The following is a 288,358-nucleotide window of genomic DNA, read 5'->3' on the forward strand; positions in this document are numbered from 1 at the left end:
CCTTAAGAGCATTTGTCGTCTCACGTGAGTGGATTGATTATATGAAATCCCGGTGAGGTGACATTGTCACTAGGCCGAAAAGGTCCCTTGACTGTCGCTTTCTATGGAGCATGGTCCCATGTGTTCATGACCCGACAGGGTTACATTTATGCCGTTCACATGGTCCCATGAGCTATGGGGGATAATGGGAAAGGTCCCAATATATATATAGGAAAACATAAAAGTCCAATAATACTGCCTTGAGGAATTCCTCTCGTAATTATTACAGGGTCAGACAAAGCTGTTTTATACTTCCAGAACTGTCCACATTTCGACTAGCCTCGGTATACACTTAATGTGACTAAAAATGTGTCCAATTTTTATTGTCATACAACAACTGCGGCTTTATTACCATTTCATCAACGATTCGGGAGCACAATTTTTCGGCCTCACTCATTCTTTCAGTTATCAAACAGGTTGAAACTATTGGTTTCGTAATTTTTGAGATTAGTTAAAGATAACCACAAGACAAATGTGAATATGATGAGACGACTATCCAATGGAAAAGCTTTTAGTCTCGGATTCCTCACTCTACCAATTAAGACTCACCTGTATTCCTAGCCTTACACCTGTGTCACACCCCTAAAAATGACAGGACATAATTTTTACAAAAGACCATTCACGATGGGGAAGAATAAATTACGAAGTGCCTGCCAGCGCACCCTATCAATTGCCTTAGACAGGTCAATCGTGATACAGGCCATTTGACCTCATGAATCCCAAGATATCTGTCATATCTTGCTAGTATCCTACAAGTTGAGCTTCAGTGGAATAACCTTTCCTAAACCCGAACTGCCTTCTATCGAACCAGTTATTAATTTCGCAAACATGTCTAATATAATCAGAAACAATGCTTTGCCAAAGCTTACATGCAATGCAATGCATGTCAGACTTACTGGCCTGTAATTTTTATCTTTATGTCTATCACTCTTTCCTTTATACATAGGGGCTACTACAGCAACTCCCCATTCATTTGGTACACCCCTTCATGGAAACAAAAATCAAATAAGTACTTCAGATATGGTACTTTATCCCAACCCATTTTCTTTAGTATATCCCAAGAAATTTTATCAGTTCCCGCTGCTTTTCTAGTTTGCAACTTTTGTATCTTACTGTAAATGTCGTTATCGTAGGTAAATTATATTACTTCTTTAGTATTAATCACCTCCTCTATGTGGACATTATCCTTGTAACCAACAATCTTTACATACTGCTGACTTCTAGTCTGCCTTCTAAAGATCCTCATATACACACTCCCCTTGTTCATTAATGACTTCTGGAATGTCCTTTTTTTGGAACCTGTTTCTGCTTTAAAGTACCTATACATACCCTTCCAATTTTCACTAAGATTTGTATGACTGCTAATTATGCTTGTCACCATGTTATCCGTTGATCCGTTGACGACTTCTTTGCTAGATTCAATTTCCTAGGAAGTTCCTTCAATTTCTCCTTACTTCCACAGCCATTTCTAACTCTATTTCTTTCCAACCTGCACCCCCTTCTTAGTCTCTTTACTTCTCTTTTATAATATAGAGAGTATCATTCCTTACCACCTTTAAAAAGTATATACCTGTTTCTACATTCCTCAACAATTGCTTTAAAACCATCCCAGGGCCTGTATACATTTTTATTTTCGTTTTGCACTAATCATAATTACTTTTTAAAATCTCCCTCATGCCAGTTTTATCAGTACGTAATAGTCCTACTTTTAATACCTTCCTTTCTGTCACATTTATTTTTAACTACGACAAAACACCTTTGTGATCACTAATGCCATCTTCTGCTTCGGTTTCTCTATAGAGTTCATCTGGATTTACCGGCATTACGTCCAGAATATGCTTTTATCTAGTTGGTTCTATTACTTTCTGAATCAGCTGTCCTTCCCATATGAACTTATTTGCCATTTGTTGTTAATGCTTCCTGTCGTTCGCATTACCTTCCCAATTGACATTTGGTAAATTGAGATCACCCGCTACAATCGCATCTCTTTCCAAATTGTTTCCCCACATAGCTGATTATCTTATCAAATAATTCTGGATCAGAGTCAGCGCTACCCTTTCCTGGTCGGTACACTCCACAGACATCAAGTTGCCTATTATCTTTAGAGTTGAACCTTACATCCACAGTTGCATGTTTGTTAGCTTTAACGTTTTCGTAGCTTACAAAGTATTCCTTCACCAGAATGAGTACTCCCTCTCCTACCATTCCTATCCTATCTCTATGATACACAAGAGTTCTGTGAGAACATTTCTGTATCCATTATATTATTTCTCAGCCATGATCCAACTCCTATTACATTATCTGGTAAATACAGTATATATCTATTAAATTACTTAATTCTATTCCTTTTTTAGCAATACTTCTACAGTTCAACACTAACATTTTTAAGTCATCCCCAATGGACTTCCAGTTCCCTGTACCCTACCACCGTTCCTTAGACCACCCCATTTCCCTGAATGTACCTCCCTATAACCCTTCTAAACATTATTTCTAAATTGTAAGTACCACTGCGGTTTAAGTGAAGGCCATCTGAGCACATATCCCTATCTTCTACCCACCCATTAGGATCTAGACATCTCGCTCTCGGTTTCCCACATACCCACTGCATAGTCTCATTTGAATCTCCTACCACCTTCCAGTCAGTATCTCTCCTCTACAGTATTCCACTGATAATCTCAGCTTCCTTAAATTTCACCCGTGCTGCTTTTCCCAGATCCCACACATCCCCAACTATGTTGGTACTTATACCAGCTTGCCTTACGTTGTTGGTACCAAATACAGTAGAGACAATACACGACACTTACGGATTTCGCCTTGCTAAAATGGGAGACAATTCGACGGTGGCGCTCCTAGTGACTTGACCTGAACAAATCGCGCTAAATTCAAATATCAATGGAAATGTATATACGGAAATGGATAAATAAATTACGTCTAGAAAGACAGTGGTATTGAGATATTAACTTCGAAGTTGCTAAAGCAATTCTGGATAAATGAATGAAGAATTATTTAAAAGGTTATTATTCAAAGACTGAAATTAGACATATAAACAAGGTGTGAAATGGCTTGATCTTTCATTTATGCATTACTTTTTTAGCTTTAGCATACCTGCCTGAAATCTTACGGTTGGATTTGTCTTTTTTCCTCATTTAAAAACAATGTATCATCACATTAAGACATTTGTCAATAAAAATATCGGCGCATTCCTTACACATATGGTGCAATGAATTAACATTTAATAGCTGGACAATTTTCCTCTTAACATGGAGCCTACTAACAGAAAGAAAATCTATAAAATCCCGGCTTTAATCTGAGAAGAGGGATAAAAGAAAGAAAAGTTTGAAAATGTTGTCTATAGTGATGCTTTGAGGAATATTTACGTACAATTAGAGTAAAAATGTAACATACCCTTGGCTGTATAGTCGAGGATTTTTAAAGTCGCTGGCCTGGAAATGATCTGAACAGATCTTATAATTCTTATACAAGTGTAACGTCCCTTCTTTCTTGTACACTTCATCCAAATCGCTTCTGTGACATTTCAAAACCTACAGATCACACCTAAAACAACACATCGGTATTGAAGGTTAACTGCTGCACTATACAACAAAATATGCATATTATATTTTAAGCCCGTTAAAACATGGGTCGAGCAGGTCAGAAGATGAAATGAAATGAAATGTCGTATGGCTTTTAGTGCCGGGATATCCCAGGACGGGTTCGGCTCGCCAGGTGCAGGTCTTTCTATTTGACACCCTTAGGCGACCTGCGCGTCGTGATGAGGATGAAATGATGATGAAGACAACACATACACCCAGCCCCCTTGCCATTGGAATTAACCAATTAAGATTAAAATCCCCGGCCCGACCGGGAATCGAACCCGGGACCGTCTGAACCGAAGGCCAGGACGCTGACCGTTCAGCCAACGAGTCGGACGTCAGAAGATTATGAAGTACTATAAAAATCTCGGTCACTGGAAGAATATATATGCAAACACAATATTACTTACATGTTCTTGTCACGAGGGAACCTGAAGAACGAGCGCGCATTTTTCTCTAATTCGTAATTACTGCAGCCAAACACAGCACATACCTTTCCCCTCATGTTGAGAGGAGATATCAAGGAATGCCATAGGCTACTTTTTAATTATGTCAACTCACTGAAAACGCATAAATAACACCAAAAACTTCACACAAAAATACACGTGCTCTTATGACAGAATCAGTACCGTTCAGGTCTATCCGCTAGAGTGTGCTCCAATAGCTGTCCCTCGATATCTCGCTCAGTGTCGTGTATTGTCTCTACTGTATTTGTTGGTACCAACGTGGAACACTACCACCTTCTCCTTTCCCTCCCTCTTCTGTTCTACTTTCCTCAACATCTGCCTTAAACTAATTCCTGGATAACACACTACCCTGCTTCACTTTCCTCCACATGTCTAACAATGGAATTCCCCATGACCAGAGCCTCAACCCTACCCACCTCATTTGATCCCCTCCCCTCCTAGCCAGCCATACCTTTTCTGGCAGCTGCAGAAGCAGCACGGTCTTTCACTCAAAGTGGGGCCGGCGGGTCGGCCGGCGTAGCGCAGCGGGTAGATGGGCGAGCTGAAGGTCAAACAAGCACATAGCAACTCGCTAAGCTTTGGGCCGGGAGAGCGCCCATATGAATCATATGTAAATAACAAGCACAGATAATAACGCATAATCAAAGTAAAACATTTTATCACCTTGTCACAGAAGATGTTGAAAATGTCCTTCACCTGCATCTACACGTTTCTGGCTTCATCTAAGTAAATTATCATTCATACACATTAGTTCACCTACCGAGATAAACACAATATCACGAGGAAAATTGCGGCTGAGTTCATCTAGAGTGAGGGTTTGGTGTATAAAACCTTATTTTTCAATTTTGCCCATAAATAAAAATCGCTAACCGTAAGATCTGGGGCACGATCGTTTACTAATTAGCCTGTTGTCAAAAATGTCCTCAATTACACTTAATGAGTCTACTACTTGCTTTACGTCGCACCGACACAGATAGGTCTTATGGCGACGATGGGACAGGGAAGGGCTAGGGGTTGGAAGGAAGCGGCCGTGGCCTTAATTAAGGTACAGCCCCAGCATTTTCCTGGTGTGAAAATGGGAAACCACGGAAAACCATTTTCAGGGCTGCTGACAGTGGGGTTCGAACCTACTATCTCCCGAATACTGGATACTGGCCGCACTTAAGCGACTGCAGCTATCGAGCTCGGTCTTAATGAGTCTAGCTGGAAATATTCGGATTGGCATTCATTGTCCTTCAATTGTTAAAAAATGGCACGAGAATGTCATTATCTCTGCTCAGTGATTGTGGTTGAAAAACCTATAAACCCTATTATCCTGTCTGCAGTTACTGCCACCAACACTCCCATTTTCACAATCTACATGAACTCAAACAAAATATAACGAGATAAATTGAGGCTATCTCGGTACATGAACTAATGCGTATGAATGAAAATTTCCTTAGATGAAGCTAGAAATGTGTAGATACAGGTGGAGGACATTTTCAACATCATCTGTGACAAGGTGAGAAATTATTTTACTTTGATTACGCGTTATTGTGGGTGCTTGTTATTTACATGCGATTCATACGGGCGCTCTCCCGGTCCCAAGTTCAGCGAGTTGCCATGTGGTCGTTTGACCTTCAGCTCACCCATACAGTTAGTAAATAATACACTAGAGGCAGCATTGGCGCTGCAGTCGCGTGCGAAGTTGAACGAGCGCGCTGTTTGGCAAAAGCTGGATTGTTTGGCACTGTCACTACTTCAGCTTCCCGATAAATTGAAGTATATACTTCTCTGAAGGAAAATGCCAGTCTCCTGTGCAGCTTATGGCTGCATAGAGGTGTTCATAAAGGGCCATGGCGTATCATTTCACAGGTATTTTCCCTGAAATTCATTTTTGTGCGTATAAAATGATACTTTGCGTGACACTTATTGTCATGTGAATTGGCCTACTTGGGCTGACTTCGCGACTGATTCCCCCTGTTTGCGTGAATGAGATACTATGGATCTTACTTTGAATGCTGAAATTAATGTTTTAGAAAATATATAGAGATGCCATTTTCCTTTCACTGATTCGCCATGCCTTTGAAAGAGAATATCCAGAAAAATCATGTGCATGATACCAAGCGAGAGGCTGCAGGCTTTAGGTCACGTAGCTGTCAGCTTGCATTCAGGTGATGGTGGGTTTGAACCTCACTGTTGTCAGCCCTAAAGGTGGTTTCCAACATTTACATCAGGCAAATGCTGGGGCTGTACCTTAATTAAGGCAACAGTCGTTTCCTTCCCACTCCGAGCCCTTTCTTATCCCATAGTCATCGTAAGAACTATGTGTATCGGTGCGACGTAAAGCGAATTGGTACCAAAAAGAAAATAAGAAAAGATGTTCATGATAGCCTGGAATTGTGGTCCGTTTTTCACTTTTTGTGTGTATTTCTAGTAGGCCTATTAAAAGCTATTGCATATATTTTATGTATATAGAGTTTCCTGCTTTCTCTTCGGACAATACGTGTAGCAGTCCCCATTCATACCTTACCACATTTTACAATTTAGAGACTAGATGTGCAACACCGTGTGAACATCTGAGTCCTTTACTTTCGTCAATATTATTATTCCTTTAAATGCCATATAGAACTATATACAAGAATAACGAATTATTGACCAAGTGAGTTGGCCGTGTGGTTAGGGCCACTCAGCTGTAAGCTTGCTTCCGGCAAATAGTGGGTTCAAACCCCACTTTCGGCAGCCCCGAAAGATGGCTTTCTGTGGTTTCCCATTTTAATACCAGGAAAATTTTGGGGCTGTACCTTAATTAAACCCTTCCCACTCCTAGCACTTTCCTGTCCCATAAGGCCTATCTGTGTCGGTGCAATGTAAAACAAATTGTAAAAAAATCTCTAAGTATTTTTTTCAATTCTCTTCAGTCATATAATTTACCACTCTCCCTTTCCATTAACGGAAATTATTTTACAAGTTAAAATCTTAAAGCAAATTATATATTTCAGGAAACGCTAAATAAAAACTCCATAAAAGGCTGAAACCACAACCGAGTGTCATATTTCCACTTGTAATCACGTTTAGAAAACATCGATAATAATAATAATAATAATAATAATAATAATAATAATAATAATAATAATAATAATAATAATAATAATGGCTTTACGTCCCACTAAGTACTTGCACGATTTTCGGAGACGCTGAGGTGTCGGATTTTTTCCCCATGGGAGTCAGGTGCCGACAAAAAACTGACTTATTTGATCGCCTTCAAGTATCACCAGTATCAGCCAGGCTCGAAACTGCCAACTTGGGCTCAGAAAGCTAAGGTCTAAACCGGCGATGATAATATTTTGTCTACTCTACCCCAAAATCTCGCCAGCGTTATTACGCCTAAAATTTCGTTCATCCACTTCGTACGAGGGAGGACATTTTCGGTCGTTGGGCAGAATTATACCAAATTGATGGTGCTTTACACAAAAAATAGCGAAATATACGAGCCCTCCTTCTAGACGTGTATTGTTAGAAGAGTTAATATGAACAGTAAATTGATTTTGTGTTAACTGCACCTGAACACCGTCCTCTTTTACTACGCATTTAGTCCTGTATTCGTGCTTTTTGGGCTTTCTCTTTTACTGGAAAGAAGCAACGCAAGTATACTGTAGTATATGAGAATATCTACATATAAGAATTTTAAACCTTATGTATATCCACACAGTTTTAAAAGTCCGCTATTTACACTGATGAGTACAGCGGAGTGAGCTTTTTGCCAAACAGCTGCGATTTCAACATTCTCTGCTCGCTACAGCGATTCTCTCGTAGACGGTGGCGCCAATGCTACCTCTAGTGTAACATTTACTAACTCTATGAGCTCACCCATCTACCCGCTGCGCTGCGCTGGCCGCCCACCCCCGACTAGATCCCGTACTTCCTCCTCCCTTCTCTCCCTCCCATGTCCCTGTTCCACCTTGTCTTTTCCTATCCTATACTCTACATTTCCCTTCCTCCCTACTTCCACACATCTCAGCAACAGTTCCCTGTTGTTCTACCTGAAGTGACTCGTACCGATTTCTCACAGACACCTGTCCTGAGTAGAGCCCTCAGCCTGCAATCTCCTCCCTCTTAAAACATTAGACCCCCCTGTCTTCTACAATTCTCCCCTTTCCTTCCCATCCCTCTTTTACATCTACTGTATCCCGTACATCGTTTGAGGGAAGCCTACCTTCCTTCCTGTCTTCTGAGAGAATCCTCAGTTATCTCCCTCAAACTCTCTAACTCCTCCCTCATACTCCTTAATGCCTGGCCACACCCACAGCTCCTACACTAGGACTCATTAGCCAGTCTTTACAGAATAATTAAAAGAAAAAGAAAATAGCTTATTCTGTGCAAAAAAGAAAAATGAAAGGAAAGAAATAATGTGTAGGTTTGTACCCAAGGATCACACGACAATGAGGTAACTAATATCAAATACAGTAGAGACAATACACGACACTGAGCGAGATATCGAGGGACAGCTATTGGAGCTCACTCTAGCGGATAGACCTGAACGGTACTGATTCTGTCATAAGAGCACGTGTATTTTTGTGTGAAGTTTTTGGTGTTATTTATGCGTTTTCAGTGAGATGGCATAATTAAATAGTAGCGTGTGTCATTCCTTGATATCTCCTCTGAACATGAGGGGAAAGGTATGTGCTGTGTTTGGCTGCAGTAATTACGAAGTAGAGAAAAATGCGCGCTCGTTCTTCAGGTTCCCTCGTGACAAGAACATGTAAGTAATATTGTGTTTGCATATATATTCTTCCAGTGACAGAGATTTTTATAGTACTTCATAATCTTCTGACCTGCTCGACCCATGTTTTAACGGGCTTAAAATATAATACGCATATTTTATTGTATAGTGCAGCAGTTAGCCTTCAATACCGATGTGTTGTTGTAGGTGTGATCTGTGGGTTTTGAAATGTCACAGAAGCGATTTGTATAAAGTGTACAAGAAAGAAGGGACGTTACGCTTGTATAAGAATTATAAGATCTGTTCAGATCATTTCCAGGCCAGCGACTTTAAAAATCCTCGACCATACAGCCAAGGGTATGTTACATTTTTACTCTAATTGTACGTAAATATTCCTCAAAGCATCACTATCGACAACATTTTCAAACTTTTCTTTCTTTTATCCCTCTTCTCAGATTAAAGCCGGGATTTTATAGATTTTTTTCTGTTAGTAGGCTTCATGTTAAGAGGAAAATTGTCCAGCTATTAAATGTTAATTCATTGCATCATATGTGTAAGGAATGTGCCGATATTTTTATTGACAAATGTCTTAATGTGATGATACAATGTTTTTAAATGAGGAAAAAAGACAAATCCAACCGTAAGATTTCAGGCAGGTATGCTAAAGCTAAAAAAGTAATGCATAAATGAAAGATCAAGCCATTTCACAGCAGTCCATTTCACACCTTGTTTATATGTCTAATTTCAGTCTTTGAATGATAACCTTTTAAATAATTCTTCACTCATTTATCCAGAACTGCTTTAGCAACTTCGAAGTTAATATCTCAATACCACTTTCTTTCTAGACGTAATTTATTTATCCATTTCCGTATATACATTTCCACTGATATTTGAATTTAGCGCGATTTGTTCAGGTCAAGGCACTAGGAGCGCCACCGTCGAATTGTCTCCCATTTTAGCAAGGCGAAATCCGTAAGTGTCGTGTATTGTCTCTACTGTATTTGCTAATATACTGCTACACTACAACAGTACTTAGTCGTACTATAGTTTTATCCTACAGCACCCGAACAGGATGAACCTGCCGTTAATTATTCAATACTGAAAGGAATACACAAGAATTACTCAATTCTAAATTGCAGTTAAGCCTAGCCTTTAAAACAGAATTCTAGTAAGTGAGTTTTGACAGATACTGTCTACAATACTAAATATTTCACAATAGAATAAGCACACTAATTTGTAAGATACTAAATACACTACAACAATGTTAAACTACGTTCAGACGTATCCTATTTACAATAGGTTACTAAGCACAAACGGAAATGAAAATTGCAATTAAAGTTTGAAATTTGCAAGAACTTCTCAAAGATTACCAACAAAGCTAAATGCGTTGCCAGTACTATTACTAGTACTATTTTATCCCAATTTACTCTCACAGAAATTAAAACTGCCGTTAGCTTAAATACTTAAGTATCGCAAGGGTTACCGTACACACAGATACACATGAATATAACAGGCAAGGTACTATCTAATATACCGTATCTACACTACAATGCTCAACTGAAATGTGGTTATGGGATTTTTACAGCTTCGATTACTATTATTTTCCCTACTATGCGGGACGGAGAATAAAAGTGTCCATAAATGCTGAAAAATAAGATGTCTACAATAATATCTTGAGTTTCAATTGCAATTATTGGGATATAGGAATTTGATTATTAACTTTCACTCTATGAATAATCAAAGATGCAAAGTATGCCGGGGACTTGGAACTACATATTATCAAAATACGGTAATCAGCTGATTGTTGTATTTGTTTACTCAACTACCCTATACTCTTTGATCTCGTTGGAATGCAACAAACCGTTAACAATCCGAAGTGTTTTCAGCAATTCTTCAGCGATATACCACGTATTCTCTTTAACTCCCTTTTTAATCGAAGTTTACAGGCGTATTGTTATTTAATTGAATAAATATTACCTCTGTGATAGTTTGAACGTATATCTGTGATAGTTTGAACGTATATCTATACGAAATACCGTGTCTATTGTCTGCTCGAATGTAAAAGTTGCGGAAGTTACAATTCCTTATTACAATCTGTCTTTGTAAGTATTATACCAACGAACCTACAGGTATTTAAATTTAAAACAAGTTATTATAACCTAAATTATTTCCTACAACGAAATTCGAAACAAAGTAAAGGTAACTAGCCTACTTAACCCAGAAAATGTAATCTACTGGACACCAACTAAACTACTTGATATAAAATTTGAATAAATATCACTACTCCCAATAAGCACTAAACACCAGTATATCATTAGCACTAAATGGATCACACACACACACACACACACACACACACACACACACACAGAATAAAACAATTTCAATAGGTTCTAACTACTTTGGATCCCGTGAGATCTTCGAAGTTAAGCAACATTGGGTGTGGTCAAGATTTGGATGGGTTGCCACGCGCTGTTGATGGGGGTAAGGGAATGCAGGAGTGGAAAGGAACTGGGCACCCTACCGTATCTAAACTCCGGCTCAGGCACACCTCTGCGGAGGTTCGGACCTGCCTTCAGGCACAATACACCCTTAGCCCTAACTACTTTATTATTACGATAATGCAAGAACACTCAACAGCCAACCACTCACCAGCGCGTCCAACAATGGGGTTCGAAACCAGTATCTTCGTAATGCAAGTTCACAGCTGTGCGATCCTTACAGCACAGCCAACTCGCTCAGTCACATTACAGTTCATTTTGATGGCGTTAGTCCATTGGGAAGCTGGAAGTCCTTTCTTGGTTTTAATCCAGGTGTTTATGACCATTCAGAAAAATGACAGTTATGAATGAATGAATAATGAATGTTATTTGCTTTACGTCCCACTAACTACTTTTTAAGGTCTTCGGAGACGCCGAGGTGCCGGAATTTAGTCCCGCAGGAGTTCTTTAACGTGCCAGTAAATCTACCGACACGGGGCTGTCGTATTTGAGCACCTTCAAATACCACCGGACTGAGCCAGGATCGAACCTGCCAAGTTGGGGTTAGAAGGCTAGCGCCTTAACCGTCTGAGCCACTCAGCCCGGCGACAGTTATTCCATGTTTCAAACTGCAGATTTCTCACTTTCTTCCGAAGAAACCTTAGGTTATTCATCAGGTGTGAAACCAAGACTTCTCTGGCTACCCTTTATTTCTTGCCGAACATTTCTTGTTTGTACCAGAACGGAGTCCAGACTCTTGCAAATGTTGTAAGAAACCTTTCCAAGATGCTCTCATACCCCAAGTCACGGGAGCTATAGAGCAAAGTGTCTGGACAATCCGTTGGTAAACTAATTATTCCCTTGACTGTACCTCTGATTAATTTATCTACATCATCTAAAAACTCTAGTCTCAATAAGGCTGCACACTGTGAACGATAAATCAAACTGGGCCAAATGTACTGATTTAAAATATTCATTTTCTGATCGGGTTAAAACAGAGTTCGCAAGTATTGATAAATTATCATTTAATTTAGTTATATTTCATTGTTGTAACACCCAAATATTTAAGTTTCCTCTGCTTATCTATACACGACGCCTGCAGTCCCGATAATGTTTATCAACTGCCCATCTTCAATAACTATCGCTTTTGATTTAGAGCCCTACTTGAGAAAGGGGATCATAAGCACTGCTGATTTTTAATCTTTAGATATTAATGCAATACCATCAGCAATCCCAAGCGCTGCCACATTGTCGAGATCTTGCACAAGACTGTAGCCGAATTGAGAGGCACCTTCTGACTTGTTAATTCCCTTAATATGAAATAAACTGCCAAATTAAACAGAGGCGGCGATCCTTGAGCTACTCCCCTACGAATTTGAATTTTCTTAGTTCGAGTGGTTACGTATACTTCCACACGAATCAAGTTATTCCTGAAAAAGAGAATAAATACCTCCCTCAGCTTCTTGGGAACAATGTCGAATTTAGAGTATATTCCAGGTGGGACGACCAATACTATCAAATACTCTAAGATACATCTAGAAAAGTGGCGCAATTATTATTTTTCCTTAGTTTCGTGGCTTGACAACTTTTGACCAAGGATGAATTTATGAATGTACCTGATGTAGACACAAAACTTTTTAATTGGGTTGACAAGTCAATGAAAGGTCTAATTTTTCTTTCCAGAGTTCTTTCAGTGATCCTTATTATTTTTAAAACACTGCTATTGGATGCGTTACTAATTATGTTTGGATCTCCTGATATAAACAACAGAATAGTACAATCTCTCAAAAAACTTCGTTGAACATAATCCCAGGTTACCCATACCAATAATTTTCAAACATTTTATCGCCTTGATAATCTTAAGAAATACTTGATCTGGGCCAAGAGCAGTATCAAAATTTATTCCTTTCATTGCTTGTTAAATATCTTCGTTTATCATGAAAGAGTCATATTCATTATCTTCATCTTCGAAGTAGCGTAGTTACGGACTTTCTATGCCTATGAAGTCTGAAGGAAAGTCAAACCTCCGAAGCAAGAATAGTACATTGTTTACCCTCGGTCTGTCATACCTTTTTGAACGAAATTCTTAACAGTGATAATTTTATTACTTCTACAATCCACTAACTACTTTTACGGTTTTCGGAGAAGCCGAGATTTCGCCCCGCAGGAGTTCAACTTGCCAGTAAATCTACGAACACGAGTCTGACTTATTTCAGCACCTTCAGATACCACCGGACTGAGCCAGAATCAATCCTGCCCAACAGGGCTCAGAAAACCAGCGCTCTACTGTTCGAGCTACTCAGCTCGTCAGTAATTCTGTTAAATAACATATTTGTGCTGATTTCGTTTCTTCTCCTTCAACAGTTTATCATGGCGCTGAGGATTGCTACAATTATATTTTGATATTTCACGTTTAATTTGACTAGCTTTTCGAGCTTCGAAATACATTACTGGTGGATGTTCAGGACCTTTATAGTTGGATGTTGCCCTAGGCAAAAAATCAGTGAGCTTCTCGATTAGATTATGGAATTTGCCTTCATCTTTCATCTCTATTCATAATTTCTAAGAAATATTGCTCCCACAATATCAAATTATCCTCATCGGAATTTTTGACAGGACGGGTTATCGGATCATCCTGCACCCCATATCGATGGATACATTTTTGCCTGTGTATATCGGGATGAGCAAGAACTATATTAATATTGACACTACAAAATGTTTTACACCACAGGTTCTTTCAATTCAGGATTACTCTGTTCCCATTCAGTCAGTGTGTTCCTCCCTGTTGCTGATAATTTCAAATACATTAGTGAGAGAAGAATTTAAACTATCGTACTATTCCGAATTGCATTCTCTAACTCGTGGATACAATGGATGTTGATCGTAGGTCTTCCATCAATGCTGGTAGGAATGAATCGGTGTGGCTGGTATGATAAACTATATTTTCAGAGGTTAACCCATTTATGCCCGGAACGTTTTTTAAAATTTTTAAAATAAGAATTATTTTATTAAGTTGAAATCACATGTATTTACTACATTTGTCATTTTTACCAATACGATTTTTTTTGGGTACAAAACGGTGGTAGGTACGAAAGTGCCCATCGGTCACGAGTTCTACAAGCATACCATGGAAGGAAAAATATTGTTGATAATGACAAAGTACACTTCTTTCCAGTTAAATAGCTATTTTATTTCAATACAAGCACTATTTTACAAATATTTCGTTAATTCTTTGCTCGATGGTGTGTTTCAAAGTGCACCTACACACAAAGACACTTCACCTATTGCAATTAATGTCTGAAAATAGTCTCAAGGCAAACAAATATAAGACTTTTACAAAGTCTGTATAGAGAATATGACACAAAAGTCTTAGTTCTTGTGATATTCACCGAAGCAATGCCTGTGAAGTGGAACTTGGCACCTCTCACAAGCCACGACTGTCTTCACCTTGCGACAAAGGGCACATCTTCTCTTTGCTTGCCCCGTTATGATGAGATGACCTCCATGAGTCTCTCGAGCTGGTTTGTTTACCCTATCAGAATACCGCATTGGTCCTGGTGCCTTCGGAGGTGTGCCATATTTCTGGAGAAGTGTTTGAACACATATTCTCCTAAAAGAAAGACTGTCTACGGATATTCTATGAGATCTCGCAACCAACCATGCATTGTTGACGCATACACCAAATAACAAAAAATATTATTGGCATGTACCACTTCTTCCCGCGGATGGAAACCCTATAGTTGGCTACGTTATTTCCCATTAGATCTACTCCACCCATATACGAATTATATTTATTTATCACCATGGGTTGAGGTACAGTTATTCTATTTTTCTCTGCTACCGAGTATCTTGCGACTTGTTGAAGAGGGCATATGCCCGATTCATTGGATAGAATGAAAATGCATTGTTGTCCATCCATGTTACAGCGACGATGTTCTGTTTGGAGGCAACATAGGACACAATCTCCTCTCATGCACTTCTTCACAATGTTTTTGTCAGGAAGAGGGCACTTAGCAACTCGCGTTGACCGTACAGTAACCATTGCTTTCATTCCTTTTTTCCCCAAGTTCAGATATCAATCAGCCATGTCGCCCGAAATAGGGAATCATGGATTCATCTATGGAAATGTTCTTTTCATTTGTTGCATTCAACATGAACTGTTCATTGAGTTTTTCCAACAAAGGACGAACTTTAGCGAATTTGTCATTTGGAATAATATTTTCATTGTCGCATGCGAGCAAATATCTCATTATATCTTCAAACTTACATCTTCTCATTAACTTATGAACAAGAATATTTTGAACATCATCTGCGTTCTCCCAAAACATTCGCCTGCGTGGGAGGACATATCCGCTAAGGTAGAGAATGCCTATAAAAGTGTATATATCTTCCGTTGATAATTAAGGAGCTGGATTATTTCATTGTGTTGCATACTGCACTGTGTCTTTCAATAATGACAGGATTATTTCAGGCATCAAAAATGTTACCAAGAACGCTAACAGGTGAGAAGATTCAGTCAAGTGGGACGTAGTAGGAAGTTTGATCTGCGGATCTTGTTGTGGTATTGATGGTGAAAACGGAAGGTCACCCTTTTTCCACTGGAAGGAAGTAGACTCGATGCCATTTCTTCTGTTGCTGCCGGCAGCAGTTGAAGTTTCATCAGTGGTGGTGTCCAGTGAACAATTTTCTGGATTTTCTTCATCGCTGACCTTTCCCGTATGTATAATCTCTATTTCAGAAGGGGTCCTAAGTTGATTGCTTGATAGTCTGTCTGGGTCATTACAAATTTCATCACCAGAGTCTTCATCTGAGCCACCACCTTCAGGAGGTCCAATGAAAACATCGGCATCAAGAACATCCGGCGAATCCAAATTCTCAAGCTCCTCGATTATCTCTGCTAGTGTCAAATTCCGTGTACTGGAAAAAAGATAATGAGGTATAATGGCAATTTTCTGTGCACAAACCTTAGACCTATGGTGCTTCATAAACAGACTAATTATACTTCAAAATGCAACAGAATAAACAAACAGCACACTGACATCAAAATAAATATTCTTCACAATTGATATTAGGTGCTAAATAATTGACGAAATCCATATTTTCAAGCATGCTGAGTCGGAAATGTTGAAATTACATTGGTAAATAATGCCTAATAAACACAGTTGTAGGACTCATGTCCAATGGGCACTCTCATGCCCACCTTATTTGTATCATAGAATCACGCTAAGTGAATATGAAAACAATCTGGTGACACTGGCATCATTGCACATCCTAGTATGATCTTTCAGCTATTAGTTCAATTACACAGGTGATAAACTGTGTGAAACTTACCTCCGCTTTGGAGCTTGTGATGGCATTCCCAACATCCTTCTTTTCTTGTAAATGTCAAGAAGTGATCAAACACAATTGTTGCTCGGCGCGCACACATCACAGCTCATTGGCATGTCCATTTCTTGCTGGCAATGCCCAGTTAAATCTAAAACATTGTAGACTTATCTAATAATTAAATATCCAAGAGGGCACAAAAGTGCCCATTGGGTATAAATGGGTTAATTTGTCTCAATGCGACTTCCTTTTACTCGGTGTGCAATTAGCTTGCGACAACTCAGTTATTTTATCTGTCCATTGTTGGCGGGATGTTACACACACACACACACACACACACACACATATATATATATTGCTACTGGTTGTACTAACATATCAAAGGTTTCCAGCGACGGAAGGATGGTAAAAGGTTGGGATTGGAAAGGTACTAGCCATTAGTGATGATCGAGCTAGCTCTTTAGAAAGAGCTCCCGCTCCTGAGAGGCGGTTCATTCGTTCACAAGCTCGGAGAGGGAAGACTGATGAGCTGGAGAAATCAGGCCGCTCTCCGTCTCCAGGTCTGTTCGTTCGTTCATCAGCTGTCCGAGTTCTATGAGAGACTACTCTTCACTCCCGTTCATATTTGAATGAAGGAGATAGCGCAACATATTTCAAGTTTCCCACAACAAATGTTCTCTTGTAATAGAATTAATGCTTAATATATGCACTGTTGGCAACTAATTAAATGTGAGCTTTATATACAATGAAAGAACGTATGCACAACTAAACAGTAATGCATGTCATCTAATATTACTTTGCTAAAATCGCATTCTATTGCCTCCTAGGACGATGTCTTTCTAGACTAAATGTATCGTACGAGACGTATGTCCGCTATATTGGCACTCCCTATATGTTAATAATTATTTTAAAATACACTGCGGTTGCTATGGTACACACTATAGCAGGAGTTATTTTTTTAAATACCAAAAACATATTTTCCTTAAACATTTGATACTGATCGCCATGTCGTATTGTACCGGTTACGGCCTCTACATGCGTATTTTTGATAGTTAATTGCATTTAATCATCACGCGTAATATTCCGAGCAAGCCTGGTTTGTTTACATTCGGTGGAACGAGCGAGCGAGTCGAGGACAGCTGTGTGTGACGTGGCGGCAGGGGCAAGATAGATCACCCGTCTGACACGCCAAGTGTAGCTGGCCTGACCTGGTATGTTCTGGATTCAATCGTCACACCTTCACGAACATTCGATTAAGAAAAATTTAAAACTCTTCTAATAATTATGGTAGCGACTTGAGCGACATGTCATTTTGAAGGGAATCACATAAACGTCGCAAAGCGTGAATCTCAAGTAAATCCGTCGAGGGATTCATGAGATAACCAGCTTCAAGTGATCACGCTATATGATGACGTAGAAGCCCCCAAACCGAATATAAGGAGGGCTCACTTTAGCCTGATCAGTCAGTCACAGCCGAGTATTCAGCCTGGCTCTACTCGCTGCCGTAATCGTCAGAGGCTATCTTCAAGTAGTTACAGTCTTCATGCGGAACTTACACCATCACGGCCATATGGGACTTATCAATTGTGCGCGCGTGAACTCTAAAATTATTCAAAGTATTTCTGAACATGGACTTTTAATACCTGTGAGTGTTAAGGAACAATTTATTCAAAGTCTTTATGGACATTGACTTGTGATTTTCGCCAGTGATTATTCAAATCTTGCAATTTTTACCAGTGATGAACTCTAAAATTGACTTTTAATTTTCGCCAGTGGTGAACTCTCAAATTATTCAAAGTCTTTATGGACATTGGCTTGTGATTTTCGCCAGTGATTATTCAAAGTCTTTACAGACATTGACTTGTGATTTTCGCCAGTGATTAACTCGAAAATTATTCAGTCTTTATGAACCTGGATTCGCCATTTTCGCGAGTGTTAAGGAACGAATTCTTTAAAGTCTTTATGGACAGTGACTTGTAATTTTGCCAGTGGTGAGAAATCAATTATTCAAGGTCTTTATGAACACTGACTTGTAATTTTGCCAGTGGTGAGAAATCAATTATTCAAGGTCTTTATGAACACTGACTTGTAAATTCTGCGAGCGATGATGAACACATTTTCGAAGTCTTTGTGGACATTGATTCTATCAGCCACATTGAACTTAGGTAATGAGTGATTACCTGCAACGTCGTCAGAGACCATCGGAGATCATCCAGAACATCGGAAGTTCGAGACTTATTCATACACAACCAACCTGGGTGTTCCGGCCTCATCTTAACGGAGTATTTGGCATCTTCCGGAACGTGTTCCAGCCTGTTCGACCCGGTGAGCTGGAGACCCGGACCATTTAAAGGACAATGTTGAAGACAACCCCTATCTACAATGAGGTGATGTGCAATTTGATATGCATTTCATGAATAATCTCTCAAGAGACCCCTGTACGCCAACTTTATTTTGTTCAAGTTATAAAGTTATCAAGATGGAAATGGTATATCTGCCTTCCTTGTATGTGTGATACGGCCCAAATCAGCATTTCTTTTTTCTTTCTTAATAGTTTGATGTAATCTAACCTCGTTCCACTTGAGAGGATAAAGAATTAAATTTCTGCTGCATTCTAGCGGATGTAGCATATGTGACATTATACATTTCCTTATGTAGATTGATAGTATAAATCAACATCTTTTCATCGATATGCATGTTGACATCATCTGGTGAGGAATCCTACAATTCTTTCAACGCCTTGAAACTTCTTAGGATTTGTAATTCCTTTTAATACAAAGATTTTTTTGGTCCACCTTTCGACCATTTGCGGTCATCGCCTTCTACGATTAGTAAAACATTGGAAAAAAAACATTGTGAATTTTGATGAAGACAAGAGAAGAAAAAGAAGTTTTACGACAGACTCTTCACAGAGTGTTTTACGTACCCATTCATCATCGATTTTAAAATGTTTTACTAATCACATAACGCTGATGGTCGAAACATTTACATGTCTCATGAATTAATTGTCCCATTAACATGCGAGTTGTCCTAAATGAATCAACTATTATTCCCGGTTCTTCTGCTCCAACTTCCTGAGGCAACGATTATCCTATTTTTCATTGCATTGCGAAACAACCTATGAAAATGCAAGAACGTCACTTCCATTCCGTACAAAATGTGGAAAGTTTCGTCTCCATTAGTCTATGTATATAAAATAAAGAGTTTTGTCTGTACATTGCTCAGAATTTGAACAGAATTGTATTTCTGTATCGGTCATGGCCACAGTAACAAGGAAATTTACTTTTCCGCAATTTCTGTCTTGTCTGTATGTGTGTATGTCCACGCACCACGAGAAAACGGCTGAAGAGAACTGAATGAGAATCGGTATGTAAAGTCGGGGGATGAGCCAATACAAACTACGATATAAATCATTTTACTCACGCTGCGTGAAATAGTAGTTTACGGGATGGCCTAAAATTTAATCCTCAAATATTTGTATTATTAGCGACCCTATCGATAAATACTACATAACCAAAGTTATATAGAATTACATTTCTAATCATTTATGTCTTATACATTTTTACCGTACTGGCTATAACACAAATATTAATGAATTTGTATTTTTGATGCTGAGTCCATATCAACGCCGAGCCACGAGAAAATGGGAAACAGAATTTAATGAAAATCGGCAGAGTCGAGAAATAAGAAACTACAGTCTAAGCTATAAACAATTTTATTCACCCTGGTTGAAATTTTAGTTTAGGGGAAGGCGCCTAAAAGTTCATTTTTAAATACCTATGTTATTGGTCCTATCGAAAAGTACTACATAACGAAAGTTATAGCTAATACAATTTCCGATCATGTATGTTTTACCGTACCGACTATGATAAGAGTGGTATTTCAGATTCGGAAGAAAATTAAATGTGAAGGCCTACAATTTCGAAAGCGCATAACATTGATCACAAATAGCATTACAATGACCATTGTTTGTTGATGATGTTTGTCTCTTATGCTGCCACTCAACTACGATAGATGGGATTACTGCTAAAATGCCTTTGCTGGCAAAATGTAGTGTTTACAGTGCGCTATGTCAGCTGGTATGGGCTAGAATAAAATTGTTACTTTCATTGACCCGTCTCAGTCTCTTCCTTGGCTTTGACAATATGAAAGTGGCTGAGGTATGAGTGATGCTAGTAATGCCATTCCTTATGCAGCCAGTCCCTGCTATGAATGGTGTGAAAATGTCGCTCATAGGGTCGGTTGGTGCAGGCATTTTAGTGGGCTTGGCAGACTGATGTGCAATAGTTACTTCTGGCTCGGTGAGAAAAGCAACGGGAAACTACCTCTCTCCATTTCCCCAGTACGCCTCTTCAGTGACACCTAGGCCATCTATGACAGCTAATGGTGAATCTGTTGAGGATCCAACCAGCCTTCGGGCTGAATACCCAACAAACATACATACATACATACATACGAGTAAAACAGCCTGACTGAATATTGGCGGGAATTAGCTGGGGAGTTAGAAAACTTTCTTCTTCAGCGTCCCATTCCTCTGGTTCATATATTTTCTGATACTGCTGGTACGTAGCACACTGGTTCATCATAGTATTCCAGCTAATCGATCCCTACTCTAACGCGCTGTTTTGAATGAGCAGTGTGCGCACTTAAGGTAGAGGCTCACTTAGTAGTACCGGTAGTATGACTTGGTCTAAGATTACAATTTAGGCCTATTCTAAATAATAGCGCCATAATTCACTAAACTCAAAATTTAACCCTGAAAAGAGCCGTTTCTTAAGAAGAGCTTCTTGCTCCTCACTTTTATTCAATTCTACATTCATTTCATTTCAAATTAGCAGTGAAGACGGGGTTTCTCCTCTGGCTTGGAGGAAAAATTTGCCTCCAAATCAGATAGATTCTTCCGCCGCCAGTGTAGTGAATTGAGATTTTACGGCTCATCGGGTACTCCTAGGAAACAGATTAGTAAAAGGGCACAGGTTTTGCCCGGGGTTTCTCCACTATTCGGTACACCCCCCCCCCCCCCGACGAAAAAAAAAAACAAGTGTGTTCACGGGGCATTCCAGCTCTGGAACTTTGGACTGTTAGATCAGCAGCGTAGTACTGTTCGTTAAGTGACAACATGTGTGGTTTTTCATTTGATCGAGTATTTTATATGAAAGCATTGCTTTTAATCGCACCATTCCTACTGACGTCATTGTAATGGCCTATATTCATTTCAGTTGGGAAAACCACTAAGACAGTCTTTCTGAGGACGTAAAAAGGAAGGTGGAAGCTCCCCAACCTGATTGTGACTGATGGAAGGCAAGCGAACCTACCAGTACAATGAAAATTCCCTAACCCAGTCTTCATATGAGAAAAGTCGTTTGGTGACTTCCCCGTCGCGTTTCTCAGAACTCTGTATACAATGTAGAATTCCGTAGCGAATCACGGGTACATCCGCTAGTAGACTATAAAGTAAGAGGGCGAATCAAAAAGTAAGTTACACTAGCTCGCCGCAAGAGCACGCTGTGTGTCGTGACCGTGGCCAACGCGGAGGAAGCTACAGTAACTGCTGAAACGTCCGATAGGAAGGTCAGTGTGGTGTCCTGTCGTGTTGTGCGTGTGTATAGACCGGCTACGCTCAATGGTGCGTCAACTTGTTCACTCCAAATTGGAGGTGTGTGCAACGACCAGCTTTGTATGGGGTAAATGACTTAATGATGATGATCTGTTTAAAAGGGGCCTAACAGCTAGGTCATCGCCCCTAAATTGGTTAACTGCATGGGCATTTATCGCGAAATCACTGCTGCATACAGTGAGCGTGCTATTTCTCGCCCAGGTATTGTTAAGTGGTGTAAGCAATTTGACGCCAGATGCACGGATCTCACAAAAGCAGGCCAGCAACATTCAGTAACGAAGCAAATGTTGACTGTGTGGATGGGATCATTAGAGAGAATCGGCGCATAACACTGCAGGAAATTGCCGGCATGCTGAACATTTCCTATGGCAATGTGTTCTGCATTGTTCACCAATACCTTGGATTTCGTAAACTGTGTCAAAGATGGGTTCCACGTCTGCTCACGGATGTTCACAAGGGACGTTTTCAATCGGCACTGGCATTTTTGCAACAGTATTCTGTGGAGGGCAACGAGTTTCTGCGACGAATCACAGGGGATGAAACGTGGGTCCACCACTTCACCCCCGAAAAGAGAACACTGATGGAATGAGTGAACACCGCGTCACTATCACCACCACCACCACCAAGAAAGCAGGCCAAGGTCCAACCTTCAGCAGGAAATGTAATGGCGACAGTGTTCTCTGTCACTGAGGGCGTGGTGCACGTGGAATTTATAACGAAATGCACGACAATTGTCAAACGTTGAACCGGTTGCGTAAGGCAATTAAAGAAAAGCGGCGGGGAAAACCGAGTGCCAGTGTGATTTTGTTTCACGATATTGCAACACCTCACATGGGCCCCCAAATGTACAAACTTCTGCAGCGATTCAAGTGGGAAGTATGGCAACATCTTCCACACAGTCCAGACTTAGCGCCATGCAATTATCATGCGTTCGGCAAGCTAAAAAAGTATCTTAGTGGACGATTTCAAAACGATAAGGAGGTGAAATCAGCTCTTTCCGGGTGATTACATAGCGCTGGAGGTGATTTCAACGCATCCGGAATCGAAAAGTTTGTTTATGGTTGACAGAAATGTTTACAGTCTCTTGGGGACTATGTGGAAAAGTGAACTTACATTGTATGTTGTCATAGCCATGTGCCCTATAGGTAGATGGTTTCATAAATGGCCAAAACTTGGAGATGTAACTTACTTTTTGATTTGCCCTGGTAAATATAAAGTTAATGAATGTAAACATTCTATTCTCTACTGTAAACGTTTGAAAATCATCTCAGCTAATCGCCTCCATCCGTTGTGTAAAGCAGCACTCAAATGTTCACCGTCGCCGAGGGGTTAATTTTGATTTAGAATATTTTATTCACTGAACCATGAAACCTGATGATGATAGCAACTAGCATTATAATATGGAGATTCATAACTATGACCACATTTAAGAAACGTTTCCCATAATTATTTCAGACAGTAAAACGATGCTGTTTTCTCATTATCGGTGGTCATTCAGTGTTCTGGATAGCAACTGTTGTTCGTGCATAGTTTTGGAAAGTTAACCTCAATTTGGTGGTGTTTATTTGCCCTTAACCTCCTGGATCTACAATATGACTTCATAAATAAGTGGAACTGGCAATTAATGGTCAATAATATATTGCTTTACTTCATTCGATTGTTTGATTTGGTAGCACAACACCATGCAGCCATCCGGGACAAAAAAGATGAAACTTATAAACACATTGGAGACCGTGTCTTAAGGTGGCATATGGGCAGGCAGGCCGCCAATTTTGAAGGTTTTTAAAAAATTGTTGAAAATAGTAGGTAGGTTGCAATTGCAACAGGTATATATCATCAAAAAATTAAAAGTGTCTATTCTACAGATTAAAAGGTTGTATTAAGATCTATTGAATAATTTTCACATTACACATTTCCCAACAGTATGCCTTTTGCAACAACAAAAAAAGCCTGACAAAGTCTTACACATAATGAACTTGAGTGTGGAACAGTTTGAAGCATTCAGGAACGAAGTGTTACAGAACACATTAGAACCATCAGCATGTTCTCTTTTCTCGTTACTTTCCCATTTTCCGCTTTTCCTTTATCTGCACAGGCTTTGCAAGTACATCCAAATCGCCAAAAGTACCCGGCGAATATGAATCAGTCCCTGCCTTTGAATTATCATCGCTTGTGTCACTTTGTTCTAAATGAATCTCCACTGATATGAAAATCATGAAACATTAGCTAAATAAACTACAAAGTGCAAAACCACACCAGGGTGGTATATGATAGAATAGGTTATAAATACCTTCATCACTAACATGAAGTTCAAAATCAGGGTCTAGATCTGAATCATCTACTTCTTCTTCTGAACAACTGTCATAAAAAATCTCTACAATCGGCTTTCATTCAATGATCCAATCATGACAGCAGAAACAAAACACAGTCTAAACACTTTGCACGATGTAAACAAAACTCAAAGCGCGCACCTCGAGCAGCTGGAAGCATGGAGTGTAGAAGCGAACTCGAGCAAAAATAAGCTGCTATAAGATCGAAAAAACAACAGAGGACACGAATGCACAGTATAGCTGTTATAAAAGTTCTTTAAAGTGGTATGTATAGTTTCCGCCCTATTCTTGTCCTGACTGTGTTGTCAATATAACAAATACGCGGGCCCGAGTTAGCCTCGGACGCGGTCAGTCTGTGCTGTTACCCCACCCCGATACACACTCGGACTGTCTCCAATGTGTTAAAACAGTACATAATTGAACAAAATTTGTTTTTGTTTAAGGTAGAAAATGTTGACATTCTATTAAAATACTTGCACACTACCATCTTCAAGATAATACCTGAGTTTAAATAATAAAATAGACATCACGGACGTTACAGGTCATGGATGTTGCATTTCTATCACCACTGATACGTTTAGATTAAGACTAACTTTATGAACTAGAATCCATGTTACATAATATATTACTGGTATAATTCAGATATATTTAAAATATATTACTGATCTGTAGATTTTGATTTTAGTTAAGTCATAGAGTAAAATGAAATTAATTTTCTTCATTCCATCCAAAAAAATTATGTTATAATGAAGTGTCCTTAAGACAAATGGTAGGCAAACAGAAACAAATTGGATAATTTTGGTCCAAGTTTATGTTTTCTCTCGTTGCAGATAATGAATGCCACCTGTAAAGTCTGCTCCTGGAATGGCAAAAATGAGAGCTACACTGAAATCTGAAAATCCAGAGAGATGGGTAGCATATTTTGAAGGATAGAGAAAGGAATAGGTTAAAAAGTCAAGAAAAAGATAAGTGTGCAAAAGACAAAAACCTTTTGAATTTAAGGAGAAAAGACTAGAATGAGGCTGCAGGACGGAAAAAAAAAAAGCAGAAGCAATGAAGACCAGTACAACTCCAAACCCTTCAACTTCGGGCTCATATTCTTCAACAAGCACACTTTGGAAAGCTGACCACAAAGCTGAATACATTTTCAGATAACTGTTCTTCCCACTTTAAGAGCAAGAATACAGCTTTCAAAATGTGCCATTTGCCTTATGATCACAACGTGGAAACTGCAGAGTTGAACTATTTTTTAGCTGGCCATGGTAAAGGAGCAGTAGATGCCACTGGCAGGCAAATTAAATGAATGGTCTGGTCAGCAGTAAAATTATGTATTTGTACTGTTCAAAAGGCTGAAGAAATTCTTCTAAGTTGCTGAAGCTCAGTGTAAGTCAACTGAGGTTCTTCTTGTTACCAAGAATGAGATAGAAGAAACTGCAGTATTTTTTAACAAACGATGGGAGTACGTGCGTACGCCACCACAAATATGAGAAATACATCACATCAAGAAAATTGATGATGTGCACATATTTAATGTCAAAAATGTGCACATAGCTGTTGGCTTAACTTCAAAATCTGTCAAACAAGTATAAGTTGCCTTTCCTGAAACAGTGCCACAAAGTATGAACAGTAAATTGTAGTGGGATGATGTGCATTCATCTGATTCTGGCAGTCGATCTGAATCATATTCTGATGATGATGTATCTGTTGAAAGCAACATTAAAAAAAGTTGGACATAACTCAAAAACTGAAGAATTAGGCCTATCTGAACTCTATATGAATATTGTAGTTGGAGTATATGTTGAAGTCTACATCACTAGTCATGTGAAGACTCATGTTAGCCATAACTATGTTGCAGTGTGTCAGACATGTTTTGCAAAACAGTGGTAATTTATGTGTGATGATCTAGAAACAGTATGGAAAAGCTTGCGATTTATTTGTACCTAATGAAGAGGATGAAAAAGAAACTCTAAGCAGGTGGCCTGCATTCTACGTAATCCAACTATGAAGGGAATTGGCAGCAGAGTTATTTATGTTTTTAGAAGCAAAATCTGCTTGTAAAAGTTTTATTTTTAAGAAAAGTCTTTAAAATCCTATTTATGTTATAATAATTACAAATTGGATAATGACTACACATTAGCCTTTTCTCCAATCCAATAAATCAAATGATTTGCTCTGATATCTATATTAATTATACCATGTAATCTTATTCATTTAAGAAAGGCAAGAAAGGCCAGGTTATCCTGCTACGGTATGGAGTAGACTGTACAGCCAGCAACTCAACGCCGAGTGTTGGGCGGCGGGAAATAACCTGACACCCTAAAGGAGCCAACGGCTTATGGCGGAGGAGCTCCCTTAGGAGGGTGATGGTCCCTTAGCGGAAGAAATGCCACTAGAATCCATCAGGTAGCGTCTGTACTTCATGTTAGGAGTGGCTACCAACAGCGTCTGTTCTCCATGTTAGGGGCGGCTAAGTCTACACCAGTGAAGGCAAGGGGAAACCACACTGGTATAAATTCCCAGGAAATCACTATGGCGAGGAATCAGAAAGAAACGGCCCCTAGTCCCGGGCAGCCCTTAAATGGGCGAGGGGTGCTAAGAATCTCCCGGCTCAAATTAGTGAATTCCGCAATAAGAATGGGGACTTGGAATGTCAGAAGTCTCTATGCAGCTGGCAAGCTTGACAATCTTATCAAGGAAATGGTTAGATTAAGAACACCATTAATGGGAATTAGTGAAGTTCGCTGGCCGGGTGCAGGTAAATGTCATCGTGATGATGGTACATTCTATTACTCTGGTAGCGAAGATAATGATAAAGATCATAGAAATGGAGTCTGAATCTTTATAAATTCTGAACTTACGAAGTATGTCAGCAACTTTGTACCAGTCTCTGATCGAATCATGTTATTACAGCTTTCATGCTCACCTTTTAACGTAAACATCTTGCAGATATATGCACCAACAGCGGACAAAAAGTACGATGACAAAGTAGAAACATTCTATGAACAACTCGGAACTGTTCTTAAAGACTTGAAGAAGGATGAAATAACTGTCATAATGGGTGATTTCAACACAAAAATTGGTCAAGGGCGTCGTTCCGACTTGGTAGGCGAATTTGGGCTTGGTAAATGCAATGACCGGGGAGAAAAGCTATACGAATTTTGTGTAGAACATCAAATGGTTCTCACCAATACATGGTTCAAACTTCCAAAACGTCGTTTATACACATGGAAAGCTCCTAAAGATGATCCTCAGAATCCCGACTCAACAAGGAAACAAATTGATTACATTCTGATGAATAAGCGTTTCAGAAATTCCATCAAAAGAGTCGCAGCATATCCAGGTGCAGATGTTTCCTCAGATCATAATCCATTGATAGCTAACGTAAGAGTTCGTCCGAAAATCATGAAGAATAAGCCTAGAAGAAAGGTACTAAATACACCTAATCTGCAAAATTGTGAAGCTCGGCAGAAAATTGCTCAGGATTTGAATAGGCATTTAAAAGAAATCAATACCAATAACTGTGAAACAGCAAATGATTTATGGAATCAGTTTAAAAGTCGGGTAGAGATACTTCTTCAAAACAAAGATCAAAAGATACATCCAATGAAGAAAAAGAAATGGATGACAGATGATATTCTTGAACTAATGGAACAACGAAGATTAGTAAAAAATGATGCAGGGGAATACAAAAAATTACAACGCCACATAAGGAAAGAAATACGTGCTGCGAAAGAGAACTGGATGAAAGAACAATGTGTGGAAATGGAAATCTTTCAGTCTAAACATGATCTGTTCAATATACAGTACCTGGCCACTTTATTAGACTCAACATAAATATCTTCATTTTTCTAAAAAGATGTTATATTAACATAATTTTAATGGACTATTACACATTCACTAATGGATAGCATTACAGTATGTTTAATTTGCGATGTCATACCCAGTTTTAAGACTGAAATTCTAATATTTAGTCAGTCCACCCTTAGCTTTTATGACTGCTTGCACCCTGCGAGGCATACTTGCAATGCAAGATGAAGCTGCTGCTGACAACTTTTCATTATGGTTCCAATGAAATATGATCTTTTCAAGAAGTTGAAGCTTGGTAGTGATACACTCTTTACCAATTTCACGTTTCAGACATTGCCACACATTCTCAATCGGGTTCAATTCGGGTGAATTACCAGGCCAATCCAAAAGAGGAATTTCCTTTTCTTTCAGAAAAGCTTTAATAGATTTTGCTGTGTGGCATGGAGCCCCATCTTGCATGAAAATCTTGTTTTCACCTTCACTAAACCAGTCCTTCAATTGCGGGATCAGTCTCTTTACAAGTATTTGTCTGTACTGATCCTGACGCACTATACCCTCCACAATCTGAAGACATCCCATTCCCTTTCCACTTATCACTGACCAAATCATGACCCTGGTAGGATGTTTTACTGTTTTCTGGACGCAATTCTTCTCATACTTTTCACTAGACAATCTTCTTACAAACCGGGATTTCTCGCTTAATACCTCAAAAGTTGATTCATCACTGAAGCAAACCTAGAAATTAAGATAATGTGTATGAAATTTAAAGTTGTAAATACTCGTTGGAATTTTCCTAGTTAAAACATCATTTGTTAAGGAATTTATATAAGGAACTTACCATTTTCCAGTCTTCTGCTGTGAAATGTTGGTGTTTTCTTGCCCACTGTAGCCTCCGTTTCATCATTCGCTCAGTAAGTTTGGCTTTCTTAGCTGGTCGACAACATCGGTACCCCAAGCTGCAAGTATGTCGACGCACTGTTCTCGCAGAAACCTTGATACCACTGTTGTTCAGTTCTTGGGTTATAGTAGCATAAGATGCCCTTCTGTTTCCTTTCACAATTTTGACGAGCAAACGTTCTGCTCTTGGAGTCAGAATTTTCTTCCTACCACATTTCCCTCTTCTGTTCTTCGGGTAATCTCTCCCAGTTTTATTTGTATTGCTTATATGGCACACAGAAATCTGTGATATTCCTGAATGGGCAGCAATTTCCCGTTGTGTCAGATTTCCATGCTACAAAAGTCCCTTCACAAACTCAATTTTGCGAGAAGAAAGGTCCTGAGACTTCCCCATAACTCTGTTATCAAGAAATTGTTTGATTTCCCAAGTAACAAATTTAAAACCACTGCTACCTCATAAAGTTCCTGTTATCAACACAGATTTAGCGTAAATATCTAAAATACAGCAAGACAAACTGTTAAAGTTAATTATCAGTAAACCAAACACACATCTGACACAAAAACCGCGGGACTTATTACCTCATATTTACGGCATGGTAGGTACTAAGTTAATAAAGTAAAAAAGGCGGGAATTTGTAAAGATAATAAGTTCCAAAACTCACATTATTATCAACTATACCATGTCCTACAATGCAAGTATCAACAATAAGTTTACTGTCACATGAATCCAAGAATTAGGGTGTCAAATGAAAATAATTGCTAAAAAGGTACTTGAGTCTAATAAAGTGGCCAGGTACTGTACATCGAAAATTAAAGGAAATAGCTGGTATGTACAGAAAACGCAACCTTTCTGTACTGGTTGATGCTACAAACAGGCCTATTATTAATGAAGAAGAAGTTTTAAATACTTGGGAAAATTATCTGATAGAACTTTTCTGTGATCAGAGAGGTGAGGAAACTAACCAACGAGCTAATTGTGAAGGCCCTGACATTCTTAAATCAGAAGTGTTATATGCTGTGAAAGTTTCAAAAAGCAAGAAATCACCAGGTCCAGATAACATCCCTGTAGAACTTTTTAAAATGATTGACGAAGACAATATCCAATTCTTGGTAAAGTTGTTCAATACTATATATAATACTGGAGACATCCCATCTGACTGGCTGCTATCTACATTCATCACGTTGCCAAAGAAGCAAAAGGCATGTAAGTGTAATGATTATAGGCTAATAAGCCTCATGAGCCACACACTTAAAGTATTCCTTCGTGTAATACATAACAGAATCAAGACTAAGTGTGAACAAGACCTCGACGAAACACAGTTTGGGTTCAGAAATTCGTTTGGTACAAGGGAAGCATTGTTTGCGCTAAATATCCTAATTCAGAACAGTCTAGATCAACAACAAGAACTGTGTGCTTGTTTCATTGATTTTGAAAAGGCATTTGACAGAGTTCAACATCCAAAATTTGTATAACTCCTAAAAGATATAGGAGTTGACAGCAAAGATATCCGCATTATTGAAAACCTTTACTGGAGACAAAAGGCCGTTGTCCGAATCGGAAATCAAACTACAAATGAGATAGCCATCCAAAGAGGAGTTAGACAAGGTTGTGTTTTGTCTCCATTGTTATTCAACCTTTACTCGGATAAAATTTTCAAAACAGCTTTAGAAAATCAACAATATGGAATAAAAGTAAATGGCGGCATAATTAACAACATAAGATATGCGGATGATACAGTCATCCTGTGTGACAATTTTGAAGGTCTCCAACTCCTGCTCAATAATATCAGTGCAGTAAGTGAGGACATGGGACTAAAAATCAATGTAAACAAGACCAAGTTCATGATCTGCAGCAGACGTGCCAATGCTGAGGCAATCTTCCAACTAAACAACCGACAGATAGAGAGAGTAACCACTTTTAAATATCTGGGTGCCATTGTCACTGAACAACTTATCCCGAGAAAGAAGTGAAACAGAGGATAGCAATAGCACGAAAAATATTTACAAAAATGAAATCTTTCTTTTGCAATGACTACTTAAATTTAAAACTTAGACAGAGGATGGTCAAATGCTATATATGGTCAGCCTTGCTATATGGTGTGGAAACATGGACTCTCAAGAACATATCAGTGAAACGCTTGGAAGCCTTTGAAATGTGGATCCACCGTAGGATGCTCAGGATTTCGTGGGTTGCACGACTAACGAACCAAGAAGTTCTCAGAAGGGCAAGAGCAAGTCGGGAACTTGTTCAAACAATAAAACTCCGGAAGATCTCTTACCTTGGCCACTTCCTTAGAAATGACCGTTACCTCATCTTACAGCGGATTGTACAAGGCAAATTACCGGGTCGACGAGGTGTCGGGAGGAGGAGAACATCATGGCTTGGAAACATCAAAGAATGGACTGGAATTCACAGTGTTGAAAGACTTTTCCACCTAGCAAGAGATCGTTCTGCATTCGCCACAGTGATCGCCAACGTCAGGGGGACCTGATATACGGTACTATGAAGAAGAAGAATACATCACAAATCTTAACCATCTCATACATCAGGTCAGATGTAACATCCAGTGGCACCAGAGATATACATGGCATGCCAGACCATGACCACTGCACTGAGAAGAGCTAATAATCTACTTTTATTTGAATGACTAGCTTTCAAGGAGAGCGCTTGCTCTTTGGAACGATTCTTTCAAATGAGTCAGTTCATTCATGAATGATCCATCACTACCGGCAATGGCCTTAATTAAGGTACATTCTCAGCATTTGCCTGGTGTGAAAACTTGGAAAACCATATTCAAAGCTGCAAGTAGCAATGTAATGCGGGTAAATACAGGATTGGGTAAAGAACAAAAGGGTCTGCAAAAGTACCAGATAATTATGGAAGCTAAATGTTTACTGGGCACCTGTGCTAAATGTATGGCAATTCACTCTAGCAGGAGTAAATTTCATTTTCATTTTAGCACCTGATCAACAACATACGTGACTACCAACTCTGATGAAAAAAAAAAATTTTTTTAAGTTAATGTCGCACCAACACAGATAGGTCGTATGACGACGATGGGATAGGAAAGGGCTAGGAGTGAGAAGGAAGTGGTCATGGCCATAATTAAGGTACAGTCCCAGTAATTGCCTGGTGTGAAAATGGGGAAACGACGGAAAACAATCTTCAGGGTTGCCACCAGTCGGGTTCAAACCCCCCATCTCCCGAATACTGGATACTGGCCGCACTTAAGCAACTGCAGCCACTGAGCTCGGTATGCACAATTTTGAAGCATAGCAACTAGACTCTTTAAGTCATTTTGTCAGAAATATTATGAGGGGGAATAATTACTTTAAAGTCTCTTGTATCTAGAGAGATTACTATGACCGAGTATGGAAGAAAAAAGCTTACCGGTATCAAGATAGATTTAAACAAGACAGAAATGTATAAGTAAAAGGGCCAGTATTACCAAATGGGTGCCATGACAAGTCATAGAAAAGTGTGTACTCCTAATTTTAATTAACCTCTTGTATGTTTTTCGCAGTTATACGCTAAATGTTTTAGGCACCAAACTTTGTCCATTAATATTTAGTCCAATTATATATTTTTTTGGTTATACATATATTTTCTCAATACGATACACTTGTCTGGTCCCCATGAACAAAAGATATTAATTAAGCTTACTCATTTATATGTTATACAGTACTGAGGATATGAGAGTCGCAGAGAGAAAATTGAATATATCTAATCTCATCGAATTCAATACGCAGACACTTTGGAGATAACCCTTTTGACACTACCTGAAGATAAAAAAAGTTGCCAATGACAATGCATTACGGTGACAGTAGATGCTGACATCAAGTATTTATGGAACGCACAATCGCTGCGCACGTGTATATAATAGACTAATGCATGATTGTGTGAAAAAATCAAAGAAGCAAAGAAAAATTAACGATTTCTTTAAACCAATGTAAAGCTGATGCTTGTTGTTTAAAGGGGCCTATCATCTAAGGTCATTGGCCCATCAGTGTAAAGCACCGGTACTATGCCTGTATGCAAGTACTGACAATTTTTTTTTTTTTTGCTAGTTGCTTCACGTCGCACCGACACAGACAGGTCTTATGGCAACAATGGGACAGGGAAGGACTAGGAGTGGGAAGGAAGCGGCTGTGGCCTTAATTAAGGTACAGCCCCAGCATTTGCCTGGTGTGAAAATGGGAAACCACGGAAAACCATTTTCAGGGCTGCCGACAGTGGGGTTCGAACCTATCTCCCGAATACTGGACACTGGCCGCACTTAAGCGACTGCAGCTATCGAGCTCGAGTACTGAACTTTTAATTATTGTAGTGTGTGTATTTAATTTATTGCCTTCTTATACGGTAGTTGGAGTAATATTGTAATAACACAGTTCCATAAGAGAATTCACTTTCACATTTTTTCATTGTATACATTATTTTAGCAATCTCCCTCTCAAAACGTTCATCTGTAAATTGTTTACCAAGAAACATTTTCTTCAGTGGGATTCACTTAAGCTATTTGTGTAAGCAGTTTAATGCATGCTGATGGCCAGGTTAATAACTGAGAACTCAACAGGAATGCAGCAAATAAGGAATAAAATCTGCATTTCAATCAAATGTTTTAAGAAAATGGAAGTTGAGGACGGAAATACCATCTTATACAAGGGAACTTTATCAAGAACTGAAGATTATTATTTTCCTGAATATAACAGTATAAAAACAGAAATATCATTATGAGTAAGTGGCTATGTAGCAACCTTCCAAGATCAAAAAATTAGATTTTCCCTTATTACAAGAAATGATTTCATTTCAAGCTGGTATTGTCAATAGACCGGAACTCATTGGCTGAATGGTCAGCGTACTGACCTTCGGTTCAGAGGGTCTCGGGTTCGATTCCCGGCCGGGTCTGGGATTTTAATCGCTTCTGATTAATTCTTCTGGCTCGGGGACTGTCTGTATGTGTCCATCGCAACACTTTCCTCATCATATTCAGACAGCATACCCCACTACCAACAACCGTAGAAACACGCAATAGTGATTACAGCTCTCCATATATGGTTGGCGTCAGGAAGGGCATCCGGCCACAAAACAGGGGCAAATCCACATGCCCACATGCTATGCAGTTCGCCCGCACGACCCCACAGGTGTGGGGGGGGGGGAAAGGAAAAGAAGAAGATTGTCAATAGACCTGAAGTAAAATAGTGCCAATAGAACAAAGGCCTAAAATGAAAATAAGAAAGTATAAGCCATCCTTAAAGGTGAGATGGTCTGTGCGCTTTTTAAACAAAAGTTCTTCCTACAAATCACCTTGTAACAAGATTATTTACAAAGAATTGTACCGATCTTCAAGTTCAACATATCACATGTCTGTCCAACAGCCATATTTTCAACAAAACCTTTTGTGTATGCTAACAATACTCGAGTCAACAACTCTCGCTCAAAAACTGGTGCACATCATCACTGTTTTACAGTTTTAAACATTCTCACTTCACATTCTCTTGAAAAAATGTATTTTACTTGACGTATTCACCAACCGAACCATATTTTTATTCTTTTAAATGTGCTAATAATATCCTTGTTGTACTTGTCTTTTGCCTATCACCCGATGATGACCATAATGTGGACAAAACATGCCGTGAATGAACATATTTATGTCATTGTGAAGAATAAACAACTACTGGTATTGTAATGAGGGAATTTTTGATTCAGAATCTGAAATATCTATCTGCATTATCTTGTTTCCAGATACCTTAGCAGCACAAGAGCAAATGCTGGACAGATTCAGGAACTCCTATTAACACTATGCGCCCGCCGGTAGTAATATTACTACCACGCGGCGTGCACCTGAGTGCCGCTGTAAGTAATACTACTACCACGATTTTTTAAATTCAGCCACTCGAAAACTATTCATGTTATCAAACTGCTTTGACGTGTTGTTGATTTCCTTTGCTATCGTTAGGTGGTGTTGTCGATCAATTGTGATTGCTGGTGCAACTTAGGGACAATGTTTTGTAGCCACATGCGCTCAGTTAGATCTTACGTAATTGCTGACATACGTACTCCTCGCGCACTCCGGTTAGATAAGCTCAAATTTATGTGTGTGTGTTCTAATGATAGATTATATTGACTTCACAGATTTAGAATGAAAGTGTAGTGAGGAAACAGTCTGCAATCATCTCTCAAGTAGTCTATTTATACTGTATAATTATGACCATCTGCGGGAGTGTCAGACTGGAAAGGAATGCCAAAATCCGAGATCGCGAAAAAACTGGAAAAGGGTGAAAAAAATGTCATTGCAGAAAGAACACCTTCTAGCAATAAAGTGGCGAGATGTTCGAGACGTGTATATGCTGAGCACTGCACATGATGACATGATTGAAGTACCTGCAGCAAGAGGGAGCCACGAGAAATCCAAACCATCAGCAGTAGTAGACTATAACAAATTCAATATTGGTGTTGATAAGTCCAACCAATTGTTGGCATATTATGCATTCACAAGGAAATCGACCAAGTGGTGGAAAAAAATTTTCTTCCATCTGTTTGATCTTGCCATAGTGAATGCCTATATACTGTACCGTAAGGCTTCTTCACAAAAACTTCCCCTTTCGAAATTGTGAACGTTCAGCGGATGATTTGGCGAGTAGTGTTGGGGCCGAAATTACTGAAGAATCACGAGCATCAACTGCAGGAAGGCTAGTAGGTAGAGATCGTTTTCCAGACAGAATACCTGCAGTAGGCGCGAAGAAGGAAGGACACGCGCAGTGTACGTGCAAGGTTTGCTATGAGAAGTCCAAACAACACACCGGTCGTGCTGTGAAGAAAATGACAACCATATATTGTCATAAATGTGACGTAGGTCTTTACATAGGAGAATGTTTTGAGTGTTACCATACCAAAGCTAAGTATTGGAAATAACAATGTGTAATTCTGTTATTCAGTGACTAAAAACTATCGAACTTTTCTAGTGAATTAGAAATTCAAGTGCGTGAACAAGGATATCAGAATGGACCAATATTGTAGCCTAAGTTTCTTTCCAATGCTGAAGGTGAGCATTTTCTATTTGATTTAGTGGGATAGCGCACTCTTTATACAATACGTATATAAATTTGTTAATTCTGTGGCTTGGTTCTAAAAGGGCCAGTGTCATTTTTTATCGAAATTGAGATATTACCTGATACAAACACGTTTTATCCTGGCTTGCAACATGTTAAAAGGGCCAATGTCTTTGTTAAGTACTAAACGAACAGTTAACGTTTAATTAAATAAGCCCTTACCAATAATGTTAGATTACCAATAAAGATTAGAGACCTGGCAATTTTTAAAGAATACGATAGAAAAGATTAGTGTTTAATCAGGTGATTTCCACAAAGAAAGTATAAAGTTATTTAAAGTTAGTTGTTGAAAAAAATAATTGGAAAACTATAAGCAAAACTTCAAATGCTCATAGCTCAAAAACAGGTTTTTTGACATTGGCCCTTTTAGAACCAAGCCACAGAATTTATAACGCGAAAACTGACAGAACTGTGATTTTTTTTCTGAGAGTCTAAATTATGCCGGCACAGGGTAGGGACGCCATCTTGAAACATTCGGGCTCATTGTGTTAATGAAAGAAATGATAATGAATGATTTCTAGAATGAACAAGATACGTTTAAGAGGTATAAGAAAGTGAAAAGTTAAGGGAAAACAAGTTGAATGTAGCTATGAACATACAGATTTAGAGATGAAGCCAAGTGATAAGAATGGACAACTTGATTTTAGATAAGAGACTATTGAAACTGACTGGTGATGGTGGTGGTGCACGATTGTTGTTCCAACTGGCTGTGGACAGTAAGAGAAGGAAAGGAATGTTTACATAGATTCTAACGATTTCTAGACAAGTTATACAGAAACATAAAAGTTTACAAAATACCTGTGAACAGAATTGATAGCATATACTTTGTTCAGAACCTGCAAAACTGAATGAAGAAAGATGTAATAGTCTTTAACACATTTACCATTGGCCATTTAAAAACTCCCAGTGGTGCTGCCAAGTTGCCCAATAGACCTTGTGATTTCACTCTGTGCATTTTAATTGGAAAACAATTCATATCTTCAGTCATTTTTATGAAATTAAAACTACAGTCATTGACTGCATCTTTCTGCTACGTACTTAGAAAGTTACAGACTTTCTATGTCAGTATTTGAGGTATTATATTTATAGTTTTATAACAGATGTTTTTTTTTTAGGTTAGTTGCAAGAAAATGCAAACAGTAGTTAAAAATCTGTGTTCAGACTGTACAATCCACATGGGCCAGACACTTCTGCTTGCTTTATGGAAGAAACCCACATAGAGTTTTATGACAGCAATACCATTTCTTCATTTGCAATTAGATATGCTGGCTAGTTCTTGCTACAAATTACGAATGCAGACAGATGCTGTCTGATGTAGCAATAATAATAAATAATAATTTGTAATAAATTTTAATAAATATACAGATCTATAAATAGCCCACGAGATTATACAAATAATATACCTTGGATATGTAGGTTGGATCACTATCACTCGTGACTATGGCTTCAACAAGTCAAGCAAGTTAAGCAGTTTGCATTGTTCAGCAAATGTTAGTGGCGAGGAAAGTACGACTGACTTTGCTGAATATGTACTGGACAATGACAGTGATACCGATTTCAGCTTGGGTGATAGTGATCTAGAAAACAATATTGGAGAAGCTGTTGGTTCAAGTGGCGAAAGCGAAAGAGATGAAGGGTCAAGAGAGAAGTCCAATATAACAAGAATGTGTGTGTGTGTGTGTGTGTGTGTGTGCGCGCGCGCGCGCGCGCGCGCGTGCATGTGTAGAACAAGTAACAAATGCACATTCTTAGTATTTTAAGAAATTATTTTTTCCAGAACATGCACTAAAATACAATGCACGTTTGATCAAAATAATTTGCGATAAATCTACGTCTATAATGTGCGGCGGGTATTTTCTGCTCAACAAGCATAATTTATCATCCAACAGGGAACAGATTAACCACAAGTGAAAGAATGTATAAGCTGCATCTACAAAAAATGTAAATAATACCACACAATACCAATTCTGAAAATAAGGAACCATTAATATGACTTATACTGGACGTGTAACAGTGATCTCCAGACTGAAATGTTTTTTTATTGGGTGTAGCACTCAAATATGATGACATTACAAATATTTCAGTAAATATATTTTATTTGCAAGTACAGATGCTTTACACTACAACTAAGTTACGCATTCTTAATCTGCATTTGATTTATTACATTGATTTATGGGTAAAGCATCATCAATTTATCAAGAAGTAACCCAAGTTTGCACTAAAAACTGCAAGTCAGTAAAGAAAACTAACCTCACTATTGCTTTAATTACTTTAATGTGTTCCGGTCAGCTGCATAGGCATCTGAATGTCATCACAACATGTGCTTACATAATACAAAAATACAGACCAGTACTTTCATGAAATGAACACAGCGCAATTTCTCATGACTTGCGCATTGGGACTGCAAAGAAATCGATCATGAAAAAATGTGTAAAAAAATCTGAAATTTACCCAAAATGTAAAATTAAAAAAAGGTACCTATGAGACTTCTCCGCATTACGACAATCTGGCCGATAAATTATTACTACCTGTCGGATACCTACCTTCAGTAAGAATGGCAGTCTCAAAAGTAGCTGTATTATGTGTATGAGTAAGTCTAAAACAGTAGAAATAAGAACTTGCTTTAACTTATTAAAAGAAATCTGCTATTAAGGATTAAATATGAAAATATGTACACAATAGATGTCGCAATACCTATTATACCGTGACCCTGGTTTTTAAAACCAAAGTTCTAAAGCTTACAAAATCGCGTTTATGTACATTTTAAAATATCTACATTTTTAGACTTGCTGACACACATCAAATGGAAGAATGAGACGAATGATTTTAACTTCTCATTGAATATGGCTATGAAAACTGAAAAGAGAACTAAGAGACAATGAAATTACATCTGAGGTATGTGAATAGCCAAGACAAATATAAACAATGGGCAAGGAAATGAAAATGCTTACCAGAAGTAATTGTACCGTTGCCAACTACTGCTTTAAGAATGGTTCTTCATTCTTCCCAACAACCCTTGTTCATATTTACCTTTATGCAAATTGTTATATAACGAAACAAGTAACAGTATCCATGTAATACCATATGCTCTACTGTAGCAAGAATTTGTTCTCAAACAGCAATGATACCAAACAACTTGTGATTAATTACAATGTGTCTTCACAAGTTACATCTGTGTTTGCACACCATAATGCCATACCTGAGTAATGGAAATGGCAAAAGCAAATGAGTCAGCAAGTGCCTATTACAAAGATAAATAAAATTGAATCGTACATCACGTATCTTGCATGTCAAAGTCACTATGGTCCATTTCCATGAATCACTAACACACCCTTCGCCAGAATAATTCCATTTATACTTGTCTCTAGTAACCCTCAGCCAATTACTGTATACTGTACACTTTTTACCACTCGCATTCTTAACTACACTCAAACTATAAAGGGGAGAAGACTTTAAATCCATATATTATTTTTCTAATCAACATAACTGCACTGGTACTACTTTCGTTCACATTTCATGGCTTTGGTTATATGCGAAGGGAACTATGTCGTCACATAGTATGAATGAAAACGTCCCTTTCCAAGACTTCTTAAAAACGAAATCGTATGCATATTTAACTTATGTCAAAAAGATGCCTCTCTTATGTCTTCTCTCTCCTTTCTTCCAAAATTCGCTTTGAACTATCTATACTTCATAAAGTGTTTTCACCTAAATCACTTTTACGTAATTACATCCTAACTAAAATTAACGCACTGGATATTGCAATGCTCTTCACTATTCAAGTTCACGATAATCATCCACGTGAAATATTTTTCAACTGACAGTCAAGAGATGTGAACCGACACTGATGATGACAACATCTAAGAACGATACCAGAAACTTCACACCAATTATCCTTACTCATCATCATTTTTACGCCGCTTCTTGGCTGAAGCATCATCACCTGACTGAGGAGATGACCCTTCAGAATCCACTTGGCTGATTTCTAGACTCTTTCTCCTACGTAAACGCTCTTTCACAGCATTCAAGGAGTCCTCTCCATTCTCTCGTGGAGCATTGGCATCACCATTCTTGTTCTTGACAGGAGAATCCTCCAACTCAATTACCTGAACATTAGCCGCATTAGCAGCCGCTCTCGCCTTATTAGCCGCCCTTTGCTGCAATTTATGCTTAAAACGTTTTGGTCCAGGTGCACATGGGACCTTGGTAATAGTAATTTCATTACGCCCCTGACCAGCAATCACTACTTCATCATCAGAGAGCTCGATTACATCAACTCCTGATTTGTTATCTTCAATATAATCCAAGATATCCTCAGTACAGTGTCGGCGCTTGCAAGTGGGACAATCTTCTAGACGGCAGACCTTCACACTACAACGGCGAAGATGACGCCTTCTAACATGACTAATATACTGAGTATATCCAGTCTGGCCATCAAATGTTGCTTCACATCTTTCACAACACCAAACCTTTCCTAAACTTGCTTGCATCATGGCAGACACAGCACCTGTTCGGCTTGCAGGTCCAGGTCGAGGGCGGGAAGGTTGAGGAATGATTGTAATTTCATCATTAATCTTAAGAGGCTTCAGAAGAGTCTCACTTGACTGTGGACGAGGAACTGGGGGAGTTTTCTTATCCATTACACGTTTTGCCACAACACTGTGAGCTGAGTACACGTGATTCTCGAACTGTTTGTACATTCCAAAGGTGGCAGTACAAACAGTACATTTATATGACAGATGTGCAGGTTTTAATGACATATTGTGATCTCTAGCAACATGGTTCAGTAGCTTCCACTGATACACCTGTAAGAGAGAGAAAACAAATGTTAGAAGATTTACATAAAAATATCCTACATCTTACATTAAATGCAAACAATCAATAACTCTTTAGTAAGAAACGACTTCATTCTCCCATATTTGACATTCATAGTTTTTATAATCTAGGGTGGATAATTTGATTTGTCTATGTAATCAACCATTATTCTCACTTCCTCCCCTCGAAACCATGACCTTGCCGCGGTGGGGAAGCTTGCATGTTCCAATGAAGCAGATAGCCAAGTTGCAGGTGCAACCATATTGAATGGGTATCTGTTGAGAGACCAGACTAAGGATGGTTCATCGAAAGAGGGGTAGCAGCCTCTCGGAGCTTGCAAGGGCGGCAGTCTAGATAATTGACTGATATGGCCTTGTAATAATACCCAACATGGCTTAGCTGACATAGATGTTGATTCCCCATAGGGAACCTAAAATATTTGTCCCAAATGAGTAAATTTATAATACCAGTATAAATGGTCTGTTATTGGACATTATAAATTTTCCAGCTAACTCATTCCTGGTTGCCAGCGTTATGTCCCCGTGTGCTAAGTTGGGCTCATCAGTTGGTACCTAGCACACCCACCAGCTTCCTTCCCATTTCCTCTCTTTCCTACTTGGTAAACTAAGCAAAGTGATGATATGCATTGTCATGTTGATGGACTATCTTCCAGGATGCTCATTACGCAATGCACACTCGAGTTTTTGAAGAGTTTGGATATGATGGCAACAATTTACAATTCCCCCAGGTTCAAGAAATCCAACCAGAATGTACCCCTCTGCATTCCAGAAGACAATGCACAGGACTTTCCAAGCAGACTACACACTCTGTGCTTTCTCTTCTGATGATGAAATCCTAAGTGTCACTCCATTTCTCTACCATTTTGTTTCTAGTTTGTAATGATGGGACCACCAGCCTTCATCATCTGTCACAATACTCATTAGAAAGAATCATCTCCTTTTCAGTATCTTCGAAGGCCTTGGACAATAGTTTTTCTCTGCAGTCAATAAACGTGCTACCCAGCGGTTACAGACTTGTTGATAGCCAACGCATAGCGAGTAGAAATAGCAAGTGAGAGCAATGGTGAACCTAGTGGCTATGATGCGGCGAGTTGCCACTGAACGATCGCTTTGGATGCATTGATGGCATTGTTTATACCATATGCGTGCATTTTTACTTCTTGTGGGAGTGATATCCAAGTATATTAACTATATTTGAGAATTTAGTGAGTGTAAAAATGACATCATGCTATGTGCACGGATGTCGTCGGTCTGGTTACAGGTCAGATAAAGGTAAACATTTCTTCTCAGCACGCCGGCAAATGAGAAACATTTCTCTAAGTAGGCTAGAGCATCCCAAGAAAAGACATGCTGCTTACGCATAAGACAACGATTTGAGAGTGTCACTTTTCGAAATATCACACTATAAAGGCAGACACTTTTACTGTCAATAGGGAAAAAGTTGAAATCCCGAGAATAAGGTAGAGCTTAAAGCCACGAGTAGTCCCACATATTTTTCCAAACTTGCCGTCCTATCCAAGCAAGTCCCCGAAAATTCAAAAAATCCCTATTAGAACAAGAGTTATTTGAAGAAAATGTTGGCAACGACAATATTAACAGCAATAGCTTAGAATGTAATGAACTCAATTTTCCCTCTACATCTAAAATACTTTAGCTTTATAAAGGTTCTCAGTCATACAAAATATTACTTAAAATTTTAGGAAACATCACGTCAGAAAAACGCTTTTGCATTTTCAAGAACTTGAAAATCATAAAGAGTAACCTAGAAAAGTACTCTGGAAATGGCGAAGTAGTTATGGAGCAGACGACTTAGGTATGTCCTGACGGCAAACTTTAATGAAGATATCCTTTGGAGTGCCAACTGGCATTTTGCGTACCCTTAATTGTGACGATCACCCTACCACTGCGGAGATTTCACATTTACACATGCTCCAGTCTGTGTACATACCTACCAAACTCGCCTTAAATTCGATCGTGAACTGGGAATCAGTGATAAGAGTCCCCCTCACTTCACATCTTAGTCGTATCCATGCAATGACTAAAGAAAGAGAACATAAGAACAAAGAAATTTAAAAATCTGCAGAAGCCAAAATTAAAGAGAAAATGAAATAACTCTTCCTTAAGAAGGAGACCTCACTAAACAGAATTTAGTTTCACATAGTGCATAGGCTGCATAGTGAGAAAGTGAAAAATATGTAGACTGCCTTAGATTGTCTTTGCATCCACCATAGTGAACAGCTACCTGAGCTTCCACTGGCAACATTTACCCCTCAATGATTGTAGCACAAAAAAAGGCATCCGATACTTGACATATCCATCATGTGGGTTTCGGCTGCTACTGTAACAAGATGTTGTCTCAGAAACATTGCGATCAAAATAAAATTTACAGGGGAATACATTTTTTGCATGTTTGGACAGCATAGACTATTGTTGTAGGGCTACAGACTTTGGATGTAGCAGTGATCACAGATATGAGGCTTGTGGGAAAACTAGTATTTCATTACAGACGTGTCAGTTCTTCTTCCGAACGAAGCAAATATGGAAAGCACTGCTATCATCCAAATCAGCACAACTGTCCCGGAACTTTACCAAAGTTTCGGACAACTATATCTTGATACTTTGTAATTTCAGAATTACTGATGTTCAAATCTTTTCAGAGGAGAACATTAAGCCATTAAATTAGTGTGTTAACCACCTTCCTCTGTATAAATGTTTCTTAAATGTCTGCACATGGCACATGAAAGGAAATAAGTCAAAGGTCATTCTGTCAAACCAAAGTTGTACAGTTTTTCTTTTGTGTACATTTTGTGTATTGCCACGCTCGCTTATTGTATTAATGCGAGTAGCACGGTGCAACCAAAGCAACACTAGCGCAGTCTGCCGTCAGTGACTAAGTAAGAGAGAGCACAATGGGAGAGGAAAGGCTTAGGAATGGGAGAGGAAAGGCTTAGGAATGGGAAGGAAGCGGTCGTGGCCTTAATTAAGGTACATTTGCTTGGTGTGAAAATGGAAAACCACAGAAAACCATCTTCAGGGCTGCCGATAGTGCGGTTCGAACCATTATCTGCCGGATGAGAGCTCACAGCTGCACGCTCCTAACCGCAAGGCCAACTCGCCCAGTGACTGCAAGTTTTGTTGCTATTGTACACATAGTGGCAGGTCTTACCTTCTTCATGTTGTCAAGAATTCCTATTTTCAAATCAATTTCTTTGGTGCTTGAGTCTATAAAAAATGAAACATGCACCAATCTCAAACCTAATTGCACTAAGTTACAGCTCCGTTCTTCGGCATCTAACAGTGGCATATAAGTTTTTTGTTGTATGTATTTCTGCAGCTGCTGTAATCGGAAGAAAAAAACGGCTTTTTTGGCATTCCACGGGCAAACCTCAACTTCCAAAGTAACATCAAAATGAGTCATCCAAACGTGATAAAATTTTAATGTGTCATAGCTGTAAGTCTCCCAAATAAGATTCAAACTTACAAGAGTTTATCACAATACCTTAAAAAGTCATCAATTTAATTTGTAATTGGTTTCTCAGATCTGAGAAGGCAGACAAAGCTGTGGTTAACATTACCGCTTTCATTATCCATGTTTTAAGTAAACCTACACAAATCCATACATTTTAAGCCAATTTTTATACATACATACATACATACATACATACATACATACATACATACATTATCATTATAGACTGTTATGCCTTTCAGCGTTCAGTCTGAAAGCCTCTCGGAATTTACAAGGGTCTGACACATCCCACTCTGACGAGTCTAGTGTCAGACCTAAGACGAAATGCTGGTTAATAGAGCAAACGCCTGAGAAGCCATACATCTAATTTTTGATCTGAAAGATGTTCCACTCCAACAGAACTGAAATAACATCAGATGGCTTTCAAAACATGCGAACTGGAGTGGTATATCTGCCATACAGAACTTTTTTGAGCATTTCCACAGAATTTAAAAGCATGACACTATATCCCGTTCATGTACGAGACAGGTGAAGTACATACTGCACCAAAAGTTATATATACGGGTTTGGTGGGCAAGGCATGTCGTTCTATAATGTATACAGTATATTTTGGGTTTGGTGTTGAATGGGTTTATTGAGGAGCTATCTAACGGTGACATAGCAACCCCGATCTAGACAGACAGGAATAACAGCCGAGAGGATTAGTCACACTGACCATGCATTACTTCTTTTGCAATATATCCATCCATGTACATGCATCTCTGAAGAGGATGATTGTTGTTTAAAAGGGGCCTAACATTTAGGTCATTTGCTGCTACATTTATTTCCTAGTGTTTTGTCACAGTATGAGGGCATTTGTTAATTCTCGCTACAGTAGCCCAATATAACATATCGGTGAGATGTAGAAATAAACAATGCTGTAACCATGACTCAGCCACACAAATGACTTGAGTGGATTAAAGTCGCAGCATACCTGCCAGCGCAAAAAAACAGAAATACCAGAGGATTGTGGAAAGGTCCCATTTTCCTGCCATGCAATGCTGAAAAATCACACCAACAAACAGTACAAAATACAATGCATGAACGTTTCCTCCATTCAGTAATATATTTTTATAACTGTTACGTTCTTCAGTCTGCCGAAAGTAATTTAGGAGCGAATAAAATTTAGACTACACCTTAAAAAGAAAACTTATAACAACAGATTATACTTGAAGAAGAGAGATGGTGTATGGCTTTTAGTGCTGGGAGTGTCTGAGGACATGTTTGGCTCGCCAGGTGCAGGTCTTTTGATTTAACGCCCGTAGGCGACCTGTGTCTCGTGATGAGGATGAAATTGTGATGATGAAGACAACATATACACCCTGCCCCCGTGCCAGCGAAATTAACCAATGATGATTAAAATTCCCGACCCTACCGGGAATCAAACCCGGGACCCCTGTGACCAAAGGCCAGCATGCTAACCATGGAGCCATGGAGCTGGCATACCTGAAGAAAAAACAACTTAATTAAATTGATCTCTTATTACATTTTCTTTGTCAAGTAGAGTATTACCCCACTTTTACTTTCCTGTATTCAACCATTTACCAGCGTTTACATTTTTTGTTGGTCCCCTCAGATTTTCTATGCTCGCAATGTATTAAAAAATATATAATTTACATTTCAGACATATTATGCCTGCCACTTGCGCCACACCAGGCTGTTCAAGGGGGGAGGGGGGGGGTGTGAGGAGGAGGAGGAGGAGGAGGAGGAGGAGGCGGCAGCAGCCTGCTTCTTGACTTATGGAGAATGTTGCAGTCAAGCTGCACTACTGAAGACTTTCTACTGTGATAACTGCAGAGGGAAGATATGTGAAGGAGTTGCTGCAGAAGAACCAGCAGCAGTCTCCCACCTTCTATACTCTGTAAATTAATAATAAGCACTTGAACAACATTTACCTCCTTTTCCAGAACATTTTTACATATATGAGTTTATTCCCCACGATTTACATCCCCACCACCATTTACACCAATATTCCTTGGGTCCTCTAAAAAGTATACAAGAGGGGTAATACTGAATATTCTAAATTTTATTTACTCCATTAGTTTTGACAGACTGAAGAACCTCAGTTATAAATTAACCGAGTCAAAACTGAAAAGAAATTGCTTCCACTACAACAAATCAGTAATATATGGTCAATTAAACTCTTGTATCAGAAGTAGCACTGTCTCGCATGAACAAACACGTTACTTTCTTAAACAAAATTGTAGTAACAACTGATCACAATTAACTTATTCAAAATCACACTGATCAACTTCCTGAACACCACAATAAAGATCACAGCAAACAACAGTGTGAAGCGAAGCATGGTAGATAAACAAAACAGATAAAAGTATTGTGATATTCACTTTTCATAATAAAGTTGCCAAAGAGAAGGACTTGCGGCTACATAGTAGCCAATAAAAGAAACATCTTCAACCACTTGTAGCAACCTGTAAGAGGAGGACTTTCAGCATTCACAGCCACCAATAAGAGAGGGACCTCCTGCCAATGAAGCATCCTCGAATGGCCAGAGTTTTCAAACATATTTTTAAGTTCTGCAATCCTCGACTTAAAATTTGAAAAAACAATTAATTGATCAGGAGGCAATATTAAAAAATCAGGATAGCTGGCAGGTACATCACAGTGTCTCGATGCCTAGATATATGACAGTTTTGCTATTATCTGGAGTTCACACTGGGACTCGAGAAAAATTTTGTTTTATGTGACAGTTGATATTTTGATCATGGCATGGGACCCCCAGTTCTACTTGGATTCTGGGTCCACAAGGACAATTCCTGCAATAAACTGTGTAATATCGTCAATTTCAAAAATACCACAAATTAGCAGGCATTTGAACAGTGGCTGCCTACGTCAGAAACCAGCGATAATGCCACTCAGCTAACATGCTCTCTCCTAAAATTATTTTGTTTCTTGCTCACAGTACTTATTCGCATAATGGACTCTCTTTCTTCCCCAATTTTTATAACAAAATTTTAGGGTTCCCCTTTTAAGTGAGGAAAAGTCTGTAATTGAAAAATTAGACACATTAAAAACACGCACCATCTTGAAAGTGAAATGATAGCACAAATAGCAAAGCAGTGGAGACCACAAACGATGTATTGATTGGTCTAGCTACAAACGAGTCTATGATCAATCGATCGCACGCATATACTGTTCAACTTATGTAACAAAACACACATGGCATAAAAGCATATCGCAACTGAAAAATGGAAATAAAATACAGCAGTAATAATGAGTAAAACAAAACATAACCGTCATATTATCGCTACTATTATGGTAAAGCGTTCTGCGTAACTTCAGTATTTCAACTTATTTTCATTCACTGCAAACATACTGTACATCATCACAACTGACTAATGCAGGCATTTCAACAATACTGAGTTTTTAGCCGGCGAGTGTACTTCGTGCGCATTGAAAAGGACGGTTCACATAATTGTTTTAAAACTTTAATATGAACACTACTCCTCTGCCCTTTATTTCTCATCATCGTCAATAAATACTGCTCACAAACAACTTCACACTGTCATCACCTTCACACATATGCTATGGAAAAATTGCTATACTTCATGGAAAATATACAGCACAACTGAGTCTGTTTTATTGCAAACTGTGATACATCCAATTTTACCCTTCACGGGCAAACTGTATGTCTATATGCGGAACAAAAATAAGCCCAATTAAAACTCATTCAACTTTATCTAACACAGACTATAAACATGCAAATGTACGTACAGTAGAAGTATGCTATAGTGTTTATGGCAAAAAGTAAGAATCCTGCTGTAATAATAGTTTTATTTATGTCTCTTGAAAATTCCTGCAATAAACTGTGTAATATTCTTTGAGAACAACAAAAATCCTTTCACTGATTCATTATTATGAATGATTTAGTGAGCGTTATATTTCTATTATCTATATTTATGCACTCAAGTTATTATACTGAATGCAATATATCATCTTTGGTAGCGATTTCTTGCTACGTACACTAGCGAGCTCTCACGTCAGCATTCCTAGGCACTGTTGAGGTTGATTAGTAATACCCATAGAATGGTGTTAACAAACATTCAAATTCCAAACAAATGAGAACATATTTTTGCAATAAGTGCTTAAATAACATGAGCAATAGCTGTTGTTAACTCATTAGAAATAAAAGCTGAAGTGAACGATCGCTAATTTTAATACTAGGTACTGAAATTATGTAGCCGGGCTGAGTAGCACGGATGGTAGAGCACTGGTCTTCTCAGCCCAACTTGGCAGGTTCGATTCTGGCTCGGCTCAGTCCAGTGGTATTTGTAGGTGCTCGAGTACATCAGCCTCGTGACAGTAGATTTACTGGAATTTTAAAGAACTCTTGCGGGCAAAATTCTGGCACCTCAGTGTCTCAGAAAACCGTAAAAGTATTTAGTAGGACGTAAAATCAACAATATTATTATGAAATTAAGTGAGAATGTGATACTTCGCAAGGTATGGCAGGGTGCGTCATGGATTTGTCTGGTTAAATCTCAGAAAGGTTATTTGCATGTAAATCTATAGCGAAAAGGTTATCAGTACTCTGCTGAGGCTTTAAATATGTTTTCATGATACATGTACAGGTAAGTTAGGTTACGTGATGCTGTTTTAGGGTAAGAAAACTCAAAAGTTCCCCACAGAAGCCTCTGGAATGATACTATTACAATTTTGAAGAATGAAATTGAATATGGACATTCGCATAGTATTGGAATTAGAAAAATAATTTAATGAGTAAGCTGCAGTATGGAAATCATCCGCATTTTAAAACATGGTCCATACCTTTGGGATAATCACAGTTTCTTTATCGTCAGCTGCCGCGTGGAGCGATGTGCTAGCATACAGCGAGCCATCTTCGTTTTTTTAGATGTTTCGTCTGATGTCCTCTCTGTCACACACACACACACACACACACACACACACACACACACACACACACACACACACACACACACACACACACACACACACACACACACACACACACACACACACACACACACACACACACACACACACACACACACACACACACACACACACACACACACACACACACACACACACACACACACACACACACACACACACACACACACACACACAGTGTGGTGTAACACTTAGTTAGAGCTTAATGTTGTTGTCAGCTGCCACGAAGAATGTTTTACCGTTCAAGCTGTAGTGGTATGATCATCTGTCACCAAGTGGCTCGCCGACACTCACATCCGAGCATTCACATCTCTCCTACAATTCTTTCATTATCTGCATCATCTCTGCAAATGTCTTTGATGGCTTAGCAGACCAATCCTGGCATGAAATATGCAGCCACATTGATTGCACTTAATGGAAGATGGAGGACACTGGGCTTGGCGTAGTTTACGTCTCTAACGTTTTTCTTCTTCCTGTCTTCGACGTTCATGTCCATATTATTCACAGCAGTTGAAGTGGTTGTGTGCCACTTATACAGGGTGGTTAACCATCAAATTAATTAGTTGATGATTGGTACGCATGTTATAAGTAGTGCTACTCTTACTAACTATTTTTACTACAATATTATTAATATTGTTGTTACATAATAGAAAAGTACAGGAAGAACATAAATACAATCATATTTAAATAATGTACATAAAATTCAATAAAATGGGCTAATAAATACAGTATTTCACTCACCCTGCCACATACTGGACATCGACCACCATCTTTTCCTTTATTAGCAGCTTCCTGCATGCTTGAAGTGACGAGTCCATGTGAACCAAGCAAATGCCTCTCCAATCCTTGATCTGTGAAGAATCTGAACTGACACTTCTGACAATTCAGTGGTGGCCTATTATAGATCATTTTCGGGTGGATTTTAACTTTATGGATCCACTGCATGTGATTTCGCAGCTGTTCCAAGTCCTGAGGAAAAAAAATCAGGTTTGATTAAATAATCCCTACGGATATATTACATTGCAGCAATGAGAAACATCTGTGAGAGTTTTATAGCTTTTCCTCTTCATCTAAGTTTGATGGCATAGCTGCCAACTTCTAGAAATCAAAAATAGGAAGATTTTTTAATTCTTGGACTTCTTCACATATATTGATTGCACCACGGTCTAAGTGAAAAAAGGACAGGATAAAAAGCATGCATACCTACAGTCACAATGTGATTTGATAATTAAATTTAAAATCTTAAACTAAAAAAACATTAAAATGGTTACAAGAAAATGTACCTAATCACTCTCATTTATGACACATACATAAAAATAATAATACAGTCGAACCTCGATACCTCAAAACTCCATTAGTCGAATTTTCATATATCAAACTTAGATTTTCCGGCCGTTTGTCCTATTCTTCATGTGTATTTATTTCTCTATTCTCGAAATTCGGTTATACGAATTTCTCGAAGCAAACATTTCCTCCCTTGAAGCAAGAATACTCTGTAACTCGAATTTTGTGCAACATTAACTGTGCAATACGGCATTTGCGGTTTGTGAGGAACAAACAAGTAAAAAAAAGGGTTCCAGTGAAGCTGGAAACTAATGACGGGAACCGAAAAACTCAAACTTCTAGTGACCGGCAAAGCCTCGCCGTTTCTTGGGTGTCAATTACCAGTCACCTATGAAAGCAAGCCCAGAAGTCACGGATGACAAGCTCCATTTACAGAACTCGGCTGCGTGGTATTGACAAACAGTTTCAACGTGAAGGGAGGAAAGGTTGACTGCAACAAACAGAAGAGACTAACGGACCAAACGTGTTAACGGAGCTATGTTTTTTATTTCACTACTGTATGTACTGTATCCTGTCTTCTAAAAAATTACTATAATAAGGGTTATAATTAAAGTAATGCCGTAAAATAGAGTTTCTTTGTATAGTTTTAAGTACCGGTACCGATAAACATAATGTATTCAGTAAAAGCCCGTAGATACATATGATTCAATTATGTGCTATACATGCTCAAAATGATATTCTCTATATCTCGAATTTTCGATAACTCGAAATAAATTTTATCTCCCGAGGTGTCGCATAATAGTTTCCTTTATTAGAATGTAAAATGAACGGAAATTTAATTTTATATGTATCTCTGAACACTATGTTTCTTGACCATAACATGAAGAGAAAATACCAGAAACTGTCACCAACACAACTCCCTGAAATACATTCAACTTATTAAAATTATGAAGAATAAACAAAAATGCAGTGAAATATGCCAAACTAGCACATACAAAACAGATAGATATGTCTCATACATTATTAACATACAACTTTGGCACGGGGAAAAGCACAGAACCACTAGAAAAAACATGTGGCATACAATTCCAACAAAATTACGCACAGAAACGATGTTAATAGTACGCGAACCACACAATAAGAAACTCATTCTTTCGTCCCGATTAACTGAGTCGCTAGCGCTCGCTAGGCTCTCTTGCTTGTACTACGATTGCTGCCCCGAATCTCCAACCGTAAAGCACACATGCTGCTATAGCGAGCAGGAAACATGATACACGAAGGCGACGGGTGATACACTCACGAAATAAAGCATCTAATAAAAACGCTTGAAAATGAGGTTGGGTAAATTACACAAGCACATAAGAATTTATCCTTTATCCTAGGGGAAGAGTATTTACTGTACTAGAAGTTATATTGGTCAAAAATAGGAAGAATTAAAAATAAATCGGAAAATCGGAAGACGAGTTAAAAAACTGAATGTTTCCAGGTAAATCTGAAGGGTTGGCAGGTGTGTTGATGGTAAGTAACAGAACTTGAAAACAAGATAATCATAATACGAGTGAATTGAAAAATTATGAACCTCTAAGAACTTGGGTAGTGTTAGCTACAGTGAAGAGAACAATAATGTGATTTTTACCATAGGACTCTCTTAAGAATGTGGCATATTGTGCATATGAAAGACTGTCCACAAACAAAGCCTACTTTGGGTAATTGGACGCTCCGAAAACCATAAAAGTAGTTAGTGGGACGTAAAGCAAATAACATTATTAGTAACTGGACGATCTTAACTTCAATGTCTCATTGGCTGCTTTATCAAGCAAATATCGTATTTATTAACATCATTTTTTCACCCGTAATTCCTCCCATGAGGGTATGTAAAAGTTTTCAGTAATCAATGAGTTTCCCATTTGCATTTCTTTTTCTTTTTTTTCAAACTGTGCGGTTATGAAAACATTAAGGCTACAGTTTAAAGGGCAAACTGAAATGTAACATTTGTTCATTGAATAACACAAAATATGCACTGTAGTGTGCAATATGACACGGCTAGATGCCAGAGAAGTTATTGTGTAATATTAAAGTAAAAAGCCATCTTCAAAATCACAATGCAGAGGAATTGATAGCGCCCCTTAATCTTTCAATAAAGGACAACATTTAGCGATGTGGGATGCACGTACGTTCAGTAACATAGTGCACAAACAAGACGACCTGAAACATTGCAGATGGTCTTGGTACGAGGAACTGGATTGATTATCAATTATTTAATGTATCGACCACTATCTCTGTTGCTTCTGTTCACGTCATCAAACAATCTGTAGCAAAACAATTCCTTTTGATGTTATGTACAATTCGGTCACGACTTCAAACCTATTAATTTCTTTGAAAACATGCGGTAGTCGTACATCAAGACCCTACAACAAAGGCAACTCCACTAAAAATAAATTGTGTAGCCAGCACGTGCTGAAACATGTGCATTTAATAACCAAGTCACTTAACACAGTCTAGCCAGGGTGAATGGCATAAAATATTAAGTTTCTTTCTGTAAAAACTGTTACATTTAACAACGCTTGTCTAGCCATAGCCATTTTGTTTTCAACAGTCAGTCATCAGTTTGTATTATGCAGCTGAGAAGTTCAAACAGTAACAAGACAGCTTAGCAAGCTACACATTGTGTTGGTCTATGCAAGCACTACTAATTTGCTTGTAATCAAGCGAGAGAAGCGCACTTGTTCTATAACATATACCGGTCTCTGTATTAATTTTTACGAATATAAGTGAATAGTGGTTACTGGCAAGATCAGGCCTATACCCAGAAATTGTAAAAGAACTGCTAAAATACACAACAAACGACTAAACAGTCTTTTCAATTTTATTTTAATTATAACTGTTAGGTCATGGTGTGGGTTACTGTAGCCAAGTCATAATTCGTGAACCATAGGCAATGGCTGAGTGGCCTAGCAAATGGTCCTGAGAGTCAGGACAGAGGAGAAATCTTCACTTGGACTATGTGTAAGTAAGGGTAGCGTCCTTCTTCACAGAATTTTCACTAAGCACGCTCGGAACGCTTTAAGCAAGATTTGGACCTATGGGAGTAACCGAGTCCCACTCACATTTGAAAGGCAAGGGACTCCTTAGAAACAACTTGGCGAACAAAGTGGAATTCAATGGGGAGCTATCAATATCAATGGGGCTTACGGAAGGAAGGAAGGAAGGAAGGAAGAAAGAAAGAAAGAAAGAAGAACTGGCTGAGTCAGCAAAAAGGATGCATCTGAATGTGTCGGGAGTTAATGATATTTGGGTAAGCAGATATACGTGAAGAGAGAGGAGATTATAAAGTGTACTTGACGGGTGTTAAAAAGGGAAGGGCAGAGGGTGGGGTAGACTGTTCATGAATACTACTGCACGCAACATAGTTTCTGTTAGGCACTTATGAGCGAATGATGTGGGTAGATTTAGCCGTTCTCAAGAAATCTGCAGTGTTGCGGTATCAATTCAGAGATTATCTCAAAAGCAGAGGGTTGAAGGTAGTTTGAGAAAGTACAAGAGGGTCATATCGTCCTGAAATACACTCAGGCCAATGACATTCAGGAATGCCTCCTCTACCATTAAGTCTCAAGGACACCAGCTGCTGACAAGCTTAAGGGTAGGCAACACATTCATGGTACAAAAACTGTTAAAAACCCCACACATGTATACATACATATAGAAAATACTTGACCATATCAATAAAGACACATGGTGAGATGATAACAGTAATAATATAAGCCTAATCGAAAATTATAAAGGTAACTTACAAGGAAACCCTTCCATCTCTTAAGTCTCCGATTCGATTGAGATTTAGTATGACAACTTCAGTAGGAACGCTTTATTCAGCAATATCGAAATTAGATGCCCAGTTGTATAGTTTGCACCTGATTTGGGGTGTCAAGGTTTGCTCATTGAAGCAGTGCATAGATAGGAGTTGGCAGTGGGAAGCAGGTAGAAAGAGGCGGAGTGGTTGGCCAGACTTTTTAGAATTGTATTGCTGAGCAGGTTTTCGGCCTTCTTTCAAAGAACTAGTTACTGAGCTTTCAGACAGGAATAGTCTTGAGAGTTTGCAATATACTTGGAAAATTACCTATACCTCATGATTTGAGATGATTCTTTCTGCTGTGGTTGGTCATGGTCACCTCCAGGTGAGAGGCAGGCAAGTTAGACCGCGGGGCTGCCTTCAAACGTTAATTACTGGTACGCGACTTAAATATCTCAAAACTTTACATTCGGTTTTAATGAAGAGACTTCATCAAATTCCTTTGAAAACTTCTTTCAGTTCAGCAACTTTGATCAGCAAAACTCTTCGAAAAATCTAATAGGTCTACCTTTAACGCCAAGCCAAACAACAATCGACCGTAAGTAGTTTTTAATTCCCTAATCTAATAAAATAAAGCACATCAGATACAAAAGCGTCCAACATGGATGGCAAAATGCTTTTTTTTTTTTTAATCTTCCATTGCAATTTGGTCATCAGTATACTGTTCCTAGTCAGTTTATGGGAATCTTGTACCACGTAAATTAGGCCTATATCGACTTTTACGTAGGTGCTTTGAAAAGTTCTCGGAATGTACTAGAATTAAGTATCTTACCTCGGTGGAACTGCTTTTATTCTTCAACATAGTCTCCCTGTAAACTAATGCATTTGGTTCAGCGATGTTCCAATGCCTTGATCCCATCTCGAAAATGAGATTCCTCCAGGCCTGCAAAATACCTCTCCAATTCGGCTGTCAGTTCTTCCCTTGTAGAAAATCTCCGTCCACCGAGGAAAATTTTCAGCTTGGGGAATAGATGAAAATCTGATGGTGCCAAATCAGGTGAATAAGCTGGATGTGGCAACAATTCATACCCCAGTTCATGAAGTTTTGCCATGGCAATAACACTTGTGTGCAGCGGAGCGTTGTCCTGATGAAAGATTACCTTTTTTCTTGCCAAACCAGGCCTTGTTTCGCGTATCTTTTCCTGTAGTTAATCCAGGAGGTTTGCATAGTATTGCCTCGTAATTGTTTGGCCAGTAGGAAGATCTATCAGCAGAATGCCTTTTGCATCCCAGAAAACTGAGGCCATGACCTTTCCGGCCGAACACACTGCCTTTGCTTTCTTTCGTGGTGGTGAATCAGCATGTTTCCACTGCTTTGACTGCTGTTTTGTCTCTGGGGTACAGTAGTGGACCCAAGTTTCATCTGTAGTCACAAACCGGCGCAAAAAATCTTGTTGGTTGCACTGAAAACGGCCCAGACTTTGTTCGGACATTTCCAATCTGCTGCATTTTTGTCCAACATCGAGCAGCGGCACCCATCTTGCGGATAATTTTTCCATACCCAATTCTTCGGTTAAAATATAATATACCCGTTCAGAAGACATCCCTACAGCTTCAGCAATCTCCCGCACTTTCAGTCGACGATCCTCCATGACAATTTCATGCACTTTTGCGATAAATTCTGGGGTCATAACACTTTTTGGCCATCCACTACATCCAAGCTCTCCCGACCAAATTTAAACTTGCTGGTCCACTTGGCAACAGTTGAAAATGAAGGAGCAGAGACCCCCAGTGTGTTCTGAAAGTCGGCATGAATTTCCTTTGCTTTCGTACCTCTCTTTACAAAGTATGTAATCACTGCTCGAATCTCAGTTTTTTTCCATTGTCACAAATCACTACGCGGGAACAACAACAGAGAGTCATCACTACCACACTCATGCAGCTAGAGCACCGACACGCCACGTGTTCACTCACAAAGGATGTGCGATTATTGCGCGTGAACCTCGTTGCTCTAGGACCAACATTTAGCAGCGATTCCGAGAACTTTTCAAACCGTCCTCGTAAAGGTTATGTTGAACTGGAGAATATGGTTTTGAATGCAAGTATCAATCCTCAAGTTCTCGAATGCATTATATTCAATTCTGCCCATCACTAATCACAATCAAATTAGAAAGAAAAATATCATTAAAACTTCCAAAATTACGATTATTCGCGACCTTCAGCTCAGATGGAAAGCGCGTTCGCTGTACAAGTCTGTAAGAGTGCGAAATGATACGAAGTTTTCAAATGTAACGAGCGCAAATAAAACGACTGCAGTTTTTATAACATTTTAACACAAAAACGTGAAATTCCCAGTTTTATATTAGGACAAAAACAGTAATAGGCTTTCCCAAAACATCCTATAGTTTTATGTATGTAAGGTGCAACATTTGTTCTGGTCTCGATAGCATAATCGTATACGATACTATTAAAATACTATATTTGTGTTATTTAAGAAGGAGCAGTTTCGATTCCTACCTGAAAGCCCGGTGATTATACAGTGCCCTGAGGGAAATGCCTAAATCTTGTTCGGCGATACACTCGGAAAAAAAAAAAAAAATCTAACCCTGGACATAATGTACACGTTTTACAAGTATCGGTACGAACACTTGATGAAACTCGTTTCGTCTTCAAATAGAGCTATCGAAATGCGCTCTGTCTCCTTCCAATAGTTGTAGGCACTCTCTGCTTTATGATTTCCGAGGATTCTCTAAACAATACTATCTGAATGCGATGCCAAGATGATCCCTTATACAAGTTCACCGCCGATCACTTTTCCAGTACAGTACTTTCTCAAATCACCGCAATGACGGGACGTCAACACCAAGATCCGTAAGCATGCCGTAGCCGTCCTTTCGTAGGTAACAAAGTTTCTTGAAAAACGGGTGTTCAAGGATTTAGCGTTAATGGGACTGAAATTTTTGGACGGTTGATCCGGGAAACGGATAATGCGGGATTTTTACAAAGTGATTTAATTAAGGATGCTCACGGGACGAATAATATGATAAAACGTAGTTTCCAGGAACGAATAATTGAGGTTCTACTGTATACATATCAAGTCATGGAAGTCTTGGGATAATTATGTATTGGCCCGAAAATAGGATGGGAATTTTTATATTTACGTTAACAAATCCTTACAAAAACTGCGGTTTTATATGTACAGCTGAACATTTTAAAAGTTTGTATCATTTCCCACCTGTAGGAAAAGACTTACTGTACAAAAAAATGACTACATATACCAGTGACCAAACAACAAAGGAAAATTTTTAAAGAGGAGAATTTTGCCATCACATTTTGCACTTTTGTATCGGATGTGCTTCACTTCATCCTCCTCCCAAAATTTTGTCATTCTTGACTTATTAGATTATAGAACTAAACTACTTATGATTGATTGTTGCTTGACTTGGCATTATTTAGTAGCATATTTTTCAATGATTACCAACCTGCAAGACGTTTTTATGCGAAAGCAATGTAATTTGTGCAGTAAATTGAACTTTGATGTATGGAGATTTTTAATTTGTGTAATTTATGTAGGAGTTTTAGTAAGATTATAATTATTGTGATGTTCAACCAAATTGCTGATGGTTTTAATTAATTCTCGGATTTTCAGATTTCCCGCATTATACTTTTTTCCCCAGGGTCCTACTTATAGTTCAGTTCAGTTTCGACTTGACGTTTTGAGCGCTGTCTTTTGGCGAAGGGTAAGTGAATTAATCAACTGCCAATCATAGGCAGCCGATCGCTCCGATAGAGCGCGTTAAATTCCAGTTCCGGTTAGCAGTGTTGTTGATCTGTTGTTTACTGTAACCACGTGCTATCAGCTCTGTGTTGTATTGTGCTCAGTTCTTTTGGCGGTCTTTGTGCTGGGCTGTTCGTTTATATTTCCTAGTGCAGAGTTTATAGATTATTGTTTAGTATTTTTTAATAGTATAGCCCATTATATTGTAGTGAATAGTGTGTAACAATGTACAACAGTGATCTAGTTTATATACAGTAGAACCTCGATAATTCGAAATCGGTTAATTCAAAATCCCGCCTAATTCGAAGAAGCTCTCGTTCCCGGAACCATGAGATACAGTTTTGCATGTTTTTTCAATTGTTTAATTCGAAATACGGATAATTCGTCATTCGAAGTACAATGTCGGCCCCATTACCGAAATTCAGACTTTTAATCGAAACTGCCTTTACATTTTAAAACAATAGCATGTTACAGAGTAATTTCAACTCGAAATGTATCCGCTCCGCGTCATAATAGAACGCACGTTCCGGAACGTGGAGGGGTAGCTTTCCGCACTTACACTCACTTCAGTGGGTCTACAGTGCGCTTCATGATTGCTAACTTGAATGAAATCGGAATTCTTTTGTGTTCAACCTTTTAAGGAACTCCGTAATATCACGCAACATGCAGTGTGCGGGAAAACAGAATCTGCGAACACTAGCGATGCCGACAGTTGACGAAAAAACGTGGCAAATATAATAAATTCGTAGGCACCGAACAATATTGTCATTGCCGGTGAAACTGCATTGCTTTATTTTAATGCGAGCCCAAACGGTCTTATGGTTTTAAAGGAGAAAGTGCCAGCCGGAGAATCGTACAAGGGTGGGAGTGGGGGTCATAGTAGTGCATTGCAATGCACATGGATTTAAAGATAAAAATTTCATTGTTCCGTATTGAAATTATTGATGTTAAAAATTAAATATCTGAAAAGGAGGTTCAACCTATTCAATACTTAAAAGAAAGAAATGCAGTAATCACATTCCTATTTAAATGGGACCGGTTTCGACCTTAGTCCAGGTCATCATCAGCCGTAAAAACATGTACAATGTTTATGAATATTGGAGATCAGTTTCACACTCTGATAGGCACAAAGACACGACACCACATTCTGTCATGCACAAAGTCACAACACTATCAACTAATATACGAAGATAAAAAAACTTGAAGTCGCAGACGAATAGATTTGTAGTAGAAAGCCGCCAGCTCCTGGTGATCAGCGCGGCACATTCAAGGTCATGCGCAGCGGTCGGACGCCAAAGTAGAGTGGAGAATGTTATGAAGGTCCAGAATTTGTTACGGTTGCGGGAAGTTAAGTACGTATATAAAAATATACGACGCAAATCAGAATAATTGAATGAGTACTTGTACTCCTGCTAAGTTCTATAATAAAAATGCAAACAGTAAAGAAATTCAAAAAATAATGCATTTGCACAGGGGAACCGGCATAATTTATCCTCGTCTTTGAATTGTGCGATTTTCTTTCTTTCGTTGCGTGAGGTTATGTTTGTCAGTGATTTATCCAAATGCATTATTTGAACATTGTAAATGCACCTTGTTGGATACATTTCGGAAATAGTTTTTCCATGGCATTGGAAAGGTTTAAACTGTGAATCAAGGTGATTGCATGTATTAATGGGTCTTACAATACTTCGTGACGCGGCAAGTGTTTACATTTCTGAAGTACGAGAGAAGTGCCATGGCGGGAAATCGTACAAGGATAGAATCATAGGAAAGTTCGATTTTAAGGGCATCGGGTACTTTCTGTGTAAATACAAGGCATCTGAAATGCATACAGTATAGTAATCCAATTAATAAAGCACTTGCACATGGGAACGACCATAGATTTCTCCTCGTCTTTGAATCGTGCTTTTTTTCTTCTTTCTTTCGTTGCGTGAGGTTATGTTTACCAGTGAGATATCCGAGTGCATTATTTGAATACTGTAAATGCACTTTCTTGGATACATTTTTGAAATAGTTCTTTTCTCATGGCATTTGAAAGGTATAAACTGTGAATCAAGGTTAACTGCATGCAGTAACGGGCCTTTTGTAACGCAGCAAGGGTTGGTACTTCTGAATTGCGAATTGGCGGTTAATTCGAAAACACGTAATTCGAAGTCCGATTTTTGAGTCCCAACGACTTTGAATTAACGAGGTTTTACTGTAGTAGCTTAGTTTAATATTTCGTTCGGTAATTATGTAATAGGTTAATGTTAGGCCCGTATGTGAATTTCATATTTTGTCATGTCGGCGCCTACGTCTAAGGATGAAGCAACCAAGAGAAGTAAGCCGTTCGGACGTGGTACTCCACTAAGGAGCCAGGTCCGGGAAATTGTTTGCAATTGCCATTTTAACGCCATAGAACTGAATTGGGCCCAAGTGAAGGATTATGTAGCTGAGAATAACAGACTCATCACAGTTTCGGAAGTTGAAAGATATTTTCGAAGCTGTAGGCCGTATACGTGCGGAGGAGTGGAGCAACGTTGTGAGAGACACGAGATCCAAGATGATTAAAGTTTGGGAGAAAGAAAGTCTCACAGACGATTATGTTGAAGACTATTATCTCTTTAGGGTCAGGTGGGAGTGAAACCTCTTTAGGGAAAATTGAATCTAACAGCAAATCGAATCTACATGGTGAGTAGATTTAATTCTATATTCTCACGTTTTATCTTTTCGAGCATTGATATATGTTTATCTTGTAGTCTTATCCTAAATGTGTTGTGTATTGTTGTTTACCTTATGTGAATTATGTACGTTGCTACAAAGAATGGATATGGCTTATGGATAATTGATTATGGACATATTCCAGTATATACATTTCCGTTGGTGTTGTACATCGTAAATCAGCTGTTTGGCACCACCGTTTGATTTCTGGTTAATTGTCAAGTCAAAACTCATAAAAACTGAACTATAGTAACATAAATAAATAAATAAATAAATAAATAAATAAATAAATAAATAAATAAATAAATAAATAAATAAATAAATAAATAAATAAATAAATAAATAAATAAATAAATAAACAAAGAAAAAAAATATTTAACCCCTCAATCAGTAATTTAGTCCAGACGGTATTTAAATTGAGCTCAACATTGGTTTAGACACCATAAGTTAACCTGTTAACTGGGGAGCGCGACTTAAGTCGCTCGACGAAATATCCAGCCAGGTGAGGAGAGCGACTTAAGTCGTATGCTGCTGTTTTAGTCTTTTCCTCGATTCTGAGCCTAGCCAGAGTTATGAAATTTAATCCTCGTTATCTGTATGCCCCTGTCATCAGGTGGTATTTTTAGTAAGTACTTCTGCTTGATAGAAACAGAGCAGAGAGAATGACATTCAACAAAATTTGCTTCCATGCAAAAGCGCGCTATGTGTTCGTCTCGCGTGGGGACTAGTCTAATCAGCTGCGTTCTTGCTATGTGCTTATTCGAATGCTTTAGTGTTTCGAGACTGGAAACTGTATAGTATATCAATGTGAAAAAGAGTAATGACGGCGAAGAGTAAATTTGAATTTACAGATGCCTTGCACTCCTGTTATGTGTTTCCTGAGAGAATTTTTCAGTTATAATAATGTTTTCTAAACGATGTAGTAACAGCCTGTGCTCCCTTGTACATAACATGTTGGAGTTTAGCAACGAGGACGATGACTTCCATTTAGATAGTGAAAAAAAATTTGTTCCTTAGTGAAGAAGGAGGCATAAGTGACACAGGGCAGCATTCTGGTGCTACCACAGCGAACGGTTGCGGGTTCGAAAGTGGCACTTCGAGTGATGACAGTGACGATAGAGACAGGCAGACTCAAATGGCAGTGATATGTCAGGGCCTATTATTTGGGTAGAAGATGGTCAGAAAATGAATAGATTTCCAGCAAAATTCATTCCTGGAATAAAAGGATAGTTCTTGGAAGTAAAGACTCCACAGGATATTTATGAACTGTTTGTGGATGAAAACTATCTGTCAGTAAGCCTACATTGCTGAGCAAACCAATATTTATGCTCAACAGAAAATTCATGGGAAAACACTGATGAGTAAAATGAAACAAAGGTGTAGGGAACAATATTGGATTCCAAAAAATAACTTTTATTCGGGCTTTTGTTTCTTCAAGGGATTGCCCACAAATCTACGACAGAGCATTATTTTTTTCTCGTAAGAAGTTACCAGCCATGTCCATATTTTACGAGGTTTCTAACGAAATTTCTCAGTTTTTCCAACACTTAGGCATACGATGGGCAGATGCCTCCAAAACTATACAAGGTAAAGCCATACACAAAAGCCTTCTTCTATGGATAGGTCGCCTTTTCAGCAAGATCTACATTCCAAAGAAAGAGTCCCGGTACGGAATGGAATCTCACAAAATTTGTGAAGCGAAAACGGGCTACGTGTGGAATATGTTGTGGTATACTGGAAAATCAATATAACTCAACAATGAAGTCCATGGCATTGATGTATGAAAGTGTTCCAAGCCATCCTGGCAGGTAATCATGCCAGCCCTGCGGTGTAGGGGTAGGGCCCGGGTTCATTTCCCGGCCAGGTCAGGGATTTTACCTGGACCCGAGGTCTGGTTCAAGGTCCAAAGGAAGACAAGGGCCACGAAGGACGTGAAAATGAAAGACTCGCTAGCCCTCGCAAACCTAATAGCGCCGGGGTCGGAAAAGAACAAGAGTTGACCAAGGGAGGTCGGATAGGATTGATGAAAGTGAGGAGCCTGGCACAAGTAAGTGGAAACAATGCCAGGACTCTGCTAAGGGCCCTGTGGTCGCCAAGCCACGCTCCGAAATTCAGAGCCTCTGGGGCCCCTTTTAGTCGCCTCATACGACAGGTGGGTGTTATTCTACCGCCCCCAGCCACAGGGGGATTACCAGTGAGGTTGCACGGAGTGACTGAGTGGGTCAAGAACCATCAAGGGTTATAAACTTCATGTTGTTGCTCCGTATTGAACTGAGATAACATATAAATTATAAACAGGAGAGGTTTCCACCTATTCAATACACAGTTGTATTTACAATGTTATTTATATTACATGAGACTAGTTTCAACCCTACACGGGGTCATCACCAGCCATATTTAAACATACACAATACTGATTGGATTCATTGGATTACTGTACTGTATGCATTTTATATGCCTTGTGCTTGCACAGAATGTACCCTGTCCTTAAAACATTGCGACGAGGGAAGAAAGTCTCTCGCTTCCGTCCACATTACAACAGTACAGTGACTGTACTTGTACAATTTCCCGCCATGGCACTTCTAAGACCCATTCATGCATGCAATCATCTTGATTCTCAGTTTAAACTTTTCAAATGCCATGGAAAGTACTATTTCAAAAATTTATCCAACAAGGTGCATTTACATTATTCAAATAATGCACTTGTATAAAACAATGAAATGACATACATAACCTCGTGCAACAAAAGGAAGAAAAACACGATTCAAAGACGAGGAAAAATTATGCTGGCTCCCCAGTGCAAATACTTTTATCTTTTGGATTACTGTACTGTCTGCATTTTTAGATGCCTTCTACTGGCATGGAAAGTGCCCGACGTCCTTAAAACATCGTGGCTTTTCAAACTTTCCTATGACAGGGGAAGGAAGTCTCTCGCTTCCGCGTGCAGTGTGCACTGCATAGCAACACACTACATTTCCCGGCTGGTAATTCTCTCCTTGAAAACTATAAGCCTGTTTGGCCTGAGCATTTAAAAAAATAAAACAAACAAACAATGCAGTTTCATCGGCATTGACAATACTGTTTGGTGCGCACGTATTGATTGTAGGCAACAAGCCACGCTTCTGCGCAAACTGTCGGCATCGCCAGTGTTAGTGGATTCTACCACTCCGCACACTGCCTGCTACGTGATATAGTGGCGTTCCTAAAAACGCCGAATACAAAATAATTACGATTCCGCTCGAACATAGCAGATATGAAGCACACTGTAGACACGCCGAAATAGGTGAAAGTGCGCAAAGTTACCCTTAACGTTCCGGAAAACGTGTTCTTTAATGACACAGAGAAAGTTTGAATTTAAATTACTCAGTAAAATACTATTTTTTTCAAAACATTAAGGCAATTTTGAATTAAAAGTCTGAATTTCAGTAACGGGACCAACACTGTTCTTCGAATTATGAATTATCCGTATTTCGAATTAAATGATTTAAATAACATGCAAAATCATACCTCATGTTTCCGGGAACAAGAGCTGCTTCGAATTAGGCAAGACTTTGAATTAACCGATTTCGAATTATAGAGGTTTTACTGTAAATATGTTACCTCTACAAATATATTGCCAAAATTTTCGTATTCTACATTCCTTATTTCATGGTGTTTGGATATTTTTTTCCGCCAGTGTAGCTCTTCAGCTTTTCCTGCATTATCCCCATGAACACATATTTCCTTCCATCACTGGTTCCCACTTACTGACACGTGACCTTGGTTTTAAGGGTGCGCTAAGTATACACTCTACCGCATACCTATTTGTCTCTCGAACAATTAGGTCAATCTCTCTGTGACTGAAGAACAGCAGAAAAGCATCTAAAACAGACCTGAAATCCTTTTTGGTACCCGACACAGCTGTGAGGGTGATCTTTTGTGTGCTCGTAACAAAATCTACCTCTCGCCACATCCAGTGAATGAAGTTATAACAGCTGAAGATGTTTCTTCTTCATCTGCGCAGCCTGCCATTTCTGCAGTAACCTCTTCCTTTGCATAGTCACCGCCCTATCACTACCGAAAATACTGCTTCCCAATACCTCATTTCCACTACTGTCATCCAACAAAAGAATAATCTCACCTGAAAAAAGAATGAGACGGCCCAGCTATTCTTCTGCGACTGACTAACCTACGAAGTATTTGCTTTTGATACTTCCCCTTTATAAGTGGCAAAACTTTTAAAGTTAGATATAGTTCACAAAGCATTCTCGAGATGGCAGGAAAGGACATAACTTTTAAAGCAACTTCCTTGAAACTCAACAGAGCGCATTTCATGTTCTAACCCTCATCGATACTATCAAGGGGTAGAGAAAGGTCCACCTATTCAATATATCGATCAATTTCGTATTAGTTCTAATTATAAGATAGAGACGGCAGGAAAGTACACAACTTCTCAATTCATAGAGCGTCACCTAGGTGACGTGTTTTTAGGCCTCTCCCACTATATTTTTGGTCTGGCTATATCACCGTAGAAATTTGTGTCTATTGCAATTGAATTGTCTTGTTTTGCACTACTATTTTCTATGTGGTTCCATGTTGCTAAATTTTATTTCTATGCTCTCCACACTTGGAGCTGTATTTTATCCTTTTGTGGACACACACAAGTGTCTAGTTTCGGCCAATACTACGATGCCTGGATAATCCGTTTGGCACGAGGGTTTTCTACCCTCAGATCTACTGATTTTTTTGTTTTGGTGAAAGACGTCTTCATCTTAATTCATGCTTTCTGAATTTCCTGGGCATGTGTGAGTAAACTGCGTTACTGACGCCATGGCATTGGTATCTATCCAAGGACATCATGTAAGTCATTGTAACTCCAAGTTTATTCTTCCTCCTGGGGCTGGTCAAAAAACTACTTCTGGATTTTATTTTCTCCTCTGAAATGCTTTCGTCTTTTGGATCTCAAGGAAGTAATTGCAACCTTTGTTCAGTCTTTGGTCCCATTGAATTTTAAAAAATCTTCAACTAAAATGTAACAAATTTCATTATGATTTATACTGTTAAAACCTCCTAAAAAGTTGTTGGTAAATCGTATCCTGTTAACGCTGGTACATCCTTCTGGGTAATAATTCTTGGTTGTTATTATTATATTATTACTATTTATAAATTTGGAAATTGCAAAAATGGTACTAATGAAATCAATTTAAACTTTAATGGTACTGAGCTACTTATTGGGTGCAATTCATTAATGTTACAGAGACCACACGAGATTTTGCCTGGGACTCAAGCTCTGTATAGGGTTTTGGATGGTGTTATTCTTTTTCTACTTTTATTTTCATTTATTGCTGTTTTGTGCATTTCTCTTCTTGTAATACTTTCTTTCTGCTTTGGGTTTATCCCATTGTTGTTCCTGTTTTGTGATAGGTCACTTCTGGGCTTTATGTGCGTGTTGTCTTCTCCATGGCAACAGCAGCTTTGGTGATGATTATTGTTTATTGACTGGAGTGGGCATGCCCCTGATAATTTGAGTTGTTTTTTGCTCTTGCTTCCTGGACAAGATTTGTGAACATTCTTGTCTTTAATGTGACCTGTTGATTAATCTTCCTTATCTTGGTCACCCTTTGCTGTTTTGAGACAAGTGATACGTTTTATGTTAATTTTACTCTTCTGAAATGTGTGTTTGAGATCCGACCCCTTGGGAAAATCTCTGTGGTCCTTATTTGCTATGTTCTGATGTAAACAAAAGGAAAAGAAGTTGTGGTGAAATCTTTTAATGTAGTGTAACATCAAGGTAATTTGTTAAACTGGGAGGTTAGTTAATTTAGTTTACCAAAAATTTACTGCCAGTTTTATGAATCGAGACCATGGTCCTGGTAAACCTGATATTTCTAAAGGCAGTTCCCACTGGGTCTTTAATTTATTAATTCATTAATTTACTGATTTTCATTTATTCTTGCACTTTAAATTAGAGGATGTCTTTCCCCATTATTGTATTTGGTTCTTCGGTCTGACTACCGCAGTCCTATTAAGTTTTAATTCATTAATTTACTGATTTTAATTTATTCTTGCATTTTTATTTTGGTGGACGTCTTCCCAATTGAAGTACTCTAGTACACTTGAGTTACTAATTTTGTCCTTGTTCAAATTTTAATTTATTAATTTGGTTATTTTAAATTGTGACTAGCATTCTATTTGAGGACATTCTTTCCATTTATGTATTCTAATTTATTCCTTTCACTAATTAAATAATTATTTTGCTTACCGAAAGGAATAATCTCTTGTCTTTTCCTTCGAAATATTTCTTACTATTTCTTGCCGTGCCAAACAATTTTACTCGATCTTCGGTTTCTTTGGGCGGTGTCCAGCTCTTCAACATATGGCGAGTATCTTGTGGTTTATATATTAATTTTTGTTTTTGGGTATTTGATATCTCTTGTCCATGTTTGACTTGTGCCAGCAAGCGACAGTACGGCTGGTGCAAGGGTGAAAGAAGATCACGGAAAAGCAGCCAGTGATGTGCGTGTAACAGGCGTTCCAACTTCCGCCCGCACTGGCCATTCATGGTATGTCGAACTGGCGGAATGAGTGTAGTCCACTGGACATACATTTAATGTCAAACCGGCTGAATGCGTATATAGACCACCAGATGTACATTTAACGTCGAACCGGCTTGAGGGGTTAATAAAAATCTGTGGTGTTGCTAATGACAAAAACTGATGCCTATTTTCTTGGAGAACAAGGATGATAATGATTTTCTTTTTTACCACGTATGTTTTAATCATAAGTGCAAAGTCCTCACGTACTGTAATGAACACTTATCACATCAGTGACAGGCTGTTGATGATAAAGATGAGTAGTCGACCTACAGACCTAGTTGTCATCCAGGTGTACTTTCCCACATCCGCCCATGATGATGAGGTAGATCTATTGTATGAGCAAATAATGGCAATCTACTCAAACTGACTAATGACAAAGACAATGTGTTATTAATGGGCAACTTCAAGAAAACCAAAGGAAAATTTGATTTAGGAGAAACAAACCAGTGGGGTGAGAGACCCTTAAGAATTCTGTGAACAACACAAATTGGTGATTACAATTATTCTCATTGAAGTGCATAACAGAAGATATACATGGAAAGCACCAGATAACATCAGAAGATTCCAGATCGATTACATTTTATTTGAACAACATTACCAGAATCAAGTTAAATTTAGTCACAATCACCCACGTCCAGATGTTGTCAGTGACCATAATCTTGTCCTAGCTAAATGCAATATCCAGCTAAGAAGAATTACAGAAAACCAAAGAGACAAAATAGCACATGGATGTTCAAAAGAATGAGGAAACTGAGCAACTCTTCAAAGAGAAGACCAGTGAAGTGATAGCAAGACATCAAGAAGAAGTAAGAGGACGGATCAAGATAAAGGATGGAATAGTAGAGGCTGCAAAGGAGGTTTCAGGTAAGAGGAAACTGGAGCCAAGAAAACACTAGATGACAGATGAGATATTAAAGTCCTATAGAAGTGAAGAATAAATTGAGGAAAGAAAATAAATTGGAAGACTATAAAATAATAAAAAATCAGCTCACAAGTAAATGAAGAGAGAAGAAAAATGGGCAAAAGAAGTAGCCAAAGAAATTGATAATGATACAAGAAATGAAAGACAGGATCAGGCATATCATGAAATTAAATCCCTGCAGTTCAAACTTAAAACAAAATCCACTCTGCTGAAGGACAAGGATGGAAACCTACTGGTGGATAATGAAGTATGTGAACATTGGAGAGAATATATAGAAGAAATGTAATAAAGAAATCAGAGACATCAGTGAAGTACTGGAAGAGATAACAGATGAGGACAGTGATAAAATGGGTCCTCCAATAACCATGCAGGAATTTGAGAAAGGCCTGTCAAGCTTAAACGAGAGAAAGGCAGCAGGTACTGATATCATAACTGCAGAGCTTTTTAGAAATACTGGTTCGGACTTCCAAGGATTATCTTTTTAATGTAATGGCATTGAGTTACAAAACAGGAGTGATCCCAGACAACTTTAGTAAAAGCATAACAATCACTGTCCCAAAAAGAGGAAATGTTATTGAACGTAGTAATTATAGAATTATTTCAATCGTATCCCATGCCTTAAAAGTACTCTTAAATATAATAAAGAACAGGATACAATTTAAGTTAGAAGAAATGTAATAACAGTACATGGATAATGATCAATTTGGTTTTAGAAAAGGCAAAATGAGAGAAGCAATCCTTGCATTAAGAATGATACTGGAGAGACGGTTAGAAATGAACAAAAAGGTATTTATAGCATCCATTAATTTTGAAAAAGCTTTTGACATGATGAACTGGGAACTATGGTTTAAATGTATGAAGAAAGTGAGGCTCACCTGGAAAATTTACTGAACCAGTGTACAAATGTAGTGGTGAATGGATGTACAAGAATGGCAAGAATTAAGAAAGGAGTGAGGCAGGGTTGCCCACTCTCACCATACCTTTTCAATTTGTTTATTGAAGAAGCAATGTGTTTCAAAGGAAAGGACTGAAGGAAAAAAAGATAAATGGGAAAAGAATCCACAGTATTAGATTTGCTGATGACATTTCTATCACAGCAGACTCTGAGAAGGAATTAAAGTGATACATTGAAATATTACAAACTTAAAATCAATAGTAAGAAAACCAAAATTTTAGTTGTGAGCAAAGATGGCAGGAAAGTAAATACAAACATAAGAATAAGAAATTCCAAAATAGAACAAGTGCAACATTTCTGTTACTTAGGAAGCATTATCACTGAAGACAATGGGTCATATCCTGAGATGTAATGACTTCCTAGTAAACATCTCTGAAGGAAAAATACTAGGAAAGAAAGGAAGAGAAAGACCAAGGAAGACATACGAGGATGTGAGAAACTTGATGGGATGTAAAAACTACAAGGAAGCGAAAAGAACAGCAGGATTGAGAGAAGAATGGTTGCAGTGACAAGGCCTAGCCTTTAGTGTATGATGATGGTTTTAACAGATGTATTAGCTGCAACATTCCTACAGTAAAATAATTTTTTTTAAAGAAAGCAATCTGTAAAACCTTAATCACTATTGAAGACAAAACCCAAAAGAAGTATATGAAAGGATTTTCCACAGTGAAGAAAACCCAAAGATATGTAGTGCAAAATCCAGACCCATGTTAATCACTCAGATGATTGGCATTTGTGAGATGGATACAACTTAACTTTCTCCAGACATAATTTCATCTCATTTAACTCAAAACCTTGAATTGTTGCAGAAACAGTTCGATACTATGCTATCAATTCTTATCTCTATTGACAGACATTTACATCACCTTATTTTGCGCCTCTCTCAAGGAGACACATTTGACATCTTGCATCTTAATCAAATGTTTAAAAGCATGCTGATGTACCAACTATCAGAGCTATCAATTTACGTATTAAAATGAGAATGCTTATAGTTTGACAGTCAACCTTGAAATATTTATTTTGTGATGTGTGATCTGATCTCATGTGGCCTCTGGATAGGCCTAGTGCAGTTTCTAGTCGGCTCCCATGTGTGACCTGCATGTATGTACGTGGTGATGATGATGATGATGATGATGATGTAGGGAGAGGGTGAAACCTGATGTCAGTGCATAGTCTACTCCTGTTGAATAACATACACAAGCCTGATCAAGATTTAACATCCCTATCCGAAGGATGAATCACAATCAACAGTCATATGTCCCCCACTCCAAATGAACTCTGCAGAGAGGTTTAAGATTAAACCTGGGATTTTTGCATGCAACTTAGTGATTAGACATTGTATACAACCACCTTTCCCACCCTGCCGGCCAACATTTTGATGGTGAAATTTCTTTCCATCAACAGGACCTACCAGTTAACCACGATGTTAGACCATAAAGACTCAACACCAAATGACCATGGCCAACGGGCGGTCACAATGATGCTGATACCTATACATAGTCCGCTTCTGTTCTTGGCTACTTCCAGAACCTTTTAACAGTATAAATGGTGAATGCATTCTGTCACTTTTCTGTTTCAATAAATGACAGTTGGAAGGAGTAAGTGTTCTACAATATACCTGTACACAAATTATCATCCTGATATGCTTTTTTAATAATCATTATAATCATTTGTTAGACTCGTTCAAAATCGGCATATGGGGGATCGATACTGCTCAACCTCAAGTATATTTGAACGAACATTATCAGTAAGTACACTTAGGCCCGGTTTCATCAACACATGTTAAATATATACTAACAAGTAGTTAGTTAATACGGAGTTAGAAATTTAACATCTTGTTAGGTTTCTTGCGTTTCATCAAACTTTTCTTGTGAAATGTTAACTAATCGACTGTTAACTCTCCCAATATTGCGAACTGGTGCGAATCAAAGAGGCAGTGGTACGAACATGCTGTTTTACAGCGTGCTCCGATGCGCTTTTGTTTGGGCACAGCTGTAAAATATGGCGCGTGAAGTGAAACGGAACCGTAGTTCTAATCTTTCCTCCTTCGAAAAAGAGTTGTTAATTGAATTAGTTAGTAAATATATATAAGTTATTGAGTGCAAGCGCACAGATGGCTTGACGATAAAAGAAAAGGACGAGGCGCGGGAAAAGTCCGCGAGGGTTTCAATGGGGGTAAACAGATACTTTTTTAGCAGGTATCCGCTGTCACCTAACAAAATCACTTCGTTAATTGTCCCACTTCAAACTGTGCTCCGATATGGGAGTTATTAAATATTGTACTGTTGTGTGCAGAACCAGACCACCTAGCAAGTATATCCCTGATTTGGAGGTTAGGCTCACTAATCACCTGAACATTAACAGAGAAATATCCCTTTCGATTACGATATATTTCGGCCCAATTGCCTCCATGTGTGCAATCTATTGCACGTAGAACAAACACCAGGAAAACGGCTAATTTCATAGAAGTCGCGGATAATTTGCTGACGCTCTTCTACTGAAGGGAATGTTATATACCTCCTTCTCATGGATGCTATTGCTGCAGACACTCGACAAACAACTCTATTAACAGTGGCTTTAGAAATTCCAACATTGTCTCCGGCCATTATGTGAAAATAACCAGTAGCAAAAACTCGTAATATTATCAGTACCTGCAACATTGGAGAAAGAGGTTTTCTCTTCGTAGGATATTCTAACCTCACGTGAATTTCGTCAACAACCTTAGCAACGACTGTTTTCGATAACCTGTATCTATGGAAGAAATTTCGGATCCGTCAAATTTTCAAAGTCATTACGTCGCTGAACTCTTCTTCGATCAGGATTGTTTTGTAAAAGATCTAAATAGAGCAATTCCGCCTCGAAAGCGAGATTCACAGCAGCCATTTTGAAACAGGTTGCTAAATGCTAATGTTAGCCATTTAACATGGGAAATGGCTGATGTTAACTTTAATACGCAGTTTAACATTTATTGATGAAACGCAAATTTTCTTAAATCGTATGTTAAAATGATTTAACACCTTGTTAAGTACTAACATGTGTTGATGAAACCGGGCCTAACAACAGCATCATAAATTAAGCATCCTCACGAGTTATTAATTGGCAACACCCTAGTCCTACGAATTTCAGTAATGAGATTTTCTTGAAGTTATACCTTAATGTATCCGTCACAGATTTCACAGATGACAAATGTGGCTTTATTAGACGAGTTGCCTGGATGGCCTGGAAGTCCTGCTTGGCCAGTATGCTTAGTGTGCATAGGATTAGGCGGCATTCCAGTAGGCTGCCTAGGAAGTGGAGTAATTGAAATGCTAGGCTGCTGAAGAAGCTTTGCAGCTGGATTCTTGTTGTTTGCAGCACTCTGTCAACAAAAAATAAATACAGTTAAATAACTATACTTACATAAAAAACAAGCATTAATAAAAAATATGAATTTGAATATATATGCAATATCAAAGAATAATTATCACAATAATTCTAGGTATTCATTCAATCCCCTCATCAGACCATTAAAACTCACAAAGATTAAAACTTTTACCAACTTTCAATTATTCACGATTTCTAATACGAAGGCAGATCAAATATAAACTGGAATTTGAATGTACTGCTGCTATTAGCAATAATTCTGAGGCAGGGCTTTGCCAGGATGTTGGCCGGGGTGTCTGGAGAAGAAGTTTGCACGTGCGAATGACTGGGGAGAGCTGGGCTGCTTCAGTACGCCATGAGTGAGCAAGAGGTTCACATGTCTGCTGCGCAATGCATCATCATCAAATTTCTCACAAAAGAGGGCACTAAACCTTCCGAAATTTTGAGACAGCTCCGCACACAGTTTGAGGAAGAAACACTTTCACAGACTCGAGTGTATGAGTGGGCCAAAAAATTTTTGGCAGGAAGAGAAGCTGTGGAAAATGAACCTCATGAAAGGAGACTGCAGACAACATTCTTGCCATTCGTGACATTACTGGTGAAGATAAGCAAATAAAAATTTCACAAATTGTTTTAGCCATAGGAATAAGTTACGGGAGTGTTCAAACCATCATCCGAGATGAACTCCATTTCAGAAAATTGTCTGCCAGGTGGGTTCCTCGTCTCCTCAACCAGGAACAAAAACTTTATGCCAGGAAGTTTGTCAGAGATAGCTGCGTCGCTACGAGAAGGAGATGATTTCCTGTGTCGTATTTTGACTTGTGATGAAACTTGGGTGCATCATTTCACCCCCAGAGTCAAAGCAAGCAAGTATGCACAAAGTGGCGGCGAAGAGATGAAACCGGTCTGGTCAAAGCCAAAACACACCCATCTGCTCGAAAGGGGCTTGCAACCATTTTCTGGGACTCTGTGGGCATTTTGCTGTTGGATTTTCTTCAAGAACTAAGGATAATTGAATACCTGCTGGCAAAAACGTTGTAACCCTCACTTTTCTAGAATGCTGGGTTTCAGTGCATAAATGATGTATGCGGCCAGAGTGAGGCATGTAGGAAGTTATGTTGGCAAACATGTACGTTAAGCGCCTTTATCTTTTGTTTAAATTTTGTGACGGGTCGTGCGGGTGCAGAAAAGTTGTATCAATGGAGGAGGTACATCGTGTATCACTAGTCCTAGTGTGTGCAACGATATAAATAGGGGATGAAAACGCAAAATTGAATATAGTAAATGGAAGAGGAATGAAAAGAAATACAAGTGGAATTCGGGGCAACCATATTTGGCCCACAATAACAAATCAGTGCCTGGGAAAATCCATGCTGAACAGGTGGGTGAAAAAACGTAAGCCAATGGAAGTAAGTCAACGTGTTTAATGGGAGATTTATGTGTCTTATGTTTTAATGCGTAATCAGAGCTTTTATTATCGACTGTATTATATAGTGTATAATGTATTATGTGTATTATATATACTGTATATGCATACAAATATGTCTTGCTCTCTTTACACATTGCTACCTGTAAATATAAATACCAATGTAGAACAGTGAGTTTGGAGGACAAAAGAATGATGTTTGAAGAGTTCTACAATTTAGGCTACAATGCACAAACACTACATTTAGCTTTGTCATGCACTGAAATTGCCGATATTAAACGCAGGGAGACCGATGAGGCCATTTCGTGCAGACACTGCACTTAGAATTACTGCTAGACGTCTGCAAATGCTTCAAGAGAAGATAAAATGTGGCATTCCCTTTGAAGACAGAACAGGTACGCATAAGAATCGTCCAAACTAACTTCAGAACATGTGGAAGATTTGATAAGAAAACACACTGTAAAGCTACCAAGACAAGAAAGCCATTACTCGAGACATAGGAATGAAAAGCTCTGCCCGAGTTCCAATTTGAATGTTACTAAGCTTTACCAACTCTCTAAAGAAGAGAATCCTACAGTACAATGTAGTGAAAGAGCGTACAGAGATATTTTCAGGAGAATATAATTTACGCTTTGGAGTACCACGTTTGGTCTCATGGGTATTGTGATAAGACTATTCCTTCAGACTGTTCATGGTGAAAATGAAACCGAAATAAAGAAAATAGTAGAAGAGAGCAAACTGCACCATTTACGGATGGAAGCAGCTTATTCAATGCTGCAGAAGGATACTGAAAAGGCTACAACAAACAAAACCTACACTGTCATATGCACAGACCTCCAGCAGGTATTGTACTGTCCTACCCTTAATCATTCTGAAGTATTCTATCAACGTCAACTTACAATCAAGCAATACATAATGTTGGAGACAATAAGGTGTAGATGTGTGGAAAGATGGAAATGTAGCCAGCCAGACGTGGATCAGCAGAAATAACCTCTTACCTCCTGAAGTACATAACCTCTGAATTTTCAATACTAAAATCGAGTGAAGAAAGAACTTTAGTAGTGTGGTCAGATCGATATACAGGGCAGAATAATAACGGGAAGATTTTGTTTTGTATCAGTATCTGCTGAGCTTGAAGTACTTCACATCTGTGGAGCAAAAATTTCTAATCACAGGTCACAGCTTTTTGCCTTGTGATCAAGATTTTGCATTAATTGAGAGATGATGATGATGATGATGATGATGCTTGTTGTTTTAAGGGGCCTAATATCGAAGGTCATCAGCCCCTTAATTGAGAGAAACAAGAAGAACCATCTTGTGTACGAACTGTTTGAATGGGTCCAGGTAATAGCAACTGCAAGAACTAGCAACTCGTTTTTGGTTTGCTACATGCAGCAAGATGATTTCATTGATCCGAGCGCTATTGAAAAACAAATCCGCAAAGATCCAAATTGGAAAATAACGGACTACGTTTGAATGAAGATATCCTCAGACTCTCCAACAGTACTTCAATGTCACAAGACCCATAACTACCTTGGTACTACGTAAAACTTAGCGTTACTTTCTAGAGGTAAAACCAACATCTGAGTTCCGCCTGTTATAATAAGCTTGGATAGACTACCCAGACTGTATACAGACCCATTGCCTGTACCTGCGGAAAAGTAAGCTAATCTGCCAGACATGTGTCGATACATTCCTGAAAAATATCAAGGTTTTTATGAGAAACTAAAGACAAAGTGAAGTGACAATGTAATGTTTATTCATCACTGCAAAATATTCTCGCAACAATATTGCTGGTGTTCAGTGAATTCTGTTTTACAATGGGAAATTAACAATGGGTAATGCAAATTAGAAGTGTGGTTTCTCTTTCATTATTTTTATACAGAATAAAAACAATGAATGATATTAAAAGCTATAAATATTTTCAGTAGTATAAACGTTGTAACCCGCAAAAATGTGCTACTTCCATTACAGTTACAACCTTTTTGCATGGACGTCGAACAATCATCTCTTATACCTTGATTTTAAAGACGCACATTGTCAAAATTATTATGCATTAATAACTAGTTAACTCATTAGTGAACTAATTGTCAATGGCAGAATAAGCATTCACAAACAATTAGCTTGTATATTTGTTTTTCTTCTCTCCTGAAAAATTTGCATTTTGAGGGTTACGTTTTTGCTGGCAGGTATTCAATTAATGCAGCCCATTACTGTCGCCTTTTGGATGAAACTCCGTATTGCAACAAGCGACGCCGGCAAGCAATCCGATACGTCATTCTTCTCCACGACAATGCAAGGCCATAAACTGGGGCTTTAACGCAGGAAAAACTACAGGAAATTCACTGGACACCTCTGGAACACCCTCCGTACAGTCCACATTTATCGCCCTGCGACTACTATTCGTTTAGATCATTCAAACAAGACCTAGGAGGACAGCGGTTCGATGCACATGTAGAAGAGTTTGTGTGCAACTGGCTCCACACACGTCCCTCTTCTTTCAATCACGACAGAATCAAAAACTTACCAATTGGTGAAAATCTGTACTAAAGGCAGGACACTATGTATATAAGTGATCTCTATATGAGTATTTTTTGGTTGATGCAATAAATTTTAAAAAATAATCCCTGTTTATATTCGATCTGTTCTCGTATCAGAGCATTTGAATGCCAGGCATAGCTGATCAATTTTGCATTACAATATACAGAGAAAAAAATGAAGCAGTTCATCACTTCATTTATCGTACAAGAAATTACTGAAAAGAACCTCCTCCTCCTACCATGAGCTTATCGTGTTGAGAATGAGTTCAGCAACACTGAATTAAAAACCCCACGAGAGCATGTAGGAGATCTTTTGAGCTTATTGTTCAAATACTGATTTCTAAAGAGAAAATCTATATGAAATCTAGATAAAAGTTCACTTGAAGAAATGCATGAATTCTACAAAATATAAGTTAATTTTATCTCAGCTAATTTGTAAGAATTTTTTTGAATAGCAGATCTCCTGCTGAATGGAATACTTGGAATGAGTCCATATTTTAGTCTGCTATTTCTATGGTTCTAAGTTCATTTCTGTAAAACTATTAATATCAGAAAATGTCAATGTCACTAGCACATCAAATGTCTAAATGTATGAGACTTCTAGATTTGCACTGAGGTACAACAATTTCAAACCCTTTACACAAATGATGTTCTTTATATAATATCCCGGACTTTAATTCATTCAAATTCGCACACACCAAATGGAAACCATTACTATTTTCAGCAAGAGTACAAGAAATTACCACTTATTTTAACATATTAGCAAAAGGAATACATATGCTGAATACACCTGGAACTGATATCTCCATGTTTTAAGTTCTTACAGGATGAAGTTGAACATTTATCACATTAACTGTATGCATATTTTCAAAGAAAACTTTGTAATCAATGAACATACTAGCTGTTTTATTACTAAAAATATTAGAAACACAATAAAACTGCATACATAATACTCATATCCATTCATCCAATGACAGTAAAATACCAGAAAACTAATCTACAGTACATGTGAATAATTATGTATCTACAGGAAAAAAAAAAAAAAAAAGTTTGTAAAAGTGGTTTCAAGCATCATGCTTACAAATTCCAACATCCATAATCAAGACAGACTAACAGGTATTACCTGTATCGTGATGGAATTATTGCCTGCTGCTATGTTGGGCACCAGGGCAACAGGGGTGGGTACAGATGAGCTAGCACTGGCTGCACTAGGTGGCATCAATGTAAGTCGTGGCACAGAAGGAACGTTACCCGGCATCATTGGCATCACCTGGCCTTGACTGCCCACCACCTAACACACAACCCAGTTCTATACTGACTACATATTTCTTCTCTCACACCAAACGCACATTAAACACAAAAGACCAAAAACACATCAATAAAATGAACATATGCAATTGCACATTTACTAGAAATAATCAATTACATATAACTACTTCACTCAATGGATCAGGAGGACAATGAAGTTGCCATCGGCATACTTACTGGGCGAGAGTAGTCTATTACAGTGAAGTGACCCACATATTGATAAATTGTAAGATACGTGAAATATTCCTCTTCTTCCAATAAAAAATATCTGCTTACATATGAAACGAATTTAAAAATACTCAGGGAGTGAAATATTTTAAATTGCTCATAAGATGATTTCTCAATAAAAGTTACAGTACCATATGAATTAATCAGAACAAGGGGTTTTTTTTTCATAATTTTTCCAATAGTTTGCAACATTGTGATACAAATTGTTTACCCACATCTCAAACTGGCTTCCTGTTTTGTACAACAACCATCCATCCTGATCTTAGAAGGCAAACATCCTTGAAAAGTGAAGGGCAGAAATGCTACAAAATATCTGCCTTCCGATACACCATGACTGAATGCAAGTTCAGAAAGGATCAAGCTTGATGTGAAGAATGGTCTACGTTGAACCCTGACCAACTAGGGTTAAACTCTGACCCTTGTAGAGAGCCCCACGTTTTTGTTTTCTAGGAAGCTTTTTAAAAGCTGTGGATTTCAGTATCATACCATGGGCTTGGCAAAACTCTAAGTCTGACACCATTTTCATTGGTCCTGTTATGCGCTGGGTGTTTCCCCGACTACATGTCGATACTTTCTCTCCTTCCCTATCTGGGTGTTGAAGTCTCCCATTAGTATGATGTGTTTTTCAGGTACCCTTTGGATGACATCGTCCAAATGATCCCAAAAGACTTTCAGTTTCTCCTTGTTTTTTCTGTTGTCCTCATTTATGGGGGCATGGGCATTCACGATAGTGTATATTCTATTGGTAGATTTGAAAAACCAAAGTTGATAGTCTTTCAGATTGGGACTCAAACTGGACTATGGAATCCAGGATATTCTTGTTTATTATGAAGCCAGTTCCTATGTGTGGCATGTTTTTCATGACACTTTGACAAACTTTTCTCTTGTATATCCTGAACCCTTCAGAGTCAAAGTTGTTTTCATCTATATATCTGGTCTCCTGAAGTGCCATTATGATATTGATATTATTATTATTATTATTATTATTATTATTATTATTATTAAGAATCATCAGAACTTGCATAATTAAAAAAAACCAGGTCCAAGGAGTCTGAGAATCCTTCCTAATGAAATTGTCTATAGAAAGATTGACCCAATCACCAGCACAATGAAGAAGAAATCCACAAAATTCAGCAAGATCTCAAAGCAGGTTGGACTCGGTATACCAGATGCAGAAAACAAAAATAAAATTAATGCCCTTCTTAAGAATCGCACATTTTCAGCAGAAATGATACAAAGAAGTGCTTTACTGATTTCAGACAAATTGAGAAAATTACGATTGGAATAAATGAAAAAGTACTGCACATATCACAAAAAGCAAAAACCAAACAGTACAACCTTCGAAGAGAAAGTGAAGATGAAACGACTCAAGTGGTCCAATGTGGCTAATAAAGTTAATAACAATCAGCATAACAACTTTGATGAAACTTCTTGATTTATACCATATTCAAATTTAATGATGCCTTGCATAGGTTTTGTACTGACGAGTTTTCAATTATTCTATTACAGCTGTGGAAACTGTAGTCCATAAGGCATGGTATCAGAGGGGTAGCGACAACCAAGGATTAAAGCACCCCCCATCAGGGTCAGATAAAACGTTACTAGGTACTGATGGCATCACAGAGTAAACTGCAGCAGATTTTGGGAAGACTACACCTGGTAGGTTTGCTCACCGTAACAATTTTGAACAAAAATTCAGGACCTACTCCATATTCAAAGTGGCAGGTTTCTGACGACAGTGTAATGAGTACATGGTCTCTTTTATTGATGAGTCAATGTTGAAACACACAAAGCAATGTTCAGAAACAGGCAAAACTATAATAATGAATAACTATACATATCGAGAAGAAAAGTGTAATAATTTCAACTGCAGTTCTAGGTAAATGATACACTGTATTCCAGTGGTTTTAGTGTTAACCCAATGAGTGCCACACCCGCCTACAGATAGACTGATGCAGCTGGTCCAGCACTGCTACGCCCATCTATAGATGGTGCACGAGAACTTTATAATATTTTTTAGTCTCGCGGTTCACTCTCGAGAGCAGAATCATTCTCTGGCATGTTCTGCCATCTGTTGTGCATTATGTAGAACTTATCAATGATGGCTAATAGCTTAGGGAAGTAACTTACAGAGCTTTTAGTAGACATCTGTGGAGTTTATCTGTGATGTAAACAAGCATAGCGGAACAACAAACTAGTTCCTCTTGCAGCGATGTTATTTAAGATCAAAGAATCTTTCAGTTACTAAACACAGCAGAAGTTAAGTATGAAGATGATGATTTTAATGAACTGTTAAGCAATTTTGAAAGTGAGAGTGACACAAGAGTGCTGAAAATATTGTGAGAAAGAAACAAGAGCCTAATTCTAAACGAAAGAAGAAAAACAGTGAGTTCAGAAGCTATTTCATCACTATTTTTGTGGCAGACAGATGACTTTTCTGCACCAGACTTTCAAGTAACTTGGACAGACTCTGGGAACCAAGTATTGTTTGATGACAACCCTAAAATCATTTTTTATTTTTTCAAAACTTTTGTGCCAGTGGAGTTGGTGCAGCTGCTTGTTGAAACAAATCAGTATCACAAACAACTGGTGGAAAACCTTGAGCTGTCACTTCATTCCAAGTTTAGAAAGTATTTTAAGATATTAACTCAGAGGTGCCAACCTTTGAAGTGGATTATCAGTAATCGCCCTCCGCCCCCGAGAAAATACAAGTCAAGTCCAATGCATGCTCCTTCCTTCTTGATAATGACACCCCTTTTACCCTTCCCTCCAGCAATCTATTCAAAAGTATATCATATTACACAATAACATTTCCACACAACCTGATGGTTCTGTGATAAAACATTCCTTGTAGCTCGTTTCTCATGCAGCAGCAGCTTTTCAGCATAGTTTTCCTTGAAGCATCCTTCCCACTGAGAGGACATTTTTGTCTTCTGAACCATAAGCGATTCCAGTGCAGATATGCTTAATGTAGGCCTCACTTCTTTCTCTCTTAACACAGCAAAGACAACATTACTGAAGGATTTATAGTGCAGAAGAGCAGCGCCTGAGCTCTTTCATTCACAATGAATTTTACAACACTTATGGGTAGCAAAAGGAAGTAACGATCGAATAAGTATCGTTGCCAACTAGCAAGCATTGAAATGGGACGATTTAGGAGAAAGGCTCAAAAGGATTGAATATGTTTCCTTCTTTTCTTTTTTTCCGTAGAAAATTATTTTGATACAAATACATGTACCATACTAACAACTTAATAAATATGTAAGTTTTTATTACGTTATTATTATATTGAATAGGTGGCATTTAACCAAATTATAAGAATTTATATCAGAAGTAGATCTTCAATACAGACAAAAAATGAAATTTATAACCGGCAAATAAAATTATTTTCCCGTGATGTCAGCTTTTCCGTAATAATTTCCTCTTTGACCGTAATTCTGTAATAGTGAGGTGAAACCCGTAATAATTATGGACAATCCATAATAGTTGGCACCTCTGTTAACTTGTGTACTTGTAAGGAGTTACATGTATTAGCTGCCTACAAATCTTAGAAAATAATTTTATTTTGGACACACTATTTTGTATAAAGATGATGTACGCTTGGGCACACAAAGTGTAATATTGAACATAAGTGTAGAATTTTCCATTTGCATTTAGATTTACAAAGAACCAACATTTATAAACATTTTAAGCTAATCACCCCACTGGTAAGTTAAAAATTAAGGCTTCTACAAAAAAATTTAACATACGAATGAAAAAACTCAGCACTGAGGTACCAAACAGTCAACTGGTAACTCAACACTTAAAAGGTTAATGTCAGAAGAGATATTTCAGAAGGTACAGTAACTGTTAAATCACATAGCCTAAATATGATATAAAATAATTTATAAACTCTAACCATATTGGTATAGCTCATTCGTTCACAGTAATTTTCAGAAAAAGAGACTGAAGAAAAGTCATAAAAGAAGCCTTATTGATCTGGACTGAGAGGCTTCCGGCTCCTGTAGGAAGTGCTGAAGTTAGCAGATATACTATTTCTGCAGCCACCGATTACATAAAAATTAGTAATTTCTCAGCGGGGAAAACACGAACATGAGTACCCGAAATAAACGATACTGGCCACAATAGTTCTTTGTATTCAAATCAGTCAATCACTACTGATCTGCATTTAGGGTATTGGCCCAGGTGGCGAATGCCTTTTCTTAAACAATTGCAAAGAAATTGTATATTTATTGAACATCTCCCTTGGTAAGTTATTCAAATCCCTAACTCCCCTACCTATAAAAGAATATTTGCCCCAATTTGTCCTTTTGAATTCCAACTTCTTCCTTTTGTGATCTTTCCTACTTTCAAAAACACCACTCAAACTTATTCGTCTACTGATGTCCTCCCATGCCATTTCTCCACTGACAGCTCGGAACATACCACTTATTACATGTTATGAATTTCATTATGATAACCGTATTGGAGTACAGAATGTAAAAAGTTTCAAACAAATATATTAAAAACCACCATTCCAATACTTTACTTTGTAAAACTTTTTACATACCACTTAGTCGAGCAGCTCATCTCCTTTCTCCCAAGTCTTCCCAGCCCAAACTTAACATTTTTGTAATGCTACTCTTTTGACAGAAATCACCCAGAACAAATCTAGCTGCTTTTCTTTGGATTATTTCCAGTTCTTGAATCAAGTAATCCTGGTGAGGGTCCCATACACTGGAACCATGCACTAGTTGGGGTCTTACCAGAGACCTATATGCCCTCTCATTTACATCCTTACTACAACCCCTAAATACCCTCGTAACCATGTGCAGAGATCTGTACCCTTTATTTACAATCATATGTGATTACCCCAATGAAGATCTTTCCTTATATTAATACCTAGGTATTTACAATGATCCCCAAAGGGAACTTTCACCCCATCAATGCAGTAATTAAAACTGAGAGGACTTTTCCTATTTGCAAAACTCACAACCTGACTTTTATCACCGTTTATCATCATACCATTGCCTACTGTCCATCTCACAACATTATCGATGTCATTTTGCTGTTGCTCACAATCTTTTAACTTATTTATTACTCTGTATAGAATAACATCATCTGCAAAAAGCCTTATCTCTGATTCCACTTCTTTACACATATCATTGATATATACAAGAAAACAAAGGTCCAATAATATTGCCCTGAGGTATTCCCCTCTTAATTATTACAGGGACAGATAAAGCTTCGCCTACTCTAATTCTCTGAGTTCCACTTTCTTTTGTCAAGTCCAATTGCACTCATTTTTGCCAGTAGTCTCCCATCATCTACCGTATCAAATGCCTTAGACAGGTCAATCGCGATAAAGTCTAATTGACCTCCTGAATCCAGGATATCTGCTATGTCTTGCTGGAAACCTACAAGTTGAGTTTCAGTGGAATAACATTTCCTAAACCCAAACAGCCTTTTATCAAACCAGTTAGCCACTAGTATACTTCCAACAAAAGAAACTTTAGTAAGGCAGACACCGTACACGAGAGAATGTCTTTATCTCCAAAAACCACGAATGCCATTCTTATTGTGCACAATAATGCACATATCCGAGTCTAAAATCAATACGTTTCTGGATCATTTCTCTTTTTGTTTTGGTAGCTATGAGCACCGCATTTTAGTCTGCAGGGATAATGCAGATTTTAGTTTTAGGAAATATAATTCTATTTTACATATTTAACAATGGTATGTAGTGCTAACTTTATTTTTGTTTCTCTCCTCAGGTTCATATATTTATCTGTTCATTTTATATGTTTATGCATGAATAATACTCAGTTTTGTTTATATCAAAGGTAATTCACTTCAAAGAAAGGTGTGTTAGAATTAGTACCTTCCTCTGTTATTTCATTCTGTATTCTTGTAGCCCTGTGAAACATATTATTGTTTACAATAATTATAACGTATTAAGCAGAATGCAAATAATTTAGTCTCCCTTATTTAGCAGCAATTCACAGTGTTAAAATATATACTCTACTTTTTCCTTCAGTTTACATATTCACATATTTGTTTTAGATGACTGTGTATACAGTTGCAAAGAATAATAACAAAGTTATCATTTAAGGAATGCAATTCCTTTTTTTGATTAAGAGGGAGTAGAATTGTGCCTTTGGAGTTTACAAGATTATCATACATTAAACAAAATTTTCTATGTATTTCAATTCTTTCTGCCTGCAGCGGGCTCCTCTCTAACACGCAGTGCAGCTCTCGCTCATTGCTAATGTTCTGCTGGGTACTGGCGAGTATGAGTACCATCAGCTTTTGACATCTTGTAGGCACTCTAAGTAGAACTATTCAGTGCCACAAACAGATTGGGTCAAATTCATCGGAGGAAAAAAAAAAAAACTGTGGCAGGAAAAAGAAGACTATGCCAACTGGTTTTCCTCTCAGAAGCACCAAATCAGACTCCAGGCTCACTGCTGTGGACTTAGCTTGAAAAATAGGGGAAAGGGGAGGGAATCTGTACCTTTTTTACTGTTCAACAGTTTATGAACCTGATATTCATAACGATCCACATCAACAATGTATAATACACAAAATTCCCTTAAGAAAAAAATTTAAAAACATCCACCTTATTACTTTTTAACACTTCTTTTATCATAATCTCTTGAGTGTTTTAATACAGTGAATTGTACTGATTAAAGATGGATGTTTTTTAATTTTTCCTTTTAAGGGAATTTTGTGTATTTCTAACGTTCGTCGTAGACTTCTGGCAGCTGGAAGGAAAGCCTGCAAAACTGTTAAGAAACATCTAACAGGAGAAATGTGCAGGAAATATCTCTTGTGGGCATGTAGTTATCAGGATTGGACAATGAAAGGAAGTTCTTTTCCCAGATGAGAGCCACTTTGAAGCAGGGGCAGATGATTCAATATGTGCACCAAACGAAGAATGAGCCAACAACTAGAGCACATTTGCAACAGACCGTGTAACATCCTGTGAAGATGTTTTGGAGGTATTTCACACGTGAAAGACCAGGAAGGGCCCTTAGTATCAGTCAAAGAGATAATGAAATCTGACCAGTACATCCAAATACTTGAAAGGAAAGTTGGTGGCCTGCAAAAGAGCTTAGTGACAGAAATTTTCAGCAAGTTTCAGCTTCTTGCCATACTTCGAACAAAGTGAAGAAATTGTTCAGTGAAAACAATATTTGTATCTTAGAGTAGCCAGGAAACTCCTGACATTAACCCAATAGAAAACTTGTAGACTATTTGCAAAAGAAGACTCAAAATCTGAATATTCCACAAAATTATGCATAATAGTCTCTAGTTACAGTGTGGTTTCATGATGATGAACTTAAAAGTACGTGCTCAAAGTTTGTAGAATCGATGCCAAATTGTGTAAAGCAACTTGTAAAACAGGAGGAGGCCATATTAGATATTAACAAAAGATTGAAGGTATAGTATGTATTAGGAAAATATAAAGAAAACAAAATGTGTATGTTATTGTCATGTTCCAGTTAATTTGCATCGGACTATAGTTAATAACTGGGATTAACACCAATAAAACAAAGGATTGCATTCAGCATTGCCAAACCACCAAAGTTAAAATCTGCTATCATCACAGTATGCTATTACCAAAACTATTCTATTACTTCCTAATAGATGACTTAAAATGTGGTTAAGAACAGTTTATATAGAATATATTTTCAGTTACCTTTTATGCATATATACATGCCTTTATATATTTTATTGTTGAAAACGCGCACAAGCCGTGCAGAGTACCAGTACATTAATTTACATCACATACACATTACTTTTCTTTGCTATAAGCTACGATGGATTTCTGTCTATTCTTGCATTTTACAATATGGTATCTATCACAGAATTCCAAGCACAAAAAAACACACACACACAATTGTCATTTGGTTCGTGAAATAATTTGTTACAGCACACCTTGTGGTGGAAACCATGATCGCCAACCTCGTTGTCACATGTGGTATGCCTTTATATATGTTAAGGAGTAGAATAATAACATGTGCCAAGCAAGTTAGCTGTGTGGTTTGGGCTGTGCAGTCGTTCATTTGCATTTGGGACATGCTGGGTTCGAACAATGTCAGCAGTCATGAAGATGACTTTCTGCCCCATTTTCATACCAGAAAAATGCTAGGGCTGTACTTGAACCCCTCAGTGCTGTAATACCCAGTGGATGGAGGTGATTCGGGTGCAAATGGTATGAAAATGTGGTGATCCCTCTGAAAATTTACTGTTACTACAGCATAGTCGGACAATTCTCGCAACCTAGTTTTCGTTTCTAGCCTACAGTTCCATAATCCTTAGTACACACAATAAAGTGGCGCTGATGGCTTATCAGACCAATTCTTGCATAAAACATGCGGCCACACATGTAGCATCCGGTGGAAGTGGGGGGACGTGGCAGTGTTTTACGTAGGTTCTTTCTCTGGCGAGCTTCCTCTTCCTGTCTCCTGCTCAAACTGTGCAACTGCAACCGAGATGGTAGCATGCAGCGAGGGCAATCCAATGAGAGAGTATGCGAAGTATTTGGGTTGGTACTGGTTTTCAAATGTTTGCAGTGTAGACCCAGGAGAGTGTAGTTTATAGTTATTTATATTATTCCTTACACCAATGGAGAAGAGACCTGTCATATTTTAGACAGAATGATAGTGGTGTTCTTGTTTTTGAAAGAATTGTTTCCAGATGCAATGTGTGTGTATAATTTTTAAAATGTTTTCTACCCTTAGGCAGGTCTTCATATTTCACACAGCTGCTCTCCATGCCTTGAAAACTTTGAGCCAAAATTACAGATCATTCTATCTTGAAATTGAAGTAGTTGCAGGTCCACTAGAATGCATTGGAAAACAGTGGAATTCAATAAGAAATAACAGATACCCACCAGATCACATCAACATGCATATCCAGGGAAATATGATTTACACTACTGATGTACATAAGGAAAAGTCTATATGCACTCAAGTAGAAAAGGAAGACTATTATCTCTTTCTCTCTCTCTATATATATATATTTCCGACAAAAGAGTAGCATTACAAAAATGTTGCAAAGTATGGGCTGGGAAGAATTGGGAGTGGTATGTTCCGAGCTGTCAGCGGAGAGATGGCGTGGAATGACATTAGTAGACGAATATGTTTGAGTGGCGTCTTTAAAAGTAGGAAAGATCACAATATGAAGATAAAGTTGAATGCGAGAGGACAAATTGGGGCAAATATTCATTCATAGGAAATTGGGGCAAATATTCATTCATAGGAAGGGGAATTAGGGATTGGAATAACTTACCAAGGAAGATGTTCAATATATTTCCAATTTCTTTGAAATCATTTAAGAAGAGGCTAGGAAAACAACAGATAGGGAATCTGCCACCAGGGCAACTGCCCTTAATGCAGATCAGTATTGATTGATTGATATATATATATATATATCCAGATGCAGTATTAAGATCAAAAATGCCAGCAAATCTGAAGAAAACAGTATTTGACCAATGCATCCTTCCTGTGCTGACTTATGGCTGTGAGACTTGGACTCTGAATGAATTCACAAAAGGGAAACTTCGGACCGCGCAGAGAGCCATGGAAAGGTCAATGCTAGGCTATACAAAGAAAGATAGGAAAAGAGCTGATGACATCCGGTCTGTTACAAAGGTTAAAGACATCTTAGAGAGAGTACGCTCCTTAAAATGGCAGTGGGCTGGCCATGTTGCACGAAGAAATGATGATAGATGGACAAAACTAGTGCTGGAGTGGAGTCCGAGAGAACATCGAAGGCCTAGAGGAAGACCACCGGACAGATGGGACAAAGATATCAAGAAGATCGCTGGTACCACTTGGATGAGATCTGCCCAAGACCGTTCTACTTGGAGAAGACTGTTGAAGGCCTACCTATACCCACGACTTAAAGAGGCCACATCATTTTAATGATTGAAATGGCTGATTGTATATTGTATATGATTGTATATATATATATATAAACACTGATATAAAACACTGATATAAAAACACTGATATAAAAACACTGATATAAAAACACTGATATGGGCTAATTCAAAAACAGAAAGAAGGAAAAGTTTTTCAACCTCAAAGATTTTAACATAAAACTTTACAAACTAAATAAAGTTAGGCTTACAGACCTCATGCATGGTGGTTAGCATCATGTACAGAAAAAGGGGGTCCATACAATATATGGAGGTCAGTATCAAGGGGTTATTTAAGGCCACAGTTGCTTCTTTCCCAGTCCTAGCCCTGTACTACCCCATCATTGCCGTTAAGACCTACTCAGTGTGACATAAAACTAATAGCAAAAACAAATATATATATTTACTGAATAATGCAAATACATGCAAGATTTGCAGTCGTTCCTCCATTTCCAAGCTATTATTTTTTCTCTTCCATTAATGCAATAGACTACAAAAAATGCAGTCAACTTATAGAACAAAGCAACAATGAAAGAAAAGACTAATCCCTATGCAGGGATAGTTTTGGCTTGCAAAATAATTCGACAGAGTCGAGAATCCAGACCTTTCCTATAAATCTGAATTGTTAAGAAAAGAAGAGAGATTGAACAAGACAAATGTGTCTTAGATATGAACTTCTGCTATGTTTTATCATTCTGTTACATAGTTTTACTCTGCTCCAAACACTCAATTCTGCTATGTACAACAGAATTCTGCTACGATTGACAATGCTCAATGCATCCTCACATTTTATTCTAGTATGCAGGTGAGGAATTTGCTGTATCTATACAAACAAAAGTGCAGCAGCTACAATTCAATGTGTTTCCCAGTAATACTATATTCTAAAAATTAGTCTCCTGCCAATTACATGCAAATACCAAAATAAGTCCAGAAAGTAAACAGCAATTCATAAATTAAAATAATGGAGCACAAAGAAAAAATGTTGAATCTGGTGACATGTATCCACAAACACACAATTAGGAGTAGCTTTGGCTTCCCTTCTCAATTTCAAGCTCTCACCCAGTTTCATCTTAATGACAATACACTTGCAAAAATATACTATATGATTTTTCACGAGAGTTTAATCCTGATGTAAACAAATAGGCGGAGCACCTTGGCTTTGCACGTGGACACAGACGTAGTTGATTGGAGAAGCAACCGTCGCACTCACTGGACTGTATGCGAGCTCGAAGAAAATTAGTACGTGTCATTAATTTAATTTTATCTTAGTTTATTACATTTAGATAGTCTGAAAGAGTACGTAATCAAATTAAAATATGGTTGTCATATATACTGGTGTGTATCTATATTTTTTTTAAATAAAACAGTGATTAAATAACGAGATATGAAGGCAGAAGGCGTGGTGTAATGCAGGAAGTCTTCTCATAGCGAGGGAAAGTCCCAAGCTGTACAGCGTGGAGATAAGGTGTTGCATCTTGCAGCAGCTGTCAGTGTCAGTATTCACAGTGAGAGAAATGGAGCAAGAGGTGCTCTAGCCTACGATAGCTTTCTTTAATATTCAGAAATGAATAAATAAATAACGTAGGCCCTAATCTTCAGCAGCAGATCTCCCTTTAGACCCCTCTGTTTAGTTTCGCACAGCTCAAAAACTGTTCCTCGTCTATTTTAGGTAATATGCGCAGCACTGTATGTCCGAACACGAGACGTTGACGGGGCGGAGGTCGATACTACACGCTCAGCGAATCACAACTCTTTCTTTGGCTGAGGCGTGGACATGCCTTGTTTACATCAGGATTAAACTCTCGTGAAAAATCATATAGAATTTATATCAAACAAGAAGTTTGCTACAGACATATAATTACAAAATGCATCCAGAATGTATTTTCCCCATTTTTTTAAAAACTCAATGTTTGAAGTTTTAATCCTTCACTTTTCTTTTTTTTTTAATAAGATGTTTCCCTGATATTTTAGATTCAAAATGTTCTTGACACCAGTTGCTGGAATCTTTGTATAGCAAGAAAGCCTGTGTTCTAGGCTGAGTTGGCAGAGATTTGTATTTCATAGTCATACACAAACTTACTATTTTCTTCCATTCTATTTTGACAATTCTACAATATCAAAGGACCATAAAAATATTCTTACAGGGTAGGCAAAATAAAACAGGCCCGGAAAATAAATATAAGACTGATGCGTAACTGACCCTAGTTAATGAACAGGAGAACTGCCCATCACAGAAAATGCTGGAAACAATGATTTTGATGCAGAAATTTGTTGCTATCACCACATGTCTGTGCGTGCGCATCTCGCGAGTACGTCGCTGTGTCATTATGTGTGAGTGAGAAGAGCAGACATGTTTAGTGATTAGTTGAATGCAACACAAAAGGGTGCTCATGATAAAATGGCATGTGTTCATTGCCTAATGTTATGCGAAGCAAGAATCATGGAAAACCTGTGCAAAACTGTTTGTGCAAGAGTTTAAGACTGGAAGTGTTTGGCCAAAACTTCCAGAAAAGTCTGCAATGCAAAACTTAATGGCAAAATGGCGTGAAACGGCTATGTAGCGAATAAAAACGGCAACTATCTGAAAATAGTTCAAACCCCAGAAAACACTGCTTGAGTGAAGGAAAGCCTGGAACGAAGTCCGACGATATCTCAACGCCATTTATCAGTGTAAGTGGGAATTACGAGATTGTCATGTCGAAATTTTCCACTTTCTGGGAAATGATCATGTGAAAACTCCAAAACTGAGCAGAAGTGTAGTACAGCAGATTCCTGGTAACTCAACTCCACCTCCTTGGCAGCCCTATCAGCTAACTCGTTTCCCTTTATACCCATGTGGCTTTCAAGCCACAAGAACGTAATTCTGGTACTAGCATTCCAATACCCAGCCAGCAGGTCCTGGATCTGCTGCACCTCAGAGGGTGCCATGGGAAACATGCATCAATAGATTGTAACAAGCTCAAAGAGTGTGTACACAGCACAACGTGCCAGTACAGCAGAGCTTCAAAGATAGCATAGAACACTGCTGTGTATCCACTCCGGTACAGCAGAAAGAAACCAGTCATTGTCAACAACGAATGCACAGCCTACTTTTGCTTCTGCCCTCAAAGCACCTGTGTAAACAACTACAGAATCTGGATACCGGCTAACAAAGAACAGGAAGAGCCTCCAATAAATGGCGGAGGGTCCGTGTACTCTTTTGGGCCGATGTGCAGATCCAGGATTACTTCAGGTCTTTGTATTATCCACGGAGGTATCTTACTTGGCCACTGGACAAGACATGGAATTGAAGGTACATAAAACAATCTGCAACTGCTACCTAAACATATACCAACCGGCTGTGTTACTCGTGGATAAACAGAGTACAGCTGACAGTTTCCATTTTGGAATACGCAGAAATAGCTTGGGTGAAGTGGCAGATTCAGCTAGCAGGCTAGCAATGGGGCTTGTACGGAACGCTCCCATCGTCAACCAAACTCCGCTGTGGTGAATGCTATTTAGTTTCACAAGAATGCTGTCATGTTGACAGAGACATAGTCTAACCTGGATAAAATATGTGCCTATAAAATCATAGGAGCACCGTGTGGTCTGCCGCCCCTCTCCCCCACAAGTTGTGCCACTAAGAAACTTCAAAATGTTCAGTTTCTTAGCGCATTTGGCTTTTAACTGATGCACATGTGGCTCCCACAATAATTTATTATCGAAAAGGAGCCCAAGAAATCTGTGTCAACTACAGGAAGTGTCTCATCCCCTAAAATGCTCAGGATGGGGATGAAGAGTGTGTTACTGGCAGAAGTTAACAACAGAGGTCTTTGTAGTTGAAAACTGAACACCACATCCTAAGGTTTACTGTTCTCTACTCTCGTAATAGCTTGCTTTAATTGTCGGTCTGCGACTGCCACACTTTGTGAGCTATAATTCAGAGCGAAATCTTGTACATATAGCGACGGTATTACTTCTAAACCAGCAGTAGCAACAGTACGGTTAATGGCAATCGCAAAGAAAACAGTGACACTGAGAACCTATCCCTGTGAAACTCCCATTTTCCCTGAACATGATTGCAAATATGCCCTCCCAACTTGGGCAAGGAATAGGTGGCGGGACAAAATATTCGTAATAGAAACCGGCAAGTTACCTCGGAATCTCCACTGATGCAGCTGTGAAAGGATGCCATATCGCCATGTGGTGCCATAGTCAAAGAAATCAGCCAGAAATGTTGATACAATGTTAATTTTTTGCCTGTATTCAATGTGCTAGTTGTTTTAAGATCTTCGCAAATTGGCTGATGATGACACTTAAAATGTGTTGAAACCGGTCCCATTAAACAGGTTGTAACTACTTTTTACCATCTTATTACGGAGTATTGAAAGGTGGATCCTAACCTATAATATTGTACATCTTATTTCTCTATTCAATACGGAACAATAATGAAGTTTTTAACTTTAAACAGTATAGACTTGACGAATTGAGAAAGCTGGACTCGTTCTATGTAGCATGAACGATTGCTGTTTTTTAAAGGTAGTCTCAATTCAGTCGGAACCCAATGAACCTGAAGAACAAAATTATAATTAACTCGAGAGATCTAATTGAGAAAATACAAGGGCAGGAGGAGGGGGAATAACTAGTACTCACCTTGCGCTTTTTTGTAGAACAAGCTGCTGGAATGAGTGCAACGGATAGAGTGAGCGTCACGCGGAATAGAACAGCAAAAGAGGAGAGTGGGGTGCGGAGGGGAAGGGTGACGTAAGTGTGGAAGGGGACGGGAGGGGGGGAAGGGGGAATGGTTCAGGGCGGGTTAGGAGAGAGGGAAGTTAATGGTATTTGTGGTGGTGGGGGACCCTTGATTGATTTAAAGAAAGGGTTATGAACAGCTGATTTATTTTTCCTATAATAGGAAATAAAAAGATCAAATAAAATATTGGAATTCACATGATTACTAATGTTTTAAAGAAGAAAGGCATGAAAATAGCCTTCAAAATCAGCAACAACAACATGCACATCTTACATAACACCTCACAAATTAATAAAATAAACAGGTACTCAAAATCAGATGTCTACTGAATTAGATGTAACACGTTCAAATATTTCCTACATAGGGCAGACCGGTAGGAGCTTTAATATTAGATATTCTGAGCATTTCAACGCAGTCAAATACAACAAATTTTCAGCCATCAGCCAACATATGGTCGATTATAACCATAGTTTTACGAACATCGAAACAGACATGGACATACTCGAAATAGCTAAAAAGGGACCTCTACTCAACATAATTGAGAGTTTTTACGTACATTTGGATCAATATTTTAATGCCAACTACAATCTTAATGAAATTACTGAGAAACCAAATATTTTATTTGATCTTTTTATTTCCTATTATAGGAAAAATAAATCAGCTGTTCATAACCCTTTCTTTAAATCAATTAAGGGTCCCCCACCACCACAAATACCATTAACTTCCCTCTCTCCTAACCCGCCCTGAACCATTCCCCCCCTCCCGTTCCCTACCACACGTACGTCACCCTTCCCCTCCGCATCCTCCTCTCCACTTTTGCTGTTCTATTATGCGTGATGCTCACTCTGTCCGTTGCACTAATTCGAGCAGCTTGTTCTACAAAAAAAGCGCAAGGTGAGTACTCGTTATCCCCCCCTCCCTCCAGCCCTTGTATTTTCTCCATTAGATCATTCGAGTTAATTCCAATTCTGTTCTTCAGGTTCATTGGGTTCCGACTGAATTGAGACTACCTTTAAAAAACAGCAATTGTTCATGCTACATAGAACGAGTCCAGCTTTCTCAATTTGTCAAGTCTATACTGGTCATATTGGATAATTCCCTCTGTGCCATTGTGGATCTCGCTTTTAGAACCTTCCAGAAACATAAGAACTTACATAAGATTTCACTCAAATTTAAGTGTGCAATACAAGTTCAACCATCAATCTAAGACTTTGTCATCAAGTGATTTTATACGACATCACAATGCTTTTATTCATCTGTTAATTTTAACATATTCTGGTCATATTTATTGTAACACATGTATAAGGTTTTTACTTTTGTATGTCATTCCATCACCATCCCATCTCCTTGTTCATCCACATCACTTCATTATTAGATTATGTCTTTTGCTTGTAATTTTGGCTAGGCTGATGATGGTCCAAAAAACGGACCGAAACTAGTACCTGTTATTATTATATTGTAATGTTTTGATAAACGTTAAATGATTATAAGTATTGAGAAGGTGGAACAATAAAAAAAAATTGTACTCATTTTTAAGTTATTCATTAAATGTCACTGGTGCGAGTGTAGTACAAACACGAGTTATGATTCAACAGAAACAAACTTTTAAAATGCATGTAACATTTCAAAATCCAAATATGAGATGAACTTGGCAGTTAAACATTCACATTTGTAGTAATTATTTCATTAAATGTCACTTGTTGAGGGTATAGTAAACATTTTCTTTTGACAAAAATACAAATTTTGATATGTGTAAAATGTTGCTCTGAGAGCTTTGAAGTTGACTGTGCTATTGTCTGTGGTCTATTGCTGCGTAGCGTGTAAGGTGGAGACCAAGTTTCGAAGCCAAGGTTTCTCTGATGTTTGCAGTTTAATGCGGGATCTGAGGCGCGTGGTGAAGAGGAATTGAGCGCGATGGACAGCTTAGGTCAGGGGAACAGCTATTGTTGGGGTAGGAGGGGAGATGGAAGGAGGAGCAGAGGGAGGATGTTCGGAGTGGAAGGAAGGGGGAATTAGGGAGGGTGATGTGGTGAAAGTGCATGGCGTGAAAAAGTACTATGCTTAATGGGAAAGATCTATTATTCGGAATATTAATATTTTTGAAAAATGCAATGAGGAAGTCAAATAGGATTTTTGGTTTCTCGGAGATATCATTTAGGTTTAGGTGTGAATTGAAATATTGATTTAAATCAGGCCTTTCCAACTCAAGAACTTAGTGCTGGGGCACACCAGCGCTGCACTCAGCAGCACCGTTTCCCTCCTACCCCACGCAGTGGTCAGTGTATGTGTACGTAAGGTACAGTACATTCATTCTCAGTGTGTATCATTTCGTTAAAAAATGTCGTTTAATACTTCATGGGTGGATTCATATTTTGTTCTCAATCCCGAAGAGAGAGCTCAATGTTTAATTTGTCATGTCATTTTAAGCGTGAAGTCTTCAACCGTTCGACGACACTACCACAATATACACGTTTCCACCCATGATGTCATTGTTGGCGCAGCAAGAACCGAACAAATTGCTAAGCCTATTAAAGCACCACAATTCACTAAATAACTCAAAATTCAACCCTGAAAAGAGTCGTTTCTTAAAAAAGAGCTTCTTCCTCTTCACTTTAATTAAATTTTACATTCATTTTATTCAAAATTAGCAGCGAAGAGGGGGTTTCTCCTCTGGCTTGGAGGAAAAAATTGCCTCCAAGTCAGATTTTTCCGCCGCCAGTGTAGTGAATTGAGATTTTCCAACTCATCGGGTACTCCTAGGAAACATATTAGTAAAAGGGCATAGTTTTTGCCCTGGGACGCTTCACCATTCGACCCCCCACCGAAAAAACTAAGTGTGTTCACGGATCACGGTTGTCTGCGGCCTGGTCATTCCAGCTCTGGAACTTTGGACTCTTAGATCGGCAGCGTAGTAATGTTCGTTAAAGGTGAGAAAATGTGTGGTTATTCATTTATCAAGTATTTTATGTGAAATCATTGCTTTTACTCGTGCTATTCCTACTGACGTCATTGTAATGACGTATGTTCATTTCAGTTGGGAAAACCACTAAGACGGTCTTTTTGAGCATGTAAAAAGGCAGGTGGAGAATGAGTGTCTGCCATTATAATGCAATTCCCCAACCTGATTGTGACTGATGATAGGCAAGCGGGCCTACCATTACAATGAAAATTCCCTAACGCAGTCTTCATATGAGAAAAGACGTTTGGGGATTTCTCCATCGCGTTTCTAGGGTAACGTTAAGAGCTATGCAATTTAATACAGTCTTGCTCACAATGTGTACTGTACCCAACATACAATTCTGTATACAATGTAGAATTCCGTAGAGAAGCACGGGTGCATCAGCTAGTCTCTGATAAATGGGACTACTGCTGCGTTTCAAGTAAAACAGCTGGCCGAATAATAGCAGAAAGGAGCTAGAGAATTACGATAACTTTGCACATTCCATATGATTGTCCCGTCAAAGATGGGTACTACAGCAAGTGAGTATATATAAGGACTGGATCACAGCATCCATTGTCTATTCTGTTCTATTGTTTGTCTTCTACCTGCAGCCAATAATGTGTCTACTATCGATGCCGGCATCATTTTGTTCAAGTTTTTTGTGATGGAAGCTACCTATGTACATCATTTGTGTGGACACATAGTAAAAATTATACTAATCTATATACTACTAAGGTATACATTAAAAGTAATAAACTTCATTGTTAGGTTCCGTACTGAGTTGAGACTATGCTTAAAGTAAATACAAAATTTTAATATTCCACCTTCTCAATACTAAAAAATCATGTGATGTCTTTACAAAAACATTACAATGACATTAAAATGGTACTAGTTTCGGTCCACTGTGGACCATCATCAGCCTAGCCAAATTACAACAGTAAAAGACATAGTGATAAAAAATAGTATGGAGAAATGAGGAGGATCTAAAAGGATGGGATGGTGGTGGAATGACAGATAAAAGTGAAAAAACCGTATTTGCAAATAATGATAAAAGTAGCAGAAGTGTTCACAATGACAAGTAAAATCTTGTGAAGTCACGTAAAAACCCTTGATGAGATAGTCAGGTTGGCAGTTGCTCCTCTGTTGCACGATTGACATATATAACTACGTATATGCTTCTAGAAAGTTGTAGATGTGAGTTCCACTTTTGCGTAGAGGGAAGAATTGTCCAATGAGACTAGCACCAGATTAAAATTGACAAAGTTGAACCTGTTCTATGGTGGAATTAAAGGCTTTCTGTGTTGAACAGAAGTCTCAGTTCAATCGGGACCCCAATGAACCTGGGGAGAGAAGATAGTATTAACGCGGTAATCGGATAGAGAAGAAGCGAGGCACCGGAAAATATAAACGATGACTCACCTTGCGCTGCGTGGAACAAACTTGCTGGATTGAATGCAACTTACGGAGTGAGCGTAGCGCGGAGTAGATCAGCAGAAAAGGGGTAGGTGAATACGGAGGAGAGGAATGACGTAAGTAGTGGAGGGTGGGAGGGATGGGAAGGTTCAAGGCGGGGTGGACGGGAGAGGAAGTGATGGTGTTTGTACTGTCGGGGGACCCTTGATTGACTTAAAGAAAGAATTTTGAACGACCGATTTGTTTTTTCTGTAATAAGTAATGAAAAGGTCAAATAAAATATTGGGTTTCTCAGTTATTTCGTTAAGGTTATAGTTGGCATTAAAGTATTGATCTAAATGAATGTAAAAGTTCTCTATTATATTGAGTAGAGGTCCTTTCTTAGCTATTTTGAGAATATCCATGTCTGTTTCAATATTCGTGAATTTGTGGTTATAGTCTACCATATGTTGGCCGATGGCTGAAAATTTGTTGTATCTGACTGCATTGAAATGTTCTAAATATCTAATGTTGAAGCTCCGGCCGGTTTGCCCCACATAAGAAATATTAGAGCATGTATTACATTTAATCCTGTAGACGCCTGATTTTGTGTACCTATTTATTTTATTAACACGTGATGTGTTATGTAAGATTTGTGTGTTGTTGTTGTTGTTGGTTTTAAAGGCTATTTTCATATCTTTTTTCTTTAAAACGTTGGTGATCTTGTGAATTCCATTGACGTAAGTGAAGATGGAAAAAGAGTCATGTTTAGGTGGTTCTTTTTTAAGTGTGGTTTTGGGGCGAAATTTATGTTTGTTAATGATGTTTTCTATGAAATGGCTATTGAAGCCATTGAATCTGGCGATGTAGCGGATAGTATTCAATTCGGTATGAAGATCATTTTTATTCATAGGAACGTTGAATGCTGTATGTACAAGACTGTTATATGTTGCTTTTTTGTGGGGGAGGGGGTGAGCTGAATCTTGTCGGATTGTGACGGCCGATTGGGTGGGCTTTCTGTAGATCTTGTAGGTTAAAGATTCCTGTTGTCTAGTGATTGTAATATCCAGAAAATTGATTTTTTGATCTACTTCTGACTCCAATGTGAATTTAATATGCGGATCGATGTTATTAAGTGTTTGGAGTGTGGTGTGAGCATCTTCCAAGTTCTCGTTGATAACTACTAGGACATCGTCGACGTACCTAGCCCAAAGGAGAATATTGTCGAATTTATTGTCGATTTTAGTGTTCTCGAGAAAGTCCAGATAGATTTCTGCGAGAATGCCTGATGCAGGTGAACCCATTGCCAGACCGTTTTGTTGATAGATGGTATCATTAAACGTAAAAAAGTTGTTATTTACGACTAATTTCAACAATGTAATGAAATCTTGAATTTCCAATTTACTCAAATGATTGTTTTTGTATAAGTTACTTTTGATGATGGGAATTAATTTAGAAATTGGAAATGTTTACGATATCAAAGGAGTGAAGTGAGTAATGAGGTTGCATGTTAAATTTATTAAGTTTGTCTATTAATTCAAAGGTATTTCTAACCGATTTATTGGATGAAAAACGGTAATTTTTGCTTAGGAACTTTTGAATAAACTGTGCGGTTTTATATAAAGGGCTCGGTCTAAAATTGATGATTGGACGAATGGGAGCACCTGCCTTATGAATTTTTGGGAGAGCTCTAGCCGTAGGAAGCCCAGGGTTCATACTTATAAGCTGGCTTTTTTCATGTTCAGTGAGTAGGAAGGAGGAGTTTTTTAAGGTTTGTTTAAGGAGTCTTTGGACTTTTTGTGTGGGGTCTTTTTTAATTATGGAAAAGGAACTATCTTTAAAGAAATCTGATGTTTTACTGATATATTCATTCTTACCAATGATTACGGTCGTGTTGCCTTTATCGGCCTTGGTCACGATTAGGTCGTTGTCCTTAATTTTTTTGTTTAGGGTGTGCAGGAGCTTCAGATCGGTTAGTACATTCCTGTTATTAGAATTGGCGGGAAAATTAGGTGAATTTTTGCGAAAAAGGATGTTATTAAGTTTCTTTTTGATGTCATATCTTAATTCATCTTGTGTATCTAAAGGCGTTTTAGAGATAGCTAATTCCGATTCTGTTATCATTGTAATAAGTGAATTGGTTGTGTTCAAATCGGGCCAGTTATGTTTGGGTCCCTTGGCTAAAATTCCTTCTTCATTTGGATTTAGGGGAGTATTGGATAGGTTAATTACGGGTGGATGAAAATGGTTACGATCGTCTGCTGGTCTACTATTGCGTCTAATTTGGTAATCTTGCGATTTGGATATCTTTAATTTCTCCAATTTATTATCCAAAATATGTTGTTTCTTGGTTAAGTCTATAAATAATTTATCTTCAACTGATTGGAAGAAGATTGTCCAATGCGCTTTAGATAACAATTTTGTTGACGCAAGGTGAGACTCGTATAGTTTGAGGTTAAGGAATGATTTTTTCCTATAAAGAAACTTGATTTCATCTTTCAACCAAATTTTATTAGTCTTAGTTTGAGTTTTGGAAGTTTGTGACGTGATACGATGTTTCTTTTTGTTGTGTCTTAAGAAATTTGGCGTTAAATCAAACCGAATGCACTGTTTGAGAAAATCTATGTCTTTGCCTAATTTGGCTATTTTCAACTTAATGCCTAGATATTGAAAGGCTTTGTGTTTAGCTTGGTTAGCGTCATCATTAAAAGTAATAAACTTCATTGTTAGGTTCCGTATTGAGTTGAGACTATGCTTAAAGTAAATACAAAATTTTAATATTCCACCTTCTCAATACTAAAAAATCATGTGATGTTTTTACAAAAACATTACAATGACATTAAAATGGTACTAGTTTCGGTCCACTGTGGACCATCATCAGCCTAGCCAAATTACAACAGTAAAAGACATAGTAATAAAAAATAGTATGGAGAAATGAGAGGATCTAAAAGGATGGGATGGTGGTGGAATGACAGATAAAAGTGAAAAAACCGTATTTGCAAATAATGATAAAAGTAGCAGAAGTGTTCACAATGACAAGTAAAATCTTGTGAAGTCACGTAAAAACCCTTGATGAGATAGTCAGGTTGGCAGTTGCTCCTCTGTTGCACGATTGACATATATGCTACATGAAAGCCTTTAATTCCACCATAGAACAGGTTCAACTTTGTCAATTTTAATCTGGTGCTAGTCTCATTGGACAATTCTTCCCTCTACGCAAAAGTGGAACTCACATCTACAACTTTCTAGAAGCATATACGTAGTTATATATGTCAATCGTGCAACAGAGGAGCAACTGCCAACCTGACTATCTCATCAAGGGTTTTTACGTGACTTCACAAGATTTTACTTGTCATTGTGAACACTTCTGCTACTTTTATCATTATTTGCAAATACGGTTTTTTCACTTTTATCTGTCATTCCACCACCATCCCATCCTTTCAGATCCTCTCATTTCTGGATACTATTTTTTATCACTATGTCTTTTACTGTTGTAATTTGGCTAGGCTGATGATGGTCCACAGTGGACCGAAACTAGTACCATTTTAATGTCATTGTAATGTTTTTGTAAAAACATCACATGATTTTTTAGTATTGAGAAGGTGGAATATTAAAATTTTGTATTTACTTTAAACTAAGGTATACACTTACAAATAATGAACATAAATATTAGGTCATAATATTTCACAATTTTCTTAGAGAACACTGCAAGTTTAGAATTAAGGAAGACAAATTGTTCTTGCTCTTGCTGTTCTTTAGGCATCCATTGTTTGTTACTTTCTTACCCATTTCTTTCCTTCCTGTTTACATGTTTTAGTTGAAAATTTTATGTTTTGTTAGCATTTCTCCTCTGTTATAGCAAGTAAATTGTTAAAGTACTTCTGAACACAATGTCTCTCAATGAACACTACACTATTTTCTTATGTATAATTAGATGGATTTCTACAGCCAGCATGATGAACTTTATGTTTAGCATACAGCTTTTAATGCCACCAGTGTCGAAGGACATATTCAACTTACCACTTCTGTAGCTACTTTTTCCATTACACCCCATGGGGCTAAGCTACATGTTCAAGTGCATGAAGGTGTTGTCTGTGGGTGTACGTGTAATTGCACGGGCTTGGGAAGAAAACAGCTGTAGCATTGATAAGGTACCATCCCAGCTTTTGCCTGGAGTTGGAAATGGAAACCACAGAAAACAATTTAGAGGATGGCAGATAGGCGATTCAAACCCATGTCTCCCAAGTGCAGAGCTAGTAGCTGTAACAGCCCGTGCCACGATGCATTAAGCTAACAAGTTTGGTATGACATTAATTAATTGGTTATAATTCTGAGACCAAAGGCTGTCACTCGTTGAACATTATGATTTTATATTAACCTGTGTATATTTTTCACAGTCCATGCATTTGTAGCAATAATTATTGCAGTGGCTTAAATACATAATCTGCTATTGTTGCTTGTGACTACTGTCTTTGCTGTCAAGGCAGTTTCCCACTCTGCCTTCCACGGCACTGCAGTGCTGTTTACACAGACCTTACAGGATCGAGACTACCTTTCCTCTACTAAATTTGAGGTTTACCAGCCATCCTCTCAAGTATTGAATGTTAAAACCTTCATGGTCATTGTTAATACTTCACCAAATAGCCATTATCCAGGCACTCGCGTACAAAAGCAATTCAAGAAAATTCAATTATGATATCATGTGTGTTTTGCTTGGATTTATTCCCTGCACAATACTTCCTGATACATGAACAGAGGTGCAACCCTTCAAAGGTGATTTTCCATAATGATATGGTCTGCTGCAAGCAAGTGAAGGTTATATTCAACCAAAAATGTGTGAAATAATATTAAACCCATATAATACTAGTATTGTTACTTTTGTAGTATTTAAAATAAAGCCCGCAGGATTTACCCATACACGTGCTACGCTGCCATCGCATCCATGTTTAACCGATAAATCACACTCACGTTCCATAAAACACATGGTTCGGTGAGATTTTGAACTGCATTTAATGTTATCCTACACTTCACCTAAATAAATACTTTAACTACACAACATAAATTTGGAACCAAAGCAGGCAAGGGAAGTAATAATCAGCACAGACAACTCATCAATAAACCACAGATAATAGAACTGAAACTGAGCCCATATGCTGGGAATTCGCAATCAGCAATGAATGTTATGCTCGCTCTTAAAAGTTGCACTCATTATCTCATGATTTTTTTTACAAACCGGAAGTCTCCAATCTATTTTTAAAAAATGTTCAAAGGAAAATTGAGATTTTATAAAGAGCATTTCAATTTAATAAAATTCATAGTACTGCTTCCATATTGCCATAACATATATTAGAAAACTATAGAAACTACAGAAAATCCATTGTAGCTGGCATCTCCGCATGCATAGTGATGTCAACCTGCTGATAAGATAGATTGAGTCAAAATTCTTCAAAAAATTCTCACACCTCAAAACCGAGATTCAATAATTTAACTAAGAAATCTCTATTAAACACTTTTCTCTGACAGTAAACATCAATGCATAATCCCCATCCCCTAGATCTTTAGCTAACCTGATAATCCACGCGCACTTTGATGATGATGATAATCGTATGGCCTCAGCTACCATGTGAAGAGATTTCAATTTGATGCCACCCCGGCTGTCTGCTCGCCAATCTCGACGTTCCGTTTTACTCTAGGCCCACTAGATAGCAACCCGAAACTCTCTTGGACATCAATGGCTGAGATTTAATGAATTTTGTTGGATAAACACCAAATGTGTCACCAGAGATCTTTTACATGCCAACATCGTACAACATGGAGTGTCGAATGAACTTTCTTTTGCCCTTCAAAAATCCAACTACCTCTGCTGGGTTTGAACCCGCTATCTTGGGATCCGGAGGCCAACACTCTACCACTGATCCACAGAGGCAGCTACTGTCATAGTGAGATATATTATACCAGGGCTGGTAATTCTCCAGCATTGTTTTCCTGTCCTAGGTTACAGCTAGTAATAATAATAATAATAATAATAATAATAATAATAATAATAATAATAATAATAATAATAATAATAATAATAATACAGGAATTGTTGCTCTTGTAATTTTACCAGCATAAAAGAAATTCAGCATTCTACTATCATGTAAAAAAAGGACATCACAAAATACTTTACTAACACTTTGAAGACGATGTCACCCCATGTGGGGTGACGGACCCTCATACAAAATATAGTATGTCACCCCTCATGGGGTGACACGGTAGTGTGTCCAGGCCTCTCAACTTTAGGCTGTCGCACGAAACTAGCGCTATCATTCGCTGCTGTATTGCATTGCTTGTTCACGTTAGGTGTTCATAGAGTGCATCGCAGTGCCCATTCCTTTCTCACCATGCTGTGCATTATTAGAATTATGTGAAAAAATAATACAAACGAAATTATATAATATATATTATACATGCATGAAGAAGTTGCCTTACATAAGGAGGTCTTGTACATGCCTACTCCACCTGTAGTTGTGTTCATATGACTGTTAAGGTTTAAAATTGTCATATAATTCTACTTTTATTAAAACAGCAGGAAAATAAAGCAAAATGAACGGAAGGTATAGAGCCATAGATAACCCCTGGATGAATATTCCTTAAGGACTCACTAATCTAGAAGACTAGTAGATTCAACTGTATATTTAGATTCAAAATTGAAGAGTTTGGTCTGATAGTCTTGATGCTAACCAGTAACTGCGGATTGATACGATTAATAAGTTTGTACACAGAGCATTGAACAAGAACACAAGAAAGCATTCGAGTCTATGTAACAACTTGCTAGCATCTTGCTTTCTACACTTCCAACATCTTTTATCAAACTAATATTTACCACTTGAATTTTGAAACCCTTAAGATGCTGTGAGACCCGTGATATGATCATTAATTTATTATCTTTTTGATGGGATTTAAAACTTGTACTTCACTATGTAGCCACAAAACATTTCAATGCAGTTAAGAATTACACAAAGTTTTATACTGACCTGATAAATCTGACTGCCAGCAATCTGATATGTAGCAGGTAGTAACACCTGAGGCTGAGATGAAGGACCACCAGGTCGATACATCATATCTAGAATCAAAATACACGAATTTTACTATGCAATGACCTTCATTCATGAAATGAAACCCTTCTTACTAGTGTTTTTATCCCAGTAATAACACTGAATACATTTACATTTGTTAACTACTAATGATATGTGATTTATATCAATTTGCCTTTTACAGAACTCCGCTCCAATTAAAAATTACAGAATAAAAATTCCCTTAATGAAAATAACACTGTAATAAAATGAAAGGGAAAGTTAAAACAAGTGTCATCAATTGTTCCTATGAACTGTATGAAAAACACACAATCATAACAATAAATTAATTTTTTGCTATTTTTTCACATATACCACAGGAAAAAACTAGCAATAATACCAATTACGGTTCAGATTAGTGTTAAGAAAGATGAAAAGAGAGATACATTTTTCTAAAGCTTTCTAAATGATGCATAAATACAATAAGATTAATAAATAACCAAATCCCTCCACACAAGTTGGTAAGGAAGATGCATAAAACAAATATTTGTTAATTAGCATGGAAAAGTCAGTTTGTTACAAGAAGTACTGCCTAAAATATAGCTGTCTTATGGTCTACCATGGTAGTATACTAACATTTTGGTTGGTGTACTACCAAAATCCAATTGTTTTACCTTTGTACTCCCAAAGTACGAGTATACTGCGATTATACCAAAATTAACAAATGATTGTTGCTGGATGCCAAATAATACCAACTATAATTATCAATTTTCTGCAGCTTCTCTCGCTTGCCGAGGATCCCTGCCCGCACTGAGGCGCAAAAGGGTTGTGGCAGGAGATTTAAGGTCGCATGCCCTTCCTGACACCACCACGTGAAAATCCCATCCCAGCAACACCAAGAATCAAACCAAGTTAATGGGATGACACAGGAAATCAGCTACGCTGTTCCATCCTGTTCCCCAATAATGTATCTATAATTATATTAAATTTTTTTATGAAAATTAAAGTCAGTCAGTCAGTCTGGCCATTCTATCCGGTCGATTTCCTTCATTTTTTTTTTTTAACTGAAAGGTATTCATGCACAGATTTGTCATCGGGTACTATAAATCACTTAACTTCTGCCTTCCTCAAATTATTTCATTATTCCAACTTTTTTGTCTCTTTGAAGCAATCATATCTTTGGTTCTAATTGAGGTACGGAGTTCGTTTTGGCCTAAGAACACTCAGTGGATCAAGCTCTTTCATTTCAACTCTTAACTATTCAAATTGGTTGATTCTGAGGAAAGTTATGAGTGCAAGTTCAATTTGACATCTCATTTCAACATTTTTTTCTCATTGAAGCAATCATATCTTTCATTCTAATTGAGGTACGCAGTTTGTCGTTTTGGTCTAAAAATACTCGGTGGATCAAGAGCTTTCTTTTGAGGTAATAACTACTTAAATTGGTAGATTCTGATAATAGTTATGAGTACATTTGTCTCCATGACGAAGATCTTTGAAGGACTTTTTAACAGTTCGGTGCGTAGTGTTGTTCCAAGGAACATTTAATTCAGTTTCTTTGTGTGATGTATTTTCAAGTGTTTTGTTGACATAATATTACATTCTATTACCACAGCAGATCGTGTGCTTTATTTCATTAACCCATCGAACTGGAATTTTTCTTGAAAATAAATATACATTGATTGCAATTTAATCTAGCTTAAAAGAGAACACTTTTGCTACAGCAAGTTAACACACAAACACAGTTCACATTCTAACAATAGTTCAACACAGTGTGGTAGAACTTAAAGCACTCTTTTCCATGCAGACACATTCATAACGGGATTCACCCCTGTTCTTTCCCTTGGGATTTTTTCTTCTGCGGTCATAGCAGACCTTGCACCTTCTGGATGGAGATGCCTTGCTTCCGGTTGCTGCTATTTTGACAGGGGAGTGACCGCAATGTTTTCCTTGTAACCTTGCTGGTGTACTTCCTGCACAGGGCCGGCCTCTGGTTTGATAATCAGGCAGAACAACACCCTCCAAAATTTGCTCCGCAACATCAACCCTGAAACTGGAAAAGCTGGGCCTTCTTTTTCCAGGATTCAGCATGTGATGAACGACGCTAGCATTTTGCACTGCCATGTCGAGCACATAGAAGTATATTTTCTTTTCTTTTTTTTTTCTTTCTTTTTTTTTTTTTTGCTAGGGGCGTTACGTCGCACCGACACAGATAGGTCTTATGGCGACGATGGGATAGGAAAGGCTTAGGAGTTGGAAGGAAGCGGCCGTGGCCTTAATTAAGGTACAGCCCCAGCATTTGCCTGGTGTGAAAATGGGAAACCACGGAAAACCATTTTCAGGGCTGCCGATAGTGGGATTCGAACCTACTATCTCCCAAATGCAAGCTCACAGCCGCGCGCCTCTACGCGCACGGCCAACTCGCCCGGTATATATATTTTCTTATACCCTTTGGCATATCGTCTCATTATGGGATATGATGCAAGGCGTTGGTCATGTGAAACACCACCACCCATTCCAGAATTGTAGTCCACAACCATGTTTGGTTTCAGAACAAGTTTACCCCTTTTGTTTTTAGTTTCCACAAAATCTGGTCTTTGATGCACTATTGATAGAAGATGTACATTCTTTTTATCCACCCATTTTGTGGCAAGGATGCCATTTGCTGAGGCAAAAGTCAGTTCTTTCTTGAGGTTCGTTGCTGCAAAATGGGGTGGCATGAATTTCCGGTTTGGATGTACAGTTCCAATGGCATTGGTATTTTTCATTCGATATCAGTTCCCTGAAAAGAGTAGGTGAGCTATACCAATTGTCCATATAAATAGTCCTGCATGATCCTAGCAATATGTCACACAATTCAAGAACAACTGCCTCACTACACAGTAGTCGTCTGGCATCACCTATTCCATCTACATGCCGAGATTCTTTACCAACATACGGTATACATGAAACTTCCAGCAATAGCTCGTGTCAGAGCAGCAGACTTTATAGAATTTTATACCGAAACACGCTCTTTTTGAAGGGTTGAATTGAACGAATGCCAAACGCCCCCTGAACTTCATCAAACTTTCATCAATTCTTTTTCAGGCACATACAACTTCTGAAACTTGTCCAATAGTAGCTGCAAAACAGGTCTAACTTTCCAGAGCTTATCACACTGAGTTTCTGGAGAATCTGGGGCAAAATGCAAATATCTAGATATGATACTGAAACGTCTATGGGACATAGTTTCTGAAAATATTGGCGTTTCCCTAACCCTTCTCTTAGTCCAGTATTCTTGAACCGAAGACATTTAATCTGAGACATCAATATACATAATGCAAAATGAGCCTTCAGTTAATCCTTTGTCACAGGAAACCAGTTCTCCTCATGATAAGGTTTCTTTTTTGTAGGGTTACTTTCAATATTGCAAAGACATTTTGCCACATTAGCGTTAGTTACATTCTTTACAAGTTCCCAGAATTCGTCAGTCAGAAACTCACCTAGCACTTCAGCCTTCCCTGGAATCTCGCCTAATCTTCTTGCTACCACAGAGTTCAGTTCTCCATCTATAATACAATGCATATTATTTGGTACATTGTCTCTGTCCACTTCCAGTCTTCTAGGTTGTGCACACGTTTACCTGCGTCCCCGTCTTCATTTTCTCCAATAATGTCATCCAATTCTTCAGAACTACTAATGCTAACGTCACTGGAAGGTAATTCAGTATTACTTTTATCGGAAAAACCGTCACCGATATCGCTTTCCACCAAAAAACGTAATATTCAAGCTTCATCCGACTCGGCCATGGCATTGACTTTACCTTCACTAAAGCTTTACATGGATTTACTCGATCATATTTAGACTCTCTGGCGGCGAAATACGTAGCTAAAGAGCAAAGATAGCTGAAATACAATTACCAACATCTTGTAGACATGTTGAGATTGCTAAGAAATATCGATATGTATCCATAGAATGGGCGGAAATTTCCGTCATTGCATTTTTGGGAACCCGCGGACAATGACGGAATTATCCGTCATTGCAAGGCAATGGGTTATCTCGAAACTCTGCAAGTACATCCGTGAGGATAGTAACGAACAACACCATACTTTGTACACTGCGGGCGGAGCCAGCAGAAAACTGCTAGCTGTATTTAAATAAATACAGTGAGAACCAGTTATAATAACTCCAAAGGGACCACCAATTAACGGTCAGTATAGACGATATGTCACAAACCGGTCTTTTCTTTTTGTTACTAAAAATGTCATATTTGTAAATTTTAGGCTGCTACTTACATGGTTAATTAACATAATGTTAAAATTTAAAAAAAAATATAAGTGAAATAAGTACTGTATTTGTAATACAGAATTTGTGGAGCGGGACTAGGAGGAATCTTTCTTCTAATGTTTATACAGTACTTACAGTAATAATAAGTCAGCAAAATATTTTTAAAAAATAAGTTAGGAAGGAAGCAGCAATAATGTAAATTGATTAATAATGTCACACATGGTCTTGGCAAATGAATGTTCTCTCTGTCCTTCCAAATTGTAGAAATCATAGTGTGTGATACATCCAATTCCTTTGCGATATTGCCATTTGTCTCCACATTTTGTGATCACCATAATATATGTGACTTTTCTTCAGTATTAAATTTCTTCTGTGATATCTTCACAGCGATGTTTGCCTTGACTATTTAACAGACAGACTGATTTGGAAACAAGAGTTTGAAAATAAGCTTTACATTGTTGTCAGGTATACCCAAATGTGTAAAACAAAAAATAACACTGTACGTTTTAGTCGATACATTTCTCTGAAAAAGATAAAAAGTATGCAGTTTGATATGATATGTCATAATAAGCGATGTCATACTAAGCTATTTTTTAAATACAGTGTTTACATAGGATTTGTACAGGACCGTTAGATTTCGCTGTTATATCCAACACGTCGCAATGAAATGAGTTAATGAAATAAAGCACATGATCTGCTGTGGTAATAGAATGTAATATTATGTCAACAAAACACTTGAAAATACATCACACGAAGAAATTGAATTAAATGTTCCTTGGAACAACGATGTTGCAATAAACGCTTTCAACTGTATATCTATGTCGGGCAAAGGAAACCTTGTAATGTCTTAGGATTAAAGTTTACAGAAGAAGCCCAAAACTGAGCGGTAAGCGATAGCTGGAGAGCTGTTCCTGCTTAATGATAGTCCAATTATTCAACCATTGGAGTCTTCTGTTCCCTGCTCAGGCAATGCAGCAAGCCTGCAAAAGGCAAGTGGAATTACAAGGTTTTCTCACAAGTGGAATTACAAGGTTTTCAGTATCTGGTAATGGCACGCGCGACACACACACACTCTCTCTCTCTCTCTCTATTAACGCAACAATTATTGTATTATATACACTGCTACTGAAGAAAAGTTGAAGTGAATGAGTGGATTCTGAAACAGATATTTCTTTTAAAAAAAGCATTGCAGCCTAAGTAAGCATTTTTACATACCTAGTCAATAAGAGGTACAAAAATGGACACACATTTTAGAATGATTAGTTTGAAAAGGGGCTCTGTGTAGTGGTATACAAAAACACTAAATCAAAACAAGATTTCATTGAAAATGAGCTGGCTCAACTCTTCTAAACTGTTCACCGAAAACAGAAGCCAAGATAAATTTGTGTACACCTTCAGACGACCCCGCGTACCCTAGTGGTACACGTACCACGCTTCGAATACCACTGGTCTATCATATTTAGATAGTGAGTATACGCGATTTGCTACAACAATACTGAAAAAATTCCTTACAATACTCTCAACAGTTTACGATTTTATTACTGCAGTTAAGAAACAACAGCTACGGTACACCTGCATTTGTCTCACAGGAATAAGAGTTGCCAGGGAATTCCTAACAAGATGGCTTGCAACCCCTTTCTCCCCACCTCCTGCCTCCTATTCATAACAAACACAAAGATTTGCAACACTGACTACCATTATATGTAACCTTCAATGAAGGGTAGATAGAAAATATTGCAAGTTGTAATCAGTAGCAAGTTCCAGTAGTGACAATTTACTGTACATAACCAGCAGTTGTAGAGAAGAGGTTTTCTTACAACATAGCATTTAAATTAAAAGTTGTGGAATAGGCTAAATTACATGGTAAAAGGGCAGCAGAGAGACAATTCAGATCTTTCACCAACTAAGAAAATGGTACTCAAATGGCAAAAACAAGAAAATCACTTGCTGAACCTGGGAAAAAATAAACACTCCCAGGATGCATGCTGAAAAATGGCCTTCTCTCAAGTCAGAAATGAAGGAATGGGTGACAAACTACAAAAATAATGGCACCTCTGTGTCCACCAAAATGATCATCTCAACCGAGGAGAACAGTGGCTGCACACAGGTAGTGGTGATTTTTTAAGAGGATGTACAACTAAGCAACCATCCTCTATATTACACTAATCAAACCAAACCAAACCCCATGGCGCAACAGCCCCAAACGGCCATGACCTACCAAGCGACTGCTGCTCAGCGCGAAGGCATGAAGATTACGAGGTGTCGTGTGGTCAGCATGATGGATCATCTCGGCTGTTATTCTTATTGCTCTGATCCTGCCTCAGTCCGGTGGTATTTGAAGATGCTCATTTACTGGCATGTATAATAACTTCTGCAGGACTAAATTCCGGCACCTCGGCGTCTCCAAAGACCTTAAAAAGTAGTTAGTGGGACGTAAAGCAAATATTATTATTATTTCTCTAATCGGAAAGGGTAAAAAAAAGCGATCCGATACTTCAAAAAATGAAGGTGCCACCCCTAAAAAGACTAGGGCCACAAAAGACATGAAAATGAAGGACTCCCTAGCCCTTGGAACCTAATAGTGTCAGAGTCAGAAAAGTACAAGAGATGATCAGGGAAGGTCGGATAAGATAGATGAAAGTGACGAGCCTGACCAAGTAATATATAAGTAATAATAATAACAACGTAAACGTTTCCACCTTTTCAATACTAAAATATATTCACAAAATTATAAATTACTCGGTACTAGTCTCGACCCATCTAGGGGTCATCATCAGCCGTATTGTTGGGTGAGGAAGTCTCAACATCAAGGAAGAGAAATATGCTGGATGGGAGGGGCTTGTCATTCACCTCCGAGGAGAATATATTTTAGTATTGAAAAGGTGGAAACGTTTACGTTGTTATTATTATTATTACTTATATATTATTCTCAGTTCAATACGGACCAAAAACATGAAATTCATAACCATTAATCCTGACCAAGTAAGTGGAAGCAATGCCAGGACTCAGCCAACCCAAGCTCCAAAGTTAAGAACCCCTGGTGCCCCTTTTAGTTGCTTCTTACGACAGGCAGGGGGTACCGTGCGTGTTATTCTACCGCCCCCATGCACATGGGGGGAAAAGAAACTCTATATATCCTGCACATAACTGAGAAGTGCATGCTTATATGGACACTGGGAGTCAAGCGGCTAGACGACAGAGGTTGCGCTGGTAATTGCCACCGCCAATTCCAGGCAAAATTGAGGTGGTATGGTTATGTGGCCAGAGCTGACACAGAATCTATCGCAAAGCAAGCCCACAATGGATAACGGCCTCAAGGCTGTTCTGAAAATCAGTTGACTCTCTGAGGGAGGACATGAGAGTTTGTTCATCCTGCGGACAATGAAGACCGGGCAAAATGGAGGGCGAAACGCAAGAAGGCAGATCCCACATAAGATGGGAAGATTACCATGAAGAAGAAGATGAAGAAGAGAAAAGACTACCTCTGCCAGTACTGAACCCACGACGATCTTAGAATCCGTGGCAGATAATCTACCATCTACTGAAGTACTAGGTTGGGTGAGGAAGTCTCAACATCAAGGAAGAGAAATATGCTGGATGGGGGGGGGGGGGGCTTGTCATTCACCTCCGAGGAGATGATTTATGAAAAAACAGAGCATCACTAGAATGAAGCAGCCTCACAACAACTGGGATTTCACAGGAACACCAGCTTGGAGTTATCGGTTTATGAAAAGAAATGGATTACTGATGCTCACTTGCACAAGTATTTCACAATAGATGCCAGCAGAATATGAAACCAAAATAGTGGAATTTCACAAATTTGTGATCGATGCACAAAAACAAACTCAATTCAAACTTGGTCAAGTTAGTAATATAGACAAAGTGTCTCTAACCTTTGATGCTCCATCAAACAGAACTGTTGATAGTAAAGGATAGAAGACCATCACAATAACAACATTTGGCCACGAAAAGTCACATTAGAGTGCCATGTTGTCTTCCTGTGCAGATGGTACAAAAGTGGCTCCAATGGTGATTTTTAAGAGAAAAACTCAACCCAAAGATAAAATTCCACAATCAGTGAAAAAGGAAATTATCATCAAGTCATTTAAGAAATGCGGTATAAGTGATGCTCTTGATGATGCTGAAGATGATATACTGTTTGAAGAATCAAAATGAAATAAATAAATAAATAAATAAATAAATCGTCGCCATAAGACCTATCTGTGTCGGTGCAACGTAAAGCAACTAGCAAAAAAAAGAATCAAAAAATGAAAGTGAAATTTCGGAAAACAGTGTTATGGGTGGCAGAATGAATGATAACTTTAGGTGAGCCCCACATAGCCTCCTGAACACTCTCCGCAGGTTCTCAACGTGCTCTCTGAACGTGCATCCCACAATAATTATATCATCCAGATACACGAGGCAGACGTCAAGAGTTAGCCCCCTCAATACAGACTTCATCAGTTGCTCGAAGGTTGCCGGCGTGTTGCAGAGGCCGCAGGGCATCACAGTGAACTGGTAGAGCCCTTGGCCGGTTGAGAACGCCGTCTTTTCTTTGTCTTACGGATGGAGCGCTACTTGCCAGTACCCAGACTTCAGATCCAAAGTCGAAAACCACTGGGCATCAGATAATGTGTCCAGGGTGTCATCTATCCAAGGTACGGGAAACAGTCCTTCGTGACGTCGTTCAACTTGTGGTAATCGACACAGAAGCGGAGCTCATTGTTCTTTTTCTTCATCAGGGCAACTGGCAATGACCATGGGCTGTTCGACTCCTCTATGACTCCCCGCGGCTTCATGTCGCCCAGCATCTGGTCAATTTCTGCCCTTTTTGCCAGGGTACCCTACGAGGTGGCTGTCGCTTTGGAGTGGCATCGCCAGTGTTAATGCGACAGTACACACTATCCGTCTTCCCGTAGTCGCCTCCAGTAGCAGTGAAGATGTCCCTAAACTCATGTCCTCCAGTAGCAGTGAAGATGTCCCTAAACTCATGTATTAGTTCTTTAAGCTCCTTGACCTGTCTCGCCTCCAAATGTTTTCGGGCGTCTGATATAATCATCCAGAGGCTATCCGATCCTTCACCTGCTTCCAGGGCCTGTGCATCTTCGTCATCCAATGGCACGACGCACGTAAGTGGTTCAGAAGTCCAATGCTCGGTCCCACTGGGTATCCTCTGCTCCCGCGACGTCAAATTCAATATGCGTACCGGCACGCAGCTTCACGGCATGCAGCTTCGTGCCGGAATGAGCGTCCTGGCCAGGTAGAATCCTTGATCGGCGGTTGGCGGTCCGGGTTCCACGAGCATGCTGTCCCCTTGTATGGGTTCCTCTAACCATGCCGTAACCATAATCTCGCTGGTGGCTGGTTTCACTTCGTCGCTGGCCAGCGTTAATTGAGCTACTCGAGTTTGCATCCCTGGGCATCACAGCATTCTCTCTTGTTTGCCGAGTCACAACACACGTCGTCCCTCGTCGACAGTCGCCTCGTACGCCTGTAGCGCGTCTAGGCCCAGGATGACCTCATCCATGACGGCGGTGACGAAGGTCCAGACTCTTAGGCGGCGGCGTCCCAGCATCAGTTGAAGTAACGCTTCCTTCAGGACACAGATGGTGCCACCTGAGGCCGTTCGCAGCACGTAGGGGCAGTTGGGTTCCCTTTCTGGCTGTCCCTCAGCAATGTCAGGCCTGGCGATGGTTAATGCCGCCCCCGTGTCTATCGTGACCCAGCACGGCCTGTCTCCGAGCCACCCATCGGCGATCAAGCTATCGTCGCTCTGCTGGGTGACCACATTTAGCGTGAAACGAGGGGGCGGTTGATAACGGTGCTGATGAGCCCCTCTCCTTGTCGGTCCTTACTCGTTTCCCTGATCAGGGGCAGACGGCACTTGGCAGATGGTACTTCCTCCACAGGTGGCCAGGCTCGCCGCAGTTCCAACAGGTGAACTTGTTGGTGTGTCGGCATCTCGGCAGTGGTGTGCTTCATTCTCCTGTAACGGGACGGGTCTCTGGTGCGACCTCGCTTCTCACGGATCGTATTCTTGGAGACGGTGCCGCTGTTCACTTCACCGCCTCCACCCTCAGGGCTAACGTCAGGGTCTCTCTGAGGTTATGCTCCCCGCTGAGCATCAGCTTTTGACTGATCTCAGCGTTGCGGAGCCCATCAATGAATGTATAGGCTGTCTCCCGCTGAATGTGGTCCTGAGGCAGCCCATCCAGAGCCTTGTGGGCTAGCTGCTCCACATCTTGCGCGAATTCCTGCAGCGTCTCATTAGCGCGTTGGGTCCTCTTCCTCAGCTGCACTCGGTAGGCGGCTGCCAGCTGGGGGTGGTCACTGTATCAGCTGTCGATCGCTCTAACAATCTCCTCGTAGGTGGCACCTGGCTGGAGGCAGTGCAGCGCTTCCACTGCTGTTCCTTGCAGTCCGGCGATTAGGTGCACAGCCCTGTTTTCAGATGTCCAACCGTTGTGCACGCACACAGTCTCGAATTGGGTCCGCAAGGTCCTCCACGATGTGGTCCCGTCGAAGCGCGGGGATTTTACCTTCTTGCCGCTGGAGCCGCTATCGCGGCTGGTGTTCCTAGCATGAGTGTCCATGATTGTCACTTTCGTACGAAGGGCGCTTACTTCCTCTTTCAGGTCTCGAGCCCCTGACTCCACAGCCTGGGGTATTTCTTTGATCTGTTTCTCAACCAGTTCCTGTATGTCCTGCATAATTTCACTCTTTAATTCTCTTTCTAGAGAGTGCACTTCCACTTACTTTGTCCACCCTTAAGCTCATACAATTCCAGTTTCAGTTCACTCTTGATTTCGTCCAGTTTGGATGAGAGTTCGGTAAACTTATTGAGGAGAGCCTGAAACTGTTCGCTATCCACTTTACTAAAATGTCAAAAACATATCAGATGTAAGGCTTTTCAGGCGTTTGCTCTATTAACCATCGTTTCGTCTTAGGTCTGACACTAGAGACATGCTCTATTCGTGAAAAATATCTAATTCCCCCCCGTGGGAATTTAGAATTATCCATTTTACTATTCGCTAGAGACTGCTAGTTATGAAATTACTGCTACCAGTCGATCCCAATTCTGACACCAGTTGTAACGAGTTGGCGGGGTAAAAGATAAATCAACACTAGACTGGTAGCTTCTATACTAAAATTTATTAACTAATACTAATAAATAACTTCCACCTCCATACACAGTCAGGATTCCCGACTACACGCTTCTTTAGATCTCTTTCTTCACGCAATATTTGTTTACCCTCGACGCTACGACACTTTCTGCTGTTCTTTTTCTTTGTATCTGTTTTTCCGATCACAGAGTCGGAAAGTAGACGGGCAGACCAGATGGTGACATCGCCAGACTCTCTCAAATTCCAACATGGCGGACACGGTAACCATTACAATATTTTTTTAAATAAACCCTGCAATACAAATGATGAGTTCCTGGTTATCGCATTGCCTATCTTCTGTCTTGTTTTGATAATGTAACATTATGAGAATTTTATTACAAAACTAAAAAAGTTTTAGTGCGTGTAAAATTTGTTTCTTATCTCTTGAAAAATATGATAAATCGACTTGCTCTCATTTTGCATTGGAGCCCCCAATTGCATAAACAATTAATTTCTAGATAGCTTGCATACTTATGCTGTTTTACTTTCGAACCGAAAATTTCAACTTCCCTCAACTCTGCCTGCTTAGGGATTTTTGAGAATTTCTATTTTTCTAGGGATCATGTGCATATCAGCTCCTCTGGTACAGAGTTTTGAGTTTCTAGGGTGCTTGGAAGTGCCCCAGTAATTCGTGTGTATCTTTATAATCATTATAAAATATCAAAGCCATCTCTTATTAACAGTGCTGATGTAATTATTATTATTATTATTATTATTATTATTAATCATATACAGTTGTATCAGCACACACTTTTTTAAAACATAACCGGTTTTCGGACACTAAGGTCCATCATCAGTGTTAGAATTTAAATTTAATTCCACGTGAGTGTGTCGTCAAAATTAGTTAAAATGAGTTTACATTGTAGCCCTGTTGACATTAACTGTAAAATAAGAAAAAGAAAAAAAACAAGTGTAAAAGTATGCAAATAATACATATAAACTTAAAATGGTAATGTAAAAGGTATGAACATACCATAGGAAGGGCTGGTATTTTCTCGTGCTCAGGCTGTTAGTCGAGTACTAACAAACGTTTAGCTTTAAGTACAGAAACGAGTTGCAAGCACATGATGTTACGTCACCCCAAGGTTACGGTGGAAGCACTTGATGTTACGTCAACTCAAGATTGTAAACAAAATGTTGCTTGCGACTGTTTCATTTAAAATTTTATCTGGATCCATCGCCTGCGCCAAAAATATCTCAATTTAATTCAAAATCCATAATTACCCTTAAAAACTCATGTCATATCCTTTTCGATCCCTCAAAAGCTGTGGTTATTGTTATAAATGTTTTCTGCAAAAGCTGAATATCTGTTGTACTTCATTGCCTTGAAATGTTCTTGATATCTTTGATTTAAGGTTCGTCCAGTTCTTCCTATATAAAACATTTTACAGTCGTCACAAGTGAGCAAGCAACATTTTGGTTACAAACTTGAGTTGACACAACATCAAGTGCTTCCACCGTAACCTTGAGGTTGTGCTTGTAGCTCGTTTCCATACTTAAAGCTGAACGTTTGTTAGTACTCGACCAACAGCCTAGGGCACGAGGAAATACCAGTCCTTCCTATGGTACGTTCATACCTTTTACATCACCATTTTAAGTTTATATGTATTATTTGCATACTTTTACACTTGTTTTTCTTTTCTTAATGTCAACAGGGCTACAATTTAAACTCATTTTAACTAATTTTGACGACACACTCATGTGGAATTAAATTTAAATTCTAACACTGATGATGGACCTTAGTGTCCGAAAACCAGTTATGTTATAAAAAAGTGTGTGCTGATACGACTGTATATGATTAATAATAATAATAATAATAATAATAATAATAATAATAATAATAATAATAATAATAATAATAATAATAATAATAATAAAATGTGTATCTTTATACATCGCTATACTTCGCCTTCCATTCTTTAACTTCCATTTATCCTCCATGACGAATATCTCAAAAATCTGCCTTAACACTTTCTATGGGTATCAATGTTAAAAATTAATTTGGACTTTGAGAAAACTTTTAGGCCCTCTCGAAAAATGTAGGTCATCGTTTTGGAATTACAGATATGACTGAGTGAAGTACTTTCGTACTTATGTTTTTGCTATCCATTAAGAGTAGACAACCTGGCATCCCTGTATCTCGTACTTCTGTCTCTGAGCAGTCAAAGGTAAAAAACTGTCTTCCCAGCTGTGTTTGACTCTAGTAGCTTATTATCTTGAATGGCATAGCCCACACAGTACCTGCTCTGGACGAATGATAATGGCATACCTAGGAATTTCCTTACCCCTTATCACTGTAGACTGTTTCTGAGAACAGTGTTGGAACCCTGGACAAAGCAATTTGAAGCTCACCTTGACCTCTTACCAACTTAAATGAAATCATTTTTCAGACCTGAATAAATGTACTTTAATGTGCTTATGATAACTATATAAAATTTGCATTAACATCTGACATGGTATTGTACCAATAAAAAATACCTACATAAATTAAATTTTGTATTAATACTAATCCAGGAAGTCCCTATGCAGTATATCAAAATTAGTGTTTTAAAATGTGACCCGATTTAATGCCACCCTCTTTACTGACCAACTACAAGAAGATGTACAATATTATAGGGAAGGATCCACCTTTCAATACTCCGTAGTAAGTTGAACTAAAAAGTAGTTACAACCTGTTTATTGGGACCGGTTTCAACACATTTCAAGTGTCATCATCAGCCAACTACACTCTGAAAAAAGGATAGCGTTATGAGGAATAACTGAAACTATGAAGTTGGCCTGTTGCTATTTTCAAAACAAGCATTTAATTATTATATCCTAAAAGTAAGATTTAGGGAAAAACCTTGAACATCAAAATGGTAATCATTTAATCAGAAAGTCAAAATAAAACACAAAACATGTAATTTTACTAAAACATTAAGACTTACTTTGCCGGATCTGCGTAGGTGCAATCGGTCGCTGCTGAGGGACCTTCATGTCCGACATATATCTGCTATGAATGGGAGGTCGGCCTCTGCCACGGCCCATAGGATTAGGTGGTGAACCCATTGTTGCTCCAGGTATTAACTTCGGTAACAAAGGATGCTGGGCATTCTTGTTTGCAGCCATAGCTTGATAAGCAGCAGCACCAAGCCCAAGAGCAGTGGGACGGCTTCGGGCAATACGAGGAATCTTTGCAGGAGGCTCCCAGTCAGGTGGTGGTTCTTGATTCTTTTCAGGTTTGTGTTTCTTAGAACAGGACATCAAATGGCGAGTCAGTTTACCTTTCTGATTGTCTTCAAATGGACAGTTTGGACATTGATGGAAAGCAGGAGCACGTTCCAAACGACCACGAACATTATGTTCGGCCTCCATGTGGAATAATATATCGTGTGGACTACGAACTTCCAAAGGACAAAAGTTACACCGATAAACATAATTACGCATGTGAGGGGTTTCTAAGTGTTGAGCCATAACCAAAGTTGATTCCGTCTTAAAACTACAATACTCGCATTTCCTTTGTTCTAAATGGAATGGCTCATTATTTTCTTTACTAAGTTCTAGGTTCTTTATCAAAGAATTAATAGCGAACTGGGTAGTGGCATTGCCCTTACCACCTTCACGTTCACGTTTTCTCTTCTGAGAACGCAATAACTCTGTTTGCACATATTCCTGAACTAAATTAACACCTATTTGGGAGAAAAATTTTCCGAGTGGGTTATCAAAATACGTTGGCACCTTTTGCACCTTATCTTTATCTTTCTCACTGTCAGGTTTTGATTCACTCTTCTCCCCACTTGACGCAGGAGTTGATGTTTCTGAACTCTTACTTTCAGCTTTGTCTTCACCAGTCTTAAGAGAATCACCAGAACCTTCCTTATTATTTTCACTATCTCCCTTCTTCTCAGATTGATTTTCTACAGATTTTTGGTCGAGGTCCCCAGTTTCTGGTTTCCTTTCCTTTTCTCCATCTTTCTTGTCATCTGTAGAACTAACTTTGGCATCATTACACTCCTCCTTTTCTTCCACTTTTGTCTCCCCATCAGGAACCTTTGTAGTCTCCTTTAGTGGATCACCCTTTTCTTCATCAATTCGTTCTTCCTTCTTCACATCAACAGTGCTGGTTTCAGACTTTGTAGAATCATCTTTTCCAGACTCTGAACTCTCAGCAGAAGATTTTTCAGACATAGAACCTGCAACAGAAGCTTCTGCAGCTTTCTCTCTCTCTTCTGCAGCAGCCTTTTCAGCTGCAAGTTTGCGTGCCAATTCCTCTTTTTCCTCTTTCTCTTTCAGCTGTTGTACTTCCTTACCTAATCCTTCAATATAGTCTTTGAATGGCTTCATAGGCGGTTTCTCATACACATAAGGAACTATAAATGAAGGTGCTTCTACAACATACATATCATCTGTAAGACTGGGCAAGATTTGAGGAGGAGGAGGAGGGGGTGGTGCAGGTCGAACAACTGGGGCAGGGGGAACAGGTGCCTGGACAGGGGGTGGTGGAGCACTTGATCGCATGGGAGGGTACATTCCCTGAGCTGGTACAGCCACAGGTAGTACCGAATATCCTTGAGATGAAGACGAGGCAGAAGACGAAGGACCGACAGAAGGTGTCCCCTGTGACACCGGCACAGGGCCACGACCAGACAAGATAGAGTTTGTATCGATGATGACCAACGTGGGTTCCTTCTTCCCACCCTTCAACCCTTTACTACCTGCTGCTATCTCAACTAATCTCTTAGTATCACTAACAACAATAGTGTTCTTCTTTGTACTGCGTGCCTTACTGTTTTCCTTGTCATCACGCAAAGGATCCACAGGTCCAGAATCAGCTAAAGGATCAACGGGTGTTATCTCCTGAATTTCAGGATCTTCTTCCTTTTCTACATAGCTCTTCTGCTTGTTTAAATTACGGGAGCTTCGCCTGGGAGTCAAATTTACCAATGTTGCACTCTTTCTAGGTTTTTTCACTTTCCCAGGACTCTCTCCAATTTTTGAGTCATTAGGACTTGTATCTGTCTCATCTTTCTCATCAGCCTTTTCATCATTCTTAGAAGAAGACACATCACCACTGCCCTTTTTATCTTCTTTTGAAGAGTCGTCGCTCTTTTCTCCAACTGGACTGGGACCCCGAGAGGACTCCTCGTTTGCTTTTTCAACAGACTTGCTCTTCTCATCACCTTCTTCACTCTTCTTGTCATCTTCTTCTTCCAACGGATCTTTCTCTACAACTTCCAACTCACTTGGAACGTCATTAGACACAGTCTTTTCACCTAAGGGATCACTTTCATTATCATCTAGTTCACCAAGTGGGTCACAGTCTGGAATAATCTCTGGAGTGTCACTATCTACTTCTGTTACATTGTTAGTTTTATCACACAAACTATCATTATCATTCACACTTTTTTCCAATTCCTTATCCACTTCCATATTACTAACATCACTTTCTTTATTTTTGCCTATATCTCTTACATCAGAATTTTGTTCCTTTTCAGGCTTGTCACCTGAATCATGATTCGATTCAATTTTATCTAATAAAGGATCCTCTATACTACTGTCCTGTGCATTAGATGCATCTGATTTATTTAATGCATCACAGTCCATTGACCCTTCATCCCTACCTACACCATCAGAGAGTACACCGTCTTTATCGGCTGATAATGATTCTGAAGTTCTACCCAAATCACCACTGCTTTTTAACTCACTCTCTTCAACAGCGATCTCTTTCGTTTTATCTGTTTCATTAGCATCACTATCTTTCTGTTGATCACCCTCATTATCACCATCATTTATGCTATCCACATCTTCAACATCCATTTCCTCATCTCCAGGCACTTCCACTCCCAGATCCCCACTCTCTTCTGCAGATTCACTAATAGGCACTTCATCACCATTATCTTCCATCTCACCATTCAAATCACTTTCCTTGTTGAACTCTTTACTACTACAGCTAACATTGTCAGACAACGAATTATTACTTGTTTCATCTAAAACCTTGTCACTAATCACATCACTAGACACTTTCTTTAACGCAACTGGATCAAGTCGAGGAACATCGCAAACATCCATAGCTTCTTCCATGGATCCATTCACCTCACCATTCATACGAGTTCCACCTGAAATACAAAGAGAGGCATTTAAGTTAAAAATGTATACAAACCAAACCTTTAAATTTAACATTCAAAGAAATTATCCACCTGAAGATGAATATGTTAGCTGATTGTGTCAGCTTCATTTAAAAAAGAGATCTTCCAGCCAAATTATTCCATGCTATCTATAAATAGCCCTAAGTACAAAGATGATTGCCTGCTGGATCACAATGGCGAAGTTTTCAGCCGTATCTTTTTTAGAAATGTATTATTTACAACTACCACATTCACATACTAGGATAATTTGTATAATCGAGAATAAATTAAAAAATACAAAAGATTCACAACCATGAAACATTTTAAGCATCATTAAATATAAGCTAGTGATAGAAGTAGGTACACAGTGTTGTTCTCATTTTACAAGGAAACTTTGTATTATTCTGCAGCTGGCCAACTTCTGGCTCACCGGGCGAGTTGGCCGTGCGCGTAGAGGCGCGCGGCTGTGAGCTTGCATCCGGGAGATAGTAGGTTCGAATCCCACTATCGGCAGCCCTGAAAATGGTTTTCCGTGGTTTCCCATTTTCACACCAGGCAAATGCTGGGGCTGTACCTTAATTAAGGCCACGGCCGCTTCCTTCCAACTCCTAGGCCTTTCCTATCTCATCGTCGCCATAAGACCTATCTGTGTCGGCGCGACGTAAAGCCCCTAGCAAAAAAAAAAAAAAAAAAAAAAAAAAAACTTCTGGCTCTCTCAACTGCAGCAAGGGAAGCTAGGTGATAGGTGAAAAACAAGGAAACTAGAAATTCCAGGAAACTAGAAATTATGTTTCAGTAATAGACTATATTGCACATAATATTTCAGCCTTCATTTCTTCTACAACACTGTGATCATTTCAATAACTCTGCCCATTACGACTCCCCAAAGATAACTGCAGCAAATTACGTTGGTGGATTTAGGGGACCATAAACCTACTGATTATCCAGTCATCAAAACTGGATGTATGTCTAAAGAATTAAATGTGGCACCATTCTGTTGAAAATCCGCTTCCTCTGTCAGTTCATTATAATATGGACGAAAAATTATCGCATACCCATGAATTCATACAAGTCATAACAAATATACGCTTAATTATCCGCTGTGTGCTTATCGCACATTGTAGCCCTATTTTAATGAGATGAATGGCACTTCCTATATAATACACACGTTCTGAGCCATACCTCGTAACCTGCTTGTCTTTTCAGATACCGCATTTTATGCAATGTCTTATGTCAGTCTGTCATGGCTGCTTGGCAACATGTATGCCGTGCCCGATGTGTAATTTATCTCTATTTAGACAGATGGAAGCCCATGCTAGGAGGATCCCCAAAGCATTTCTTTCTATCTTCTCTGCATCGCCGAAGCATTTCTTTCTATCTTATCTGCATGTTGTGTAATCTTTGAGAGTCGGAGAAAGAAAAATAAGATGGAGACTGTGTTTTGTGATGTGCCTTTCGTCTCTTACAGAAGGTATTATAAACATTTTAAAACATCAATCCTGTATGACCCTCAGAGTTGAGACTTACATTTCGTATGCTGGTCACTGAGTGTGTGAGTGTGTGGTGTGATTACTGGGCCTATGCTACTTTTCAGTATTTATTATCATGACTACTACTTCTCGAGGTAATGTTTGTTCCTATCATTATTGGTTTGCCACAGTTATATAACCTGTTTATACGGAGGTCTCTCGTTTTGTGTGTCATTTCTTTTATATCTTGTTGCAGACTTATTTTTTGTTGCCTCCCTTCCTTTACATGTCTGCTTGAGTATGATCATTTCAGCTAAGAGCGAAAGGCGGCATCGGCTCGATTGTTCATGTGCGTTCTGGGTTTGCTTGCTGTGCTTGTTTAGAGACCTTTACTTTTTCTTTATCTTCGATGTCTTGGCTAGTGTTCGTGCTCTACATTGTGTTTTGTCGCTGATACTGTACGATTAATCTACGTCTTTCTGCATGATATGAATACATGTTATGCAACATGTAAGTTGTTTATGTTGTGTGTTTGGACTGGGTATGCCATCCCCTTTTGCAGCAATCCAGGTTTCTGATCTGTACTTTCAGATCAATTTCATGGGCTGGTGACTGAAATATTTAATACTGCACAATTCTTGTCATCGTGTGTTGTGCCATTGTACTATAGTACTTTATATTTCGTATGCTGGTCTCTGAGTGTGTGGTGTGATTACTGGGCCTATGCTACTTTTCAGTATCTAATTATTTATTATCGTCATTGTTCCCATTTTGTCTTGCTTACATTTCTGTCCTTTCTAACCAATATATCTGTTTGTTTTGGATTTTAACCTCATTTTACACCTTTCTACCACGTGTTTATTTATCTATTGTTGCTATGGCAACCCTTTTCTTTACTCTTTCATGTTCCATACTTGTTCTTTCTGGCATCTTTGATTTTATTGGGGATTTAATATCCATGGAGATTGTCAATTTAAAAAAAAAGGGAGAGTATAGATTCTGATGATGTAAAAAGTTATCTTCTACCTCTGGATTTTTTTTTATTTTTCAAAAAAGAAATACTTGAGAATCTTATCGTAAGCACTGTGCTCACTGTGTGGTGAAAGAAATATTATATCACAAAATAGATTCTTCTACCATGCTTTCTAGAGGTATACAAAGGAATTATGAGATTGTGTGACACTCCCTTTGGATGGACCATTGTTGAACGTCATGTATGTATGTAACTAACTTCCCATATCCCTATTTATTTATTCTTTTAAGCCAGTCTTGGACTAATTTCTTCCCAATTTGTGTTAATAAATGTGTTCCATTTAAATTAACCCCAGATCTGCATTATTTTGTATTTTTGGGACATGCATCTTTCATTCTGTTTATAACTCTAAGAGGCCCGGATTCAGCTCCTGGCGATTTTCTTAGCCAGTTTCGACCGATCCAGTGTAAATAGGTAGTAGTAAGTTTGTTGAGTTCTCAGTACTCCACAATATCACTTTCTTGAGAATTTACAAGTCTGGAAAGAGGAACCTAACATCAAACAAACATTACCTGTAGATTCAAATTTCCACTGTAAACATTTTCACAAAACCAATTACAGAACCTTATTCTTGTGGGTCAATCTGTCTGGTGAAGTTCCCACACAAATCTTATTTTATATGGTTGAAATTTCAGCAGTCTAGTCAATTTGTGGCCGATTGCATGGACAAGTTTGTTCCTTGCGCTCGACAATCAAGTGATTTTCTGGGACTTGCTTCAAACCGTGCCCGAATATGCTCGAGTTTATCTCCCAATAAAATGTGCCTTTTTCATTTCCTCCGTAAATCACCAACTGAATAGTTGAACACAACTTTCTGATAAACTTCAAAAGGCAGGATTCTGTAGGAATGATTATCAGGATATTTACGAGCAAATCTTCAATCGTTATCTCTTTTTACATAAGATTTCACCAAATAAATTTGTTGTGTAACTGAATACTTAATTTTCAAATAAATTACTTAACAGACAATAATACACAAACATTCAGGTACAATTCTCATAAGCAAGTAACTGCTGGAATGTCACCTGTCTTCCCACAATGCACTCGAGAAAGATGGAAGTTGGCCAGTGGCAAAATGATCCGAAGTTATCTTACAAAATGAGAGCAGTGTATAATCAATCCATTATCCATTTAGCCCGTATAGGCTTTGTCTTTACAACCGCTTACAAAATGAGCCAGATGTAAGAACAAAATTAGCAGAGATTATCTTGCATATACTACTACTACTACTACTACTACTACTACTACTGTGTAGAAGAACAATTTATATAATCTATAAATCTTTAGAAGAAAAATTGTTCAAATAATAGGCATACCTGCCAACTTTTAGAACCCCAAAATAGGAAGATTTTTTAATTCTTGGATTTCATCACATATATTCCACCATGGTCTAGGTGAAAAAAGGTGAGGATAAGAGGCATACATATCTACAGTTACAATGCGAATTGACCATTAAATTTAAAATCTTAAGCTAAGAAAACAAAAATGGTTACAAGAAAATGTACCAAATCATTCTCATTTATGACATACATTTCTCTTCATAAAATTAATCATTAATATATTTGTCACACCGATACACGCAACAAAATGCACAATACCGTATTTTCTCGCGTAATTAACGCACTGTTTGAGGAAAATACAGGCGAAAACTTTGGATGCGTAAATTACTGAAGGAATTCAGATATTAATCAATTATTTACAATTCATTTACATGTAAAAGATACATCAAATGTAATATAAACAAAACTGGTTCAACTCATTTGCGGTTATCGTCATTTGGCGTAAAATTCCGGCGTGAGATTTTTTTCTATAAAGTCAAAGAGGGTACATCAGGTAAGTTAGACACGTGGGTTTGAAGTACCGACACTGGAAAATATTCTTCCCATCACGAGCTGACAATACGACCTGAACTGAAATAAACATGAACTAATAAAAGTACAATTCATGTAATGTCATAACAATGACATACCGGCATAAAAAGAAAACTATCCAACACAAGAAGAGCCGGGCATCGAAGGAGGGACCCTGCTACAGTAACCTAAACCGTTCGTATCCAATCTTGTACAAGTGACGTGTCCATCCACCCTTTTTCTTGAATACGAACGTGGATCACTCGCGAAAATTTTGCTTTTGGCATTGTTTTTCGTTTTGGAGCAATGTAAGGTGCAAGCTTTGTGCCATCAGCTGTTACAGCAAGAATTGCAGTACATCGTTGTGTTTTGCTTCCGGTAGCGCGTACGATAAAACTATGTTCCTTTCTTATCGATTGTTCGACTTTGTGGCATATGGAAACTGATTGGCGTCTAACCTGTGGTTCCTATAAGGGAGATCAAATATTCATTCACTTTACGCTTCTCAATCACAAAACGATGAAAATGGTTGAAATTATTCGTCATTTTTTGGCATAATGTTGTTTTTCATCGAAGTCCATTTCTCTCCATAAAATTAATCAAGCCTTGGCTAACCTTCAAATCCGAGACACTGATTCCATGTGTAGCGGCTATTTCTCATTCTTTAAGATACAGCATTTCGCGAGAAACGGCTTATCCAGCGTTGCGTAACAAAATCATATATTTAAGCAGATCCTCCTCTACTTGCGGAAACTAGCCGCTTTTTGGTCCGCGAAATGCTTTGCGAGCGAGACTTGTTGGCCGCTTGAAGTGCACTTCTGTTACAGCGGTAGCGCACGTTTCATTTGGACACTGAATACTTGCTGCCCGTTGTCCTATTCCCCTATGTTTCTGCGTAACTGATCACCACGAGTCTGTATGATGCAGTATTACTCGAATACTGTGGACTGAAACATTTTTGAGATCACAGAATGTCCCGTACCCGAAACACTCGTAAAACTAGTGCAGTGGGATTTCCTGCCGACTATTAACAGCATGTTGCCCTGTATTTGGAATGCCCGCTTTTGCAATAGGAAGCCTGCTACTTGAGTAGTTTATATCTTTATTTCGAAACCCACCCGGAGTTGCGTGATGGGGATGTTCGAAGTTGTGGGTGCATCAAATAGGCCTACGTCAACATTTCTTTTTCTCCACTTTGGTCCCAAAAATATTAGGATGCGTAAATTATGCAAGGGTATTAATTACGCGAGAAAATACGGTAGTTTCCTTTATCAGACGGTAAAATTAACGGAAATTTATAGGTATTTCTGAACACTTGGGAGATAACGTTTGTTATATTTTTTTACCATAACGAGAAAAGAAAATACCAGAAACCGTCACCGACACAACCCCCTTAAAAACATTCAACTCATTAACATTATGCATTTAAATACGCGAAACTACCACATACAAAACATATGTCCCATACATTATTAACATACGACTTTGACAGAAAGGGGGGGGGGGCATAGAAATACAAGAAAAAACACGTGGCCTACAACTCCGACGAGACTACGCACAGGAACGATGTTAACAGCGCGCGAACAATACAATAACAAACTCATTCTTTCGTCCCGATTAACTGAGTCGCTACCGCGCGCTAGCCTGTCTTGCTTGCAGGACGATTGGCCCGATACACGAAGGCGATGGACGAAAAACTCACGAAATAAAGTATCAAATAAATACGCTTGAAAATGAGGTTTCGTAAATTACACAAGCACATAAGAATTTATCCTTGATCCTAGGGGAAGAGTATTGGCCGTACTAGAGGTTATATTGGTCAAAAATAGGAAGAAGTAAAAATAAATCGGAAAATCGGAAGACGAGTTAAAAACCGGAAAGTTTCCGGGTAAATCGGAAGGGTTGGCAGGTATGAATAGGGTTCTTCCAGGAAAGAATCTAGAATCACATCAATTTCAGTTTGAAGAGAATTCCAGGTAAATACATTGTTTTCTCATAAAAATGCATAACACCAGATTATCTTATATATTATTAACAACAATGATATGCACTAATCAACATTTTATAAAATTCTGTTCTAGTGAGTTTGATTTAAGAAGGAAGCAAAAGATTGTATGTATGTATGTATGTATGTATGTATGTATTTATTTATTCAGCCCAAAGGCTGGTTGGATCCTCAACAGCTCTTCCATCAGCTGTTGCAGATGGTCTAGGCATCAATGAAGCAGGGAAATGAGCGAGGTAGTTTCCCTGTTACTTCCTTAACCAGCTGGCTGTTTGCTATTACATAAGAACCTCGTTTATCCGGATTAACTGGGACCGGAACTGATCCGGATTATCGAAAATCCGGATAATCCAGAAAACTTTAAAAAAAATTACAGTACATGTTATATAATATATTAACACAAGTTATACAGTAATACCTTCTTTCAGTTGTACAATAAAAATATTAGAAAACTTTTCTTACATTTATGACTGTTTTATGCACTAAAACAATATGTAAACCTTTTCTGGTTTACATTTGTATAGCATTTGCGCGCAGCACGATCACGAAGACGTTTTACCGACATCAGTTCTGCCGGTGTGGTTTCAGTCTGGGATTCTAAATAGGCCATCAGTTTGTCCAGCTGCATTGTTGCATCTCCACGAGTCATTGTTTCTTGTTTGAATTCACCATCATTCTCATCATTACCTGCCGAGGAACGAGAGGCAATAATTTATTCAACTGTCATTATACCGTAGTCTGAATTACAGTAATTTTTCAACCAGTCATTTATGTCGTTCACATCCTACATCCAAGCATCCGGGAATGCGTGCAATTGTGTCAAGGAACTCAGAACAGTCCACGGTTTCCCATTCTCAATTTCAGGTGAATGCTGGAACGGTACCTTTGATGGACCGTGGCCGATTTACTTCCAATTCCTGTCCTTAACTATCCTTGGCCGAAAAGACATTCAAGAAGAATCGGCCCTGTAAAAGAAATACTGTACAAGTAAAAATAACTTATTTTCGATCCGGATAAACCAGAGATCCGGATTAACGAGGTTCTTGTGCACATTATCAGTCTGCAAAGTCCACTGAAATGAATGCACATTTCCACACCTGTCACAGCAGGGACTGGCAACATAAGGAATGGTTTTACTAGCATCGTTCATATCTCAGTCTCTTTCATACTGTCAAAGTCAAGGATGAGACAGACAGGTCAATGAAAGTAACAAATTTATTTTAGCCCATATGAGAAAACTTACCAGTAGAGCTAGGAATTTTAGGCGCAAAATTTTTGAGTTAGAAAGTTGCAATAATTTACTTTTAAAAGGTGTGAAATAAGGTGCAAATTTAAAATGTAAATATTCATTATAAACTGTACCAAAACAATAAAATTATATATTAGGACACAAATTCACACATGCTAAAAACAGTCACAAAGCAGTTTATTTATTTTACAATTTGCTTTATATTGCACCGATACAAATAGGTCTTACAGCAACGATGGGATAGGAAAAGGCTGGGAATGTGAAAGAAGAGACTATGGCCTTAATCAAGGAAAAGCCCCAGCACTTGAAAAAAATTAAAATCCACAGGCTGTTTCCAGTCATTCAACCAGGTCAGGAATGGAATGAATGAAGCCCCCCATCTAGCAGCAAGGATAGAAATTGTGCCAGCTGCCGAAGCCTGTCGCACTCCTCTGGGGCTATGATTAATGACCGACAGATCAAATGAAATATAAGAGTGTGTTGCTGGAATAAAAGATGAACAGGTGTGGAAATGGGAAACAACAGAAAACCATATTCAGGACAGTCTGATCCATTATCTAATGAATGCAAGCTGACAGCTACCTATGGACCCAAACCGTGCAGCCACTAACTTGGTCGTACTGTTAATAAAGACGCTCGTCCAGAAACTCTAACTTTCCTTTATTCAGTGAAGCAGCATCTCCGCTTATGAAATAAGTACTTATATCGAAAAGGAACACGAGCAGACAAAAGTTGTGAAAATTTTGTTTGTAGCCAGTAATGCAGATCCTTGTTTGTTGCAACTTGCAAAATCTTCAATGTCAGGGTTTATGGCAAAGCTCTGCTCCAGCTCTGCTTTCCAGTAACCTCCAATGCTTCCTTTCCATCCATCTTTGTGTTTTTAAAAGTAGGAAAGATTACAATATGAAGATAAAGATGGAATGCAAGAGGAGAAATTGGGACAATTATTCATTTACAGAAGGGGAGTTAGGGATTGGAATAATTTGCCAAGAGAGACGGACATTCAATAAATGTCCATATTCTTTTGCAATTATTTAACTTTTTCGTCGGTCGCAATATATAAAGTTTCAAGGCAGGTCGCAATGAGCCTGAGAGATCCCTCCACGTATAAGTTTCAGGAAGATTACGTGGGCAGTTGTGAAGTACTCCTTATGTTATATAGGTATGTCTGAGCCAGTTAACCTCTTAACATGAAAGCCCGAGTATACTCGGGGTTTTATATATATTTATATAAAATAAAATCCCGAGTATACTCGGGAATGGAAAATTCTAAATTCCCATGGAGGGAATTAGATATTTTTCACCAATAGAGCATATCAAAAACATATCAGGTGTAAGGTTTTTCAGGCGTTTACTCTATTAACCAGCATTTCGTCTTAGGTCTGACACTAGACTCATCAGAGTGGGATGTACACTCCAGCGTCAGTGGGTAGGATCTGACACATCCCACTCTGATGAGTCTAGTGTCACACCTAAGACGAAATGTTGGTTAATAGAGCAAATGCCTGAAAAATCTTACACCTGATATGTTTTTATACTCGGGAATGTCGCTTATTGATCGGTACCTAATTTAAAAGCCCGAATATACACGTTTCTTTTTGTTTCTCAATATTTCCGCCAAATGTTTATGAAATTATTACTTCAGGGTCCTATTTTTGCCAACAGACGTCTCTGACTCAACCGTAGTGGATGTCGGTGACTCAGGCAGTTCGTTTTCGCGGCTTTCCCTCCCAATGTAGCATTGTTGATGATGATGATGATGATGCTTGTTGTTTAAAGGGGCCTAACATCGAAGGTCATCGGCCCCTAATGGAACGAGATAAACGATATGAGAGATGATGTTTTTAAAAACATATCCACTGACTAGAGTTTAAAAAGAAAAAATGGTGATGGAGAAATATGAGGGTGAGATTAAAACAATCAGTGGATCTAATATGCAATGCCTTATTTTCTAATAAAATAAGAGAATATACAGGAAAACTAAAGAATAAGGCATTGCCTGGTAGTACATAATTTACGTGAGACGTTAAAATAACACATTAAAATACGCAACACAAGCTAAAATGAGGTCAATGGGATAAAAGCGCAAGTGACACAAAACACACTAGGACAAAGGACAGCATCACACACGATAAAACAGTCCACTATCCCTCATAAAGCGGACGACGAGGTCTGCGGACTGCTCGTCATCACGCAAGATAAGGGAGATAGTACTCGGAAGGTTAAGATTACGGCGCAGATCGACCAGGTCCACACACTCCGTAAGGAGGTGCACCACGGTAAGATGGTCGCCGCAGGTACACACCGGAGGGGGTTCTCCTTTCAAAAGATGCGAGTGAGTCAAGATACCGTGGCCGATCTGAAGACGACATAAGGGAAGGGAAGTCCTCCATACCTTCGTTGTTCCTTTTATCGCTCTCAGCTTATTGGGAAGTGGAATGGCCTGCCACCCCATCTCCCAACGGGACATAACAAGATGGCGCAGCTGGGAGCGAATATCACTTACTGGAACCTGGAAAGGCAACGGGGGCAGGGCAACTACCTCCTTGGCAGCCTGATCTACTAACTCGTTTCCCTCTATGCCCATGTGGCTTGGGAGCCACAGAAACATGATTCTGGTGCCAGCATCCCAACACCCGGCCAGCAGGTCCTGGATCCGCTGCACCAGAGGGTGCCGAGGGAAACAGGTATCTATAGACTGGAGCGAACTCAAGGAGTCAGTACACAGAAGAAAGTGGCGGCGCTCATTGTACAGTGCGTACCACAGAGCCTCACACATAGCATAGAGCTCTGCTGTGTACACACTACAGGTTGCCGGAAGAGCAAAAAGGAACCTATCATTGTCAACAACGAACGCACAGTCCACCTTCGTATCTGTCCTTGAACCATCCGTGTAGACGACGACTGAACCTGGATAGCGGCCAACAACGGACCGAAAGAGCCTCCGATAAATCGAAGGGTCCGTGTTTTCCTTTGGGCCAGTGTGCAGATCCAGGATTATTTCAGGTCGTCGTACGACCCACGGAGGTACCCCACTCGGTTGTCTGACAAGGCAAGGAACCGAAGGTACGTCAAACAATTCGGAACTGCTATCGAAGCGTATCCCAACCGGCCGCGTCGCTCGAGGACGAGCAGCGTACAGCAAACTGTATGTAGCATTGCGTGTTGATCCTTGTTTTAGGGCATTTCACACAGCCACAAACATATGAACAGTATTGAGTGTCATGTTGTATTACTTGCCATCTGTTTAGTGCTGCGTTATTTATTTCAGAACCCGTAAAAAAAATATCACGAGTATACTCGGGATTTTAAAACAAGAACTTTTCGGTGCCTTACATTTCATTGTTAAGTTCGAAAAACGTATTTTCATTGTTACCACTGTCATTAGTTTTCAATAAATAGCCCATTTTAACAATTAAAAAATCAGGTAAAAGAAGATCACAATTTTGTAAATAATTGGTACGTTAAGAGGTTAAAAATGGTTTAGCGAAATTCTGATCCCAAAATAAGACGCATTTTGTTACCAACTATTTTCTTCAAAATTTTAGGTATCTTTGCAATTTTAATCACAGAGAAAATCCTATGTTGGCAGAAACTATGTTCATACATCCCAGCATGGGAAATATCATAAACAGGGCTAAACAGGTCATATATTCTTCAGTAAGGACTCTACAAGAACACTAATATTTTCGACACAAAAGAAAATCCGTGTCATTTAAGTGGGCAGTAATCAGAGAGCACTAGCATTTATGAGATTCTACACATGGTGACAACACATGAAATAGAAATGTTTTCTTCCAACTTTTCATCTAAAGTCACATTTTCACCCAAACTATATGATTTCACGCAGTTCTCCACAAACCGCGTAAAAATATTTCGCACAGGGGCTAGTCGATCATATTACTTTCTCTCTTCATGGGTTTGGCGATCGTCAAATCTTAAACAACGAATCAAGAACTTTAATCTCCTGAGGCTCATTACCAGTGGGAACTTTTCTATACCATCTCCATCAATTCCCCCGAGATCTTCAAGGTTCTGCCTATTCCCTCTGTAAGATCCTGCCAAGTACAACAGGCCAAAGACTGCTTTTATCCCTATCTGGTCTGAAGGCTCAGCACCTCTTTCACGAGTAAAATTTTGTTTCACGTAGTCCACTAATTGATTTGTATACATTACAATAGTGTCTATTATTTCCTCCGTAAATAAATACTGCCAGGAGTCAAGTGGTGGTTTAGCTTGCCTTGCTAGTCCTCTAACTCCAGGCAGACATCGTACGAGATTGTGTTTCCTGCGTGGACCCATTGGGATGGCGGCACCGTACACCATTTTGTCTTGTCTTTCCCTTCGTAATAATTAGCACTGGCCTCTAATTCTCCTTGTTCATCAGCATCACCGTTGTCATCTTCTTGTTCTGTTTCCGAGTCACCGTCTCTTGATTCCAGAAGGTCGTCACGGTTTGTGCCACTTTCGTCTTCAAAATTCTCATGTAACGCATCATCATCTTCATCCAGCAACAGGTGTTGGACATCCTCCACATCTTCTGCTCTGTCCAAGTTAAAATGTTCCTTCCTACTGGGCATAATGTATGGTAAATCTAAAATAAAGAGAAATTGGGACGTAAGTCGTCGTAATGTGCCTGTGAGGCACCGGGCTTATATTGCACTATTTACAAGCTTACATGGAAAATTACACCAAATTTAGGGTAAACAAATAATTTAAATACTTACAGAACAGCAATTGTTTGCATCTCTTTGAAACACCAATCGCAACAGGAACAGTTGCAATGATCTACCAGATCAGTTGGAACACTTCCGGCTTATGGAGCAAGCGAACACAGACTGCCTGTCACATGACTAACGAACATGGCAAGGAGCGAAGCTAGTCAGAGGATGAGAATTGTAGGTCCTCGCATTGGAGCGGTAGCGACCAATGGCTTCAGCCTGTGCCTGTCAGATCAGTTGCGACTGACGGAAGGTTAAGAAAAGACCACGAAAAAAAAACAGATAAGGAATCTGCAACCTGGGCAACTGCCCTAAATGCAGATCTGTGGTGACTGATCAGAACAGCCCATTGCACAACTTTCTGAGGACACGGCAGTTGTCAGGAATGAGTGACCCTGTACAGTAAAATGTTCATCTTGCAATTCCTGTTTAAGTGCTAGTTCTTTGTCCACTGTCACAGCTGAGTATTCATTTGGTAAAGCAGCTAAAAAAAATCACATGTAGTCTAAATATGGTAACAGATAAACACTGCAGCCTTCAAGCCAGTACTCCATCCAGTGAGAACTGAGGAAGGTGGAAGAGGAAGTAATTACTGTTATTGAAATACAACAAACGTTGCACCTCAGAACAGACTAATCACTTTGAATATTATCTGCACTAAAATGTTTAACATCATCATGCATTTTCCAAGCGTTCATTTTCTGTTTCGACGTGCTGAAAATCAGCTACAAACAGAATTACAAAGACACCACTCACTAGCCAAAGTGTAGCCTTGACTGAAAAAATTGGAACAGTTTAAATTCATTCCCTACTACCGCAGTCAGGAATACTGATTGGTGGGATTGCTAATTAAGTTTGACTTCACCTTCCCCTTTTTCTACCTGTTTGAAAGCTTTCACCTACTGCAGGGCGATACAGTGCAAACTGATTAAGGTGCAGCACCTAAAATTGTTAAGAGGCACAATAACCCTGATTGGCCTTGACCTATCAAGTGAATGCTGCTCACCTGCAGATTACGAGGTGACACATTATCAGTGTAACAAACCATCTCAGCCATTATTCTTGGCTTTCTAGACTGGCCGTAATTCTACACTTATAAAATATTACCTGGAAACATAATTGGTTGATAACAAGAACCTTTGGATTGAACTTGCACTTAAGACATAATATTAAATAATAATAATAATAATAATAATAATAATAATAATAATAATAATAATAATAATAATAATAATAATAATAATAATGGATTTACATCCCACTAACTACTTATTCAAGATGACCAAGGAAATATCATCACAAATGCAGTGGGCATCACCAAAGTATGGAGAGAATACTGCATCAAGCTGTTCACTGATGACCCACAACCAATGCCAAGTCACCAGAACCCAACCAATTTTGAACCAATGATCCTTAGAGAAGTGGAACATGCATTAAAACAGCTCCAGAACAGGAAAGCACCCGTCCAAGATGGAATGGCTGCTGAAATCCTAAAGAACATGGGTGACCTAAGTGTCGACATCCTCCACAAGTTATATCAGATGTGGATATCTGGAAATTGGCAGGACCAGTGGTGCCACTCCGTCTTCTTACCACTGTTCAAGAAAGGTTCTCCACTTGACTGTGCAAACTATCGTATGATAGCCCTCATCTCCCATGCCAGTAAAATCATGCTCGCGGTGCTGAACGAGAGGTTGTAGACCTTCTCACTTACACAAATCTCAGAGGAACAAACTGGGTTTGTTCCAGGAAAAGGAACTCGTGAGCAATCCAAAACATCTGGCAACACATAGAGAAGACAAGGGACTACAAGAAAGCCTTCGACAAAATGGTCAAAGCTCTGGGCTATACTCACTGAGATGGGGATGCCGAGACAGTGTACCTGATTCAACAATTGTACTCTTCAAACACTGCAACAGTGAGAGTTAATGGCGACTTCTCAGACATCTTTTCTACTAGCGCTGGAGTGCGACAAGGTTGCATTCTTTCCCCCCCTCCTATTTAATGTACACAGTTAGTACATTATGAGGGAGATTCTCGAGGCCTGGAGTGATGGCATCACAGTTGGTGGCAGGAAAATTAACAATCTCGGATATGCAGATAACACAGTGATAATTGCAACACATGATCATGAACTGGAAGCCATCATGCAGAAGTTAGACGAGCTAAGCAGAGAATATGGTCTTGAAAGCAACAATAAAAAGACCAAAGTGACGATTGTAGACCGTTTTAATAACAGACCTGCCATAACAAGAATTGTGGATTATGAGGTTGTCAGTCACTTCGAGTATCTAGGATCTATTGTCACAAATACTGGAGACTGTGAACCTGAGATTCGCAAGCACATTGCTATTGCAAGAAATTCAACAGCAAAACTTACTCGCATCTGGAAGGACACCTCCATCACTTCCAAGACAAAGCTCACCCTAATTCGAACTCTGATCTTCCCTATCACGACCTATGCAGCAGAAACTTGGAAGATGAAGACGGCGGATCACCGCAGGATTGATGCTCTAGAAATGTGGTGCTACAGAGATTACTGCGAATACCATGGACAGCACACCGTACTAATGAATCGATCCTGCAACAGCTTGGCATCAGAACAAGACTGTCGACCGTTACCAACCAAAAACACCTCAGATATTTTGGTCATATTGCCAAAAGACAGGAGGCAATGCAAATGCTTATCATAGAGGGAAAAGTCGAAGGCCGAAGACCTAGAGGATGTGCACCGTTACGATGGATGGACCAAATCAAGAACTTGACCAGGATGAGCTTACAAAAAGCAAGTCACCATGCCCAAAGCAGAGACTCCTGAAGGAAGATCACCAAAAGGATTGGCACGTGATGCAACTACACCCCAAGGGTTGGACTAAAAGAAGGAACTACTTTTATGGTTTTTGGGAGTAAGGAGGTGCCAGAATTTAGCCCCACAGGAGTTCTTTTACATAAATCCACCAACACAAGGCTGACATATTTGAACACCTTCTAATACCACCGGACTGAACTAGGATCAAACTCACCAAGCTGGGGTCAGAAGGCCAGAATCCCAACCGTCTAAGCAATTCAGCCCGGCAAACATATGTAGTGAATTCTTTACATGCTCTCTAATACAATAAACATTATAAAAATAAAACCACACGTTCACGAGTCTCTTTATCTCTGCCTGTAGCTATTTTCTAACAGACAGACTGTATACCCACCTGAAGTTAAGTTTTGCTATTCTACCAAACTCTTAAGTCCAAAATGTAGTTAAAAGTGCATTGCAGCAAATAATAATACTGTTATTAATAGTTTTACTGTGATTTTAAAGTTAATTGAATTGCCTTATACAGAATGTAGAATGTCCATCTGGCATTGCCCCAGACTGAAAATATTGTCTTTTGGTTATAAACAGATAATGTAGATATTCCCTCAACACAATCAGTTCTTACATTACTTCATCACATTGTTCATGCATATAAATATTATACTGCCAATCACACATGAATTTGATGTCTCCCGATTGTTTCCATTCCTTGCTTCCCACGTAACTTAATTCTCCAGCTTCTGATGGCAGAACATAGCAGGTAACAACTGAATGTTGCACTGTTATCACTGGAAGCATGTTGAAGTAAGGGCATGATTTTTATTTATTTTATTAATGAAAGAATATTAGTGAAGCAAGGGGTCTCTTGTTTGCAATCTACATTTCCAAAATGAAAACTTCAAGAAAAACTGTAAACACACGACATTAAAATTGTTCCAAATTATTCAGCTCATAAACACAACCACCTGTTGGATTTAAGAGGAAGCAAACCCGCCCTCAATGTCCTACGAAGACAGCAAGAGACTGTCCGACTCGTTGGCTGAACAGTCAGCGTACTGGCCTTCGGTTCAGAGGGTCCCGGGTTCGATTCCCGGCTGGGCCGGGGATTTTAACCTTAATTGGTTAATTCCACTGACACAGGGGCTGGGTGTATGTGTTGTCTTCATCCTCATCACAACGTGCAGGTCGCCTACGGGCGTCAAATAGAAAAACCTGCACCTGACGAGCCAAACCCGTCCTGGGATATCCCAGCACTAAAGGCCATACGACATTTCAATTTTTTTATGCAAGAGACTCCACTAAAGACACTCATATTCTAATTTCAATATTAGCATGCTAGTATGAAAGCCTGGTGGCCATAATCATAATCATTAAGGCATTGAAGTCTAACTTTTCACCATCAGAATGTTGGCCGGTAGGGTAGGGGAGGTGGTGGTATACAATTTCTAATCACCATATTGAGTGCCACGCAGAGGTTTCTTTATGTTCCCGAACAAGTGATAATCACTTGGTGCCAATTCGGGAGAGTATGGTGGGTGTGGCAGCACCATGAATCCCATTTTGTTTCGTTTGTGGCTCATGGTAATGGAGCCATGTCTCATCACCAGTCACAAGCCTAGCCATGAAGTCGGCTGGATCTTGATCATTGCGTTGCAAAAGTTCTCTGCACACATCCACACGCCTCTGCTTTTCGTCTGCCGACAACAGTCTAGGCACCCATGTGGATGACACCTTCCCCAACTGTAAGCGACCGTCCACGATCCGCTGCAGGGTGTTTCGGCTAATTCCCGTGGCTGCCTCCATTATAAATGGCCCGTTAATGGACATTATAAAATTTTGCAGCTAACTCATTCCTGGTTGCCAGCGTTTCATCCCCGTGTGCTAGGCTGGGCTCATCAGTTGGTACCTAGCACACCTACCAAGACGCTGGCTAGTGCATACCGCCAGGCCACTGCGTAGGCTAATTGTAGCCACCGGTAGTGCCAATGCACTATGAGAGACTCCATCTCATTACCAAAAATTGATGCCTGCTTGGCCATCCGATGATATAGATGTTGATTCCCATAGGGAATCTGAAATATGTGTACCAAATGAGTAAATTTATAATACCAATATAAATGGTCCGTTATTGGACATTATAAAATTTTCCAGCTAACTCATTCCTGGTTGCCAGCGTTTCGCCCCCATGTGCTAGGCTGGGCTCATCAGTTGGTACCTAGCAGACCCACCAAGACGCTGGCTAGTGCATACCGTGAAGCCCACTGCATAGCCTAATTGTAGCCACCGGCAGTGCCAATGCACTATAAGAGACTCCGTCTCATTACCAAACATTGATGCTGCTTGGCCTCCATTTCCGTAAATGTGATGCATTTGTTTCCTTGGATGGCCTGTTTGACCCGGGCATTGTTGGCTGGTGTTGACACTGTCACATTTCTTCCAGAACTGGTTTACTTGTCCACCAATGTGCGCCCTGTTTTCCAACCTTCCACCCAGTTGTAAACTGTTTTCTGTGACGGCACATGTTCTTTACAGACTGCTACCAAGCGCTGATGAATTTCTGCAGTGGTCACGCGGCATAGGAACCAAGTCGTATAGTGCTGTCCGTAACAGTTGTTTTCCATGTTGTCTACTTATTTAATGTTAAGAATTTCATTCTTCGGGTTCCGTATTGAATCAAGATTCACAATAAACAAAGAAAATGGTAAGATCCACCTTTTCAATACTATATATTATGTGAAAACTGTTCAAAAAATACAACAGATCAAAAGCTGATAATTATATTTTACTACAATTACATAGTACAAAAACCGAATTTTCTTTTAACATGTCATTCTTTTTAATTATAATTACTAAGGTGTACACCTTATAAAAACGACCCCCATTATATTAATGACTATCAGCTTACATATGAAAATATTAGTTTTAACATGTATATTTCCTAAATTACTATTATGATATGACTGTAGGAGTGTCCGACTCGTTGGCTGAACAGTCAGTGTACTGGTCTTCGGTTCAGAAGGTCCCGGGTTCGATTCCCGGCCGGGTCGGGGATTTTAACCTTAATTAGTTAATTCCAATGGCACGGGGGCTGGATGTATGTGTTGTCTTCACCATCATTTCATCCCCATCACGACGCGCAGTTCGCCTACGGGCATAAAATAGAAAGACCTGCACCTGGCGAGACGAACCCGTCCTGGGATGTCCCGGCACTAAAAGCCATACGACATTTCATTTCACTATAAGAGTCACGATTAATGTATTTTACTGTCTTTGTATAATTTGTCCAAGGCTGATGATGACATATAGTTTTGTCGAAACCGGTACCAAAAGTTCATAAACGTGATGATTTAACAGAAATGTAGAAATTTTCACGTAATATACAGTATTGAAAAGGTGGATCTTATCATTTTCTTTGTTTATTGTGAATGTTGTCTACTCCTACGCTGACAGTGCTGTTATGAAATGGCTATGACGAGTGTATTCGTTGGCCCCTGTGCGTGTGCTGCTACCAAACGGTGGAACAAGACAGTAGTTACACGTCACCACCTTCAAAAGTGAAATGTGAACCATACCCGGACATACAAAAAATAAAGTGTAAAACAACATAGTACGCCCCTCGTAGTTATGAAGAATTACGACACAACCAACATTTTAAGTCTTAAGTTGTGAAGTGGCATGCCTGACAGATGAAGAGAGTTTCAAAATTCAACAGGATAATGTACTACATCATTAACATCATCACATTCTACAGAATTGGTAGTAGCCTAACATACGTTGCTTTGTCATCTTTAAAACTGTTCAGATCTTATTGGTTGACATTAATATTATGCTTAGAACTGCTGCTTTTGAAAATTTAAATTCTTACTTGGATCCATAGAACAACTTAGTAAATCTTGTACAATATGAAATCTGATAATGTGGAATTTCAGTAGTACCATTTTGCCCTAGTTCTCCATTGTTGAGTTTAGAAGCCATTCACTGTAGTTAGTATCTACAACTCCTTCATTCTCCATTACTTGACTGAACAAAGCTCGGAAATGGCCTAAATAGAGTATAAACTGCTATTGACTCGGAAGTCTAAACTTGTTTGAAGTGGTTCAAAACTCCTGTAGCTAACTTGACTGTTTCCTGTCAATTATATGTACATTTCTTATTTTATTCTGTAAGTCCCATCCCTTCATTTCTGTTTCAATTGATTTTAACATCTCAATAAACTCTGTTGTGTTTACCCTAAACGTAACACCATTATAAAGACAGCAACCTGTTCTTAATGTTCTACATACATACACACACCTTTATTATAGACTGTTATGGCTTTTAAGTGTTCAGTCTACAAGCCACACTGAATTTACTAAATGCTGCCACAATCCCCTATTTGTAATTAGCTCTGCGCCTTGGTTTAGCTCCATACCTCTTACCTTTAAATCATTAGAAACTGAGTCCAACCACAGTCATCTTGGTCTCCCTCTGCTTCTCTTACCCTCCATGCCAAGTCCCTATCCTCCTCCATTAACCTCACATGACCCCAGCACCGAAGCTGGTTAATGCGTACAACTTCATCAACAGATTTCATTCGTAACTTAGTCTTTAATCTCCTTATTCAGAATACCTTCCTGCCATTCGTTCTTACCTGTTTGAATTCAATAGTCACATCCATTACTCCTAGCTAACCAGAGTCATCCCCGAAGTTTACAATCCCAAAAATCAAAGTTGGGCTGAAAACAGACCAGTGCAATGACAGCTTCGTCTGGGAGTTGTAACGATCACTCACCTATTTTCGGCTACCGTCATCTGGAACTCCATCTATGTTCATATACTCGCCGCTACTTCACTCATCTAACCAGCCTTGGACTTTCTCTGCTGCCTCGCCGTGCATCCGTCCTGGTGAACTGCTGACTACACACCGAGTTTCCTCTGGGTTACGTCACCCGCTACGTCAGTGTCCGATATTTCTCGACGTTTTGCGTACTTTTTTCCTGAACTTTCTGCGGCGGTATAAAGGCTTCCCCCACATACTCGGTCTTCAGTCCAGCACTGATACCGAGTGTGGTTGGAGGGTCGTCTGAGGACTTCCCAGTATTTGCTGGGAAGCTCCACTTCTTTTATTTCCTGTATTGGGTGAGCAACAGAGTATTTATTTTATAATTACCACTATTATTCTTCTCCTATGGATTTTGGAGTTATCTTCATTGCTGTGGCCGGTTTTCTTTTAAGCTTGATATGAGTGATATTGTCCCTTAACAAATGAACATCGAGTAATATGCAATTTCAAGAGTTGGTGAGTGATTGAACTTGTGGCCTGGACGGTACAACTTATCACATAAAACTGTTCCTGCATTTGGCAATGTTTATACTCAGGCGACTCCCATTATTGTGATCCCCGTCCTTGGTCCTTCCCGTGCCTTTCTTCTCCCTTTGTTTACCTTTTTGGAAATCTGTGTCCATATTCTCCGAGGCTTATAGGTTGTTGTTGTTGTTGTTGTTTGAGTCATCAGTCCATAGACTGGTTTGATGCAGCTTTCCATGCCACCCTATCCTGTGCTAACCTTTTCATTTCTACGTAACTATTGCATCCTACATCTGCTCTAATCTGTTTGTCATATTCATACCTTGGTCTACCCCTACCGTTCATGCCACCTACACTTCCTTCAAAAACCAACTGAACAAGTCCTGGGTGTCTTAAGATGTGTCCTATCATTCTATCTCTTCTTCTTGTCAAATTTAGCCAAATCGATCTCCTCTCACCAATTCGATTCAGTATCTCTTCATTCGTGATTCGATCTATCCATTTCACCTTCAGCATTCTTCTGTAACACCACATTTCAAAAGCTTCTATTCTCTTTCTTTCTGAGCTAGTTATCGTCCATGTTTCACTTCCATACAATGCCACGCTCCACACAAAAGTCTTCAAAAACATCTTTCTAATTCCGATATCAATGTTTGAAGTGAGCAAATTTCTTTTCTTAAGAAAGCTCTTCCTTGCTTGTGCTAGTCTGCATTTTATGTCCTCCTTACTTCTGCCATCGTTGGTTATTTTACTACCCAAGTAACAATATTCATCTACTTCCTTTAAGACTTCGTTTCCTAATCTAATATTTCCTACATCACCTGCCTTCGTTCGACTGCACTCCATTACTTTTGTTTTGGACTTATTTATTTTCATCTTGTACTCCTTACCTAAGACTTCATCCATACCATTCAGCAACTTCGAGATATTCAGCAGTCTCAGATAAAATAACAATATCATCCGCAAATCTCAAGGTTTTGATTTCCACTCCTTGGACTGTGATTCCCTTTCCAAATTTCTCTTTGATTTCCTTTACTGCCTGTTCTATGTAAACATTGAAAAGGAGAGGGGACAAACTGCAGCCTTGCCTCACTCCTTTCTGGATTGCTGCTTCTTTTTCAAAGCCCTCGATTCTTATCACTGCAGACTGATTTTTATACAAGTTGTAGATAATTCTTCATTCTCGGTATCTGATCCCTATCATCTTCAGAATCATAAATAGCTTGGTCCAATCAACATTATCGAATGCCTTTTCTAGATCTACGAATGCCATGTACGTGGGCTTGTCCTTCTTGATTCGATCCTCTAAGATCAGACGTAAAGTCAGGATTGCTTCACGTGTTCCTACATTTCTTCTGAAGCCAAATTGATCTTCCCCCAACTCAGCTTCAACTTGTTTTTCCATTCTTCTGTAAATAATACGTGTTAAAATTTTGCAGGCATGAGATACTAAACTAATAGTGCGGTAGTTTTCACACCTGTCAGCACTGGCTTTCTTGGGAATAGGTATAACAACATTCTGCCGAAACTCGGATGGGACTTCTCTTGTCTCATACATCTTGCACACTAAATGAAATAACCTTACCATGCTGGTTTCTCCTAAGGCAGTCAGTAATTCAGAGGGAATATCATCAATTCCAGGTGCCTTGTTCCTATTTAGGTCACTCACAGCTCTGTCAAACTCTGACCTCAAAATTCGGTCTCCCATTTCATCAGCATCAACAGCCCCTTCATGTTCCAGAACGGAATTATCTACATCGTTACCTTGATACAACTGTTGGATATGCTCTTGCCATCTTTCTGCTTTGTCTTCTTTCCCTAGAAGTGGCTTTCCATCTGAGCTCTTAATATTCATGCACCTAGATTTCCTTTCTCCAAAGGTTTCCTTGATTTTCCTGTATGCTTTCCCAGGACCATACAGCCTTCGACATCCTTGCACTTCTCCTTCAGCCATTCTTCCTTAGCTACCTTGCACTTTCTATCCACGTCATTCTTTAATCGCCTGTATTCTTTTCTGCCCTCTTCATTTCTAGCATTCTTGTATTTTCGTCGTTCATCAATCAGGTCTAGTATCTCCTGAGTTATCCACTGATTCTTAGTTGATCTTTTCTTCCTTCCTAACATTTCTTCAGCAGCCCTACTGACTTCATTTTTCATGACTCTCCACTCTTCCTCTACTGTGTTTCCTTCGGCCTTTTCATTTAGTCCTTGTGCAACATATTCCTTGAAACAAGCCATCACACTCTTTTCTTTCAACTTGTCTAGATCCCATCTTTTTGCATTCTTTCCTTTCTTCAATTTCTTCAACTTCAGATGGCATTTCATGACCAACAAGTTGTGGTCAGAGTCCACGTCTGCTCCTGGGAAAGTTTTGCAGTCCAACACCTGGTTTCTGAATCTCTGCCTAATCATAATGAAGTCTATTTGATACCTTCCAGTGTCTCCAGGTCTCGTCCACGTATACAGCCGTCGTTTGTGGTGCCTGAACCAAGTATTGGCGAGGACTAAATTATGGTCAGTGCAGAATTCAACCAGCCGACTTCCTCTTTCGTTCCTTTGTCCCAATCCAAATTCTCCTACTGTGCTACCTTCTCTTCCTTGGCCTACCACTGCGTTCCAGTCTCCCATCACAATTAGATTCTCGTCACCTTTGACATATTGTATTAAATCTTTTATCTCCTCATATATTCTTTCAATTTCTTCATCATCCGCTGAACTAGTAGGCATATAGACCTGCACTATTGTGGTGGGCATTGGTTTGGTGTCTATCTTGGCGACAATAATTCTTTCACTATGCTGGTCGTAGTAGCTTATCCGCTGCCCTATTTTCTTATTCATTATTAAACCAACTCCTGCATTACCCCTGTTTGATTTCGTGTTGATAATTCGGTAGTCGCCTGACCAAAAATCCTGTTCTTCCTGCCAACGTACTTCACTTATACCAACTACATCTAACTTTAGCCTATCCATCTCCCTTTTCAGATTCTCTAACCTACCACAACGATTCAAACTTCTAACATTCCACGCTCCGACTCGCAGAATGTCAGTATCCATCTTCCTGATGATCGCCCCCTCTCGTGTAGTCCCCACCCGGAGATCCGAATGGAGGACTAGTTTACCTCCGGAATATTTTACCCGGGAGGAAGCCATCATCAGTACATCATTCATACAGAGAGAGCTGCATGTCCTCGGGAGGTGGTTACGACTGTAGTTTCCCGTTGCTTTCAGCCGTGTAGCAGTATCAACACAGCTAAGCCATGTTGAGTATTATTACAAGGCCGTATCAGTCAATCATCTAGACTGCCGCCCTTGCAACTACCGAAAGGCTGCTACCCCCCTTTCGATGAACCATTCGTTAGTCTGGTCTCTCAACAGATACCCATCCGATATGGTTGCACCTGCGGCTCGGCTATCTGCATCATTGGGACACGCAAGCCTCCCCACCGCGGCAAGGTCACATGGTTCGTAGAGGAGGGCTTATAGGTTACCATGTTCATTTGATTAGTCACATATTATAACTTGTAAATGGTCTAGGGATTCTATTCTAATGTACGTCATTCACGATGAGTGTTTTCTTGTGTGTGTCAGATTACAAAATTTTGAGTTGTAAAATTTAAAATTGATTTCCTTGTAGAAACAATATACTGTTTTGATTAACCTTTTCTCTTCTTATTATTACATCCACTAACCTCCAATTGGTCCCAGCTCTTTTCTCCTTGAACGTCTTGTCAAAGAATCTTAATCAACCAATACGTTGTTGCTTTAAATCATCACAGAGTTGACTAATTCCTTACAGAATACTGTTGATCCCAAATGTGAGCTCATTGCTCTTTGCTGCACCTTGATTCCAACTCACTCACTATACTACTTTCCTGGGAGAATACACATCCTAAATACTTGAAATGATCTACCTGTTCAAGCTTTCCATTCGCAATCTCACATTCAAATCTCTTACGTTTCTTACCTACTGACATCACTTTACTCTTGGAAAGGCCAATTTTTAAATCATACTCATTGCACCTATTTTCAAATTCCAAGACATTGAGACTGCAGACCCCCGACACAATGTGCCATTAAAACCAAGTCGTCAGCATAAACCAGTCTGCTTATTACATTTCAACTTAACTGAATCCCTCCCTGCAACTATAACTTACAGTAGATCCATGTAAACTGCAAACAACCAAGGTAAAATACAGCCTTCTCTAACCCCAGTAAGTATCTTGAACAAGGAACTCATTCTAACATCAATTCTCACTGCAGCTTAACTGGCAACGTAAATGCCTTTGACTGATGTTTAAGAATCTACCCTTAAAACCATAGTCCCCCAGTACGGCGAACAACTTTCCCCTCACATGCCTTCTCTAGATCCACAAAATATAATTATGCTATGAGAGGAATAGATTTTTCGATTACCTGGCGCATACTGAAAATCTGATACTGACAGCCCCTCTGTGGTCTGGAACCACACTAGTTTTCAATCAACTTACTCTCAACCACTGATTGTGTCCTCCCTTCCACAATGCCAGTCAACACCTTGCCTGGTGTACTGATCAATGGTTATTGCAATTCTTAAGTGCAATTGCTGCCTTTGTTCAATCAGAAGGCACCTTACAAACATTCCATGCTAATATTTCTCTATTGAAGCCATTTCATCACTGCCTCCCACTATGTCACCATTTCAAGTCTAATTTCATCAATTATTTACCATCCTTTACACTTAACATAATTTCACCAAAATCACAGTCCTCCCCATGAGCTCAGTTGTTAACAGTACCACCCAGAAAGATTTCCTTGCACATTCAGAAGATTTTCAAAATATTTCTTCCACCTAAGCCATTGATTTCCTGGGATCTATGAGTTCACCTGATGTACCCAAAATATTATTAATTACCTTCGCTGCCTCCCCCCACCCTCATTCTAATATTCTTTAATACTATCTAGAAAGGTTTCCCTATTGCTTGAACTAGCCTTTCCAAGTTATTACCGAATTCTACTCATGACAACTTCTTGGATTCAACAATTATTTGTTTTGCTCAATTTTTTCACATACGTACAATTCCATCTGCATCAGTCCTTGATGGAGCCATATTGATATATCTTCCTTTTGCATTTAAAAGCTGCCCTCACTTTATCATTCCACCCAGATGTTCACTTTTCCCCATCTTTACACACAGTAGTTCCAAGGCATTCCCTTGCTGCTACTACAGCATCTCTTTCCATATCCTGAACCTACTTACTGTCGGTGGTTTGGAACATTTCACTATGCTCTTCTAATTTCCCTGCCTGGAAATGTTCTACCCTTTTTTGTTTGCAGACAGATTTCACTTTCTCTAATGAAGGTCTAGAGATACTTAGTTCACTATAGATCAAATAGGGGTCTGTATCATTAAAAAATCCCTGCAAGTTCCACACACTCCTAATAGATTTCCAGAATTCAAAGTTGGTTATGATATGGTCTAATACCGATCTTGTGCCCTTACCTTCCCATGTGTAGTGGTGAATAGCCTTATTATGCTTGAATATATTTGTAACTGCTAATCCCATACTAGCACCAAAGTCCAGTTAAAGCTTCCCAGTCCTGTTAGTTTCCATATCTGCACAAAATTTACCCATCACCTTCTCATACCCTTCAATTCCACTTCCAACACTTGCATTGAAATCACCCACACTATCCTATCCTTGCTCTTGTCCCTGACTACAATGTCATTCAGTACTTCATACTCATCTGCACACTCACATGGTAAATACACCAAGAAAATTCTTGTCCTTATCCCTCCAACAGCTAATCTATCTACATCATTCGCTCATTTACGTGCCAAACAAAAACTATGTCGCGTGTAATAGTATGATGAACAGTCCTACCCCACACTCTGCCCTTCCCTTTTTTTAACATCTGTTAAGAATACTTTATAATCTCCTATATCTTCCTCGTTATTTCCGCTTGAACGAACTTCATTTATTCCTAACACATCCAGACACATGCCGACTCTGCCGTTCTACTTTCTGTCATAAGCCACATTAATATTCATACCTCGCCTCCAAATTGCTTCCAAGAAGTCCCTTACCTCTGAAATGGAAGAGGGACTATGTTACTTTCATAGGTCCGAAGGCTTGCTCAAAATGTACTGAGCTCTGAAAATGCTGCAAAAGCAGGATGTTACCCTACTTGCACATAGTTCCAGTGAGAATCTCTCCTCTAACAGGTTAAAGGCACGGTGGATAGTATAGTCCTAGCCCCCTGAGCACAAGGAGGGCCATGAATCAGAATATGTCTGTCAGTTTCCTTATCTTGGTTCAATAATCAAGGATAAAAATAGCTGCGAAAAAGAAATATAAAGGTCGCATCATTCTAGGATGTACAGCTATGGCAAAATTAAAGATGATCTGGCAAGATAGAGCAATATCTATGAATACGAAAAAAAGATTAGTCCATTCGCTTGTGTTCTCGATTTTCATGTATGGATGCGAAATGTGGACCATAAAAGCTAAAGACAGGAACCGAATCAACGCCTTTGAAATGTGGTGTTGGAGAAGGATGTTGCGAATAACGTGGACAGCCAGGCGAACAAATGATTCTGTCATCCGGGAAATTGGAATACAAGAAAGTTTATGCCAAGTTGTGTACCAGAGAATCCTGCAATCCTTTGGTCACATTATGAGAAGAGAGGATGACAACCTGGAAAAATTAATTGTCCAAGGAAAAGTTTCTGGCAGAAGGACACTAGGACGGGTCGCAAAAAGATGGGTTGATCAAGTAAGAGAGATTATGGATTTACCATGGAGAATTATTATCCGGAAAACGCAAGTACGTACACAGAATGGTATCAGCTTATAAAAGAAACAACAAAGTCCTTGGGTCACGATACTCAGTCATGAGTGGAACGACTGGAGAGAGCCCACTCCTGCATAGCAACTGGTATCCCGACTTTTAGGACCACTTACTAGGCCACTCAGCTGTTGCCCATGGTTCATGATCTAGGACATAACTACATTAACCTACACAATGAACCACCCTAATGTTCCTGTCAATGCAGGCAGCCACACCGCGTCTATTTGATTCGACTCTGGCAGTGGCAGCACGACAACTCCAACTTCAAGGAGAGTGGTCGGACAGAAGAGCGATTTTATGAACTATATATGTGCCCACCTGCTGGCCACAGTCATTCGGTTGAACACATGGAGTCATTGCATCTGAAAGAAATGTAAGGCGCAAACTTTCACAGATGACCTTCAAGGCTCGCAGGCCTGCCCAAAAGCCAAAATTAACTGCTGCTATGATGTCAAAACATCTCGGATGTACAAAGGAGCACAAGCATTGAGATTTGTACTTCTGGAAATGTATTTTCTGATTTCAAGACCTTTCCTATTTATTTTTTTTTTTTTTTTTTGCTATTGCTTTACGTCAACCGACACAGATAGGTCTTAAGGCGACGATGGGACAGGGAAGGCCTAGGAATGAGAAGGAAGCGGCCGTGGCCTTAATTAAGGTACAACCCCAGCATTTGCCTGGTGTGAAAATGGGAAACCACGGAAAACCATCTTCACAACTGCCGACAGTGGGGTTCGAACCCACTATCTCCCGGATGCGAGCTCACAACTGCGCGCCCCTGACCGCATGGCCAACTCGCCTGGTAAAATCCATTCTTAATGGTTTTTTCATTTTGTTTCAGGTTTGCTTCAGTGATGGGTCCACATTCGAAATTTTGGCAATTAAATCTCAGTTTGTACGAAGGCACCCTGGAGAAAAATTACCATGCCAACTGTGTTGTGCCTATTATGAAACATCCCACCGAAGTCATGGCTTGGTCCATCATGAGTGGGAAAGGCACTGGACTTCTGTATGTAGCTATGGGAACAATGCGACAAGACCACTAGGAGGTGTTGAGGGGGCTCCTTCCTCAAATAAGAGAATGGTTTCCCAATGGTTCCCTCCTTTGTAGCTGGCCAACACTAGGTACTGTAGAGAGTGACAGATAACAGTCTAGTGGATCTTGGATTTCAGGTAGTCCTTCATCTGACGGCTGCAAGTGACGCCTGTTGTCATTCACCACCTTAGCCAAGCTGCATGTATCTGTACGTTGACCTCGTGAGTAAGTCAGCCATTATCAGAGATTGTGCACCTAAGATACTTAAATTTCTCTATTCATGGTAGCTCGTCACTGTCAACATGGATGGTTCCAATTGCTCAAAGATCTAACGTCATGTATTCTGTCTTCGTTTTTGTTGGCCTACACGGCCATATTGCACAAGTCTGCTGTTTCACTCTTCTATTTGGCACTGCAGATCAAGCCTAAACTCCACAGCCAACATGACATCAGCATAAAGAAGAGTCCATGGTACTGGCTTGTGCAGGTGTGATGTAACTGTGTCCATCACAAGAAGTGATAACACAGAGCCTTGGTAAACTCCTGCAGTGATGGAGAAGTCATTGGATGGTCATGCGGCAGCTTGAACATAACTCCTTGGTTCTACATGGAGCAACTGTGCGCACTTCACAAGGTGCTCTGGAATGTCCATGTTCTCGCAGTGCTAACCAAATTAGATCATATGGTACCCTACCGAATCGAAGACCTTTCCAAGATCCAGAAAGGTGGTGGTGGTGATGGTGGTGGTGATCACTGTTTTAAGAGGAAGTACTAGGCAACCATCCCCTATATAACACTAATCAGAGAGAAAAAATGGAAGGGATCAGACACTTCGAAAATGGAGATATTGGCCAAAGAAAGGCGAGGGCCATGAAGGGCATGAAAATGAAAGACTCCTCAGGCCTCGATACCTAACTCTTTCTGGGTTGGAAAAGAACAAGATTTGATCAAGGGAGGTTGCATAGGATAGAAGAAAGTTAGGAGCCTAGCACAAGTTTTTGGAAGCAATGCCAGGCCTCGGCTAAGGGCCCCATAGTCCCCAATCCACATTTCCAAGTTGAGAGTCCCCAGAGCTCCTTTTAGTCGCCTCTTACGAAAGGCAGGGAATACTGTGGGTATTACTATACCACCCCCACCCACAGGGGGAAAGGTCCAGAAAAGCGAGATGCAATGACTTATTCTTTTTCACGTTGTTTCTCAACTAACAGCCACGTGTGGATTGCATTTGTTATGCCATAATTTTTCACAAATCCAGCTTGCTTCAGTGTAAGTTTGGCTATCTTGCAAATCTTTTTGTCAAGAATACGTTCAAAGACCTTCATCACGTGGCTTGGAAGTCTGATCGGGTGGTAATTAGGACAATCGACAGCAGAGGTGATTGGGATAGGTGGGTGGGAAAATTCTTCAGTTGAAATTTTCTCAAAGTAGCTCCGGCAGCGTTCCTTTCTTCCAGTTGACTAGCAGCTCACTTGTTTTATCACTGAGGCCAAAAAAACTTTGGAAGTCTTCAGTTTTCCGATGCCTCGATTTGACCAGTCGGTAATGATTCCCTTGTTACGTAAGCTTCCTGAGAAACACTAATAGGATTGATGATCACAATGTCCCAGTTCCCTAAATGAAGTAACAAGTGCTGCTAAAGGTTTCCGACACATACCTAACAATTTTACAAAACTAAAAGTCAGGAGATTTTGATAAGAAAATTAGGAGAAATCAAGATATACAACTGGTCAAATCTGCTTACTCTACATGTCTTGCACAATATAGGAGTACTATGGTATAACACTTATTGTCTAAAAATCCAACTGTTGCTATACAAGGCTATTGGGCTAAAAATTACGTATCTCTATTCCCTCACATGAAGTACGAGGTATGTGAGTGAAATGTTCGGTCTCTGATAAGCCTTCCGAAAATAGTATGAACTCATGCTTCACACAAGTGAATCAGTCATGCACTTGGATGCCATTACTTAGCAAATGCATAGATTAATATATTGTATCATGTGCCCGCATGATTATGTGAAGCACAATGCTATTATTATCAAGCAATAAACTAAAATTTGCCATAATTGTCTCGAAATGCCTGTTAAAATATGTAGAAAAGTCACGCTAGTCGCTAACTTTGAAATTCTGTCACTAAATTACTGGAAAAGGCTCCAAATCTAGCGACTAGTCCGTAGAATCAACTACACTGATGTGTTACATAAAATCAACTTCATGGTTCGAATCTCACGTTAACAGATTCACAACTAAGGTTTGTTTTGTTTTTTCCCCACCTTGTTGATACATTTGTTGCTTATGGCAACTTATTGATTAAAAGTGATACATGTTTCGTATATTAACATCTTCAGCCACATAATACTGTTTAGATGAAAAATTCATATATTGACAGTCACTTTTAGCCAATAAGTTGCCATAAGCAACAAATGAAGAAATGAACTCTCAAAGCCATTTGACATTAATACTGGACTTCAGCAGGGAGATGGACTCTCACCATTATTGTTTAATTGTGTGTTGGAAAAAATCATGTGGGAATGGAATAAGATGTGTCAACCTAACATCAAGATTGGCAGAAAAATAAGACTGAATTGTTTAGCATTCGCTGATGATCTTGCACTACTTGCTAATGATATGGAAGAAGCTAAATTGCAAATAGAAGAACTTGATAACATAGCAAGAAAAGTTGGATTGCAAATTTCATATGAAAAAACAGAAATAATGCCAACCTTCCCTGTTACAGCACCAACCATTACCTTAGCCAATACCAAATTAAAATTGCGAATAACTTGGTGAAATTATAACTTGGAACTCCAATGAAAAATCATCAATAGAAAGCAGAACATTTAAGTTTAAAAAAAGCACAACGAATTACATCGCCAACGTACAAGAAAAAATGTCTTTCAATAAATGCTAAACTTCAACATTACTGTTCCGTCATTAAACCTGAAGTGAATTATGCTTATGAAACACTATTTAAATTGAACACCAAAGCAACAACTGATACACTGCAAAAGGTTGACAGAAGGATACTCAGAACAATCATTAATAAAAAACATCAGGTGGATGGACAATGGAGATTATTGCCTAATGCAGTGGTTTATAGGGAAAGTGATAGGATGAGAAAAAGAAGAATTGCCTTTTTCTGTCATCTTTCTAGATTAAATGATAATAGGATAATAAAACAACTATTTAATTACTTTTGGAAAAGTAAAACAAAAAATAATTGGTTTAAAGAAGTTCAGAATGATTTAGAAGAGCTGAATATTACAATAAAGCAAATTGAAAATAGAGAAGAAAAAAAAAGGATTCTCAAGAACAAACAAATAAGATTGTCATTAAAAACTGTACAACACAAACAATATGTCATATCTGATGAAGAAAGGGCAGCCAGGTCAACCAGAATGAACAGGTTTTGGGAAAGGAAGAAGATGATGCAAGCTAAATCTTTAGTTAATTCTTTGTTAATATAAATGTATTTGGGTTTGATTTAAGTGCTCCAATGTGGGTGTAAATAAATAAATAAATAAATAAATAAATAAATAAATAAATAAATAAATAAATAAATAAATAAATAAATAAGCAACAAATGTATAGATAAGGTGGAAAATAAAAAATAGTTGTAGACTGATGAGAACGAACACCAACATAGCACGCGAGAACAAGAGATTGACAATCGATATAGAGCAAACGCCTGAAAAGCCTTACATCTGATATGTTTTTGACATTTTTGACATGCTCTATTGGTAAAAATATCTAATTCCCTCCATAATACGTAGGGCTGGTTGAAATACACAATACAACCCGCGGATCAACAGGTAGCCCAACTCCTGGAGGCTTTAAAATACTGGGACCTCTCTCCAGGGGTCAAAAATATGGAGGGCCCTTGCTCTAGGTTATGGCATCTACGGCGGAGAAGATGGACTTCGGTACGGTAGAGATTCCGGAAGGGGCAAACCCGTAGCGTCTGTACTCCAGAGAAGCGGCTACAAAAGGCATCGGACTCGATGTTAGGGGCGGCTTAATTTGAACCTGCCAGAAGGTAATAAAATGCCTTTGGGAGTGGCGAACCCATCGTACAAACAGCCTAAAAAATGAGTGCAAGTGAATCGAGGCCTCGGAAAATGCTAGGGCGTCACCCTGAAGTGACGTGCAGTTCCCGGTGCTCTGGGAGAACTGAGAGAAGTGGGCTACCAGACATCACAAGAAAAAGTATCATCAGTGTCATTGTCATGACTGAATGGCAAAGTAGAAGAACTGATAAGAGTATATGGAGAAGAAAGACATAGCAATGATGGGAATAAGCGAGACAAAATGGAAGGGGAAAGGTCAAAAAGAATTGAAGAAAGGGTATAGATTATATTGGAGTGGAGGAAAGATGGCAACAAATGGTGTTGGTAATCAAAACAGACTTTAACCTGTTAGGTCGTGTTACGTACTTTTAGTACCTCCCGATTTTGCGTCGATTGTGGGTTCGGATCCCACTGGTGTCCGGTTGGCCATTTTTGTTCTGTACTTAACATCTCTTCAATATATACTAAAAGTATGTAACATGACCTAATAGGTTTGAAAGTCGGTTTCGATTACAATGCGGTCGTGAAAATTCAATATTCATTAAATGGTGTTGGTGTTATATTGAGGGAAGACCTAGCGCAATATGTGGATAAAATTGACCGGAACAGTGACAGGATAATTAAAGTTGAACTTGAGAGTGGAATCAAGAATTTTACACAGGTTTATGCACCCTAATCAGGGAATGTAGAGGAATGTTTACAAGAGTTTCTAGTAGAACTGGAAAGTTGTATTGAAGACAAAGAGATTATAATAATGGGAGACATGAATGCACATGTTGGAATAGACAGGGAAAAGAAGAGATAATTGGCTCCTATAGTTATGGAAACTAAGATAAAGGAGATTTGGTAATAGATTTTTGTAGAAGGAATGGATTCATTGTTGGCAATACGTGGTTAGGAAAAATAACTCATAAGAAATAACTAGATATGGTTGGGGAGACAGAAAGACAAAGACGATGACTGATCTTATTCTGGTGGAGAAAGAGAAACGTAGACAACTGGAAGATGTGACAGCAATGCTAAGAGCAGATTTCGAAGGAGACCATAAAGTTGTGGTAGCCAAATTATGGTTTGATACAATAACGTTAATAGAAAAAAGGAAAAGAAAAATAAAAGGATGGAAGTTAAAAGAGAAAGAAATAAGGGAAAAGTTTCACGAGGATCTGAAGAAAGATATTCCCAAAGATGACGTGAACAGTGTGGAAGAGGAATGGACATGTTTCAGAAATGATTTTGTCAAGTGTGCAGTAAACACCTGTGGAAGACAGGGAGGAAAAAGGAAAAGGAGACTCCTTGGTGGATCAGCAGGGTAAAGGAAGCAGTTAAAGAGAAACAAATGGCTTGGAGGAAGTGGATAGGCAGCAAAGTACAGATAATTGGCAGAAATGTAAAGAAGTCAAAAAGGTATGTAAGAAATAGTACAAGAAGAGAAATGGAAGAGCTGGGTAAGTTTCACAGAAACTTTACAGGAGGATACAAAGGGAAGTAAAAAGGTTTTGTATGATTTGGTGAAGAATAGTTTACAAAATAGGGAAGATACAAAATTTGTAAAAACAAACAGGATAGATATTGACGCAAAGAGATGAAATACTAAAAAGATGGGAAGAATACTTCTCAGAATTGCTAAATATTAAATACAGTGAACTGGTAGACGAGGAGCAAGAAGAAACAATGGGGAAAGAAGAAGAACAAGAAAAGGAGATATTGATGTTAAAAATAGAGGAAGCCATACAAAAGATGAAGAGCAGTAAAGCAGCAGGAGTGAATGAGGCAACTACGGAAATGATAAAAGCAGCAGGACTAATAAGGCTACAGTGGCCGTATAGATTATTTACAATAATCTGGAGGAAGAAAGAGATCCCACAAGAGTGGGGAAAGGGTTTAATTATCCTGATATTTAAAAAAGGTGATAAAAAGGAATGCAATAACTACAGAGGGATCACTCTTATTGCCCATGCAGCTATTTGAGAGAGTATTGGAAGGAAGACTGAGGAGGAAGCTAGAAGGAGAAATGGAAGAACAATATGGTTTTATTTAGGAAAGACAGATCAACATTTGACCTGATCTTTACATTAAGACATATGATGGAGAAGAGATGGGAGTTTGGAAAAGACATAGTGATGACATTTATTAACATTGAGAAAGCTTATGACAGTGTGCTCAGACAGTTGGTGTGGGACACATTAAGGAAAAAAACAAGTTAACAGTGGAAGTGCAAATGATAAAAGCAATGTACAAAAATTGTGTTAGTAGTGTGAAGACTAGTATAGGAAAAACTAAATGGTTTAAAGCTGAAACTGGTCTCCGACAGGGAAGTTTACTATCCCCCATACTGTTCACAGTCATGGATGAAATTCATCAGAACATTAAACAGAGATTAGGAAGACAGGCAACAAAAGCCATATTGTTTGCAGATGATGCAGTGATATGGGGTGAAGATGAAATGGAAGTGCAAAAACAAGTAGATGTATGGAATCAAGAGATAGAAAAATTTGGGATGAAAGTAAGCACAGAGAAAAGTAAAACAATAGTAATAACAAGGGGAAGGAAGGAAGGAAGAGGAAAGAAAACTGAATGTGTAAACTCTAAGTGGTTAAAAGTTTCAAGTATTTGGGAAGTGTGATCACAGAAGATGAAAGATAACCGAGGAAACTGAGAAAAGAATACAAGCAAACAGCTTCTACCCGAGTGCAAGGGGTATTTTGTGGAACCAAGATGTCTCAATGAAATGCAAGAAAGTATTATAATCAACCTATTATGAACCCATACTAGCCTATGCAGCTGGATCGTGGACTACAACAAAACGAGAGGAGAGTAGAATATAGGCAGCGGAGATGAAATTCCTTCGAGGTATCGAGGGCAAGACCAGAAAGGATAGAATTAGAAATGAAGGTATAAGGAAAAGGACAGGAATCTTGAAACTTCAAGGCAGGATAGAAACAAAGCTAAAGTGGTATGGGCATATGATGAGAATGGGAGAAGAGAGAGTGCCAAATTAAAAAAAGTTTTTTCAGAGAAGTTAACAGAAAAGAGACCATGGGGAAGACCCCGAAAGAGGTGGACAGATTCAGTGTTTTTTTTTTTGCTAGTTGCTTTACGTCGCACCGACTCAGATAGGTCTTATGGCGACGATGGGACAGGATAGGGCTAGGAGTGGGAAAGAATCGGCCGTGGCCTTAATTAAGGTACAGCCCCAGCATTTGCCTGGTGTGAAAATGGGAAACCACGGAAAACCATTTTCAGGACTGCCGATAGTGGGGTTCGAACCTACTATCTCCCGAATTCTGGATACTGGCCGCAATTAAGCGACTGGAGCTATCGAGCTCGGTCAGATTCAGTGTGGGAGTGCATAGAGCAGAGGAGAGGAAAACCAGAAGATGTACTTAAAAAAGGAGAAGAGTGGTTGAGAGACAGGCAGTGATGGAGGTCCTTGATTCACAACCCGACCCGAGAAGCTGGAAACAGGAAATGAAGATGATGATTTCATTTGAAAGCGGCCAATGAGCGAAGGACTTCTGGCCACTGGCGTACAAAGCTAAAATAACATATTTAAAAACAAATGTTTGAAGTTCACCAAAAAATAAGCTAAAATCAGGAGAAACGATAGAATAATCGGGAGGCGGAAAAAACTGTAAAAAATCAGAAGTCTCCCGCCTAAATCGGGAAGCTTAGCAGGTATGCACTTAGTAGAATGCACAACAGGGATGAGAGAGGTACAGCAGGTCACAAACTCAATTTAATATGGGTTTGAGAGGGTGTCTAGTTTAAAACATTGAATTTTACAGACTTGTGGAAGGTTATATAAAACTCACTTCAGATTATTATTATTGTTATCATGAGTTTCTTTCATATAACTCACCATCTCGTTGGAGAGCCTACAGAGCAGCCCATAGTGAAGCGAAGGAGGTCACTGCTGCAACAAAAGCAAACCGGTACACAGAAAAATACGTGAAACTTCCCTTCTTCTTGAAGACTGGTATGGTGATGATCCGTTGCCAATCTGTTGGCATTTGAACTTCTTTGTGATCTGGTTGAAAAGATGTGTTTAACCACCCTGCTGCATCCCACCATTAAGAGCAACAAAACTCTGCTGGAAGATCATCAGGGCCATCGGCTTTCCCTGGTTTCATGTTTTTTAAAATAGCCTGAACTTTGGCAACTTCAATTTCCTTCGTTGGACCTTCGACAGCAGAGGTGGTTGGGATAGGCGGGTGGGAAAATTCTTCAGTTGAAATTTTCTCAAAGTATCCAGCGTTCTCTTGCTTTCTTCCAGTCGACCAGCAGCTCGCTTGTTTTGTCACTGAGGCTGAAAAAACTTCAAAATTCTTCAGTTTTCCTATACCTTGACTTGACCAGTCAGTAAATGAACTACTCACCTTCGTGCGTGTCAAGTTTCATGTATAGTTCTACGTACCGCTTTGCTTTTGTTCCAGCAATGACCTCCTTCACTTCACTATGGGCTGCTTAATATGTTCTCGACGAGATGGTGTTTTGTATGAAAAGAACTCATAGTACATGATAATAATCTGAAATGAGTTTTATATAACCCTTCCACAAGTCTGTAAAATTCAATGTTTTAAACTAGACACCCTCTCAAGTTATGCAGATATTTCATCCCCAGCGATTTCACCCATATCATCTGCACTTACACCAAGAGCTCCATGGTCATGATTTCAAAGCACGGGTAGTGTTCTCTCAATGGACCCTACAGCATGTGGACACTGATCCTATCCTTTTGGCGACCATCTTATTTACGGATGAGGCATGGTTCCACAACAATGGAACCATTAATCAATGTAATATGCATTACCGGAGAGTGGATAATTCCCAGTGGGTATGAGACAGCCTTTCAGGTACAGTGGGGAGTGAATGTACGGTGTGGCATCGTAGGTGATCACCTCATTGGTCCCCATTTCTTTGGGAGACCTCTGACGGGAGGTCTTCGAACGAGTGCTACTCCCTGTCCGCTGCAGGATGTGGTTTCAGCATGACGCAGCTTCACCACACGTGGCAGTGATCGAGAACCATCCCTATGTCATGTACCTATACTAATAAATTGATAGGGAGGGGAGGACCCGCCTGCCAGATCACCTGATCTTACACCCCAGAATTTTTATCTGTGGAACCACGTAAAACAACTGATGTATGCACAGGAACCAGCCAATCCTGTTCACCTTAGACAGCTCATCACAGAGGCATGCCGATCGATTATGCAATTAATTTCTATGAAACACTTCTCCGCCCTGTAAATACTTTAAATTTTATTTTAATTATCTAGCGTACATGTTTCAAGAGCTTAACTGCTCTCTTCCTCAGCAGTGCAAAAACGGCAAACAAAATCCTTGGACTTAGCACACTTGTACAATACTCATCAACAAAAATTATATACATAAATCTTGAAATCGTTAAAATATCTCTTTTGTGTCCAAACTGTTCAAACCTCTTTAGTTAGTCACTACGGTAGAACCCCAGTTAACCAGAACCCGGCTTAACCGAAATGCTCAGGCAAAATTGTATTTTAATATTTTGTTTTTATCCTCTCCTTCTTAGCTGTCGATATTAGTAATTCTCTTGCTATATGTGCTGAGAGCTACTGGGCAAATCCTATTTATATATTATGACTTATGCCAGATTGCACGTGTAGCATAAAACAAAACAGTTTCTTACCTTCTAGTTCATTCCATGATATATTTTGTCTTGAACAAGTAGGAATTATTACTGTATTATTATTATCATCATCATCATCATCATTATTACTGTATTATTTGTCATGAAGATTATGCAGATGACTCCGACCTTGACAATAGCAGTTCTGAGAATCGAGTTACATTAGATGATGGATTTAATGCATCAGAGGTAAGATTGATTTCAAATTATTTTTTTTTAAAATACAGTATCACACGCTTTAATTACTGTATACAGTATTCAGTTCAGTAGTAACAAAAAAAATTCACATTGCTTAGCGCTTTGTTGAACGAAGCGATGAACCTACACCAGCTGATGTATTGTTGATTAAGCGGTGGCGCGACATAGCTGCATGACAGCGCTGCACCAAGAAAATTCAGAAAAAATCACTGATTTTATACAGTGAGTGACATTATCATACCTGCCAACTTTACAAAACCAAAACTCAGGATATTTTGATACAAAAAAATCAGGAGATACAATTGGTCAAAACTGCTTATTCTACATATCTTGAGAAATACAGGAGTACTATGGTATATAGCCTACTATAACACTTGTCTCAAAACCCAATTGTTGCTATACGACGCTACAAGGGTAAGTATGTGAGTGAAATGATCGGTCTCTGATAAGCCTACCGAAAACAGTATGAACTCATGACCGACACGTGTTAATCAGACATGCACTTAGATGCCATTACTTAGCAAATACATAGATTAATATATTGCATCACGCGCCCGCGCCATTATGCGAAGCGCAACGCCATTTTTATCAGGAATAAATTAAAATCTGCCAGAATAATCTCTAAATGGCTCCTAAAATCTTTGAAATGCTGTCACTAAATAACTGAAAACTTGGCAGGTTCGATCCTCGCTCAGTCCGGTGGTATTTGAAGGTGGTGAAATACGTCAGCCTCGTGTCAGTACGTAGAAGAACTCCTACGGGACTATATTCCGGCACCTCGGAGTCTCCTAAAACCATAAAAGTAGTTAGTGGGACGTAAAGCCAGTAACAATATTATTTACATACCCAAAATAGACACCAAATCTAGCGACTAGTCTCTAGAATCGACTAGACTGATGTGAACACGAACATAGCACGCGAGAACGAGATATTTACAATCGATATAGGCGTCGCGATATATAGGTTTCAATAAACATCGCACAATTGCGCGAATTTCTCGTATTAATACACGTAGATATTTCATTTGAAAGCGGCCAATGAGCGAAGGACTTCCGGCCACTGGCGTACAATGCTGAAATGGCGGGATATGAAAACAAATGTTTGAAGTTCACCAAAAATAAGCTAAAATCGGGAAAAATGATAGAATAATCAGGAGGCGGGAAAAACTGTCGAAAATCGGGAGTCTCCCGCGTAAATCGGGAAATTTGGCAGGTATGTATTATGTAAACATTTTATGTTAATATACAGTATGCACCTTAGCTGAACAGAGTTTAAGCATTTTTATTTCGACATTTAACTTCCGTAAATATTTACCGTGTCATCCGGAAAAAAAAACGCGTCAACCGAAGTGACTCCGCCCCCTTTATTTAGGATAAACGGGGTTCTGCTGTATATACTAAAATTTAAAATGCTGTCTGCTCTGTTCTTGTAAACTTCTCCTTTCCTTAAATCCTCACTTACACCTAAAAAAGAACACACATGCAAACCATTTTTAACTGTTTCGTTCCTTTAAAATAAGCAACCATCAAAACCAACTTGCGATTTTTTTTGCAAAAAAAAAAAAAAAGACAACTCAGATGACTACAGAATTTTTTATTTATTTATTTCAGTTTCAGCTGGTACCAAATTTGTCAAAATTAAAACAAAATTACACTTGTCTGAACCAAACAAACATGGCCTCTCTCCTGTGCTTGCTGCCATTGACCATACAAGGCCAGCTGCTACTTGTCGCTCTGCTGCCGGTTACATAATGTAGGGGGGGGGAGACTATGTCAACACCGAACTATTTCTTTCACTCCCTCTTTCTCTCCTTTTTCCTTATATGATTGTACACTAATTTGTACATTGCATTGTCTTCATTCAGCGGTTCATTTAAATTATCGTCATTATTGTTTCTCTGGTCTACATATATACATATTTTCTCTAGAGCGTCCATTAATTTTTCTTTCGTTGTTGTGTGCTATATTTCCATATCTTTATCTGTTTCCATAAAATCATGACTGTACTCCATGTGTTCACCAATTGCAGGGAACCTTTCGTGCCTTACTGCATTCACGTGCTTCTTGTATCTCGTCTCCAAACTCCTATTCGACTGTCCTATATATTGCTTTCTGCAACTTTGGCACTTGAAGCAATATATATATGTAGACCAGAGAAGCATTAATGAGGATAATTTAAATGAACTCGGTCACACTTTTGTTATTTTTGCAAGTTGTCTCCCATGATCTACATTAACAAACACCTGATAGGTTAATCACGATACCGTCCATTTGTTCTGAATCTAAAATATCTGCTATATCTTGTTCAAATCCTACAAGTTGAGCTTCAGTGGAAGAACTTTTCCTAAACCCAAACTCCCTTCTATCAAACCGCTTAGTACTGTTTCAAACATTCAATTTGTGGAATTTTTCATCTTTCTTAACACATTGTTATCCGGCCCGTCTGACGTATAACTGGCCCCTGTGTCCGGAAGGTTTTGGCTGAGACACGGAGTTATTGCAGGGTATCATAATTTAATAATTTCAGGTTCATTCACAGTTATATCTCTCCACGTTACAGTTTTTGGTGAGATTTTATATTTCGGTTCATTTTGGTAATGATATCTGTTTGATTCCTCCACCATACACGCCAACAAATCATTACAAATGAACAACTTGACATCACAACCTATATTTTCAGATTCACTCGGCGAAATTTTAACACCAGGCGTCCACGAGAAAGACTCCAAAAACAGTATAATATCCTGTTAGGCCACTCACTGCCAGAAATAGGGAGATTATCAACATTACTTATATCTAGACCATCTTTGCTATCTGAAGCATCAGGTCATTGCTCACATGATGCAATAAACGTGTCATTCAGCGCATCACTTCCACATAAATGCATGACACTAGCACTAGAATTATCATTAGACAATTCATCTTCACTCTCCTCACAATCACGGGAAACATATGACAAATTATCAGCGTGCAATTCATGAATAATATCACGAGGATTCAGTCCACTGTTTTTGTTTACCGGCACTGCCATTTTTGTTTACTAGCATTGATGGATACACGGAAGATATTCGAAGGTAAAAACAAATGACACTGGCGCACTAAAACGGGCAAAACCAGTACTAAAAGAAGCGTAGATTTTCTACCATTTAGGCACATCAACGATAATCTCCAAATAGTTCCTCAATAACCGTTAGATGGCATCAGAAGACAGACTTGCACAAACACGTATTCATACGTGATCGGCTGCAGAGCACCGTGCTTGGAAACACGTATTGATACGTGAGCGGACAGCATTGTGTTAACCAATTCTGGTCTGGGCCTGAATATCCCTAACAAACGTTCTGGACTGGGCATTTCTAAGGATTTGAAAAAGATTATATCTCTGTACCTGTAGGAGATATTTGCACGATTCTTTTTACTTTGTGCTTGTTTGAGCATCTAGTTTGTAAGAATGTTGTTTGTTTCACGTTAGCTATCACCTGAGATTTTAAAATTGTTTATATATTATACCATATTTTGCAAATGAAAAAAGTCTTGACAGATTATTAAGTAAGTACAGTTTTCTGAAATACTGTTGTATATTCCCTAGATTGATCATGTAAAATGTGCATTGCAATTACAAAACAACACCAATTAAGAAAATGATATAAAATAATAACTGTTCAATAATAATAAAAGTAATAAGAACGAAAATGAGAGCTCTTATGAAATTTTATTTATATATTTTTATGTGACGATACTGGCTTCGAAGGTGATGTTAGCGAAGGTGATATTGAAGGCATGTAATTGTAATTTTATTCACAAATGGAAATACTAACATCTAAATAGGAATTCGAAACATCTTTCATTTCATTACGATGAATTCATTTTACAGTTTACCATATGTTCCCGCGCGTTTCACAACTGCGCGAATATGTAAGAATATCCAACTATTAGTGAAGTTTTCTGTTTTATAGATGTGAGGTATTACGATTACATAAAATATCAAAAATATATCTTCTATCAAACGTTTGCCGCGAAACGCCATGTTTCAGAGCACACTGAGTGACAACACCTCAATCCATAGTGTAACACCTACTAATGCACACTCGTCAATTATATCGTAAATTCTCTGACTTAGACAATACTGCCATCTGTTGAAATACTCTCGTAAGTAACACATAAAGAAACACAATGTAGTCGGCAAAATGTGTGTATAACTCGTTCGATTTTTAGCGAATTGTCAAACCTTACTACGGGCTATGCGTGCAGAGCGATGTGAACGTAATTTCGGCTGCTGCAAGCTATGCTCGCAGTTAGACCGGAAAGAGTTAATAATATGGTGAAATTTTCATCTTTCATGAAAATCTTCACATTATTGCATATTTTGCAAGATTTGTAATGTTTAATTTTTAGAAATGGACTTTTTTACTCCATATTCAGCACAATTCTTTTTCTCCCTTTGTCAATAATTCTATCAGCAATGAACCAGGCTTTCCACATCTTGTACAAGGCAGTTTTTCACTGAACATGTTTGAAAAATCCAAACCAGTCTTTTCCAACAGCAGTCTGGCAACACTGTTTGATTTTCCCTTTTACACCCTGCAAGCAGTCCAGAGCATCTGTGATGCCTACTAAAAGCTAACCAGAGGCAAACGGCGCCGGATACTACAGTCACAACGTGACATGACATTCATTTTGTTAATAGATTTGTGCCAAGATTTCTGTGCACACAATAAGCACGTACTGCAACAATGAACTCAATTGAGCAAGTTCTGCTAATTCTGAAAAGGAGAAAAGTGGGTAAACCAAAACACTGAAGGAATACTATGGGAAAATAAAAGTCTATTTTCCATATTACAGAAAATACCACTAAAGAATCGTCATAGCTTAGTATATACCATGCCAGGCTAGTTGACATTCAACTTAACTAGACAATGTGGATTATCACAGAACACATCAACTTTCTGGCTGCCCATCCTTAGCCATATAGCAACCCCCCCTCTCTGCATCGTGAATGTGCTCTCAAGGAGTTCACAAAAATACCGACTGACCTTCATGTTCATGAAGGCATCCCTATCATCAATAGGAATAGACTTATATCCCAATATCCTCCACCATGAACCACTCACATTAGAATTAGCAATGGAACCAGCATAAGGGACAATGGTCAAAAATATGGAAGGCTATGCTACCCCAGAACAACTTAGGTTGGCTTGCATTTCAATCAAGCCTTTGTTGAACACCAGAAGATGTGGTCTGTCCTCAACAGAACAGAAACTGTGGAAGATGTGCAGGCTCTTACTTTACGTAGGGTACATCTTCACCCACCTGTGATTGTGGTGCTGAAAATCAGACTGTTCTCAATATAATTCAAATGCGCATACTATGATATAGTTTCCTGGCAACATGGAGGAATTTTTGCTGGTGACAGATAAAGTGATGAAATATACTCATCTTCATAAAAACAGAACACCTTGAAAGACTAGAAACAGGAAGTTCATATTCGCAGGATATGCTCAATACTAATGTTCAGCAGAAACGATTAGCATTTCAGTCACCTAGGTTCAGTATGTGTCCTGTTGCCTAGTAGGCACTGGATCCTCCATGGGCACTGATTTGTTACATGCGTGATGGCATCGGCACAAATGGCGTCCTGGAGTATAGCCATCCGTGCTGCAACCACCTGCTTCCACAGTTCATCTTTCGTGGTTGGCATTGGGTCACAACACCACACACGTCGTTTCACCATATCCCACACATTTTCGATTGGCAACAAGTCCGGTGATCGGGCGGGCCAGGCAACAGTCTGACATCTTGTGACAACAAGAAGGCACGTGCTTGTGCAGCAACATGCGATCATGCATTGTCCTGCTGAAATATGGCATCTGGGATGTCTTGCAGAAAGGGTATGGTTACGGGTCGCAGGATGCCACTCACATAGGTCAAACTGGTCACAGTGCCCTGGACACGCACCAACTGCGATGTGTGGTTGTACTCAATAGCACCCCACACCATAAGGCCCTGAGTTGGCGCTGTATGTCTTGTGCGAATTCAGTCAATGTGATGCCTCTCCCCGTCTGCAGCGAGCCAAAATGTGGCCATCGTTTTCAAACAAACAAACAAACAAAAACTGGATTCTGTCCATAAACACTATCGGCTGCCATTCCTGTCCCCAGTGACATCGTTCCATACACCACTGCAGTCTAGCATGTTTTATGCAAATTATTCAAAGGTAGGCGGAGAAGTCGACGACGTGCCGGTAACCCAGACCATAATAAACGGCGACGGACTGTCACTCCTGATAGTGTACGATGTGTTACACTGTTCCATTGTTGCGCCAGAGCCATGAACGCAGATCTGTCCTGCAACGTCACTCAGAGGAGTTGTCGGAGTAGTGGATCTTCACGGCAGGGGTGGTCTGGGTGGTGCGACCCATCTTGTCGTGTTCTACAGCCTTCTGTGAACCATTCTCCACACACCCGAAGCACTGCCGACACACTTCGTTCCACATGAACAGCAATTTCCCAGGTGGATGAATCATGTTCTCTCATGCCATTTGACAGTACAGTTCTCGCATACGTCTGCGAGGCATCCTGCATGCCTGCTCAAGTCACACTGATCAATTAACTTCAGTTTACAGCGACAAGAGCCGCAGGTACATATTACCATTCGGTATATATTGATGTGGACCTTGAACCTAAGGGCTGACATGGTTCAAATGCTTATCATTTCTTCAGAACATACTAATGCACATGTCCTGTGGATATGAACTTCCTATCTCTAGTCTTTCAAGGTGTTCTGGTTTTTATGAACATGGGTGTATGTTAGCAACACAGATGTCTGCCTGATCTTTATGAGCATAAATGAGGATAAACTTAATTAGTTTCTAAGTTCATGATGTGATGCTAGACGTACATTAAATAATACTTCACACTTTAATTGCCAGTTTATAACGACACTCTTAAAGCAATCATAGTGAGAAAAACCTGTACTATTACCTACTACTACTTGATAGCCTCAACTACTTGGAGGCAACTTTCTTCAATAGTGCTATTTAGGCAGCTTGCACAGTAATTTCAACATTATCATTGTGTAATTAACTAGTAAACCTACTGCCTAGGTCAGATAACATGAAATACATACATCACAGTGCTAAAATTTAGTTCAGTTTGCAACAGCATGGATAGCTCAATGGGGCGCTGATTCATTATCAGCTATCTAAAAACATTCTCTACAGAAAGTTATTTAAAACAGCTTTGTATGGATGTCTATTGTTGAAATACATCATGCATAATAGCAAATAAATGTTTACCTTCAATGCCATTACTAGGAACACTACACAAATCGTAAGTCAATAAATCTCCATGGGTTTTGCGCCGCTTCATTGTTGGTTTTAACCATGCAACTAAACCCAGACCTCAGCACAGAGGCAAGGAATATGTTCAAGTAAGGTCAAATGTTAAAATAAACCCCGAATTATGTTACTGGAACTCAAAGACTCCTAATAGTGTAATTTGCCACTCTATTCAACAAATTTTCTGAAGGATCTGGCATACATTTTCTAGTCGTTTCTTCATCACAATATTTGCCATGATACTTTTCTTCATGCTGTTTATCTTAATGTTTTTCCTGCATAGAAGAGTGTATTCATTACCAACATCCATTAACACTCACTACTCAGGAAAGAATGATCATACTTCTATGAAAAAATTACACCTGCAGAGCCTGTGCACAGCATCAGACCTCCACGTTCTTCTATCTCTCCCCCTTGCAGTGTGGTTCACATCGCCTGGTGCAGGCAGTACTAAAGCAAAACTCAACTCAGTCAAAACTATCCAGTAAACGCTCAACTCTGAGTTAACGCTCAACTCATGAAGACATACTTGTGGGATGGATATTGTGAAGCAAGGTCACAGTGATCACAAAGGAAATATTCTAGCCGACAACAAATTCGTACAATAAAATTAACTTAACACACATACATAATCATTATAGACTGTTATGACTTTCAGCGTTCAGTCTGCAAGCCTCTGTGAATTTACTAAACGTCGCCACAATCCTCGATTTGCAAATAGTGTTGTGGCCTCACTTAGTTCTATACCTCTTATCTTCAAATCGTTAGAAACCGAGCCTAACCATCATCGTCGTGGTCTCCCTCTACTTCTCTTACCCTCCATAGCAGAGTCCATTATTCTCCTAGGTAACATATCCTCCTCCATTCGCCTCACATGACCCCACCACCGAAGCCGGTTTATGCGTACAGCTTCATCCATCGAGTTCATTCCTAAATTAGCCTTTATCTCCTCATTCTGAGTACCCTCCTGCCATTGTTCTCACCTGTTTGTCCCAGCAATCATTCTTGCTACTTTCATGTCTGTTACTTCTAACTTATGAATAAGATATCCTGAGTCCACCCAGCTTTCGCCCCCGTAAAGCAAAGTTGGTCTGAAAACTGACCGATGTAAAGATAGTTTCGTCTGGGAGCTGACTTCCTTCTTACAGAATACTGCTGATCGCAACTGCGAGCTCACTGCATTAGCTTTACTACACCTTGATTCAATCTCACTGACTATATTACCATCCTGGGAGAACATACAACCTAAATACTTGAAATTATCGACCTATTCTAGCTTTGTATCACCCAAAGACTTTAATATTACTTATCTAGACTCACAGAGCGCGCTGATGCTATGCGGAATATTGAACACATTCGCGCATCGCCATGTTGCGGGCACTTCAGCTTCGAATGCATGGTTAGCACGTGGTAATGTTTACTGTCCCTTGCATGTTTTCGTTTTGAATCATGTCTGTTAGTGGATCTGTTGTAGTATTATATGTGACGGAGTGATACTATATTGTCTAATATCCTCAAGGAATGTGAGAACTTGTACGACACGCTAGTTAAATTTTTCGGGAATATTAAATGGAAGTAGGTTAGGCCTTACGCGTGGAATGGAAAGGTACCGTATTCACCAGGGTGAATTCGTGTGCAACCTTTATTTGAACAGATCGCTATCAAAGGGATCTGGTATTTCTTTTCACATGTGAGTAAAAATTGAACTGTTATAAAATGACTTTCAATGACCATATTAGAAAACTAAACAGGTTACAAGGTGGTTGATTCAGACAACGTATGGACATCAAATTTAGAATTTTTAGGCTGCTTCTATTCCCTCTTCGCCTCTTTCCAATTCATCGGGGATAACCTTTTAGAACTAAACAGTTTTTCTGAAAAAGCACACACATTTTTCGTACACACGGTGTACCGGTTTTACAAATTTGATAAACTTGGGCCTAGAATCCGTAAGATATGACTGATAAAGCTTGATAAAACCCTTTTAATATTAGGGTAAGGTATTGCTTCAAATTATCATCAGTTATCTGAAAAATGATTTATTGGTGTCGTAACTTATATCTTAAGTTCTCCTAAATCCAAATCACACAGAAATGATCATTTAAGTTCTACTCATACCATTGCGTTATATCATATATAAAAGAAACCAAACCTAAAGGCCATGGCCTACCAAGCGAGAGCTGCTCAGCCTGAAGGCCTGCACATTATGAGGTGTCATGTGGTCAGCACGACGAATCATCTCGGACTTATTCTTGGCTTTCTAGACCGGGGACGCTATCTCACCCGCAGATAGCTCCACAATTGCAATCACGTAGGCTGAGTGGACCTCGAACTAGCCCTAAAATCCAGGTAAAATTCTCTAACCTGGGTGGGGACTGAACCCGGGTCTTCCGGGTAAGTGGTAGGCACGCTACCCCTACACCGCGGAGCCGGTATTTCATATTCAGAAAATGATAAATGTATCTAATATTTTATAAAGATTTTCGCAGTTATGTGCTTTTTAAACAAAGTGTGCAGAGACTTGAGTAAAATTTGCTGTAATGACTTATCAAAGAGGAATTATAAGCTATGTAGGCCTACCGTTCATAGAAATATTTTATTTCACAGGTTTCTTTTTGTTGATACTGAAAATTATTGTTATCGGTACAGGAGTTTGTAAATATTTAACTAATGTGTTCTCCAGTCTGCTGAGAGACGGGCAATTTTTCTCTCGCGATATGTAACCGTACTTAAGTTGTAGACCGCTGTCATTTGAACATGCCTTCGTATTCTCAATAAAGCTAAAGTGTAGAGCCTAGGTTTCAATTACATGTATCTGTTCCGAATGTTCAAACATGACCCTTATATTAAAATGAGCGACATGATTATGTTTAAGTACCGCTAGGCCTATATACTGCTTTTTTTCTGTTTTTGGGGACTGAATTTCAAATAGGAGTTATGCATATTTTTTTTGTGGTGTATTTTTCAGTCCTCGTATTCAGTCTGCTAAAGGTTTTCTTATTTTTAAATTTTCTTTTATGTGGGCCACTTATACGCTATCCAAAGGATTTGTCTCGATTGTTCAGTACAATGCAAAATGTGTTCAGTTTTTATACATAAGTATTTTTTAATTTTACCGCAGTCTTGATATTATGTATATTTATTGCGTATGTACATGATAGTCTGTGTAGGCTGTCATTAATTTACTAGGGCAGGTGTTTTCATATGTGCGAAATGTAAGTTTATGCATGAATTCCATACTACGGTCTCCACAACGAGCTGTGGAGTGCCCGCAACATGGCGGTATCCGAATGGACATATCTTCCCCAGTCACACGCTTCTGCGCAGCCAGCGGTGTGGGGCCTTGGTATCACCAATCTGACATTCAATTCTGTTGAATTTCTTACCTACTGACATCAATTTAGTCTTCGAGAGGCTAATTTTCATACCTTACTCATTGCACCTATTTACAAGTTCCAAGATATTAGACTGCAGGCTTTCAGCACAGTCTGCCATTAAGAACAAGTCGTTAGCATAGGCCAAACTGCTTACTATATTTCCACCTAACTGAATCCCTCCCTGCCATTTTATACCTTTCAGCTGATGATCCATGTAAACTACGAACAGCATAGGTGAAAGATTACAGCCATGTCTAACCGCTGTAAGTACCCTGAACCAAGAACTCATTCTACCATCAATTCTCACTGAAGCCCAATTGTCAACATAAATGCCTTTGATTGATTTTAATAATCAATCTTTAATTCCATAGTCCCCCAGTATAATGAACATCTTTTCCCTCGGTACCCTGTTATATGCTTTCTCTAGATCTACGAAACAAACACAACTGCCTATTCCTCTCGTAGCATTTTTCAATTACCTGGCGCATACTGAAAATCTGATCCTGACAGCCTCTCTGTGGTCTGAAACCACACTGGTTTTCACCCAACTCCCTCCCAACGACTGATCGCACCCTCCCTTCCAAGCTGCCAGTGAATACTTTGCCTGGTATACTAATCAATGAGATACCCCGATAGTTGTTGCAATCCTTCCTGTTCCCTTGCTTATAGATAGGTGCAATTACTGCTTTTGTCCAATCTGAAGGTACCTTACCAACACTTCACGCTAATTTTACTACTCTATGAAGCCATTTCATCCCTGCCTTCCTACTATACATCACCATTTCAGGTCTAATTTCATCTATTCCTGCTGCCTTATGACAATGGAGTTAATTTACCATCCCTTCCACTTCCTCAAGCATAATTTCACCAACATCATTTTCCTCCTCCCCATGAGCTTGGCTGTTTGCAACACCACCAGGATGATTTCTTTTTACATTAAGAAGATGTTCAAATAATTCCCTCCACCTCTCCAGTGATTCCCTGGGATCTATTATGAGTTCACCTGAATTACTCAAAACACTGTTCATTTCCTTTTTCCCTCCCTTCCTAAGATTCTTTATTACTGTCCAGAAAGGTTAGCCTGCTGCTTGACCTAGCCTCTCCAGGTTATTACCAAAATCCTCCCAAGACTTCTTTTTGGATTCAACAACTATTTGTTTCACTCTGTTTTTTTAATCTACATACAAGTCCCTGTCTGCCTCGGCCCTTGTTTGGAGCCATTTCTGATAAGCCTTCTTTTTAGGTTTACAGGCTGCTCTCACTTCATCATTCCACCAAGATGTTCGCCTTTTCCCATCTTTACACACAGTTGTTCCTAGGCATTCCCTTGCTGTTTCTACTACAGCATCCCTGTATGCCACCCATTCACTTTCTATATCCTGAACCTGCTTACTGTCTACTGTTCGAAACTTCTCACTAATCATATAAATGTACTTTTGTCTAATTACCTCATCCTGGAGATTTTCTACCCTTATTCGTTTGCAGACAGATTTCACTTTCTCTACCCTAGGCCTAGAGAAACTTAGCTAACTACAGATCAGATAGTGGCCTGTATCATCGAAAAATCCGCAAAAAAACCTGTACATTCCTAACAGATTTCCTGAATTCAAAGTCTGTTAAGATATAGTCTATTATGGATCTGGTACCCGTAACCTCCCATGTGTAGCGGTGAATAGCCTTATGCTTGAAGAATGTATTCGGAACTGCTAAACCCATACTAGCACAGAAGTCCAGCAAACGCTTCCCATTCCCATTAGCTTCCATATCTTCCCCACATTTACCAATCACCCATTCGTATCCTTCAGTTCAATCCCCAACTCTCGCATTGAATTCGCCATTAGCACTATTCTATCCTTGCTGTTGACCCTGACCACGATGTCACTCAATGCTTCATAAAACTTGTCAACTTCATCCTCATCTGCACCCTCACAAGGTGAATACACGGACACAATTTTTGTCCTAATTCCTCCAACTGACAAATCTACCCACATCATTTGTTCATTTACGTGCCTAACAGAAACTATGCTGCGTGCAATGGTATTCCTGATAAAGAGCCCTACCCCAGACTCTGCTCTTCCCTTTCTAACACCCGTCAAGTACACTTTATAATCTATCTCTTCCTTGTTATCTCCCCTTACCCGAATATCACTTACTCCTAGCACATCCAGATGTATCCTCTTTGCTGACTCAGCCAGTTCTACCTTCTTCCATAAGCCCCATTAATATTGATAGCTCCCCATCGAATTCCATTTCGTTCGCCAAGTTGTTTCCAAGGAGTCCCTCGCCTGTCAAATGGGAGTGGGACTCCATTACTCCCATAGGTCCGAGGCTTACTTAAAATGTTCTGAGCTCGGTAAATTCCACTCCCATTCCATAGCAACTGGTATTTCAACTCTCAGGACCACTTACTAGGCCACTCAGCCGTTGCCCATGGTTCACGAACTAGGACGTGACTACAGTAACCCATAAACATGAACCATAATTAACTTAATTAGTTACATATTTCAACAGGTATAGCAGTACCATGCCTTTGCTGGCGAGATGTAGTGTTTACAGTGCACCATGTCTTCTAGTATGGGCTATATCAAATCTGTTACTTTCATTGACATGTCTCAGTCTCATCCTTGGCTTTGACAATATGAAACTGACTGTGGTACGAGTGATGCTAGTAATACCATTCCTTATTCCACCAGTCCCTGTTATGAATGGTGTCAACTATCGCTCATAGGGTTGGTTGGTGCATGCATTTCAGTGGGATTGGCAGACTTATATGTAATGGAAACTGCTGGCTCAGTGAGGTAAGCAACGGGAAACTACCTCACTCCTCATTTCCCTAGTACGCCTCTCCAGTGACGCCTAGGCTATTTATGACAGCTGTTGGCGGAGCTGCAGAGGATCAAACCAGCCTTCAGGCTGAATACCCAACATACAATATATATAGCAGTACCAGACATGCGGGACTTACAAGTTAGGAAGATGGATAGAATAAGCCTACAGGAACCCACACCAGTAGGGAGGGTATTTATGCTTGAGAAGATTCCTGTGTTCTGGAAGAGTGCATCTCATATTTATTTTTAATTTATTACAACCTGCTTTATGTCGCACCGACACAGAGGTCTTATGGTGATGATGGGACAGGAAAGGGCTAAAAGTGGAAAGTAAGCAACCGTAGCCTTAAGGTACATCCCTAACATTTGCCTGGTGCAAAAATAGGAAACCACGAAAAACCATCTTCAGGGCTGCCGACAGTGGGGTTGAAACCCACTATGTCCCAAATGCAACCAAACCGCACAGCCTCCTGCTCGGTGCACTTCATAAAAATAGAGTAATTATTTTTCAAGATGGATATACGAACAATTATGACAGAGTAATCTTAAAATACTCACCTAACATGAACACATTAAATTAAATTTCTGTAATCTGCAAGTCGACCATCATTACCCAGACCTCTAAAGTGATAGGTGCTATATCGGCAGCGTGACCAGTGTTCTCCTTAGAATCTTTCTAATGGGCGCACCACCCAGCCATTTTCACTGACCACCCAGCTAACATAACCTAGATATCTGCTACACTAGTGTCCAAAAGTTAAGCATAAGTTACGAATAAGCAGGGCAACAAGAATTAGACTGCAAATCGCATGATATATGCACCTACCAACCTTATGTGTTCACTCTATATAGGAAAGGAGTGTTCCCTGCTTCGAATAGCAGCGTAACCGCAAGGTAAACAGAGCCAGTGCCTGCGCCCCACATTCCCTCAGTCATGTTTGCCCTGTTATAGTGTGCGAAGTGTAGCCTTGTGGTGAACGTGACAACATAATAGCAAAACAACGCCATTTGGACCCCGTTTTGCATGGTAGAATACTCGGCTGCCTAGAAGCAGGCCACACAGAGACCGAAGTTGCCGTATCTTTGAATGTGCCACAAAGCGTCATTTCCAGGCTTTGGAGACGACTTCGAGACACAGGAGATGTTAATCGTAGGCCAGTACCAGGTTGACCAAAGGTAACTACCCCACAGTAGGACCGATATCCGGCCTTAACTGCCCAATGAAATCAGAGTGCACCTGAAAGACAACTGTTGGCGGAGCTTGCAGCCGTCTCAGGGGTTGCCGTTTCCCGGCAAACTGTGTACCGCAGGCTCAGAACAGCAGGGCTGTTTGTCCAACGTCCAGCGGTGTGCGGCCCGCTTACACCAGCACAGAGACGGGCCAGTTTACTGTGGAGCCGTCAACATCGAAACTGGACCATGAATGAATGGAGGATTGTGCTCTTCATAGATGAATCCCGCTTCAGTTTGCAGAACGATTCCCATCGCACATTAATCTCAAGAGAACCAGGTAGTCGATACAACCACAGGAACATCGTGGAACGGGACCAGTATGGTGGTGGTGGCGTGATGGTGTGGAGCGCCATCACGCTGAATGGCCGTACGGATCTGCACATCTTCATGGGTGGTCCGAGGAACACTTAACGCTAAGCAATACAGGCACGAGGTACTGAGACGAAATGTTAAGACTCTTCAGAGTTGTGGTTGGTCCAGACTTCCTCCTAATGGACGATAATGCACGACTGCACCGCGCTGCTCTGGTGGATGAATTTCTAGCTGGGGAAGCTCCACCAATGACCCTTCAAGACCTTCGCATTGCCCTTACGGAGGAATGGGATCGACTGCCACAAGAGCTCTTGGACCATCTGATAGAGAGCATGCCACGTCACTGTGAAGCATGTGTGGCCGTTACCGGTAACCATACACCCTATTAACAGCGTATTTTGTTGTGGAAGACATTGCCAAGTTCTGTTAGTTGATTGGTGTACCTTAGCCATCAGAACCTTTCTGACACTGTTTATTTGGACAAGTTGTGTGACATATGGTGTGTGATTCAGCAATCCCTCTGACATTCCTGTCAGGCGGTATGGCGTCGTTTAGTGATTATGCTTAACATTCGGACACTAGTGTAGTTACATAATATTTCAAGTTGCTTTACGTCGCACTGACACAGATAGGTCTTATGGCGACAATGTGATAGGGAAGAGCTAGGAGTGGGAAGAAAGCAGCCGTGGCCTTAAGGTACAGCATATACCTGGTGCAAAAATGGGAAACCATCTTCAGTGCTGCCGACAGTGGGGTTCGAACCCACTATTTCCCGAATGCAAGCTCACAGCTGCGTGCTCCTACCTCGCTCCGTTTATGTAATATTAATAATTTCAGTCATTGAAAACCTACAACCGCGTCAGGGATGCAATAAATTAAGCCCCATCTTGCCGCGAGGATAGGACTTCTGCTGGCTGCTGAAGCCCGTCGTACTCCTCTAGGGCAATGATTAATGACTGACAGATGAAATGAAATGATAGTGGAGAGTGTTGCTGAGATGAAAGATGACAGGGAAAACCCAAGTACCCTGAGAAAAATCTCTCCCACCCCCGCTTTGTCCAGCACAAATCTCACGGAGTGACCAGGATTTGAACCACGGAACCCAACGGTGAGAGGTTGGCTCACTGCTGCCTGAGCTACGGAGGCTACACATATTTCAGTCACTGTGCGTTCCAAATTAAAATGTAAACACTGTAAATCTTCATTATTGTCAGCATAATTGCACGGGTTACATTGGATTTCAGCTTATCGCGTAGTGTTGTGCATGAGCGGTGCCTGGATTAGCGTGGAATCGCATGCGAGCACTCAATTCCATGAGATGCAACAATCCCGTCTGGCTCTCCACAGCAACCAAGTGATTATGAACGAGCAGTAGAACACTAGAAGTTCAAACTACTGTGTTACGTCTTCTTCACGATAACACTAAAATAGTTCATTTTTGCAGTTAATGTTTACCAGTCTAATATTATTGTTAATGGGCCGAGGGGAATAAGTTGACATTGTCATATTTATTTTTTACGTAGTATTCCCCCGCCCGGCTACTCATTCCTGCCACCCAGCTCACGAAAATTTCTGGGGAGAACACCGGTGACTATCAATTTTGACATTCCAACAGTGGTGCTGTCTAGCAACAAAGGCAGAACTGTACTAATCTCTCTACAGCGGAGTTAATTTCATCAAAGGACGGTGAGTGCAACACCCGTGATCTTTAATGTGCCAGCTAAGTAAAGTTACTAATAACAAGGATGAGATGGTCCACCTATTCGATACTGTATATAATATGTTAATATTATTTATTATACTGGGACTAGTTTTGATCCTTGTACTGGGTCATCTTCAGCCTTGTTAAGAGTGATAAATCATCAATACAGACCAAAATGAAATTAATTTCATATAAGCCAAATAGAGTGCCAATACTTTTCACTGCCCATTAAAAGTCTACCACCACAGCAAGGACTTAACATGCAAACTTGGATTATAACTTTACTCATCATCACTGATGCAGCTCATCAGAGAAAAGGTGATTATTATTTTAAGAGGAAGAACTGGGCAACCATCTCCTATTGAAACTAATAAAATCGAAAAGAGAAATGGGAAAAGTAAAGACATTTCAAAGAATGAAGATATTGGCAATGGGAGGGGAAATTTAAAGAATGGTGTTGGCTGGTTTGGTTGCTTTATTTTAAAAGGTCGGGAGGGCTGCGACAAAAGTTGAGAAGCTGTGTTAAAGAAGATGACAGATGCATGGTAAACTGTAAGTGACCAGCCAACTTGGGAAACAATAATCGAGAACGGGACCGCTAGATTGAGAAGAAATTGAGAATGCTGCTGTTCGAAAGTTTTAAATTTCATCAGAGTTTTTCCATCACTTGTCACATGCATTTCACCTGCACGTTATCTCAGGCTTGGATTCTCAAACCTTTTCGCTCCCGCTCTCAGCGATTCGATGTGATGGTGTTTCTACAAAGGCAGACTTCGGCCTGAATTTTCCACATAGTTAATTTCATCCTGTTTTGAATTGTTATAAAACCAAAATTTTGTAGACTAAGAGGTCCGCAACCCCGCCATGTGCATTTACTGTTCGTTTCCATCTGTATCATTTGTTTTCATTTCTTTTCTTCTTATGTTAACACAGCTTTTAGATTCAATTATGTTTTGTATTAATCCGTTTCCACTGAATTTTATTTCAGCGAGTTGTTTATTACTATATATGATGACTAGCTGATGTACCCGTGCTTCGCTACGGGATTTTCAGAAAGACTGACTTCATAGTTTTCCTAACTGAAGTCAAAATAGGTCATTACAAAAACGTCAGCAGGAAAGTAGCGATTCATATAAAATACTTGATCAAATGAAAAACCGCACATTTTCTCACTTTTAACGAACAGTACTACAGTGCCGATCTAACAGTCCAAAGTTCCAGAACTGGAATGACCAGGCCGCAGACAGCCGTGAACATGCCTCTGCCATTATTCCATTAAATATGCACACTGCCTATTCCTGGAGCCCTGCGGTTAATGTCTTGGCGGATATAATCTGTAAGGCAGTGCGGATAATTTTGCTGATAAGTAATGACGTTTATTGATTTTCACTCAGGTATACTCTTACTTTTGCTTGTGGTTAGGCGACCCTTGATACTGGTATGGGAAAATACTGATATATAAAAAAAGCCTTGAGACCATAAACAAAAATCTGACTTAAACATAGGTGGCTCCTGTCCTCAGTTACTGGAAGTAAGGAACAAAGGTCAATACGTCGGTAGTTTTCGCAAGAGGAAGTCCCTCATGAACCTATGACTGTAGGGGTCCTGGTGCCAGGAGTCAGGCCTATTGCATGTTAACAGATCTATCCGTTTCAATATCTTGGGTGTAATATACTTTAGTTAAATATTTTCAATGTCCGCGGATAAACGTTTTGCGGATAACCATTCGCGGATGCGGATGCCGGTGTGGATGAAGGGAGTGCAGATGCGGAGCGGATATTATTTTGTATATCCTTGTAGGGCTCTAAGTCATTCCAATCAGTGCCTCAGAGAGTAGGGAATGAACCAGTGTACCAGAATCAATGTACCAGTAGTATCAGTAAATTTATGAACCAGAGGAATGGCATGCTAAAGAAGAAAGTTATCTAACTCCCAGCTACTTTCCGCCAATATTCAGGCAAGCTGTTATACTCGGTACGACCAGGCGAGTTGGCTGTGTGGTTAGGGGTGCACAGCTGTGAGCTTGCATCCAGGAAATATAATGGATTCGAACCCCACTGTTGGCAGCCCTGAAGATGGTACTCCGTGATTTCCCATTTTCACGCCAGACACATGCTTTGTCTGTACCTTAATTAAGGCCAAAGCCACTTCCTTCACACTCCTAGCTGTTTTCTACCCCACTGTCGCCATAAGACCTATCTGTGTCAGTGCAACGTAAGGTAAATTTTTAAAAAAATACTCGTACGCAGCAGTAATCCTATCCCTGCGTCAGTGCAACGTAAGGTAAATTTTTTAAAAAATACTCGTACGCAGCAATAATCCTATCTATCGGAGATGAGTGGCAACAGAAGGCACAAAGCACATCACAACAAACAATGGTCAAAGTAATGTTATTGTTGATCAATTTTATATGCTTTCTACATTGTAGACGTTCACATTTAGTTTTCTTTCGACTTTGTGATATTAGGGCGTCTTATAAAATTACTTATAGCGCAGACTGTAGTTCCTTATTCTCCGATTTTACAGACCGACTTTCATTAAATTCTGTTTACCCATTTTCTTGTGACTCAGCGCTAATATGGACTTGGTAAGAAAACTCCAAATTCATGAATATCTCTGTGATAATAGCTGGTACTGTAACAATGTATAAGACACAAATGACCGGAAATTTAATACTATATACCTTTAGTTATGTAGTATTTATATCGATACGACCACTAATAACACGAATATTTGAGAATTAAATTTTAGGCCTTCCCCTAAAATACCATTTCACTCAGCGTGAATAAAATTATTTATGGCCTAGATTATAGCGACTTATTCCCCAAATTTGTACACCGATTTTCATTAAGATAAGACCATTAATAACATCAATATTTCAGAACTAAATTTTAGGCCTTCCCCTAAACTACCATTTTCCGGCCTGAATACAATTATTTATGGCCTAAATTGTAGCAAGTTATTCCCCGACTTCGCCTACCGACTTTCGTTAAGATGCGACCACTGATAAATATTTGAGAATTAAATTTTTGGCCTCCCCTAAACTACCATTTCACTCAGCATAAATACAATTATTTATGGCCTAGATTATAGCGACGCATTTACCGACTTCGCATACCAATTTTCATTAAGATGCGACCATTAATAACAAATATTTGAGAATTAAATTTTAGGCCTTCCCCTAAAGTAACATTTCAATCAGCGTGATTAAAATTATTTATAGCCTAGATTGTAGCAACTTATTCCCCGACTTTGCATACCGATTTTCATTAAATATGTTTGAATCTGATTACTCCATCTTACTTACTTAATCCGGTCCTCTTGTACCATGAGGTGTCGAGGATACGAGAGATCTCCATCTACTCCTATCTCCGATAATGGCAACGGCCTCTCGTACAGTGTCCCCTCTCTTACAGTGCTTCTCTAATCCCCTCCTCCCATGTCTTCTGTGGTCTTCCTCGAGCCTTCCTTCCTTCCACTCTAACCTCCCTCATTAACCTCGGCAAGCGGTCTGTCGACATTCATTGGACATGGCCAAACCATCTCAATTTGTATTCTTGGATGGTTTTCTCCAGTGGCTTCATATTCAATACTTTCCGGATGGCTGCATTCCTGATCCTGTCTCTCCTGGTTTTGTCCTCTACCTCATCTCTGCCGCCTGGATTCTGCTCTTGGTTCTTTCTGTTAGCGCCCAGGATTCGCAGCCATAGGTCAATGTGGGTACAAAGGTGGATATGTAAACGGCTAATTTTGTGCCCTTTGAGATCTCCTTCTTGTTGAGGAAGTTTGTTCGGATGGCATAAAACAAGCGCCCTGCTGTTCCTATTATTTCTGTTATTTCTTTCTCCATCTTCCCGTCTGAGCTGATGATTGAACCAGGATACCTGAACTTGGTGATTTGCTCTAATGGTTTACTATCGACCATGATACCATGATACAGTGTCTCTCCTCATTCCTGCTGATAACCATAGTCTTTGTTTTGTCCACATTCGCCTCCATACCTTTTTTCTTAAGCTCTTCCACCCATACATTGATGTGTTGCAGGTTTTGTTCGCTGGAGGCAACAACAATCAGGTCATCAGCAAATGCCAGATCAGAAAATCGTACTGGCCGCATGAGGTAATTTCCAACTGTCAATTTCTTGATTCTTGATTGAATTAGGAGGATACACTTAATTTTACCTTTGTAAAGTGAAAACCGTCAATACGGAAGGATTCTAATATCTTGTAACCAACGATGGCACACAGATGTACATCTAAAACATCCCTAGCCTAGTCCGTACAGGTATACGTCTAACCGCTCCTGACTTATGTTTTGTAGGTCCATATACTTACACGTCAAACCGGCTTGAGCGGTTAATTCTGTTGTAATTCAGCCATACACACTCTTGCAACAAATGTATCGCTTCACAGCTTCCCACGACACACAAACTCTGGTAACTGACCTCCACATGGAAATACAGTGAGTCAGCATGAGGTTATAAACACACCACTCAGAGCGTAAATGTAAGTCGACCACCGGCCCTACTGGGAGTGGGACACAATGTACCAGCTTCTCCACCGTAGCTACCGCTGTGGACTTTACTCATAATCCTGGCTGGGGCCCTCCGTATTTATCTGGGGATACACCCTTTAGGGGTTTATAGGCTCCCGAGGACAATTACAAATTAATGGGGGGGGGAGGGAATTATTATCTATGAACATTTAATTTTACTATCAAAGTAAAGACCTGGAATTACGTTATCGTTAAGAGCGAATTGTAAGCTACACCACATTTGAACTAATGCAATACTGGTACGGCACACGCCTCGTTTGTGCGGTTAGTGCAAGTATGTCTCTTTTTCATTAACTGTCTTTCACTACCACACGTGCACGCTCTATTTGCCTCTCTCTTAAAGTACACCTCTGTGTATAAGACTCGCGTTGTGTCTAATATCAGTCTACTCGATCATTCCGTCTGGGGTAGTCTTAGATTGACCGATTAATTTTTATGTGACAAGTCATTTCCCTGTGTTTTCCATATTTTTCCTGAGATGGGTCCCCTGACACCAACAACGGGAATAAATTGTTAAACATTAGACAATATAAATTAGCTGAACAGTAGCCTTAACTCAAATTTTACCTTTTTTTTTTCCCTTTTTTTTTTTTTTTTTAATAGGTACTGTCAAGAAGAGGGCAACTGTCCAGCATCCACACGGTACTAAAGAAATCGAGTCCCTCAAGAAAACTTTGACTTGAAGTGCGGAAAATGGAGCTCAAGGTGTGGGAGAAAGAAAAATTGTTAAAAATTAAACATTCACCCCTCACAAGTGGTGTTGAGGAACTTGGAGAAAAAGAGAAGCATGATGAGACTTTTCAAGAATTTTGCATAGCAAACAATGAGTGTTTTATTATTGTTAAAAATTATTATGGAAACTTTGTTCTGGTTTAACCACAGACCTTAGTAAATAAAAAACATAAAAGGCACAACATTACTGTATTTGGAGTACATACAATTTGTCTTTTATTCATCACAGTGTCTGCTCACACAAAGTGGTCGTAAAGGCAGTGTTCTCCCCAGAAATTTCCATCAGCCGAGTGCCAGGGTTCAGTGGCCAGGCAAAGAATACTACATAAAAATGAATATGATAACATTTCAATTTATTCCCCTCAGGGCATTAACAATATCAGACAGGTAAACATTAACTGCAAAATGGAACATAAGAGTATTTTGAACTTCTAGGGTTCTACTGCTTGTTCATAATCATGAAACACTGGGGCTCACCATTCGGTTACTGTGTAGTGCCATACAGGTTTGTTGATGTCCCGCGGAATCGAGTGCTTGCATGCGATTCCATGCCAATCCAGACACCACTCGTGCACAACACTACTTGATAGTCAAACTAAACATTTAAACTCTGATGTAATGGATGCAATTATGCTGACAATAATGATTTATCATTTAAATGAAAGGTTTAACAGTATATGTATATTTTAATTTGGAGTACCCAGTGACTCAAATATGTATTAAAATTACAGTATGTAACTGGCACATATTTAGGTTATGTTAGCCTGTATAAAAGGCCGCAGGGAGAACACTGTAAAGGAATTGCAGTTTTTGTTGAGCCTGGACTGGAATTTCCTTGATCTGTGTTCCATCAAGTACTCCACAAACTAAAGGAATACCGCCAAGTTCAGTGAATCTGGCAACAACTTCACCACAGCCAGATGGCCAACGTACAACATCCTGAAGAAGGGTGTCATCTATCACAGTCACAACTCTGCAGACTGTTGCTTTTGAAACACCATGCATATCAGAAACACAATGATACTGTGCACCACTACTTAACCAGTGTAGTGCTATCTACAGTGACTATACGTACAGTGTGACCAACGAGTGCTTCATTCTGATTGGTTCCGCCATGTCTTAGCCAAATGTACTGTCAGCTGATTTAAACGTATGTATTCAGCATAGGATAAGACCACTCTTTATGCAAATTCAGCGAAGTACAGGCTACCTGATTTAACTTAAATACGACCAAAAATGTGTTTTTATTAAAAACGGGGGATTATTTAGTATTATTAGTTTAGAAATGTGTATGAATTCACATATTTCTGAGGTCTATGTTTTGAAGAAAATTACGCCAGGCTGTTGTGCTTATGGATGCAGAAACAGATACGGAAAAGGTTTTTTTTAAAATTGGACAATTGCATTTTTTTCAGCTCCCAGCAATGAGTAGAGTTGTCTCATGATTAATAATGGTAACAATAATAACAAAATGGGTTAGTAACTTTATGGAGGGCAAGGCAGTAAATGTCAGATTTCTCCGTTAACATTCGCCGTATCGAATACCTGTACATAATGACAGTTGTTCAGAATATAATTTCCGATCTTTTACGTTTCACGCATTTTCACCGTCTAAGAAAAATAACAGATTTTCACGATTATATTATTTTTCAAAATTCCCAAATATCCCCGAAAATATCTGTTTTATCTAAAGCCTGTACATAACAAACGTTACAGGAAAGGCCACTGCCGATCAATTATGTCTCATTAATTTTCACCGTATGAGATATCATCATGACTGATATATTCTTGAATTCAAGCATTTATGGCTATTCATCTCTAATACGACAGGGTTACAAGTGCCGCCTAGCACCAAGTTGAGTTTTCCTATACATTATAGTGATAACGATATTAGTCCGACTCCTTGGCTGAATGGTCAGCGTACTGTCCTTTGGTTCAGTGTGTCCCGGGTTCGATTGCCGACCGGGTGGGGTATTTTAATAGCTCGAGCTTGGGAACTGGATGCTTGTGTTTATCCTAACACTCTCCTCTTCATAATCAGACAACATACCACACTACAAATCACGACAGAAACATGCAAACGTGATTACATCCCTCCTTATAGCATTAGCGTCAGGAAGGGCATCCGAACGTTAGACAGGGCCAAATCCACGTGTGACGTAGTTCCCACCCACAACCCCACAGCTATGGGAAGAGCATTAAAAAAGAAGAAGGTAATGATAAGAATAATAACAATGAATTAGCAAAACCGATAGTAGCAAATAGAATGTTTAAAATACAGCGGATATCCACCAGTACTAACCAAACCTGGGCACAGAATTAGTTGCACATCGCGGGGATCAAACCGCGGGTGGTTGGTAAATGAGTCCTGAATAAAAGTACTCCGGGACCAGGATAACTGCTTGTTTTCACCAAACAACAAGTAGTATTTTCTCAAACTCTCTACCTATTGTATAGTGATAATAATATTGCAAGAATCAAACCGTAGCCATCATTAAAGAGACACTACACACAACAACCCGGGGACCATGGCAGTTGCTTGTTTTCACAACTAAAGAGCAGCAGTTTTTAGTTATTATTTCTATTAGTACCACGAGTAAAATGGTACAGTATTTTATCTTAACTTATGTTAAGATAAATATGGAGCTAGGTTATTCAATTTGGCCTGCCGATCGGTTAACTAATCATTATTTTCTATCTTCTGCGTGTGTTATGATTATATACATACCGATAAGTCATATATAAAAAGTATATTTCTATGTATAGTTTGATGATACTACATTGTATATTCTGATATGTAAAACCATGTAACCTGGAATATGGTGATGTTAATTTTTTAAATTTTAATGTAGGCTAACATTACAGTCATCACATACCTTATTCAAGACAATGACTACTATTTTATGCTACATGTATTATAATATAAATGTTAATACAGGCCTAGTTACCTACACAAAATTTCTAACCTCTTCAATAATTATGACTGAGTACTTCGCTAAAACGTGGCAGCTGGACTGGACTTGGCCACACTGTACATATAGAGTCACTGAGAAGGTGCTGTTTTGAGGTTAGGCCAGGCCGAGTGGATCAGACGGTTGAGGCGCTGGCTTTCTGACCCCAACTTGGCAGGTTCGATCCTGGCTCAGTCCGGTAGTATTTGAAGGTGCTCAAATACGTCAGCCTCGTGTCGGTAGATTTACTGGCATGTAAAAGAACTCCTGCGGGACAAAATTCCGGCACCTCAGCGTCCCCGTAAACCGTAAAAGTAGTTAGTGGGATGTAAAGCAAATATTATTATTATTATTATTATTATTATTATTTTGAGGTTATTCCTTGCAGTGGGAGGTTCTGAGATATTACCAATCCTATCAAGCACATATTCAAATGTCCTGTACTCTTAACCTAAATGTCTCATTGTATTCATGTTTGCTAACACTCCAGTGGTCGCGCAGATCACAATTGTGATCCATACTTTCTTAATAATATAATGCTATTCTATGCTATTTATTCAATGAATATGATTATGCATTGTGAAAAGAACTTTATTTTCTGTACAATACAATATAGTTATGCATGCATTTATAAACAATCCCTGAAAAATTACCGGACATTGTGATTTGTCTCACTTACTCCCTCCATAAAGTACCTCACTGTCTGGTTCATTCAGCCATGGATTTATATTCTCATAGTCACCCATTTTGTACTTACATACCAACAATTGATATAAACTTATAAAGTGGAGCATATATATATGCACATGAACTGAGATTAGACACCGTAATAAGAAAAAGTCAAAGGAAGTCACGCTAGTGGTCGCACGGATCACAGTTGTGATCCACAAGAATAAACTGCTTTATAACGCAACAACCATCAGTCAAGGTTAGCAGACTACTGCGTTATCAGAGGAGATGGGGCGCGAGGAAGGTACACAAATGCTCAAGGTCAACAATCATACCAAAAAAACAGGAGCAAAAAAACTAAACGGCTGGATCACTATTGTGATCCGCGCGACCACTGGAGTGTTAAATACCAGTATAGGCTGTTCTTGGCCTATAAGTTCTTGGACGGCAAATATACACTCCTCATTCACTATTTGAATCGGAGCCAATCATTTCATTGATCTTCACAATTTTATGCCAATATATCAAAATACCACACCCTTGGTTTCACTAATAATATGGATTATGAGACAAAATACACTAATGGAAATAATCCCAATAATATGAGTAACTTTTATTCGCTATGTTGTCTATGAAACAATTTACTAACATTACAACTCAAACTAACTACTAATATTATTAATCATCATCAATTTACAGTTCCAGTTTCTCAGGTACTGTTGGTGAGACTCTTCCATCCTGTCTTATTGAGATATGTTCTGTTGTTAAGGACGTCCTCCATTGTCCTTCCCCGGTCTGCAATGTCGATCTTTACGATGTCCATCCAGTGGGTTCTTAGTCTTCCCACCATCCGTTTCCTTGTCACATGTCTCTCAAAGTTAACATATGCTGTTCTTGTTGGCTCCATCCTCATTACTGTACATGCCCAAACCACCTCAGTCTGGACATGCTGACCCGATCTAACAATGATGTAACCATCTCAGCTTCCTTCCTAGCCACATCATTCCTTAACTTGTCCAGTTTGGTATTTTAAATTGTGGACCAAAGGAACTTCGCCTTGGATGCCTGCAACCTTGATGAGCCTTTCTTAGTGAGGGTGCAGGTTTCAATACCATAGGTTAAGATTGGTATGTAGTACTGATTGAACATCACCAGCTTTGATTTTGTTGGTACTTTGGGATCCCAGAGGAATGTTCGTATTTGCTGATAAAAGTGAGAGCTCTTTTGCACTCTATTTGCCACCTCCTTTGTGGCTAGTGTATCTCGATAAATTACACTGCTGAGGTATGTAAATCTTTCCACACTTTCTAGTGGATGGTTTCCTAGCATGATGTTCGCTGGTCGTCCCTCTCTGTTTATTGCTATCATTGAGTTTGCTTATCTTCAGATTGAACTCCTGGAACTTAACCTTCCATTCATTGAGTCTCGACTGTTTCTCTAATTTTTTTTTTCTTTACTTACACCAGCAATGAGTAACGCCTGGGCTTTTGCTTCCATACCGGCATCTTCTGTTTTCGTAGCAAAATCAGCAACTTCGATAGCTTCCAACACTTGAGCTTGACGTAATACACTCCTCATTCTAAACGACCAGTTCCCAAAATCTGCACCCGAAAACTGTTGAATGGGATACATTTCATTAACTGCCATTGTCTCTGGTTAATATTAATATTATTGGTTTTTCCCAATATTAGTGAAAAATATTTTATTAAACAGGGCCCTGACCAACCCTGAGCAACGTTAATGTAAAGAAAGTAAGAGTAAGGGAGAGAAGTGATGAAATCATGAAGAAAGAACACTCCACTTTTCACTAGTAACGAAAATAAAATTTTCTCATCTTTTCTCCATTTTGAAAACTCACACGTTATGCCTTGCAGCCACTTCAGAATACTGAGATATAAACCATGAACACAACATGAAAGTTTGCCCTAAATATGCTGAAAATAGTGCCACGTGCCAGATCTGTCGTAGCCCTCTTTGGTATTTTCCTGGAAGGGACGAACAAATCACCCGGGAACCTCCCAGACGGCCTGATGACTTGGCCAGCCTCTTCCCTCTATTGTTTTCTTTGTCTGCTTTCCCTGTGCACCTTCTGGAACACAAAATGAGAATGTTCCCATTCCAGCCGAGCCCCAATGATCCTCATACTCCATCACGATGTAAGAAAGGAGGCTAGCTAGAGTAGCTAGTTGGATGGCAGTAGTGTTGTCTGTCGTCGCATTGGTGTGGTGGGTGTTTCATCCGAGTCTGTGTAAAGAGCATTGTCATGTTGGAGTGCTGTTGGAGTAATGAGTGCATTCTGCCTTGGAGTACCGAGTGAAGTACTGTACGAGTACTGATGTGGAGTCTGCGTGGGGAACAGTTTGTGTGAGTAGAGTACGAGCAGTGTCAACTGCCGTCATCTTGAGGAGTAGTGTAGTACTGATCGGCACTTTTTCATTGTCAATGTTACGTGTGGGGCAGTTACACTGTTCGTGAGTTAACCGAATTGACTGTGTTGATCATGGGAGTTACCAGACTTGCCGGGAGTCGAGCCAAGAAACAGTAACCGTGCATCGTGATTTTTAACAGACTGTGTTCGTGTCTGTCTGCATGAAACGATCATTGGAATCATCAATACGGACAATGAACTTAATAGATTATAACTCCTTGTGAAGCGGCTGAGCGTGCGGAACCATGTGAAAGTGGAAGGCAAGGTGTCAGTCAAGATTATCAACATCTCGGATAATACCAGCGAGCTGAACTACCTATTGCGAGGACACAGACCTTGTAAATAGACATCAACTGGTGAAGTGTGATCATTCTTGGCAGAATATAACTTGAGTGTGTATATTTTAGTGTATTAATTAAATTAGCCTGACAAAAGTGTTTAAATCATAACGTATTTACTGGTTCACAGAAATCCTACATACCATCAATACTTACAGCCTATTAGAACCTTTCCACACTCTCTACCCCTGGATGGACTTCAGATGACTCACACCCTTGAAGTATGATATCTCTGAACTGGACAGTGCACAAGCTTTAGATAAGACTAAATAAACACAAATAAGAATATCTCAATTTTCTTTCAATCTCAAACTCAGCAAATGACATTTTGATCAATGTTATTAATGTTTATCCCAGTCATACATGGCATCAGCAAATAAAGGAGCATGGAAATAATGAGACCATACTTATTTTAATATCTGAAAAAAAAAAAAAAGAAAAAAAAAAACCCACTACTCGAAATATCTATACACAGTAGAACCCCGCTTAATCGAACTTCACTTAACCGAAATGCTCTGGCAAAATTGTATTTTAATATTTTGTATTTACCCTCTTGTTCTTAGCCGTCGATATTAGTAATTCTCTTGCTAAATGTGCTGAGAGCTACTAGGCAAACCCTATTTTTATATCATGACTTATACCAGAATGCACGTGTAGCATAAAACAAAACAGCTTCCTACCATCTAGTTCGTTCCATGAAACATTTTTTCTTGAACAAGCAGGAATTATTACTATTACTGTATTATTATTATTACTGTATTATTCATCATGAAGATTATGTAGATTGTGGTTAAAGTTGCTTCAGATGCAGGAATTTCATCTTCTTTACTGCTCAGGCTATACTGCAGCCTCTATTGGGAAACCAGGGAAGTCCAGCGACCCTTATCCATTCATTTTTTTTTTTTCACCCAAGGTCGTTCCACTGGCCTTTATACTGTAGTTCCAATGCTTTTCTTACCCCACTGCAAAAGAATTTGTTTCATTATTTCAGATTACTTTGCGCTTTGTTGAACAAAGCAAGGAATTACACCAGCTGATGTATTGTTGATTAAACGGTGGCGCGACATAGCTGCATGACAGTGCTGCATCAAGAAAATTCAGAAGAAAATCATTGATTTTATACAATGAGTGACATTATGTAAACATTTTAATGTTAAGATATAGTACGCAACTTTCCTTAACAGAGTTTATGAATTTTTATTTGACATTTAACTTCCAAAAATATTTACCATGTGCCATCAGAAAAAACGTCTCAACCGAAGTGGCTCCGCTCCCTTCGGATAAACGGGGTTCTACTGTATATAAGAGTTATGTCTGTACATTGCTCAGAATTAAAAAAGAAGGGTATTTCTGTATCAGACGTGTCCACAGTAAGAAGGATATTGTCGCTGCACCTAGAAAACCCGCTGTGTGATAATATTTCAGCTTAGAACTCTGACCAGAAGGTTCTTGTCATCTAAGGTTCAGTACTGCATGAACTATATCAAGGCATTTTCATTCTAAGTGATACACATGCTCCCCTCAACACTGTCACATAGCAGTAGAGCCGCAAACGATGAAATGCAATTTCTAATTTTCCATCATCTGTCTGTCAGCACATACATGATTTACGAGAAAGTGCCTGAACAGATTTTAATGAAAATCAGTATGTATAGTCTGAGAAGAAGGAACTAGAATGTAAGTTACAAATAATTATTTGTGCTGGATGAAATGGTAGTTAACTGCATGGCCAACTTGCTCAGTTAGAATTCTCTTGAGAGACCTCTACAACACTTTTGTAGCATGTGTTATTTTTTGTTGTACTTTCAACAACTCCCTTCTATACTGTTCCTGTGTTTTATTCTTTTTGTCCTCAGCATCCTTATTCATGAAACTACGAACACTGAACAATCTCTCGCTTTTGTCCTCTTGTCATCACAAACTTTAGTTTAGAATTTTCAGCAACATAATTCCATACTTGCCAACTATTAGAAATAAAAAACAGTAAGATTTTTTAATTCTTCCATTTCATCACGTATATTGCACCACGGTCTAGGTGAAAAAAGGACAACATAAAAGGCATACATATCTACAGTTTCAATGCAAACTGACCATTAAATTTAAAATCTTAAACTAAGGAAACAAATGTTTACAGAAAATGTAACAAACACGGAATAAAATGCATTACAGTTTCCTTAATTAAACTGTGAAACAAACGGAAATTAAATTTTATAGGTATATCTGAACACTTGGATATAACTTTTGTTATCTTCTGTGGCGATAATGTGAAGAGGAAATACCAGAAACTGTCACCGACACAACTGTCTGAAATACACCAAAAACACAGAACAGAAAAAACACATGGCCTACAACTCTATAATGGAACTACGCACAGAAATGGTGTTAACAGCGCACGAACTACACAATAACACTCATTCTTTCGTCCCAATTAATGATGGTGCTAGTGCGCGCTAGTCTCTCACTTGTAGGACAATTGCCGTCCCAAATTCGCAGCTGTAAAGCACACATGCTGCTGTAGTGAGTGAGAAACACGATACACTCATCAAATAAATACGTTTGAAAATGAGGTTGTGTAAATTACACAAGCACACAAGAATTTATCCAAGAGGAAGAGTATTGACCGTCCTAGAGACTGTATTGGTCAAAAATAGGAAGTAAAATCGGAGTAGTGGAAGAAGATTTAAAAAAACGGAATGTTTCCTGGTAAATTGGAAGGGCTGGCAGGTATGTAATTCATTTTGTGCACAAATGGTAGGAATACCAGTATGTACTGACAATGAACCGATTTGTTTAGCTACTGACCGTACCTTGCTCAGTCAAGCCTGTCGCTAAAAACAGCCCCTTCTCCCCCCCGCCCGCCTACATTCCACTAGTAAACTAGCTGTAAGTCAACGTGCGATAGGTCCACCAGCAGGATTTGCCTTATGCTTCAAGTGCCAAATTTATATGAGGCAGTTATAAAACATGTACTACAGCAATGATCGATAACAGTCACGAACAATGAAATTGTTGCATCTCACATTCCCTCCTGAATTAAAACTTGTCGCTTATGATAATCTGCATACAAATTACAAAATTCTAATATGTAATGACTGGTGCTCACGATAATCTGGTGTTCTGTATATTAATGATGGTGGTTACGATAATTTCTTCTTTTCTAACATAGTTTTTACCCTCTAGATTCATTTGATGCTTACGATATTTTGCCAGCATGTGCAGTGGAGTCAGACTGATTTATAAACATCGCAACCTCAATTTTGACAAAAATGACGCTTACGATACTTTGCCTTTCCAGGGACAATATGGGTTAGTGTTCAGAAACTCAGGAGTAAGATCCTAGTTTCTGCAGCAAATGGAAGTATCGTTCGAATCCTAGTCGACTAGTGTGCATACAAACAAGCACCACTGACACAATCCTTTCTTTGTAGAATATTTTCTGTGATAATTTCACTTTTCCATAATAATTTCACCTTAATTGTGAGGCAAAATCCATAATTACGACTGGCAAATCATAATAGTTAGTAACCTCCAGCACCGTTCGGTTGTGTAAATTACATGGGTAGCTTTTAAAACACATGGCACATTAAAAAGAACATTAAAAAGATAAGAGTTATTGCCTTCTTAATTTATAATATTATTATACATATTGGTTTAATGAGAACAGGGCACTTACAAATTAACGGGGAAAAGTTATAATCTACGAACATTTAATTTTACTTTCAAAGTAAAGACGTGGGACCTGTTCCACGAATTAACTTTGCAACTTTTCATTTTGCACTTTTCAGTTCAGATTATGTTCCACCATCACTTTTCAAATTTAGCTTGCAAAGTGAAAAGTTAGGAATCTTTTCACCTTTCAAGCCAGTTATGTTCCTCTATTGGTACAGAAATGCAAAGTGCAAAGAAAAGAAATGAAGTGAAGTGAAAAGTTCTCATAAATCCTGCAAAGAGAATATTCCCTTTTCATCTGTTAATTAACAAGTATGCACACTAGTTTCTCAGCATAGAATTTGGTTTAGTGAGATAAACATGTTACGACGAGAGGTTTTGTTATCATCAAGTGAGGGCAGTAATGAAGAATCCAACAAGAGAACATACAAAGACAGGATTAATTTTCATAACCTCACTTTGATAGAATATCATGAGTGTTTTCGTACTACTCCAATAGAGGCTGATTATATTCTTGAAATGATTCGCCATTTATTAAAACATGCAATAAAAAGAAGTAATTCCCTTTCCGAAAAAACAAATTCTTATATGCTTACATTGGTTAGAAAATGGTGCCCAGCTGCACAGTGTAGCAGCAATACATGGGACATCTAAATCAATTATTTGCAGAACTGTTACCAAAATTGTAGATGTTATAGTAAATGTAATATTTCCTAACATAGTACGTTGGCCTGGTAATCCACACAATATAGCAACAGAATTTCTAATGAAGGGTGAATTTCCTTGTGTGTGCTGATGTGTTGACGGTACTCTCGTTAATACTGATGTGTCGTCATTTGAGAGATTATTTTTGAAGTTGCCAAAAAAGATGTCTCGTTTCACCTTGACAACTTCTACCACAGCCAGCTTCTTGTAACCATCTTTCTTCCTCATGATCAAAACTTCAAAACTACCGGTGCCACAATTATACTGTCAAGTTCACCACGAAAAATAAAGCATTAAAATCATGGAGTATTATACAGTTTGCCCATGAAATAAACTTGATTGGATCACTCATTCGCAAAGATTTTTCACTTTGCAAAGAAATTGAAAAGTAATACAGATCATGGAACAAAAAGACTTTGCACTTTGCAAGAATTGGAAAGTGAAAAGTTCAAAGTTGAAAAGCTGCAAAGTACGTTCGTAGAACAGGCCCCTGGAAGCATGTTATCGTTAAGAGTGAATTATAAGCTACACTATACTCAAACTAATGCAATACTAGATACATCGCCCACCTTGTGTCTTGCCATCTCTGAGCGTTTTAGCCTATCTTTCTTCATTCACCTTCCTTCTGTATCATGCACACTATCTGCCTCTTTCTCACAAAGTACTACTCACTGCATCTGACTCGTGTTGCATCTACCCTCTATATTTTCTGCATTTTTATTTCCCTGTGTTATTCAAGTTTTCCCTGCTTTTCCAGAAAATGGGAATCCTGATATTTATATGGTTGAAACACCTAAAATGTTCGCTAAACCCATCCAGTTTCTTATGGAGTTTGCCATCAATGGTTAAAGATGCTTTCGAAAAGCACTCTAAAGACAATAAACGGAAGAGCTTAACAACAACAACATACAGGATTTATATCCCACCAACTACTATGGTTTTTGCAGACGTCAAGAGGCCGATAACCTTAGATGTTAGGCCCCTTTAAACAACAAGCATCATCATCAAGCAGACGTCAAGAAGTGTGGCATTCTTATATGCAGAGTTGGGGCTGTGAAAAATTCCTCAGCCATAGGACTAAGTAGAGTGCTCTAAACCTTGGTTTGAGATTTGTTTCCTGAAATAGACATTACCATTTAAAAAATTTATACAAAACTATGTACTGTATATAAAACAGAGGTCACTAATGCAAAAAAAAAAAAAAGAAAGCTTGTCATTAAATGAATGCTTTACATCTTACAAGTTTGGTCCGCCACTCTAAATATTAAATCTCCGATACTCTCAATGGCGAATGAACAATGAACGTTAGAATACTAGACACTAAACACCAAAGGATTTTAACCTGAAAGTTAATAATAATGTTATTTGGCTTTACATTCCACCAACTACGTTTACGGTTTTTGGAGACGCCGAGGTGCCGGAATTTAGTCGCGCAGGAGCTCTTTTACGTGCCAGTAAATCTACTGACACGAGGTTGCCATATTTAGCACCTTCAAATACCACCGGACTGAGCCAGGATCGAACCTGGCAAGTTGGGTCAGAAGGCCAGCACCTCCGTCTGAGCCACTCAGCTTGGCCTTAACCTGGAAGAGCATGCATAAGAAATATATTGACAAGAGGGTCCACCCTCTTGTCAATTTACTTCTTAAAATTCCCCTTCCATACAGAACAAAAATGAAATTTACAGCTTATAATAATGGAAGAGCATGAGCGTGAAGTCAAAAAGACTGCACCTTACATTCACTCACAGCAATTACATTTCATTGTTGTATATTTCTGAATTTATACATTTGTTTATTAATGTTTAGTAGGAGGGGTGTCATTTCTTTTACTTTTCATAAAAATGATTTCTTTAAGCAACATTGTATTTCACACTAGTATAACAATTCCTTGTACAGTGAGCATTCCCAAATGATAATATATACAACATATATCAACATAAAAGTTAAGAAAGGACATACTAAGAAACAGTTGTGAAAATATACATAAAAACTGTGAATAAATCAACCTTGAATATGACATTACATACTAGAAAATAGTTATCGTTAATCTGGTCATGGCTCTCAAATTCGTCCAAGTCATATGCAGATTTAGCAACACTGACACACAAAGCCCATTTGAATTCGTCCGCAAAGCAATCTGAGGACTAATTTCAGCAGCTGATAAAATTACATTGTTGCGAGATATCAAATTATTTTTATCAAATTAGTTATCAGTATGATCAACCCCCCAACACTCATATACCCGGTTCACATTGTTTACGACCACCCTGTATATGATTCAGATCCATACGCTGTATAAAGTTAAAAAGGAACAAATGTGCCTTGGGTCAAGAAGATATAAAGATCGGGCACAAAGCACAGAACTACACAAAAATATAACTTGAGACTTCATTGTCCAATTCAGTGATCATGAGTTTACCGATTACCACAGATGTCACGTTTCACATCAATGACTGAGCGGTTTGCTTGTTTTCTGCTGCAACAAAAAGTTTACGACCATAAAATATTAATAGAGAAATGTACACTCAAGTTTGAGCATTAAATAAATTTCACATTTCAGTCTTTGCTATAGTCTGTAATTGTCCCGGTTCTTTTCGTGCATGTTATGATGTGGTATCTACTACACTTCTGACCACACAAAGTGCACTTACAATCTTCGTCTGGCTCATGGAACTTCTGGTTTACGCATATCTTGTGGTGAAACCCAGGTATGGAGAGTCGTGTGTTATCACGTGGCGCAGTGTGTTGTACTCTCTAGTCCATCTATCGTCCTTCATCGCTGGTGAGGCGTAGAAGTCGAGGTCAATTTCACTTTTCTTCCTTTCCCTGATGTTTACTAGTGCCCTGCTTGCTTCCATTGATTGTAAGTAGAATTGTGATCGTATGTCTTCTATGAAATACGTCTCCCGCATCATTTCATATACCATCCGGGATGGCGCTGTCTTTCCAACTTGGGTAATCCTCTTCATGAACATTGCTTTTATTCTTTCTATTCTCATCAGGTCTCCGATCTTCAGCTTTTCCCACACGATCTCAATTCCATATGTTATCACTGGCGCTACTGTCATCTTGAAAAGTCTCATCGTGCTGATTGACAGGTTTGAAATGTTTTGGATGCTGTATGAGGCTCCGATTGCTGCTGCCGTTCTTTCTTGAATGTGTATACCCTAGGACGCTGCCGTTGTCTGTAGTGTTATTCCCAAATATTTGTAATATCATACCTTTTGTAATGGCTTTTGGTGTAATGTTATGTTGTCTTTGGGCATTGATTTCCCTCCTTTTCTGAACGTCATTTGTACTGTCTTTTCTTCATTTATCTGTAGGCTGTTTTCCTCTGCCCAGGTCTCTAATCCGTGGTCTGCCCTTTGCACCTCCTTTTCTTTCGCTCCGATCAGCATGTCATCTGCGTATAGGATCAGCTCTGCTTTTGATCCTTCCTCTACTATGCGGTTCACATCTGCTATATAAACGTTGAAAAGTGTGGGACTCATGGGATCCCCTTGCATAACTCCGTTTGTCTGTATTATGTCTTCAGAAATGCGCCTCACATGACCCCACCATCAAAGCCGGTTTATGCGTATAGCTTCATCCATTGGGTTCATTCCTAAATTAGCCTTTACCTCCTCGTTCTGAGTACCCTCCAGCCATTTTTCCCACCTGTTTGTACCAGCAAACATTCTTGCTACTTTCATGTCTGTTACTTCTAAATTATGAATAAGATATCCTGAGTCCACTCAACTTTCGCTCCCGTAAAGCAAAGTTGGTCTCAAAACAAACCGATGTAAAGATAGTTTCATCCAGGAGCTGACTTCCTTCTTACAGAACACTCGTGATCGCAACTGCGAGCTCAGCTTTACCACACCTTGATTCAATCTCACTGACTATATTACCATCCTGGGAGAACACACAACCTAAATACTTTAAAATTATCTACCTGTTCTAGCTTTGTATCACCAATCTGACATTCAATTCTGTTGAATTTCTTACCTACTGACACCAATTTAGTCTTCGAAAGGCTAATTTTCATATCATACATTTGCACCTATTTTCAAGTTCCTAAATATTATTAGACCACAGGCTTTCGGCACAATCTGCCATTAAGACCAAGTCGTCAGCATAGGCCAGACTGCTTTCTACATTTCCACCCAACTGAATCCCTCCCTACCACTTTATACCTTTCAGCAGATGATCCATGTAATCTACGAACAACAAAGGTGAAATATTACATCCTTGCGTAACCCCTGTAAGTACCCTGAACCAAGAACTCATTCTACTATCAATTCTTACTGAAGCCCAATTGTCAACATAAATGCCTTTGATTGATTTTAATAATCTACCTTTAATTCCATAATACCCCAAGTACGGCAAACATCTTTTCCCTCGGTACCCTGTCATATGCTTTCTCTAGATCTACGAAACATAAACACAACAGGTGTCTATTCCTCTTGTAGCATTTTTCAATTACCTGGCGCATACTGAAAATCTGATCCTGACAGGCCCTTTGTGGTCTGAAACCACACTGGTTTTCATCAAACTTCCTCTCAACTACTGATCACACCCTCCCTTCCAAGATGCCAGTGAATACTTTGCCTGGTATACAAATCAATGAGATACCTCAACAGCTGTTGCAATCCTTCCTGTTCCCTCGCTTATAGAAAGGTGCAATTACTGCTGTTGTCCAATCTGAAGGAACCTTACGAACACTCCATGCTAATCCTACTACTTTATGAAGACATTTTATCCCTGCCTTCCCACTATACTTCACCATGTCAAGTCTGATTTCATCTATTCCTGCTGCTTTATGACAATGGACTTTATTTACCACCCTTTCCACTTCCGCAAGCGTGATTTCACCAACATAATTTTCCTCCTCCCCATGAGCTTGGTTGTTCGCAACACCACCAGGAAGATTTCCTTTTACGTTCAGAAGATGTTCAAAATATTCCCTCCACCGCTCCAGTGATTCCCTGGCATCTATGAGTTCACCTGAATTACCCAAAACACTGTTCATTTCCTTTTTCCCTCCCTTCCTACGATTCTTTATTACTGTCCAGAAAGGTTTCCCTGCAGCTTGACCTAGCCTTTCCAGGTTATTACCAAAATCTTCCCAAAACTTCTTTTTGGATTCAACAACTATTTGTTTCGCTCTGTTTCTTTGATCTACGTACTATTCCCTGTCTGCATTGGCCCTGCAGTAGTTGGAAACAGTAGATTGAGAGTGCTGATGTGAATGCTGCAGGTGGAGTAGCTAAGAAATAAACAAAAGACAGTCATACCGCGTTTGCTGCAAGTGGTGTCTGTAGAAATCTTGTGGTGCCTAGTGATTTAAAGGATGCAAGTAGCAGCTCAACAGTTAAAACATGACCATCACCACCAATTTACCTTTAATGGGCAAAGAACATTTTTTCCCTAACATTTTATTGTTACTTCAATAAAAATTAACCACTCAAGCTAGTTCGACAATACAGACCACTATCTGATCTGTAGTGAACTATCTGTAAGCCTAGGATAGAGAAAGTTAAACCTGTATGCAAACACATCATAAGGATAGAAAAATCTCCAGGACGAGGAAATTAGACAGAAGTACATGGATATGATTAGTGAGAAGTTTCGAACAGTAGACAGTAAGCAGGTTCAGGATGCTGTAGTAGAAGCAGCAAGGGAATGGCTAGGAACAACTGTGTGTAAAGATGGGGGAAAAGCTAACATCTTGGTGGAATGATGAAGTGAGAGCAGCTTGTAGCCTAAATGTAAAAAATCGTTCATTGTACGCCTGGTGGACCAGTTCGGCCGGTTCGACATACCACGAACAGCCAGTGCAGGCAGATGTTAGAACGGCTATAACACACACATCACTACAGCTTTCTGTGATCTTTTTTTCACCTTATGAATCAGGAAATTGTGTACTTTCCTGCCATCTGTTTCATTATTAGAACTAATATGAAATTTATCAATATGTTGTTCTTTTACTCTTATCGATCAGGAACAGAACATGAAATGCGTTTTGATAAGTTTCTAGGAAGTTTCTTTAGAAGGTATCATGTCCTTTCCTGCCACCTCTAGAATGCTTTATGAACTGCAACTTGAAAATTCTTGCCACTTATAAAGGAGAAGAACCAAAAGTAAATACTTTGCAGGAATTTTTTGCTTCACAGACTAGAGGCTGCTCAGTTGCAGACGAATGGCTGGGCCGTCTCATTCTTTTACGGACGCGGAAACTATTCCTTTAATAGATTACTGCAGTGGAACTGATATACCAGGAAGCAATAATTTCAATAGTGAAACGAAAGTGACTATGCAAAGCAAGAGGTTAGTGTAGAAGTGGCAGGTGCAAAAGAAACAGCTCCAGCTGTAATAACTTTGTCCGTTGTTCAATGGTTGTGATGAGAGGTACATTTCGTTACAAGCACACGAAAGATCACCCTCACGTGTGTGCCGGGTACCAAAAAGCATTTTGAGCCTGATTTAGTGCTTTTCTGCCGTTTCTTGGTGACAAACGGCATTAAAAGTCAGGTTGCGAGTTTCACAAATAGGAAAAGTCCTCTCAGTTTTAATTACTGCATTGATGGGGTGGAAGTTCCTTATGGGGATCACTGTGATGCTTGTTGTTTAAAGGGACCTAACATCTAGGTCATCGGCCCGGGGATCACTGTAAGCACCTAGGTGTTAATATAAGGAAAGATCTTCATTGAGGTAATCACATAAATGGGATTGTACATAAAGGGTACAGATCTCTGCACATGATTATGAGGGTGTTTAGGGGTTGTAGTAAGGACGTACAGGAGACGGCATATATTTTTCTGGACAAGACATATAATAAAGATGGAAATCTTGACGACACGGCAGTCAGAATTCCCCTGTATTCTTTAACGCCTAAGTTATTAAAAACGGTCAACCCAAACGATAATAGAGTCACACGAGTATTTAAATCCTTTGAATTAAAAACTTCCCTTATCTCACCAAATACTAAGCCTACACTTGCTCCTCCAAACAACCCCATTTCCACATTAACATCGGCATGTAATGCACCGCCTACCTCCACTTCCCCTCAGCATTCCCCACTACCTCTACCGCATCGATACAACACTAGGAGTAGGAACTCCAAACAGACCAACGCTAGTGATACATTAAGACGGACATAGTTTACAGTGAATGAGTAAGTACCCGTCTTACATAGCAAATAACTCTTAGGGATTCACACACGATCTTATCACACACCGTCAAGCTCATTTTGTTGTTTCATTACAGAGTAATGACATTTTTTTTCCTTGGAAGTCTATAACTTCAAGAGGGACCACATTTTCATAAGACTGTCATATAAACCCGTCAAATACTCTGATAACTTTGTCTCAGCAGCGACTTTAACCAACATATCAATGTCTTCTTGCATTAGTCATCATAAGATGATTTTTGTTTACTCAACATAAGATAATTTTTAACCCATTCGCCTTCTTTCTGGCCAAGTATTTTAGCTCCTGTGTTTTTTATAAAAAATAGTATTCAGCCTTAGCTTTTGCGTTTGTTATACCATTCTTGTCTACTGAAGTCTTGGATTCGATAATCCAATCCCCAAGCGATACGTATGTTCAAACGTGTTACTTTTAGAATTAATACCACACAAAATTCTTTTCTTGTTAGACAAACATTTTAAATTGTTTAAAGCAATTTTAGCATGTGTTATATATGTTATGTCTCAATATTTTTATTTTGTATAATAACTATTCCACAGTGTCAATACTTTTAAAAAATCAACAGTTCAATTTTTGTAAGTGATAATGTCCTCAAACCAAAGTTTAAGATTATATAAGGCTGATGACGCCCAATAAAAGAAGGGCGAAACATGTCCCCTTAAACCTAGTGATTTCTATGTTCATTTAACCACATAACCGTGGAATTAATTGTATTGAATAGGTGAGGTAATGAAATACTCCTTTTATATACTTAGTGACATAAGTGGCATGTTCCAAGCTGTCAGTGGAGAGATGGCGAGGAATAACATTAATATTATTAATAATAATAATAATAATAATAATAATAATAATAATAATAATAATAATAATAATGTTATTTTCTTTACATCCCACTAACTACTTTTACGGTCTTCGGAGACGCCGAGGTGCTGGAATTTAGTCCCGCAGGAGTTCTTTTACGTGCCAGTAAATCTACCGACACGAGGCTGTCGTATTTGAGCACCTTCAAATACCACCGGACTGAGCCAGGATCGAACCTGCCAAATTGGGGTCAGAAAGCCAGCGCCTCAACTGTCTGAGCCACTCAGCCACATTATTATACGAATAAGTTTTTTTTTTTGCTAGGGGCTTTACGTCGCACCGACACAGATAGGTCTTATGGCGACGATGGGATAGGAAAGGCCTAGGAGTTGGAAGGAAGCGGCCGTGGCCTTAATTAAGGTACAGCCCCAGCATTTGCCTGGTGTGAAAATGGCGAACCACGGAAAACCATCTTCAGGGCTGCCGATAGTGGGATTCGAACCTACTATCTCCCGGATGCAAGCTCACAGCCGCGCGCCTCTACGCGCACGGCACGAATAAGTTAACAGTGTCTTTAAAAGTAGAAAATGTCACAATATGAAGATAAAGTTGGAATTCTAGAGGACAAATTGGGACAATAGTTTTTTATAGGAAGGGGAGTTAAGGACTGGAATAACTTACCACAGGAGATGTTCAATAAATTTACAATTTCATTGAAATCATTCAAGAAAAGTCTAGGGAAACAACATATAGGGAATTTACCACCTGCGTGACTGCCCTAAATGCAGATCTGTAGTGACTGACCTAATTGTTCGTGAGACAAATAGGTATGCAGCAGAATGTGTACTTGGCACACCCTTGGAACCAAGGTCATACGTGAGGAAGTTGGGAGCCAATGATGGAGGGCAAATTTGTGTGTTCTTGGGGCTTGTAACGTTGATGGAGATAATGCAGAAACCGACCCTGAAGAGCTATTTCACCAGGGATGGATTATTTAAACCCCCATGCATTTCCTCAAATAATGGCAAAGGACAGATATGGAACTCATCTTGCAATATTTACATTTCATTGACAAATCTGCATTATCACCCATCATCATCATCATCATCATCATCATCAACGTCCCACTTCAGTCGCCCGGGTGTGGTTTGACAAATCTACATGGGGCATATATTCGGGGCTTAAAAAGCTTTTTTAAAATTCAGCCTTTCCTGGAAATTTTATACGAACATTCTCAGACAGCCTGCATTTCCAACAAAAATATTTCTTGCCTATTTTGTAAATATGTCTGAAATAAATAGGTACCAATTGTGGAACTCATTCAAATTATATATTTTTTGCTAATATTTTGGGTGGTTATGGACAACCCTTAAATGATGTAATCACCTATATTACTGAAAGACACTGATATTTATATTAGTAAGTAGACCGAAAATTATAATTACATTGTTTCGTATATTTAACATCATGAATTTTTTAACTTGATGGTGTCTAAAACCTCTGTTGAGCTCCAATTGAATAAAGAAGGATGGTGCTCCCATTAATCAATCATGGGTGAAAGAGCATTAAAAAATTATATAAAACAATACCTGAAGTAGGGTAGGGATCCTTACCAGGGACCCACCAACCTGCTCATAGAAGTATTCTTATGAAAAGATTCAGTATGTACTGTGGAATATTAGTACCACGAGTCACCGTTTGCAGAGCAGACATCTAGACGCAATTTCACTGTTGCTCGTTCGTTTGTTTCTTTCTCTCTCTCTCTCTCTCTCTCTCTCTCTCTCTCTCACTCGTGAACGATGTGATCATGCGGTGCACAGGGCTGCCAACTTGTGAACTCAGGAACTAGAGTGAAGATTATTGTGTACGACCCCAGGTTAAGACCAAAGGCTAAATTACCTTTTTTTCCTCGCCATGCAGACAACATGTGCCGCAGCCATAGGAAAAAAGCGTGTGCTACATTTAATTAGGTTATAAAAGTAAATATACTTGACGGATGGATTCCTGGCTCTCGTAGGGAATACATCTCTCCTCTATAAGGTATTCCACGCAAGATTTGCATCATTTCATGACAAAAGATTGGCCTGGATGTGCAGCTAAAAGTTATCTTTATTCTTGCCATGCGGGCGATATGCACCGCAGCCAAAGAAAAAAGCCGTTCAAAGGGAGTGCGGCCCGAAAGGGGCCACTGATGACTGAGATTGGCCTTGATGTACAAAGAGCCCGCAAAGCAGCACATCATTTCCTTTACAGGTTGCATTTAGTTGTGTTTTTGTTCTGCACGGGTTGATAACCGAATCTACTCGTCTTGACTGCTGGGAATGATGCCATATCCGATTATATCTCAGCCAATGGAAATGCTAGTACAGTACGCAAACCTTTTTGTGATACCCGAGCTCCCTAGTGCTGAATTGGTAGACCTCGGTTATCTTCGAGATTCGTATTGGCACCTTTGACACAAACTATGAATCGCTTATGCACTGCCGTGGCGTACACTTTACGTACCAGTACTGTTGTTGTTTACACAGTAAAGCCAAACTGTAGAATTCATGCTAGGAACAAGATTCACATCGAGAAATGTTATATAATGTGCGTGTGACAGTTGTTGGCTTAAGATAATAAAGGTTTAAAAAATTACTATCGAATGATCTTATTATCGATTCAATTCAGGTTTCATTTCCATTTGGTTGGCAGTATAACCAGAGCCAGGAGAGCTCCCTCGTTAATCCTCACCCCCGTAAAACTTGGTATCAAGAAAAGGTTCACGTAATGTACATGCGTAAGCAATGGAGAATGGTGTGTGCTACATTTAATTAGGTTATAAAAGTAAATGTACTTCTTCGGACTGGTGGGCGGGTTCCTGGCTCTTGTAGTGAACACATCTCTCCAACTTCATTAGAATGTTATAGAATTGAATTTGGTAGAAATTTGCATAGGGGTCCACAAAGGTTATTACATACAATGTTACTTTAAATGCTGCTATTCTCACCTAAAAATGATTGTGGAAGAGAGATGTGCTCAATACGCTTGCCAGGGACCAACCCGCCCGCCCCTAGAAGTACATTTACTTTTATAAGAAAAAATATTGTTTCAGACGCCATAGTCCATTGCGCATGCGGTACTATAACGGTGATTGGTTGACATGGAAGAAGATAATGTCATTGACACCTATGATGAGGCCAAGACTGTCACCAACCTTTGCAAAAGAAAAAAAATTATGTAGTGGCCAGCGAAGTTTAAAAGTGTCATGGTGCCGGACGGTAACCTTACACTTTCTCAATTCCTCCTTTAATCTCAAGGCTTACGGCGAGAAATAAAGGTCATTTATTAGCTTTAATGTATTTTTGCACATCCAGGCCAATCTCTATCATGAGAACAGTGGCCCCTGAAGGGGCCACACTCCCTTCAAGCGGCTCTTTTCTATCACCATGGCACACACTGTCTGCACAGCAAGAAAAACGGTAATTTAGTAGTTGTAACCTATCTTTACATATCCAGGCCAATCTCTGTCATGAGAACAGTTGCCCCAAAAACCCCCTTCGAGAGGCTCTTTTATAATACCAATATCGCCGCAGCGCATATGTCCGCACGGCAAGAAAAAAAGTATAGCCATATAAAACCAATAACCAACAGTTGGCAGCATTTTCGTTTCTCTCTGCACTCCCTCTCAGCGCTACTAGTGGGACAGTCAACTCGCGTGCGCCACCTAATGGTGGCTCCTGTTACTAATCCTTGCGGATCCTTAAATAAAGTTATGCCGCAAATTTCTACCATTCTTACTTATTTATATATATTAGAATTAAAATTGAGAATGTGCAAATCTGTGTTGGAATTGGTCAACTTGAGTCAGCTGTGATGAAGACAAGTTCCCTATTGTCTCTGATAAAGCTCATCATGTCTGGGCTTAGGGCTGCCACATTTAGTAAAAATTTGAACACCATGTTTGCTGGATAACCTTACTTTTTGTCACTTGGTAATCTTTTGTCACATTTTGCTTGCTCCCAGCCCATATCTTACCCTGTCCAGTCCAATATTCTAACCTGCCCAAACCAAAGGTCTACTCTACACCAATGTTCTTCATACCTCATAATTCTCCAACATTTGCAACCCTTGTTTATTATATGTGACGCCATCCATGCCTAGTCACGTTTGATCTCTAACCAATCTATCGCAGATGGTCCATGGAAGGTTTACTGGTACAAACCTAGTGTATGCACTCCAGCAAATAAGATAAGTTTGCAAGGAAATATATATGAATCTTAGCTTTAAATCCTTTTAAAAGAGAGACGTGTTCATTATGAATGCCAGAGACCCACCAGCCTACCCAAAAGGGAACAGTTACTTTTATAACCTAATTAAACATTTCACATGCGAATGTCCATTAGCCGACCTGCTACTAGCACTGCCATTGGTCGACATGACATTCCCAGAATTCATAACTCGCAGCTTCTCATACCAATCCGTGCAGAATAAAAACACAAGAAAAGGCTCTGTTAGTGAATATAACCTATCTTTGCAAATCCAGGCCACACTCCCTTCAAAAGGCATACTGTCCATACGGCAAGAAAAAATTTAATTTAGTGGCTGCAACCTAACTTTACAAATCCAGGCCAGAAACTTCGTAACAGATGGTAACAGTTCATAGCTTGTAAAGACACACCTATCAGCAATCCCGTGAACTAAACAGAACAGAAATTAAAGACCATCACCCTCTGCCGAGTCTTGTGCAATAAGTGGAGTGCCTCCACAAGGATTGAGCCATTTTACCTACGGAATAGAGATCCTCTATCTTCATTCAAGCAGATTAACATCTAATTACAACCACAAATGAAGTAGTGTGAACATTTGAATGGTGTGGCTTGTATGTCATTCCTTATACTATAGTTCACTATTTTTTCGAATCTACTACAAATAAACTTCAGTGGAATTTATGGTTCAGGTAGACGCGTGTAGGCATGTGTGTAGCAGAACTGGCTGAAATTTGTGGACGGAAGAGCAACGGAAAGCAAGATGGAGCAAGAAGCCAATTGCCTCCTTTCCAAGGACGGCTCTGGTTAGCTATTGTATGTGCACTTTTTAGTGATCGATTTTTGTACCGGGTTGAGGAGTAAGGAGGGAGCACTGCCGGTTCCAGTATTACTGCCAACTGAATGGAAATGAAATCTGAAATGAATCGATAATATGACTGATCGATATGAATTTTCTAAACCTTTATTATCTTACGCCAACGACTGTGTCACACACACTCAATATATAATATGATATAACATTTCTCGAGGCAAAACTTGTTCCTAGCATGAATGCTATAGTTTGGCTTTGCTGTGTAGACAACAACAGTACAAGTACGTAAAGTACGCAAAATGTCGCACAGCGATCATAAGCAATTCTTGGTTTGTGTTTCAAAGGTTGCCAATACGAATCTCGAAGATAACAGAGGTCGACCGATTCAGCACTAGGGAGTCCATCTATCACTAAAAAGTGCGCGAACAATAGGCAGCACTTCACTTTCATGTGCACTGGGACTGTCACCACTAAACATCAGGATCACAAAGTTAGTTTAACAGAACTGTAATATCCACTCTACACAAGTCATTCCTCATTTTCATTTCTACATTAAGCCTATAAAAGAGACGTTAAATACCATGAGGTCCTATTTCAATGACAAGTGTTTCATTGGCAAAATCCTACCATAATTCAAATAAATACCACAAAGAGAAGCAAGTGAAGAACAAAGATTTAATGATATATAAAATAACTATAGACAAAGATTAAATGACCAAGTGAGTGGCTGCGTGATTTGTGTCATGAAGTCATCAACTTGAGTTCAGGAGATAATGGGTTCAAACCCCACTGCCGACAGCCAGAAGATGGTTTCCCGTGGTTTCCCATTTTCACAGCAGGCAAATGTTGTAAATCAGGGTACGATGCGCATTGGTATCACCCAAATATCACTGTCAAATTTGTCACAAATGGAACATAATAATTGCTTTTACACATATCAAGTGAAAAATCCCTGGCAAATTAAGAAATACCGTCGTTATTTGAGAAATATGAAAACATACTTAAGGCTTGTAGACAGGACTGGTTTATGACGTACTGCGCTGCTGGTGCCGTCTTTTGTTACTTTCTTCAGGTCCAGGGCTAGCACCGTGGAATGCGAGTGCTATGTCTGTGGATTCTCATTATCTTTGTCCATTCGCTGCTGGTGCCGTCTTTTGTAACTTTCTTCAGGACCAGGGCTAGCACCGTGGAATGGGAGTGCTATGTCTGTAGATTCTCATTATCTTTGTCCATATGACTAGAGCGGCCAGTTCAAACAGCAAAATGGAGGTCAACAGAAAAGTAGCTCGATCCCTGGACCAATAAATCACTAGTCCACTGAATTTTTCTTATGTACAGTGGCCATACCATTTTGTCGCCTATTAAATATTGCATATCGCGATACAATTCATGAAATGATGATGTTTGACAAGTGAAGCAATGAAACGAAAGCAAAGAAAAAGCAAAAAACTTCAGTGAACACAGATATCACACACGAAATCGTTGAAAGTATAAGACAAAGGACATACGTGTGTCACTGTGAGCGCAACATCAAATGTACTTGTAAAGTGGTAAAGTACGTATACATAATATTGTCCAAACATCAAATATGTCTTAATTTGCCAGGGATTTTTCACTTGATATGTGTAAAAGCAATGATTATGTTCCATTTGTGACAAATTTTATAGTGATATTTGGGTGATACCAATGCGCACTATACCCGTAAATCAAATGAGGCCACGGTTGCTTCCATTCCACTCCTATCCCTTAATCACGATACAACCTATGTGTTGGCATGACGTAAAGCAAGTTGTAAAATAAATAATTAAATTACACAAGATAATGTAATTTAATGTAATGTTCTGGTGTCAAGTCTACACGCGTATGTCAAATTCCTAACCACACCAGAGTTTCCAATGTCAAGACATGGCTGATCCTCCTGAAATAATTGATGCCCTACCAATAGGTGGTCAAGTTGCCAATGAAATTTAATTTTAGTAGGCCTAAATCAGTCTGTACAACTGACACATTGATACGGCTTGATTAACGAACCAGAAGTATCCAACAGTCTCAATTGCGATCAAGATATCAGATTATTATCCTTGATCAATCTGACATCGCTCTAAATTACAACCTAGGACTTAGTAAGGAGGTATAATAAATCTTCCTATTGTACACAAGACCGAAAAATTATTTTAGCTTCTTTACCTGTTTCACCAAGTGAGTTATTGCACTCCTCTTTATTCCCTTCTCCTGCTTCACCCATCACTGCCTCCATTGGATCTGAAGCAGAAGCACTTGGCTGAAACCTAAAATGACAAAATTAAGACCTGTTATTATAATATCAAAAGTAGGTTAGGTTAGGTGATCAACCATTTTCATTAAAACATGCTATTATTCAAGATGGCGGTGTCCGTTCTTGAATAGACAAAACCTAGGGTACAAGTGATCTACAACTGTCAAAATGTCATAAACATAAGCAACACAGGAATCTACTGCCTGATACTAGTTGACAGAAAGGTAGGTGAAAGTCAATGCTCACATTTTACTAAATTATCAAAAAAATCAATATGTGTCGGTCCATTTGACTTTTAAAGATGCAACACGCTTACCGCGTCACACCTGCCTAGAAAACATTATGTATCCAGAAGCCGAACAATGGGCTCACGAGCCGACACTTGTCACTTTACGGAATACGAGCATACTGCGAATGACTAGTAGCGATCGTCACATCTTTCGGAGACTCCAATATATCAGACATTGAACCGAAGTATTTTCACAACTTTCCCATACATTTTCCGCAATGACACCACTAGACCAGACAATTCACCAGAGTGCAGCAGTGTTGTTCAAATCCCAACACGTTGTATAGGTATAAACTGTTTCTCTCAAATACTTAACCTATATACACACACACCCACAACAAGGAATCGCGTTCAACATAATCGATACTATGCAATTACGTACGAGAATAACAAATAGCATCTGCGAGTCATATATTTTAGCCGCACATTCTACCAACTGCTCAATTGGATTCCGACCTCCCGCCATTTCCTGGAGCACAACGAGTGGTGCAGACAACTGCCGCCAATAAAGCTGAGGAAGAAAAGGCAGTCCAAAGAGAAAGATTGAACATTAATCGGTAAAACACAATTTATAATTAAAAAATAAAGCTATGAACTACCTTTCAGAACTTAAAGATGTTATAATTACTTCACATGATTCACTTGGATTCTACTAAACTCCACCACAGAATTTTTGTTTGTAGACGACGTCACTAACCCTTACCACCGAAAACTGCCAAGATGGCGTCTTCGGTCACGTGACCGCAAATTTGTGACGTACGCACTCAACATAAGAGAGGGTCGGTAGTCCAATGGACTAAAGATCTTACGGTCACATGACAAAATGTGCTATATTAGCCAATCACAGAGCAGCTCGAAATATGCTTAAACAACCCCCCACTACCCAGATAAAATGTACAATAACACCCTCTGGCGATGAATATATTAATTATTTAAAAAATATGTTGTGCCCTGCAGTAGACATTGACCAATACATCAGCTGATATTGTCCAAATAACGCTGTCTACGATGAACATCAGTTTGTAATTGGCGCCCTTTCAGTGAGGTAACTCTCGTTTCTCCCTGCGCTCTCTGTACTAGATCAGGTTTCACATCAGGACTTCTGGGTGTTGCAGCTAGTTACTCTACTCCACCAATCCAAAGGATCAGCAGGACATCCAAGAATGTGGTAAACCTTTAGAACATATCGCTCTCCTGGTTACCGGTATTAAAAATACAGTTTACATTTCAGCTGGTTACCGGCAATTCCTACTTTCATGGGAATTTTATCAACTGCCCGGAACGCTCAAAAGTATGCTGTACCGGTACATAGGATTCATCCACTTCTGCTTATTACCCCTCACTGGTTGCCAATTCCAAAAACTACTCTGGAGGTCCTTACTGAAGACACTCTGCAATAGTAGAACTTGGCACCTGCCAGAGTGCATTATGAAAGCTTCTTTAAAACAACTACCGGTACAGATGGTTACTTGATCATTCTTCAATTGATAAAAATCAGTTCAATTTTGGTTCTCTTTTCGACAATGAAACTGGACATTTGCAACCACTCCGTCCAGACCATTCTACAGAGAACATGATACAGAACGTGTCCATGGTGTCTCTTTTCATAGAGCACATGCTTTGATTTACATCATATTGATTTTAGCTTTTGGATTTCAATGCAATAGGCTACCGCTAATGGAATTTTAAAAGCGCATATATCATTACCTCAAGCAGATTTTTCGCAGGAAGATGGTGTTTACTTTAGATTGGATTGGCATTAGACAGTACCCCTGAAGCTGAAATATAAGGAACGGGAATAATGTCAGGCGTATAGGTATTAATACTGGTACCTTCAGTTGTATCTCCCTTGATTGACTGTTACTGATCAACTCTCACCCCAACGCTATTAAGTTTCTGAGATCTGAGGAGTCTTCCTTTTTCATCCCTAAACTAGCATCCCCTCTGTTCAGGGATTGGTACTCTTTATTTAGTTATGTGTTGAAATTCCTTCATCACTCATCGGTGTATCGTACTTGCGTGTTCAGTAAGCATTATATAATTGTAATAATTGCATATTAGAATAGACACTCCAAAACCTGAAATACGATACTATTCCAGCATTTACGTGAAGTGCGTGGTAAGCCGCAAAAGTTCAAACTCAGCGTAGAAACTGTCAGCATCGAGATTCGAGCCTCAGATCTCCAAAGATCGAACTTGCGAGATCTAGTGTGAAATCTGAGTTAAAACGCTTAGCTACGAAAGTGTGAAATATTCTTACTTTAATACGTCTAATGATCCTGTAGTTGAAGTTTTCACCATATCACCTTTCTTCTTCTTCTTCTTCTTCTCCTGCTTTCCGATGAGGCCTGCTAAGGACAACATGCAAATTTCAATTCAGTTCTTCATACTTTGTTGTTTTCTTTTCCGTTCCTTCCAATATTCCTTCATCTTTTCACTATGCTGTTTCTTTCTGTCCTCGGATCACTTCACACCAGGTTTCTTGTTCAATCTTCCTTGGAATCCTTCCATACTACCCTATTTCTAAAAATCTCTCTGTCCATAGTTTATTCTTCTCTTATGTCATTCCTTTCTAAATCTTTCTTTACTTCTTGAATCCAGCTAGTTTTTGCCTTTTTGTCCCAAAGGTACCGTACTTGAAAATCCTTTTTGTTAATCTGGAATCATCCATTCTGTAAATATGTCCAAAAAATTGCAATCTCCTTTTTCTTCTGGTTTCTGTTATGTTTTCTATGTTCCTGTATATTTCAACATTAGATCTTAATTTCCATACTTCTGTTGTTTTCACAGGGCCTAAGATTTTTCTCATGATTTTTCTTTCTAGTAGGTATACCTCGAGTTTATCTAATCTATAGTTTAGTGCCAGGCATATCACCTTTCATTCTATCCACGTTATTATTATTATTATTATTATTATTATTATTATTATTATTATTATTTCCAGCCTGTTTCCCAATTTTTTGGGGTCAGCATAAATGTGGTTTAAGCCCAGTTAATACGGTCGAATGACATTTCTGACGACAACCCTACTGCATGTTTCTGAGGTAGTTGGTAGCGTGATGTAAGGCGATCACCAGCACCCAGCCGCCAAGGTAGAGGAATTTAGCTGACGTAGCTAAAATCCCCTCCCTGGTCGGGAATCGAACCCGAGACCCTATGAACCGTAAGCCACCACGTTCACCTTTCAGTCATGGAGCCATCAAACCTCGTTTTAATGCAGTAAAACTTCCCTAGTTTATTATGGATGGAAGGGCATCGCTAATCTACAGAAAATCGAATTAATCCGTTGACCATTTTAACGAAGAGGTTTTCTTGTTTTCAAAGTCGACGCGAAATTACAATTTAGTTCAGAGTCTTCGAAAATGCTGAAAACGCTCTAGCAGAAGAGCATGTCATTGATCCACTTGTTCACGAACCCAAGATTTCTTTTTAGCAGTGCTGCCACATTCGACAGAAAGAGCTTCGGTATCTTAGATGGAGCTACATGCGGATACAGTATAGCGAGATAGCGAGGAGTTTTCAAGGTCATTTGAATTATGCTGGTATTCTTCATTTAGTCTTGTCTTGAAATTATCGTTAAATGGTATTTCTGCTTCATTTAGTATTACAGAGGAGTACTGTACATGATATACTTGTTCAACGTGCACCTCATACCATGAAGCAGTGGTGCCGCACCCACCCCATTCACTTTATTCATTCTCAATTTAGAACTACCTTCCATCCCCCACAGTCCAGAATGGTTTGCCCCAATCCTAGCCATAGCGACGTGACGTTCATGCGCTGGCGCGAAATCTTTTTTTTTTTTTTTTTTTTTTTTTTACTTCAATCTGACGGCAATTTTAAGTAGTATGAAGAACTGGCGATAATTTTTACGTGCATGTATGCCTATTTATTTAGATGTATGGATGGATTCCAGTATTGTTGTACTGAAGGGGGAAGTCGTATACGCAGAATACTTACATGTCGCAAAAGATAATCGAGATTCCAACATTAGCATCAAGTGCTATGCGACTCACATAAGCTGAGTTTAAAAACAAGCATATTTCTAAAAACAAGGACGTGAGTTATTCGGGCTATTTAATTGGATGATAAAAATTGCCTTCTTATAGCCGTCTGTTAAGAGAGGAAAGTCACCTTTCTTATATGTTAAAGTAAAGATTAACAAGGAAAAAATAATCTGGCAAAATCGCGTTTAATTTAGTTGTCGCTTTTTCTATATTTGAGAAAACAGTGTTTTAGTTGTTTCTGTCCTTCCTGACAGTGTAAAATACTGAGGTTGCTAACCCAAGCACGAACTGTTGGCCGCTAGTTACGCAAGGACGTACCAATACACGTCTGGCTCTGGTGTCCTTTGCAACATTGACAAGAAGTACGAGAAAAGCGAGTAACTTTCATTCTCTGTTGTCAATTATCGCCCGGCTTCGCCGTTCCTATATTCACACAAACCACTAGCAAACATCACTATTGCTATATAACTATCGATTTTCTTGACGTCATATCCACGACCTAACCTAAACCACCTAAACTTCGTAAAGCGCTTGAAGAAACAACCAATCAGGGAGCAGATATGATTTGGCGTCTCTCTCGCTCATCACAGTCACTCTCACACACTCACTTTCTCACTAAACCCTCTTTCAGCCTTGTCTTTCTTTCCCCTGCCGAGCTATCTTCTCGGTTTCCTTTTCCTCCCATTCGTTTACTGTCTCTCTCTTTCTCTCTCCCTTTCAACGTATACCAGACTCAACTACTGTACTCGCCAGCCAACGTAGCATACTTTCACAATCCTCAAAGCGATTTACAATACACCATGAATGAAATTGAAATAATTGGCATTGTATAAACCTGAGAGCAATGGGTTAGTTAGTGTTAATCTGAAAATCTATTAATAATACATCAATCAGGAATTCATTCCATCGTCATCCTTTGGAGTTTATAATATCATGCAGGTTTGGAAAGGGTGTACAAAGTTCCGACAACTTTAGTCCACGCGCATCAAGCGCAATTTTAAGCTAGATTGTAAAGGATTCAGAAACGTGATTTTGGATATAAGAATGTGGTATAATTTTTAAAAGGCTACCTAAGTTTAATTCGTCTGTGATAGGAGTTCCCAGACAATATTTACGACTCAGTTTAACACTACCTAATGTCTACAATAAAGTATATTCTCCGTCTTCTCCTTCTTCTTTCTGACCTTTTCCCATTTACTTAGGATTGACTCTAGATATGGTTTTGTCCCTGTTTTATGGCCTAATGTCCTTCCTGACGCTAACCCTATGGGGACGGATATATTCGCTATTACCTGTCTCTGTAGTGGTTGGTAATGTAGTGTGTTGTGTGTATATTTGAAAAGGTGTGGGTTGAGAAACACAGACACCCAATTCCCGAGCCAGAAGAATTAACCACATGCGGCTGAAATCAAACCCAGGACTCTGAACCGCACGCCGCTACGCTCGCCATCCAGCCAAAGATCCAAACACGCACGCACGCAAACACGAACTCACGCACGCACGCACGCACGCACACACACACACACACACACACACACACACCTGGCACTAGAGCACTGACAAGGTGCGTAGAATACTCTAACTATCTCGGAGCACTGACGGGCCTTGGCTTACCAAGCGAACGCTGTTCAGCCCAAAAGCCTGCAGATTAGGAGGTGACGCATATGAATTTAAAGCTCCTTCAATTGCTATAGATTTTAAGTGCACTGGAATTTTTCCCTGAAACAGGAAACTTCAATGTATAGCACTAGTAAATCTACTGACACGGATCTCCCTTATTTAAAAACTGTAATATGTCAAACGACTATACCAGAATTCGATTCCGTAACCTCAAACACAGTAAAATATAATGTTCTTCTTCTTATTCTCGGCCTCGTTTCCAATTTCCTTTGGTAGGCACTTTATAGGCATTTGTCTTAGTTTTACGGCTGGATGCCCTCCCCTTCTATATGGAATGTTGCATTCACTATTATATGATTCCGTTCTGGTTTATTGCAGTGTGTTGTGTGCAGATGAACCATGAGTAAAGTATATATACACTCATGTTCATAAAAACAGAACATCTTGAAAGACTAGAGATCGGAAGTTCATATTCACAGGACATGTTCGTTAGTATGTTCTGCAAAAACATTTCAGTCACCTAGGCTCAGCATTGCCCTGTTACCTAGTAGGCACTGAGTCCTCTATGGGCACTGATAGCTTGTTCATTGCGTGATGGCATCGACACGTATATGGCGGGAATGGCGTCCTGGGGTATAGCTATCCATGCTGCATTCACCTGGTTCCACAGTTCACCTTTCGTGGTTGGCATTGAGCCACAACGCCGTACCCGTCGTTTCACCATATCCCACACATTTTTGATTGGTGACAAGTCCGGTGATCGGGCAGCCAAGGCAACAGTCAGATATGCTGTGACAACACGAAGGCACGTATTCGTGCAGCAACATGTGGTCGCGCATTGTCCTGCTGAAATATGGCGTCTGGGGTGTCGTGCGGAAAGGGTATGGCTACGGGTCGTTGAATGTCATTCACGTAGTTCAAACTGGTCACAGTGTCTTGGACACGCACCAACTACGATTTTTCGTTGTACCCAATAGCATCCCACACCATAAAGCCTTGAGATGGCGCTGTATGTCTTGTGCGAATGCAGTCAATTTGATGCCTCTCCCCCTGCCTGCGGCGAACCAAAATGCGGCCATCATTTTCAAACAAACAGAACCTGGATTCGTCCGAAAACACTATCTGCTGCCATTCCTGTCCCCAGTGACGTCGTTCCATACACCATTGCACTCTAGCATGTTTATGCGCATTAGTAAAGGTAGGCGGAGAAGACGACGACGCGCCGGTAACCCAGACCGTAATAAACGGCGACGGAACTGTCACTCCTGATAGCGTACGATGTGTTCCACTGTTCCACTGTTGCGCCAGAGCCGAGGAGGACGCAGATCTCTCCTGCAATGCCATTCGGATGAGGTGTCGATCTTCTCGGGGGGAGGTCTGGGTGGTGTGACCAGATCCATCTTGTCATGTTCTACGACCTTCTGTGAACCATTCTGTACACACCCGTTGCACTAGCGGCACACTTCGTCCCACACGAGCAGCAATTCCCCGGATGGATGCATCACGTTCTCTCATGCCAATAATGCTCCCTCTTTCAAACTCACTCATTTGAAGGTACGGTTCTCGCTTACGTCTGCGAGGCATCCTGCACGTCTGCTCAAGTCACACTGATCCATTACCTTCGGTTTATAGCGACAACGAGAGCCGCAGACACATTATACCAGTCAGTGTTGGTGCGCCGAGATATCGATGTGGATCTTAAACCTGAGGGCCTACATGGTTCAAATGCTAATCATTTCCTCAGAATACTAATGCACATGTCCTGTGAATATGAACTTCCTATCTCTAGTCTTTCAAGATGTTCTGGTTTTTATAAACATGAGTGTGTATATAATTTTTACAAGTTGCTTTACGTCGCACCGACACAGATATGTCTTATGGCGGCGATGGGACAGAAAAGGACTAGGATTGTGAAGGAAGCGGCCTTGGCTTTAATTAAGGTACAGCCCCAGTATTTGCCTGGAGTGAGAATAGAAAACCACGGAAAACCATCTTCAGAGCTGCCGACAGTGGGGGTCGAACCTATTATCTACCGAATGAAAGCTCACAGCTGCGCCCCCGTAACCGCATGGCCAACTCACTGGGTAAAATGTAATGAAATCGGTAAATAAATGTACTGTGTTGGTGTATGAGAAAAGCAGTTGAAGTATGTAAATACCATTCTTGAAATTAGACGATGTGTTGAAAGGAGTCTTCGCAGAACTGTAGTGTTTTCAAGTACTAATGTTATTATTAGAAGAAAAGCAAGGCTGTAATTATTTTACGTGACTGGCAATTTCATGAATCATGATCGTAGCCAGTTTTACTCCCATTCTGAAGTACAGGGATCTGATGTTTCAAAAATCCCCATGTGTATTCGAACTGCGGCAGCCTTGATGAGAAGCCAGTGCCATGTAACTCAGCTATCACGCCCTCTTTATCAACAGATCAACAGAAGCACACACAGACACACACATATATATTTAAGTACAGTAAGTCCTAAGCTGCTGGTTCGGTACGTTTCATACAAACAAATACTGTACGTCCTCTTTACGCATTAAAATTTAAAATTGTAACTTAAATATTCGTGAAAACGTGGTCTATAATTCTACTCATAAAAATATGCCATATTAGTGTTTCATTGTCGTTTTTAAATTGAAAATCTATGTATTCATATAGAAAACAAAGAATTTAATTCAAAATTATTAATCATCTTTTCTTTACTCCGAATGGTTTTATGTTGCACTCAGGCAGGTCTTTTGGTGATAATGGGAAAGGCCTTAATTAAATAACTCATTGCAGTGTGTTGTGTGTAGATGAGCCATGAGTAAAATACAATGTTTTTTTTTACAAGTTGTTTTACGTCGCACCGACACAGATAGGTCGTATGGCGGCAATGGGACAGGAAAGGGCTAGGAGTGTGAAGGAAGCGGCCGTGGCCGTAATCAAGGAGCAGCCTAGTATGAAAGTGAGATACCACGCAAAACATCTTCAGGGCTGCAGATGCAGATAGCTGGGTTCGAACCCTTCACCTACTGTATGTAGGGTAACTACACGATTCTCATTGTCGTTATAGCTTGGAGATGATCTGTGCTAATTGAAGTCTCAGTAAAAAGATGTAAATCCGTGTCCACGTCTCAAGGTGAAGCAGCTCTTTTCAGGCGCACCAGCAACGGAGATGAGCTGCATGTACCTTGTAACCACACAACACCCCTCCTGCCAATATTGAATTTCTAAAAGTACCAAGAATCGAACCCAAGCCTACCAGGACGCCAGCTAATAACGCTGCTATACCATGGAGATGAGGTCGCAATGAAATGTAGGCATGCACATTAAAATGAATATGAATTAACAAAGCACTTTTGGACATTCTGGTGACTTACTTGGTACAGGAGAACCTACTAGATTGAAAATTCACAGGACCGAGCTCGATAGCTGCAGTCGCTTAAGTGCGGCCAGTGTCCAGTATTCGGGAGATAGTAGGTTCGAATCCACTGTCGGCAGCCCTGAAGATGGTTTTCCGTGGTTTCCCATTTTCACACCAGGAAAATGCTGGGGCTGTACCTTAATTAAGGCCACGGCCACTTCCTTCCCACTCCTAGCCCTTCCCTGTCCCATCGTCGCCATAAGACCTATCTGTGTCGGTGCGACGTAAAGCAACTAGCAAAAAGAAAATTCACAGGGTCGTGGGGGGAGAGGGAGGGTTTCGAAATTTGGGCTCAAGAGTAGAACAGCGTTAAGTACGTAAGCGTATTTTTTCACCCAGTGTGGAATGTTTTCCCCAAAGCGGTGACCTATACTTTCCATGGGATAAAAATCTTCCTGAAATACAAATTCATTTTTAAAACCAAGCCGATAATATGACAAGTAAAATTATGAAGATATTGAGGGGAGAAGGAGATATTAATCATCTCATAATGAAACTCGAAGCTCCCTCTGTAGATCAGTGGTAGAGTGTCAGCCTCTGGATACCAAGATCGCGGGTTTAAAACCCAGCAGAGGTAGTCGGATCTTTCAAGTACGAAAAAAGTTTATTCGACACTCCATGCCATACGGTGTCGGCATGTAAGAAATCGCTGGCTACATATTTGGTTTTAACAAAGTCTTGAACTGCACCGTGACCACTACATGTCCTTTGTCGATTTAGGACAGGCATTTGATCGAATACCACTGACTGCGCTATGGTTAGTTCTTGGAAGTGCAATATGGTAACATACTGACAGACCATTTCCAAGTTACCAGTGGCGTCAAGCAAAGATGTGCTATGGCCCCTACTCTCTTTGCATTATACAGTATGCTGATGCTTGTTGTTTAAAGGGGCCTCACATCTAGGTCATCGGCCCTCTTTGCATTATACTTGCAACTGTGATTAATGATACGCTTCAAAACTGAAATGATAAGATTGCTTTGAATTTCAAGTCCGACAAAAGCGTCTTTGATCTCTCCCACCTTAGAGCAAAGGTGCTGACGCAACTTTCTGGAGGTGCATCTATAAACGAAACTCTACAATTAGCTAGAAAGCAACTTGAAGAGGTGATATATTTGCTATGCCTGGTATGATTCGCAGTGATAACTGGCTGGAGACCGAGATAGTTGCACGTGTCGCCAAAGCTGCTGTTGCTGCTGCTTTTGGAAAGCTCAATCAACGAGTTTGGAAATCACATGAGTTATATTTTAATGCAAAGTTGGTGTAAATACGGCAATCGTAGTGGCGCCGATTTCGGGGCAGAGTTCCATTTTGCCGCCGCCCGCCCCCCCCCCCCCCCAAAAGATATATCTCGTCCTAGATGTCAAGTCCCCTTAAAACATGGAGTTTGGTAGTCTTCGGAGGCTGCTAAGGCGTTAAATCTGGAGAAGGTGGTAGATGGTTTTATATCAAGAAATGAGATTAGAAAGCGGGCATTCCTTCAGAGAACTACATTTTCCAATGGAGACTGTTTAGGCGGTACATCTGTTGATAGAGCTTTTCAGATTTCGTATCATGAACAATATACAGTAATAGTACATTTATTCAGAAAATGTATTTATGAAGCAAGTTCTACTCTTTTTTTTTTTACTTGTGATTATATTTGATAGCTTTGTACATAAAACATTCCTTCAAAATTTTTATTTATGAATCAAGGTCTATTTTTCTGTTTACTTGTTGAATATTATTGAAAACTCCGTACATAAAACTCGTTCAAAAGTATATTTGAGAAACAAGCTCTATTATTGTTCTGCTTTTTTATGTTTCTTTGTGAATATTAGAATTATATATGAATGTCTGGACTGATAGTTGTTCCACATTTCACATGCCTGTATAACTGTGTCCATGTTAATAATGCCCCACCAAAAGTTACCCGAAGTCAGCGTGCCTGCGGCAATATCTTGTGTATACTTTTGTATACCTCAGAGACTTGGTGTCTATATAAACATGATATTCAACGTTTAAACAGTTTCCACATAAAATATCTAAGGATAATTCTGAGAGTGAAGTGGAACAATCAAAATAGGGTGTAAACTTTCGGAACACATTCCTCACACCTAGAAAAAGAAAATATATTAAATGGCCATGGGTCCGGAAACGCATCATTTCCATATTAGAACTCGAACTAATTCTCTAGAACTCTATATAGTGCATTAATCTCCGGACATGAACCCACTATATATTTATTTGTGGGGGCATTTGAAAGCTCCTGTGTATTGAACTCTGGTTTATTTATTCGTATCAGAAGCAATACATCATGTATAAATTATTAGTTAAGAATGAGAACAATGATAGATGACTGGTAAGAAAACACTAGAGGTACATTCAAAGTAACAATTGTGTCATATTATGTCGGACCAGAATTTGGCGAGATCTCCACCATTTGGTGTGGTCTTCACTAAATCTCGCATAGTGCAAACGAGAGGGCAGGAGCTGCAGTGAAGGAGGTGCGCCATGGTTTGTTCTTCTCCGCAGTCACAGAGGGTTGACTCATCAGATAGACCCCACTTCTTCATAGTGATCTTAGATCGATCGACCCCAGATCGCAGCCTGTTCATACTCTTCCATGTAGACCACGAGTCTTCATAACCGGCTGGAACCGTTTCAGATGGATCCATTCATCCATTGAGATGAAGGCTTCTGGATCTCCAAGAAGTTAGTCTTGATGATTGAGGTGAATCCGAAAGGCACTCAGTAGAATGTAGAACACATCATGTAACGGATGTGTTTGGGAAACGTCTTCTTCGGATTTTTCATGTTTGGCAGCTACTTCACGTCTTACATCTGGGGGACCAATGCCAGCCAAGCAATATACCTTATCACAAGGTGTAGATCTTAAGCAACCAGTTATAAGCCATCAAGTTTCATTTAAAGCAATATCTACCGTACCTGCTTGGCATGACATGATCTATACCAAACACTGCATGCATATTCTGCTGCAGAGTAGTACAACATGCAGATAGTCTTCGAGCCCGTACTGTGGAGGGCTGCGAAATCATACGCAATACTCCAGGGTTACATCAGCGCATCCGGTATTCAGTGCGACGGCGGGCTCATGACTTTTGAGCATTACATGTAAGGGAAAGTTTCGTGTGGTATGTTGATTCGTTCTGTTCCTGTGCATTTTTCAAAATTTAAAATGTAACAGAGACTGAGAACCATAGAAAATTTAAGGGTAAACCTGCAATCAAAATTATGAAGGGAATGCCACAGCTAGGTACTGCTTTTTATATTCATAAAAGTGTATTAGATAATGTAACAGAATTCAGATCTAGTCCTGAAAATATCTCTTCTAACAATTAAATGCAAAAATAAGCTGTAGGCCTATAACTTTGTTAATTGCCAAGTACCAAAAAATTAAGATAACACGAAAAATCTGAATAAAGTAGAAGAATTCTGGGAACTTCTCTAAGAGGAAATATCGAAAATCCCAAAAATAATTGCTGTGATACTACTGGGGAATTTAAATGTACAAATAGGGAAAGCTTTCCGTAAAAAACAGCCGGGGAATATCCAGCCCGTAAAAGAACGAACAGAAATGCACAACTTGATGACATACGGGATAACTTTGTCAATAGCTCACGGAATTTCTATCAAACGTTTAAAAAGGCTATCAAGCTCCATGTATTTGCTTCAGAGATGGAAATGGCAGAATGGGTCTAACCAATGCCAAGAACTGTGAAATACTATCAAAACACTTTGATCAACGTCTGAACTGCGAAGAACTGAACCACAAGTTAGAATTTCTATAGATTCAATAAATCCTCGAAACAAGTCCACCACCTACTGTTGAAGAAATTCAAAAAACAAAAACAAAATAAACCTAAAGAAACAACAAAGCTATTGGAGAAGACTCCATTACAGCTGAACTTATGAAATGGTCTCAGCCAAAATCATAGATGATCTTCAAATCATATTTGAAGAAAGATGGAAAACGGAGAAGATCCCGGCAAAGGGAAAGTGGCTCTCTTACATCCTTTGCGTAAGAAAGGTACAAAAACAAGATGTCGGCAGCTATAGAGGTGTATCCGTTTTACCAGTAGCCAATGTCCGGCTCTATGGCTAAATGGTTAGCGTGTTGGCCTTTGGTCACAGGGGTCCCGGGTTCAATTCCTGGCAGTGTCGGAAATTTTAACCATAATTGGTTAATTTCGCTGGCACGGGGGCTGGGTGTATGTGTTGTCTTCATCATCATTTCATCCTCATCACGACGCGCAGGTCGCCTACGGTAGTCAAATCAAAAGACCTGCATCTGGCGAGCCAAACTTGTCCTCGGACACTCCCGGCTTTAGAAGCCATACGCCATTTCATTACCAGTAGCCAGAGCAGAGCAATCACAAACAGTACAAAGATTAGACTAGTTGATTCTCTTGTGTTCTCTGTCTTCCTTTATGGTTCCGAGACCTGAGCCCTCAAGGTAAGAGATAAGTACCCTATCGACACCTTTCAGATGTGGGGTTGGAGAAGGATGCTCCGTGTACCTTGGACGGAAAGAAGTACTAATGCATCTATTATTCAAGAACTGAATATCTCAGATCGTCTCTCCTCTTTCGTCATAAGGAGAATCGTCCAATTCTTCGGACATATTGTAAGACGGGATAGTGAAAATCTGGAGAAGTGTATCATGGAAGGCAAAGTTGTCGGCAGAAGATCACGAGGAAGGACATCGAGCAGGTGGACTGACCAAGTTCTGCGTACCATCGGTCTGACTCTTCAGCAGGCTTTAAGAGACGCTGAACATCGTCAAAGTTGGCGATGCTTAATAAAGAATAGTGTGTGAAGTCAAATGGGGTCACGACGCTCAGCAATGAGTTACACGACTCAAGATGATGAGCCACTGAACAGGATAGAAGCAACTCTTTACAGTCATTTGGGTGAATATAAGAGTGAATTTAGAAAGGGCAGATCTTGTTGAAAACAGATATTCAACCTGAAGTCCATAATCCGTCACAGATTAGTGAACTCAAAAGACATAGTAGTAACATTTATAGGTTTAAAAAGGCTTTTGACTCTGTTGATAGGGAAACCCTAGATAAAATAATCCGAAATTCGGAGTTAAAACTAAATTGGCAAACCTAGTCCATTAAACCCTTACGGACACCATATCAAAAGTAAAATTTATGGTTGAGATATCTAAACCATTCAGAATATTACAGGTGTAAGGCAAGCTGATGGTTTATCTCCACTCTTCTTCAACTGCGTCCTGGATAAAATAGCAAGAATTTGGAATAAAACTTGAAATAACACAAGCAATCACTAGTAACACTGGGAAGAAAAAAACAGAGGTGTTAAAATAAACCTTCTAGCATTTGCAGATGATTTCGCCAAACTTTCAGAAAACCTGACAAATGCAGCAGTATAAGTCAGTCTCCTGGAAGAGCAAATAGAAAAGGGTTAAGAATTTCTGTAGGAAAAAACAAATTTATGACAAATATAAAAAAATGCTTCAGAATTTCTAATAACAGAAATTGGTGGAATAAGGAAAACAAAGAAATTCAAATATTTGGGAGAAACAATTCAAGAAAAAGGTTTAGAAAAATCTGCTGTAGAAGAAAGGATACATAAGATGGAAACAGCACACGGTAGGCTATACCTAGGAATATCTACACCAAAAAGTGTTTATCTAAAAACCTCAAACCGAGCTCGATAGCTGCAGTCGCTTAAGTGCGGCCAGTATCCAGTATTCGGGAGATAGTAGGTTCGAACCCCACTGTCGGCAGCCCTGAAAATGGTTTTCCGTGGTTTCCCATTTTCACACCAGGCAAATGCTGGGGTTGTACCTTAATTAAGGCCACGGCCGCTTCCTTCCCACTCCTAGCCCTTCCCTGTCCCATCGTCGCCATAAGACCTATCTGTGTCGGTGCGACGTAAAGCAACTAACAAAAAAAAAAAAAAATCTAAAAACCTCAAAATACAACACTACAACACAGTAGTCAAACCGGAATGCCTATACGCGAGTGAATGTATAGTAATCAATTAAAAACTGAATAAATTATAAATACTGGAAATAAGAATTATACGGAAAATACTCGGTTCGCTAAGAACTCTGGAATCAAGAAGTAATGATGAAATATATCGGAACATAGAAAACATAACAGAAAAAATACAGAAGAGGCGATTGATATTCTTTGGACATTTATACAGAATGGATGACGCAAGTTAACTAAACAGATCATCAAACATATTTGGAATAAGAAGTCAACAACAACCTGAATTTATTAAGTCAAGAAAGATTTGGAAAGAAACAATGTAGGATAAGAAGCAAGAGAGACAGGGTTGGGGGGGGGGGATTTTGAGGAAGCGTTAAAAATGGAAGGATCCAAGGTCGGAAGGTAAAGAAAACAGGTTCAAAATGACCCGAGCAGAGGAAAAGGAGACATAGCGAGAAGATTGGAGGAAGAAGGAGGAACGACAAAGGATGAAGCATTGAAATTTGCACGTGGTTCCTAGAAGACCCAAACGGAGAAATAATAATAATGCCAGGATGTCGATGGATACGTAGAGGATGAATCACCATTATCAACATCAACAAAATTAAAACCCAGTCACAGAAGCCCAAGAGAGATTCGATTTACTCTAGGCCTAGAGTAAAATTGAACGTCGAAATTGACGAGCAGGCAGCCGGAAAAATACCTGCAGGCGGTAATCGAGACCATATTATTATTTTATGGAAGTCGAACTGAAACAATGAGTGAATTAAGATAATTAATCTCTCTGAAGGATTATAGAAAGTAAAAACTTGGTACCTGATAACCTGGTGCTCTAAAATGCCTACAAAGTTAGAAAATTTCCAAAACTCCCCGGGGGACCACACTTAGGATGAATAAACAAGTGAGAAATCAAATTATATAGGCTGCATAAAGATAGGAATATGAAATGGAACACCTTATAGGGTAAATACAATGGCAGGTCAGTGATGGAAGAGAGAGCAACAGAAAGAGGAAACAAGGTCAAATATGAAATCACGGGACAAGGACAATCTCCACATCATCACAAGCTGTCGTATTCAAATGTATTGGCTCTGTTCTCATCAATTTCAATTCTTCTACATCCATTTCTTCTTATCCTCCAATGAGACCATTTCTTCTTCTTAGCTTCGTCAGGTTGAGATCTGGAGGCTGACAATCTACCACTGATCCATGGAGGGAGCTAGTTAGTGCATTATAGACATTATAGGCTAGACATGTAACACTAGCTGCCGAATTGTTTCACATTCACTGAGTAAATGGACCTGACGTCCATCATATCCCTTGATCAAAAGTAAAGCAATAAGGCCAAAAAGTAATTTGTTTTCCATTCTCGATTTACTGCTCCTCCTCCTACTACTACTACTACTACTACTACTACTACTACTACTACTACTCGTTGGCGCACATACTAATGAAAAACTGAATTAAAGATATGCCCAGCGAGTTGTCCGTGCGATTAGGGTCACGCAGTTGTGAACTTGTATTCGGGAGTTGGTGGGTTTGTATCCCACCGTCGGCAGCCCTTAAGACAGTTTTTCTTGATTTCCCATTTTCAAACCAGGCAAATGCTGGGGCTCTACCTTAATTAAGACCACGGCCGCTACATTCGCAATTCTAGCCCTTTCCCTTCCCTGCGTCGCCAAAAGCCTTCGATGTGATGGTGCGACGTTCAACCGCTAGCAAATAAATACGTAAATACAAAATATTACAGATACATGGCTAATAAAGTGTAGCATCCGCTTTTACCCTCATGACGGCGGCGATGCGCCGTGGCATGGACTCCACAACACACCGAAAGCGCTGGGGAGTCACAGTGATCCACGATCACTGCACATTATCATATAATGAACGGGGATGGTCGGAGCACGGTCCTGGTCGGGTGCCTCACTCTCGACAATTTTCCAGATATGCTCAATATGACTGAGGTCGGGCGACGCTGAGGGCTAGGCAAGCATCCTCATGGTCATGGAATGTTAAACGAACCAATGGGCTCCAATTCGGGAGTGACAGACAGTTGCATTGGCATGCTGTTAGTATAGGTATCTCACTTCCAGGTATACGGCGTGAGGCTACAGCGAGACTAGAGAAGTCTAAGGCATTGAACTAGAGGACCCATGACCTGCATGGATATCAACCAGCAACCAGAAGGATTAAGAGAAGAGAAAACTTCCTTCATTCAACAGAAAGACTCAATGAACCAGCTTCAAAATTTCGAGTAAATTCATGGCGTTCCAGATACAACTACCTTGCAGAATGGATGGTACCATCTGAAAGTCTCCATTCAGGTCATGAGGAAAGATTTTCAACACGGATGGCACTCAACAGGCTGTGCTTTAGAGTTGGCAGATCAAAGACCAACATGAGAAAGTGGGGATTCGCCTGCAACTCCACACTATGCGTACACGTTCTCAGAACCTGACTGATGCAACCAAGGAAGAGTGCGAATCGGCTAGATACCGGTCACATTACATTTAAATTGTATTTATTTTGGGTAGGCCCAGTTTCTAGAAATGATATGCTTGTAGTACCAGTTTTTGTATATATATTATTTTATTTTAATCCCTTTGTCAAATGTTGTGTTTTTGATACGATTAAATAAATAGTGCGGATCAACGGCAGGGAGCTGGAGGCTGACAAATTAGTAAACAATTTCTGACAGCAGGTTCCTATATCATTCACCGTTGACGGGCGTTGGTAGATATATCATAGGTCCCAATTATCCCACACGTACAGTCTCCATGCGAGGAAGCCATCACCAGCCTGAAATGCACATGGCTGGGAAGAGGGATTTGTTGCTACATGTGATGGGCGGCGCACTCGTTTTGTGTCATCGGCGTGGTACCTCGATGTATCTGTCCAGGCAACCTTTCTCTTTGCTTCCAGAGACCAATGGGGGCATTTATTTGCCCATGTCAGTCTTTGTAACTTTGTGACGTGCGATGTGGCTACTATACCTCATTGCAAAAATGGTATGGTTCTTAACACATCATTATTGTCCAGCATTTAATTCGCAAGTGGCCCATCTCTTTGCTCTTAACATCCGAGTTATCCAACAGTGACCCTGCCATCAGCACGTTGTAAACTACGTTAGCTGATCCTGATAGGGATGGTTTTACCCGAATCCACAAATTCACAGGTCACTCTAGACACGGCGACCCGTAAATAACTCAGTGACTGCACGATTTCGGAGAGGGATTGGCCCATAGTGACACCGACAATCTGATCTCTATCAAATGCGTTGAGATCTCGAGTCAAAACCATTTTGTGGTTAAATGTTATTCGTACGGCCAGTACGAAGTCTAACGAAATCACAGTCACGTTTCATGTCGTACTATTACATTCGCCAGGCTGACACAGTGTCATTTTGTCAAAATGGCAGCTCTCTCTAATTCAGTTGCTCATCGGTGTACAATGCAGGGATGCAGTGGTGCCGAAACGCACTGGAACGGATTCCGAAACCTATCTGGAAAGGAGGAATGCAGTCTGAAACCCATTTCCCTTTTACTTTGCTGAAGTTTCTTTGTTTTATAACATGATAAATATTTTAAACCTCCCGCATTATTTCAAAGGCCCATAGTGAAGAATTTCCGTATCTAATCAGTAGTGCTAACTGTATTATTACCTACTCTGTTTCATAAATCTCCGGAATATGTGATATTAATTACTACTTCAAACATCCAAGTATGACAGAACTTTTAATTTTTAAATTAACGGAAAAATTATAAAACCTCTTCATGAATGTATTATTATTACTATTATTATTATTGTCCGCCTCTGTGGTGTAGTGGTTAGCGTGATTAGCTGCCACCCCCGGAGGCCCGGGTTCGATTCCCGGCTCTGCCACGAAATTTGAAAAGTGGTACGAGGGCTGGAACGGGGTCCACTCAGCCTCGGGAGGTCAACTGAGTAGAGGTGGGTTCGATTCCCACCTCAGCCATCCTGGAAGTGGTTTTCCGTGGTTTCCCACTTCTCCTCCAGGCGAATGCCGGGATGGTACCTAACTTAAGGCCACGGCCGCTTCCTTCCCTCTTCCTAGCCTATCCCTTCCAATATTCCCATCCCTCCACAAGGCCCCTGTTCAGCATAGCAGGTGAGGCCGCCTGGGCGAGGTACTGGTCATACTCCCCAGTTGTATCCCCCGACCAAGAGTCTGAAGCTCCAGGACACTGGCCTTGAGGCGGTAGAGGTGGGATCCCTCGCTAATTCCGAGGGAAAAACCGAACCTGGAGGGTAAACAGATGATGATGATGATGATGATGATGATTATTATTATTATTATTATTATTATTATTATTATTATTATTATTATTATTATTATTATTATTATTATTTACCTGATACTGTACAATATTATTATGACGTTTAATAACCAATTGATAGTCCTAGTGTGAAAAATGTCTCAATATAGAAAACAGTTACAACTTACAAAACTATTTTAAATAGGTGATCACCCAGTGAGTTAGGCTAACAAAGCGCAATATATTCTAATATTTTTCTATAGCTGTGGTGTGCAGGTTTCTTGCCCTTCTGATTTTGCATTTTCTTTAAATAAACAGAGGTATATTGATACATACAAACACTTAACACTAATTTAATACAATTATCTTCCTACTTTAATTGGTCCAAAGCCCTTCTAAGCAACTTATTACACGGATGTTAATATTTAATTGTGTCATTTCATGAGTGAGCCTGAAACCTATTTTTGTTTCCACTACAACCCTGGTATAATGATGTATTTCAAGTACATCAAGTTCGTCTATTATAGGTTCTTAGATGGCTAAATAGACCTATCTAGAACCGCAATGACCCTTGAGGATGAAAACTTCAATTTAACTAATTTTGCAGCCAAAAAAAAACCTGATCTTTAGATTTCAAAGTCTTTCTCAATAGTTTTACTGATAATAATTGCGTTGCATAATATATTAGAAACATGTATGTATTGACAACTTACATAGTATTTACTTAATATGCTTGTTAATAAGTATACGAGTTAGTCGTACTTTTGCGCTTAAGAGTTTCAAGGTTTTCATTATATTAATAATGTTATTGGTTTTTACGTCGCACTAACTACTAACTACGATTTTTGGAGACGCCGAAATGCCGGAATTTTGGCCAGCAGGATTTATTTTTACGTGCCAGTAAATCTACTGACACGAGGATGACGTATTTGAACACAGTCAAATACCACCGGACTGAGTCAGCATTAAACCTGCCAACTTGGGCTTAGAAGGCCAGCGCTCTATCATCCGAGCTACTCAGCCCCGCTTTCGTTATTTTTCGGAGACTCTAGTGCAGTGGTTTTCAAAGTGTGGTACGCGTACCACTAGAGGTACACAGGTCGTCTGAAGGGCTACGCAAATTTATCGTAGCTTCTAACTGTTTTAGTGAGCATTTCAGAAAAGAGTTGAACCTGCTCATTATCAATAAATTCTTGTTTTGATATAGTTTGATATAGTGTTTTTCAGTGACGGCTGGTGGTATCTGAAGCTGGGTGTTGCACCAACATTTTCAGTGTACTTTTTTATAGCTTATTACAGAAATAACAATAAACTGCATTATCGTTAAGTAATGAACTACATTCCTACTAAAACTATACTATATCTGGCAATTACAATCCACGAAATAAGAGGCTAATTATACACTAACTGCAGTTACCCTTAACAATAATGTTATTAGCTTTGCGTCCCACTAACGACTTTTTGCCAGTAAATCTACTGACACGAAGCTGACGTATTTGAGCACCTTCAAATATCACAGGACTGAGTCAGGATCAAAACTGCCACGTTGGAGTCAGAAGGCCAGCGCCTCAACCGTCTGAGCCACTCAGCCTGGCATAGTTATTTTTGCCTCACTTGAATTAAAAATTTGCCGTCCTGTTTTTCATTGAAGCAAGATATTGGTAATATTGTGGGCGGTCTGGTATGGCGTGGGAAAGTAATTACCCAGCAAGATGGCCATCAATACTGATGCCACCCCACACCATCACAGAACCTTGTAAGAATCGGTCGCCTTCCTGGACAACATTTGGCATGTACTGCTCACCACGGCGTCTCCATATACGTTGACGTCCATCACGCTGTGTCAGGGGAAATATGGACTCGTCTGTGAACAACACAGGTCTCGAATGGCGAAGTTGCAAGTTGACGTGGGTTCGGGCAAACAGAGGGCGAGCTGCGCCATGTTGTTGCGTTAGACGGGAACTGTCTGGCCAGACACCGTGACTCCAGTGACACTCCTGGGCTGCGTTCACAAAATACGACTCCGAGTAGAGTTGAAGTAGAGTGGAGTATCGCGGAGTACCGGTAACTAGTAAGTTTAACTCTGAGTAACGGTATTTCTTGAACGCTTGAAATGAAAACAGAATAACAGAATATGGCTAATCAATTAAGGAAGGTTATTTGTTTTACCATAACCTCATTTGCGAGGCATTTAATGTCTCTAATTTCCAGGTGAGTTTCTTCATAGCAGCGTGCTATATGAATTGTTACTTCTTTCCTCACCAAGTTGTGCCTTAAAACAGTATCCGTTGTTCTTTATCTCGTAGGAAGAATCTGATTGATGATGAACACCAGTACAGCAGTGCATCAGCTCCGCACTGGTGCACGATAAGCCATTTAGGGCAACTAGCTGTGTAGATTATGTTGTTAACAACTACGACGAAACTAAATGTAAACAACGTTTCCGATTGCCAGGATCAGCATTCGAACATCTACTCACAGTCATTGGCCCTAAACTTTCTAAATCCAAAATCGGGGAACGAGGAAGATCATTGCAAGACCCACGAAAGCAACTTCTGGTTGTAATTTGGCTCTTAGCATCTGATTCGTACAGATCCGTTTCGTGAGAGTTATAAATGTACTGTGTAGTGTTTCTGATCATATAATTAAACTAGCTGATGTACCCGTGCTTCGCTACGGGATTCTCAGAAAGACTGACTTTGTGGTTTTCCTAACTGAATTCAACATAGGTCATTACAAAAATGTCAGTAGGAATGTAGCGATTGAAAGCAATGTTATCATATAAAATACTCGATCAAATGAAAAACCGCACACTTTCTCACTTTCAACGAACAGTACTACGGTGCCGATCTAAGAGTCCAAAGTTCCAGAGCTGGAATAACCAGGTCGCAGACCGCCGAGAACACTCCTCTGTCATTATTCCGTTAAATATGCACACTACTCATCCAATCAGTGGCTCAGAGTAGGGATTGTATAGCTCGAATACTATGATGAACCAGTGTGTTACGTACCAGATATATCAGAAAATGTATGAACCAGAGGAATGGCATGCTAAAGAAGAAAGTTATCTTACACCCCAGCTACTTCCCATCAATATACAGGCAGGCTGTTACAGTCGGTACGACCAAGCGAGTTGGCCGTGTGGTTAGGGGCGCGCAGCTGTGAGATTGCATCCGGGAGATAGTGGATTCGAACCCCAATGCCGGCAACCATGAAGATGGAATTCGGGAGATGGTGGGTTCGAGCCCCGCTGTCGGCAGCCCTGACGATGGTTCTCCGTGGTTTCCCATTTTTACACCAGGCAAATGCCGGGACTGTGCCTTAATTAAAGCCACGGCCGCTTCCTTCCACTTTCTAGACCTTTCCTATCCCATCGTCGCATACGACATATCTATGTCGGTGCGACGTTAAGCAAAAAAAAAAATGGTATTCCGTGGTTTCCCATTTTCACACCAGTCACACTAGGCTGTACCTTAAAGCCAAGGCCGCTTCCTTCACACCACTATTCATTTCCTATCCCATTGTCGCCATAAGACCTACCGGTGTCGGTGCGACGTCAAGCAAATTTTAAAAAAACCTCGGTACGCTGCAGTAATCCTATCTATCGGGGGTGAGAGGAAAGAGAAGACAAAAAGCGCATCACAACAAACAATGGTCAATGTAGTGTTATTGTTGATAAAGTTTATGAGCTTTCTATATTGAAGGCCTTCACATTAGTTTTCTTTCGACTCTGTGATATTAGGGTGTCTTACAAAATTATTTATATCGTAGACTGTAGTTCCTCATTCTCAGACTTTACATACCGATTTTCACTGAATTCTGTTTACCCATTTTCTCGTGACTCGGCGCTGATATGGACTTAGTAACAAAAATCAAAATTCATGAATATCTCCGATTATATGCGGTACGGTAACAATGTATAAGACATAAGTGATCGGAAATTTAATAACTTCTTACAAAACTACTACTAACTTACGACATAACTAAAGTTAGGTTAGTTATGTAGTATTTATCGATTGCAGTGGTTCATCACCCGACTTTACATTCCGATTTTCATAAAATTCTCTTCAGCCGTTTTCTCAGGATGCGTGTACAGACAGACAGACAGACAGACAGACAGACAGACAGACAGACAGACAGACAGACAGACAGACAGACAGACAGACAGACAGACAGACAGACTTGTTACTGTGGACATGACGGATACAGAAATACCATTCTTTTCAAATTCTGAGCAATGTACAGACAAAACTCTTATTTTATATATAGATTACATTTCAGGCCTTCCCATAAACTACCATTTCACTCAGTGCGAATAACATTATTGATATCCTAGATTATAGCGACCTATTCCCCGACTTTCCATACCAATTTTCGTGAAGATACGACCACTAATAAAATAAATATTTGACAATTAAATTTTAGGCCTTCCCCTAAACTACCATTTTTCTCAGCGTGTATAGCCTATCTTGTAGCGACTTATTTTCCATCTTTGTCTAGCGATTTTCATTAAGACACGACCACTAATAACATAAATATTTGAGAATTAAATTTCAGGCCTTCCCCTAAACTACCACTTCAGTCAGCGTGATTAAAATAATTTATAGCCTAGATTGTAGCGGTTCATCACCCGAGTTTACATTCCGATTTTCATAAAATTCTCTTCAGCCGTTTTCTCAGGATGCCTGTACATACATACATACATACATACAGACAGACAGACAGACAGACAGACAGACAGACAGACAGACAGACAGACAGACAGACAGACAGAAATTACGGTAAAGTAAAAAATGCATTTTCTTGTTACTGTGGACGTGACCGATACAGAAATATCATTCTTTTCAAATTCTGAGCAATGTACAGACAAAATTCTTATATATATAGATTTATTTATTTATTTATTTATTTATTTATTTATTTATTTATTTATTTATTTATTTATTTATTAGCTGATGTACCCGTGCTTCGCTACGGGATTCTCAGAAAGACTGACTTTGTGGTTTTCCTAACTGAATTCAACATAGGTCATTACAAAAACGTCAGTAGGAATGTAGCGATTGAAAGCAATGTTATCATATAAAATACTCGATCAAATGAAAAACCGCACACTTTCTCACTTTCAACGAACAGTACTACGGTGCCGATCTAAGAGTCCAAAGTTCCAGAGCTGGAATAACCAGGTCGCAGACTACCGTGAACACTCCTCTGTCATTATTCCGTTAAATATGCACACTACTCATTCCAATCAGTGCCTCAGAGTAGGGATTGTATAGCTCGAATACTATGATGAACCAGTGTGTTACGTACCAGATATACCAGAAAATGTATGAACCAGAGGAATGGCATGCTAAAGAAGAAAGTTATCTTACTCCCCAGCTACTTCCCGCCATTATACAGGCAGGCTGTTACAGTCGGTACGACCAGGCGCGTTGCCCGTGTGGTTAGAGGCGCGCAGCTGTGAGCTTGCATCCGGGAGATAGTGGAATCGAACCCCACTGCCGGCAACCCTGAAGATGGTATTCTGTGGTTTCCCATTTTCACACCAGTCACACCAGGCTGTACCTTAAAGCCAAGGCCGCTTCCTTCACACCACTATTCATTTCCTATCCCATCGTCGCCATAAGACCTACCTGTGTCGGTGCGACGTCAAGCAAATTAAAAAAACCTTGGTACGCTGCAGTAATCCTATCTATCGGGGATGAGAGGAAACAGAAGTAATTGCAGTTCAAGTCCCTGGAGTAGTAGTAGTAGTAGGTTTGATAGAAATATATGAGAAATTATTGTAGACAACCTCGTATTTTTCAGCAGGCCTAATTAACGACACTTTTTTTTTCTCCGTCCCGTGGAGTACGGAAAATAATAGTAATCCACCATCTGTAATAATCACATAACCACATTTCAGTAGAATTGTAGTGAAGATAAGGTATAATATATTAGATAGTATCTTGCCAGTTATATTCGTGTTTTTCTTCGTGTACGGCAAACCTTTTGATACTTAAGCAATTAACCAAACGCAGTGTAGTGTAGATACATTGTAGTATAGATACAGTACATTTAGATAGTGCCGTATCTTGCCTGCTATATTCGTGTGTTATCTTTCGTGTGTATCTATTAGACCGTAATACTAATAATAATTTGTCTAAGCATTTAGCTTCGTTGGTAATCTTTGAGTACAGTAGTTCTTGCAAATTTCATTTCTGTTGTGCTTAGTAGTGACCTACGGTACAGTACCGGTATCGTAATTAGGATACGTCTGAAAGTAGTTTAAAAATTACTGTAGTGTACTGTACAGTAGTATACGAGTAATATCCTATTAGAATTGAGTGTGCTTATTTTATTATTGTAAAATATTTGTGTAGTACTGGTGTAGTAGAGGTATCCGTAGAAACTCTTACTAAAATACTGTTGTTGTAATTAGGATAGGCTTAATTGCAGTTTGGAATTGTGTAGTTCTTGCGTATTACTTTCGATATTCAGTAATTAACAGCAGTTTTTATCCTGTTAGGGGTTGTAGAATTTAAAAAAATAGAGCACGACTAAGTAGTATTGTAGTGTAGTCGTATATTAATTACCTTATTGTTGTGTACTATCCCAGACAATATATCCCTTCGTTCATTTATTTTTTGCAAATAAGTTATTTTTTTAATTTAATTTTTTCCCCCGTAAAGAATGGCTAAGGAGCGCGAGTGTACTTATTGTGGGTGTGGTGAGGCATTGAGGGGTATGAGGGAGGAGTTGGAAAGTTTGAGGGAGATAATTAGGATTCTCACAGAAGACAGGAAGGAAGATAGGACTCCCTCAAACAATGTACAGGTTACAGTAGGTGTACAAGAGGGAGGGGAAGGACAGGGAGGAGTTGTAGAAGACAGGTGGTCTAATGTTCTAAGGGGAAGGAGATTGCAGGCTAACGGCTCTATTCAGGATCAGAATTCAGGACAGGTGTCTGTGCGAAATCGGTACGAGTCACTCCAGGTAGAACAACAGAGGGAAGATGAGGAACAGGGAACTGTTGCTGAGATGCGTGGAAGTAGGAGGAAGGGAAAAGGTAGGAAAAGGAAATGTAGAGTAGAGGATAGGAAAAGACAGGTGGAACAGGGTCATGGGAAGGAGAAAAGGGAGGAGGAAGTAGCTTCTGCAGCCGTGAGAGAAGATAGGGATGACCAGGAGGGGAGGGGATCAGATGAGGTAGGGAGGGTTGAGGCTCTGGTCATGGGGGATTCCATCGTTAGACACGTGGGGAAAGTGTGCGGAGGAAAAGGAACCAGGGTAGAATGTTATCCAGGAATTAGGTTGAGGCAGATGTTGAGGAAAGTAGAAGAGAGGGAGGAGGGGAAGGAGAAGGTGGTAGTGTTTCACGTTGGTACCAACAACGTAAGGCAAGCTGATATAAGTACCAACATAGTTGGAGATGTGTGGGATCTGGTAAATGCAGCACGGGTGAAGTTTAAGAAAGCGGAGATTGTTATTAGTGGAATACTGTGTAGGAGGGATACTGACTGGAGGGTGATTGGGGATTTAAATGAGACTATGGAGTGGGTATGTGGGAAACTGGGAGTGAAATTTCTAGATCCTAATGGGTGGGTAGGAGATAGGGATCTGCGCTCAGATGGCCTTCATTTAAACCGCAGTGGTACATATAAGTTAAGAAATTTGTTTGGAAGGGTAATAGGGAGGTACATTCAGGGAAACGGGATGGCCTAGGGAGCGGTGATAAGGGAACAGGGAACTGGAAATCAAGTAGGGATGACATAAAATTGTTAGTGTTGAACTGTAGAAGTATTGTAAAGAAAGGAATCGAATTAATTTAATAGATATATATTTACCAGATATTGTAATAGGAGTTGAATCATGGCTGAGAAATGATATAATGGATGAAGAAATTTTCTCACTGCACTGGAGTGTGTATCGTAGAGATAGGATAGGAATGGTGGGAGGGGGAGTGTTCATTCTGGTGAAAGAAGAATTTGTAAGCTACGAAAAAGTTAAAGATGAGACACATGAAATTCTAGGTGTAAGGTTCATTTCTAAAGATAATAGGCAACTTGACATATTTGGAGTGTACAGATCGGGAAAGGGTAGCACTGACGCGGATTCGGAATTATTTGATAGGATAGTCAGCTATGTGGGAAACGAAATGGAAAGAAATGTGATTGTAGCGGGAGATCTGAATTTGCCAGATGTCAATTGGGAAGGAAATGCGAACGACAGGAAGCATGACCAACAAATGGCAAATAAGTTAATATGGGAAGGACAGCTGGTTCAGAAAGTGATGGAACCAACCAGAGGGAAAAATATCCTGGATGTGGTGTTGATAAAACCAGATGAGCTCTATAGGGAAACTGAAGTAATAGATGGTATTAGTGATCATGAAGCTGTTTTTGTGGTAGTTAAAAATAAATGTGATAGAAAGGAAGGTCTTAAAAGTAGGACTGTTAGGCAGTACCATATGGCTGATAAAGCAGGCATGAGGCAGTTTCTAAAAGGTAACTATGATCGGTGGAAAACGGTAAATAAAAATGTAAACAGACTCTGGGATGGGTTTACAGAAATTGTTGAGGAATGCGAAAACAGGTTTGTACCTTTAAGGGTGGTAAGGAATGGTAAAGACCCACCTTATTATAATAGAGAAATAAAGAGACTAAGAAGGAGGTGCAGACTGGAAAGAAATAGAGTTAGAAATGGCTGTGGAAGTAAGGAGAAATTGAAGGAACTTACTAGAAAATTGAATCTAGCAAAGAAGGCAGCTAAGGATAACATGATGGCAAGCATAATTGGCAGTCATACAAATTTTAGTGAAAAATGGAAGGGTATGTACAGGTATTTTAAGGCAGAAACAGGTTCCAAGAAGGACATTCCAGGAATAATTAATGAACAAGGGGAGTGTGTATGTGAAGATCTTCAAAAGGCAGAAGTATTCAGTCAGCAGTATGTAAAGATTGTTGGTTTCAAGGATAATGTCGAGATAGAGGAGGAGACTAAGGCCAAAGAAGTAATAAAATTTACATATGATAACAATGACATTTACAATAAGATACAAAAGTTGAAAACTAGAAAAGCGGCTGGAATTGATCAGATTTCTGGGGATATACTAAAGACAATGGGTTGGGATATAGTACCATATCTGAAGTACTTATTTGATTATTGTTTGGTCGGAGGAGCTATACCAGATGAATGGAGAGTTGCTATAGTAGCCCCTGTGTATAAAGGAAAGGGTGATAGACATAAAGCTGAAAATTACAGGCCAGTAAGTTTGACATGCATTGTATGTAAGCTTTGGGAAGGCATTCTTTCTGATTATATTAGACATGTTTGTGAAATTAATAACTGGTTCGATAGAAGGCAATTCGGTTTTAGGAAAGGTTATTCCACTGAAGCTCAACTTGTAGGATTCCAGCAAGATATAGCAGATATATTGGATTCTGGAGGTCAAATGGACTGTATCGCGATTGACCTGTCTAAAGCATTTGATAGGGTGGATCATGGGAGACTACTGGCAAAAATGAGTGCAATTGGACTAGACAAAAGAGTGACTGAATGGGTTGCTATATTTCTAGAAAATAGATCTCAGAGAGTTAGAGTAGGTGAAGTTTTGTCTGACCCTGTAATAGTTGAGAGGGGAGTTCCTCAGGGCAGTGTTATCGGACTTTTATGTTTTCTTATATATATAAATGATATGAGTAAAGGAGTGGAATCGGAGGTAAGGCTTTTTGCGGATGATGTTATTCTCTATAGAGTGATAAATAAGTTACAACATTGTGAGCAACTGCAACGTGATCTCGAAAATGTTGTGAGATGGACAGCAGGCAATGGTATGTTGATAAACGGGGTTAAAAGCCAGGTTGTGAGTTTCACAAATAGGAAAAGTCCTCTCAGTTTTAATTACTGCGTTGATGGGGTGAAAGTTCCTTTTGGGGATTGTACCGGGTGGTACACCTCCATGCCGCTAATTCAAACTTTGCGCCAGTTGAAACTCCTCTACTGGAGGAAGTCTGAACTTTATCTACTGTGTTGATTTTCTAGTTTCTCAGACGATGTCACTACTTGTAAATTTTGAAGATTCTGAACTGGGTCGTTTTCGATGTAATTTTGTTTTGCCTGTAGTAAGAAGTGTGGACATTCTCTTCCAGATGGCACTTCTGAAGAAATACAATTATGCACCCTCGTGCGAAGTGAAAGAACTATGTTTTTGAAGAAATTTTGTGTTTATAAGTTTGTTCTTTGTTAAATTTCTTTCAGTTATTGTTTATGTTGGCAATATTAACCCCTTCCTTCCGCCCGGTATGAATTTAGCCAATCCCGAATTTCTTTAATTAATTTATGACCAATCAGGTGTATCTTCTTCAACTTGGAGATGATGCTTAACCCTAGCCAATAAAATTCTTGTGGGAGGGTGTTCTCATTCCTGAAACGCCTCGAACTTTCCGCGAGAGTATATAAACTGCTGATTTTCGGGTTTCCGCGCCACTTCAGTAACATCTATCAGTGCATAAAGTACGTAGCAGGGGGCGGGAAGCGCCTCCTTCTTCGGGCAGCAGTTCAACCACAAGGTAATGGCCGTTTAATTACTTCTTTTCTCGCTAGCTCAGCAGTTTAACTCTCGGGGCAGGTCCGAAGCTTTTCCACCATGTAACTTTTCCCCTAAAGTGTAAAGACACTTAGTATCTATTCTATTTTTTAAACTACATATTGGGATAGAGAGTGCTTAACCCTCTCGAGCTCCCACTCATATTGCATTGAGGTGAACTTATTTTTCACAACCGTTTCTTCCTTAACGTAATGTAAATTATTTCCTACTAAAAGTCACCTCTTTAGTATGGGATTAGCCCTTGCAGTAACGGCCTAGCGCCTAGTAGGTTTTATATAAAGTGTGTTAGGAGTGCAAGAACGCCTCCTCTCAAGTTGGTATTTTAGAGACCACGTAATTAACCTTTCCTTACTTAATAGGCCTCAGTAGGTTGGGTATTTTACCCCTGTTTTCATGTCCTTGGAGGACAACTTGAAAGTGGAGTTTGGTGTGGCCTTGGATAGGCTCGTACTTAAGAGCAGGTTGCTCTTTCTAAAAATTGTGTTTTCTGCGCGCCTCGAGGAGGCTTTACTGTGTAATTGGGAGCAAATGCTCCTGGGCATGATTGGGGTCTTCTGCCCCTTTGTTGAATTCTGTATATCGTAAGGTGGGGCTTATAGCTCAAGAATTAGGTGTCTGGCTCTCGGAGCCCAAATCCTGTAATCATTGTAATTGTACATTTTCGAATTGTGTTTCGGCTACTGAGTACCTGTTCTATTTGTTATTTCTTAATCTTTAAAAGAAAATATAACCTTGTTAAATTTTATCTTAACTTTAATTTTGTATTTTGGGACCTGTTCACCCCCGCACCTTCTTTCACCTCTGCTGTTCCACAGATACCTCGGAACAAGTGGTAGAAGAGCGTGGTTGAATGGGTCTCAATTTAGCCCCTTTTGACGGCTAAACATTGCCTTGTTTTTGAACTCTAACAATTTTCTCAGTTGCTGGAATTTTTTGATTTTTCCTTTTTCAAAATTGTTCTGTCATCATGCCCGGCCCTCGCGATGTTCTCCATCTTAACTATTTGCGCAAGGAGAAGTTGATCTATGAATTAACTATTAGAAATGTGCAATCTGGAGGCATGGTTGCGGTAGACACAAATAAGCTTAGAGAGTCCCTTGATTTGCCCATTTCCATCCCCACTTTGAGAGAGAAAGAAATTAACGACTCTCTTTCCACGATCACTGACAATACTACTGAGCTAGCATCTATAGTTAGTTTTTTTGAAGAAAATGATCCTTCTCCTAATCAAATTAAACGTGTGCAAGCCAGGTTACTTCATTTTTCTAATAGAGTTAACGATCTGTTGTCTCTGAAGTTGAATGACGTTCAGAGGAAGGAAGCTAGTATGGTTCTTGAAAATCTTTCTGATTTGTCCAGTAAGGTTACCCAATTGTTAACTGGGGAAGTTCCTCCCAAAACTGATCAACCCACCACGGTGAATGTAGGTAGCGAGGAAGAGCCTCCTAAGGGAGAAGTCAATAGGAAAACCGTTGGAGCTCAAACAACCTCTGCCCCATTGGACAACGAGTCTGAACGCCGTACCTCGTTGAATAATGTACGTTCTGAATTAACTTGTTTGCCACTTAAACCTTTACCTACTATGTCACCTGGGTTCAGCAGCTTGCCTCATCCATTAGCAATGTTGCTCAGATGTATCTCTAAGTTTTCCGTTAATACCACCAGTGAAGTAATTTCATTCTTAGGGTTTTTAGTTGAGTTTCATGACCATGCTCTTGTTTTATTCTGTTTCTCCATGTCAAATTTTGCAGATAATTTATCCTTATGCAATTGGTGTTCTGTCAGACAAAATAGTAAGAGCCATTGCCGAACAATCATCTATTGAAGACTTCCACGCCCACTTGCTAGCTAAGTTCATTCCGGCTAGGGCAAGGTCCTCACTTATTCAGAAGTAATATTATCGTGTACAACGGTTGGATGAAAACTTGGCAGATTTCATCCAAGATATTAAGTTCTATACTAGGGTGTTTGCTCTTCACTTCCCTGAGGATCAGATTGTACAAGCTATTGTGGAAGGTATCTCACCATCCTATAGGTCATATTTGTGTTTCGCGGCGTGCCCGCAAAACTTCTCTGAACTTGAAGCATTGGCCGTCTCAGCGGAAGGAGTTAAATACGCCGACTCCTTGCGTGGCGCGAAAGAACCCCCTCCTTCTTTTAGTAATCCTCGGCCTCCACCTCGCCGACCAGTCAAACCTCGTAAATGTTATGCTTACGGGTCGCCTGACCATCTTCGGAACAAGTGCCCATTGATCAAATCTAGTAGGGCAAATAATGGAGCTGGTTCATCACAAGGTTGTTTTAAATGTGGGGCTTTCTCACATATCGCCAAGAATTGCCCAAATTCAAATAGCACCCCCTCCTGCTCAACTTCTGGTGCAACTTCCACCAATGTCACTAATAATAAGTGACTAGTGGCTTCGGCTGAGTCGACTAATCCATCTTCCCGAGGCTCAGCCCCTGGTAAGCAGGTCGAAAATTCAGGGAAAACTCAGTCTTCTAATTTATCTTTTGAATGCCCCAAAGAATGTCTTAGGATTGCGGTGGATACCCCCGCACCTGTGCCTTTTCTCAAAATTGAGTTAAATAATGAGCCTATAACAGCTCTATTAGATTCAGGCAGTGTTTGTTCTATTATTTCGGCTGAATGGTATTCGAAATTGAAATCTATTTGTAAACTACCTGACTACTGTTCATCGTCTGTTCAATATGTTTCGGCTAATTCTTCTACATTAGAAATTCTAGGTTCTTTAAACGTCAAAATTCGTATTTTTAAATTTACATGGAAAATTAAATTGTTTGTGGCCAAGCACTTGTCTTGCCCCATTATATAGGGAGCTGACTTCATTTCTCACTCCGGTCTAGTGCTCGACCTTCAGAGTAAGTCGTGCGCATTCAAATTTGCGTCTAATTGTAAAATCCCATTATTGAAATGTAATTCTGCATCATGTTCATCTATTTCGCCTACCCAGGATGAGATGTTGTTAGACCTTAGACATCTACCTGAGGAGCAGGCTGATAGTATTCGTAAGTTATGTCAGTCGTTTCCAGAGGTGTTCTCTGATACTCTCGTGTTACTGACCTTATTGAATTCAAAATTGAGGTCACGGATTCGATTCCGGTCCGTTTTTCACCTTATAGGCTATCTCCACCTAAAATGAAGGCTCTGAAAGAAATCATTGATCAAATGTTGAAGGATGGTATTATTAGGCCCTCTAAGTCGGCGTATTCTTCACCTATTTTTCTAGTTCCGAAACCCCAAGGGGGCTTCAGGCCTGTCATTGATTATATGACTCTCAATCGGAAAGTGGTGTTACAATCTGTGCCCCTTCCTGACCTTCATTCTTGTTTTTTATGGTTTCGTAAGGCCAAGTTCGTTACCATCTTGGACCTGAATCAGGCCTACAATCAAATTCCCCTAGCTGAAGAGTCTAAACACCTTACAGCGTTTGCCACGGATTGGAATTTGTATGAATACAACCGCGTGCCTTTCGGGCTCCCCACGGGAGCAGCTGTACTCACTAGACTGCTAGATAGGGTCTTCTCCGACATCAAATTTGAGTACTTGTATCACTATCTTGATGATGTCGTCGTATTTTCGGAGACTTTGGAAGAACATCTAGATCATCTGCGAGAAGTTCTCAATCGCCTTCGTAAGGCTTTGTTAACTGTGAAGTTGTCCAAGGTTGCCTTCGCTAAGCCCTCCATGTCATTCCTAGGGCATGTTGTGTCACCTGATGGTGTTGCAGTCGATCATTCTAGAACACAGGCCATCCGTGATTTTAAACCTCCCAAGGACATCAAAGGTATCGCCAGGTTCTTTGGTATGGTGAATTTCTTCAGGAAGTTTATTCCAAATTTCGCTAATAGAGCGGCGCCCTTGAACTTACTCCGTAGGAAAGGCATCAAATTTGAGTGGGGACCTTATCAACAAGCCGCTTTTGAAGATCTTAAATTAGCTCTCTGTAATGCCCCTGTCCTTGCTATGCCCGATTTCTCGAAGAAATTCATCGTCCAAACCGACGCGTCGTCGTCGGCGGTAGCTGCAGTCCTTCTTCAAGAGACTGAACTAGGGAGGCGACCCATCGCCTATCCATCTAGGGCTCTATCGGCTCAAGAAGCCAAGTATTCCATCTATGAGCTCGAGGGTTTGGCAGTCTTATTTGCCTTAGAAAAGTTCAATCTCTATCTGGAACATGTCAAATTCGACCTGGAGACGGATAATCAAGCCTTAAGCTGGGTCTTAGGTAGGCCGCGTCGTACTGGTCGTATAGCCCGTTGGGCCATCCGAATTTCTGCCTTCCAATTTGATGTTAGGCATATCAGAGGTACTGAAAATGTTGTCGCAGACGGACTCAGCCGTATGTTTTCCAACGACGTCGAGACCCATGAACCGGTCGATAGTTCATCACCTCCCGAGTCCATACTATCTGAGGTTAATGCCATCTTAACAGATGCTCCCGTGCTCTTTAGGGACATTGAGAAATACCAACGTGAAGATCCGACGCTGGCTCCGATAATGGAAACCCTTTCTTCTGGGGAACATGTTGTCCCTTACGTACTGAGGAATGGTGTGTTATGTTGCCCTTCGAGGCATGATAAGATGATGAAATTTGTTGTTCCAGCTGTTCTTGTACCTATGATCTTCAAGTACTATCATGAGACCCCATTAGGGGGGCATCTAGGCATCTTTAAAACTCGTGAAAAGATTCGTGAATGGTTCATCTGGAAGGGTATGGACGGTGAAATTCGTGAACTAGTAAGGGCTTGTAAATCCTGTTTGCTTAGTAAACCAACCATGTCCACCAAGGTAGGCCTGTTGTCGTCTCATCGGGCTTCACGCCCAATGGAACGTCTGTATATTGATTATGTAGGACCCTTCCCCCAGTCAAAGGGAAATGCCAACAAGTTCATCTTTGTATGTGTAGAAGGTTTTACAAGATTTTCCTGGTTATTTCCGACTAAGCTGGCTACCGCTCAGTCCACCATTACTTGTCTAAATTCGATCTTTGCTTCTTTTGGTCCGTGTCAATATATTGTGTCTGATAATGCTAAGGCTTTTATATCTAATCTATTTCGTAAATTCTGCTTTGACCTGTCCATCTCTCATGTGACAACTTCTGCTTATTACCCTCAACAATCTCTGGCTGAACGGGTTAATCGTAATCTCAGGTCCGCGCTTATTGCCTATCATCACGAAGATCATTCTAGGTGGGACACGTCCCTGCATTGGTTATCTTTTGCTTTGAACTCGGCTGTTCACGAATCTCATAAGTTTACGCCAGCTTCGCTGATGTTCAAGTTTGTTCCCAACACGCCGCTCTCTAACCTCTCGTCTCTGAGTGACATTCTGCCTGAGACAATAGATCCAGATAACATTAAAGATCTTTGGAAGAAGGCTAAAGCCAATCTTAAAGTGTCTCATGAAAAGGTTAGGGAGAGATATGATCGTGGACGGAGACCCACCAATTTGAAGGTAGGCGACCAGGTGATGGTCAAGAATTTTGTTCCCGCGGGCAAGCTTGCCCCCAGATTTCATGGGCCGTGTACTATTCTAGATTTCCTTACGCCGGTTACGTTGTTATTAAGTAATCCAGCCACCGAGAGGATATTTAGAGTTCACCTGTCACAGGTGAAACCGGTGTAATTTCTGTGCTAACTTGCTTCATATAATTTTGAAAGAAATATGAAGGTTATATTTTGTTTGAGGGGTTTCACTTTTAAGGCCTTCTGCCCTTGGAATCTGTTTCCTTTGTGTGTAATTATTTATTGTAAACCTCCCCCGATCAGTTAAACTGCCATCCTGTCCTTACCATGGCCATTACCACGCTCCCGTCTCCTGCTAACATAACACACAGTGGCTTGTATATGAAATGAATATCTTCACGCCGCTGGCCCCTCAACCTCTCCACAAAGCCTGTGCCCTCAAAAAAAGATGATGGTCCAACAAAATTCTGCCGCCGAGCTTTAATGTTTCAGTGCCCCCGCAGCAGCGCGGCGCCGTACCGCTCCTGAGGCAGGGTACGGGCCCGCCCTTCTCCAGTGAGGCCAACCTGTGTACGGCGAGCCGGAGTCCTCCTCCCGGCCAAGGCTGATGTGCGGCGCACAACCTGTAACTGGCCCGCGACCTGCATGTTCGCCGCGGGCGCGGCGTGCTTCAACTCCACTACTCCTCTCATAGTGCGGGCGAGCGGTATCTCAGGGTACTTGAGGGGTCCGAGCGGCCTCCTCTGGACACAAGCAGCAGCGGCCGGTCTGGCCGTCTAACTTAATCAACCTTGGATATATGTAATCAGCTACATGGACATTTAATATCAACAATTACTACAGTTTTGAATCCAACTGCAATATCTGGAGGAATTAGAAAATTTTTTCCTCAACTTTAAAAACTAAAAGTTCCTTTCTGATTTCAACCTCTACAAGCACAAAGACATTACATCAATAGTAATCAAAGAATTATGAAACTGGATCCAATCATTTTAAGAAAATTTGTTGGTAAATACTTCTGCAATTAACTTCCATATCAACATCATAACTTGGACCTTATGTTGAAACAAAAGTTTACGTTCTTCTGTGTTACCCCTTGGAGGGACTTTGGGGGGGGGGGTCTGTACCGGGTGGTACACCTCCATGCCGCTAATTCAAACTTTGCGCCAGTTGAAACTCCTCTACTGGAGGAAGTCTGAACTTTATCTACTGTGTTGATTTTCTAGTTTCTCAGAAGATGTCACTACTTGTAAATTTTGAAGGTTCTGAACTGGGTCGTTTTCGATGTAATTTTGTTTTGCCTGTAGTAAGAAGTGTGGACATTCTCTTCCAGATGGCACTTCTGAAGAAATACAATTATGCACCCTAGTGCGAAGTGAAAGAACTATGTTTTTGAAGAAATTTTGTGTTTATAAGTTTGTTCTTTGTTAAATTTCTTTCAGTTATTGTTTGTGTTGGCAATATTAACCCCTTCCTTCCGCCCGGTTTGAATTTAGCCAATCCCGAATTTCTTTAATTAATTTATGACCAATCAGGTGTATCTTCTTCAACTTGGAGATGATGCTTAACCCTAGCCAATAAAATTCTTGTGGGAGGGTGTTCTCATTCCTGAAACGCCTCGAACTTTCCGCGAGAGTATATAAACTGCTGATTTTCGGGTCTCCGCGCCACTTCAGTAACATCTATCAGTGCATAAAGTACGTAGCAGGGGGCGGGAAGCGCCTCCTTCTTTGGGCAGCAGTTCAACCACAAGGTAATGGCCGTTTAATAACTTCTTTTCTCGCTAGCTCAGCAGTTTAACTCTCGGGGCAGGTCCGAAGCTTTTCCACCATGTAACTTTTCCCCTAAAGTGTAAAGACACTTAGTATCTATTCTGTCTTTTAAACTACATATTGGGATAGAGAGTGCTTAACCCTCTCGAGCTCCCACTCATATTGCATTGAGGTGAACTTATTTTTCACAACCGTTTCTTCCTTAACGTAATGTAAATTATTTCCTACTAAAAGTCACCTCTTTAGTATGGGATTAGCCCTTGCAGTAACGGCCTAGCGCCAAGTAGGTTTTATATAAAGTGTGTTAGGAGTGCAAGAACGCCTCCTCTCAAGTTGGTATTTTAGAGGCCACGTAATTAACCTTTCCTTACTTAATAGGCCTCAGTAGGTTGGGTATTTTACCCCTGTTTTCATGTCCTTGGAGGACAACTTGAAAGTGGAGTTTGGTGTGGCCTTGGATAGGCTCGTACTTAAGAGCAGGTTGCTCTTTCTAAAAATTGTGTTTTCTGCGCGCCTCGAGGAGGCTTTACTGTGTAATTGGGAGCAAGTGCTCCTGGGCATGATTGGGGTCTTCTGCCCCTTTGTTGAATTCTGTATATCGTAAGGTGGGGCTTATAGCTCAAGAATTAGGTGTCTGGCTCTCGGAGCCCAAATCCTGTAATCATTGTAATTGTACATTTTTGAATTGTGTTTCGGCTACTGAGTACCTGTTCTATTTGTTATTTCTTAATCTTTAAAAGAAAATATAACCTTGTTAAATTTTATCTTAACTTTAATTTTGTATTTTGAGACCTGTTCACCCCCGCACCTTCTTTCACCTCTGCTGTTCCACAGATACCTCGGAACAGGGATCATTGTAAGTATCTAGGTGTTAATATAAGGAAAGATCTTCATTGGGGTAATCACATAAATGGGATTGTAAATAAAGGGTACCTATCTCTGCACATGGTTATGAGGGTGTTTAGGGGTTGTAGTAAGGATGTAATGGAGAGGGCATATAAGTCTCTGGTAAGACCCCAACTAGAGTATGGTTCCAGTGTATGGGACCCTCACCAGGATTACCTGATTCAAGAACTGGAAAAAATCCAAAGAAAAGAAGCTCGATTTGTTCTGAGTGATTTCCGACAAAAGAGTAGCGTTACAAAAATGTTGAAATGTTTGGGTTGGGAAGAATTGAGAGAAAGAAGAAGAGCTGCTCGACTAAGTGGTATGTTCCGAGCTGTCAGCGGAGAGATGGCGTGGAATGACATTAGTAGACGAATAAGTTTGAAAGGCGTTTATAAAAGTAGGAAAGATCACAATATGAAGATAAAGTTGGAATTCAAGAGGACAAACTGGGGCAAATATTCATTTATAGGAAGGGGAGTTAGAGATTGGAATAGCTTACCAAGGGAGATGTTCAATAAATTTCCAATTTCTTTGAAATCATTTCGGAAAAGGCTAGGAAAGCAACAGATAGGGAATCTGCCACCTGGGCGACTGCCCTAAATGCAGATCAGTATTGATTGATTGATTGATTGATTGACAAAAAGCACATCACAACAAAGAATGGTCAATGTAATGTTATTGAGCTTTCTATATTGCAGGCCTTCACATTAGTTTTATTTCGACTCTGTGATATTAGGGTGTCTTACAAAATTATTGATATCATAGACTGTAGTTCCTTATTCTCAGACTTTACCTACCGATTTTCACTAAATTCTGTTTACCCATTTTCTCGTGACTCGGCGCTGATTTGGACCTAGTAACAAAAATCTAAATTCATGAATATCTCTGATTATGTGAGGTACGCTAACAATGTATAAGACATAAGTGATCGGAAATTTACTAACTTCTTACATAACTACTACTAACTTACGACATAACTAAAGTTATGTTAGTTATGGAGTATTTATCGATACGACCACTAATAACATAGGTAGGTAAGGGTTATTCTGCCCGAAGGCAGGTCCGAACCTCCGCAGAGGTGTTCCTGAGCCGGAGTTTACGTGCGGTAGGGTGGCCAGTTCCTTTCCGCTCCTCCATTCCCCAACCCCCCACCAACAACGCGTGGCAACCCATCCAACTCCTGACCACGCCCAATGTTGCTTAAATTCGGAGATCTCACGGGATCCGGTGTTTCAACACGGCTACGGCCGTTTGCACTAATAACAAAAATAACTTATTTATTGAGAATTACATTTCAGGCCTTCCCCTAAACTACCATTTCACTCAACGTGAATAAAATAATTTGTAGCCTAGATTGCAGTGGTTCGTCACCCGACATTACATACCGATTTTCATTAAATTCTCTTCACCGGGCGAGTTGGCCGTGCATGTAGAGGCGCGCGGCTGTGAGCTTGCATCCGGGAGATAGTAGGTTCGAATCCCACTATCGGCAGCCCTGAAAATGATTTTCCGTGGTTTCCCATTTTCACACCAGGCAAATGCTGGGGCTGTACCTTAATTAAGGCCACGGCCGCTTCCTTCCAACTCCTAGGCCTTTCCTATCCCATCGTCGCCATAAGACCTATCTGTGTCGGTGCGACGTAAAGCCCCTAGCAAAAAAAAATTCTCTTCAGCCCTTTTCTATTGATGTGTGTACAGACAAACAGACAGATAGACAGACAGACAGACAGACAGACTGACTGACTGACAGACAGACAGAAATTACGGAAAAGTAAAAATTGCATTTCCTTGTTACTGTGGACATGACAGATACAGAAATATCATTCATTTCAAATTCTGAGCAATGGACAGGCAAGACACTTATTTTAAATACAGATTACATTTCAGGCCTTCCCCTAAACTACCATTTCACTCAGTGCGAATAACATTATTGATATCCTAGATTATAGCGACCTATTCCCCGACTTTGCATACCAATTTTCGTGAAGATACGACCACTAATAAAATAAATATTTGACAATTAAATTTTAGGCCTTCCCCTAAACTACCATTTTTCTCAGCGTGTATAGCCTATATTGTAGCGATTTATTTCCCATCTTTGTCTAGCGATTTTCATTAAGACACGACCACTAATAACATAAATATTTGAGAATTAAATTTCAGGCCTTCCCCTAAACTACCATTTCATTCAGCGTGATTAAAATAATTTATAGCCTAGATTGTAGCGGTTTATCACCCGACTTTACACTCCATTTTCATTAAATTCTCTTGAGCCGTTTTCTCGTGATGCGTGTGCAGACAGACAGACAGACAGACAGACAGATATTACGGAAAAGTAAAAAATGCATTTTCTTGTTACTGTGGACGTGACCGATACAGAAATACCATTCTTTTCAAATTCTGAGCAATGTACAGACAAAACTCTTATTTTATGTATATAGATGGTCTCTTTCAGAAGGTCATCTAAAAAAAACCGAACGTATTATACATTTACCAAGGAAATCTTAGCAAGTTGAGTTTAATAATTCAGCTGATCATTCATGACATAGGTATTCTTATAAAAATCCAGTCATGTTATTTCCGCCGATTATTAAAATTGGTACTTATTTTTCCTGTTTTAAACGAAAATATCTCCTTCTTTATTCAATACATAACGCCCTTCTTTGTCAGCAACTAGAAAATAATTTGGGGTCGATGACCCTTTAAACAACAAGCAAGAAAATAATTTGAATTAATTGCCATGTCCATATACTCGCATTTTAATATTTTTCACCGCCACCAATGAATGCATTACTGCGCATGTCGAGTTAAATCTACCCACCTATTTACGCGGAGTAAAAAAGAGTATACTCTGAGTTAACTCGAATGAATTTTCTGAACAACTTGTAGAGTTAACTCTTTACTTTTGTGAACGGATAGAGTAAACTCTGAGTTTACTCGGAGTTGGAGAGCAGTATTTTGTGAACGTAACTCTGAGGTCTTATTGCATTTCTCTGGCAGTTGCTGAACGACGCCGCAACGCACAGGTGGTCAGATGTCGGTCATCCTGTGGGGTTGTCTTGCGTTGACGACCTTGTTCAACCCTCCTTGTGAACTGGACTGTCTCATTGTAGCGATTCCACAAGCGGTGAATAACTGACGGAGAGACATTGAGATCCACAGCAACACGATGAGAAGTCCATCCTTCCTGGATCAAAGTGGCGGCCCTAGTGACTTGAACCTCGTTAAGATGTCTCATGGGATGTGCTGGTTTACGTACAACGTGCTCAAATGACCGCAGTAGACTGTGTACCTCACAAGGACACACGGACGCACCACTATTCACTTTGTTTTGAGGGGTCACCTGACAGTTTAATGCATGGCTACGCATACAGATGGAGTAGAACTTCGATTTGAATACCCTGAGTAGCTAAGGTCTCAAGATATGCTGTACGACCATTGGAAATCATCTACCAACTTAGTAATATACGAATTGTTGCATTAATAATTATACTATACAGGGTTATTCACCTAACATGTTACACGGAAATAACTTCTAAACCATTAAAGATATCTGCATTCTGTTTTCATATTCGTAAATGGTACGCACGATCTTGTAAAATAACGTGCTCCTTAGCCTCATGGGGTGATTAACAACCAAGATATGGATACTAACTCCATATTTTTAAATGGAACGGCACAAATTCATACAGTTGATTTAAAAGTTCATCTGCATACAAGTTCAAATATGTAAGTATTTTCAAAATCGGACAATTACTTTTTGAGATATAAGTAAGAACAGCACGTGCTGTTTTGCTGCCGCATTAGACGGCGTGAAGTCGGGCAAGGACATATTGAGGCGCAAGCAGTTTCCTGGGAGTGAGTCCAGCCACAGAATTGATACCAGGCATGTAATGGGTGATGGGTTTGCAAAGTGCGTATGACAGACGAACACATGACAGGACAGAAAGTGTTGATGTGTTTAAAAGGAATAAAATAAGTACTTTGCCTTGAAAGGAACATAACGAAAGCTATAATTGTCACTGATTTTAGTGTACAGTTCATACTACTCTATGAGTTGAGAAAAAAACATAACACATAACACCGGAAGACCTCCTTCTAGAAAAGCAAATAGTCAGAGCTGATCGTGGTGAGATGGCAGCAACACTATTATTTATGTTTTAATTTACACGCACATATCTCCGCAGAGCTCCAGCGCGACTGTAGTAGCGTGTATTCGGGAGAGCGTAGGTTCGAGTCCTGCCTCGCCTAACCTGAAAGTGGTGTTCATTGTGTCCCATGTTCAACACCAGGCAATTACCGGATAGGTACCTTTGTGATAGGCCACGGCCGACTTCCTTTCCAAATCCTTCCCATTCCCATCCGTGAGAAAAAACGCTAAACTGAGCGCAACCTATTACATGTCAAAACAAAACAATACAACTTCAATCTACCTTCCCCGTTGTGTGTTCGTCAACGCTAAACTTAGCGCAACCTATTACATGTCAAAACAAAACAATACAACTTTAATCTACCTTCCCTGTTATGTGTTCGCCCAGTCATACAATAACGTTGCACACCCGCTGTAAGTTACGGTACATCGCATTATGTTTACAGTACATGCCTGGTATCCCTTCTGTAGCTGTAATCAAGGCCAGGAAGCAGCTTGCGCCTCAATATGTCCTTGCCCGACTTCACGCCGTCTGATGCGGCAGCAAAACCGCGCATGATGTTCTCATTTATATCTCAAAAAGTAATTGTCCGATTTCGAAAATACTTACATATCTGAACTTGTACGCAGATGAACTTTTAAATCAGCTGTATGAATGTGTGCCATTCCATTTAAAAATATGGAGTTAGTATCAATATCTCGGTTATTAATCACCCCATGAGGCTAAGGAGAACGTTATTTTACAAGGCCCTGGGTACCATTTACGAATATGAAAACAGAATGCCGATACCTTTAATGGTTTAGAAGTTATTTCTCTGTAACATGTTAGGTGAATAACCCTGTATACTGTATATCGTTGCTAGGTGCTGAAAACCTCGTAATTTTAATCACGATAAAACCATGTTTTTCCATCTGCCTTGTGAAGGCTTGCCGCATTGCCTGAGAAGGGAACAGAAGACTTGAATGATCGAATAATTGGAATATCATTAAGCACTGAAAATTTCAGGAACAGTTCTCCAGCTATTGTTTACCGCTCAGTTCTGTGCTTCTTCTCTAAACTTTTTTTGTTTGCTAGGGGTTTACGTCGCGCCGACACAGATAGGTCTTATGGCGACGATGGGATAGGAAAGGCCTAGGAGTTGGAAGGAAGCGGCCGTGGCCTTAATTAAGGTACAGCCCCAGCATTTGCCTGGTGTGAAAATAGGAAACCACGGAAAACCATTTTCAGGCCTGCCGATAGTGGGATTCGTACCTACTATCTCCCGGATGCAAGCTCACAGCCGCGCGCCTCTACGCGCACGGCCAACTCGCCCGGTCTCTAAACTTTAACCCGGAGGAATTACGAAGTTTCTTCTTTTTTTTTGCTATGAGCTTTACGTCGCACCGACACAGATAGGTCTTATGGCGACGATGGGATAGGAACGGCCTAGGAGTTGGAAGGAAGCGGCCGTGGCCTTAATTAAGGTACAGCCCCAGCATTTGCCTGGTGTGAAAATGGGAAACCACGGAAAACCATTTTCAGGGCTGCCGATAGTGGGATTCGAACCTACTATCTCCCGGATGCAAGCTCACAGCCGCGCGCCTCTACGCGCACGGCCAACTCGCCCGGTTTACGAAGTTTCCTTTGACTAATATATAGTCGTGTTCATAACAACCAGAACACCTTGAATGACTAGAGATAGCAAGTTCATATCTACAGGACATGTGCATTAGTATGTTCTGAAGAAATGATTAGCATTTGAACCATGTCGGTCCTCAGGTTCAAGGTCCACATCGATATCTCGGCACACCACCACTGACTGGTAAAATGTGTCTGCGACTCTCGTTGTCGTTATAAACCGAAGGAAATTGATCAGTGTGACTTGATCAGACGTGCAGGATGCCTCGCAGACGTATGCGAGAACCGTACCGTCAAAGGAATGAGTTTGAAAGAGGGCGCATTATTGGCATGAGAGAACGTGATGCATCCATCCAGGAAATTGCTGTTCGTGTGGGACGAAGTGTGCCGCTAGTGCAACGGGTGTGTACAGAATGGTTCACAGAAGGCCGTAGAACATGAAAAGATGGGTTGGTCGCACCACCCTGACCACCCACCGAGAAGATCTACACTTCATCCGAATGGCATTCCAGGAAAGATCTGCGTCCTCCTCGGCACTGGCACAACAATGGAACAGTGTAACACGTCGTACACTATCAGGAGTGACAGCCCGTCGTCGTTTATTAGGGCCTGGGTTACCGGCGCGTCGTCCACGCCTCCGCCTACCTTTGACTAATGAGCAGAAACATGCTAGACTGCAATGGTGTATGGAACGACGTCACTGGGAACAAGAATGGCAGCAGATAGTGTTTCCGGACGAATCCAGTTTCTGTTTGTTTGAAAATGATGGCCGCATTTTGGTTCGCCGCAGTCAGGGGGAGAGGCATCAAATTGACTGCATCCGCACAAGGGATACAGCGCCAACTCAAGGCCTTATGGTGTGGGGTGCTATTGGGTACAACCACAAATCACATATGCGCGTGTCCAGGGCACTGTGACCAGTTTAACCTACGTGAATGACATCCTGCGACCCGTAGCTATACCCTTTCTGCACGACACCACAGACGCCATATTTCAGCTTGACAATCCTTGACCACATGTTGCTGCACGAACACGTGCCTTCTTGTTGTCACAGGATTTCAGACTGTTGCCCTGGTCCGCCCGATCACCGGACTTGTCACCAATCGAAAATGGGCGGGATATGGTGAAACGACGGGTGCGGCGTTGTGACCCAATGCTAACCACCAAAGATGAACTGTGGAACCAGGTGAATGCAGCATGGATAGCTATACCCCAGGACGCCATTCGCGCCTTATACGCGTCTATGCTTTCACGCATGGAATAAGTTATCAGCAGTGCCCATGGAGGACCCTGTGCCGATTAGGTAAAAGGGCATATGCTGAACCTAGGTGACTGAAATGCTAATCGTTTCTGCAGAACATACTAATGAACATGTCCTGTGAATATGAACTTCCTACCTCCAGTCATTCAAGATGTTCTGCTTTTTATGAACATGAGTGTATATATACTATACTGCATATACAATACATTATTGTTATTATTGGATAACAGGGTGGTAGCGGTTTAGCTGATTTCCTGTGTCATCCCGGCGAACGTGATTTGATTCTTGGTGTTGTTGGGGTGGGATTTCAGTTGAAAATCCCGTGGTGTCAGGAAGGGCGTACGACCTTAAATCTCCCGCCACAAATCTTTCATGCCTCGGTGCGTGCAGAGACCCTCAGCAAGCAGGATAAACTGCGGAAGGTTGATTATTATGATGATGATGATGATTATTATTATTATTATTATTATTATTATTATTATTTGGTATCCAGAAACAATCATTTGTTATTTCTGGTATAATTGCAGTATACTCATGCTTCGGTGGTACAAAGGTAAAACAATTGGATTTTGGGGGTACGCCAACTAAAATGTTTGAATATCACTGCTCTAGTGTGAGTTATTGTGCACCAAAGGTGGAAATAATTTAATTTTTATTTGAAAACATTAATTTGGCCGTCTGCGACAGGTAATTTGACAACTTGGTCTTTCATAATTTTTTTAAATAAGCATTATTGTAGACATAAATCAAAATCATTATCAATAGACAACGAGCACTTCACTTTAAATTCTGCCTACTGACTGGTCGCTGGAGGGAAGTATAATTCAGTTTTCTGTCTTTCGTGATTGAACACCTAGACATACGAAGGTGTCAAAGTTTGACCCAAATACCTCAATCTCAGAAAAAATGTTACCAGGTTTTCATTCTTAGGTGTCGACAAGTTACGCCGCAATGCTGATACATGAAAATTACCAAATCTCCCTGTTGTTGTATAACCTGGTGGTATTTTCTTTTCTTAATTTCATGTACCTTTGTCTCTGTTGTTCAAAATGTTACGAGCCCTCGTGGAGAAAGATCCAGAGAAAATCAGCATCATTTGTTCTTGGTGATTTCCAACACGGTAGTAGTGTTACGAAATTGTTGCAAACTTTGGGCTGGGTAGACTTGGGAGTAAAGAAACGAGCTGCTCAACTAAGCGGTTTGTTCCGAACTGTCAGTGGAGAGATGGCGTTGGACGTTAGTAAGATGAACAAGCTTTTAAAGGTAGGAAATATCATAATATGAAGATAAAGTTGAAATTCAAGAGGACAAATTGGGACAAAATATTCATTTCAAGGAAGAGAACTTTCAAGGGAAGTTCTTTGAAATCAAGTAAGAAAAGACTAGGTAATCTACTGATAGGGAATCTGCCACCTGGACGACTATTTATAAAGGAAAGGGTGATAAAAGGAAACCAGAGAAGTACAGACCAATCAGCCTGACCAGTATAGTTTGTAAAATACTGGAGAGTTTAATAGCAAAGTACATCAGAGGGATATGTGATGATAAAAATTGGTTCATGAGGAGCCAGTATGGATTTAGAAAGAAATTTTCTTGCGAGGCACAACTGGTGGGATTTCAGCAGGACATATCAGATCAGTTAGATTCAGGAGGCCAGTTAGATTGCACAGCCATAGACCTTTCCAAAGCCTTTGATAGAGTGGAACATGGAATATTATTAAAGAATTTGGAGGGAATAGGATTGGACGTAAGGGTTATACGTTGGATAAGAACATTTCTAAATTCAAGGGTTCAGAAAGTCAAAGTAGGAAATAATATATCACAGGAAGAGAAAGTTTGGAAGGGAATTGCACAGGGTAGTATAATCGGTCCGTTACTTTTCTTAATATACGCAAATGATTTAGGGAAATAAGATTGCATGCAGATGACATAATTGTTTATAGGGAAATAAATAACATTGAGGATTGTTCAGAATTACAAAGGGACCCTGAGAGTATCCAAGAATGGGTTGAAGAACAATAATATGAAGATTAATGGAGGCAAATCAACTGTTACAACATTTACAAACAGGAGCTTTAAAACTGAATTTGAACATACTTTGGATGAGGTAGTTATCCCAAAAGATGGCAAGTGCAAATACTTAGGTGTGAGATTTGAAAGTAATTTGCACTGGAAGGGTCATGTTGATGACATTGTTGGGAAAGCATACAGATCGTTACATGTCATAATGAGGCTACTTAAAGGATGCAACAAAGAATTAAAAGAAAAAAGTTACTAAGTATGGTTCGTCCATTATTGGAATATGCAAACAGTGTTTGGGATCCTCACCAAGAATACCTAATAAAAGAACTAGATGGTGTGCAGAGGAAAGCAGCAAGGTTTGTAACAGGGGATTTCAGGAGAAAGAGTAGTGTATCAGAAATGTTAAAGGAACTTGGGTGGGAAACTTTAAGTAAGAGAAGGGAGAAAACTAGACTTATAGGATTATATAGAGCCTATACAGGAGAAGAAGCATGGAGAGATATCCGTGAGAGGCTTCAGTTGGAAAATAATTATATTGGTAGAACTGACCACAAGTACAAAGTTAGAAGGAATTTTAGCAGAAGCGATTGTGGTAAATTTTATTTCATTGGGAAGGGCGTGAAGGAGTGGAACAGTTTACCAGGGGTAGTGTTTGATCCTTTTCCAAAATCTGTACAGATATTCAAGAAGAGAATAAACAACAACAGAGATAATAAATTAAATGTTAGAGGGCATTCGACCAGTGCAGGATATTGTAAATAAGAAATGTGTGTGATTAAATCAATTCCATCCCCTGGTCTAAGGAGTTTGGACATGCCCAAGTAGGGGACTGCCTGTCGAGGTGAAGTACAGTGGGGACTTCGAGGGCCCTGGGACCGCTACGGTAGCTGTGAAGGCCCTTCAGGAACTCTGAACAGTGGTGGCAAAATGGGCTCTGGTTAAGACGCAGCAGGTCGTTATGCTACTTAGGTTCCGAAATGGGTAAAATATAAATATGTAAATAAATTCAATGTTAATTTTAATCTTATACCAGTTGTATAGTATTATTAGAAGTAATTTGACATACCGTACTGTATATGAGTTGACTATGTTTGTAAGATATTATAAGTAGAATTTTGTAAACAATATAAATTTATTAAGGATGATGTGTGTGTTTAATAGAAAACATTATTAGCGTAGATTGTATAATATTGTATTCTAGGAAAATTTTCTTCGTCTCCTGTTAATTTAAAATTTAGTGCTTGACAATAATGTATTTTAGTGTACCATTTGCCACCGAGGTAGACACCTCATTTGCAAATAAAGATATTTTGATTTGATTTGATTTGATTTGATTTGATTTGACAGCCCTAAATGCGAATCAAGGATGATTGATTGATTCATTGACTAAAAAAGTATATGTCACACATAAACCGATCAGCTGCCGACGTCAATTTGGCATTTCTCCATATTAGTCTTTAGAACGCCTTTGTATCACTTTTGTCCTTCCCGTTAACGTTGTGCATTTATCAACTGAGAATACAGTACATCATTTGCTTGGGAAAGCGCGTGTTAATCACGTAGGAAACGTGGCCGGCCCATTGGAGTTGGATAGTCATTGCTTTAATGTCCGGTTCCTTGGCTAAATGGTTAGCGTGCTCGCCTTTGGTCACTGGGGTCCCGGGTTCGATTCCTGGTAGGGTGGGGAATTTTAACCATCATTGGTTAATTTCCCTGGCACGGGGGCTGGGTGTATGTGTTTTCTTCATCATTTCATCCTCATCATGACGCGCAGGTCGCCTACGGACGTCAAATAAAAAGACCTGCACCTGGCTAGCCGAACCCGTCTTGGGTTCTCCCGGCACAAAAAGCCATACACCATTTCATTGCTTTAAGCATCTCAATAAATCTACTGATAGGTGTTTTCATGTTTAAGTCTTCCTAAATGTTAACCAAGTGCGTCAGGGCTCGACCCATCAACATTGAACACCTACGCTAGGTTAAGGGGCCAATTTCAATCATTATACTTTTGGGGTGAACATTAGTGTAAATGTTAGTTGCTGTCTAATAACATTACCCTGTGTACCTGTTTTTCTACCGTCCATGTGTTTGCAGTCTCTCTCATTAATGTAGTGTAAGTCCAGGCTCTGATCATCTCAAACACGAATTCTGGTTGCTCATTATAGGTCACTGTATTTTCCCGAAAAGAAAAGAAATATTAAATAAAACACTTTCAAAATTATGAACCTCTCCAGAACAACATTTTATTTATACTAACGGTAATGTCCGTAGGTTGAAGAGTACTGATAGCAAATGTTTTCCTGCAAGTTGCTTTACGTCGCACCGACACATATAGGTTTTATGGCGACGATGGGACAGGAAAGGGATAGGAGTGGCCTTAATTAAGGTTCAGCCCCAGCATTTGCCTGGTGTGAAAATGGTAAACCACGAAGAACCATCTTCTGGGCTGCCGACAGTGGGGTTCGAACCCACTATCTCCCGAATACTGCATACTGGCCGCATTTAAGCGACTGCAGCTTTCGAGGTCGGTGCAAATATTTTTGGTGAAAAGGGAAGAACAGTTATTTGCAAGCACTATGTTAATAAACAGTTGTACTCCTTGGTAGTGCGTGAAAATTAAACCGGTGTCCTTTTCGTGAGTGAAATTCTGTCAATGTTGGACTACCATTTATTTTAGGATACCAACCGGACGTTTGTGGATTTATAATTTTGTGATGAAGTGCAAAAATGGCTGTACGTCAGTAAAAGGACGATTTATTAAATGTAGGTTTCACAATTACAACGGATCGAAGAAAAGGTTATCGTTATCATGCACATTCGGTGGACTGCTCGGAGTATCAGGCATTGTGCACTGCTTGCCGTATAACCAGACAAATAATGACAGAGTTTACTCGCAGCTACTGGAACGTGTTCAAGAGGAACTAAAACTATCGAACCAGCACTTGTAAATAACTGAAGTGCCATTCTGTTACAAGATAAAGCGAAGCAACTCAAATTTAGGTCAATCGTTAAACTATTACACGCCTTACTTTGGAAACACAAATTCACCCCGTATATTCTTTTGGCATTGTCCTTCCCGATTACCATCTGTTCCAATCCTTCGAAAACCAGTCAAAGAACGATAGTTTCGTGCCTGTGACAAGGTGATAGACGCAATGGATAATTTTTGGCGCATATTTCATGGATTTCTACCACCTACAGCCTTCCAAAGCGTAGGAGATGGGTCACTGATGCTGATGGGGACTTTTTTGATCCGCCAGGTGCATATCGTTTCATTTACGGCATATCTATTCGAGGGTCACATACGACAGAATGATATTGGTTTCTTCATACACTCATGAGCAATGTTTTAGATATACCTGGATAATAGCGGATAGCACCTCCTTTCGCCTTGATAGCGGAGGTGATGGGGCGTGGCATGTATTCCATAAGACAACGGAAGTACTGGGGAGGCATGCTGGTCCATGATCGCTGCACAGCCTCCCATAATCCACGAAGAGTGGTTGGGGAAGGGTTCAGGGTACGCACATTCCTCTCGACAGCATTATAGATGTTCTCAGTGTGATTGAGATCGGGGCTCCTCGGGGGCCACGCAAGCATCTTCACACCCGTGGAGTGCTCTTCGAAGCAGTCGGCCACAATTCGGGAGCGATGGGCTGGATGATTGTCTTTCTCTAGGTACAGGTCGCCTGCAATGTGCTGGAAGTGAACATGATCTGCCAGCAGGTTCCTGTAAAGTTGTCAGATGCACCAGGGTTCCTATATCCCACGTGAACAGTCCTCACGCGAGGATATCACCACAAACGGCCTGAACACTACCCTGCTGGGAAGAGGGCTCTATTGCCTCATGTGGTTGACGACGCACTCGTACTCGATATGTACCAACTGGTTTTGAATCATCTCTCCAGGCGAATTTTTTCCCTGGTTCGAGCATCCAATGGCGGTGTACCTTTGCTCATATCGTTGTATCTTGTGACATGCGTTGAGCAGATGTCTTCAATGGACGCTTGCTTCTGTACACCATGGCGAGAAGATGGTTCTGGATGGTATGGCTGCTCACACGCCGGTATTCTCCAGCATTGAACTGACGAGAGATCCGATGCACTGTGGCCCGTCTATCCGCTTTAACGATCCGAGCTACCGACCGTCAGCGCGTCATACACCACGACAGTTGATCCTGACGGTGTTGGTTTTTCCCGAACCCATGTACCCACGGTACACTCTGGATACGGTGGCCCTTGGAAAGCCCACTGCCAGAACTACTTCAGAGATGGAGAGAGGCCCATACGTCTGACGCAGACAATTTTGCCGCGATCAGACGCTCCGAGGCCTCGTATCTTACCCATGCTGTAGTTAACTGTTACTCATGCAGCCCGTACGAGGTCTGACGTTCTCGCTGTTTACATGCCACGCTCTACTATTACATTCGCCGGGCCGAGCACAGCGCCTTTTCCCCACACCAACAGCTCTCTCACTCCATATGCAGGCCTTTGAGATGCAATCTCGTGATTAGAAATTGTACACTTCTTCTACCCTGCCGGCCAAATTCTAATGGTGATTGTTTCTCCATCAACGAGACTCGAATCGGCTAACCACGGTGTCAAACCGTCAAAATGTGACGCCTTAACGATCATGGCCACCAGGCGGTCTACAACAGTGATGGCTGTAATTGTGTTACATGCGGGAAATGTACGCGCTGGAGACATGTAAATGTTCAACAAGATTGTTATAGTGTTGAGGGTTGTACGAATAAATCCTATGCGTCGAAAATAGAAATGGCGCATGGCTTTTAGTGCCAGGAGTGTCCGAGGATATGTTCGGCTCGCCAGGTGCAGGTCTTTTGATTGATACCCGTAGGTGACCTGCGCGCCATGATGAGGGTGAAATTATGATGAATACAACACATACACCTAGCCCCCGTGCCAGAGATATCAACCAATGATGGTTAAAATTCCCGACCCTACCGGGAATCGATCCCGGGACCCCTGTGACCAAAGACCAGCACGCTAACCATTTAGCCATGGAGCCGGACTCCTATGCGTCATTATTTAGAGATACGTTGTGGCTTAATGAAGTAAATAAAACGTAGCAATTACTCAGTAGAAGCTACGATGTAGTAATAGATTTAAGTCAAATCGAAATGAACAAACAAATCCTAAAATTTGGTAGTTATGTCTACCCCAAGAGGAGCGCTAACCGGGAAAAATGGGGATATAACTACGAGCAGTTTTAACTATGGTGTAGCAGTCTGTTCCCTGTCAAGCTCGACAATAGGCATACGTAGGCACATAGCTGTTGGTAACTGTCGTTCTGTCAACTTGCACATTTCAGTCACTCGTAGGAATCGTAGGAATCGTAGATGAATGGGACGTTGAAAAGAAAATTGTGGATAGATATTTATTTTCTAAATTACTTGCAGAATGTCCAGCGATGTTGGAAAAGTCTCGACTGCCAAACGTTTTGACTGAAAAACAAGAAAGCGTGGGGAGGCCTATGTAGCACATATTCTCAAAGTACCGAGGTGGAAGTGACCCAGTCGCATATGAGTAAAATGCTTCAAAACATTAAAACAAAAGTCAAACAGAAAACGGATAAGAATGCGACGGGGAATAATAATAATAATAATAATAATAATAATAATAATAATAATAATAATAATAATAATAATAATAATAATAAATACTGGGAAAATTTGTTGTTGTTAATGTTGGGCGAAGCAAAATACCCAGTTTGCACCAAAGTGCCGGGAAGTTGGGCTGTCGGGGAATCAAAATTAACTGAACGCAACAGCTCTGCCTCTAACGATGTCCCCGTGTGGGTGGGAGCGGTAGAAGAACACCCAGGTAACCCCTGTGTGTCGTATGAGACATTTAAAAGGGGCATCAGGGGCCCTTAACTTGGGAGCGTGGGTTGGCGACCACGGCGCCCTTAGCTGAGTCCTGTAATTGCTTGCACTTGCTTGTGTCAGGCTCCTTACTTTCACCTATCCTACCCGACATCCCTTGATCAACTCTTGTCCTTTTCTGACTCCGATGGTATTAGGGATCGAAGCCTGGGGAGCCTTTTATCTTCACGCTGTTCCTGGCCCTTGTCTTTCTTTGGCCGATACCTTAACTTTTCGAAGTGTCGGATCCCTTGCCTTTTTTCTCTCTGATTAGTGTTAATAGTGGATGGTTGCCCAGTTTTACTTCCTCTTAAAACAATAATCATCACCTCTAACAATGATCAGCGCAGCGACTCTCCAGCAACTTCAAATAATTTTTGTACATCTTTTCAAGATCAAACAGAAAACGGATAGAAATGCGACGGGAAACATATACATTAAAGACTGTGAAAAATTGTTGTAGTTATTATTGGAAGAATTAAAAGAGTCCAGTTTTCACCAAAGTGCACTGAAAAAGCCACACTAACTGAGGAACACTTTTTTTTTTGCTTTACGTCACACCGACACAGATAGGTCTTATGGCGACGAGAGGAACTCTTAGACTCTTTAGTTTATGAATGGTTAAAGTGATATTTTGTTACTGCTTGTATTTCCTTCTCCTAGAAGTTATATATAAAATAAAATAAAATAAAATAAAATAATATAAAATAAAATAAAATAAAATTAAATTAAATTAAATTAAAAAATAAAAAATAAAAAATAAAAAATAAAAAATAAAAAATAAACAGAAAAGTAGCCATTAAACAAACACATTAAATGTTGGCTGGCAGCCGTTAGTGGATCAGGATATATCGTATCGTAGTCCGTTTACCCTCCAGGGTTGGCTTTTTCCCTCGGACTCAGCAAGGGATCCCATCTCTACCGCCTCAAGGGCAGTGTCCTGGAGCTTCAGACTTTCGGTCGGAGGATACAACTGGGGAGGTGGACAAGTACCTCGTCCAGGCAGCCTCACCTGCTATGCTGAACAGGGGCCTTGCGGTGGATGGGAAGATTGGAAGGGATAGACAAGGAAGAGGGAAGGAAGCGGCCGTGGCCTTAAGTTAGGTACCATGTCGGCATTTGCCTGGAGGAGAAGTGGGAAACCACAGAAAACCACTTCCAGGATGGCCGAGGTTGGAATCGAACCCACCTCTACTCAGTTGACCTCCCGAGGCTGAGTGGACCCCGTTCCAGTCCTCGTACCACTTTTCAAATTTCGTGACAGCCGGGAATCGAACCCGGGCCTCCGGGGGTGGCAGCTAATCACACTAACCACTGCGGTGATCGGACGAGAACCGGTGTATTCAACATGGTATGGCCGTTGGCGGATCAGGATGTACTTCTTCATACTTGGTTACTGCCTGCCTGCATAGCAATGTAATTGTATATTTTTATTTGATTTATTCTTTATTATTTAATTGCTATGCTACAGATTATAATTCCTACTAATATATATACAAATAAAAAAAAACGTATAATTAAGATACTTGTATTTCCTTTTTCTTCTCCTAGTAATAAAAATAAATTAGAATACAACAAATAAAACGACCATTAAAACATTAAATGTTGGCTGTCAGCTAGAAGTAGACAAGGGACTTACTAGAAAATTGAAACTAGCAAAGAAGGCAGCTAAGGATAACATGATGGCAAGCATAATTGGCAGTCATACGAATTTCAGTGAAAAATGGAAGGGTATGTATAGGTATTTTAAGGCAGAAACAGGTTCCAAGAAGGACATTCCAGGAATAATTAATGAACAAGGGGGGTGTGTATGTGAGGATCTTCAAAAGGCAGAAGTATTCAGTCAGCAGTATGTAAAGATTGTTGGTTACAAGGAAAATGTTGAGATAGAGGAGGAGACTAAGGTCAAAGAAGTAATAAAATTTACATATGATAACAATGACATTTACAATAAGATAAAAAAGTTGAAAACTAGAAAAGCGGCTGGAATTGATCAGATTTCTGGGGATATACTAAAGACAATAGGTTGGGATATAGTACCATATCTGAAGTACTTATTTGATTATTGTTTGGTCGGAGAAGCTATACCAGATGAATGGAGAGTTGCTATAGTAGCCCCTGTGTATAAAGGAAAGGGTGATAGACATAAAGCTGAAAATTACAGGCCAGTAAGTTTGACATGCATTGTATGTAAGCTTTGGGAAGGCATTCTTTCTGATTATATTAGACATGTTTGCGAAATTAATAACTGGTTCGATAGAAGGCAATTCGGTTTTAGGAAAGGTTATTCCACTGAAACTCAACTTGTAGGATTCCAGCAAGATATAGCAGATATCTTGGATTCTGGAGGTCAAATGGACTGTATCGCGATTGACCTGTCTAAAGCATTTGATAGGGTGGATCATGGGAGACTACTGGCAAAAATGAGTGCAATTGGACTAGACAAAAGAGTGACTGAATGGGTTGCTATATTTCTAGAAAATAGATCTCAGAGAATTAGGGTAGGTGAAGCTTTATCTGACCCTGTAATAATTAAGAGGGGAATTCCTCAAGGCAGTATTATCGGACCTTTATGTTATCTTATATATATAAATGATATGAGTAAAGGAGTGGAATCGGAGGTAAGGCTTTTTGCGGATGATGTTATTCTCTATAGAGTGATAAATAAGTTACAAGATTGTGAGCAACTGCAACGTGACCTCGAAAATGTTGTGAGATGGACAGCAGGCAATGGCATGATGATAAACGGGGTTAAAAGTCAGGTTGTGAGCTTCACAAATAGGAAAAGTCCTCTCAGTTTTAATTACTGCGTTGATGGGGTGAAAGTTCCTTTTGGGGATCATTGTAAGTATCTAGGTGTTAATATAAGGAAAGATCTTCATTGGGGTAATCACATAAATGGGATTGTAAATAAAGGGTACAGATCTCTGCACATGGTTATGAGGGTGTTTAGGGGTTGTAGTAAGGATGTAAAGGAGAGGGCATATAAGTCTCTGGTAAGACCCCAACTAGAGTATGGTTCCAGTGAATGGGACCCTCACCAGGATTACCTGATTCAAGAACTGGAAAAAATCCAAAGAAAAGCAGCTCGATTTGTTCTGGGTGATTTCCGACAAAAGAGTAGCGTTACAAAAATGTTGCAATGTTTGGGTTGGGAAGAATTGACAGAAAGAAGAAGAGCTGCTCGACTAAGTGGTATGTTCCGAGCTGTCAGCGGAGAGTTGGCGTGGAATGACATTAGTAGACGAATAAGTTTGAAAGGCGTTTATAAAAGTAGGAAAGATCACAATATGAAGATAAAGTTGGAATTCAAGACGACAAATTGGGGCAAATATTCATTTATAGGAAGGGGAGTTAGGGATTGGAATAACTTACCAAGGGAGACGTTCAATAAATTTCCAATTTCTTTGAAATCATTTCGGAAAAGGCTAGGAAAGCAACAGATAGGGAATCTGCCACCTGGGCGACTGCCCTAAATGCAGATCAGTATTGATTGATTGATTGAAGGGTGTGCGTTCTACCTGGTTACTGCCTACCTGCATAGCTTGCTTGGTGTTTTAAGGGGCCTAACATCGAAGGTCATCGGCCCACCTGCATAGCATTGCAATTATATTTTTATTTGTTTCTTATTATTTAGTTATTATTTTATATATTACTGTATAATTTTGCGTACTCATATCTATATTAATTAAAGAAAATGTAACATATCCCGCCATTTCTGTTCACCACGAAGCTTTGTTACGTTATTCTCGACTATTTCTGAACCAACTTATTTTCTTCTTCAACAAAAAATTAATTTTCATCCCCACCTTCTTCCAAGTCCTCGAAACCATAAGTCTTTAAAGTGCTTGGCAACATTGTGCAGCACAGCACAACACACTACTAGTTTTGGCACTCGTTCTAATGAGACTCGCACGCAGTTACTGTTTAAAAACATTGAATGCGCTGGTAACATCAGTGTAAGGACACACAGATGTATACTCTCTGGAGAGAGCAGCTCTTCTTCTCACTGGAACTTTCATTATAATGAATAGATACGCCATGCTGTGCAGCAGATGCTTATTCAAGTTAAATAAGTATGTTAAGTACTGAGTATATATACTCGTATATTTGGTAGAGTGTTCAGAACATAACAGTTGGCGACGAGGTGAAAATATCAGGGAGCAAAGAATACAGGGAGATGCCTTGGAGCTCTGACCAAACTGAGCAGTGATTTACTTGTAATCCCAGTACTGGTGTCGCTTTGGCGTTCCTCACCTGGGCTTTTTTAGGAAATAGATATAAGAATAAATGAAATATATTGTTGGTTGATAATAATAATAATAATAATAATAATAATAATAATAATAATAATAATAATAATAATAATAGATGTATTGGAAAGTGGCATTTGTAGGTGTAATCAGTTATTAAATTTGTTGGGCAAGGGAACTTGTGGCATCGTGTTGTAGCTGTTGTAATAGTTCTTAATATATTTGTTTCAAAGACAGGTAGCAGACTCGGCGGTCACCCATCCGGGTACTATCCATGCCCAATGTTGCTTCACTGTGGAATTTGCAGTGTAGGCGCCAGAGGGCCCTGTCATTGTTGATTACGCAAAAAGAATTGACTTGTGTGTGCGAGGTGTTAGTAGCACCGTACATTTTGAACTAATTTTAAGTAGCATCGTAATTTGCAGCTTTGCGTATGACCCGCTTCGGCGTCCAGTTGTTTCCAGTGCTTCTGTTATGGTGAGAGTGAAGCCCAATGACAGTGGTCTACATAGCGGGCGTAGTCGTAAATAGGCACGAGAACGCATGCTGTTTTTTGATAGTCAAATCTATCACAGCTCATTGAAGTGAATACGGTGAACGCAAATTGTAATTGCAGTCGAGCCTATGTAAGCGGAACGAACGGTCGTGCTGTGTGGAGTGTGCCGGGCGAGCGAGCAAGAGTGGGGAGCTGACGGGGCGAGTAGAGTGTGACAAGGAAGATGATCGGCGTAGAACAATATAGGGCCGTCATAGGTAGATGGCAGGGGACAATGAAGAAGAATACGACCAGAAGCAAGGAAGTGAGTGTGGAACTGGGATTGAAGGGTGAGATGTTATTGGCGGTAACGCTGGTCTCAGTGCTCTTGGTGATTGGGGGGGGGGGGAGTGGAAGTGAATCCAGGCTCTCAGAGCAGTGGAAATATGAATTGGGAGGACATAGAGGTGATAAAGAAAATAGTAAAGGAGGTAGTTGAGGTAGTGGAAGTGAATCCAGGCCCTCAGAACAGTGGAAATATGAATTGGGAGGACATAGAGGTGATAAAGAAAATTTTAAAGGAGGTAGTTGAGGAACTCTTCCCGTTTGAGCAGTTAAAGCAGATGATTCAAGAGCAAGTCAAGGAACACGAGAAGACGAGGCTGTGGATACAAAAAAACTCGAAGTTAAAGGAAGAGTGGGAAAAAGTGAGAGAGAAATAGTGTTACTAAGGGAGGAAATAAAAAAATATAGAAGAGGAAGTAATGCATTTGAAGAAAGAAGTAGCCGCCCACGATCTAGAAAAGAGGAAGAAAACCATATTTATGTACGGTACAAGAAGACAAGGGAGAAGCAAAAGTGGACATTATCTATAAGGTGGTAGATGTCATACAAAAAATAATTAAAATTATAGTGAGGTAGATATAGACAACGTTGAGAGGGTAGGCAAGATGAAGGGGCGCAGACCTATAAAGGTGACGCTGCTATCATCACTAATGGCGGACATAGTAATCAGAAACGCCGGAAACTTGCAGAAGGAAAAATATGGATTAAGCCGGACTTGGGAAGGGAGGGGAATAAAAATTTTAAACTCCTGGAGAAACACAGGATTAAGGCAAGAATGCAAGGTCTGCGGGCATATATTAAGGGTCAGTCACTGGTGGTGTCCAATGGTAAGTGGACCCGCAATTGGACGGTGCCGAAACTTCAGTCTTTGGAACAGTGTTTAAAACAGGTTGAAACGAGTGCTGGAGAAGACAGACATTATCAAAAGGCAAGTCTAGGAACCAGTACGAACAAGGGAAACAGTGAGTTGAGTGATCTTAATGTAGAATTGAGTCCGGAGGAAAGAAGGAGAAGACAACAAAGTTTGGACGAGTTTTGGTCTGACAGTGAGAAAAGGGAAATGTGGGCCAGAGAACTAGGTAGAGAAATAAGAGGAGAGTCCGGTAGGGAGGGCTGTTTAAGCCCAAGTGGGAGTGAATGTGTTATGCAAAGTGAAAAAGTTAATAAGAGTGAGGAAGTCAATAAAGTTTCTACATAAAGAGAGAAGTAGGAGCTTAAAAGATTTATGGGGGAAGATAGATAAAAGAGAAGAAGGTATAGTAACTAGGAGTCAACAACTAAGTAAAGCTAGTAAGTAATTCAGGGCTAGTGTTTTGTTTGTATTGCTGTTCTTGATGTATATAGAATGGTAAGATGTTTTTTGATGGTTTGTTATGATGGGTGATAGGATGAGTGTGATGGTGGTATGAGTTGGTATAGAAGGTATAGTGAATTATGGAGTAAGGTGTAGTTGGTATGTAGTAATGTAATTTGGAATTGATCTGGAGTGTTAAGTCTAAATGAAAGATTGTGGAGTTGTTTGTTGGTATAATAGGTATAGTCAATTAAATTGTGGCGTTAGATGGAGTTTTTCGGTAGGTAATGAAGTGTGTTTATTTATAGCTGAAATGTGGAGATGGAGAAGTGGTGGTGTATGCAATGGCAGAATTTAAGTGTTAATAGGGAGAGAATTGAGAAGTGGTGTTTGTTTGAATAATTGTCTTGAGGTGTGTTATGAGGTGGAGTTGAAGTTGTAATTGGTATGTAGTAATGTAATTTGGAATTGATCTGGAGTGTTAAGTCTAAGTGAAAGATTGTGGAGTTGAGTGTTGGTATAATAGGTATAGTCAATTAATGGAGTAAGTTGTAATTGGTATGTAGTAAGGTAATTTGGAATAGATTTGGAGTGTTAAGTGTGAAGTGACGGTAGGAGATTGGCAAGTTGATGTAGTATTGGTGTCTGTATACTAAATTTGGAGTGTAAATGAATAACTGTGGAGTTGGATGGAATTTTTGGTAGGTAATGAAGTATGTGTTTGTATAGGGAAGTTAATGGTAAAATGTGTTTGGAAGTATGTGAGTTGGAGGTGGGTGTCTGTATAGTGAACTTGATGGTGATGGTGGTATGTGTTGGTATAATAGGTATAGTGAAATAATGGAGTAAGTTGTAAGTGGTATATAGTAAGATAATTTAGAGTTGATTGGGAATGTTAAGGGTAAGTGAATGATTGCGGAGTTAGGTGGAGTTTTCGGTAGGTAATGAAGTGTGTTTATTTATTGCTGAAATGTGGAGATGGAGAAGTGATGGTATATGTAATGGCAGAATTTAAGTGTTGAGAGGGATGAGAATTGAGAAGTGGTGTTTGTTTGTAAATTTTGGTTTGGAGGACGTGATGGCAAATTTTATGCTGAGTATGACTTGGTATTTAAATTTATTAAGCATGGTTGAATATGATGAGCAGGAACAGGTAAGTAGTACAAGGATAAAGTTGCAACGTGAGCAGAATACGTAATGGCAGAATGTAAGTCTAGCGAAGACATTATGATGAGGTACACATACCCGGCTGGTGATGTACGTAAGTCTGGACTCACCAACCACGAGTGGGTCAAGTGCAAAAAGGTAAGAGGAATAGAATATGCAAGGGTTTGCGTGTCTAGTCAAGAGGGGCATGAAGGTCTTTGATATTCTTAATACCACTTATTTTATTTCAACTTTATTATGTTTTTAATTATATTTTATTTAAACTGCACATTCTTTTTTTGCTAGGGGCTTTACGTCGCACCGACACAGATAGGTCTTATGGCGATGATGGGATAGGAAAGGCCTAGGAGTTGGAAGGAAGCGGCCGTGGCCTTAATTAAGGTACAGCCCCAGCATTTGCCTGGTGTGAAAATGGGAAACTACGGAAAACCATCTTCAGGGCTGCCGATAGTGGGATTCGAACCTACTATCTCCCGGATGCAAGCTCACAGCCGCGCGCCTCTACGCGCACGGCCAAGTCGCCCGGTAAACTGCACATTCTGGAAGACAGTAGAAATATTCAGAGGAGACGTTGGACGTGGCATGAAAGGGCCGAGGATGACTGCCGTGGTGACCCTCACTTTGGGGGTTACGTATCCGGAGTATCCAAAGAATTTCATGGCATGTTCAAGGAGTACGTTTGATTATTATTGTTCTTATTATTATTTTGTTTGTTTATTTCTGTTTATTGCGTGTTTATTTATTGCTGAAATGTGGAGATGGAGAAGTGATGGTATATGTAATGGCAGAATTTAAGTGTTGAGAGGGATGAGAATTTTTTCTGTACAGTATGTGGAGTTTGAAAGAGTGAATTTTGCTTAGGCTGGACATTGTTATTTTTCTCATTTAACGGATCAAATTGGTATTTGTTACTGTAGGTCTAGAGAAAAATAATAAAGTATCAATATCAATATTTTTAAGAATGGTAATTGCGGGAATTTTCAGATGCATACACTGTACAACACGCTAAAACGTAAGAGAGATACTAATATTTAGTTGATGTTGTAATACTAATATTTAGTTGGTGTTGTAGCTCTTGCAATGTAGTGTTGTGCATACGGTTGCACGAATCGGAAATCCAAAAATATTCCTGGAATAACATTTCACAGGAAATATTCTAAGTACCGGTATGGCTTGTGATATGTAGTGCAGTGCAGTATATTGTATTACTTCCATTGTCATTGTGCTAGTATTTCGGAGTCTCAGAAGCACCGTCAAAGTTTCCTAAAATTTTTTAGGTTAGGCTTGTTATTTATCATCAATTTTTCCTGACGTTTCCTGTTCATGAAGAAAGGAGAGCAGAGTGGAGGCCATTAGAAGGGAAAATTGGATACCTTCTCCTTACACCAGGATATGCGTATGGCTAGAGATACAGCGTCTATTGTTGTAAGATCTACACTATATACATATGTCCAAATTGTTTATACAGTCTATAGACCCTGGAGTCGCAAAAACAAAGTTACTAGCACTGCCATTGTATTTTCTAGTCCTGCATTCTTTGATGATGTGCTTTACTGTCTGTTGTGTAGCGCCACAGTCACACTGAGGCGTTGAGATTCTGTTCCACTTGTAGTGGAAGGCTGCACTGTTCCCGTGGTTTGTTGGGATCCTGTTCAGTGCGGGCCATAGTGTACGAGGGAGGTTGAAACCAGGTGACGGCGTCTTCTTCACAGAAGGCATTGTCGGGTAGTATTTGTCGTTGAGTCTCTTCTACCATTCAGGGAAGTTTGGTAGTTTCTGTTCCACAAGTTCATGGCATCTCTAGTTGGTGGTTTTCTCGAACGCAGACGATTAATATTCGCATCGCCGATGTCATTATGTATCGGGAGTTCTGAGTTATTCAATGTTTTACTGAATTCTCTTAGGAGAGTATCTTTACGTCTGAGATCTGGAGGAGGGATATAACTTAACACTGGTAGCCACTGGGTGGGAGTAAATTTGATTGCGCCACTGATGAGACTCATTGTAGTGTTCAGCTGGGTATCTATGATGTTTGTGTGGCCACTATATAGCCAAGCAGCAGCGCAGTACTCAGCAGTCGAATACAGCGACCCTAAAGCTGAACATCTCAGAGTTGCAGCTGTATATCCCCAAGTTGTTCCACACAGATTATGAATTTATTGTTGCGAGTTCTTACTTTGGCAGAGACGTTCAGGAGATGTTGTTTATATTTAGGGTACCTATGATGTCTCAATTTCTGGTTGTCCATGTACACGTTTAACTCCCTGTTAGCCATTTTATTATTTAGGTGGAAGCAACAAACTTCAGTTTTGCTGTTGTTTGATTGGAGTCCCCATATTTTAAAGTAGTGTGCCAGTGTCTTGAGGTCTTCAGTCAGGATCTCTTCTGTTTTCTCAACTGTTTTGTCCGTGATAGCAAGTGCCAGTCATCTGCGTATCCGAATTTCCTTGAAAGTGTCTTCGGCATGTCTGCAATATATAAACTAAACAGCAAAGGAGCGAGAACTACCCCTGTGGCAGACAGTTGTTCAGCGATCTTTGGCTGTTTACAGCTGTCCCATTGTACACACAAAATTGTCTTTGACTCAACATGTTGTTCAGCAGTCGTGCAGTTATCCTACATGGAACCACTTTCAGGAATTTGTAGAGTAATCCATCTTGCCAGACTGTGTCATAGGCTGCTGTCAAGTCTATAAATGCCACTGAAGTCTTGAGTTTTCTTCGGAAACCTGCTTTTATGTAGGTTGTAAAGACATAACTTGATCTGTCGTACTTCTCTGTGGTCTGAAGCCCGCCTGTTCCACTGGAATTTTCTTGAGTATCTCGGGACGAATTCTGTTGAGCAGAAGTCTTTCTAGTAGTTTATATGCAACTCTGAGCAAGGCACTAGGGCGGTAGCTCTCCGGTTTTTCACTTGGTTTACCCTTCTTAAACAAGGCAATAATCTTTGTATGTCTCAATAGTTTTGGTGTCTTGCCTCTTTCAAGGATATCAGTCTAGAATTTAGCCAGCCAGGCACGAGCCTTTTCTCCACAGTGAGCGAAGAACTCTGGGTGTATATCATCCTCACCAGGGGCTTTACCTGATTTAGTGTCACTGATAGCTATGTTTATTTCTTCCACGCTAAATGGTTTGGAGTGTGCCACCGGGGAACTACTTTTCAGGAGTTTCAGTTCTTTCTTTAAGTTCTTAGTAAGTTTCTTGTTTCTTTTGCTTTTGGAAGTCATAACCAGATGAGAGGCGATCTTGTTTGGATGGATTTCTGACGTCGTCTATCCGGTTGATTTTCCGTCTCCAAGCTTCTTTAGGAGAGACCATGCTTTTCGACTCGATTTAGTGAAGTTAGAGAGCTAACTTTATCTTCCCATTTTTGCCTCCTGACTGCATCTAGGCTGTGTAGAAGCTGGTCTGCAATTTCATGGTCACTGCTCTCAATAAATTGTTGGTAAAGGTTTTCGCTTTCCTCTTTCCATCCAGGGATGTATTCCCTGCGAAACCCTCTAGGGATATGTTTCTTTGCTGTTGATACCACAGCTCCTACGAATCTTTCATAAGCGTCATGTATAGGTGGTGTCCGACCTACGCATTTATCAAGTTCTTCTGCGAAGCCAGGTCAATCACCCTTATTGAACTTCCAGCGTGGCCGGGGGCTAGATGTAATCAGAGGGATTTGGATGCCAATTTCATATAATACAGGCCTGTGCTGGCTATGAGGGAAGTCATTAAGCACTTTTCGATTAGTTGGTAAAGGTTTGCTTCCTTTGTCTCTGGACAAAAAGCAGAGATCAGGACAATACCCCCGTTTCCAGGCTGCTGATTTGAACGTGTACCGGTCTTTGGTATCAAAGACGTGAAAGAGGTTGTTTCTATCCATCCATTCCGGTACTGATTCCCCATTATCGTCATTAGTTCTGTATTTCCAGTCTTGGTGGTGACTGTTGAAATCACCGATGTAGACTGCTGGATGTGGTCGAATGTCTACAACATGGTTGGGCCACTTAGAATTCGGAGGTTTGTAGATGTTTGAGACCTCCGTGTCACCTGCTCTGATGACAACGGAGTGGATGTCCTCCTCGGTGCTAGTAGATAGAAGAAAGGCATTATTTACAGTGTTTCGCACGTATTTAGCATTACCGTAGGCATGATGATAGGTTGCTCCCAGAAGATCGTAACCCGGAATCTTGCTGCTCATCAGTGCAATGTGTTTCCTGTATGACTGCCAGGTCTACTTCATGAGAAAGTAGCAGTTTGGACAAGGCTTCACTTTTAGCACGACTAATACCTTCAGTGTTTAGTTGACATACACGAAGGACAGGTCCCAGGTTCCTAGTGGCTGTCCATCGTTGCTCACGTCCGTAGGTTTAATCTGAAAGTACCCTACACGTGACCCCTGGGTGGTGCTAAGGGAGCAACGGCGAACAGGCGACAAGACGTAAAGTTTTACCCCCTGGTCTAGATACAGCACAGAATTACACCAGAATATGTTCAGCACATTCAAATCTGAATTGTTTCATCGGTCCATGAAGAAAGTTGTTTTGAAGGAGAATGCAGTACCTACTATTTTTGAAGCATTCCCTTCTTACCTACGGAATTAGAGCACTCGAGGTTTAGGGAGTTTTTCATTTTCACGCCCTTCGTGGCCCTTGTCTTTCTTTTGATCGATACCTTCATTTTTTGCTAGTGGCTTTACGTCGCACCGGCACATATAGATCTTATGGCGAGAATGGGATAGGAAAGGTCTAGGAGGTGGAAGGAAGCGGCCGTGGCCTTACTTAAGGTACAGCCCCAGCATTTGCCTCGTGTGAAAATGGGAAACCACAGAAAACCATCTTCTGGGCTGGCGACAGTGGGATTCGAACCCACTATCTCTCAGATGCAAGCTCACAGCTGCACGCTCCTAACCGCACGGCCAACTCGCCCGGTACCTTCATTTTTCGAAGTGTCAGATCCCATCTTTCCTCCTAATTAGTGTTAATAGATTATAGCTGACCAGTTGTACTTCCTATTTAAACAATAATCACTACCACCACCTCTTAAGTATGTATCCCCCTATTGGTGAGGACGGTAGAATAAGGCCCACGGTATCTCCTGCTGCCGTAAAAGTCCTGTGGAGGTGGGGGGTACTAGAACAACATCCACGGTATCCGCTGCTTTTCGTAAGAGGCGACTGAAAGGCCCCCAGGGACTCTCAATTTTGGAGCATGGGTTGGCAACCACGGGGCCCTTAGCTGAGTCCTGAAATTGCTTCCACTTACTTGTGCCAGGCTAATTTTAATCTATCATGTCCGACCTCCGATAGCCAACTCTTGTTCTTTTCCGACCCCGAGGCTATAAGATGATTCGAACGCTAGGGAGTCTTTCATTTTCTCGCTCTTCATGGCTCTTGTCTTTCTTTGGCCAATATCTTAATTTCTCTCTGATCAGTGTTAATAGAGGATGGTTCCCTAGTCGTACCCCCTCTTAAAATAATAATCACAACCACGTGTCGTAAAAGGCGGTTAAGGGAGTCTAAGAGGCTCTTACCTTCGGAGTGTGGTTTGGCGTCCAAGTGGCCTAAGGGGCTCTTAACTTCGGAGTGTGGGTTGACGTCCAAGGGGCCCTTAGCTGAATCCTACATAAATTTTAAATGTCCAATGTTTCTATTGAGTTCTAGAAGATATGAAGTTCAACATTGGCGCAGAGGGAATTATCTTGCGTGATGTCCAATAAAAAAGCCACAACAGAGGTTAAATGTTGAAAAAACTGTTGGACATATCTTGTGATGTATTGAAATCTTGCTGTGTTACAAAGGAATATTCCTAATTCAATAGGAACCAAATGAACCTTGCGCGCAATGTGAAACAAGCTTGCCGGTGGAGTGCAGCCAGTTAGCTGAACTTTATATCTTCTAGAACTCAATAGAAACATTGGACATTGTTTAAAATCCGGCATAACCCAAATATCTAAATGTGCAATCTTAGACTATTCGTCAAATAGAGCTTATTTTATTCAGTTTTGAGATAATTGTTGAATAATATTGTGCCCTACAGGGCCCTGTGGTTCCGGCCAGGCGAATACCGGTCTTGAACCACGAGCACAGTAGTGAAAAAACTCCCAGAATCGTGAGTTTGTGCACATAGTCTTACCTGAACACATATCCTCGCACAGCAACTCAGTCACGCACATCTCAGGGATACAAAGGAAACAAAGGGGGAAATTACGATAAACAACAGGATATGTGACATATCAGGTAATAATAATCTAAAATAAAAATGAACAAAATACGAGAAACCAAACTGCATTCATAAAATAACGTGATGAATTTATTACAAAAATTTAAATCCAAAATCATATATACAAAGAGTTTGAATATCTGATATATTCCAATATGATATCGCTGGGAACCTCCTCGTTACAAAACCATCGGTCTGCCGGGCTGGAACAAGGGTGGAACAACAGAATAAGTCGAAATAGGAATATAAGAGAACTATCTGGGCAAAAGGAAAAATCAAAAGGCAATCTCCCGTGCGTAAAAATGTTGCATCACATGACCTCGAACCCATACTCTTCCGTAATCAAAGCTTTACAGTGCAAGACCTGGACTGGATGAAAGCTCACAGTCCAACCTAACTAAGGTGCACACACTTATCAATAAACCCATAAATATCCCCGCTCCAACAATACGTGGCGAAATAAACATGTGGCGAGATTAAGTAGACAAGAAAATATAAACCAAACAAACGAACTGCGGTCCTACCAGGCCGCTATAGGCAAGGTCACAAGCCGAGGGTGACTCCCCTAAGCACTTGAAAACAAAACAAACACGCAGACAGAGACAAAATCTTCCCGTCAATGACGTCACACTCGACAGCCTTGCCTCGAGTAAGTCACATGGCTGAATGTTTTTCCCCGCCATTCTACACTACACACAGCTGTTCAACTACAGGGACTTCTTAACCCCTTACATTAAAACACATCTAACCATTTAGTGCTGAAATCATCTATATCTGCCTTCATAGGGCTTGGACATACATATTACTCTCACATACTTTGCCTCCATAAGGCTTTTCATCATGACACCTGGGTTCAATTCCCTGGCACTACCAAAATTATTCATCATATCAACAGCACTCAGTCATATAACTCTCATATACTTTGCCTCCATAGGGCTTTTCATCATAACACCTGGGTTCAATTCCCTGGCACTACCAAAATTATTCATCATATCAACAGCACTCAGCCATATAACGTTCATGCGTGCGATTAGCTATCTCTACCGTGCATATGAAGCACTAGCACCATGTCTAACACCTCCAGCCATGCCAACCTGTGCAAGTCAAGGAATCTGTCTCCAGTGTGAAAAACGTACGTACAATAACCAATGAAATAAAAATCCTCTGCATCTGAAATTCCCGTGACTGGCTAAAAGACCTAGCTAACGTGACCAATGCATAAAAGATGCCGCGAACAGAAACAAACCTAATACAAGGTGAAAACATAAAAATTTACTACCATATCTACCGTCCAGAGTTCGAGGTCTGTGCATACCTATCCTATACAAACCATTATTCACATAACTGTCGTGGCTGACGCCACCATGAATTTTAATTTTAATCTAGCCCATGCTAATAATAAATTGGATCTGTCTGACCTGGGAGTACCGATGACATTGTGAGGCGGCTCTCTATGGAACCCAGGAACTTAGCGCATGGTGACAGATGAGACTGCCATCTGCAAAGTTATATAGATCGCTGGATCCATGCTGGCTGGTGAATGATTCTTCGACAGCTTCCGTGAAGGTGGTCCAGTGTCTCTTCCGGTATTGTGGTGAGCTCCGCCTTCCGGGAGTCCCCGCGTCGATGCTCGGTTGTCTCGACAGCTGCTTCGTTGCTACAGCTTGCTGTTCTTCTCTCTTGTTCTCTGCGATGTTTCTCACGTTGTATACGTGAAGGGAAACTGTAAAAGAGACATAAGTTACCAAGAGTTCTGCTACACAGTCAGTCTCCACTCACGCCCCTTTCACACGTTTTAAAGCTCCTTTTAGAACGACGTTAAGTACACACATCATTCACATTTTCACATATTGTGCCTAGGCTCAGTCTTTCTATCACAGCAATATTTTTCCAAACGGCCAGAAATCATCTGAGCTATAATAAGATTACGAACCTCGTTTCTAATACTTAGCCCTTAAAGCTATTCGAATTACAAGCGAGATAGTCGAGTTATTGGCAGTACATTTCCATGACAGGCAAACAAACACATGTAGTCTGAAAGATTCAACATGATTATGCAGATTATTTACTTACTTCTATTCCCAAGTAGATTGTACTGGATGTTAACAGCTCGCCGCTTAGATCTGATTCACGATGTCCTCTTGGAGTAGTATCACACCGTCGCAGTCGCGAGACAGTCAAAGAGTGCGGTCTCGAGTGCACTACCGCTGCATATTTATAACACGTCTCGCGTGCCCAAGCTAAGGATTTCCCCGCGATATTCTCCCTCCGGCGGTCTCCTTGCAAGAAGCGCGCTAAGTACTAATCTCGCATATGCACTTTTAGTTAGCCCAAGTTGCATATCCAAATTTTGCTCATTTTACGGAGGTTGCAATTTCCTTCTCAGATTAAATGTATTTCTTCTGTGCTTTAAGATATAAATTAATTTCCTTTTCGCTCCAAATCTTTGTTGTCACGCCACCTTTTGTAAAGGGTTTAGCGTCCTGCGTCTAAATTAACGCGCTTAGCTTGGGGTCATAAATTTGTCTTATGAGATTCCAGAGATTTCCTAATTATTTAGCTGTTCCATTCCCACGAGCACTGCACCACTCAACTTCTCCCAGGCAATAAATTAAAATACAAGGATCTCTAAGGTTCTTCAGGGTGGTCTTGATTGTACGTGATACCACAGGCTAAAATCATGCCTCTATAACAATGACCGATAGGGTTCAATATGTAATTTTATGAGACATATATCGAAAGATTTTATTTGTCACTGATCAACATAACACTGCTACATCTACAACAGTTCATATATTCACCATTTTATATGTATATCATTCCACCACATCCCCAGTCCATTCTTTCATCTTTCATCTCACCGCACAACTCTGTTTTAGGACTATGGTATATACATATGTATCTTGAATAGGCTGATGATGGTCCTTATAGGACCGAAACTAGTACCTTGTAATAGTATATTGTAATAATTTTTATAAACATCGCATGGTTGTTAAGTATTGAGAAGGTGGATTAAATTTTGTATTTATTTTATGTGTAATCTTAATTCAATACGGAACCAAATATGAAATTTATAACCTTGAAAGAGTTGTGTAACGGTAGGGTATTAACGCCCTATGATTCAAAATTACCAACAGTTCTGACGTCAGATGCAAGTCCAACAGGTGTTGCCGCTGTCCTTAGCCATCTCATTGATGAAGAAGAAAGGCCGATTGCTTATACATCACGATCACTGATTGCATCAGAACAGAAACATAGTCACTAGATAGGGGGCTTTGTCAATTATGTTTGCTGTCAACCACTTTTACGCCTACGTTTTTGGCAGGCACTTCACACTAGTGACTGATAATGAGACGCTAACGCGCATTTTTCAGCAAAACAAAGCTCTACCACAGATGACATCAGCTCGTATATTGCGATATGCTTCGTTCTTGTCAGGATTTGATTGCACAGTTCAGTTTAAGAAGGGTGCAAAGAGCCAAAACGTTGTCTGTTTATCGCGGGCTTCCCTACAGCAAGTCCATTCATCAACAGATATCTCCATTGGAAATGAAGTTAACCAGGTATTTACGCACCTTATTTTTCAAATTTCAAGCGAACGAATCACATTTCGCATCATCCCGGATGAAACACGTAAAGATCATGAACTGAGTAAACTTGTTTTCGATTTACAGAATGAACGGATGGTTTCTGAATATACCCTGAATCAGGGTGTGCTGTTTAGACAAGAGAGAGAGAGTTGTTATCCCTTCAAACTAAGAGATCAGGTTTTAATTGAACTTCACGAAACTCGTTCGGGCATCATGAAGATGAAACAGCTGGCCCGTCGCTACGTCTATTGGCCTGGAATTGATCGAGACAATGAATGCGTAGTACAAGCATGTCAAATATGTGCATTGACAAGAGTAAATCCACCAAAATCACTAGTGCATCCATGGGACGAACCAGAAGAGAACTGGGAAAGAGTGCGTATTGTTTATGCACGACCTTTTGAACACTGCAACTTTATGATTTGTGTGGACGCCAAATCGAAATAGGCAGAAGTGGAAATTTTACGACATACACCAAGAAATACTTCCACAATTTTGTTGCTAAACCGTATATTTGCTTCTCATGCATTTCCAGCAAGCATTGTCTCAGATAATGCAGCCATTTTTCAAAGCAATGAATTTTGCACCTTTTGTTCAACAAATGGAATTTTTCAAAAATTCATTGCACCTGGTCACCCAGCCACTAACGGCTTAGCAGAACGACATGTTCATATATTGAAGAATCATCTCCTTTCCGCCTCAGATGATAATGCCCCAATCTACCAGAAAATCCATACGATTCTGTTTCGATTCCGTGCTACATCCCTTACATGTGGAAAGTCACCAGCAGAGCTGTACCTGAACCGAAAAGTGAGGATTCGCCTTGATGCTTTCTTTCTTCCCTATCCGACTTCAACCTTCATTATCTGTAGCCAAACCAGGACGATCGTTTCAAGTGGGGGGGGGGGGGGGGTGGAGAGTCCAGGTGCGCTTCTTCTGTAATAACAGGTACACTAGGAAATTTGGTAAAGTTATGAAGAAGTATGGTCAGCGACACTACCTAGTTATTTTGGCCGATCATGGAGGACACTGAAATGTCATATTGACCAACTTTGTGGGATACTAATTCAACCTAAATCAGTTACATTTTAACTAGCCCAGTCATATGGGGTACCTAAAGCTCCAGATTGTCATGTCTCATTAATTCTGATTTGGTAGTACCACCACGCCAAGATCCAGCTGTTCCAGTAGAAAATCCACCAACTCCTGATACGGCAGTGACACCACGACAGAATCCCGATATTCCAGCAAATGTAGGTGTCCGTATATCATCGAGACATTCTCGACTGCCTGTGCGGTTTCGTGATTTTGTTTTGTGAACAAACTCAGATACTTATCTTCTTTTCTCGACTGTTATGTGAGAAATGAAGTACCTTTTTCAAATTCCATACTTTATCTGTACTTCCTCTTATTTAGTTAGTCTATATTCCTTATCTGATATGTTCACAGCTTCAGAGTGTTTGTTTAAAACTCAGTGTGTAACACGAGTCTAAGTGGGTGAGACTGTAGTGTATTTTTAAAACATTGAGTGCGCTGGTAACATCAGTTGAAGGACACATAGATGTATACTCTCTGGAGAGAACAGCTATTCTTCTATTTCGGACTTTCATTGTAATGAATATATACGTCATGCTGTGCAGCAGATGCTTATCCAAGGTAAATAAAGTATGTTAAGTACTGAGTATATATATATATTTGGCAGAATGTTCAGAACATAACAGTTACCAAGGATAGGGAACCTTTGTTTTAGCTGACTAACCAGTCTTTATATTACTGGTTTTTCTTTCGCGTGTTTGCGATTAAATCGTCGTCTATAGGCGGCTTGAATGGCGTGATCAGAAAGGGGTATATTCCACAGCCGGAATCACCCAGTAAACAAGCAGTGCCATCATACCCCGATACACTGTTGTGCAACACTTAAGGATGAGATAGATAAAGCAACATACGATATCAACTACTCAGTGGAAATGAATGAATGTTGCCAGAGTTCTCCCACACGTGCATAGAACCTGACTTGACTCAGCGCGATTATAGCGGCAAATGGGTCTGGCCCCACAAAACGAGGGGTTGGAGGAACGGGACAAGACAGTGCGAGTCACTCAACGACCTGTAACGGTGCACTGTGGTAGTGTTATTCATTACAGCACGGCCCGGAGATAACATTTGTGTGACTACACACTGGGAATAATCATCGGGAAACTGGAAGAGGGACGAAGTGTGACGAGTGTAGCCCAGGAGTTTAATATTGCTCACAGCATTGTTTCACGTGCTTGGAGAACATTCCCCGAACCACATGCACTGCTGCCTGAAGGAGAGGAGGAGGTCGACTACAATCAACTACAGGAGCAGATGACCGCTAAATTCTGCAACAGGCAAGAAGAGACTCACGTCAAACAGCGGATGCATTTGCAACCACATTTAACAGGACTGCAAGACACCCAACTCACGGTCCACAATGACACGGCGATTGCATGTGTCCGATGACCATTATGTTGTGTCCCGTTGACACCCGCACATCGGCGGTACCGTTTGCGATGGTGCCAAGAGCATCTGGTCTGGACCGACGGGGAGTGGGGTCGCCTGCTCTTCTTAGATGATAGGAGATTCAGTCTGAGTAGTGATTCTAGACCTACCCTCATCTGGCGAGAGCTGGGAACATGTAATGCACTCAGGAACATAGTCGAACATATTTATTTTGGTGATCCAACTATTATGGTGTGAGGAGGCATAATGTTGCATGGGCGCACCAACCTCCAAATTTTTGAACGGGGTACACTCACCGATCAACGTTATTGTGTCAGTATACTCCTTCCCCATGTATGACATTTTAGGGGCGCATTCGTCTCTTACTTCATCTTTATGGATGACAATGCATGATCGCATCGAACAGCGCAAGTGGAATAAGCTCTTGGAACGACAGGATATTCGGCAAATGGACTGGCCTGCCTGTCCCCCTGACCTAAATCCCACCGAGCACGTGTGGGACATGTTGGACAGACGTATTGCAGCACGTCCACATGCACTAACGACCATCCAGCAGTTGTCAACCGCGCTGGTGGAGGAATGGAACGCCCTACCACAAGAATTCCTTACCAGTATTGTGATCAGCATGGGAATACGTTGCATCTCTGTCCGTAGTGAGAATAAACCCTTTCAAGAACTATATCCTTCCTTTCGTGATGTCCAGAGCATCATGAGTTGGAGTCACTTACGTGTAATTTATTGTCTCTGTATAAAAGCGTCATTTCTGTTCGTCTCACCGCGTATTCCTTTCAGTTGCCTACCGAACCATACTGTAGCAGTTCTTCCTATGTATGGTTCAAGTTTCATCGAGCTATGTTACTTGGCGGAGACACAACATGCGAAGGTTACTTTCGTCCTTAAGTTTTGTACAGTAGTGTATAATATCTCGTTCAACACACCTCTTCCATATTCTTGAATCATGCACAGAGCCAGTCCACTCGATGCTAACGCTAGTTAACTGTTCTTCAGCATCACATGTTGCCTGAACATTAATATGGCATAACCCTTACGGTTGATGTTTTCATCGCCGAACACTGACGGTCTCTTAATTTCAATATGGGTGCAAATTTAAATGCGTTTACCACATTAACTTTGTATTATTCATTTCTTAAACTCTACTGAGGAAGTTAATCCACTTATGAGCTTTTTCGTGAACACGATCAATAACGTAATTAACAGGTTTGCAGACTGTCGAGCGGTCCACTCCAAAATCTTCTGACATTCCACTCTGAAATCTAGGATCATCAGCATTATGTATGATTATTTCCATCCAATTAGTGCTCTTCCCCAAATTTCATCACTATTTAACAGAAACTCTGATGTCAGAAAATCAATATTTTCATTCTCAAAACGTATCAGCTCCTTATATCTACTCAGCTCTTCTTTCGCCGTATGTTCTTCTCCCCCGTCCATGCATAAACATCGCCATTACGAAATAAACTGTTGACTGACAGAAGCGAAGTGTGCCCTCTCCCAGACTCCACAATAATGAAGTTATAGCTACACCTGCATTGCAGTGTCTTCACTTTACTCACATCAAAAATGAACTTTAACTACCGATTAGGAAAAACGAAGATACAACTATAGGGGGGTAGTTATTGCCATCCTTTATTCACTCCAATGGAAGCTATAACTTCAAAATACCGAAGTGGTAGCATTATCTACTTTTATTCACTTCGCATAACCCTTCCAGTCTAGTGATCAGTGGATAATGGAAACGATTGGCCTTCAGGCATATTTTTCCTCCAGTGTCAGAGATGAGGCAGTGTGGGAAGCTTCACAACTTGATCGTCGGTAAGCCCCAGCGGAAAGTCTCTCCTGACAGAAAAGACCTCACGCTGTTTGTATGGTGGGGGACATAAGAGAGGGTTAGTAATTTTTCAAGACAATTTTTACAATACAAAATATTTACCTACAGTACTATAATGTAGTATATTGCTCTATATGGTCATCACGTGATTTTCCAACGTTTGTTCTTCATGATTGAAGCATTTGTCTAAATATGGAACTAGTTTTCTGATGTCCTCCGCATAGAATTCGTTATCCTGCGAGTTTAACTGCTGCCTTGACTTCATCGCCATTCCGAAATCAGCTGTTGCCGAAGCGTCCCTTCATAGTTGGAAAGAAGTGACAACGGTGTATTGATTGCTCCGACGTTTCCCGCCAAATGTGAAACAAGAGTTTATTGGTAGCAGCTGCGGTGTGTTACCGTGGAAAAGCCACACTTCTTCCACATTTCCATAAGTTGACGATGAATTTCTGCTTTTGTGGCATTCAGGAATCAAATGACACCATGGATATCCAGTTTGATCTACTCCTTCAGCATACTCCCCAACTTGTATTGGTGATTGTCTCTCTAAAGCAGTTCTAACTTACGTGGTGTTATCAAATGCCACGAGGTTTCAATAAAGTGCAAACATACCTTATGACTTCTGAACATTACACATACCACACTCCTCGTCAATTTATTTATGTTACTATCTACGTATACTACACCCATGTTCATAAACAACAGAACATCTTGAAAGTCTTAAGATAGGAAGTTCATATTCACAGGACATGTTCATTAGTATGCTCTGCAGAAACCATTAGCATTTCAGTCACCTAGATTCAGCATGTCTCCTGTTGCCTAGTAGGCACTGGGTCCTCCATGGGAACTGCTGATAACTTATTACATGCGTGATGGCATCGACGCGTATAAGGCGCGAATGGCGTCCTGGGGTATAGCCATCCATACTACATTCACCTGGTTACACAGTTCATTGTTCGTGGTTGGGATTGGGATACAGCGCTGCACGCATCGTTTCACCATATCCCACACATTTTCGATTGGCGACAAGTTCGGAGATCGAGCGGATCAGGTCAACAGTCAGACATCCTGTGACAACAAGAAAGCACGCGTTCGTGCAGCAACATGTGGTCGTGCATTGTCCTGCTGAAATATGGCGTCTGGAGTGTCGTGCAGAAAGGGTATGGCTACGGGTCGCAGGATGTCATTCACGTAGGTCAAAATGATCACAGTGCCCTGGACACGCACCTACTGCGATTTGTGGTTATACCCAATAGCATCCCACACCATAACGCCTTGAGTTGACGCTGTATGTCTTGTGCGAATGCAGTCAATGTGATGCCTCTCCCCCTGTCTGCGACGAACCAAAATGCTGCCATCATTTTCAAACAAACAGAACATGGATTCGTCCGAAAACACTATCTGCTGCTATTCCTGTCCCCAGTGACGTCGTTCCATACACCATTGCAGTCTAGCATGTTTGTGCATATTAGTCAAAGGTAGGCGGAGAAGTGGACGACGCGCCGGTAACCCAGACCGTAATAAACGGCGCGGACTATCACTCCTGATAGTGAACGATGTATTACACTGATCCACTCTTGCGCCAGAGCCGAGGAGGACGCAGATCTGTACTGCAATGTCATTCGGATGAGGTGTCGATCTTCTCGGGCGTGGTCTGTGTGGTGCGACCAGACCCATCTCGAGTTCTACGGTCTTCTATGAACCATTCTGTACACACCCGTTGCACAGCCGGAACACTTCCTCCCACACGAGCAGCAGTTTCCCGGATGGATGCATCACGTTCTCTCATGTCAATAATGCGCCCTCTTTCAAACTCACTCATTTGACGATACGGTTCTCGCATACGTCTGCGAGACATCCTGCACGTCTGGTCAAGCCACACTGACAAATTATCTTCGGTTTATGGCGACAACGAGAGCCACAGGCACATTTTATTAGTCGGTGGTGGTGCGCCGAGATATCGATGTGGACCTTGAACCTGAGGGCCGACATAGTTCAAATGCTAATCATTTCTTCAGAACATACTAATGCACATGTCCTGTGAATATGAACTTCCTATCTCTAGTCTTTCAAGGTGTTTTAGTTTTTGTCAACATGAGTGTAAATCCTCGTCACTATGGAGTCTCAAACTTCGTTCCTTCCTTTAAAATCTGAAACTTGACTTTGTGGCAAACCCTAGAGTTATTTTTATACGTTAACTTGTGTATGGTCTTTGGAACTGATCTATTTCGAGCTTTTATTATTTTTGTTTATCTATGCCAGTTTTTTGTATTCATGGCATAGAGTTGCCAAGTTGCATTGAAGTATATTACGAAAAACGGTACTTTAATTTATGGAGTTAACAACAAAAGTCCATATTAAGGATCCCGACTATATTCATCTACCGGCGTATTCTTTTACAAATCTAAAGTCCGCATCAACCGTAAGTACAGTAATAATAATGGCGTGTGTCCTCCGCATGGGCCTGGTGCAGGTCTTTCGAGAAAATATCGAAAGCGGTTAAGTCTGGTGAAGGGGCCGGCCAAGGTACAGGCTCCCTTCGTTCAATCCAACGATTTGGAAACAACCGGTGAATACAGGGTCTCTCATATAAACCCAGACCGAGCGCTCGGTGTTCGAACTCTGCTTTACAGCAGCTGCCTTGGCCCAACTTACTTCGCGTGCGGCCGGCCTAAAGTTTCACGTGATCGAGAGCATGAGGCTAATGCCAGCCAAATGGAGCTCCATCCGGACACATCTACTGTCTCACTGGGGAGGAACAATTCAAACTCAATAATTATTTATTCTGGCAAAATTAGGGATGTGTTCCACTTCTTAAACTTAACTAGTCTTTACCTAGATCACTGTAATAATAATAATAATAATAATAATAATAATAATAATAATAATAATAATAATAATAATAATAATAATAATAATGTTAATAAAATAATCAAAAGCCGGGCTGAGTGGCTCAGACGGTTAAGGCGCTGGCCTTCTAACCCCAACTTGGCAGGTTCGATCCTGGCTCAGTCCGGTGGTATTTGAAGGTGCTCAAATACGACAGCCCCGTGTCGGTAGGTTTACTGGCACGTTAAAGAACTCCTGCGGGACTAAATTCCGGCACCTCGGCGTCTCCGAAGACCTTAAAAAGTAGTTAGTGGGACGTAAAACAAATAACATTATTATTATTATTATTATTATTATTATTATTATTATTATTATTATTATTATTGTCAAAATAATCAAACCTAGTGATAATCAAATAATCATGTCATATATACAAAAAACATATCATATATATACATAAAACACATTGTACGTCCATTAAAATCATATGGATGATAGGAAGGGACTAGATACAACACTTCAACAATAGGCTACCTATCACGCGATGCGTATTGTATGTCAACACTTACGAACATGACCGCGATACAACCCCTTTCGAATGTTTCTTTCCGTTGGCTTTACGTCGCGCCGACTCATACTGGTCTTATGGTGACGATAATAATAATAATAATAATAATAATAATAATAATAATAATAATAATAATAATAATAATAATAATAATAATAATAAGTTAGGGATATGCTCCCATTCTTAAACTTAACCAGTCTTAACATAGAACACTGTTAATAATAATAATAATAATAGTAATAATAATAATAATAATAATAATAATAATAATAATAATAATAATAATAATAATAATAATAATCAAACCTAGTGATAATCAAATAATCATATCATATATACAAAAAATCATATCATCTACATACATAAAACACATTGTTCGTCCATAACAATCATACGGATGATAGGACAGGACTAGAACTGGTAGCGAAATGCTTGTGGTTTTAAGGTACAGCTCCAGCATTTGCCTGGTGTGAAAATAAAAAAAAAAACACATCAGGGCTGCCAATTCGAACCCACCATCTTACGAAAGCAAGCTCACAGCTACATTACCCGAATCACGCAGCTCTGTAGTACAGTAGTATTAATCTCGTACCTTTTGCTGTTCGACTTACCTCAGAAACATATCAGACACTCTATCTTACTTGAACATCTGAATATGCATAAATTGATAGAAACGATACATTTTCTTATTATGTAATAGTACTGCATCTGATGGCTGGTTCGAGGTCCACTCAGCCTACGTGATTACAATTGAGGAGCCATCTGACGGTGAGATAGCGCCCCGGTCTAGAAAGTCAAGAATATCGGCCGAGAGGATTTGTCGTGCTGACCACACGACACCTCGTAATCTGCAGGCCTCTGGAATGAGCCGCGGTCATGGCCCTGAGGGATGTTGTGCCATGGGGTTTGGTGTTATACACTGACTGACAGAGCAAATGCAACACCAAGAAGGAGTGGTTCGAAAGGGATGAAAGTTGGGGAAAAAACAGAGACGGCACGGACGAATAATTGATGTTTATTTCAAACCGATATGCAGGTTACACAATGCGCACGGCATCGACTCAGTAGGATGTAGGACCACCGCGAGCGGCGATGCACGCAGAAACACGTCGAGGTACAGAGTCAATAAGAGTGCGGATGGTGTCCTGAGGGATGGTTCTCCATTCTCTGTCAACCATTTGCCACAGTTGGTCGTCCGTACGAGGCTGGGGCAGAGTTTGCAAACGGCGTCCAATGAGATCCCACACGTGTTCGATTGGTGAGAGATCCGGAGAGTACGCTGGCCACGGAAGCATCTGTACACCTCGTAGAGCCTGTTGGGAGATGCGAGCAGTGTGTGGGCGGGCATTATCCTGATGAAACAGAGCATTGGGCAGCCCCTAAAGGTACGGGAGTACCACCGGCCGCAGCACATGCTGCACGTAGCGGTGGGCATTTAACGTGCCTTGAATACGCACTAGAGGTGACGTGGAATCATACGCAATAGCGCCCCAAACCATGATGCCGCGTTGTCTAGCGGTAGGGCGCTCCACAGTTACTGCCGGATTTGACCTTTCTCCACGCCGACGTCACACTCGTCTGCGGTGACTATCACTGACAGAACAGA

At 39.8% G+C, this 288,358-nt stretch overlaps 1 protein-coding gene across 4 annotated transcripts; it reads right to left on the bottom strand.

Annotated features, from left to right (window-relative positions):
* Positions 1-38,367: 38,367 nt before the first annotated feature.
* On the bottom strand, positions 38,368-209,458 carry LOC136871957 (uro-adherence factor A). Of its 4 annotated transcripts, none has more exons than XM_067145714.2 (8): positions 209,338-209,458; positions 208,362-208,462; positions 118,892-122,059; positions 104,497-104,585; positions 78,096-78,263; positions 72,795-73,001; positions 50,384-50,611; positions 38,368-41,172 (listed from the first exon to the last, which is right to left on the bottom strand). In XM_067145714.2, exons 2-8 carry the CDS (start codon positions 208,429-208,431, stop codon positions 40,264-40,266), a joined length of 4,839 nt encoding a protein of 1,612 aa, XP_067001815.2. In that variant the 5' UTR covers positions 208,432-208,462; positions 209,338-209,458; the 3' UTR covers positions 38,368-40,263. The 4 variants fall into 4 exon arrangements, with proteins under 4 accessions (XP_067001815.2, XP_067001816.2, XP_067001814.2 ...); XM_067145715.2 differs by lacking the exon at positions 209,338-209,458 and adding an exon at positions 208,766-209,010; XM_067145713.2 differs by lacking the exon at positions 209,338-209,458 and adding an exon at positions 208,696-209,010.
* Positions 209,459-288,358: the final 78,900 nt, after the last annotated feature.

Source organism: Anabrus simplex, chromosome 4 (assembly GCF_040414725.1).
Source record: "Anabrus simplex isolate iqAnaSimp1 chromosome 4, ASM4041472v1, whole genome shotgun sequence".
In the NCBI taxonomy this organism is placed as follows: Eukaryota; Metazoa; Arthropoda; class Insecta; order Orthoptera; family Tettigoniidae; genus Anabrus; species Anabrus simplex.

Bases quoted from the DNA above. Each gene is read 5' to 3' on its own strand.
- LOC136871957 (XM_067145713.2), bottom strand. The intron at 104,586-118,891 runs GTAAGTCTTAAT...TTTTGATTCTAG, and splicing joins ACCTACGCAGATCCGGCAAA to ATATGATGTATCGACCTGGT. The intron at 73,002-78,095 runs GTAATACCTGTT...TTTTGTTGACAG, and splicing joins ATAATTCCATCACGATACAG to AGTGCTGCAAACAACAAGAA.